Source organism: Lynx rufus, unplaced genomic scaffold (assembly GCF_022079265.1).
Source record: "Lynx rufus isolate CCGP_SWC_20201006 ecotype Redwood Valley unplaced genomic scaffold, mLynRuf1.p SCAF_7, whole genome shotgun sequence".
Classification (NCBI taxonomy): domain Eukaryota; kingdom Metazoa; phylum Chordata; class Mammalia; order Carnivora; family Felidae; genus Lynx; species Lynx rufus.
In genome coordinates, this window is record NW_025814889.1 from 70478428 (window position 1) to 70747283 (window position 268856).

General features: G+C 36.8%; 1 pseudogene; it reads right to left on the reverse strand.

The window, feature by feature from the left end:
- Nucleotides 1–116274: 116274 nt before the first annotated feature.
- Nucleotides 116275–241770, reverse strand: LOC124501892 (serine/threonine-protein phosphatase 4 catalytic subunit-like; annotated as a pseudogene).
- Between the last annotated feature and the right edge of the window lie 27086 nt (nucleotides 241771–268856).

Here is a 268856-nt window from a genome sequence, read left to right on the forward strand (position 1 = left end):
AGAAAGGCATTTGCTTCTTCACTGTGTCATCTTTGTGAGAACAATGAGACCAGTTCTACTCTGGTCTCGATTTAAAGAGAAGAAGCTAGGTTTCTCCTAAGCCATTGGTTTGTTTCTTATTTTACGGACATGGAGCCATGTGACATTTTGTGTTTCTCTCTTTGCTTTGGTCACTAGTAAGCTCAGGGTGAAATTTTGCCACATTTCTAGCAACTGTACACGGCTTTGTATATATTTCTTACACTTGGCTTTATTAGTTTCTTATCTCTATTCCTCTTAGCCAAAATCCCTACATCTAATTTGCAACTTTGTAATGTAGTTTTAGTCTTTGTAATTGTTTCATTGTTAGTTACCCCAGGTCTTTGGCGGAAGGAAGTAGCGCTTAAGAATACTAGTAAGTAAATATTTGACTAGAAAGTGTTACACAGAGAGAGAGAGAGTCAAACAGATTTGGAGAAACCTTTTTATTTATAACTAAGTCTTACCCAGGTTATCGCTGGAAGTATTTCTTTTTTATGTGAGGTCAGTCGTACTGTCTCTTTCATGCTTTTGTCTCTGTGTTCTTTTCCACAGGTTCCCTTCCAAGAGCAACTAAATGGTTTCAAGCCTCCCCTTTCTTTCAAAACTAAATCCTTCCTCTAGGGTTTTAAAACTAAAATTCAAGGCCCCCAGCCCCCTTATTCTCTGCTGCCTCTTTCTCTCCATGTTGAAAGAAGTGTGTGCAATCACTGTCTCCATGACTTCCCCTTCACTTCCCTAGGCCCCGAAGCTGACCCCTTGAAAGTCAGCCTGATCTTCTCAGTGTTCAGTCCAAGAGACGCTTCTCAGCTCCGGACTTCTTAGCTTTCCATTCTTTTTCAGAATGTGCCGTTCCCATGGAGTACGTACACCATATGCTGCTGGAATTTTTTCTTCTGCTCTCTTTCGGCCACTGCTTCTCAGCTTCTTTTTCAGGCTCCTCTACCTCCATCTTTCCCTTAAAGTTAGTGTTTCTCAGGTGTTGGTCCTTCTTCCTCTTTTCATTCTACCCACAGATCCTGTGTGGTCCCATTTGTTTCCTAACTTATCTCTCTAGCCTGATAACTGTCCTGATCGCTGTTGCCTATTTTTTTTAAATGTTTATTTATTTTGTTTGAGAGACAGCATGCACATGAGTAGGAGAAAGGGGGAGAGAGAGAGAGAGAGAGAGAATGAACATGAATCTTAAGCAGGCTCCGTTCTGTCAGCGCAGGGCTTGATGCAGAGGCTTGAACTCATGAGCAGTGAGATCATGACCTAAGCCGAGATCAAGAGTCAGACACTTAGCCGACTGAGCCACCCAAAGCACCCCTGATCTCAGTTGCCTCTTACATGTTGGACATCCGGATGTCTTGCTAGTCCATCACACTCAAATTTTCATCTTGGTCCTTATCCCCTGGACCTGTCCCTTCTTTTGTTTTCCTAGCTTTGAGAATGGCACAGTCAGAGGCCTTCTTGTCAACTCCAAAGACCTAGGAGTCTTCTTTAGCTTCTCTCTCCCTGCCTGCATCCAGACAATCACCAAAACCTGGGGACACGTTGCCTAAACATTGCCTACATCCCCGCCATCGCAGGCTGACCCCACCACTCATACACCCCACAAAGCGTATTCATTCACTCAACTTGATTACTCCTGGGCTTTTACAATGCCAGGGACATAATAAGGGCTCAAAATATTTTTTGAATAAAGAATTAATTTTAGAAAACTGAGAAATATTAAGAGATAATGGCAGTGGAATATGGATTTAAAAAATAACCTCATGTTATTAGTACACAGGTTTTTTTAAATTTTATCTTTTATTTTTTAAAATTTACATCCAAATTAATTAGCATGTAGTGCCACAATGATTTCAGGAGTAGATTCCTTAGTATCCCTTACCCATTTAGCCCATCCCTCCTCCCACAACCCCTCCAGTAACCCTCTGTTTGTTCTCCATATTTAAGAGTCTCTTCTGTTTTGTCCCCCTCCCTGGTTTTATATTATTTTTGTTTCCCTTCCCTTATGTTCATCTGTTTTGTCTCTTAAAGTCCTCATATGAGTGAAGTCATATGATTTTTGTCTTTCTCTGACTGACTAATTTTACTTAGCATAAATTTACTTAGCATAATACCCTCCAGCTCTATCCATGTAGTTGCAAATGGCAAGATTTCATTCTTATGATTGCCGAGTAATACTCCATTATATATATATACCACACCTTCTTTATCCATTCCTCCATCCATGGACATTTGGGCTCTTTCCATACTTTGGCTATTGTTGATAGTGCTGCTATAAACATGGGGGTACATATGTGCCTTCGAACAGCACACCTGTATCCCTTGGATAAATGCCTAGTAGTGCAATTGCTGGGTCGTAGGGTAGTTCTATTTTTAGTTTTTTGAGGAGACTCCATACTGTTTTCCCAAGTGGCTGCACCAGTTTGCATTGCCACCAACAATGCAAAAGAGATCCTCTTTTTCTGCATTCTCGCCAACATCTGTTGTTGCCTGAGTTGTTCATGTTAGCCATTCTGACAGGTGTGAGGTGATATCTCATTGTGGTTTTGATTTGTATTTCCCTGATGATGAGTGATGTTGAGCATTTTTTCATGTGTCGGTTAGCCATCTGAATGTCTTCTTTGGAGAAGTGTCTATTCATGTCTTTTGCCCATTTCTTCACTGGATTATTTGTTTTTTGGGTGTTGAGTTTGATAAGTTCTTTATAGATTTTGGATACTAACCCTTTATCTGATATGTCATTTGCAAATATCTTCTCCCATTTGTCAGTTGCCTTTTAGTTTTGCTGATTTTTTCCTTCACTGTGCAAAAGCTTTGTATTTTGATGAGATCCCAGTAGTTCATTTTTGCTTTTGTTTCCCTTGCCTCTGGAGACGTGTTTTGTAAGAAGTTGCTGTGGCCAGGATCAAAGAGGTTTTTGCCTGCTTTCTCCTCAAGGATTTTGATGACTTCCTGTATTACATTGAGGTCTTTCATCCATTTTGAGTTTCTTTTTGTGTATGGTGTAAGAAAGTAGTCCAGGTTCATTCTTCTGCATGTTGCTGTCCAGTTTTCCCAGCATGACTTGCTGAAGAGACTGTCTTTATTCTATTGGATATTCTTTCCTGCTTTGTCAAAGATTAGTTGCCCATATGTTTGTGGGTCCATTTCTGGGTTCTCTATTCTATTCCATTGATCTGAGTGTCTGTTCTTGTGCCAGTACCATACTGTCTTGATGATTACAGCTTTGTAGTATAGCTTGAAGTCTGGGATTGTGATGCCTCCTGCTTTGGCTTTCTTTTTCAAGATTGCTTTGGCTATTCGGGGTCTTTTCTGGTTCCATACAAATTTTAGGATTATTTGTTCTAGCTCTGTGAAGAATGCTGGTGTTACTTTGATAGGGATCACATTGAATATGTAGATTGCTTTGGGTAGTATCAACATTTTAACAATATTTGTTCTTCCTATCCAGGAGCATGGAATATTTTTCCATTTCTTTGTGTCTTCTTCAATTTCTTTCATCAGCTTTCAATAGTTTTCAGTGTATAGATTTTTCACCTCTTTGGTTAGATTTATTCCTAGGTATTTTATGGTTTTTGGTGCAACTGTAAATGGGATCAATTCCTTGATTTCTCTTTCTGTGGCTTCATTGTTGGTGTATAGGAATGCAACCAATTTCTGTGTGTTGATTTTATATCCTGAAACTTTGCTGAATTCATGAATCAATTCTAGCAGTTTTTTGGTGGAATCCTTTGGGTTTTCCATATAGAGTATCATGTCATCTGTGAAGAGTGAAAGTTGGACCTCCTCCTGGCCAATTTGGATGCCTTTTATTTCTTTGTGTTGTCTGAGTGCAGAGGCTAAGACTTCCAATACTACGTTGAATAACAGTGGTGAGAGTGGACATCCCTGTCTTGGTCCTGACCTTAGGGGGAAATCTCTCAGTTTTTCCCCATGGAGAATGATATTAGCGTTGGGTCATTCATATATGGCTTTTATGATCTCAAGGTCTGCTCCTTCTATCCCTACTTTCTTGAGGGTTTTTATAAAGAAAGGATGCTGTATTGTGTCAAACGCTTTCTCTGCATCTATTGAGAGGATCATATGGTTCTTGTCCTTTCTTTGATTGATGTGATGAATCACGTTAATTGTTTTGTGGATATTGCACCCGCTCTGTATCCCTGGTATAAATCCTGCTTGATTGTGGTGAATATATTTTTTTAATGTATTATTGGATCCGGTTGGCTAATATCTTGTTGAGTATTTTTGCATCCATGTTCATCAGGGAAATTGGTCTGTAGTTCTCCTTTTTAGTGGGGTCTCTGTCTGATATTGGAATCAGGGTAATGCTGGCTTCATAGAAAGAGTTTGGAAGTTTTCCTTCCATTTCTATTTTTTGGAACAGCTTCAAGAGAATAGGTGTTAACTCTTCCTTAAATGTTTGGTAGAATTCCCCTGGAAAGCCATCTGTCCCTGGACTCTTGTTTTTTGGCAGATTTTTTATTACTAATTTGATTTCCTTACTGGTTATGGGTCTGTTCAAATTTTCTATTTCTTCCTGTTTCAGTTTTGGTAGTGTATATGTTTCTAGGAATTTGTCCATTTCTTCCAGATGGCCCATTTTGTTGGCATATAATTGCTCATAATATTCTCTTATTATTGTTTTTATTTCTGTTGTGTTGGTTGTGATCTCTTCTCTTTCATGCTTGATTTTACTTATTTGGGTCCTTTCCTTTTTCTTTTTGATCAAACTGGCTAGTGGTTTATCAATTTTGCTAATTCTTTCAAAGAACAAGCTTCTGGTTTCATTGATCTGTTCTGTTTTGTTGTTGTTGTTGTTGTTGTTGTTTGTTTTTGTTTTTGATAGCATTAATTTCTGCTCTAATCTTTATTATTTCCTGTCTTCTTCTGGTTTGGGGTTTTATTTGCTCTTCTTTTTCCAGCTCCTGAAGGTGTAAGGTTAGTTGTGTATCTGAGATCTTTCTTCCTTCTTTAGGAAGGTCTGGATTGCTATATACTTTCCTCTTATGACCGCCTTTGCTGCATCCCAGAGGTTTTGGGTTGTGGTGTTACCATTTTCATTGACTTCCATCTACTTTTTAATTTCCTCTTTAACTGCTTGGTTAGCCCATTCATTCTTTAGTGGGATGTTCTTCAGTCTCCAAGTGTTTGTTACCTTTCCAATATTTTTCTTGTGGTTGATTTCTAGTTTCATAGCATCGTGGTCTGAAAATAAGCACGGTATGATCTTGATCTTTTTGTACTTACTTAGGGCTGATTTGTGACCCAGTATATGGTCTATTCTGGAGAAGGTTCCATGTCTACTGGTGAAGGATGTATATTCTGCTGCTTTAGGATGAAATATTGTGAATATATCTCTTAAGTCCATCTGGTCCAGTGTGTCATTCAAAGCCATTGTTTCCTTGTTGATTTTTTGATTAGATGATCTGTCCATTGCTGTGAGTGGGGTGTTGAAGTCTCCTACTATTATGGTATTACTATCGATGAGTTTCTTGATGTTTGTGATTAATTGATTTATATGTTTGGGTGGTCCACATTTGGCTCATAAATGTTTACAATTGTTGGGTCTTCTTAGTGGATAGACCCCTTAATTATGATATAATTCCCTTATGCATCTCTTGATACAGTCTTTATTTTAAATACAGTCTAGATTGTCTGATGTAAGTGTGGCTACTCCCGCTTTCTTTTGTTGACCATTAGCATGATAGATCGTTCTCCATCCCCTTATTTTCAATCTGAAGGTATCTTTAGGTCTAAAGTGGGTCTCTTGTAAACAGCATATAGATGGATCTTGTTTTCTTATCCATTCTGTTATCTCATGTCTTTTGATTGGAGGATTGAGTCCATTGATGATTAGAGTGAGTACTGAAAGATATAAATTCATTGCCATTATGATGCTTGTAGAGTTGGAGTTTCTGGTGGTCTTCTCTGGTCCTTTCTAGTCTTTGTTGCTTTTGGTATTTATATATATATATATATATATATATATATATATATATATATATATATATACATACATATATACATATACATTTTCATCATTTCTCCCCTCAGAAAGTCCTCCTTAAAATTTCTTGCAGGGCTGGTTCAGTGGTCACAAACTCCTTTAATTTTTGTTTGTCCGGGAAACTTTTTATCTCTCCTATTTTGAATGACAGCCTTGCTGGATAAAGAATTCTTGGCTGCATATTAGTACACAGTTTATTTTAACAAGCCAAATGAGCCCAATATTTTTTATACCGAATTGTTTTGGGGAACATCTATATCAAAAGCATATACTTACATATTTTGTAATAACTTCCAGGAGGCTGCTTCTGGGGTGCCTGGGTGGCTCAGTCAGCTAAGCGTCTGACTTCGGCTTAGGTCATGATCATGGTTTTGTGAGTTTGAGCCCTGCATTGGGCTCTCTGTTGTCAACACAGAGCCTGCTTCAGATCCTCTGTCCCTCTCTCTCTCTGCTCTTCCCCTACGCATACACTGTCTCTCTCTCTCAAAAATAAGCATTAAAAAAGTAACCCACATACTTAGAAATGTATTTTTAAAAATTCCAGGAGGCTGTTTCGTCACATTTTTTGTGGGAAAATGCTACATGGTGATAATTTAGTCACATGAGTCTTGGCTGAAATTTAACATATGAACATTTAGCACAACAAAACACCAAAATAAAGAAGTGGCATATAAATCGAATGTTGTCACAATTAAATTTCATGTATTATTTGCTTTTAGGGAAGCAAGAACTACATTTCTAAATAACTCTGAAAACTATAATATTGGTGGTCAAAGAGACTCTTTAGTGTGTTGTAATTTATAAAAGTAAGTTCTTAGTGACAAAATTCTAATTGTTCAACCTACATGTGTTTATAATGAGGCAGTAAGAGTGTGGATAATTGGGTAGCTCCTTTGAAAATTGAATCCTGGTAATTTCTCCAACTGGTAATTAGTAACTGGATGCTTCACTTTCCCAGGACACTGGGTTTTAAAGATTTTGCTAAAAGCTTCTGCAAAGCAGTATTCACTTCTAATATTCAGTCTTTCTGGTGATCAAACATTCTAAGCTGTAAGGAAGAAGAGGAAAGGATTACTTATGAGAGGATATCTATGGGAGAGTAGAATTGCTTCTTGAATTATGCTCACACTATAGGTCTGTCTAGGTTTTAACTGGTTGACATGAGAATCGCGGATGTTCTGGATGCACATTACTATGTTGAGTTACTCTTTACTCAGGAGAGGGTGGAGTGTGTCAGGAGGTGAATTAGAGGCTCTTAGTCTGGATGCTGTTTAAAGATTAATGTTCAGAGATTGATCACCTCTGTGATGAATACTCCTGTGGATATCCCTGGACACTGAACAGAAAGGAGTGACATTAGCTAAAGTTATCACGGTTAATATCTTTTAAGAAATCATGGTATTGGCCTTGATCACTTACAGTCTTGACGTTGACTTGGTAGTGTACTTAAGTGAACTTGTTAACTTTAAAGTGAGGGTTGTTTAGACGCTGGATGGGCAGATTTCCAGTACATGACTGGACGTTTGCATTTTTTATTTGCTGGAGATTCCTTTGACCTTGGTGAAAGCCAAAAGAGAGGAAATAGCATTCAAGGAGGCAGAACTTACAATGAAAACCACATGAGATAGGAGTTCTCTGTGGAACTGAAGCATGGAACACTGACTAGGAATGTGGTGCTGTTTGTTCTTGCACACCTTGGCCTGATCACTCAGAGCAATGCTTGCTGTTAGTTTGTCCATATGCAATAGGCACAATGAAAAAGAGGTGATTATTGGGTGCTGGAATTTCTTCTACAGTTTTCCCTAAATATAAACCTTTTTTGATCACATATATGTACTTGAAGAATTCTGTGAATTTTTTTAATGTTTATTTATTTTTGAGAGGGAGGGAGAGAGAGAGAGACAGACAGACAGCGTGAGTTGGGGAGGGGCAGAGAGGGAGGGAGACACAGAATCTGAAGCAGGCTCCAGACCCTGAGCTGTCAGCACAGAGCCCAACACGGGGCTCAAACTCACAAACTGCGAGATCATGACCTGAGCCAAAGTCGGACGCTTATCCGACTGAGCCATCCAGGCGCCCCACTGTGAATTTGTTAATAGCTGTGAAGTTACCGTGTGTCTTTCATTTTGTCCAGTTAGAGACATCAAATTAAAAGGTCATTGGTTTCTGTGATCCTTCCATATATTGAATAAGGAGAGGCTCGCATAGCAAAAGGCATGTATTTACCATTTAGATATGGGAGACTTGTTATAGGTCACTAGGACTGCCTGTAGCAGATGCTTTTATTTATTAAAACTAGTTATATTGTTAACATTTATTGTCCCATATAATAATGGCATCGACATTTAAGAAGGAAAACAAGTCAATTACCCACATGAAAATTAATCTACTGAAATTAGACTTTAAAAATGAATCCAAGAACAATTTTCTGCCACTGCAAGTGAAATAGGAATTGCCATGAGCTTAACATTATATTTAAAAAATGTCATTATATAGTAGTAAAGTTTTTCTTTCCGCGGAAGTATATTATGACTTCTTCCACTAATCTTTTTGCCTCAAAGTTTTTAATCAAACATAGGATTTTTATAATAAAGTTAATAAATTTAATTCATGGCCCATTATAAGTGTTTATAACTGAACAAATGAACTACTGGGTTCTCAGTAAGGGGGAAGTCGGCTCTACCTAAAAGGAACTACTAGTTCTGTCATCTTTGCCTCTTCCTCCAGTCAAGAATGATGATGAAATTTTAAAAACTGTACTTCACATGCCCTTACTTACCCTGTTTTCAATGTTGATTGCTCTTTCACTCTCTTCTCTGTTTGGTGAAACCCTAAGCATCCTTCAAAGGCCAGTATAAATGTCATCTTCCCCAGAAGGACTCTTTGTGGAAGGACTCATTGCCTCCCTACGAGTTCCCTCTGCTCTAGGCCATAGGGCCCAGCAGTGCCTGTGACAAAGATCTGTCTGCTGTGGTTTCTAATGAATGCGGGGTAACACCTCACCATATTTGTGGCCCACTGGGTGGTACAATACCCGTCACAAAATGTTTCACTTAAATAATGAAGCATAAAATAAGTTGAGGGTCTTGAGATGTATCTCAAATGAAAATGCCATTATTTTCCTAACTCAAGGAAATAAAAACTTTCCATCAAAGAAATAAGCATTTATTGTCTGCATGTCCAAAGTGATGGAATCCAGGCTTAAAAGCTTTTATTTTATTTTGTGTCTCTTGCTGGGCTGGTTTTGGGAATAAAGGACCAAATGGCTAAATATCAGTAAGTTTATGAAAAAATTGCTTATTTAATTTGTGTAAAACGGCTCTCTTATCTCCAGTTTTTCTTAAATGTCGTCTCTTGTAGCCTGGCTCCTGACACATTACTGCTCGAAGCAATTAGAGCAACCAACAGTAAAATACCTGTTACCTGTAGCAGGATACAATTTAGCTTTTGAGATCAGCTTTATAAAAGTTTAAGGAACACTTTTTATTGTGCAGTTTGTCATTATTTTTACTTTGATGTCAAAGATATAAACCATCAATAAAATTTTGAAGATATAAGTGTAATACACTAATACACCCTAATATAACTATTTTTATTTTTGCCAGGGACTTCATTTATATACCTGTAATTATATGGAAAAGTACCATTGTGCATTACACTTTTTAACTGGATGCTATATCATAACGTTTCATGTTTCAGCACAGTCTTCATTATTGCAGTTATAAGAAAAGTACTTTTCTCTTATGTTGTTGTGCCATAATGTATACATATGTGTGTATATATAATATAAATGCAAATTGTTTATATCATATACTTTTAAATAAATATATGCATTTGTCTATCTATCATTTAGCTAGCTAGCTAAATAAACATCTATTTAAAATCCAAAATAAATCTTTCGGGTTACTAAATGAAATATAAAATTCTCTCTGTTTTCTTCTGATTATTTTGGTTAATTTTCCTGGAGATCTATCTGTATCAAAATTTAAAATGTTTTTGTTAGATAAATGGTCTAGTGACATGGGGAATAGGTGAAGAGTTTTCAGCTAAAGAAACTGTTTTTTTCAGATGAATGGAATATTTTATTTCATTTAGAACAAATTTTTCAATACTTACTATGTTCCAGGAATTGGGATTTTGCTGGGATCACAGAAATGAACCTGATAGACGTACCATCAGTGACTTGAACTCCTATTCCAGTGAAGGTAAGAAACTAAAAATAAGTGGACAAATATTTATGAATTGTAACATCAAGGGAGGAAGTTTTTTTAAAGCAACTCAGGTAGAAAAAGTCTGTTTGGAGTCAGGGTATTGGCGGAGGGTTTGGGGGGGTGCTGCTTTCAGACAGTGGAACACCGTGGGATAAAGCCCTGAGGTGGAGAAGGGTTTATTTGAAAAAACTGGGAGTGGGGAGGGGGAGCCTCAGATAATGAGCAGAGGGTAAATGGCATGAGATGAGATTGAAGCGATAGCATGAGATTGAGGGACTGGATAATGTTGGACTTGTCAGCTGGGATTAGTAATGTGTGCTTTGTTCTGGGTGTAATGTGAAGCCTTTGCATGATTAATCAAATGTAGTCACATTGCCCAACTTCCATATTAATTTCACACAGTGTAGAAGATGGATTGGGGGAAGGGGAAAACAATGGCAAAGGAAACCATGTTGGAGTCAGTTGCACCTGTCCAGGTCAGACATGTTGGCACTGTGGAATGGAGTGATAACAAACAGAAAATGGAGAAGAGTGTGCAAAACAAGATGTGTCCTTCGGGTAGAAACAATGGCATATGGTGATATTTGGGATGTCAGGAGTAAAAGAAAGGAGAAATCGAGAATGATTAAATATCTGACTTAAGCTACCACGTCACTGGTGGTGATGTCTACTGAGATGTGGGAAATGTGTGGGTTGGAGGGGTGGGTAGCAGTGGTGGTGTTGAGTAGTCGCATATGGCGAATCTGGGGCTCGGCGGAAGGACCTGGCTGGACAGGCTGGTTGACTCGTTTGGTGATGGGGGAAGTCCCCATATCTAAGGCCCTCTGACAATGTATTTGTCTTCATCTTAACTATGCCTTTAAACCTGAGGAAATGCATAAAATTACTTAGGGAGAGAGATGAGGGAAAGAAGAAAAGTCCTCTTGAGACCAAGTTTGGGAACACCAACATTTAAAGGGTGCAGGGAGTTGGAGAACCTGGTGTCAGAGATTTGACAGGTGAAAGCCTAGCTGTGCCTCTAATGTTTTGTCCCTAAAAAGTCCTGGGAAAAAATTACAAATGCATTGATAAGTCTGAATGATAGGTACATAGATGTCTGTTCTATTCTGCAGTTTAAAAAAGATGCTTAAAATACTACTTAATTTAAAACATTTAAACTTAAATTATGAAATGCTTTGCCAAAGTCATTCATAACATGGTAACATTAGATAGTAGAAACCTCACAAACTTATTTATTACTTAATGACACTAGTAAACCACTGCTATAAATGTTGGAACCGACTAGAACATTGAGGTTCTTGTAATGATAAATGATGTAGACAATAAAGCATAACATATAGGGTCACCTACTAGAGAAGTTTTCAAGTGACCTTAAAGGCCGGTCTCTGAAATGCATCTATCTTCAATTCACATTCACTCTATCCACTGTGAACCATAGGTTCCAAAGCAGGAAGGGATTGTAAAGCTATCTAACCTGTCACATCATTTTCTGAAGAAGAAATGGATTCTTTAGAGATGCTGGTGGTCTTGCTCAGTCTCACACAAGACTGCACATGGTTCCATGTAAAGACCCATTGGGGTGACATGCATCCAGCGACAGCTTTATGCTGTATTAGAAATGTTCATGTTAAGACCATAGGTTTAGCTTACATGAAGTTTGGAAAGGCTCAGTTGGGTTGTTCTATAACATAAGCTTTGATTTTAACACATCTCTGTGCTTATTGTTACTATTGTAGGCTGTGAGAAACTTTTCTACACAACAAATAATGAAAGGCTGTGAGCAAGCTGATTAAGTAACAAAATACAGTAAAACCTTGGATTGCAAGTAACTTATTCTGCGAGTATTCTGCAAGACAAGCAAACTTTTCTAGTTTTTTAACTTGATAAACAAGTGAAGTCTTGCAATATGAGTAGTACGTGATACCAAATGTCACATGATCACACCTGAGCCAACGGTTCTTCTCTCTCTCTCTCCCTCCCTCCCTCCTTCTCTCTCTTTCTCTCTCTCACTGTGGGATTGTGGGTGATTGTCTCCAGTGCTCAGATGCTCCGTCTCAGGCTGTGGTGTGGTGTTTGGCAGAAATCAGTGGTTTTTCAGAACGTTGGAAGGTGCCCACAACTGGCACTAGGGTAGTTTTTGTCACTTCAAGGCACCTGTGGACAGCCCTTGGCTTTTCCCTACAAGAGTAAGCCTAGGTAAGCTTTGCTTCATTCTAGGTCAGGCTGCCTGCAGATAGAGAACCTTTCCTCTGCTGTCTTATTGTGAGTTCCATTAAATACAGTATATGACAAGAGTTTATTAATCCTGTACTGTAGTCAACATCCGTGAGAGCATATACAATGGCCCCCTTGCAGAAAAAGATCCCATTGAGCCAAGAGGTAGCAGTAATTCCATTAGTGATAGTGAAAATCATCCTACGCAATAACCTTCCTCCCTCTTGTCTCCCTCACACCAGCCAGGAAGTTTTTCAAAGGTAAGTGCAGGTTAATTTGTTCATTTTTCTTTATATTTTGTCTTTTCTTTATTATTTTGTATTATATTACAGTATTGTGATCATTTTTATATGAATAGTTTGGGGCTGTGGAATGAATCTTCTGAGTTTCCATTATTTCTTATGGGAAAATTTGCTTTGATATACAGATGCTTTGGATTATAGGCCTGTTTCCAGAACAAGTTATGCTCATAAACTGAGGTTTTACCTAAAACCTTGTATACCTGAAAAACAAGGATGATTAAATATATTACAAGGGATTTTTTTGCTTTTATACAAGAATTCCTTATACCGTTTTCTTAAATAGAAGGTCTGCTAATATAGAAATGGCAAACAGATTTAATTAGGTGTGTCATCTCTAATTGCTACCTAGAGCAAGTTTTGAGCAAAGACCAAGCCTGGACTTACTAGGAATATATAGTCAGAGTTCTCCAGGACCAATAGGATATTATTTTTAATATACATAGAAATTCATTTTAAGGGATGAACTCAAGTGATTGTGGGGGCTGGCTAAGTGAGGAATCTGTAGGAAAGGCCAGCAGATTGGAAATTCAGGTAAGAATTGATGTTGCAGCCTTGAAGCAGAACTGCTGCTTCCAGAAAGCTCAGTCTTTGCTCTTAATGTCTTCAACTCATTGAATGGTCCACCCATATTGAAGAGGCTAATCTGCTTCACTCAAAGTCTATTGATTATAAATGTTAATCACACTTAAATACTATCTTCACAGCAGCATCCAGACTGTTGTTTGACCCAACACCTGGGTATCATAGCTTAGCCAAGTTGACACTTAAAAGTACCCATCACACTAGGAAAGAGGGCAACGAACATGAACGCCTGCAGTGTTTTAAGGAGGGATGAGAGGCATCATTCCTGCCATGTGTTTGCCATCCTTATCCTGGTTGTATTTAGATGTTCCTTTAGCGTAAGAAAATCCATTTTATTGACAAAACTTCAAAAATATTATTGCATGAAATGAAAAAAAATTAAGTCCTAGAAGATTTTTAAATTTGGGAAGCAGGAAGATAAAGACTTTTTATCTCATAAAGAGAGTTTGCAATAGATGTACATTTTACTTTATTGTTGCATTATTTCTAAAGATGTTTTAAATCCTTCCCATCCCATTCCACCCCATTATATAATCCAGAATTTCAGCCCACATTGATTGTGGATCTCTCACTCACCTGAGTATGCTGTAAAGAGGTCTACAGTAGTAATACTTTTAGAGAAATTACTGTCTGGAATTTTCAGAAACTAACCACTACTTACAGTCCCAAGATTAAAATGCAAACTGTCAAAAAATACTTAATAATCACTTGATGGATTCAGTCTACTATGTTGGCTTTAATCTTTTTAAGTGATATGACACATCATAAACTTCTGGTAACTTCATCAGTGTCTCATCTGATCTAAAGTGATGTGCTACAGCCCAAACAATTGTACTATTGTATCTAATAATGCCCACAGTTCGGGAAAATGGTGGGGGGAAAGTCTCATTTGAAAAGTGGCTTCAGTTAGAGAAGATTTGAAATAGGACTTAAAATAGTAACCTTTGTTATCAAAGCATCTTAATATAAGAGCATTAAAAAATCTCGGGAAAAATAAATCCTTAGAAGTAAAACAACAGTTACCAAAGGAATGATACTCGGACAATATTTGAGCAAAACCAAATCCAATAAGGATTTTCATTAGAGAGTTCCTTTTGTTCCCCTTGAAAATGTTTTACATTATTGAATATCACATGTCTCCCTGAATTTCTGTTTTCAGGCACGTTTCCTGCTAGGAACATATGGAAAGGGTAAATGTCTGGAGTAAAATTTAAATGATATTATAAACTATGAGAGAGGATCTTGAAGGATTAATGCAGTCGAAAGAGCTAAAACTATGTCTGCAGTTAGATTTAGACAACCATTTTGCTTATCCTATACTTTTTTTATATAGAATATGGAAAAGAAAATGTAAAAAGCAGACCTTATAAAATGCCGTTACTTTATGTGTTTACGTTTTGATGTAGGTATCAATTTACTCTCCTGCAGATGCTTAGTATTATGTTTTGAACACAGAAATTTCATGTGTATAAAACTGTAGAAAATTCTACTGGTGGACATTTATGAATAGGAAAATGATTTCCGTGGAGAACTTTCACTCAGAACCTCAGTGCTGATTTGTGACACCCCCTACACCTGGGACTTATATCTCAGGAACAAACCGAAGCATGTGATTCTTAGACGTTAGAGGTGAATTTGAGAGTCACGGCCCAAAGTCAGGGTAGATGTGGGCAATTACCTCAGTCAATCAGGCGTAAAATGTGCTGTTAGTGTTTGGCTCATTTAGTCTTCAATTCTGTACTTCGCTGTGGTTGTGAAGACATGGCCTTTCTTTCCCTTCATGATGTAAAACTTAGACCTCCAGAGAACCAAAGGCACTAACCCCTTACCTTCCTGTGCCTACTCTTGGTTCAGAATCATCACTGAGGCACAAGGAAGCAGCCAGTATAGGACTTGGAGGCCAGGACAGATTGCATACTGGGGTGTGGCTGGCCAACCGGGGAGATGATGATAATGACTCTTCATTTCGTCCCATGCCACACTGTAGGATACACAGGCTTTCAGCAGACCTCCCAACAAACCTGGAAGATAGGCGTATGAATCCTATTTTACAAATAAGACAGCTCGTTTGAGTTACTTGCTGGAGATTTCAGGAGTTTAGACCTAGGCTTGGAATTCAGCCATGTCTCCAAGCCCTGCTTTGTTTTCCTTATACTTTTGTTATTATTTTCGTTACTGAACCCAGTCTTATACATTTTGAGTTTATTTACCCAACTTGATAGTGACTTGCTCCATTAAAAAAAATATGACAAATTATATCCATCAGTGCTAGGAGACATTTAATATATCTCTGGCTTTCAAAACAAGTCATCAAAACATTAGAATTCTTGTCATAGCATCAGCTCACAAAGCTGAAACAGACAGGGTATGCTTGACAGTGGAGATGAGGGTCCTTTAAGTGAGAACCTGGAATACTCGGGATTGATTTGGTTGTACCACAGGCCTGAAATTGGTAGTCATTCAAAATTCAGGGCATATGGTCTGTAGGGCTTTTGCATACTCCTGGGTATTTATCAATTAGGATTCAGTGGCATTTTGCCTGTTCTCATTATGTAATTACATAAAAAATATTCCTTATCACAGGAAAGAAAAACCTAATTACTAAATCTTGATTAAACCTTGTGCTAGAGACTAACCTCTTGACCAGTGACATGTGACCATAACAAAAGAAAGGCAAGCTGGAAAATTCATCAAGGGGGCTGACAATGACCAGCAAGCACTCAGCAACTGATCTTGGAAAAGTGTTTGCTCTCTGTGTTTTATTCTTTTCTAGCAAAAATGATTACAAATAATATTAGCACCGAAACCACATATATTGTTGACAACCACAATGTCTTTTCCTACATGTATATCTTGATTTTGCTATAAATCCAGAGCTCCTCAAAACATATTCTTGAAGAAAACCTTTGGTGGCCAACAAATGGGTACCAACACATTTCCTTTCCTTTTGCTTCCTCTCTGTAGGGAGAGAGCGTAAGATTGCATTGGTATACGATTAGAGCATAAAGCACATTTCCATTCTTATTGAATCATATGTAACAATAAGCTAAAACTTGTTTTTTGGATACTTTTATATTTAATCAAGCTAATATCACCAGACTAGATGTCTCACAAAATAGTTTAAAAGTTTATTAGACATTTTTGCTGATAAGCCATGGTTATATTTATAATGAAAACTTCAGGTCTTGATGTGGTAGATATTTTTATTGTCTTTATTACTTTTAGAAGGATTTGAGGCCCAGAAAGGTAAAGGGAATTTTCCAATTTTTTAACCAAGCAGTATTGAAAACTGTCCCTTTTCACCATTTGGAATGTATACTTTCAGCAATCAAGTTTGCGAACTCATAATTTTCTTAATGATTTGTTACCTTTTTTGCATATTCAAATAAATTCAGGAACAAGTTGATTACAAGAAACTGTGATCCCCATGCTTCTAAAATGTTTTATTTCTACATGAAGGTGTGCACTTTCCTTTCCTGTGGTTATACTAAGTGGAAATGTTCTTTGTAGTTTCGGCTCTTCTAAAGGTATGTAGGATTAAGACTTTCCTGAAAGAGTTTTTTCTTGACCATCTTATGGAAATTAGTCTTTCCCCTCCCTGCTCTGGCAATTATTTTGTTTATTCTGACTTCTGGTTTACCACACAAGAATGAAAACTCCACAAAGAGGGATCATGTCGGCTTTACTATGGTTTCTTCAGTGATTGTGGTTCAATACTTGGCACATAGTGGGTGCTTAAGAAATACCTGGAGATGGAATGAATGCATGAGTGAGTGGATGTATACAGGCATCCCAGGATCTTGAATGTGGAATTCTGTTCCCATTGGCAGCTGGAGGCTGAGTGACAAATAACAAATAACAACAGAAATCCAACAGGCAGTTGCTATTATTATAGCCACTTTCATTTATTAAACTTGTACTATATGAAGATCCTGTACTATATGTTTTACTTTTCATTCCTCTCTATAGTATTAAGGAGATGATGTCTGAGTAGGAGAGAAGGCAGAGAGGAAAGAGAGGAGCAGAGCTATTAGGTAGGTATTTCAGGCGTAAATTATGCTATTGGCATTTGGTATATTTAGAATTTCATTGTTTGTGTTTCTTTGATGATGGAGAAATAGTCTTTATCTTTTTTAGTATTTGAAAAAAAATTAATGTTTATTTTTGAGAGAAAAAGAGAGAGCGAGCGTGATTGTTGGGGGGGGTGCAGAGAGAGAGGGAGACACAGAATCCAAAGCAGGATCCAGGCTGTGAGCTGTCAGCATAGAACCTGACGCAGGACTTGAACTCATGAACCATGAGATCATGACCTGAGCTGCAGTCGGACGTTTAACTGACTGAGCCACCCAGGTGACCCATCTTTTTTACTATTTTAAATTTGGGCCCTAAGAGAATGAAAGTCACAAACTCATTGTCTTCTGGAATATCTTTCCACAGAGCTAACTGGGTGCCAATCGCCCATGTCAGTAGTATTGGGTGATTATACCCAAGCTCATAGTTCAATTGGCAGAGGGAAGAGGCAGGTCAATGACAGCCCATGTGTGTCTACCAGATGGGCCATGCAAATTGCAACTTCTGCTAATCAGCAGGCAGTCCTGTGTGGTGTATAGAATTAGTGTGATAAGAATCTTTGCTCAGAGAGGCCATATAAGAGGGTGAAATGTATGCAACTTACAACCAAAAGCCATTACAGAGTCATGCCAGAGAGAGCTTTGCCATTCCCTTCCCCATTCTGGAAAATTCAGACAAATTTTCTCCTATTTTCTATATGCCCCACTCTGGCATATAGGGGCAGGAGAAAATTCAGAGACAAATTGCTTGTGATGAGAAGTGAATGCACATAGATGGGATTTGAATGTCAGGATGACTCTATCCTTTTGATCATATAAGGAACCATAAAACCAGTTGGGCCTTAGGATGGAATTCTGACACTTGAAGTACATTAATACTTTTATTTTTTAATCAAGCAATCTAAAGACCAGACACATATATACATTGTACTGTGTTTCTTGGCTAGTCACCTTTGTCTTAAATCAGAAGATTAACAGTCACTTTCTATATACTGAACTAACTTACCTATAATTCTCTGCACTTGTTAGTTTGAAAAAAGGTAGATAATAAGATCAAGGCTAAGAGACACATAATATTTCATCTTACTGTCAAAATCTATTATTTAAATAATTGGAAACTTCTGAAACATTGAAATAAAAGTAGTCCCCAGGGGAATAGAAAGGATTTTTTTTTTACAGGAAGAAAAGACAGAAAAAGAAGGAAATTGGATTTTGTGTGATAATGACGTGTCAACGTACATTCATCTCATGTAACAAATGTAGCACTGTGGGGAATGGTAATAGCAGAGGGTATATGGGTGTACTTTCTCCTTACTTTTGCCATAAATCTAAAACTGTTCTAAAAGATATAGTCTATTTAAAAATATAAATGGATAAGTTTAAAAGAAAATCTGTACATGCAGCTAGGATATTGCAATGTTTAGGTTTTGGGTATTCATATCGATTACCACATCCATATTAATAACCACACAGAGTGGGGAAACCTGACTATTCAGGCTACAGCTACTCCTTCCATGTATGCCCCTTCATCACAGGGCACTTACCACTTCTCTGAGCTACACTCCCATATCAAAATTTCATTTTGCTCTTATATATGAAAATATACTTTTGAGAGTAGTCCAATGGGATTATGCTTGAGAGTTCTGAAAGAATTTCTTTCTGTTTAAAAAAAATTCACTATGAAGATGAAAAGGTCTAAAGATAATGGTGAATCTAAAACTAATCAACCTGGGCCTCCATACACAGGGAACCCCGGTAGAAGCCTTGGGAAGTTCAGTTCCCAAGTTCCCATAATTGGTGGGATGTTCTCATCAATTATGGTGGTTCTGTCTGTACAACCCAGAAGAGACTTTCAAGGCCTGATTAACCTGGTTCCATGGAATTTGTAGATTAGAGCTATGTTTGTTGTGTTAACTTGTGAACTTCTTGCTTTGCCTGACGTTTCTCCAAATAAGAGTGGGTTTGGTAAGGTGAGAAAATGCATGGTCTCTTTTTCAACTGATTTTAATGCTGGTTTTCAACTCTATGTCTTACAAATAGTGATCCCTTTCTCTATAAATTCTTCATTCCAAATTGATTGTTACCATGAGAAACCCTCATGTTCATTGGGCAGAGTTTGGAATGAGGTTCATGAGCTGTTAAAGTTGTAAATCAGGAAGTACAATATTTTACCCTTTTAAATTGGCCAACGTTCTGGGAAAGGACATACCAAATGGCTAGGGCACATTACAACTAAAACAGGAGATTTGGAACACAGGCAGACCTCATTTTATTGAACTTGTTTTGTTGTGTTTCACAAATATTGTTTGTGTGTGTGTGTGTGTGTGTTGTTTTGACAAATGGAAGGTTTGTGGCAACCTTGCATTGAGTCTATCGGTGCCATTTTTGAACAGCACTTCCTCACTTTGTGTCTCTATCATATTTTAATAACTCTAGCAATGTTTCAGTATTTTTATTACTATACTTGTTATGGTGATCTGTGATCAGTGACCTCTGATGTTACTATTGTCGTTGTTTTGGGGCACATAAATTGTGTCCATATAAGATGGTAACCACCACTTTGATCATTCAGCAGCCATCAACATCGAGGCAAGACGCTCCACCAGCAACAAGATTATGAATTGCTGAAAGTTCAGATGGTGGTTAGCATTTGTTAGCAATAAAGTATTTTTAAATTAAGTTATATACATGTTTTAAGACAATGCAAAATTAATAGCCTATAATATGGTGTTAACGTAACTTTTATATGCACTGGGAATCCAAAAAAATTCATTTGACACACTTTTTTGTGGTGGTCTGGAACTGAACCCACGGTATCTCCCAGGTATGCCTATATTACCAACAGAAGCAAAGATGAATACTACCCTTTGGAAACTCTATAATTTTTTCTTTGTGAATTGTGATGTGCAACTCTTGAAGTGAATTCAGAAATCCAAGTTATTGTACATATTGTTAAATAATTTTATTCCTTGTGTATTAACAACGCTAAACATTTAACAATGAATAGTTTCAGACATATTAGAATGTCTTTCTCAATTATCTGTTCTAAAATAAATGTCCACTTTCCCTTTAAGAATTTCCAAAGCACACTTTAGCCTATTGACTACATATATAACCATTTGTGAGATACATTAAAATTGCTTTGGGAACACTTTGAAACATCAGTGTCATAATAAAAAATCAACTTTGTATAAAAGGCACTGATTAATATAGCTTTTCCCCCCTTAGCTACTGAATGATTTATCAACTATTTATTGGGCCTCAGAAAGAAGTACATAAAAATGGAAAATAATGATTACCCCCCACTGAGGATTATTAGTAACCAGCTAACTTTCTTGAACCCATTACCTTACATAATAAAAATTATTCCTACACCGTGTGTCTCTCTATAATCTGTTTGAAAACATATACTTACACAGTTATCTTTTCTACGTAATGGTCTCATGTTTTTACTGTTATTCTCAAAAACAGAGCATACAGCAGGAAATTTCTATTTCTGAATGTTATTACATAAACCATTTTTTAAATTTTATTTTTAAAAAAAAATTTAAATCCAAGTTAGTTAATGTATAGTGTAAGAACAGTTTCAGGAGTAGACCATTTATAAACCTCTTTCAGTCGATGCTGTTTTTATTTAATCGTTACTAAGAAAACATTTCATCTAAGATCAGGAACAAGACAAGAATGCCCACTCTCATCACTCCTATTCAATATAGTACTGGAAGTCCTAGCTAGAGAAATTAGGCAAGACAAAAGGCATCCAAACTGGAAAAGAAAAATTGTTTCTATTTGCTGATGACACGACTTTACAAAAAGAAAATTTCAAAGAGTCAATAAAAAAAAACTATTGGGATTAATCAATGATCTCAGTGAAGTGGCAGGTTAGAAAATCAACAGAGAAGTCAATTTCATACCTTTTCAACTAATGATAAAACATTGGAAAAAGAAATAAAGAAAACTATCCCATTCACAATAGCACCAAAAATAACAAAATACTTAGGAATAAATTTAACCAAGGAATGAAAAATCTGTTCAATGAAAACAATAAGACTTTGCTGAGAGAAATCAAAGACACAAATAAAGGGGAAGACTTCCTGTGTTCATGGATCAACAGAAATGTTAAATGACCATACTACCCAAAGCCATCGACAGAGTCAATGTAATCTCCATCAAAATACCAAAGACATTCCTCACAGAAACAACAACAAAAAATTCTAAAACTTGTGTGGTACCACAAAAGATCTTAAATAGACAAAGAAGTCCTGAGGGAAAAAAATAACAAAGCCAGATATATCACACTCTCTGATTCCAAACTATACTACAAAGCTGGAGTAATGATGACAGTATATTAATGGCACAGAAGTAGACACATAGACCAATGGAACAAAATAGAGAGCCCAGAATTAAATTCTAGCATATATGGTCAACTAATATTTGACAAGGGAGCCAAGAGCAGCCAATAGGGAAAGAATAGTCTCTTCAACAAATGGTTCAGGGAAAACTTCAACAACTGGTGCTACAGAACAATAAAATTGGACCCCTGTCTCACACCACTCCTAAAAATTAACTTGAAGTGGACCAAAGACTTAAACACCTAATACCATATAAAACTTCCAGAAGAAAACAGAAGACTTGTAGAAGAAAGGAAGCTCATTGATATTGGTCTTGGCAATGAGTTTTTGGATATGATGCCAAAAGCACAAACAACAAAAGCAAAAATCAACAAATGGGACTACATGAAACCCAAAAGCTTCTGCACAGGAAAAGAAACAATTAACAAAATGAGAAGATAGCCTACAGAATGGCAGAAAAATTTTGCAAAGCATATAGTAGATAAGGAGTTAATATCCAAAATACCAAAGAACTTATACAACTTAATAACAAAAAACAATTGATTAAAAAATAGGCAAAAGAACTAAATGAACATTTTTCCAAAGAAGACATCAAAATGGCCAATGGGCACATGAAAAGATGCTCAACATCACTAATCATCAGGGAAATGCAAATCAAAACTGCACTGAGATATAATTTCACACCTGTTAGAATGGCTATCATCAGGAAGACAAGGGACACAAGCGCTGGTGATGATGTGGTAAAAAGGGAACCCTTATATACTATTGGGAATATAAATAAGCCCAACCACTATAGAAAAAATGTGGCAGTTCCTTAAAAATCTATGATCTATTCAGCATTATTTCTAGTGGGAAACATAGGAAAGATGAACTTTTGTAAACTTCCTGGAAAAGGTGGGAGTTGAGTTAGGCACTGATAGATGGGCCATGTTTTAATCAGGGGAGCTATAGATCTAGCTTCTGCTTTACAACTAGGGAGTTATTATGGCAAATTTAATCTCAGGTCTTGGATTCAGTCTAGAAGTTAGTGCTGTATTATATTTTAATTTACAACTATTAGGTAACTAGGCAAGATTAGGTTTAGAGAGTACACTGAACTTAGGAACTTAGATGTAAATGGCTTTCAAAGGGGTTCCTGTTCATGAGCAAAATTTATTTAAAGTTAACAATTTAGGAAAGTAAAAAGTTCTAAAAAAAATTAAAAATGCTATCAAGGCAAAGGCAAGCAGCAAACCATTAGGGAAGCCATTAAAAATTTAACAAAAGGGAAATAGGGATTTCACCCACCAAAGAGAATAAAGTATCACAGATATGACTGATATGTTATGAAGCTATCCCAGCAAAGGAGGTTGGATGGCTCCATAGAGCTATTTCTGATTCTTTAATCCTATTACATTAATCACAAATAATGTGTGTTTATAAAGTAGTTCATGTTGCATTTTATTATACTTATGATGGCCATGTCTACAGTGTACTCGTACAAGGGAGAAAACTGAATGAGAATACAGAAAAAAATGGGGGAGAAAATTATGGAGCACAAAAAAGTTTGGTTGGCATAAACGCCATCAACCATCTTTTGAGGAAACAACCATCACTTCAGTAAATAATCTTGGGCTGAGAAGATTTGTTATAACATTTATGCAGAAAAACATTTCTCACCATCTATTGTATATACAGAAGGTAAGCACTTCAGCATTCCAAAGACCCTTTGTAGATGCCAATATAAATCCGACCTAGACTCTGCCTCAAGAATCTTATGGTCTACTAGGGGAAATCTGTCAAGAATATGGGTACTTATGCCATCATCATGATCCAGTTAAATACCACGGGGTTTCAGAGGAGGGAAGTTAAGTTCTTAATAGCTGGTTTTATATTGGCATGAAATAGTGTTCTTTTAATCGTGGTTAAATGTCTTCCATCTCAAAATACAATGTTATTTTGCAACAAAACTTAAGTCTTTTTGTAATAAAACTTTTTACAACAGACCCCAAAATAAACCCCTTCCTTTAACCTTGTGTCCCCCTCTAGGTATTTTTCTAGATTTCTTTTCTTCTGCTAGCAAAGTTCTTGAAAGGAAGAGTGTTTAGTTCCTTTTTCCACAAACTTATCTAAAACCAATCCACTCCACATCATCTACAAATGGACTTCCACATCCACTGCTTTATCTGTGATCAGCGTCAAATACGTCAAACTATTTTGAGTCCCTTTATTACCTTCCATGTCTTCTGCATTTAGTCCCTGATTTCTTTTTCCTTGAAACTGTTTCCTCCCCTAATATACTAGATTTTTCATTCTGGTTAACGATTTCTTTTAAGTCTTCATCCCACGTTTCTTTTCCTCAGCCAGTCCCTTAAATGTTGATGTGCTCTACAGATTAATCTTTGGATCTTTCAATTCTTTCTCTCATCCCATTCCTCCTGGCTGAAATCCATTCTTACAGCTTTTTTTTTCTCTATAGATAACTATGTTTCCTACAAATTGTTCATGTTCTCCCTTCCAACAATGTAGAAAGACTTTCTGACAAAGGACTATATTTTTCAGACCAAGCCCCCTTGAATCCAAGAGAGAGCACAAGACCAGTTTGTGACAATAGAATATGAGGAGAAAGGATAAGTCATTTCTGGGCCATGGAATTAAAAAAAAAAGACAACTCTTCTGACTTTTCCCATCTTTCCCTAGGAGAAATGGACCTAGACAGTGAAAGTAATGGAACCCATAATAAGCATGTAACTAACTACCTGCCAGGAACATTTACGATTAACATTTATTGAATCAAAAAAAAGTTCTATTGTATTAAGCCACTGAAATTTGGGGATTTATTTATTGCAGTAGCTAACATTAATATAGAAATTGGTGACTTGAAGTGTGATGCTATGATTTGAAAACTCAAAATATGTGAAATTGGATGAGTATTTGGGTAGTGGGCAATAAGGAAACCAATATAAGAGTATGAGAGATGATGGTAAAGTCCCACAGTAGTAAAATATTGGGTAAAACTGTTGCCTGTAATAATTTGGAAAACATCTAAGACCCCTATCTATAGTTGTAGGAGCAAAGATTGGGAAACAGAATATTAGTACTGTTTGTTGATTGTCACTGGTTGAGTTTAATAGAGTCTGAGAAGAAAAAAATTAGGTCAGACAAATAAGAATCATATGATCAATAAATAAAAGAAGTAGGGAGAGTTCTGAAATACGGAACATCTCAAAAGTAATAAACCATTACTACATTTAGACCCAAATAAAAAAGAAATAAGACTTTGAAAGGTTTTGAGAAGATAGAACACTGAACACAAATCCATGAAAGAAATTGATAAATCTGGACTTCATTATAGTTAAAAACTTATACTCTTTGGAAGACATGGTCAAGAGAATGAGAAGAAAAACTGCAGATGGGGAGAAAACATTGGCAAAAGATATACCTGATGACAGACTATTGTCCAAAATATATAAAGAACTCCTAAAAATTCCACAATAAGAAAGTGAACAACCCAATTAAACAGTGGGCAAAATATTTGAACATACACCTCACCAAAGAAAATATACAGGTGGAAAATAAGCACATGAAAGGTGCTCAACATCATACATCATTAGGGAATTCTAATTAAAATGGTGAGATACCACCTCATACCTATTAAAATGTTGAAAATCCATAGTACTAACAAAACCAAATGCAGGTGAGGATGTGGAGAAATAGGAACTCTCATTAATTGCTGATGGAAATGAAAAATGGTATAGACACTTTGGAAAAGAGTTTGGCAGTCTCTGACAAAAGTAAACATATTTCTACCATAAAATCCAGTAGTATTGCTCCTTAGTATTTACCAAAATGAATTGAAAACTGACATCCATAAAAATTCCTGCACATGGATGTTTACAGCAGTTTTATTTATACATACCAAAAATTGGAAACAACCAAGATGTATTTCATTAGATGGATGGGTAAATAAATGGTGGTGTGGATGGTGGAACATTATTCAATGCTAAAAAGGAATGAGCTATGTAGCCTTGAAAAGGTATGGAAGTGAAAGTGGAGATATTACAACTGATACCACAGAAATACAAAGAATCAAACAGACTATCAACAATTGTATGCTAACAAATTGGATAGTCTAGAAGTAATCAGTACATTCCTAAAAACATACAACCTACTAAGACTGAATCACAAAGATATAGAAAATATGAACAGACTATTAACAAGGAGACTGAAGTATTAATAAAAAACCTCTCAAAAAATATATACCCAATGCCAGATGGCTTCATTGGTGAATTCTGCCAAATTTCAAGAAGCATTAACACTAATCCTTTTCAAACTCTTTCAAAAAATTGAAAAGGAGGGCACACTTCCAAACTTATTTTATAAGTCCAATATTATCTTCATACCAAAGCCAGATAAAGGCACTACAAGAAAAGAAAATTACAAGCTACATCCCCAATGAACATAGATGCCAAAATCCTCAACAACACATTAGCAAACTGAATTCAATAACACATCAGAAGGATTATATACACTTGTGGTGAGCATAGCATAATGTAAAGACTGGTCAAATCACTATGTTGCACAGCTGAAACTAACATGACTTTGTGTGTCAACGATACTTTAATATAAAAAAGGGGTCATTCACCATGGTTAAGTGGGATCTATCCCTGCAATTTGGTGCAGGCTAAAAAATTAATATACAAAAGTCAGTTATGTTTCTATACACTAAAAACAAGCTATCTGAGAAAGAAACTAAAGAGAACAATATCATTTATGAAAGAATGAAAGGAGTAAAATATTTAAAATTCAATCTAACAAAGGAGGTAAAAAATCAGTACACTGAAAATTATAAGACCTTGATAAACTGAAGACACAAATAAATGGAAAGATATGTCATGTTTATGATTGCAAGATTTAATCGTTGTTAAAAATGTCCATATACCCAAAGTGGTATACAATTTCAGTGCAGTCTATCAAAATTCCAGTGACATTTTTCAGAGGAATAGAAAAACACAGTCCTAAGATTCATATGGAACCACAAAAGACCCTGAATATCCAAAACAATCTTGAGAAGAATGAACAAAGCTGGTGGCATCACAGTTTCTAACTTTGGGCTATATTGCAAAGCTATAGTAATCAAAACTGGATGGTACAGGCATGAAAAAGACATATCAAGCAAAGGAACAAAATCAAGAGCCCAGAAATAAAATCATGCATACATGATCAACTATCTTTGGCAAGGGTGCCAAGAATACATAATGGTGGAAAAGATAGTCTCTTCAATAAATGGTGTTGGGAAAACTAGATATCCACATGCAAAAAATGAAATTGGACCCTTATGTTACACCATACATAAAAATTAACTCAAAACGAATTAAAAACTTAATGTAAGACCTGAAACCACAAAACTCTTAGAAGAAAACAGGGAAAAAGCTACTTGACATTTTTCTTGGAAATGACTTTTTGGATAGGACCCCAAAAGCACAGGCAACAAAAATAAAATAAACAAGTGGGACTGTATGAAACCAAAAGCTTCTGTATAGCAAGACAAACAAGAAAATTAAAAGACGACCTACAGAATGGGAGAAAATATTTGCAAACCATGTATCTGATATGGGGGTAATATCCAAAATATATAGGGACCTCCTGCAACTCAATAGCAACAAACAAAAACTCTGAAATAACCCAATTAAAAAGATAAGCAAATTACCTGACTAGACATTTTCCAAAGAAGACAAACAAATGGCCAACAGATACATGAAAGGTGCTCAATATCACTAATCAGGGAAATGCAAATCAAAACCATTGTGAGATGTTACCTCACACCTGTTAGAATGGCTATTATTAAAAGACAGAGATGACAAGTGTGGAGAAAAAGGAACCCTTGTGCACTGTTAGTGGGAATGTAAATTGGTGCATATGCTAAACAGAAGGAAGGCTCCTCAAAACAACCCTATTTCTGGGTATATATTTAAAGGAAATAAAATCAATATCTCAAAGATATCTGCATTTCTGTTCATTGCAGCATTATTCACGTTAGCCAAGATTGGAAACAACCTATGTGTATATTGACAGATGAGTACATAAAATGTGGTATGTATTCTGCAATTTTATTCAATATACTGCAGTATTATTCAGTCATAAAAAGGAAGAAAATTTGCCACTTATGACAACATAGAGGGCATTATGCTAGGCAGAGTACATTAAACACAGAAAGACAAAATACTGTATGCTCTTCCTTATATGTGGAATCTGAAGTGTCAAACTCTTAAAACCAGAGAGAAAAATGGTAGTTGCCAGGGGCTGGGTTATGGGAGATATGGGGAGAAGTTGTTTAAGGGTATAGACTTTCAGTTATAAGACGAATAAGTTCTGGAGAGCTAATGTATAGCATGGTGATTATAATTAATAATACTGTACTGTACACTTGAAATTTTCTTATGTTCTCACCACACACACACACACACACACACGTAATTATGTGAGGTGATGGATGTGTTAATTAACTTGATTGTGGTAATCACTTCACAATATATACATATTGTAAGTCATTACATTTTACACCTTAAAAGTCATGTTGTACAACCTAAATGTATACAATTTTCTACTTATCAGTCATACCTCAGCAAAGCCGTGGAAAAAAAAGAAACGATAGGGAAGAAATTTATGTGCATATTGCTAAGTGAAAGAAGCCACTCTGAAAAAGCTCATATTGTATGATTCCAATTATAAGACATCCTTAAAAAGGCAAAACTATGGAAACAGTAAAAAGTTCAGTGGTTCCCAGGGGTTAGGGATGAGGGAGGAATGAATAAATGGTCAGAGTACAGAGGATCCTTAGGGCAATGAAACTATTCTGTATGATAATATGATGGTGGATACATGTCCTTATACCTTTGTCAAAACTCACGGAATTCACAACTCCAAGAAAGAACTATGGACTTGTAGTGATAATAATGTGCCAATGTATATTCACCCATTATTACGTTGGTGCCACTCTGTTGGGGATGTTGATAGTGGATGAGGTTGTATGAGTGTGGGACAGGGATATATAGGAATTCTCTGTACTTTCAGTTTTGCCATGAACACTGCCCCAAAAGAATAAAGTCTATTAAAAATGATAATAAATAAAAAAAATCTAGTCATAATTTGTTAAGGAGAGGCTATCAGGATAATAGTCCCATTAAAATTTCTTATAAAACGAAAGAGCCCATGATGGTGGTCATTGTCCTATCCATGACTATTGCTTTAGGTGGCCTCAAAGTACCCGTGTCTAAGTTGAGGGAAAGGAAGGATGGTAATAAAAAGGCTGAACAGGATATACCTAGGAAAAAATCTTTGGGTATTTTTGTTTCCATGATTAAACTGACTACCTAAATATGGGGAAGTCTTAGTATCATGACAAACATAATATTTAAATGGATGGTACTTGCTGGAGCCACACTAACATCTCTGCTAATATCTCAGTTTCTTCCAACTTACTCTTCCCCTACATCCTACATCCTTTTCCTAGCCTTTTGTCTAGAGTATACAACCTAAAATAAAAATGTTGGTATCTCCAAAAAAGAGAGGACTTGAAACGGATAAGTAAGATGCATATTTAGTTTGGGCAGGCAAATTTAGTTTGGCCAAAATAATCAAATCCTGTGACTCTAAAACTACCATTGCATTCTCAAAAAGAAACCAGCAGGAAGGAGCTGTAAAAGCTGTGCAGGCACCAAAAAGCCCCAAAATCCATTTAAAATGTGACCATGGGGGACAAAGGGCAAAAAAACAATCTCCCAGAGATGGTGCCAGGAAATCATTGCTATAGAGTGATGAATGCTGTGTGTCTCTGATTGTTTGTTTGTTTTTTGTTTTTTCCTGAGTGGAAGTGTTCATTATAGTCTTTCTGTCCCTGTGCCAACATTATCTATTGGGTTAGGGCAAGGGAGAAGGGAGATAACTTGTCTTCAAGTACATTAGTTGCTGGATGATAAGGGATGATATTTGAACTTGCTGGAGAAGACTATGTGTCACTCAGAGATCCTGAAACTGGAGCTCAAGGAAGTGACAATATTGGACCATGTGTGTCTTCTTTGGAGACAGAAAGTGTGTTTGTAGTATGCTCATGAATTTGGTGGCTGCAAATTTGGGCTTTGGCTCTCTATCAAAGATTCATGCTCCACTTCCATAATTGTATTAGTCAGGGCTTTCCAGAGAAACAGAATCAATAGGAGGGTGTGCATGTGTTTGTGTATAAAATAGATTTATTATGAGGAATTGGCTCATGCAACTATGGAGTCCTATTTATCTCAGATATCATGACCTAATATGATGGATCATCTCCCTCTGACTATCCTCATAGTTTCCTAACTGGTTTTGTTTTATTTTAAAAAATTTTTTTTTTCAACGTTTATTTATTTTTGGGACAGAGAGAGACAGAGCATGAATGGGGGAGGGGCAGAGAGAGAGGGAGACGCAGAATCGGAAACAGACTCCAGGCTCTGAGCTATCAGCCCAGAGCCCGACGCGGGGCTCGAACTCCCGGACCGCGAGATCGTGACCTGGCTGAAGTCGGACGCTTAACCGACTGCGCCACCCAGGCGCCCCTAGTTTTGTTTGTTTTAAATACTTCCTCCACAAAGTTGCTGTAATGATTTATTGAAAACATGGGTCAGACCACAGCACTCTACTGCCTAACAACTTTTAATGTTCATCAACGATTTCATGATTAAATCCAAACTCCTTAACATGCATACAATGCTCCCTCTAATGTGCTCCCTTTAAAACAATTCAGCTTTTCCTACGGTCACTTCTTACCTAAAACATGACATTGAATCAATAGTTCCACTGCTCGCCGTTCTGCGTTTCACCTTAGATCTTCTTTGACTTTGCCCTCTTTCTCCTTCCTTCAAATAATCAGCTCAGTAAATTATTATTATCGCTTAGCTTAGGTAACACTTTTTCTCAGTCTACTATCCTCCCCACTTTTCCCCTCCACTCACCTGTATTAGGTATCTTTTTCTTTGGCCTGGTAGCATCCCAAGTCTACCTCTATCACTACACACAATTTATGGTTTTATGAGTATCTGTTGCTGTGTCCGTCTGCCCTCATTAAGTACAGTTTCTAGAGGTAAGAGACTACATTTATGTTCAACATTTTTTACCTACCTTTTGTGGCACACAAAAACTGATTTAAGTGCTAGAGTCTCTGACTGACATGATTCCTTCCATCAAGGAGTTTACCCTATAGAAACGAGATTTTAAAATAATAAGAAACATAAATAAAGAAGGTATTTTAGAGATTAATAAAGACTGAAGAAAATAAAACAATATGATAAATGACAGGGAGGGGTATGCTTTAGATAGAATGGTCAGCAAGGGCATTTGTGAAGAATGAAGTTTGAGCTAAGCCTAAAAGTATGAGGATTGTGATGTGTTAAGAAGCGGGTGAAAGTTCTAGGCAAGACAGAGATTGCTACAAGTTGGTTTTAGAGAAGAGACTGAAACTTTTTCTAACTGAAGGATCTGAAATCCTTTATACTGAGTTGTAAATGACAAATATTCAGCTTAAAAAATTATTGCTCTTAAGTAAAACTAAAATACTTGCTCCTCTTTTTGTAAATATTTCATTATCCTCCCCTGCACAGTTAGATCCCCTCATGCTGAGGACTTGGGAAGGAATATGGCACTTGACTGCGTCTTGAGGAGCCCTAAAGTCAATGGTTGTGTGGTCATTTCTCCAGAGGGAGGCGGCAGAATAGACAAGAGAGGGATAGGATGAGAGAAGATACTGTGGTTGGCTGAGCACTAGGCTGTAATGGCTAAAGAGATGTTTAACAGTCAATTTTGATTTGACCGCACTTCTGAAAGGCAAAGGCCCTCTGTCACCAAGGTCATTAAAAGTTTCCACTCTGCTCACAAGAAGTTCTCATGGAAGTGTCTCCTGTTGATTTACGAACTTATATGTGTGTCCCGTTTTGGTAAAAATCAAGTAAAGGGGCTGAGTTTTGGGAATGTCTGCAAGTCATAGAACAGGAAACAAGAATTCATTGGAAGCCACCAGAGTCAGCTGGAAGGTACCATGAGATTCCTCAGTCCATGACTAGAATTTACAGAAGTGTTGAGAGAGACTTGAGACAAGTCTCAAACTTTGAGGAAAGTTTGGAGCTTGAGCTTATCTTATTTGGATCTTAAAGAAGTGAGCGATTCTATGTGATGTCTTAATTACATAAAGCGTGTGTTTTCTAACACAAATTAAAATGTTAAGGGATGGCATTCCTTGTTTGAAATTTGAAGCACACAGTTGAGTCAGACATAATGTAGGGTGCATTTCAAAGGACTGAGAGAAAGAATACGAAAAAAACGAAAAGGGATGTCTAGATAGAAGGTCACTGGAAGGAAATGGGGAGGAAAAAAAAAGTCAAAAACCTATTTCCCCAAGATGCCCTTAAAACTTTCCCCTTCCTTGTTCCTTTGCTCTCTGCTTTCTCTCTTTAGCTGTGCCAAGCCTGCCCAGCCCTGGTGGAGACTGTCGCTGCTTACTGGTATCCACTCCTCTTTTCCTTTCTGGGCATACAGCTGCACCACCTTTCCTAGTGCCCTTGCACTAGGTCAGATCATGGTATTCAAACTAGTGGAATGTGGGTAGTCTTGGCTTGGCCATACACTATGTCCTCTCTCTTCTTCCAACTTCATAGCTAGAAAAGAAAGGTGAGGGGATACTGTCTTGCAGAGCTACTGATTGGGGACATCTGCCTTAGATTTTATGTGAATGATGAGCTTTTGTGTCAAGCCACTGATACCTTGTTTTTGCTTTTACAGTAGCAATTGCTGCTCTGACTTGATGTAACAGCCAGTGCTGACTCTCTCCACCTCCTTCTCCCTCTCCCTCTTTATTTTCCATCTGGTTGAAATATCCATTTGGCTCATATGACTTTTGGGGGAGGTGGAAGGGGACAGGAAAAGGGGCTGAGTTTAGAGAATGACTGTATGTAGAAGAGAAAAGAATTCAGTGGATACTGGAAGAGGCATCTGGAAGTTACCACGAGACTCCCCAGTCTCTCTGTCGCACTTGATAAATCTGAGTCCCATGCTATCGCTGCTACCACCATTCATTACCTTTTAGCTATGTGCAAAGTTGCATCATCCCCATCACAGGGCTTGAAGATTTGGAAGGTTTGATTTTAAGCTAATTGAGGGCAGGGACTACACGTCTTTGCAGCTTTATATTTAACTAAAAGTTTTTTCAAAAGAAGATATAACTTGACAGGCTTCATGAAATTTAGGAAGGCATTAGATCTGCCTCCAAGATACTGATAAAAAATATTTAATTTGAATCATTGAATAAAACCTAATAAATTTTTATCCTATTATGAGTACACTGTTAAAATATGCTTATATTTTGCAAGGTCAAAACCACCCATTTTCTGCAAAGGTCCTGATGTCAGCAGTCCCTGCCCAGGTCACAGATGCATTGCCTCAAAGAACTTATGTACTGTCTCTGTTATTATACACTGTGGGCTGCTTACGACATATTTTAAGTTCTGTAGTTATTTTTCAGGGCATCCATATAGACAAGATTCTTTTGAAATCCTTTAACACATTTTCCTCATACGGATGTTACTGTTACAGTCCCTTGTGAGAACATGTGTTGGTTATGTTAGAATGAGACTTCAAGTAACAAATTGACTTCCTTTCAAATGCTTTAGAAAATTTTAACCCTCAGGAATAAAGCCCTAATTAGGTGGTTAAGTCTCAGGGAGTAAGTGAAAATAGACGAGGGGAAATTTTCCAGCAGAGGTCTCCCCTTCTGGAGACCATCCTGGGGGAGTTGTCAGGAAACCACTATACTCCCCTTACAGTCCTTCCAGATCCCTGCCACTGTCTGGTGGTAGTGTTAGGTAAAGCGATCCTTAGATTCCTTAGATGGGGAATGAAGGGAAGTGGGCAGTGGGCCAGTAATTCTGGGAAGCAAAGTATGGGAATGAATGTAGGATTGGCTGTTTACAAAAGGGAGAGATTTAGAGGAGATAAACTCAATGGCTATTGTGACCAAGGGCAAAGAATTAGCTCGTTCACAGTAAATGTTCTATTTTAGACCCAAAAGATCACATTAAATCAGATGACATCTTTACTTTTGTTTTGTCCCTCTGTAAACTGGAGTCTCTCAGACCTACCCCAGCGCATGCTTCTATGTTCATAATATACTTTTATATCTGTAATTCCTCACACAGTATCTCATTTTATCTTTATAATAGCCACATGAAGTTGTGGGACAGACTCGGTATCAACAGTTTATAAATCAGCAAAGTAAATCTCAGAAAGCTTACGGGTATATTTTGGAAGGTATAAGACTAGGAAGTCTCAAGTTTGGGTCATTTGCTTCTAAACCTCATGATTAATACATAATATGCTCTTCATAGCCTACAAATCTCTTGATGATCTTGTTCTTTCCTTCTCAGGTGTTGTATTTTATCACTTTCTCATTTTGTAGTCTGTAATTCAGTCATGCTGAACATCTTTCAGTTCCTCCCTTTTGCCACAGTCTCTCTCACCTACTTTTTAAATGTTTATTTATTTTGAGAGAGAGAGAGAGAGAGAGAGAGAGAGAGCGCTGATCACTCTGTTCTCTGCTTCTGCCTTTAACATACTGGCCATCATTTTGTCCGATTAACTCTTAGTTAACCTTCACATTTCACCATGTATGTCATCACTTCCTGGGAACCTTTACTGACCAGTCCCCTCCATAACAGCCCCCACAGTGCCTTGTTTGCCCTCCATCTTCATATGTGTCATGCTTAATGTATTGTAATTTTATCACCCACTGGTCTATGAACTATGTGAGAACAGTGGACCACATCTGTTTTATTTAGTGTCTGGCTTACGGTATAGTAAGTGCTCAATATTTATTCTTTGACTGACTGAAAAGGTGAATGAGTGAATGAATGGGTGCGTGTTCCCTGTTCCTTACTCAAGTGTACCTTTTCTTCCAGCTAGTTTCCAAGTCTCCCTTATTATTTTCTCAAATGTTTTAGCAAGCTAAGAATAACAGTTAATATGAGTTAAGGGTGTGTCGTACATTTATAAATACAAAGTCTGTCTAGTCACTCTGTGGCCTTCTGAAAGTAGATCTTCTGGGAAGACCAGACGTCACTTTGAGTGAGGAGAAAGAATACAAAGATCCCACTTTGCTACTTTTCTGGGTTTATTTTTTTCTCACCACCTATTTTTCAGCCTTGGATTCCAGTCACTTCCATTTTTAGCCCATTCATCAAGATTTGCAAATATTTTCTGTGAACCATTTGTTACCTATACAGAACTAACTCATAGGTCAAAATAACAATAAAAATGCAAATTTATAGGAGTATCACATTATGCAGAAAAGGTTATTTGAATTCTTAGTCTGAACATAATATGATTTTAGACTTTGCTGAAATCAATTCCCTTGAGATTTTTCCATCCAAAAGTTCTAGAAATTCTTTGTTAGATTTCTCAGTCCTGATGTGCAACTTTGAAAGCTTGGGCATAGTCTGGCAGGGATTTTTTAATCCAAAGGAATAAAAGCTTCTTAAAGGTTATCTATTTTGAAATATGTCCAAGTTTTCCATGAACGAGCTACATAAAATCTTGCCATATGCTCCTCTTCATACTGGTACATCTGAATAGAGTAAGATATTTATAAAATAATCTAGGTTATTCACAGATTGATGAAAGTCATTAGTTTCTGAATATTTGGATAACTCAATATCTAGAATTGTTTGATTTACTTAGAAAAGCGAAATGTGGTTAAAACAAACCTATATGGTCTTATATCATGGGGCCTTTTCTTTCTTTTTTTTTTTTTTGGCATGGAAAAGGTCTGGAGAGCAGCTGGCTACCAGCTGGAGCCTCATACTGTTTTATTGAAGTGGAATTGGGGCTTTAACAAGCTTAATTATAACAAGACTTCACCTGCATCACAGAACCCGTTAACCACCCCCCCCCTTTTTAACACATTGCTGGTTGTTTTGAAGGCTGTTTTCAATATTTCCATGCAGACCATATTTGATCTGAAAGCTTTATAGTGATACTCTTGATTTAGTTACAATGGCATAAAAGGGTAAACTAAATCTAGCTACTTTTGTTTAGGTAAGATCAGGACTTGGAGATAACGGTGTTATCTATAAACTTTATTTAAGTGATAGATTTGGTTTGGTTAGATCTTCTGTTTCAATGAGTTGATGAGGGAACCATGTGTTCGTATCATTGGTCCATGTGTCCTGAGCGTTTACCTTTCTTTCACTTCATGATTCTCTTAAGCATATTATACAGTGTGAGCCTCACATTGGATTGTAAGTACTTCTAAGTACTTCCTAATGTAGCTGATATAGATCCCAGCACGCAACTGACACTTAGGAAATACCATTGATAGCTTAATTTACTGGAAGTCGATACAGATTTGCAAAAAAGATTACTAGTCACGTATTTAAATATTATATTATAAAGTCATGGGTTTTTTTTTTTTTTAGCATGGACTGCTAAATGATGATTAACCACTGCTACTTCCTTTGTGTTGTGTTTTTAGTGTATAAGCAAATGATATTTAACCTCTTTAAGATGATGACCTAGGGGAGAGTTTAGACAGAGATTTAAATTACCTTTGAAACATTAGGAGAAAAAAGTGATGAAAATCTTTGGTTGGTGACAATAGTAATAATATAATGTGAAAATGTTGGTAAAAAGTAATAATCCCCTGTTGCTTTTTGTGCTAAAAGATTTCAGGATCCTAGGTAGCCTGGAAAGGCACAAAGCTACTGGATAAATTAGATGTTAGCATAAAATCAGCGGGTTGACCTTTTTAGATTTATGTTTATAGCTTTCTTGTCAATAAGATAATTATATTTCTATTTTTCAGCAACACTTGGGATTAGAGATAGTTATGCCTTGGAAAAGGAATTGGGGACAGTTGGCTTAGTCCAATAGCAGTATTGCAATAGCAAGGTTTTCTAAACTGACAATTGGATGAAAGATTCATCTCTGATATTTATTATATACCTTATTTTGGGAGGGTTAGCTGACAAGCGATATTCAGTGAGAGACAGGGAAATGTCATATTGCTTTGGACAGTCTTATGAGGGAAGGATCATTGTCCTGTGATAGAAGAAAGGAAACTCTGTTTCTTTTAATTATTATATGTTTTATTTAGTCTTTTTTTTCAAATATTTTAGTCTGTAAATTCAATTTCTCTCAAGCTCTAAGATTCAGGGTCAAACATCTTTTCTTTGTAGCTCTCTCTGACTTTCCTTTTTGCCCACCCCTTTGCTCCCCCTCCGACAGGATTACCATCTCCTTCATCTCTGCTGACATCTCTGCTAACAGTGCATTCCTTTTCTCTTATAGCTCTTCTCAAATTGCATTGTAATTATTTGTTTACATGTCTGTCTCCCTCACCAGACTGTGAGTTCTTCAAGGACTGAGACAAGATTTTACTTAATTCATTCGGTATACCCACAGCCTGTCAGTGTCTCGCACATGATAGGCACATAATAAATGCTGCAAGATAAAAAGGGGGGCATTAATGAACAAATGTAAGTTACTGTCATCTCTGATTTATTTGGCAATCATATAGCGTGCAAAAAAGAAACACCCATTTTATTATTCTTTCACTGTCATGTAGTCTTTTCTAGAAAACTGCAGAGTGCTTAACAGTCTTCTGAGCTTATATTGCATCATTCCACAATAGTGATAACAGCACTGTAACTAAAACGTAAGCACTGCCGAATCATTGTAAATCATACTGAGTTGCAATCCTGGAATCTATGAGTGTAGTTTTTGTTTTAATTATTTTTTTTAAATGAGATGATGTCTGATTGGGTATATAAAACTTGATAACTAATAATTAGACTTCAAAACTTCATTTGCATTTACAAATAGTTGAAGTTAGAATTTATTCGTAGCAAGAAAAAATAGAGGGTTAAGTAGAGTCATCAAAGTGATCAAGTAAGCTTGTTGGTAAATGGTTCACTTGCTCAAAGACCAAGATTAACCCTCAAAGTTGGTGAGTAAGTGAGGTGGTAGCTGAAAAGCCTGCTGGGTATTAAGTTTATCTTTTGAATAAGTGTTTTGGTTTCATTAAAAATGAAAATGCATTCCACCCAGATTTTCTTATTATTATGTAAATTTATGTGTATTTAAGAGACATTTAATTATTCTATTTCACTCATTTACACTTGAGTCATTAAAAAGATATTTGGTAATGGATAAGAGGGGCCTCTTTCTTGGCTTTACTCTTTATTATTACAAACCCCCAAGACATTTTTTTTCCCTGACAGCCAACAAACTTAACCAATTAGATGGTCTGACAGTGGCACAATCACCACCAATACCAATTTTGGCATCGTTAGTAAATGATGTCTGATAGGTTATGTTGTTTTTATAAATAAATGTATGTGAAATTAAACACATAAAATTACAACAGGAACATTTATAGGTCTTTAAGAATGGGGACCATGATTTCTTATTCATGATTATATTATCAGGTCCTAGCAGAATGCCTAGGACAAAACAGAAACTCAATAAATATTGAATATGGATTAATTGATGAATGCACCAACAAATGTCATAGGATAATATAAAATTTTTTGTTTAGTGATTAAATCAGCAGAGGGGAATGCAAAGGTCATTTTTGTATTTGAGGCATGTCAGGAATTTCAATTACAGTGGGAGGCCTGCAGAGAGAGAAACCTTGATTTATATGCAATGCATATTTTGTACCCTGGAGAGAAAATAGGAGGGTTGGTCTTAAACAAAACAAAGCAAAGATTTAATTCAAATGACAGAATTTCTGATTAGCCAATACTGGGACTAGGAAAAGGTTGGGATGGAACCAGAAATGCTTGTTGTTTTCCCATTCCCCATATTCTTAAATTGACCAGATTAATTGTGGTCTGTAGGCATGGGCAACAGCCAGTTTCTCTACTCCCTGAATATGCATTTCTCCCCTCCCCCGCTGGACTAGACTTTTTGAACTCTCCAGAACTATTGTCTGGGAGGAAATCTGTTCTACTCAGTATGCTCTGGCTCCAGAATAGTGGTGTCCAAAGGGTTGTGCATGTTCCAGGATAACTCACTGAATCATTGAGTAGGGTGTGAAAAGAAACAATTAAAACTGTCACTTATTTTTATTTTTATCTTCTTCATCTTATTTATTTTATTATAAATTATTTTGTATATTACTTATATATAATATGCATATTATTTATATATTATAAAATTATTTTGTTATAAAATTATATTTGTCTTATTTTCTTAAAAAATTAAGAAAGTAAATTAAGCTTTACTCATTGTGTTTTTTTTTAAATTTGTTAAGTATAACATACACAAAGAAAAGTAAATGATAAAACGCATACATTTAGATTAGCTTTCATAAAGTGAACACACCCGTGTAACCAACATGATCAAGAAACAGGCCTTATCAGTACCACAGAAGACCCCTCCCACACCCAGCAATATCTCCTTCCTATGACTACCCCTCAGAGAAAATCAGTATCTTGACTTCTAATATCATATACTAGTTTTTCCTTTTTAAAAATTTTATATAAGTGGAATTTTTGTGTATTTTTAATCTGGCATTTCTCTACTCATCAGTATGTTTATGAGATTTACTTTTATTGTTACATATAATTGTCGTTCATTCATTTTCAGTGTTGTATATGACTCCATTGTACGGATGTACTATGATTTATCCATTCTACTGTTGATGAGCATTTGGGTTGTTTCCTTGTTGCCAGTTTTTGGCTTAGTACTGAAATGAATACTATTATCTATCAATATTTTTGTTGGATGAATACCTAGGAGTGGAATTCCTGGATTTTAGGGTACGAAAATATTAAGCTTCAGTAGATAGTGCTAAGCAGTTTTTCAAAGTGGTTGTACCAACTGATACTCCCAACAGCCATTTTATGAGAGTTCTAGTACTCCATATCTTCACCAACACATGATATAGTTAATTTTTTATAGCAAATCTTTTGTGTGTGTAGTGACATTGCACTCTAGTTTTAAGTTCTATCTCTCTCATGATTAAAGACTTAGAATTTTTCTTTTTCTTTTTCTTTTTTTAATGTTTATTTTTTATTTATTTATTTTTTTAACATTTATTCATTTATGAGAAACAGAGAGCACAAGCAGGGTAGGGACAGAGAGAGAGAGGGAGGCACAGAATTGAAGCAGGCTCCAGGCTCCAAGCGGCCAGCACAGAGCCTGATGTGGGGCTTAACCCCACAAGCTGTGAGATCATGACCTGAGCCAAAGTCAGACGCTCAACCAACTGAGCCACCCAGGCGCCCCTAATGTTTATTTTTGAAAGACAGATAGAGTGTGAGTGAGGGAGGGGCAGAGAGAGAGAGGGACACACAGAATCCCAAGCAAGCTCCAGGCTCTGAGCTGTCAGCATAGAGCCCAATGCAGAGCTTGAACCCACCAACTGTGAGATCATGACCTGAGCAGAAGTCTGACACTCAACTGACTGAGCCACCCGCGCATTCTGACTTAGCATTTTTTCTAATGCTTAGTGACCATTTGGATATTCTTTTCTTGTTCATATCTTTGCCCATTTTTTTTTGGTAGGTTGTTGGCCTCTCTCCTTATTGATTTGTAAAAATTCTTTACACCAATCTTTTGATGATATATGCATTACAAATATCCTCTCCACCTCTGTGACCTTTCTTTTCACCATCTTCATAAGGAAACATTACTAATTTGCTTTATGGAATGACATTGGCATCCTCACTGCACATACATGTAAGATGGTCACCACATACAGAATGCCCATATGGAGCAAGGTTGGGAGGGGAAGCTGGATGGTGAGCTTAACTGTGGTGCCCTCACTTGAACCTTTTTTTTTGTCCTCAAGATATTATTATGTACTGTAGTTTAATATGTGCATAATTTTGCATTAAATGACTTGCATCCAGTTTTTACTAGACTAACCTTTACAAAATGGATAAATGGCTTTAAAATATTCCTGCAAAGCAAACTTAAATTGAAGACAATGTTAATAGAGCAAGCATTTAGGCACTACAAGAAAATGGTTGTTCTGATACCTTTTCCCCAAATAAGAGCTATTCTTGGGGTAAATAAAGAAAATGACAACCTGATAATATCTGGAAAACTAGTCAAAAATAAACTTACCAGAAAAGCTATTTAAAATGAAGGTATGTCTACTCTAGTTAACAATGAGCCTTGTCCTAATATAGTTTTCCTTGATACCTTAAAGTATAAAGCCACCAAGATTAACAAAACATTAAATATGTTTAGTTCATCTTTATCTCATCCTTTAAAATGTTCTAGTTTTTTTATTACATGTATAATTTATAAACACATTAATATACATCTATTAGGGTCATAATCAAAATAGTCTGGAGCACTGCTCTAGAAAATTTAAAACTCTTGAGGTACCGTCTCAAGGAAACTTGAAATGGAAAGGTACAAAGCACCTTTTCCATTTTAGTTTATACCTGGCTATTTGAAAAGCATGGCAGAGAGTTATATAGTGCATGTGGGGGAGTGGAGGCAGCTGGAAAAGAATTCTGATAGGTTTATAAATAATAGAAGCAACTGTTCTCCATTTTTCTAAATCAAAGCTGTCCTGAATATCCCCATATTCTCAGGAAAGGACTGATTCCTGAGAATGGAATATGCCTACCAAGGATGGTAGGTTTCACTTTGGAATGTAGGATTCAGAGCCTGAGCCTGGATGCCTGGGAGCATCTAACTGTGTCTTTAACTATGGCAACAAATCAACTAGTAGAGGCAGTTGGCTATATGGTGGCAGGTGGTGCATTTTGAGGAGAAGCCAGCTTGAATGTCACCTTAACGGCTTCAGTAAGCTTAAATAGATAAGTATTTCGTTCCTACTAAAGAGTCTAAATCTAAATCTAAATAACGTAAAGAGGAAAAGACAATGGACACACATATTTTTTCTTCGTATTCAAGAGACTTTGTAAGATTTGGTGACACTATTTGGCAGTTTGTTTGTTGGGTATTCGTTACAAATGCCTCCTTCCATCTGATGAATTAAAATGGCCTCGGGAATCACCTAATACATCCTGTGTGTTGCTGGCAGACCCCAGAGAGGCCACCCTGGGTGGATGAGTCTTCAGGCTCTCCAGGAGAGGAGTTTCCAGATCCTGTCAACAACCCGTTGCAGTTGTTTTTGGCTTCACACTTAGTGGACACTTTTCTTTCAGCCGAACCTCACATCATTCACTTGGAATGATCTGCCCTCCCCTCACTCCCATCCCAAATGCTGTGAACACTTGGAAGAAAATGCCGTGGAAATGTGAGGCATTATTTTAAGAACTAAATCTCTGTAGCCGCAAAGCTTTTGCAAAGCACTGCGTCTATAAGCGACATATCTGCCACATCTGTTTTTGTGTGTGGGAGGCACACTATATTTATCATCCAAGATGAGTCACCTCATAAAGGAGCATAATCTACTTGAGCTTTTGTGTTTAAACTGCTCTTTGGTAGAGTGAGCTGTAGTATTTAAGCTTTAAGTGGTACATATCTAGGCCTCCTGGTAGCACCCTGCCAAGAGCAACAATAGCTACAGAGGAGAAAATCTCCTTCCTTCCATTTCCTCTAAGTCTGTCTTTTTAATGATATTACTGCTGAGACAAAGGCAGTGAGGATCCTCAAGGGGCATCGCCCTGAAAGACCAAGCCATCCCACACCTGTTCTGGAATTAGAGCAGCTGAATTTGGTGATGCAAAAAGACACAGAAAGAAAAGAGAGAAAGAAATATTATAAAACACCAGTTAAATATCTGTAACCAATCATTAAGCATCTATAGTAGTTTATATCAGATCATCTGAAGTGTGGTTTCTCAGACAGGGTCTTTAGTATGCAACCCTTGGTCTCTCTGATTCATTCTCTAAAGATTTTTCTTTAGTTTCTCGAAGTCTAAACAAAAGAGTGGCTTTAACCTTCTTTGCAATTCTGTCTTGGGGGATCTAAAAAAAAAACTTTTTCATTATAGGTCATTCATTTGTAGAGAGAACATTATTTTCTTTGACTCCAAAATGTTTGTAAGGTATTTCAGTTAACTACTGGTAAGTGGTATCCATGAAGTAAGCATGCCTTTCAAAAGAAAATGTGTAGCTTGGTAACTTTATGAAGTGGATATTAACATCCACTAGTTCTCCTTCTATCGAGTGGATCTTAGGTTTGTCTTCTATACCCCAACACTTGAATAAGAATCCTCACTTGGACCAACATAGCTCTATGACTTAAGTCATGAATCAAGTAGTGCTGGGTCTGTGAGTGAAACACAGCCCATAATATTGTCCCACATATTAACTCATTGTTTTCCCCTAGCTCCTACCTGCATATCCTGTTCAAAAAGAGAAGGCGATACAATCCAATTGATAATCGTGTATGCTTCTCTATAGAGTTATGCAGTCTATCGAGTTATAGAGTTATATAACTATAGAGTTATATAGACATAGGATTTAGCTGACACCTCGCTATCGTTATTTTGATCATTAAAATTGAGTGCTAAAGAAGTCTGGGTCGTAAGTTCAGTCCCCACTGATATCTAGTTACCTTTAACAATGTGGAGCCTAACTGGCTCTCTGATCAAGTAATTGTGTGACACTGGTTCATTCCTCAATAGAGGAATGTTCTCTCTGTTCGATCCTAAGAAATACATAAGCAACATTTCTTTATTCTTGTTCCTGTCAGTCTCATCTTACTCTTTCCTATGAATTTAAATAACACAGTTTTTCTTGAACATAAACATAGTTTGGGGTGCCTGAGTGACTCACTTGGTTAAGTGTCTGAATCTTGATTTTGGCTCAGGTCGTGATCTCACAGTTTGTGAAATGCAGCCCCACATCCAGCTCAGCACGGATAGTGCAGAGCCTGTTTGGGATTCTCTCTCTCCCTCTCTCTCTGCCCCTTCTTCCCTTGTGTTCTCTCTTTTTATCAAAATAAATAAATAAACATTTTTTTTAAAAAACATAAACATAGTTTGGAAGGGATCACATATTAGGGTGCCACCAACCCTCAAATTTTTCTACAGGGTTTTTCCGTCCGTCATACAGAAATGTTGAGGAATGTGACTGCGGTCGTGGTAATGGGAGAAGATGAGAAGCAGAGAAATAGAGTACAGCCTCCAAGGAGAGAAACAGTGATTGTTCTAGGAGGCCCAGGGAAGCAAGTGGGAAATTGGTCTGTGTTTGCAGGGGTGTACAAATAATGAAAGAGCACAGAAGTGTGCTAGGGAGAACGATGTCTATTTCCCTATTTGCTCACCCTTCCTTCTGTTTGATATTCTTGTGAATGAGTGAACGAGTGGCACTGATTGTAAAGAGGCTGGTGAGGAAATTATGGATGCCTCAAAGAATAGCACCACTCATGGAAAAAGGCTGGAAGATGTCTGACTATGGGTGAAGAAATGATAGAAGTGTTCAGAGCGTCATATACATTTTTCAATTATCTAATGCACTCAGCATTGTTCCTAGAGCATAATAAACATTCAGTCCATGTAAATTCTACTCCTCCTCCTCTGCCTCCTTCTTGTTTTAGTTGCTGTTTTTGTTACTTATTCTCATTACCTCCTCCTCCCTTTACTTGCCATCCCAACTATACATGTGTTACCCAAGCATTAAGATCATATCTTAGTATTTAAGTTCTATCTTTTTCATTAAGCTTTCTCTAACTCTAACCTACACTGACCTTCCATTTTGGAATTAATACTTTAGTTGCACACTATCTTAAACTGTTCCTTGTTATTTCAAGTATTATTAAATCTTGTTAGCTGAACAAGATACTAAATACTTTGAAAGCTGAAGCCATATCCTATTTATTTCTCTGTATTTGTCACAATAATTAAAGCAATGTTGAGCATATAGAATGTCCTATGTAACTGTGTATCAAATAAATTATAGGTATTTAAGAATCATTGTTTAATTGATGGACTTCCCTCTGCATGCTTAGAAAAGTATACACGTTACTGTACTGTGAAGAAAAGAGTGAACAAAATCTATTAGTGTTCATGATTTACTTGGCATACTCATATTTCCATCTTGCCAGGTTAAAAAACTCTATTCGTGACTCAGTACTCTGTCCAAGACAAACAAAAACAAATGAACAAAGAAAAGCCCCCAAAGGAATAAAAGTTAAACAACAACAAAAAACAAAGCCAAAAACCCCACAACAAAAACCACAAAAAACAAAAAAAATCCAAACAGTCGTGAAATGAACAAAAATAATACATTTATAAGGTCAACGCAGATAATCAGTATACAGATTATAACTGGGAAAGAATTACTCAGTCAAGGTTATGTTTATTATCCTGGAATTGAAGCAAATATTTGAAATGAATTAATAGTGGGTAGAGCAGCATCTGATTTTTTCCACATAATACAGTTTAGATCAAGAGTGTTTTGTAAAAAGAACATGAAATCAGTTGAGACCAGCTGACCTTTGCAGAGAATTGTGGCTGGTTAACTTCATAGTTCATTTTGTATTATATTTGCAACATGAAAGAAAAATCTCCCAGTCGCCATCTGCTGAATTATCCCCCTCCCCTCTTTCAAAGCCCAAACAGGAAACTACCAAAACTACCTCTCCCACAAAACCTTCACATGGAAACTGCATGTGAATATCCTGCTCTGTCATATTAGAACAGTGAACCAGCCATTTTCACTCTTAATTCAAGCAAACAAGAAGACAATTCAGTTAAATATGATTAAATATGCAGCAGGATTTTTATTTTCTTTTTTCTTTTTTTTTCTTTATTTCTTTTCCCCTTGTTTTTGTTTTGGTTTTGGTTTTGGTTTTTTGTTTTTGTTTTTTGCTTTTTGTTTGTGTTTGTGTTTTTGTTTTTTGCTGTGATTGCTCTTAGGGTTTGTCAAATCAGCTTGGAAGTAAGTATATGACAAAGAGAGACTGATTTTTTTGGTCCTATTTAAATTTTCTGGGTAAAGGAACTAAACTCCACACAGTATCTGCTAAGAGTACAGCAAATCTAGCCAGTGTCTTTTGTAGTTATTTAGCTTCTCTTTGGCTAAAACTAACACTTTTTCTAAGTGCTTGATAACAGAATGCTTCCAAGCACTGTTATAGCCATAACTCTTGTGCAAGTTGAGTAGTACAGAGTTCTCCAGAGCTGAAAAAAAGTGCTGTTAAGAGAGTCATTTCTGTCTCCACCAGGTCCTATTTCTTGATGCTTCCCAGGCAGGCCACAGCTGGATGAACACCAACCCTAGTATACTCCAAATACTAGACTAAATGAGATCGTTTGTGGAAACTCCACCATGAAGACATTCCATTCTCATGGTGGAGTCTGGGGTTGGCAGTGTGCTTTCCTGGCTGTGTTCCTATCTACTTCTTTGCATCTGTGAATATGAGTTGTTCTTTCTGTTCTGCTCCATTGTACCTAGTGGAATACTACCTCCTCTCTAAGAAAAATCATGTCTCTCTTTTTTAGAAACTATTTCTCATCTAATGGAAATGTTGCTCTCTCACTAAGAATCCAAATTCCCATTCTCTTTTTCATGGAAGTCTCACTTCCCGCTGGCCCTGATTAAGTGGGGTTGTAGTGAGAATTGGGTTTTTTTGTATGTGATTTCTTGATCAGTGAACCAGCTGTGTGAGCAAGTATGGTATAAACCAAAGAGAGGGACATTATTTTATTTTACTTTAGTTTCACATGATAACAGTTGGAGTGCAGGAACCCTGCCTTCTGAAGAACCTCTCATTTTTATCACCTCAGGGCTATTACTTTCCTCTGTGTGGCCTTCCTTAAAACATCATTGCTATTGGCTACCACACCCTGGAATTTATTTTAGGTTATATAAATTATTTGGTGCAAAACTTTCCTTTCTGAGTGTTCTCTGCAACCTTCCTTAATAACTTCAATACTTATACTTTTGACCCTGAAGATTCCTTGATCTGATTCCTTTCCACTCCTGACCCTATGGACCTGTAGCACATTGCTTTCTGAGCCACACAGAACGAAATTTGTCATCATAAGTCAATATTTTTCTTTCTGAAATCTTTAATTCAGCACTTCCCTGCCTCAACCACATTTTTTTTTTACCTTCGTCTTTCCCCATTCAACTCAGCATTTATTCTCCATTCTCTTTGGCACCTTTACATGCTCAAATAGCATCTCTCCTTTCTGACCCAGGCTTGTACACATGGCCAACTTCTCAGTTCATCTTTCTGATCCTTCTCCCTACCTAACTCATCAAATCTCTACCCCGGATAACCTCCACCAGTTGCTTTCCTGCCACTTTTTTTTTTTTTTCCTTTGAGATGACAGAATGTTTGGAGAAGGAGGAAACAAAATCTGAAGGCTCTCCTGATGACTGAAGACACTCTGTTTTCACTGTCAGTTCTCCCTAACATGGAAAATTCATGTCTCCATTCAGTTTTCGCATCAAATTTAGTAATGTTGTTTTCTTTCATCTCTCAACACCATCAGGTTACCCCACTATTTTAGGGAGAAAAGAGCACGGGGTTTGCCCCCCTTTTGCATACTCTAATCTTCATTCCCCTGTGTTCCTTTCTCTCTGACTCTTCCCTAGTTGAGACTTCACTCCTCTCTCAATATTCTGGACTCCAAACATTACCAGAGTTTTCAGGATATTGTTATCACAAGTATCCACTTTTTCTCTAACATCTTCACTGGATCCCAATCTGTGGACACGCACATTTTAAATAAAAACAAAAGCAAAACAGAGCTCACTCATTCAACAAATATCGGTTGAACCTGCTCTGTATAGGCACTTTGAGAGATATACAGGATGCGAGGAAGTAAGACTCCATAAACACAGACTTCTGGGTCCTTTGCTACCTTTTCTGTTTACCAACTGAATTCTTTACCTTCTTCAAAACCCTTCCAAATGTGGTCCAAAATTTACTTCCTCTACTTTTCCCCTATTATTTCAGAATTTCTTAAAGTCTGGCTTTGCCTCTGTTGAAGTTGTTCCCTCAAAGATGAGGATAAAATGGTGGCTTAGATCTTTTCTGTGTCCTTATTCTCTTTGCTCACTTCACTTTGGCTTATATTCTGTTTTCCATTTTCCAGGTCTTCTCTTATGTCTCAGGCTTCTTCTTTATCTCGTCTCACACCTTCAGTCTGGTTGTCTTTTAAAATGTTATCATAAACCCAGGGCACCTGGGTGGTTCAGTCAGTTGAGCATCTGACTTCAGCTTAGGTCATGATCTCATGGCTAGTGAGTTCAAGCCCTGTGTCAGGCTCTGTGCTGACAGCTCAGAGCCTAGAACCTGTTTTGGATTCTGTGTCTCCCTCTCTCTCTCTGCCCCTCCCCCAATCATGCTCTGTCTCTCTTTCTCTCAAAAATAAATAAACATTAAAAAAATTAACAATAATGTTATCATATTAAGAAAGGGTGCTGGATTTTGTCAAAGGCCTTTTCTGCATCGATTGACAGGATCATATGGTTCTTCTCTTTTTTTTTGTTAATGTGATGTATCACGTTGATTGATTTGCGAATGTTGAACCAGCCCTGCATCCCAGGAATGAATCCCACTTGATCATGGTGAATAATTCTTTTTATATGCTGTTGAATTCGATTTGCTAGTATCTTATTGAGAATTTTGGCATCCATATTCATCAGGGATATTGGCCTGTAGTTCTCTTTTTTTCCTGGGTCTCTGTCTGGTTTAGGAATCAAAGTAATACTGGCTTCATAGAATGAGTCTGGAAGTTTTCCTTCCCTTTCTATTTCTTGGAATAGCTTGAGAAGGATAGGTATTATCTCTGCTTTAAACGTCTGGTAGCACTCCCCTGGGAAGCCATCTGGTCCTGGACTCTTATTTGTTGGGAGATTTTTGATAACCGATTCAATTTCTTCGCTGGTTATGGGTCTGTTCAAGCTTTCTATTTCCTCCTGATTGAGTTTTGGAAGAGTGTGGGTGTTCAGGAATTTGTCCATTTCTTCCAGGTTGTCCAATTTGTTGGCATATAATTTTTTATAGTATTCCCTGATAATTGTTTGTATCTCTGAGGGATTGGTTGTAATAATTCCATTTTCATTCATGATTTTATCTATTTGGGTCATCTCCCTTTTCTTTTTGAGAAGCCTGGCTAGAGGTTTGTCAATTTTGTTTATTTTTTCAAAAAACCAACTCTTGGTTTCGTTGATCTGCTCTACAGTTTTTTTAGATTCTATATTGTTTATTTCTGCTCTGATCTTTATTATTTCTCTTCTTCTGCTGGGTTTAGGCTGCCTTTGCTGTTCTGCTTCTATTTCCTTTAGGTGTGCTGTTAGATTTTGTATTTGGGATTTTTCTTGTTTCTTGAGATAGGCCTGGATTGCAATGTATTTTCCTCTCAGGACTGCCTTCGCTGCGTCCCAAAGCGTTTGGATTGTTGTATTTTCATTTTCGTTTGTTTCCATATATTTTTTAATTTCTTCTCTAATTGCCTGGTTGACCCACTCATTCGTTAGTAGGGTGTTCTTTAACCTCCATGCTTTTGGAGGTTCTTCAGACTTTTTCCTGTGGTTGATTTCAAGCTTCATCGCATTGTGGTCTGAAAGTATGCATGGTATAATTTCAATTCTTGTAAACTTATGAAGGGCTGTTTTGTGACCCAGTATATGATCTATCTTGGAGAATGTTCCATGTGCACTCGAGAAGAAAGTATATTCTGTTGCTTTGGGATGCAGAGTTCTAAATATATCTGTCAAGTCCATCTGATCCAGTGTCTCATTCAGGGCCCTTGTTTCTTTATTGACCGTGTGTCTAGATGATCTATCCATTTCTGTAAGTGGGGTGTTAAAGTCCCCAGCAATTACCACATTCTTATCAATAAGGTTGCTTATGTTTATGAGTAATTGTTTTATATATTTGGGGGCTCCGGTATTCGGCGCATAGACATTTATAATTGTTAGCTCTTCCTGATGGATAGACCCTGTAACTATTATATAATGTCCTTCTTCATCTCTTGTTACAGCCTTTAATTTAAAGTCTAGTTTGTCTGATATAAGTATGGCTACTGCAGCTTTCTTTTGGCTTCCAGTAGCATGATAAATAGTTCTCCATCCCCTCACTCTGAATCTAAAGATGTCCTCAGGTCTAAAATGAGTCTCTTGTAGACAGCAAATAGATGGGTCTTGTTTTTTTATCCATTCTGATACCCTATGTCTTTTGGTTGGCGCATTTAATCCATTTACATTCAGTGTTATTATAGAAAGATACGGGTTTAGAGTCATTGTGATGTCTGTATGTTTTATGCTTGTAGTGATGTCTCTGGTACTTTGTCTCACAGGGTCCCCCTTAGGATCTCTTGTAGGGCTGGTTTAGTGGTGACAAATTCCTTCAGTTTTTGTTTGTTTGGGAAGACCTTTATCTCTCCTTCTATTCTAAATGACAGACTTGCTGGATAAAGGATTCTCGGCTGCATATTTTTGCTGTCTAGCACCCTGAAAATCTCGTGCCAATTCTTTCTGGCCTGCCAAGTTTCAAAAGAGAGATCAGTCACGAGTCTTATAGGTCTCCCTTTATATGTGAGGGCACGTTTACCCCTTGCTGCTTTCAGAATTTTCTCTTTATCCTTGTATTTTGCCAGTTTCACTATGATATGTCGTGCAGAAGGTCGATTCAAGTTACGTCTGAAGGGAGTTCTCTGTGCCTCTTGGATTTCAATGCCTTTTTCCTTCCCCAGTTCAGGGAAGTTCTCAGCTATTATTTCTTCAAGTACCCCTTCAGCACCTTTCCCTCTCTCTTCCTCCTCTGGGATACCAATTATGCGTATATTATTTCTTTTTAGTGTGTCACTTAGTTCTCTAATTTTCCCCTCATACTCCTGGATTTTTTTATCTCTCTTTTTCTCAGCTTCCTCTTTTTCCATAACTTTATCTTCTAGTTCACCTATTCTCTCCTCTGCCTCTTCCATCCGAGCCGTGGTGGTTTGCATTTTGTTTTGCATTTCATTTAAAGCGTTTTTCAGCTCCTCGTGACTGTTCCTTAGTCCCTTGATCTCTGTAGCAAGAGATTCTCTGCTGTCCTGTATACTGTTTTCCAGCCCAGCGATTAATTTTATGACTATTATTCTAAATTCACTTTCTGTTATATTGTTTAAATCCTTTTTGATCAGCTCATTAGCTGTTGTTATTTCCTGGAGATTCTTCTGAGGGGAATTCTTCCGCTTGGTCATTTTGGATAGTCCCTGGTGTGGTGAGGACCTGCAGGGCACTTCCCCTGTGCTGTGGTGTATAACTGGAGTTGGTGGGCGGGGCCGCAGTCAGTCCTGATGTCTGCCCCCAGCCCACCGCTGGGGCCACAGTCAGACTGGTGTGTGCCTTCTCTTCCCCTCTCCTAGGGGCGGGATTCACTGTGGGGTGGCGTGGCCCGTCTGGGCTACTTGCACACTGCCAGGCTTGTGATGCTGGGGATCTGGCGTATTAGCTGGGGTGGGTAGGCAAGGTGCACGGCGGCAGGGGGGGCAGGCTTAGCTCGCTTCTCCTTAGGTGGTCCACTTCAGGAGGGGCCCTGTGGCAGCCGGAGGGAGTCAGATCCGCTGCCGGAGGTTTGGCTCCGCAGAAGCACAGAGTTGGGTGTTTGCGTGGAGCGAGCAATTTCCCTGGCTGGAACCGGTTCCCTTTGGGATTTTGGCTGGGGGATGGGCGGGGGAGATGGCGCTGGGGAGCGCCTTTGTTCCCCACCAAACTGAGCTCTGTCGTCCGGGGGCTCAGCAGCTCTCCCTCCCTTTGTCCTCCAGCCTTCCCGCTTTCCGAGCAGAGCTGTTAACTTATGACCTCCCAGACGCTAAGTCGCGCTTGCTGTCGGAACACAGTCCGTCAGGCCCCTCCGCTTTTGCCAGCCAGACTCGGGGGCTCTGCTTGGCCGGCGAGCCGCCCCTCCGCCCCGGCTCCCTCCCGCCAGTCCGTGGAGCACGCACCGCCTCGCCGCCCTTCCTACCCTCTTCCATGGGCCTCTCGTCTGCGCTTGGGTCTGGCGACTCCGTTCTGCTAATCCTCTGGTGGTTTTCTGGGTTATTTAGGCAGGTGTAGGTGGAATCTAAGTGATCAGCAGGACGCGCGGTGAGCCCAGCGTCCTCCTACGCCGCCATCTTCCCTTCCAAACATAATGTTATCATAAACCTGATTACATCTTCTCTTTAATCACTCTATCAAGAAGCAATTGAATTAAAATTTTTTTTTCTTGTTTGTTTATTTTTGAGAGAGTGAGAGAAACCTTGAGTGGGGAAAGGGCAGAGAGGGAGACACAGAATTCGAAGCAGGCTCCAGGCTCCAAGCTGTCAGCACAGAGCCAGACATGGGGCTTGAACTCATGAACCATGCGATCATGACCTGAGCTGAAGTTTGACGCTTAACCAACTGAACCACCCAGGTGCCCCAAGAAGCAATTGTATTTTAAATTTCTCACTATCAGCCTTAGGTCCCTCTCTCAAAATTATATATCAACTCTGGCCTCCTCTGCAGCCCATATTTCAAATGGCCTATCCAGTACCTCTATTTCAATACCCTGCCACACCTCAAATTCAACATGATCATAGCTATGAGGCAGGTCTGTAACATGTTAAGTTATACAAGGACAGGAGTCCTAACTGGGATGAGGGCATACAGAGAGTTAATTCCTCCATAGAGTCAGCCCCAGCAACATCAACTGGAAATGTTCCAAGACATGAGTCCGATGGATGTGGTCATTTTACGTACATTTCAGGGAATGCCAAACCAGTAGATCTAAAACATAATTAGGGACACAGTGCTGGGGATTTCAGGAAAAGGGTAGAAATGTAAGAAGCTGTTTATATTTAGCAAGTTCTCAATTCACAGTTGTATAAATGGAAAATATAAAACAAATTTAGAGGAATGGATGAGCAAGAGGCATGGAAGGCATTTTAGATGCAGTTATTAGGTGAAATTTATGACAGTGACCTAGAATGGTAAACAGAGTTATAGAACAGATTGCATATAGATGATCAAGGCAAAAGCCTGGTTATATGGATGGTGGCAATCAGATTATATGGTGCTGGGAAGACAGATAAGGCATCTGTGGAAAGTATCTTTCAGCTAAGTGACAACATGGCCTGCCAGGATATCTGTATGGTAAGGGCCAAAATATCTATATGGTAAGAGCTGATAAATTTTCTTTGCTATTCCAATTCCCATCTTATTGGACATCTCTTCAATACTGACACTATCAGGCATTGAACTTTGAAAATCTCTACTGTGCTAACATCTATGAGGTTATTCTTTTTTTGACTCTTATTTTCTTTTCTTTTTTTTTTAATTTTTAAAAAAAAATTTTTTTAACGTTTATTTTTATTTTTGAGACAGAGAGAGACAGAGCATGAACAGGGGAGGGGCAGAGAGAGAGGGAGACACAGAATCTGAAACAGGCTCCAGGCTCTGAGCTGTCAGCACAGAGCCCGACGCAGGGCTCGAACTCACAGACAGTGAGATTAGGACCTGAGCTGAAGTCGGACGCTTAACCGACCAAGCCACCCAGGCGCCCCTGACTCTTATTTTCTTGAATATTTCTTCTTAATCTTCCTTATGTGCTCTACGTCTTCTTCTTTCAAATATTGGTGGTTCCCTTGGATTCTGTCTTTGGCTCTTGGCCATTCTATCTTCATTTTCTTTGAGCAAACTCATTCACTTTCTTGATTTTAACTACCACCATGTCCTGTTGCTTTGGAATCCAAGTCTATAGTTCTGGTATCTCCCTGGAGATAACCTTCTAGTTAAATCCATTTAAATGTCTTACTCATCATGTCGAAATACAACATGTTCAAAGCAGATCTGAAATTTCTCTCTCTCCAAACCCACTCTTCCTTCCTATGTTTCCTATGTTGGTTAATTGCAACATTATTCACATAGTTACTCCAGCCAGAAATTGGGAGTCCTCCTAAGTCACTTCCTCTTTCCCATTCCCCACATACAATCAACCAGCCAATCCTACAAATTGTACTTTATGATTATTTCTCAATCTCTTAAACTTTTCTGGTTTGGTCCGTCAACATTGCACACCTGAAATGCTTCACTAACCCAGTCCTTGCTCTCCCTTCGTTGTTGACTGGCTTCTCCATGTTACCTTACCCTCCAGACAGTCTGGGTGCTGTATTTGAAATACATATCTGGCAGTGTGTCACTTTCCTGCTTTTCACCTTGTCATGGTTTGTTTATTGAATCAACCTAAGCTGCTTAGTCCAACTTAAAGACACTTCATGATCTGTATGCTCTAGCATCATCTCTTATCATACCTTACCTTAAACTTCTTGCCTAAAACTGAAGTCATGATTTATTTTTATCTGCTTCTCATCCCCTAAATACATACTTCCTCCTATATATGTATCCGTTTTTTTCCAATCTTCTAAACTAGAAAAGAAGTAAACATGTACTCCTTTACATCTATCACCAGTAGTAACTCAAAACAATTTCTCACCAGATTTGATTAATTTTACCTAATTAATTTACCTAATTTACCTAATTTACCTAATAATTAATTTACCTAATTTACCTAATAAATTTACCTAATTGAGAGTAGGTCTCAAATCAGGATCCTTCATTCTATTACTCTTTTAATATTTCCTACCTGAACAACAAAAGCATCCTGATGCTACAAAATTTAGCTTTCTTAGCATTTGATGGCCCCATTCTGTGTTACAGCTTTGGGTGTTCCCAAAAGTGCTCCTAAAATTATTGAACATTTCTGGAGGAAAAGCACATATTATAGATATTTATTACTACTAAGTCCAAAGTAGATACTTAATATAAAGTTTGGAAAAAAATGCATGAATTGATAGATAGAGATAACATTAAATATGTGGCCAAAATCACTCAGCCATTACTCATGGATATAAGTTAGTATTTATTTCCCAGTGTTTTTGTAGCATAAGGGACTAGTGCATTTTTTTCCCTACTAACAGCGAACCATGGTGAATTTATTAAAAACTGAAGGGACATTACAAAATATTCATCACCTAAATAATCTCAGTGTTGGGGCGCCTGGGTGGGTCAGTTGGTTGAGTGGCCAGCTTTGGCTCAGGTCATGATCTTGTGGTTCATGAGTTCAAGCCCCATGTTGGGCTTTATGCTGACAACTCAGATTCGGATTCTGTGTCTCCTCTCTTTTGGTCCCTCCCCCAGTCATGCTCTGTCTCTCTGGCTCTCTGTCTGTCTCAAAAATAAGTAAACATTAAAAATTAAAAAAAAAAATCTCAGTGTCACCCCTACTTGCCTTCTTGCCCATATAGTGGTGTGCATAGACACAAAATGTTTTGAAATTATCTAGGCTTTTTTGAAAAATATAAGCAGCCACCTCCAAAAACTTGAGAGAAAATTTTTTCAAGAGAATTTTCCTTTCTGGAGATTTGGTACTCCCTATTTTTGATTTGACCAAAACTGCTGTTCAAAACGAGACTTCTGGGAAGTAACGTCCATGAGAGGTCTCTAACTTGCATTTTTCCTCCTGCCAGATAAACAGCTCCTAATTCAAGCCTTAAATTAAGGCCCAATGAAAAACTATGTGCTTTTAATAATTCAATAGCTTCATAAAGGTCCTTCAACGCATGAACCTAACAGCAGTATATACTGCTAATGAGAACGGGAAACTTGAAAAAAGAGAGTGGAGAAGTGAATCTGTTTAGGAAGTAAGATGGTGTAAAGTTACCCCTGTTTCATATTTTAAGTAGCAATCATAAAAAGGGACTGCTGAAAATGCTCAGAAGAAATGTTTGGTTGGTTTTTTTTGGAAGGTGCAAATAATTCACCATCCACCAGTTCATTTGGCTGGGGGTGGGGGGGGTGGGGGATCCTGCTTTTCTGGACATTCAATCATGAAGACTCACGTTTCACTTTTCACCAACCATAGCTACTAATTTTGGCGGCTTCCCCTCATAGCTGACAGCACCCCCATGATTGGGATGGAATAGGAGACCAGGCAGGTCTGGCCTTGAAGTAATCTTCTTGAAGTTGCATTTGCATCAAACATTGTGTCTAAAAGTGAGGACTGCCTTTAATGTTGGGAAGTTGATGACGAGGAAGAAAAAAGTGTCTGAGTTCTCTGAGAGGTTAACCTTATCTTGAGTGTGAGTTTGTTTGGAATATCAGCAGCCAGTCTGAAACAAAGACTTCCTTGTATGGTGAAGATGTCTTTTGAGTTTATTTTTCCATTGGAGAACTGAGTTGAAGACAATAGTCTCTGCGGGAGAAAACAGTACACTATACTTTGGGTCACCGGCATTTACAATTAATATGATTTTTCTTTTTTCCCGGCGACCCAAAGTGGCAGGTATATGCCATTTTGATTCAATTATCTACTTTCCACATGTCCCCCATACCATCAATTTAGGCAGTCTAGACATTACGGTTGCTCTCTTGTAAGTGGACTTCTTTCTGGGAATCGATTCTTCTGGATCATTGAGGATGTCTCAGCAGACCTGGATAACTCTTCCCACACATTTCTTTTGCCAATATATTTCAATATCTGTGACTCCATAATAAATTAATACATCTGTATCATATTAATACTACATTAGAGCAATGCAATAGTAACATGATACAATAGAAACATTGCTCACCCCCTAAGACTTTCACATGGGTCTGCTGGATGAAAACCATTACTGTCAATTCCAGCTCACAGACCTTATATCTGTGAAAAGGCAAAATAGACAGTGTCCTGGGTGTCTCTGAGTAGTATAAACTGTCTTGTTATCAACACCAACACTGCTGTCCAAAGATAAGGAAAGCAGACACTCCGACTGGCTATTCTGTAAGCTCTGCATTTTTTATAACCCTCGGCACTTTCGTCTTTAGCATTATTGGTTTGTCATTCTCTAGATAATTGTTCACAAATCATTGCTTAAATTGCTCATGACTCCATAATGTTTCTTGCCAAAAAGGATTTAATTGAATATTTAATAGATTTTCCAAAATAATTTATTCATAAGATACTTGGATTTCAAATTTTCAAAATGATAGAAAAAAAACAGAAAAAAATTAAGACTTTTCTAAAAGCCAAACTTGCTGGATATAATTTTTATTTCCAAAGTGAGCAATACAGATGCATGAATCTTAGCTAGACCTTTTCTAACCACATTACCAAATATCTCTTCTTTCTAGCTGGATCTGGGCACAGTACATTGCTTTTCTAGGGAAGTTGACTCCATGAAAGTTTTCAAAGAAATAAATATCATAACCTTTTGGGTTAATTGAGTCTATTGTTTTATAAGGACTTTACAAGGACTGACCTAAACCTTTATGGCGCATTCGAAGTCCCTGTCCTGTGCTTGCTTTTACCATTATAAATAAAAATTAAAAACAGCTGCTTACCTCTGCCTATTCCTTTTCACATCCTTGAAATATATTGGTAGGTTTGCCCCTTCATATTTCTACACTAAATAGGCCTAGTTCCCGTGACCTTTCCTTAGAGAGACAATTTTCCAACCATTTAATCATTTTCATTGCTCTTCTTTGGACATACTCCAAAGTCTCTATCCCTGGGTGGCCCCCAGTGGTCATCGTGTTGGGGGATAGACCCCTAAGCAATGCTGACTAACTTGGAAGTTACTTCATTAGAGGCACATAGCATGAGCCTGATGTCATTCTACCCATGTGGCTATACCTCATTTTATGTAACTTCACTATGTAAAAATTCAGAGATAGCTTAAAAATATACTTTGCAAGATGATTCATCAGAGAACTTCTAGAAAAATAATATGTCTAAAATGGGATTTGTTTTTCAAAGTCTATGTATTATGTACAACTTCTCAGAGAATATTTATCATGTGAGATGAAATACACAATAGCCATCTATTCATTCACTCATTCCCTCTTCTGATTATTCAAGAATGTTTGTCAAATGTCCAGCGATTTCTGATAACCACTGGGAATATAAAAATGAATACCTGGGGCGCCTGGGTGGCGCAGTCAGTTAAGCGTCCGACTTCAGCCAGGTCACGATCTCGCGGTCCGTGAGTTCGAGCCCCGCGTCGGGCTCTGGGCTGATGGCTCAGAGCCTGGAGCCTGTTTCCGATTCTGTGTCTCCCTCTCTCTCTGCCCCTCGCCCGTTCATGCTCTGTCTCTCTCTGTCCCAAAAATAAATAAACGTTGAAAAAAAAATTAAAAAAAAAAAAAATGAATACCTCACTTACCATGGCTCCTTAGCTTGAGGAGTATGCAGCCCAGAGAGACAACATGTAAATTGTTTGGCTTTTGTGTTTTTTTTTTTTAATATTTATTTATTTATTTATTTATTATTTTTTATATTTTACCTTTATTTTTTATTTTTTAAAATTTACATCCAAATTAGTATATAGTGAAGCAATGATTTAAGGAGTAGATTCCTTAATGCCCCTTACCCATTTAGCCCATCCCCTCCTCCCACAACCCCTCCAGCAACCCTCAGTTTGTTCTCCATAATTATGTCTCTTTTGTTTTGTCCCCCTCCCTGTTTTTTATATTTTTTTGTTTCCCTTCCCTTATGTTCATCTGTTTCGTCTCTTAAAGTCCTCATATGAGTGAAGTCATATGATTTTTGTCTTTCTCTGACTAATTTCACTTAGCATAATACCCTCCAGTTCTATCCATGTAGTTGCAAATGGCAAGACCTCATTCTTTTTGATTGCTGAGTAATACTCCATTGTATATATATATATATACCACACCTTCTTTATCCATTCATCCATCGATGGACATTTGGGCTCTTTCCATACTTTGGCTATTGTTGATAGTGCTGCTATAAACATGGGGGTGCGTGTGTCCCTTCGAAACAGCACACTTGTCCCTGTGGATAAATGCCTAGTAGTGCAATTGCTGGGTCATAGGGTAGTTCTATTTTTAGCTTTTTGAGAAAGCTCCTTACTGCTTTCCAGAGTGGCTGCACCAGCTTGCATTCCCACCAACAATGCAAAAGAGATCCTCTTTCTCCTCATCCTCACCAACATCTGTTGTTGCCTGAGTTGTTCATGTTAGCCATTCTGACAGGTGTGAGGTGGTATCTCATTGTGGTTTTGATTTGTATTTCCCTGATGATGAGTGATGTTGAGCATTTTTTCATGTGTCGGTTGGCCATCTGAATGTCTTCTTTGGAGAAGTGTCTATTCATGTCTTTTGCCCATTTCTTCACTGGATTCTTTGTTTTTTGGGTGTTGAGTTTGATAAGTTCTTTATAGATTTTGGATACTAACCCTTTATCTGATATGTCATTTGCAAATATCTTCTCCCATTTGTCAGTTGCCTTTTAGTTTTGCTGATTTTTTCCTTCACTGTGCAAAAGCTTTGTATTTTGATGAGATCTCAGTAGTTCATTTTTGCTTTTGTTTCCCTTGCCTCCAGGGACGTGTTGAGTAAGAAACTGCTGCGGGCAAGATCAAAGAGGTTTTTGCCTCCTTTCTCCTCGAGGATTTTGATGACTTCCTGTGTTACATTGAGGTCCTTCATCCATTTTGAGTTTATTTTTGTGTATGGTGTAAGAAAGTGGTTCAGGTTCATTCTTCTGCATGTCACTATCCAGTTTTCCCAGCACGACTTGCTGAAGAGACTGTCTTTATTCCATTGGATATTCTTTCCTGCTTTGTCAAAGATTAGTTGCCCATACGTTTGTGGGTCCATTTCTGGGTTCTCTATTCTGTTCCATTGATCTGAGTATCTGTTCTTATGCCAGTACCATACTGTCTTGATGATTACAGCTTTGTAGTATAGCTTGAAGTCTGGAATTTTGATGCCTCCTGCTTTCGTTTTCTTTCTCCAGATCACTTTGGCTATTCAGGGTCTTTTCTGGTTCCATACAAATTTTAAGATTACTTGTTCTAGCTCTGTGAAGAATGCTGGTGTTACTTTGATAGGGATCACATTGAATATGTAGATTGCTTTGGGTAGTATTGACATTTTAACAATATTTGCTCTTCCTATCTAGGAGCATGGAATCTTTTTCCATTTCTTTGTGTCTTCTTCAATTTCTTTTATCAGCTTTCAATAGTTTTCAGTGTATAGATTTTTCACCTCTTTGGTTAGATTTATTCCTAGGTATTTTATGGTTTTTGGTGTAGCTGTAAATGGGATCAATTCCTTGATTTCTCTTTCTGTTGCTTCATTGTTGGTGTACAGGAAGGCAACCAATTTCTGTGCATTGATTTTATATCCTGCAACTTTGCTGAATTTATGAATCAATTCTAGCAGTTTTTTGGTGGAATCTTTTGGGTTTTCCATATAGAGTATCATGTCATCTGCAAAGAGTGAAAGTTTGATCTCCTCCTGGCTGATTTGGATGCCTTTTATTTCTTTGTGTTGTCTGATTGCAGAGGCTAAGACTTCCAGTACTATGTTGAGTAACAGTGGTGAGAGTGGACATCCCTGTCTTGTTCCTGACCATAGGGGGAAAGCTCTCAGTTTTTCCCCATTGAGGATGATATTAGCGTCGGGTCGCTCATATATGGCTTTTATCATCTCGAGGTATGATCCTTCTATCCCAACTTTCTTGAGGGTTTTTATAAAGAAAGGATGTTGTATTTTGTCAAATGTATTCTCTGCATCTATTGAGAGGATCATATGGTTCTTGTCCTTTCTTTGATTGATGTGATGAATCACGTTGATTGTTTTGTGGATATTGAACCAGCCCTGCATCCCAGGTATAAATCCTGCTTGGTCGTGGTGAATAATTTTTTAAATGTATTGTTGGAGCCAGTTGGCTAATATCTTGTTGAGGATTTTTGCATCCATGTTCATCAGGGAAATTAGTCTGTAGTTCTTCTTTTTAGTGGGGCCTCTGTCTGGTTTTGGAATCAGGGTAATGCTGGCTTCATAGAAAGAGTTTGGAAGTTTTCCTTCCATTTCCATTTTTTGGAACAGTTTCAAGAGAATAGGTGTTAACTCTTCCTTAAATGTTTGGTAGAATTCCCCTGGGAAGCCATCTGGCCCTGGAGTCTTGTTTTTTTGGCAGATTTTTTATTACTAATTCGATTCTTTACTGTTATGGGTCTGTTCAAATTTTCTATTTCTTCCTGTTTCAGTTTTGGTAGTGTATATGTTTCTAGGAATTTGTCCATTTCTTCCAGATTGCCTATTTTGTTGGCATATAATTGCTCATAATATTCTCTTATTATTGTCTTTATTTCTGTTGTGTTGGTTGTGATCTCTTCTCTTTCATGCTTGATTTTACTTATTTGGGTCCTTTCCTTTTTCTTCTTGATCAAACTGGCTTATCAATTTTGTTAATTCTTTCAAAGAACCAGCTTCTGGTTTCATTGATCTGTTCTACTGTTTTGTTTTTTTTGTTTTGTTTTGTTTTTTTGGTTTTTATAGCATTAATTTCTGCTCTAATCTTTATTATTTCCTGTCTTCTGCTGTTTTTGGGTTTTATTTGCTGTTCTTTTTCCAGTTCCTTAAGGCATAAGGTTAGGTTGTGTATCTGAGATCTTGCTTCCTTCTTTAGGAAGGCCTGGATTGCTATATACTTTCCTCTTATGACTGTCTTTGCTGGATCCCAGAGGTTTTGGGTTGTGGTGCTATCATTTTCATTGACTTCCAATTTCCTCATTTTAAAAATGAATTTATACAATGACAATTTCTGTTTCGTAGAACATTAAATAAGAGATGCATGTGGATAGTATGACAGAACATCTATCTTATTCTCTTCCAGAGCCTTCCCTATAGCAGACAATTATATTGGCTGAATTAAGAAACATGAGTAAATAAGTGAAACATACAGGAAAACTGATTTTTACAATAGATTATAATAGGCAATATAATGAGATTATGAACAAAGTCTTATGGAAGAACAGAAGAGCAAAACACTAAGCCTATATGTGGAGATTCTAGGAAACATGTAGAAAGTAATATGTAACTGTGCAATTAAGCACAAGGAAATTGTATACTAGGTGAAAAATGTGAGGGAGGGCATTCCAGACAGAAGGGAGAACAGGTGTAAAGGCATTGAAATACAAGTAGGTATAGCAAGTTAAGAAACTGTGAGAGGTTATGGGACTCCTGGGTGGCTCAGTCGGTTGAATGTCTGACTTGGGCTCAGGTCATGATCTCGTGGTTCTTGAGTACAAACCCTGCATCAGGCTCTGTGCTGACAGCTCAGAGCTGGAGCCTGCTTCCAGATTCTGTGTTTCCTTCTCTCTCAGCACCTCCCCCACTTGCCCTCTGTCTCAGTCTCTGTCTCTCTCTCTCTCAAAAATAAATAAACATTAAGAAATTGTGAGAAGTGAGGTACATTTTAAATAGGGGGCTGGATGGAGGAGAATTGTGAGTGATAGGGCTGGAGAATTAGGCTGGGGTCAAGTTGAAGGGTCACAGGAGCAGTCTTAGAATTTATCCTTCATGCAATGGAGAGAAGGTGAGATTTTAAGCAAGAGGATGAGGTTCCAAAAGAAATTGGGAAAAAAAATTAGTAGTATAATTGACAAAAATAAAATAGGATGAAATGGGAAGAAAAGAGAGTAGTGGCATAAACCAGTTATGATATGATATGAAGCCTACTGAGGTGATCCAGGGAGAAGATGAGGAAGGTCTGAACTAATAGTGGCAGTGGAAATAGAGCAGAGAGCTCAGATTTGGGAGAGATTTTCATGCGTGAAATTAATCGAATTTGGTGCACAGTTGTTTAGAGCTTCAGATGAGGGAGGTAGAGGAGTATATGTTGACCTGTTTAGAAGATTGCATACAATAGAAACAATTATAGGAGGATGAGAAGTGGATGAAAATAAATTATGAGTTCAGCTTTAGTCAAGTAGTTTAAGCCTTGGTCTACAGAGTTGGAAATTAGAATCTGTGGCTTGGAAGAGGGATTTGGAACAGAAATGTGGACTTGGGAATTGTTAGTCTAGACAGTCATTGAAGGCTGAGAATAGAAGTCTCATATGGAGTTTGAGATCCTTTTTGGTGCCTATCTATTGACCATTTTGTATCATACTTACAAAAAGTGTTCTTCTTTCAAATATAGATCACCTTAGAATTGTTTCTTTGGTATCATTTAGTCAAATTTCTTTGTGCATCTGTCATTAATTTATTTAAAGCTTCATTCTGTTTCTAAGACACTAGACCTTTTACCCCAAATGCATCTCTGTCTCCAAAATCATTTGCCAAAAGGGATCTGGCCCAGAAGCATGGGACCGCATCAAGTGTACTTCTTCCCTTAAAGCCCAAATGACAGGAATATGCAGGAATACTGTGTTGCATTACATAAACAGGGGACTTTACTAAAATGGGAAGAAATGATAGCTGCTTGTGATGTCACTGTAAAGAAAAACATTGATCAAAGATCCATTTGGAACTATTTAGAGCAAACTATCCCTCCGTCAGTTCTGCTGTTCCTGAAATCCAGATCTCTTGCACACATGCCTTCTCTGTCTTCCAAGCCACAGTAAAGTTCTCATATCTGACTTGTGAGTATTGGGTTGCCTTGTGAACATTGCCCCACTCAACATCAAATACTTTTGTTAAGCAGTTATATGACTGAGCAGCCAAATAAATCCTGAGCCATTATAAGCTGTTGGCTTCTGTTAACTAGCTAAAATTATGCATAAGATTCTTTCAAATGACATCACTTCTAAATTATCAATACTGACATCACTTCTAAATTATCAATACAGAATGTTTGAGAGTGTTAATTTTAAAAATTTATAAATTCTCTTGCCTTTCTCTAAATAAACCTATGTTCTAAGACCTTCTGGAATTAAAAAAAGCATTTCAATTGTGATTAGAGTCTTTGCGTAAAATAAGAGACTCTCTTGTGCATGTCTCATTTTTATTTTTTCTAGCCCTGGGGTAGAGAACAAGGGAAAGAATTCTGCTGCATTTAAAAGATAGAGCTCTCAGGATGTGTCTAAAAATTATCATTAAAAAAATAAATGCTAAAGAGGTGGTCTGATCGGAGGAGACTCTGAAGAAGGAATGTTTTTACATTGTTAAACTGTTTCTTCACGATGTCATGTTACCCCCATGCTCTAAACATTCACAGTACTCTCACAGCAAGGGATGGGCATTTGTTTGTACCTTTTTCTAATTAGAAACAAACCCCTGATCTCTATAATGATAATCCATTTCAGAGCTAATAGTCTGTGAGTTGTTCACTTCGTGAATGAAACTTGTTTGGAAATCATTTTGCATTACAAAAAATATTTTGCTGGATTTTCATTTTCGAACTGCCCTGTGACTCATTTCTCCTAGCCCTATTATTAGCAGGTAAGAACCAGCTAAAATTATAAACAAATTCATGTGGATGTGTGTATGGATGCCAGTGCACATGCATCAGAAAGAAAATGGCTTCACACAAAAGAGGGATTTAAAAGGTGAGAGTTTTAGGCCCTTTGGATAATTTTCAAAAAGCTAATTCATGAGGTGAGGGATCACTTACTACGTCTTTAATCAGACCACAGTGGTATGCACTGATAGAATTGTTTATAGAGCAATGCTACATGCCTGTAACAAAAGCATACTGGGGCTTCCAGACTTTTCTCTCTCTCTTTTTAAATGTTGGTTTGTTTTTGGGAGAGAGAGAGACAGAATGCAAGTGAGGGAGGGCCAGAGAGAGAGGGAGAAACAGAATCCAAAGCAGGCTCCAGGCTCTGAGCTGTCAGCGCAGAGACTGATGTGGGGCTTGAACTCACAGACCACAAGATCATGACCCCAGCTAAAGTTGGACGCTTAACCAACTAAGCCACCAGGCAACCCACTTCTAGGCTTCTCTCTTAACTGCCTTTCAGTTTATGCTTCTCTACCTTTTTTTTTTTTTCTATAGTAAGTCAATTTAGGCAGTTTTTATGGAAGGATACTTTTTGTATGATATTTTGAGACATAAGTGTATAATAACCAATAAAATTTAGAAACCCCCCAATTTTTTTCTACCACAGGTAAGAGGCTGTCATTTCTCTTTTACTATATTAGTCTTCGTTACAAAAAACAAATTCTATGACAATTTAGATATTCCAAATAAAGCTACAGACATGTTAAGGTTTTAAATAAATTGATGCATTCCATCTTTTTTAGTAATTACACATTTATTTCCCATTGCAAGTCTTCTTCAATCCCTAACAAAAATCTTTGCATAATTATTTGTTTTTTTTTAACTTTATGTTCTTTGTGGGGAACGGAGACGCCAAGTAGTCATTTAAACTTTATGTTTGCAATTTCTTACTTTTTCTTTAAGAACTTTAGTAACCAAATGATTTAGCTCATGATGCTTCCGTGGATTAACCCACATCTGTTCCATAAATCTGGAAAGATTTCTGACAATTGCCAGTATTTTTTTATGGGAATGATAGACTAAGATCAAGCCTTTTCTTGTATTTATGTGTCTGATTTATATATATTCCTTCCTGGAGGGATCTGCTGTACCCAGCAAAATGGTTATAATGTGGAATCTAAAAAGGGTTATCAGAGAAATCAACAGTTAAATTTTTATTAATACCCTATTCAGGCCTGCATCCGTGTCATATTTGGAAAGAAAATTAGGGATCTTAAGTTAAAAGATTTGGGTTAAATATTCCAGATATGATAATACTTTCATTCATTCATCCACTAACAGATATTTATTGAACACTTATTATGTTTTAGGCACTGTATTAAATCATGATGTAGGCTTACTATATGTGTGTCTTTGAGCAAGTTACTTAACTAAGACCTTCAGCATTTGAATCTGCAAAAGAGTGAAAATTAGGCCTTCATAACTGAGTAGACACTGTAATACAAACCCTGCCATAGAGTGCTTATACATATCCCCACTGGTTGCCAATTCAGGAGCCTGGGTGATCTTCTGAAGTAGGGAGTGTTCTATGAAAATGTTCTAGGCCAGAACATAAAGGGAAAGCAGTTGATATTACACTTTGGAATCATGGTCATCTGTATTTTCACAATAAAGGAAAAGAAGGTGGCATGAGGAATGATGGGAACCCAGCAGGATTGTCCCAAGGAACTTTCGACAGATCTGTCTTCAAATCCTAGACCCACCTAATTGTTATGTGAGTGACTGTGCTAGTTACTGGGCCTCTATGAGACTGTTACCTCATCTGTTAAATGGGATAACAATATTGCGCCCACAAGATTGTTGAGTTAAATGTGATAATCCTTGCAAGAAACCTAGCACAGTAGATGGCGGTAATTATTGTTGTTGTTAGTGTTGCTATAATCAAGGATCCCTTGGAAACTCTACTGATTTGTCAGTTATGTTGCTATCTGTCCTTTTAAACATGCTTTTCCTGAGTTAACAGTACAATGACAAGTGGAGTCATAAAATTCCATGGCAATTTGAGAAGTCCATCTCTACTTTTAAAGGAAAAACGACTGCGAGAACAATCCCTGAATGGAACTACTATTCATTTGGACAGATATGCAAGTGAGGTCATACATAGACTTAATGTTGGGCCTCTAGGTAGAAAAATAACCAGCCCTTTTCTACTTAAAATTTCATAGGCTTTCTTTGAACAAATCCATGGCATCTCATAAACTAAAGAAAACGTTATTTCCTCTGAGTTAAAGAAAACCCCAATATGTTCTTCAGTATTACCTTCGTAATTGTTACTTGTTCATCTATTCATATTGTAAACAGTTTAGAAATGGTCTATTTATTTCCCTATGTCAGCATTCTGCTCTTTCTCATGTGTGCATTGCTTATCCATAGAAAATGATAGAAAATCCTCCATGTGAAAGGTTTAGTGAAAGTAACAGCACCAACATTCTTTTATCTGTGATGATGGAAAGATAATCCGCATGTGAAAGCACTTGGTGCTTCAGCTTATTTTGAGTGACGGAAGCATAATAGAATCTCCTAAGCATTAACATTCTACAATAACACAGCATTGTCATCCTTTGTGTGATCCTGGCTCATACAAATCTCACTCAGTGTTTCAAATTCCTAACAAAAACTAGAGAAATACACCTCAAAGCTATTATGTAAAAATGGTTTAGAGATAGCTCTAAATCTTTAAACAAACCCTTCATGATATAAAAGTCCTATTTATATACTTCTCAAGGGATGTTTACGAACAGGATGAAAATTATGAATCTGGATCTCACAAGCATTTTGCATGCCTAAATCCTGAATACATTTTTTTTCTGAAAGTATTAGCCTTTTATGTTCTTTCTCTGCATTTGATAATTTGGCTTGCTGTTATGCAAACAGCTTTAAGAATGCTGAGAGAAAAATTCTATATCTATTTCAATTTAGAATTAAGGACATCATATAACCTTCCATTATCTCCTGACTTTTAATTCTAAAGAACAAAAGCTATTACCTTTGTTACTATCAGGTATGGTGAATCTTTGGCAATTCTGGAAATGGGAAGAATTTGTCAGCCATTTCCTCCCACATCTCTTTCGGTGCTCACCTTCTAGGAGGTGAGCTCTTCTGTGTTGCTCCCTGGCTGTCCTGAACTCTTGTCATATGCACTAAATCCAGACCTTCCTTTCCAGGCAGTGCTCTTGCTTCCAGTTATCCTTTCTTTGCACCCACTGGACCTTAACCGTCTTTGTTCTCATGCTCTTAGCTTTCTACTCCTAACCAGTGCTCAGGGAGGCAGCATGGTAGGGGTAGAAAGAGAATTAAGCTGGAAATACAGACTTGAGTCAAAGTTCAGGTCAAAGGCCCTGCTTTAAGTGCCTGCTATGTGATAACTCATTCATTTCTCAAAAACAGTCATGAAAGCAGGTACCATTAGGTTAAATCACTTGCTTAAAGTCACACAGCTAGCAAGGGGGGGAAAGGATTATAGTCCAAGTGGTCTAGCTCCAGAGTCTGTGTGTTTAATTGTCTACTATACTGCCAATAATTCACCCTGTGGACTTCTCTTGGCCTCAGTTTCTTCTATCAAATGCGAGAGTTGATCTAAACTCTCAAGGATCACTTGCCATCATAAAAGTACAGGTCTAAGTACTAGCTCAACAGAATCAACCAAGTTACATTTAAAGCTAGACCTACAGCAGCATCTGGGGGGCCCAGTCAGTCGAGCATCCGACTTCAGCTCAGGTCATGATCTCACAGTTCATGAGTTTGAGCCCTGCATTGGGTTCCGTGCTGACAGCTCAGAGCCTGGAGTCTGTTTCAGATTCTGTGTCTCCCTCTCTATCTCTTCCCCTTCCCCCTTGATCTCTGTCTCTCTGTCTCTGTCTCTCTCTCTCTTTCAAGAGTAAATAAATATTAAAAAAAAAAAAAAAGCTAGACCTACAATTGCTTTTTGACTAGAGATAGAAGACACCAAATAAAATTTTGTTTGCCTAACATCAAATACTGGTGATATTGGGAATGGTCTTCTCTTATGTCACCATAAGTGGGGATGCAATTGACAGCTGATGTCTGGGTATATAAATAAATATCTACACACCTGTGATTATGCAATGTAACTTAACATGTTGTATCAGTTAGAATTTGATTTTTCTATATATAAAGAAAACACAAAATATCAATAGCTTTCTCAAGACAGAAGTTTATTTCTCCATGTAGAAGAAGTCAGGAGATAAGGGTTCCAGAACCTGAGGTAACTTAATATCTTGATTCTTTCTCTAGTCCCACTCTACCCTCTTAGCTCATGTCTTCCATCCTTCAGATCAGCTCATGGTCTAAAATGGCTGTATTCTATACAGAAGGAAATAGAAGGGAGCAAGGACCAAAAGCCTTCCTCCCATATGAGTCAGCCATCTTTAAACACATTTCACTGAAAACTCATCAAGCACTTCTACTCAACATTTCCACTTATATATCTCTGGCCAGAATGTAAAGTTGATCTTATCCTCAAACTAGGCTGGAACATGTTCTCTCTTAGCTGGGTGCTTTAAAGAAGAAAATCACCATTCAATGATGAATAAAGAAGAAAAGAATGGGTATTGAGTGACAAAAGGGAATTTTGATAACCATTGATGAGATAGCTATAGAAATCTACAAAAGAATAATAGCAGTGATATGAAGAATTACCATTTAGGAGGTATTTAAGGTAGAGTCAATAGGACTTAATGATTAATTGGATGTGAGGGATTAAAAAAAAAACCATGGAAGAGTCAAAGTCAGTGACTAAATTGAAGTGACAAAGTAGATGGAAGCACCATTCTCAGATAAAGAACATGAGGATAAACTGATTACATGGAGAAGATGACCCAATAAATTTTACCTTTGTTAAAATTCAGGTATGTAGAGAGGAATCAAAAAGGAAATTCAGAAGGAAGTTGAACATTAAGGACTGAAGCTCAGTAAATTAATCTAGGCTAGAAATATGTAGATGTGTGAGCAGCTGGCATTATAGAGAGTAACTGAAATAATTGGAATTGGCAAGTTCACCTGGGAAGAGTTTGAAGAATAAGAAGAGAATATAGACTAGGACTCTGCTCCTGAGAAACAACTACCCTTAAAGATGGGGAGAGAGGGACACCTGAGTGGCTCAGTTATATGTCCGACTTTGGCTCAGGTCATGATCTCGCGGTTGGTGAGTTAAAGCCCCACATTGGGCTAGCTGCTGTCACCAAAGAGCCCGCTTCAGATCCTCTGTCCCACTCTTTCTGCCCCTCCCCAGCTTGTGCACTCTCAAAAATAATAAATAAATAGATGTTTTAGAAAAAAGTTGGGGAGAGAAAGAAGAGTGAATACAAATACAGGGAGATAGGAGGAAAGCCAGGAGAGCTTGGGATCATTCAAGCCAGAATAAGAGTTTCAAGTTGAAAAGAACACCTAATGGTATTAGATGCTACAGAAGAGCTGAGCTAAATAAGAACTAAAAAGATATTTTTAAAGATCATTTCATCCCAATGAAGTTCTCAATGGCTTTGAATGGAAGTTTTGTGGACTCAGTGAAGAAACAAGAAAACAGTGAAATAAGAAGTACACAAAAGGTGAGGAATGGAGATAATATGTGCAGACCACTTTTTTAAAAGGTTTGTTGTGAAGAGAGTAAAAGAGGATGATAATTGGGGAAAGATACGGAATCAAGGGAGAAGAAAATCAATACAGTGAGTTTTGCCAAGGCTATTGCAAAGTTAGATTACTTTTAGGTAGGAGTAAAGATATTTAATTCACTGTGATAGGAAGGAAGAAGAGAAGATTTAGAACCAGCTCCACCTATTTGTTGATAATAAGAATTTAAAAGAGTTTCAGTATGATGCCTTTCTTTTCTCTGCAAAGTAACGGTCAAGTCCTCAGCTGAGAGAAAGCGTGGAGGGTTAAAAATTGTAGAGCAGTTTGAAATGACTCTGGACAATGAGAATATGGACCAACAAATTTTAAGGGATGCTGGTAATGGTCAAGGACATGATTAAGGTCAAAGACTTCAGAAGGCTTGTAATCCTCTTCCTCTTCTCCTCCTCCTCCTTTTGTTTCTTAACTTATACACATTTCCATATTTCTTGTTAGTTTTTTCCTAGGTACTCTATTTCATATTTTGATTTCTATTAGGATATTTTCCATAATATTTTCTAACTAGTTATTGCCAACATAAATCTATTTCAACTTACTGTATTAGTGTGTGGCCTCCATGATAAAATTTGTTATCCAGAGTTGTTCAGATATAAAATACCTATGCAACTAATAACCATTTCATCCCTCATTGCTAAAAGATATTTCCCAGTCTTGACCCTCTTCTATTTAGTGACTACAACTTCTGAATAATTATGAATAACAAAGGTTACAGAAATAATCCTTTTCTTTTTCTGGACCTTAATAGGAATGTCTTCGGTGTTTCACCACTTATTAAGATTCATTTATCTCATAAATATTTATTGAGTACCTATCATGTGTTGTGATTGTATTAGGTGCTGGTTATACTGTGGTAAAATAATTTGACACCCTTTTCAATGTTACATAATTTAAAGTCTGGTAGAGAAAAAAAATTTAAGGTTATAAAGATATGGTCTCATAATTTGTGATAAGGGTTATGAATGAAGAAAGGGGGGACTCTGTGAGACAAAAAAAAATGTGAGCCCTAATTTAGAATGGAGGATCAAGTAATTCCTCTCTGAAAAAGTGACATTTAAGTTAAAACATAAAAATGGAGTCAGAATTATTAAAAAAAAATCAGGTCAAGGTGCCAAGGTAGGGATAAGTAAGAGGAATTGGGGGTTTAATTAATGCAAGAACATTAGTGGGATCACAGATTGAGATTACTGTTTAGTTTGGAAGGCATATGAGAGCATATACTGAGTGCTTAATGAATGTTGACACTATATATAATTTTAGATGATAACTTGAATCCTTTCTTATACCAAGAAAGTTAAATTTTAGGCTTTGCTAAGATGAGTGTTTAAAAATAGGAACAATTTAAAATGTTATTAATAGGCCCTACAGTTGTATCCTGCGAGATGATCGATCATATGGTTTTTCTTCTTTTACCTATGAGTATGATAAATTATGTGAACTCTCCTTTCATTCCAAGAATCTCCCTGGGCCATGATATGTTTTTTAAATATAATTTTTCATTTCATTGGCCTGTAACTTAGAGATTTTATAAATATATCAACAAATAAGTTTTTGAGAGAGTTTTTGGTTATTATTTATTTGTTTGGGCTTCTTTGATATAAGTAACTGTCAAACATATAGTTACCAAATTTATTCTAACTTTATGAAATCAAGTGGAATTTTTCTATTTTTCTGTTTAATGTTTGAAAACAGGTATAGCAGCATAGGAACTTTCAAATAACACTGCTGTGAAACCATTTGACTTTTGTGATTTTGAGGAGCACACATTTCTTTGACAATTTTATCAATTATTTCTGGTTGCATATCTACTAAGGTTTTATGTCTCTTTTTAAGTCAGTTTTGGTAATTTATATTTTCCTACTTTCAGTGACTCCTGAAGCTGGACTGTTTACACTGTTTACACTGATTTCTAACTGGTCTCACTCAATTCCAGTTCATTCTTTTCATTGTACAGTCTGTGTGATCTCTCAAAATTGTCATTCTAATTAATTTATTTCTCCTCTGAAAACCCTTCAACAACTCTCTATTTCCCTCAAGATAAAATATAAACTCCTGACACAAGATAGGAGTTGTGAGTCTCTTCATTATTCTAAGACGACATCAATTATGTTGCTCTCCTTTCACTTCGATTCCCAGAATATTCTAGGTTCACCTTTCCCCTGGGCATTCACTTCTGTTATTTCTGCTAGTTGAAATTCCTTTTTCCTCCTACTTCCCAAACACTGGGTAACTTTTCATATCCTTCAGGTTTCTGCTCAGATGTAACTTTCTCCAGAAGTCCTCCTTAACTTCCAAAACTGTATACTATGTGTCCTCCCATATGGGACCTGTACCTATAGAAGGACAATAAGAGAGTGTTTGGTCACCTGTCTCTGTCTCACACAAGGGACTATAAAAGTAAGTTGAGAGGAGAAACATTGTGTTATTCATCTTTGTATTTTCAATATTTGGAATAAAGGCTGGCACTTAGAAAGTACTCAATAAATATTCATTGAGTGTTGAATGAATGACAGGTTTGAATGACTTCCAATTACACTGAAATTTTTAGCAACTCACATTTCTTTTCCAAAGAATATTGATTATTTTCCAAAATATTCAACTTAGTTATCAGAGAAATAACATATTTTTCCCATTCACATATCATCAGGCTATATAATATTTAATTATGCAATTATAAAAACAAGCACAACTCGCATAGGGAAGCTTAGGACTAAAACCTTGACTCTTGCAAGGCACATAGCTAAACCCAAGAGAACAGAAAAAATTTGCTAGCTAGGAGCACAGAAATGGGCAGCATGTGTTCATTTGTCAGTTGGTTAAGTGAAAGTTTCTTAGAGTTTTCACTAGGTACAGAGAGAGCTCACAATCTAGAAATAGTTGTTGAAGTTTATTGGTGAATTTGATTAGTTGGTTTCAAAAAACATATTTTGTCATACAAGATAAAAAATGGTTAAGGCTAAAAGATTGGGCAAAATGTCCTCATTAACATGGAAGTTTAACTAAGACTACATCATTACAGTCTGATTTTTAGGTCCAAGGAGCTGGAGACTGAACAGTACAGAAGGGAGGAGAATAAATCATATAAAGAGAACTTTTCTTTTTCTTGGTACTAGAAATACTCTGGGAAAAATTCCATAGTACATAAAAGAAAATTTTATATGTGAGCCCAGATGCTTCTGTACATTTCTCCTATCTCCTATTCAATTTCTGCCTCAGGTATTCCAAAATATTCTATTTTCTAAAATTTCTTGATTTTTAGACTTGATTTTTTTTTGTTTCTTATTAGCAAAGCACCACTTAACCATTCCACTGATATATGTCAAACAAACAAATATTTATACCTAAGCTGGATATAAGTATAAAACTTCTGCTTTGAAAAACATTTAGCCTACGCTATTTTGGATGTATCTTTTGAATCATTTATCCTATTGCTGCCACTGGGGTAGTGTGCATTTTATTTGGAGGACTCAGAACTCAAGTCACCTGCCGAAGGAGTGAAGAAACTCGGCTGGAGCTGATTTACATGGTTTTATTAGTCCCCTTTTGTCCATCTATCCCTGCAATATTAATTTATTAGAAATGTCTAGTCAATGTCTCCATTCTCACGTAGCACTAAGATAACTTATCTTCCATTAAATGTCTGCTGAAAATCTTAACCCTGGAATGCAGATATCTGCTAGGGAACTCAGTGCTGGCCAGCTGTAGGATAGAGGTAGAAACCTCATTCAAGTTGGGGTATTTCTTTCTCCCCCTCCATCTCCCTCTCTCCCCTAGGAATTGGCAATTAGCGTACTGAGTCAGTTCATTGAGCATATTGTACTAGACAATTACCTAGAGCTGGACTTTGAGTTGGTGCCAAAGCCAATAAAAGGTACATTTATGGAAGAGCCAAACCTAAAGAGGCTTTTAAGAAAACAGGTTAAAAACAAAACAGATGTACAGAGAAAAGCAGAGAAGGGATGTGGCTACAGAGACAGAGAGGCAAAGTGGCTGCCTGATGACTTTTAGATCTACTGAAATCCAGCTAAACCTCAAGCACTTTATTTCCTTGAGTTTTTCTAATATCTCTTCAATAAACTTGCTAATTTTCATAGTTTAAGTGGGTGTATGTGTCTTGGAACCAAATGATCCCTGGCTCATTCTTTGTACCATATTGAGAATTTGAAAACAAGTAAACTTTCAGATGGAAAATGTGACTCATTGAAGAGACAGGGTGAAGCTCAAGGAAAACATCGCCCCCTCCACCCCCACTCATGCTTTTGATATCTTTTTCCTTATAAATTGTAATGCCCAAGCCCCATACTGGTAGATATCAAAGTCAGAAACTTGCCTTTGATGCTCACATTCTCTTCTTCCATTTGCTAGCTTATAGTTGTACTACCTTCTCTTTTTGGTACCTAGGGACTCATGCTTTCATCATTCTCCCTCTTACGACCAATTTCAGAAAAGTATCTGATACATTTACTTACACAAAGGGAAAATAATTTTAATGCTCTCTCTCTCTCTCTCTCTCTCTCTCTCTCCATGCACATGTGTCAGAGAGTTTCCCTTTTAACAGTATTACACATGTTAAGATGCAAAATAACTCTTGAACTGGGAAATTCCAGCTGGAAATGGGACTTGTGTTTCAGGGGCAACCTGAACATGTTTGAAATAACTGCAGAGATGGTTGTCTCCTGTGTTTCCTCCATGTGAAGGCTTGCTCTGATTTGCGTTTGTCTGTGACAGTGTGTGGAATGTGAATATTTGAGAAGAGACCACCCTGCCTGTTTGGATTAGTGTCTGTATCTATTTTAACAAGTATGGTGCCTGGGAGTTCAGTTATTATGAGTTCAACTCTAGTTTGGGGTTCTGCATACATTTCAAGGGTAAAGGGCAAAGTACTTGTAGTCTTTTCTCTATGCTTCATAAGACTCTTTGAAATATAATATTTTCTTGTAAGTGGACGTGTCTTCAAAATGAGCCAGCTAGTTGACAGATAGCTTGCATATGCTTATGGATAAGTACATTCATAACATACAACTATTCAAAAATGCCAGAATTGTTTTCTCAAAATTCAATTTTGCATAGTTCTGGTAATTAACTCACTGTCAAACTCCGCATAAATTTGAATTGCTTCAGTCTGCAATTTCCAAGCTTCTAAGAAGCTTGAATGGAGATCAAACAAAAACTCTCAACCTCACTAATGCCAATGACAATATAAAACCAACTCCAAATTTTTTCCATCATGTAATCAATAAAATCATATGAATTTGTAAACAGTCCTGTCAAATCTCTGGAAGTATATATCCCCAGACTTGAGGTAGCCTGCAAGGTCACCGAAAAAAGTCTGAGGAAATTGGTTTTCTGTTAAACTCATCCAGGCTCAACTTAAACCTGATGTACTTAGATTCGTTTACTTTAAGGTATCATATCACAATTTCCTGCTACTGAATAATGATGCTGAAGAAGCTTTATTAGAGTCTTTATTAGGGAAGAGAGTACACAGCAGAATCACAGAAACCCAAATGGGATAATTAGAGATGTGGACTTTATCTCAAGCCAGGTTCTTGATTCATGATAGAATTGGACATTTTATTCCTAAATCTTCCCATTTCAGGATAATACATTAGCTCCGTCTCCAACTCTCCAAGGAATTGCAATGTTAGGTGATTGGATGCACGCAGATTTTATCCAAAGTTAGGGACCTTGTTTTTGTCCCTAATGCTACTTGGTTTTTTATGGCTGCTATAACAAAATGTCATAGACTGAGTGGCTTATAAACAACAGAAATTTATTGTTCGTAGTTTGAAGCCCGGGAAAGCCAAGATCACGGTGCCAGCTGATTCAGTGTCTGGTAAAGACGTGCTTTCTGCTTCATAGATGGTCATCTTTTCTCTGTATCCACACATGGCAGAAGGGGTGAGAGATCTCTCTGGGGCCTCTTTTATAGGGACTAATCTCATTCATGACAGGTCTATTCTTATGACCTAATCACCTCCCAAAGGTCTCAACCCAAACACCCTCACATTGATGATTAAGTTTCAACACATGAAACTTGGGGAAACACACTCAATATATGGCAGCGATTATTAAATTTTCTAACATGAGGTCATTGATCCATTCATTCATCCCACTAATCTTTTTTGAGTTTCTATTAGATAACAGGCTCTATGTGAGGAGGAAGAAATTCAGACATAAATAAGTTACAGTTTAAAGAGCTTATGGTTGCCAAATAATGTAGAATTACAGGAATAGGTATGTGCACATGTATTATGTGACCCAAAAGAGCGGCACTTAGCCCATTTTAGCGTGAGTAGGAGATCATGGGATGGGAGGGGAGGAAAAGAGAAGATGAACCAAGGAGGGTAATGATGCTTGGATTGAATCTTCAAGGATATCTAGGTGGAAACCAGATTAAGAAGACTGCTTGAGCAAAGGAACCCATAAAACAAATAGCAGAGAACATGCTCTGGTGTGTGAGTTAATGGTAAGGCAAGAGCACTGAGGGGTTGGTGAGGCTGGAGAGAGAGGTAGGGGCCTGATAATGGAGGACTGGAGGTGCCATCAAGGCCCATAAAATTCCAAATCCAAATATCTTGGATTATGGGAAAATGAACCATTTCCTAATTATCTTTGTAGCACCCGGACACAGCACATGTCTACCACTGAGTAAATGCTTAATAAATATTACCTGATTTGATTCTCTACCTCTGGCTCTTTGTATTTACTTATTTTTTTTGTTTGTTCTCAAAAAGAGAGGGATTTTTACTTTTTAGATGATATTACAGGTTTTAATTAATCAGGTAAAACTGGCTGAAAATTTTGAGTATATAAAATAATGTCAAACATAGCTTCATCCATTGTTTGATGTCTTACAGAGTACAAAATGGTTAGGACAACACAAATTGATTAACAAAAAATGAAGCACTCCCGTTTGAGCAGTATCTAGGTGCTAAGCCTGTGCTACCACTTGACATGTTAATTATTAACGTATACAACAATTTTACCCACTAGGTTCTACTATCCTCACTTTACATATGGGAAAGTGAGTGTCAGAGATGTGAAATGGGTTGCTCACACTCAGTTGATATGTACAGAGGCACAGTTAGCACCTCAGTTTGCTGGATCAAAACTTCTGGCACCACGGCACTTGCAACACTAGGTACACAAAATACACAGGAAGAACCTCTGTTTAGATTAATGCAAAAAGTTCACACACAGAAAAAGTTGACTTTTTTTTCTGCATTTGCTGATAGTTGAGTTTATATTACTAAATCATTTTATGAGATGTTTGACCAAAGCATTTAATAAACTCTGTGTTTTATATCACATTAATAGATCAGGTCCTTCTGACTTGGGATTGCTGAAAAAAACCTCAAAACATCACTCCAAAATCTTTTGAAAATACCTCTTGGCTGAAGCTGCTTTAAATTGAGTTGAGAGAGGGAACCTTGTTTTTCCTCCTGTAGTTCTTGGAAGCCTTCTACTCTCTTTGTGGTTAGACATGCCCTTGGCATTTTTTCCTTCAAGGGAGACTGTCTGAATAGCAGCATTCAGGTTTTCAGAACTTCCCCCCTGCCTGGGACTGTAAAGTGAGGGCTTATAATGTACAGTTTGTTATTGGGCTCAAGTGATACAGCAACACACCCAATGCCCATTCTAAACAAAAATGAATGGAAGAATAAATGCAGGACGTCCCATCAAGACAGGAAAATAATGGTAGCCAGACAAGATTTATATTTGGAGGAAAAAGTATGTAGGGCAATTATATTCACACCTTGAGTTGTTTATAATGTCTGCTTTGTTTTTGCTAAAAAAGATAAAAACATCTCTAACCTCGTTGCATGGGGCTCAGTATATTTCCAATTTTAAAAAATCCTTCCATTAAAGTATGTGAATAAACGGAGTAAAGAAAATATTTTTTAACTGCCAGTTAAAACCTTTCTTTCTCTTTAAGTGATTTTCCCTGGTATTTTAGCTAAAGAATAATTTATTCCCAATTACCTACCCCTAACTTTCCCAAAGTCTTTATTTTCTCTTTGTCTTTTTTCATACTTGGACTTCTCAACATACTTCTGCTGAGAAAACAGCTCCAAGTTTGAGAGCCTCAGACTCATTGGAAGACTCATTGGAAGATGGAGAATGTGATTGGTTCGTTTTCATGTCAACTTGACTGGGACACCAAGGGGCGGAAGCAGGGGTGGGGTGAAGAACAAACATTATTTCTGGGTATACGTGTGAAAGTGTCTCCAGAAGAGATTAGTGTTAGAAATGGTGGACTGCACGGCACCTACGTGGCTCAGTTGATTAAAAGTTTGACTTTGGCTCAGGTCATGGTTTCACGGTCTGTGAGTCCAAGCCCTGCATCCGGCTCTGTGCTGACAGCTCGGAGCTTGGAGCCTGCTTCAGGTTCTGTGTCTCCCTCTCTCTCAGCCCCTCCCCTGCTAGTGCTCGCTTGCGCGCTCTCTCTCTCTCTTAAAAATAAATATTAAAAAAAAAAAAAAAGAAATGGTGGACTGAAAAGGCCTTTTGCCCTCCCCAGTGTGAGCAGGCTTCATCCAATCCATGGAACAAAAACATGAAGGGAGTATTTATTCTCCCTGCATGACTGTATGAGCTGTGCCCTCAGTCTTCTCCTATCCTTCGACTAGCACTTAAACCGTTGCCATTCCTGGTTCTCAGGCCTTTGGACTGGGTTTGGAATTTACATCACTGTCTTTCTTGGGTCTTTGTTTGCATATGGAAGATTGTGGGACTTCTCAGCCTCTGTAATGGCATGAGTCAATGCCTTGCAATAAATCTCATTATGTATATAATATATCCTATAGAATATATTGTATTTTTTCTGTTTCTCTGGAGAACTCTAACATAGGGAGTATGTGCATCTTTAGAGACCTCCCAAGTCTATTGAAGTCTATTCAGACTTCTCTTTCTGCCAATATTTGGGTTTATGTCTTTAGTACACAGGTCCAAGATGGCACACAATCTGACAGTCCTCTATAGTCTTGAAGCCTTTAGCATTTCTTCTCCTGTCTGTCTTTTTCTTCAAAAGTTCAGACATGACTAGAAAGTAAACCGAATCTGTTACCACCTCTCTTCTCTTCCTTTCTTCCTTAACCTTTCTTTCTTCAAAATGTCCCCACTCTGTAAACCTTCTGGGACTCTAAACCTTTCTTTCCCCATCATAATTATCAGATCAGCATGGCTAGCAATCTCATTTTCTCAAGTTCAAGATAAATTCATTTGTAAATCATTTAAAATGCATTATTGATAGCTGATAATAATATATTAAAATTGCTTTATCTTCCTAAAGGCATGAGCGATATGACATTTTAACACCCTCTCACAAGTAAAAGAGAAAGACCTTCTAAGAAGAAGCAGTTTGTAGTACAAAATGTTGTACTACAAACAATCATTTCCTTGCTCCAGGAGGTGGCCCTCTCTGGACCTTCATGGATTCAGTCCTGACATTTAATCACCTCAGCCCTCACATGATTTCTATCTGTCTCTCCATGGACAGAAAAGTGGTTTTCAACTCTTCATGTTGATGAAAAGTATTCATCAATATGTTCCTGCATTGGAGTTTTGTTCTTTTTCTTTTAGACTTAGGAAAGATCAAATCAATTTTAAAGAACCTATTATCAGAGCATCTGGTAATGTTCCATACATTTTTTTTTCACAAACACTGAGACATTTTAATGAAAAGTATAACCCCTAAAGTAACTGTAGAGGAATATGTTGTTCTTACATTAAGGAAAGAATGAGGGATTCAGATTTAAATATGGTATTTTATCACATAACACATAAGATCCTAGCATAAAGTTTTTGTCCAAGTGGCCCTTGTCCAATGTGTGTGTTTATATTGGCATCTCTTTTTGAATTTTTAAATAAACACTTGCCCTCTTACCATTGCATTTCCCTTAACATCTTCTAAAAGAGCTATGAGCCATATTAACATTGCTTATGATACATATAAAAAACATTCTTTTTCCTGAAATTTGGTAAGAGTCTTAGATTTACAAAAAATCTTATAATTTCAAAAACATTATATATATATATATAACATATATATAGCTACATATACATATCTATATATCTATATATACATATATATACATATCTATATATCTATATATACGTATATATAGATATACGTATATATAGATATATAGATATATATATGTAGCTATATATATGTAGCTATATATATGTAGCTAATGGTAAAAGCTACACCAAACATTAAAACACTTGTATTTTCTCTCTTGAAAAAGGGTACAGTTTTATAAAATGTTGTTAGAATGCCTTAAATATCATGGCCCCTTAGATTTAAATTTATTCAGCAAACTGCTCAGTTTCCAATTTCTATTTTATTTTGTTTTGGGTGAGTCATTGAAAAAAGATAGTTTAGTACTTAACAGTAACAGGAAAGCTCCAAGCTTGGTCAAACAGTTTCAGGGTTGCTGATAGCAATTTCAAGTGATAGCATAGTCATGCATGAAATCATTCAGGGCACAGAAACTGAGAAACTAATTTATACACCACAGCAACAATTTACTATGCACCAAATAAGGATCAGACCAGGTTAGACACATTGTTGTCTCTAATCTTCACAACAATCCTGGAGGGTAGGAATTCTTGCTGTGATTTTACAGAAGAAGGGAAAACAGAAAATTAAAGCAACTGGCTTAAGGATACATAGTTGCCAAGTTTCAGAGTAGTGACTTCTAACTTAGTCTGCTGGCTCCCAAACCCATGTTCTTGCCACTACACCATCCTGCCTCCTTATGATTAAGAAAAATGTGCCTCTGAAACAGTTTTTGGTTTTTCCAAAAAATGTAATCTGCTTTAATTTTTATATGATATAATTTCTGGGATACATTAAAAAATAATGGTATCTGGGATAATGTTCTAGAATGCCAGTGAAACATTTTTAGGTCTTTTTTTGGTGAAAATAGTTCTCATATAGTATATAAAGGTTTATACAAAAGGCATCATACTATATGTATTGCTTTGCAACTTGACTTTTTTGTTTAAAATTGTTTTTGAGGGTCACCCTGGGTGGCTCAGTTGGTTAAGCTTCCAACTGTGGCTCAGGTCCTGATCTCACAGTTTGGTTCATGAGTTCAGCCCCACATTGGGCGCTCTGATGATGACAGCAGATCTGCTTCAGATCCTCTGTCTCCCTCTGCCCCTCCACCCCCTGAAAAATAATCACTTAAAATTTTTTTTAAATAAAATTGTTTTCAGACTTGTCCATGTTGGTATCAGTAGCCCTAGTTCATTCATTCTTCAAATTTGTACCTATAGTTAGATTATTTTTCTTTTTTTTAATGTTTATTTATTATTTTTTTTTTTGAGACAGAGACAGAGCATGAATGGGGGAGGGTCAGAGAGAGAGGGAGACACAGAATCCGAAGCAGGCTCCAGGCTCCGAGCCATCAGCACAGAGCCCGACATGGGGCTCGACCCCACGGACCGTGAGATCATGACTTGAGCCAAAGTCGGACGCCCAACCGACCGAACCACCCAGGCGCCCCTAGATTATTTTTCAATGTCATTGTCCCAAATCATACTCCTGGCAGCAGTGTATGGGTACCCCCCCCTTTTAACACAGTGTATGGGTACCCCCATTTTTCAAGAGCCTTGCTGCCATTCTTTTCTTACTAAGAGAAGCCTGATCTTTTTAGCAGTAACATGTCCAGTTTCCAAAAGTATATTTTCCAGTCTCCTTTGGTAATAGAGATGGTTATGTGATACAGTTCTGGCCAATGAGATAAAACCAGAATCTGTTGGATATTTCAAAAACATTTTTCATTGGTCAGAGAGGTCTCAGTCCTTTTTTTTTTTTTTTTTTTTTTTTGCTGCTTCCTTGTTTTCAAATTGTCCTAGGGTACAGGCATGAGGTTAGAGGTGGAACAGTTATCTTGACCCCATGAGATGTTAGTATGAGGGGGGAAAACGTACAATAAGGATGATGTAACAGAAAGATTGAAGGAACCAGGGACACTGATGAAGCTGCTCTATTGACAATGGACTGCCAATCTCTGTATGTCTGGTTAATGATCAAAGTAAACCCTTATCTGGTGAAAATCATTGTATAGAAAAATGTATCACTCTATTTCTATTACAATCTTGGCAGGTTATTAATGTGTTTCAAAGGATGGTTTTTACATTTCACCCAGTATTTTTAAAGTTTTGTACTTAAAAATGTCAGAGTATTTAATCACCATTTTTTTGCCAAAAAATGAAGCCTCTTAACTCTTCAAACTTTGAACTTTTAATGAATTCAATGTTCTGCATGCTGGTTGGGAAAAAAAAATGTTAAAGTCCATAGTAACTCAAATAATAATTCATTCAGTTCTTTCCCTTTCTTCATTTAGTTTAATCTGCTTTCCAGTCCATTTTGTGGGGGTACAATACTAAAATATTCTGTGATTATAGCAATTAAAAAAATCAAGGAGGAGAAGCACTTCTGGAGTGACACCAGGAGGAGCTCTGCTGACCCTCTCCCCAGTGAAACAACCATAACTGGTGAAAATCATTAAAAAAAATCATTTTAAGTATCTGGAATTTTTTTCTAAGGATACACAGCAAGTGGAGAAATATGTGGGAAAACATAGTAACCTCAGAAGACTGAGAGTCTGTCATTTCAGTCATACCCAACTTCCCTTCCACCCCCAGCTCAGGGTGAAGGAAGGTCTATTCTGGGCTTGGATAACCAAGAAGATGGGGGCTCCCTCTGCCCCTCAGCTTGTGGTCTATGATTACTTTTCCTCTCAGTGAGAGGCCACAAGTTTTTCTCATCCTCCCCAGTTCAATGTTGCAGAAACTTTATTCAGGCAAGCACTGAAGTCTGAGACCCACTCATTCCACCAAGTTCCCAATTGATAATTGCCTTCATCCCGGTTTGTTCATTTAGCAGAGATTCCACATGAGGAAAGGAAAGCCAAGACCAAGTGCTACCATCCCCACTTAGTACTCTCCTCACAGAGAAGAGATATCTTTGGGAGATAAGCAGACAATTACATAGGTTCTGCAAAGGGCTGGAGGCAATCTGTCATCACAGAGAGCTTCATAGCTCACCCCAAGGCAACTGGTGTTATTTGGAACAGAGTATGGAGAAGTTCAAGCCTAAGGATTTTGTTGGGGGAGAAAAAGAATATTTTGGTGGTGAGTTTAGGGAAGGCCAGTAGCTTCATGATAGCAACAAGTGAAATGGTAGATTAACTAGAAGTTTAGTAAAGAGAAGCAGGGGAAAATATGCTAAGAAGTTCTATCCTGGGGCATGACCAAGACCCAAAGACTGGTCTCAAAGACTGACTTTGCAAAAAAGCTGACGTTGATGGATTTGTGGAGGGATTTATGTGCTAAAGCATGATTCAAGGAAAAGAAAAGCTATCAGCTATCATTTATTAAAGTTTAACAACTGGGAAAGTATAAGACTAGAGGCAGATCAGTTAGAATCTTAGTCTGAAGATCAATGAAAAACAGCCCAGCTAAAACCACAGTCACCTCTAAGCAAGATGGATATCAGGATGATTGCACATGTCTAAAGCTGTGCCTTCTGAGGGTTGACATTAGAGCCTACACACTAAAGTGGAAGTAGAATTCACTGAAATAGTCTAGCCAAGTCACTAAGCAACTAAACAAGCAACAACTATAGTAAGCCCTCAGTTTGCAGGAAGATCAATACCCACAGTTGTTATGTCAAGTTTTCCACAAATAAAAATTGCAAAACATACAAAGAAACAGGAAAGTGTGAACAATACATAGGAAAGAAAAAAATAAAATAAAAGCAACAGAAACTACATTTGAAAGGGCATAAATGTTGGATTCAGTAAAGGTTTCAAAGCAGCTATTACAAATATGTTCAAGAACTAAAGGAAACCATCTTTAAAGAATTAAAGCCATGATGATGATGTCTTATCAAATAGACAATGTCAATAAAGAGAGAAATTATAAAAAAGAACTAAATAGAGTTTTTGATATTAAAAGTAGAGTAAACAATGTGAAAAATGAAAACTAAGGGGTTAAATGGCAGGTTTAAATTGACATAAGAATCAATGAACTTGAAGACAGATCAATAGAGATTTTGTAATTTGAAGAACAAATGGAAAAAAGAATGTAGAAAAATCAACAGCCCTTGAGAGAAATGTGGGATGCCATAAAGTAGAACAGAAGTACCAGACAACATTTTAAAGAGAAAGGAGGAAAGAATTCTTTTAAAAATGGCTGAAATATCCCAAATTTGATTTAAAAAACATCATCTATCCAAGAAGCTTAATGAACTCCAATCAGGATGAATACAAAGAGATCAACATCCAGACACATTATAGTCAAAAGTTTGAAAAACAAAGGTAGAGGGAAAATCATGAAAACAGAAAGAAAAAAATGACTTCCTAAGGACTTGGGATTTCCTAAAAGACTAAAAGCTGACTTATTGTCCAAAACAAAGGAGATTGAAGACAGTGGGATGGCATATTTAAAGTGCTGAAAGAAAATATTACAAATCAAAATTCTTATGTCAAGCAAAAGTGTCTTTCAAAAAGTGAGGATAAAATAAAGACATTGCCATGTACACAGAGCTGACCTAATTTTTTAACCTGTCTTACCAGGCATACTAAAGGAAGTTGTTCAGACTGAAGGCAAGTGATCTTAGTAATTCAAATCCACATAAAAAAAAAAAAAGAGTATTGGTAAAAGTATATAGGTAATTATAACAGATACTATAATTGGAACTTTTCTTCAATTTCTTGTTTTTTAGAACTTATTTAAAAAGTTGTGTAAAACAATATGTATGTAATTATTTTGTTGCACTTATATTTACAAAGGAAGTGAGTGGAAGCAAAGCTGCATTAAAGTGATAAAATGATATGAGATCATAAATCTACAGGAAGGAGAAGAGAACAGAAAATGGTAAATGAGAAGGTTAATATAACAAACTCTATAAATATGTCATTTTCCTCTCTTTTCTTAGCTTCTTTAAAGATATAAAATTATGCAAAGTGATAATTACAATAATGTATTGTTGTATACATAATATGTACAACAGTGTAAAAGATTGGTAGTGCAAAAAAGAAGACGGAATATAGATACCATTTGCAGAAGTCACATTTCTATATCTCACTGGAACTAAGTACTATAAATCTATAGTATACACTGATCAGTTAAGATGTATATTGCGTCTTAGAACAACCACTAGGGAAGCAACTCAGTATAGTGAAAAAATAATCACAGAAATTAAAATAATAAACATTCTCTTTTCTTCTCTCAGCTTCTTAAAAGACATACAATTATATAAAGTAATAATTAGAACCCTGCATTGTTGGGTTTGTAACATGACCATACTACATATAACAACAAGATCATGGGAAGAGGGAAAAGGGAAGAGTGCTATAAAGGAGTACATTTCTATATCTCATTAGAATTAAGTTAGTATTCATCTGACATGGATTCTGTTAATATGTCTACTGTAAGCCTAGAAAACCACTAAGAAAATAACTTAAAAACATGGTGAAATAATGAATAAAGAAATTAAAATGACCCACCAAAATTATTAATGAAATATTAATAAAGTCAATGAAAAAAATAAGGAACAGAAGAACAAAAAGACATGAAACATACGTAAAAGAAAAAGTAAAGTAACAAATGTAAACTCAAACATCAATACTAAGTGTGAATGAATTAAACAATCCAATCAAAGGATAAAAATTGTGAAGCTGGATTTAATATTTTAATTTTTAATTTTTTTATTTTTTAATGCTTATTTATCTTTGAGAGAGAGAGAGAGAGAGAGCATCAGCAGAGGAGGCGCAGAAAGAGAGGGAGACACAGAATTCAAACCAGGCTCCAGGCTGCAGGCTCTGAGCTGTCAGCACAGAGCCCAACGCGGGTCTTGAACTCATGAGCTGTGAGATCATGACCTGAGCCAAAGTCGGATGCTTAACTGACTGAGCCACCCAGGAGTCCCATGTGAGGTTGGATTTTAAATGAAAGATCCAATTAGATGTTGTCTACAAGAGACACATCTTATATTTAAAGATCTAATAATAGTTTGAAACAGTTTGAAAGTAAAAGTTTGAAAAAAGTTCTCTACAAACAGCAACAATAAAAGAAGTGGAGTAGCCATGCTGTCATTGGGCAAATAGACTTATACACACACAAAAAATAGTACTAGAGATAAAAGGAAGATATTTTATAATGATAGAATTGTCAGTCTGCCACGTATTATATAATAATTACAACATTTATAACATATATGCCCCTAACAACAGTATCCTAAAACACATGAAATCTGACAGAGTTAAAGAGAGAAATAGAATATTAAACAATAGTAATTTAAGCCTTCAATACTCCTCTTCTGATAGTGGATAGAATAACTAGGCAGAAGATCAACAAAAATATAGAAGACTTAAACAACACTATAAATCAACTAGAGCTAATAGAAGTCTCTGGAACATTCCATCCAGAAACAGCAGAATAAACATTCTTCTCAAACACACATGAAACTTTCCCAGGACAGATCATAGCTTGTCATGAAATAGACTCAATAAATTTAAAAGGTTTACAACCATATACAGCATGTCTCCAACCGAAATTGAATAAAATTACAAACTAATAATAGAAGGTAATTTGGAAAATTTATAATTGTGTTGAAATTGAACTGTATATTCCTAAATAACCAACAGGTCAAAGAAAAAAAAAATGACAAGAAACATTAGAAAATACTATAAAATGAATGAAAATGAAAATACAAAATTATGGGATGCAGCTAAAGCAGTTTTTACAGAGAAATTTGTAACTATAAATGCCTATAATTAAAAAAGAAAGAGCTCAAATCAGTAATCTAACTTCCACTTTAAGATACTGGAAAAGAGGGGCACCTGGGTGGCTCAGTGGGTTAAGCGTCCAACTTCGGTTCAGGTCATGATCTCACAGTCCGTGAGTTCGAGCCCTGTGTCGGGCTCTGTGCTGACAGCTCAGAGCCTGGAGCCTGCTTCAGATTCTGTGTCTCCCTCTCTCTCTGACCCTCCCCCGTTCATGCTCTGTCTCTCTCTGTCTCAAAAATAAACATTAAAAGAAAAAATTTTAAAAAAAAGATCCTGGAAAAGAACAAACTAAACCTAATGCCAGCTGAAGGAGGAAAATAATAAATATTAGAACATAAATTAATTTTAATAAAGAATTAAAATACAATTGAAAAAATACAAGTGAAACAAAAAATTGTCCATTTTGCCCATATTTTGAAAGAACCAAACCTTTAGTTTATTTTTTTTTCATGTTTATTTATTTTTGAGAGAGACAGAGTGCAAGTGGGAGAGGGGCAGAGGGAGAGGAAGACACAGAATCTGAAGCAGGCTCCAGGCTCTGAGCTGTCAGCACGGAGCCTGATGTGGGTCTCAAACCCACAAGCCATGAGATCATGACCTGAACCGAAGTCAGACACGCAACTGACTGAGCCACCCACGTTCCCCAAAGAACCAAACCTTTCGGTAGACCAAGAAAAAAAGAGAGAAGATTCAAATTACTAAAATCTAGAATGAAAGAGGACACATCATGACTGACTTTGCAGAAATAAAATGGTTCATAAGGGAATACTTATAAAGAACTGCATGCCAGTGAATTAGATAAAGGAAATAGACAAATTCCTAGAAAGACAGAAACTATCCATATGACTCAAGAAGAAATAGAAAATCCGAATAGACTTATAACAAACAGGTCGGACTAGTAATTTGAAACCTTTCCACAAAGAAAAACACAGGTCTGATGGCTTTATTGGTGAATGCTACTAAACATTTAAATAAGCAATACCAATTCTTCATAAACTTTTCTTAAAAACATAAAGGAGGGAATAAATTGCAACACATTCTATATGGTCAGAATTTTTGTAATATATCTATGAGGGATTTTTATTCAGAATATATTAAAAAAAATTCTGACAACTTAATAATGAAGACATACATACCCAATTAAAAAATGAGAAAAGGATCTGAATACGCATTTCTCCCAAGTTATACAAATGGCCCACAAATGCATGGACAAGTGTTCAACATCATTAGCCTTTAGGCAAATCAATCTCAAAAGATATCACCTTACATCCACTATGATGACCAAAATAAAAAAAGACAGTTAAAAAGTGGTAGCAAGGGTGTTGAGAAATTGGAACTCTTATATATTGCTGGTAGAGATGTAAAATGGTGCAGCCACTTTGGAAAATAGTCTAGCACTTTCTCAAAGGTTAAATATAAAGTTAACATATGACCCAGCATTTTCACTCCTAGGTACATACTCAAGGGAAATGAAAACATATGTCCATACAAAATCTTTCACATGAATGTTCATAGAAGCATTACTCATAATAGCCAATTGATAAATCCATTCAGTTGATGAATGGATAATGTTGTTTGTTCACACAATGGAATATTATTTTCTAAGAAAAAGTAGTGGAGCTACAACATGGATGAAGCTTGAAAACATTATGCTCAGTGAAAGAACTTAAGTCACAAAAGACCACATATTGTATGATTCCACTTACATAAAACATCCAGAATTGGCAAATCTATGAATACAGAAAACAGATTGATATTGCCTAAGTCTGGGTGAGGCAGGAAGAAGTGGAGTAGGTGGGAGATTGAGTACTAAGAGTACAGGCTTTTGGCGGGGAGGAGTTGTGAAATTTTCTGAAATGGATTGTGATGATCGTTGCACGGCTGTAGAATTTATTAAAAAGTGTTGCATTATATCTTTTAAATGGGTGAGTTGTATGGTACATGAAATATCTCTCAAAGCTATTATAAAATTCTTAGGAAAGCGAGTGCTAAGGTGTACATGACATTTTGAAAAATTGCATGACTTTTTTTTCTGTTTAGCATATATTGCTAGAAGTTAATCTCATGACTTACACACTATACTGCACTAGAAACTAGAAAAAAACAAGGATCAGAAGAACCACTTTTATATTACTTAGTCTGTCGTTTACATGTTGAATTGTGGAATATTGATGGCTTCTTTCTCTTGTAGAGGATTCAGACACAGTGAAATGCTCACGATTCAGAGGACCTTAGTGATCCTCTAGTGTAGCACCGCTCCCACACCCACCTTTTAAAGGAGATATGGAAAAGAATGAAGCCTTCCTAGATAAAGTGGCTTACCTAAAGTCCAGGGGCATTAGAGATTGAACTATAACCCAGGTCTTCTGCTTCCTAGACTGGGATTTCTTCATTAGTTCAGATTATACTGCAGTTGCGAAACATCATATTTTGACTCTTCATTATTTATTTGTGCTTGGCTTCATCCATATTCAAAATACCTATGTCTAAGGTCATAGCTTTAACCCCTGATGGCAGGACTTGGTTTTACTCCTTTATTTTCTTATGCAAGATTTCCTATTTGTGAAACCACAACATTCATTTATGCACACATTCGTTTCATTTATGAAGCATTGTGGAGCCCATATTACCTACCAATTTCTGTGCCCTGAAATTGCTGTCTTTGCACGGGACCACAAATATTAATAAAATAAATACTTTACATATAACCTGTGCTACTAAGATGAAAAAACACACACACACAATAATAAATAATAACCGTTTAGTGATATGGGAACATAGAACAGGAAGCAGCTAACGCTATTTAAAAGTAAGACTATTCCCAACAGAGTTAGAAGGTGGAGAAGGAAGTATGTTCTAAGGAAAGGAAACAGCATGTCCTAAAGGGCACAATCATGTTAGAAATGTAGCCAAAAAGACAGTACAGGGGAGGAGAATGAACAAGTACTTCAAGAGGAGCTATCAGTCTTAACTTTGTAATTAAAATGTAACATGCAAATAGAAAAAGGCACATATCTAAAGGTAGCTAGCCCTCAGTGAATTTTCACAAAGAGAGCAGGCCTATGTAGTCAACAGACAGAATAAGAAACTGAATGTTATCAACAACCCAGAAATCCTCCTCCGCCTCTCCAGATACTACCTCCCTGCAAAAGTAGCCACAATCCTATTAAAAGGCTTAAAAAGAGAATGAGACAATTAGCATAGAAGATCAACCAAAATAGAAAGGGATTAATAGAGTAGAGAAAAAAAAATTAGCAAGCTATTGGAATAGTCTAGGTAGGAGATAAGAATGACAAGTAATTCCGATAGGGATGAAGAGAATAAAAGAAATCAGAAATTTAAGGGCATATTTCTCAAACTTGACTATACATCAGCGTTATCTGGGAGCTTTAAGCAGAATATAAATCCAACACCCACTGAATCTCTGGGTTTAAGTACCAGGAATAAACATTTACAAAGCCCTCTTCATATGTTCTCTCATGTGCAAGCGAATTTAGGAACTGCTGACTTCAGAGACAGAATTCACAGCTTATGGAGACTAATTAACTTCAGGAAATGAGAAAGAGGGACCAGTCAATGGGACCATGGAATTTCTGTCTTGGGCAGGTGGGAGAATAAAAACAAGAAATTTGTTGAGTTTGGGGTGACTCTGGAGCATCAGAAGTAAACAGATGATAGGATACTGAAATTATTAGTCTTGAATTAAGAATGGACTGATGAAAATTTGGGAAATTTTAAATGTATGTGTTAGTTAATCCAATTGTATTAGATTGTTTACTTATTTGAAGCATTCTTCAATTTCTTTGGAGTGGTTGATGGAGAAGTGACTACACTTTATCTTGAACTAAGTGTCTACTCCTCTTTTCCAAATGAGGTGTTAAGTGATTTAGAATAGTTTAGTAAATATGGATGTCTATGACATCTTTGAATATAATTAATAGCCATGGGTAATCTGAATTGATTTCCTTCTGCTGTAGCTGTCACTAGTATTTTGAATGAAGGGAGAGGTAATTGGAGAAAAATATCAATGTCACAGCAATATTATACACACAGATACCTTTTAACTTGAACCATTGGTGACCCTATGTAATTAAGCAGTAGAATAAAAGAGACAACAGGTGTAACTACTGCTCCTTTGTATGTTAGGGATGCACAGTAACAATTCACTTTAAGAAAAAAAATTTAAAGGGCACTTGCTTTCCTTAAACTATGAAAGACAAGAATTTCTTGGTCTCTTTGGTATGTGACTTGAAGGGTTCTTTCAAATTTGCAAGTATGCTTTGTTTAGCCATTTAGAATGAAACTAATGGCAATGAATACAGTCATTAGAAAAAATATGGCAGTCCATTTCCAAATATTGTTTTAATCTGTGTTATTTGAAGAAGCTTATAGACTTAGTCCTAGAGCTCTACAAGTGTTGGTTTATAACAACACACTAAACATTGGATTGGAGAATCCAATTCTGCTTCACATGTCTTGGTAACACAATAAAAAATTGAAAATAAGACCAGAGGCACCTGGGTGGCTTAGTCAGTTGAGCATACCAACTCTTGATTTCAGCTCAGGTCATGATCTTGCAGTTCGTGGCATAGAGCCCTAAGTCGGGCTCTGCGCGGACCTTGTGGAGCCTGCTTGGCATTCTCTCTCTCTCTCTCTCTCTCTCTCTCTCTCTCTCTCTCTCCTCCCCCACTTGTGATCTCTGTTTCTCTCTCAAAATATACAAATTTTTAAAAAAGAAAATAAGAAAACCTGCTCTACCAGAGAATCATAAATCAGATAGTGTGGGTCTGTGCTTTGTCTACTTAGTGGATTCTCCGATTTATGATGTCCTCAGGTACTGAAGGGTGTGAAGGGCACCTTGCTTTTTTTTCCACTCTTTCCCCCTCCCCTGATATTGATTGAGAGCAAAAATAAATAAGTAAAGGAGTAATATATAAACTGAGTGAAAATATCTAGGCTCTGACCAACCAGGTGTTAATCTTGCTCCCTTATTGAGTCTGTTGAGTTATGTTACTTTCATCTATTGGAATTCAAACTGGTATCATTCTCTTTAACTTTTAGTGAGTTTTCTTCACACTTTAGCATGCTATAAATTTGGTCTGTGGTCAAAACAGTTTTAACTAAGAACGATCACCTGAAATTACAATACAATCCCTATGAAAGTATGATTTGAATTTTTTCAAGATTTTTCTTTAAAGAAAAATGTATGTTTTTATTTTATTACTTGATAGAGATTTTCCATGTGTGTTAACATGAGTATGAAATGTGTGTTTAGTAATAATTTGCTTAAGCCCAGTGGTGTTATACATATTTAGCATAAATGTCACCACTCCTAAACTACATTATCAATATCAGTGTATTTCACTGGGCTTATTCATTCTCTATGTCTTATTAATGAAACTAAAAAACTCCAGGTAAAATCTATCACTTTTTGTCTCTCTTCTCCAGCACTCTGTGCATACTTCCAGCCTGATGCTTACCACCAGGTCCTCTGTCCTGCCCAACTTTAGGGGGACATTCACACTGTGGCCTTTTGAATAGCTGTGTGTGTTCAAATCCAGAGGGCATCGTTTACATAGGCCGCAATGTGAATTTACCCCTGGAGTTGTGCAACATGGGGGCTCTGCTTATGTTGTTAAACCATAACTATTAACTTATTAATAGTTAATATTAGCAGATTAGTTATCTGTTTGCCCCACTAGAGAGAAAGGTACTTGAGGACAAGAATAATGTCACGTTCAACATCGCATACCTGTTTCTAGCAGACTGCCTGGCACATTGGTAGTGCTGAATAAGTGTTTATTGTGCAAGTAAATAGGCAAACACATTTGATTCATGGAATAGTTCTCTAGAAAGCAGTCATGTCATAAGTGCACCATGTGATTCAGGTGTCCTTCCACCATCTTTTGTTGCTAGACTAAAACTTAGCAGCTTAACAGAAGAACCATTTTATTATATCACGTGATTTTCATGAGCTATGGAATTCAGGCAGGGTTCAGCTGGTTGGCTTTTTTGGTTCCACATGGCATCAACGAGGGGCTGGGGATAGCTGGTCTGGTCTGGAGCATCCCAGATAAGTTCATTTACATGCCTGACTCCTGCAGTGAGGTGGCTGGAACAGCTGGTGGTCAGGATTGCTTTCCTTTTAGCTGGTGGTCAGGATTGCTTTCTTTTTCCTCGTGTCTGGTTTGGGCTTCTTCACAGCAGGGTGGTCTCAGGGTAGCTGGGCTTCTCACATGGCAGCTCAGGGCTTTAAAAGCAAGTGCTACCAAAGATCAAGTCAGAAGATGCAAGGTTCACTTCTATAGCCTTTTGTTGGTCAAGTAAGTAGCTAAGGCTGGCTTAGATTCCAAGGGAAGGACATTACACTTTACCTATGAGGGGAGGAAAGGCAAAGGATTTTTGACCATCTTTAATGTGCCACCGATATTTGTATCCAACCTTTATTTTTTACACTTGATCTTAGCCAAAAGGCCAAGAAGTGATGTATCCAACCTTTATTTTTTAAGAAAGAGGTTAAGTAAATTGAGAAGTAACTGACACTAGTAAGGTGTATATGTTTCGTGACTTCTATTAGGAGTGGCATCTTTTCCACCCAATCTCCCAAATCATCTGCATCTATAGCTGTGCATGTGTCAAGTTTACAGTATAAATAAGGAAAGGAATCTTAGTAAACTTTTGAGGTCAATTTCACCATTATAAAGTGTCTTTACAAGGTTCCTGAAAATTAACTTGAAAGTTTAGAATATGTTTTATGCATTCTGTTGAATAATGCTGGAGACAGCACATTTCATAAATATTATCATTAAACTTCGGGGGAAAATGTCAAAGATAATCTCCCACTGTCTATACCTAGGAATTTTAAGGTGTATGTTAGAGATATCTGATTTTTACATACTTCTGGGCTAAAAGTATTGTGGCCATTCCTTCATGGAGTTGTGTGTGCTCTGGTTAGCTCATCTGTCTCTGTTTGAAGGGTTCAAATATGACTTTCTGAGGGGTAACTTTGCCCCTGCCTATTTAATCCCTTGACTCACCATAAAGTAGTTCTCTGGTGGTCTTCTACGCAGGGGCTTATACTTGTTTGTTTTCTTAGTCTTCAGTGGAGAATATCAATCCCACTCACAGCTCAGCTGCTAAAACCTAAACTCAACTGGCAACAGAATACAGCTGTTGTCCAGCTACTTGGAAGGAAGTATATATAATCCCTTGCCACTGAATACCTTTAAAAGCTCAATGGAAAGAAATAATATTTGTGGAGGACATCCTGGAAAGCAGCATCCTATCTCTAAAAACTCACCCCTCTCCCCTTTGGTTAAGTCAGACAAGTTAGGATTGCCTGTCTTAGAATGCATCACTTTGAATCTGATAGATTTGCCTATCATAAAAGACAGTCTTACAAACTCCCTGCAACAAAGTAAGAATGCTGAGTACATCATACAAAGTTCTCACTACACATATGAAATGAAATATTATTCTTCAGTTTTAGTATCAAGATTACTTGTTTACTCCTATGTGACTGGTTTGTTTTTGTGGACACCATGAATCATATGATCGGTCAGATTTCCTTTTTCTGCTAGCTGATAGCAAGTCTGTAGACAGTGGCTGGACTCTGCCAAGCGTAAGTGACTTCATGGCATTAGATGATCTGCATTAGGGTAACTCCTGGTCCCACTGAACTCTTCTAACCTTATTTTCCCTTTGTCCACTTTTTCTTAATTTTAAAAACATAAATTATCTTGCTATGTTTTAAGTGAATCTATGACTTGCTTTAAACCATTTTAAGAACAATAATGGGGTACAAATTAATAAAAATTCAAATGAGCAGGTGCTGGGGACCTGCTGGTCTATTTTTCACCTATGCTGGGATAAGGTAGCTCCTTCTAGAGTTGAATTTAAAACCTCTGTAGGATAGCATTAATATTAATATTACTGTTTTTAATTATTGTAAATAGATATAGCTAAGCCTATGGAAGACTCATGGAAAGAGATACCTAATTCTTTTGTGCAATTATGTAGTCACAGAGAGTTAGCAACTTGGGGAGCAGGGAGGACTCAAACCACAAACCTTACTATGCAAATGCTGGTCTTGCAGAGGGAGTGTCTCATTCTGATGCCTGAGCCTGGGGCAAGGGATTCTTGGCATCTCAGCCTGGCACAAGGACTTTAACTCCCACAAAAACAATCTTCTAACTTGTGTTTATATGTAGTAAAAATATTACTGCCATTATATATGGTATAAAAGTGCATATAAATACCTATTTTAGACACATAAGTATAATTTTTGAGTTTATGTGGATATCTAATCATAATTTTGCAACAACTGTTTCTATGAAAAAAATGTATTCCAAATTTTAAATAGCCTTATTAGTAAATCTACTGAGCCAGGGGCGCCTGGGTGGCTCAATCAGTTAAGCCTTCGACTTCGATTTGGTTCATGATCTCATCTGGGTTTGAGCCCCACGTCAGGCTATACATTGGAGCCCACTTCGGATTCTCTGTTCCTTCTCTCTCTGCCACTCCCCCACTTGTGCTCTCTCTTTCTCTTGAAAATAAATAGATAAACATTAACAAAAAATTCTGATCAAGATTTACTTGTGAGCTGGGACTTCTTTTGCCTGTATTTGTGCTTATATTGAACAGATCTGGAGGAGGTTAGAAAATGAATTTAGGTCACCTCTTCATTTAACACATAAAGGAAAGATAATTAATATTACAAAGGGTTTTGCTTTTTGCAATTCCTTAGTAAAGGAATTCTCCTCCTTGATAGTTTACATGTGTGTTTCTTTACAAAACTATAAATATTATATCTTTATTTGTAAACTTTCTTTGTACAGTATGCTACTAAATATATAGTGGCTGAATTAGAGGGGAATTGAAAAACATATTTAAACTATCACTTATTTAACAAATGTTCAACTGGTAACTGCTTAATAGTGAAATTAATACTGCATAAAATTACATTTGGGACTATATTTAAACAAGTAGAAATAAGAAAATGAGAATGATTTTAAAAAATAAGATTCATGAGAAAAGTAAAAATTTCCAGAGAATGGCTCTTAGCTATGTTTATTTTGAACAGATAATGAAATCAAATTAACGTTTCTTCTTCATATGATAACCCTGTTTATCTTGTGACAACATCTTTGCCACCCAAGTGATGAGAGTGGGTGTTTAGAAAGGTCCATAATAGCCCCCTAAATGTAAAACTCTGAAGAAAAAGAGGCGGCAGGGCATTGCAGTGAGCTTCTGGATACATTTGAGGAAATATTTGAGGAAGGTGTGTGTGTGTGTGTGTGTGTGTGTGTGTGTGTGTGTAAGAGAGAGAGAGCGCACACGTGCGGGGGTGGGGGGGGGGGAGAGCAAAGGGAACTGAACAAACATTTATCTGTTAATCCTATACTGGCAAGGCATTATTCCAAGAAATCCAGAGTGAGAGAAAAGGAAAAGTGAGATAAAGAAGGAGAGAAAACAAAAACCAGGAGGTCCATTACCAGGCCGACCACAGCGTCGCAGAAGGCACAGCTGACTGCTTTGTCTGATGGGACATCTGAGAGGCCATATGCTGCATCTCAAAACAACCATTATAGGAGGACTAGGGGTAAACCATTTATCTGCTGGTTCTTTCCAGCATCATATCTCTCATTGGTCGGCCCCACAGAGCATTCTCAGCCCTGAAACTTTGCCTTGTATGACTGGGCGGCTCTTGCTGTCCTGGTGACAGCTGTGTGTGAGGGGCTTCTTACTGGGTGGCAGTGGACAGAGCAAGGCCTTTGTGACTGTGGGGGATGCACTGAGCTGTCTCTAGGGTTACGATCATGAGTGAAGTGGGCAGGGCTGAGCCTACACTGAGGTCAGCACGTACACTTCAGATAATCTCTACTCTTAAATTTTGCAGAGCCACCAACAACTATACTAACATTTGTTTGCTGCTTACTATACTCCAGGTTTTATTCTAAGCATTTGATTTACATTATCTCTTCTCACACTCAAACGCATGTAAAAAAGACACTACTGTTATTTCTATTTGATAGGCAAGTGAACTGAGGCAGAGAGGGTATGGAGGAGCTGCCTAATAAATCTTGATCACAAAACATCTAAGCCTTACTCTGTCAAAGCTGGGCAGAGCCAATTAATCCACTGAATGAGGAATATACTTTAATTTTATGTCTTTCCAAATAGTTGACTTCAATAGTTTCAGATTTCATAACAATTTTATGGATAACAATTAATTTATAAGAACAACTTCCAGTCGAGTAGCTTTTTAAGAAGTGTTACAACCAGTGTCTCTGTGATCAGAGCCTTTTAGATTTCCTCTTCGCTTCAAAATGTCTTCCTTTTGATGATTTCATTGCAATGTAGTATCTCTTTCAGAGGGAAAAAGGAAAAGAGAAGAAATTCAGTGAGTATTCATGGGTGATCAGATCCCCAAAATGGTTGGATGTAAAGACTGGTTGAAATAAAATCCTTAGGAAATCTAGAGTCTTTGTTTAGTGACCACCTTCTATTGCCCCACATAGTGTGGATGGCATGAAAGCGTCCTTCAGTAGGCTGAGCTTGAACTACTGAATTGAAAATTATTGCGCTCTGATCACTCATGAGTAACTTTCCGAAGGATGGACAATTGTGGATAACTTAGCAGCCAACCGACAAAAGAAATGCCATGAGCAGAGCCGATTATTTTATTGTCATTCAATTGATGAATAAGGTGGATGTGGGCTCGGTGTTATGATTAATAATAAGTCACTTGGTTATGTGTTATGTGCACAAAGAAAATTCCACATCTTGACCTTGAGAGAAAATAGTCTTGTAATTTGGGGGGTAGTCTTAATGTAATTATTACCATCTGGGTCTTTTGTTGAATTTCCCCCCATTTCTAATGCTGTTAGCAGCAATATCCTTGATTCTGTTATCGAGGATCCCTTGGAATAATAGTGACCTCATAGGAATGATTAATGACTCTTAATCAGAGAATGGGGACAGGCATCCAAGCACCGATTCAAACACTGAATATAATTAGCATATTCACTTTTCAGAAGCCAGTCACTTTTTGTTATGGTTTGTGCTGGAGTTCTTGGACTGAAACTTGTAAGTAATTATTTCACATCCCTTTATTTATTGCAATGACCTCTAATGCTAAGCATGCTTTTAATTTTGGGAGAAGACTGCCTGTTGCGTGACTTCTTAGGGTCTATGCTTTTGATGTTGGATAGTTTGTCCTCAGTAATAGTCTAATTATCCCTCTGGAGGAGATGTTTTGTTTTCAAAGGAGATTATTCATGGCTTAAATCGGATACCCCAAAGCTGCCAAGTAATAAAAAAGATGGTTACGATTCTAAATCTTCTTGCCTAACTACTAAGTAAAAGCCAGAAATGTTGGTGTTATTTTGGTGACCACACTATTGCATTCTTCTTGCAAAACTGCATAATTGAAGGGGTGGGGTCTGGTTTGCATTCCATCTAAACTGACTTTTATAGCCCTTAGAAAGCTGGAAATCTGCTTCATGTTTAATATCTCTTTCCACAACAGATTAGGTTCATCCTTTTTTCACTTAAATCACTGAAAAGCATCAATGTTCAGGTTTTTTTCCAAATCCAAGTGATGGATACCCTTAATATCTTTTTATGCTGAAATATGTTCCAATACAATCCTCTATTGTTGACCTCTTACTTTTATGTGCAGTCTTAATGTGCCAAATGATTTAGTCCCAACTTTATTTCTTAATAAGTAATAAATAATATTTCATTGGTGAGCAAATGCATATGTAACATCTGTTTTGGTAAGCTGGAAATTTCCTACCTTGTGGGAAGCATTTCAGAGCATATCTCTTCCCTATTTTGCACTTAGCCTGGAAGGAAGTTCTTGATGCCTGGATGCAGTGTCTGTCCCCACCCTCCACCCCCCATTCCTGATTCCCCCACCTAGGGTTAACATGAGATGGGAACCAAAGAAAAATCAAACAATGAATCTCAAAGAAAGACCAGAAGTAAATATCTGAGCCAAAAAAATCTGAGTCAGAGATAGCGCTAAAATAGTTCCAGTTATGGAATGATGAATTAAAGAGATATGGCAAACATGATAAAATCCCCTAGCCTGTCTGCCATAGCACCATGCCTGAGAGTCCCGCCTAAATCTCTCCCCTAAACCATTCCACATGGATGTCTAGCTTGTTCTCAAAGGAGGCAGCTTTTCATACCTGCCTTACTCAATGTTTCTGGACACCACTGCACTTTAGTTTTTTTTTTTTCTTTCTCCAGGTAAAATAAATAATCACTATTTATGACATACTATATTTATACAACCCAGGATAGTGACTTGGTTACCTCTCAAATACTTTCCAATCATGGTTCTGTAACCTTCAAATATAATACTATTAGGACATATGGGCTAGGTCTCTGTACAGCCAACATAACTGCTATTGTACAGGAAGTTATACTGTAAAATAAATGTGACTTCAAATCTTAGTCAAATACAGATAAAAATCCTTCAGGTTTTATATCGTCTTCCCCATTAGCAACATCTTTTAATTTTTCTCCTTTATTCATAAAGTCTAGGCAAATCATTTCTTGTAGTTGTATTGGTTTAGATATCCCTGCCTGAATGAGTAACTCTAGACTTTTTTTGCTACAAATTCCCCCTCTTTAGTGCCCACTTACTTCATATTTTACCTTGTTTTAGCTCATTTTTCATTGCCTTTTTCCTTAAAACTATTTTCAAAAACTTGAATTTTCTGTCTTTTAGGGCTTTTTAAAAAAATGTCTTATTAAGGTATAAACTGACTATAGTCTCTTTCATGCCACTAGCCAGTGAGTACTCCCTGAATTCTAAAAACAAAATCATTTTCCACTTATAAATTCATATTTCATTCAAGTTTTTGGACATTTTTCTTTGCCTTCTATTAATAAGTAGATAACTATCAATTCTTGGTCAAAAAAACAAATAGGAAATTTCATCTACATTTTTAAAAAAGATCTATACAATGTAGTATTTTTCTTTTAGTCTTACAAGTTACAGTGAAGTTAACCTTCCTATGTAATTAATTGCCTCATACTGAAAAATGTCACACATCAGTCATCTGTCTTTTCAGAAGGGACCACTGCCCAACTGCCATGCCCAAGAGTGAGTATGGATTTAAAAACAGTTGACAGAGTGTTGAAGGAATGAACAGGACAGATATAAATGCTTGTCTCCTAGGAGTTAACTCAAGGTCCACATGTCCTATCACCTTCCCATAGTATGAAGGTATTTTGTAAGTAATAAAAGTATATAAGTATAAATTCTTCTCCTTCTCTTTTTTGGTAATATTTACAATGATAATTATAATTGCTATTATTACTGTTAACAGTTGGTGTAATAGAAGAGGTTTTGGAGCCAGGCAGAGTTGGGTTTGAATTCCAACTCCACCATTGTGTGGCCTTGGACAAGGTACTTCTCTTCCTCTGAGTCCTAGTGGCTTTATCTATAAAACAGCAGATAGGAACACCTACTTATTGTGAGGCTATAGTTGCACACCTAAAGTACTATTCTACTGTCTGACACATAATATTTCAAAGTTCTTTTATAAAAAGTATTATCAATACCTCAGCCGCTTCAAAAACTGTTTTAAGACATAAAAGAAGTTATTTAGCTATATCAGATCAGAGTTTCAGAACTAGAAGAACCTAGAAATCAATGATTTATAAAGGTTTCTCCAGTTTTATGAGCACAGAAATTAACTTTGATATCTTCAGAACCTTCAGATTGCCAGGAAGACAAGGTGTCTGAGATACTTCTGTAAGTATCTGTGAAGAAGATACATTCTTCTTCTGTGAAGAAGGTAGCTCTCAGGGAGGGCTATGAGTGCTCTATAAGATTAATATCAACCTAGTTGGAGAATCCTACCCATCCAATCTCCTTACTTTAGAGATGAGGAATCTGGATCTCAGAGAGTTCATGACAGCGAATCAGTGGTATTGCTGAGAACTAAAAAATGGTTTGCTTCCCAGTTGAATGCTCTTTCCATATGAAGTTATTTTGAGTCAACTAGAAAATCTGCAAGAACATCAAAACAATGTTCTTTCTTCCTCCAACCCAGTAATAACTGGTTAAGGATTTAGAATGCTTTGGAGAAAATCCTCAAAGCAGCTGCAGGTCCTCAGTGTTCCAGAATAGATATTTTAAGTTCTCTAGGCAAAAAATCCTGATAAAGATCTTCTATTCACAGTAGCTAAAAAGACTTCCAGCTCTTTTTCTACAAAGTGGCTATTGAGACCTCAAATACAAGATGATCTCCTTTGAAGTAGCAGGAGGGAATGAACAGAACTCTAGAATGGACATCAAAAAAGTCCTTGATCCTAGTTATAACTCAATTCTACCTTTTATGTGGCATGAGGTAAGCTTTAGATATCTCTGAATTTGAAGTTATTTTTGACTCTTCTTTTTTTTCACACACCCTGTATCTAGTCCAGCAGCAAAGCTTGATGGTGCTATCTTTAAAATATATCTAGAATCTACAAAACAGATGAACATAAGGGAATGGAAGCAAAAATAATATAAAAACAAGGAGAGGGACAAAACATAAGAGACTCTTAAATACAGAGGACAAACAGGGTTGCTGGAAGGGTTGTAGGTGGGGGGGATGGGCTAAATGGGTAAGGGGCATTAAGGAAGACACTTGTTGGGATGAGCACTGGGTGTTATAAGTAGGGGATGAATCACTGGAATCTACTCCTGAAATCATTTTTGCACTATATGCTAAATAACTTGGATGCAAATTAAAAAATAAATTAAAAAATAATTTAAAAAATTTAAATAAATATATATATATAATCTGACCACTACTCACCACTTCTGCTGCTACCTCCTTCATTCAAGCTGCCATCATTTCTTCTCTGGACATTTAAATAAATCTTCTAATGGGTCTGCCTGCTTCTACCCTTTCACCTTAACATTTTCATTAGTAAGGGTAATCTTGGAGTTTGTTAGCCAAGCTCCCACAATAGATCTGTCCCTTGTTTAACAACCTTAATTTGTTCTTAAAAACCCTGCTGCTAAGCAAAACCCTGCTGTATTATACAAGAAAGTGTTTTCATTAATTTCAATAGAAAAATTATGAAGAATTTCACTGCAACCCAAGGTATAAAAAATGTTTACAGATAGGAAACTATTTTAATTGAACATAAGTATATTCAATTGTCATAACATTGTGTAAGCAATTAACATAAAATTGAAAATAAATCAAATTGTGTATAAAATGTAATGACATGAGGGTTTATTGTATTCAGCAAAGGAGGAAAAGACTTGATGGCGGATGCTGGTTGGTAGACAAGTGTTGTGGCAGATGTCCATTGTGGAGTACATTCTTCTTTCGGAACAATTTTCTTTATCAATGCTTTAACAATTTGAAGGGTCATGGTTATTTTGCACTCAAAGTATACTTAAAGTTATAGCATAGAAACAGGTCTTTAGTCAAGGTAATAGCTAAAGATGAGAGCACTTGGAATGATGAAAGAGTCTATTTGGTACATGGAGAATGAGAAGTCATAAAAAATTCACCTCTTCATTCTTCTGACTAGGCATACCTAAGCAAAATAAAATATTTTTAGTTTATCCAAAGAAGGTATACAGTTCAAATTTATTCTGACTGATGTTTGATGATTAATAACTGTTGAGTCACCTAAAATAACATGTTCTCCTCAAAGACTGCAATGTCAAAATATCATTTCTTATGCTTAGTTGCTTTCTGTGCTTTAGGAAATAAATACCGCTATATCAAAAAAAGAACAAGTTGTTTTAAAAGTGGGACAACTTTTGAAGAGTCATTATGGCAAAGAGTGGCTAACTGAATAGAAATATTGTTTATGGTAAATCTGTGTTTACTGGTCTTTTATTAAGGTTCTTAATACTTTGTATGGCAGTGTAGAATATTGCTGACTCATTTATAACCCAGGAATCAGAACACAGGGAAGGGTGTTCACCTAACATATCTCACAATCAATTAATTCAACATGCATTTTTAAGTACCTTATATAACAGGTACCCTGATAAGATATGTACGTCAAAAGGAAAAGGGTTATCCCCATTCTCAAGGAGTCCTCAGACTAGTTGGGGAAGAGGAGGGCAGATGTATAAACTCTATTATAATATTAAGTGCTATAGTGTGGAGTGCTATGCACATTCTTGTCAAAACCTGTTATGTTTTGTCTTTTTTTATTTTAGCCATTCTGGCACGTGTGAGGTGATATCTCATTTAAGTTTTGATGTGCAATTCCTGATGATGAGTGATGTTGAGCACCTTTTCATGTATCTGTTGGCCATTTTTAGGTCTTCTTTGGGAAAATGTCTATTCATGTCCTGTGCCCATTCTTCAGTGAGTTGTTGTTGGTTTTTGTTTTTGTGTGTGTGTGTGTGTGTTGAGTTGTATAAGTTCTTTATACATTTTGGAGACTAATCCCTTATTGTATAGATCATTTATTATTTTTTTAAAGTTTATTTATTTATCTTGGGGGGGGGCAGGGGAGGGGCAGAGAGAGAAGTAAAGAGAGAATCCCAAACAGGTTCTGCGCTGCCAGAGCAGAGCCTGACATAGGGGTTGAACTCATAAGCCATGAGATCATGAACTGAGCTAAATGGATGCTTAACTAGATGCTTAACTGACTGAGCCCACCCAGGTGACCCCTGGATATATCATTTATAAATACCTTCTTGCATTCAGTAGTTTGCCTTGTTGTTTTGTTGATAATTTCTTTCATGGTGTAAAAGCTTTTTATTTTGGTATAGTCCCAATAGTTTAATTTTGCTTTTGTTTCCCTTGCCTGAGGGGACATATCATAAAAATGTTACTATGGCTCATGTTAAAGAAATGACTACCTATGTTTTCTTCTAGGGGTTTTATGACTTCATGTCCTACATTTAGGTCTTTAATCTATTTTGTGTTTATTTTTGTGTATAGTGTGAGAAAGTGGTCCAGTTTCATTTTTTTGCATGTAGCTGTCCAGTTTTCCCAGCACCATTTGTTGAAGAGATTGTTTTCTCCCCTTGTATATTCTTGCTTCTTTTGTAATAGATTAATTGAACATATATACATGTGCTGTTTCTGGGCTTTCTGTTCTGTTCCATTGATCTATGTCTCTATACTTGTGCCAGTAGTATTCTGTTTGGATTACTACAGCTTTGGAGTATACATTGAAATCTAGTATTATGATACCTCCAGATTTGTTCTTCTTTCTCAAGGTTGCTTTAGGGCTATTCAGGGTCGTTTATGGTTCCATACAATTTTAGTATTATATGTTCTAATTCTGTGAAAAATGTTGGTGTTTGGATAGTGATTGCATTAAATCTAGAGGTTGCTTTGGTAGTTTGGACGTTTTAATAATATTGGTGCTCCAAGACCATGAGCATGGAATATCTTTCCATTTGTTAGTGTTATGTTCTATTTCTTTCATCAGCATTTTATAGATTTTGGGGTCCACGTTTTTAACCTCGTTGGTTAAGTTCATTCCTATGTATTTTATTCTTTTTGGTGAAACTGTAAATGGGATGGTTGTACTAATTTTTCTTTCTGCTACTTCATTATTAGTGAAATAAATGCAACATATTTCTGTATGTTAATTTTATATCCTGTGACTTTACTGAATTCATTTGCTAGTTTTAGTAGTTTTTAGGTGGAATCTTTAGGGTTTTCTACATATTATATTATGCCATCTGCAAATAGTAAACATTTTAGTCCTTTGTTACCAATTTGGTTGACTTTTATTTCTTTTTCTTGTCTGATTGCTGTGGCTAGGACTTGTAGTTCTATGTTGAATAGAAGTGATAAGAGTGGACATCTTATCTTTTTTCCTGATCTTCAAGGGAAAGCTCTCAGTTTTTCACCATTGAGTATGATGTCAGCTGTGGGTTTTTCATGTATGGACTTTAATATATTGAGGTATGTTCCCTGTAAACCTACTTTTTGAGAATCCTTATCATGAATAGATGTTGTACCTTGTTAAATGCTTTTTTAGCATCTATTGAGATGATCACAATGTTTTTATCCTTTCTCTTGTTAATGTGACATTGATTGATTTGTGAATATTGAATCACCCTTGCATTCCTGAAATATAAATCCCACTTGATCATGATGAATATTTTTAATACATTGTTGGATTTAGTTTGCTAATATTTTATTGAGGATTTTTGTATTCATCAAAGATATTGGCCTATAGTTGTCTTTTTTTTTTTGTAATGTCTTTATTTGGTTTTGGTATCAGGGTAATGCTGGTCTCATAGAATAAATTTTGAAGTTTTCTTTCCTCTTCTATCTTTTGGAAAAGTTTCCAATATTTGGAAAAAGGAGCTCTTGTGCACTTTTGGTGGGAATGCAAATTGGTAGGCACTGTATGTGGAAAACAATATGGAAGTTCCTTGACAAATTGAAAATATAATTACCATATGATCCAGGGATTCCACTACTGGGTATTTACCCAAAGAAAAAAAAACAGCAATCTGAAAATATATATGCACTATGTTTATTGCAGAATTATTTATAATAACCAAGATGTGGAAGCAACCCAAACATCCAGCATTGATCCATAAATTAATGAATTGAATGAGTAAAGAATATGTAGCATACACACACACACACACACACACACACAAGAATATTACTCAACCATAAAATCATGAGATCTTACCATTTGAAACAACATGGACTTAGAGGGTATAATTCTAAGTGAAATATGACAGAGAAAAACAAATACCATATGATTTCACTCATGTGGAATTTAGGAAACAAAACAAATGAACAGATAAAAAAGACAAATAAATAAACAAAAAAAAACCCTCATAAATACAGAAAACAAACTGGTGGTTACCAGAAGGTAAGTGGGTAAGGAGATGGGTGAAATAAAGGGGATTACGAGTACACATATGGCGATGAGCACTGAGTAATGAATAGAGTTGTTGAATTATTATACTGTACACCTGAAACTAATATAGCACTGTATGTTAATTACACCTCAGTTAAAAAATAATAATAAATAAATAAAGAGTGCTCCAGCAGACAGTTAGGAGAGAACCACTAATTCTGCTGGGGTAGGGTTGAGTCTTCAAGGAGTAACTCAGAAAAAGAAACATCTTAAGATGAACCTTGAAAGGGCCTAAAAATAGAGGTGGATATGGGACTGTGGGTAGCCCAGGCAGAAAGATAGTATCTGAAATGGCATAGAGTCATTAAAATGAGTCTTTTCCTCAAGAAGTAGCACCTCTCCATTTATGAGCTTTCATCAGTGTTGATTGTGCTTTGTTTCATATTTAGGCAACAAAATCTCCTGAAAGGTTTAATAAGGGGAAAAATGATCACCATCATCTCGATCCACAAAGATGTGAAAATATCATTTACTGCTCGAGTTATCTGTTGCAAGAAAACAATGCACCCAAAACTTGAAGGCATAAAGTGACAAGCATTTTATTACACTTATGAATTATATAGGGCAGGAAGTTGAAGAATAGCAGGGAGGGCTTGATTCAGCTTCATGATATCTGGCTGCTCAACTGGGATATCAGAAAGCTGGGAAAGCTGGGATGACTTAAATGGCTAGGAGTTGGAATCATTTGGAGAATCCTTCACTCTGATGTATAGCACCAAGTCTGAGATGACTTAAAAGCAGTGTTCAACAAGACTATCTATACATGAATTCTCTATGTTGTTTAGGTTTCTCCCAGCATAGAGGCTGGGTTCAAAGATGAAGGAAATATCCTAAGAGGAAATATCCCCAAAATAAGCATTCCAAAGAACCAGATAGAAGCTGTGTGGTTTTTACTGAGTGAGCCTCAACTGTCACAAAATATCACTTTCTCTGTATTTTATTGGTTGATACAGCCCCAACAGAAATAAAAAGTTCATCTTTCTATGGCAGGAGTGTTAAAGAATTTGTAACCATTTATTTAAATCCTACATTTGGCGCATTATAAAATGTTTAATAATTACACTATAGTATTTTCTCCATAGGTTATAGAGAGAGGGATTGCTTTCTGGTATAACTGTCAGGTAAAATCTTTCTTCTTTTGAGTAATTGGTGTATTTTTACTTTATGGTTACTTGAATTATATAATTGTATTTCCTTCTTAAGTTTGGTGACTTGGAATACTTTTATGTTGTCATTTAAAATATTTTTAAGGAAGACACAGAGTAAACTGAAATATGTTTGTAGGCGACTATATTTGAGTTTTATATGCATATGGAGTAAGGACAGGGGAGATGTGAAGATAGTCAGGGGCCAGGTCAGAAAGGCCATGCATGTCCTGCTAAGGACTGATTCACTTTATGTTATCTAATTTAATCTTTATATTTATCCTATGGTGTAGGCATTAACAGTTAAATTTTATAAAGACAATAAGCAGGATAAATTACTTTTTTGACTTTAAAGTTCAAGAGCAGCATGGAGTCATAACTACATAAAATTTATTTGTCTTTCCTTTCATTATAACACTGATTTAAGCACTGGCTTTTACAAAAGTTTCTGCTGAACTAAATTAGAGCAGTGTTTCTAGAACTATATGTGGTAAAGAATCCACTTTATTTTTTTATTTTCAATTTGCCAATCACTGACATTCCATAAAAAGAAATTAAACGAAAATGAAGAAAAGACCTATAAAATACAAGCCCATTTTTTGTTATTAGATTTAATAGGTATAAAATTCCTTTGTCAAATTGATGGGGAATTTCTAAACGCTTGCCTTCACTCTCTGTGCTTCGACTGGCAACAATTTTTGGACAATTGTCTACAGACAAATTTTGAGTAACATTGACCTATAGGATTAGATTTAGGCAGAAAAAAATTTTTCATGCCTTGATCTCTCACCCCAAACATAGTCTGCCCTGGGTGCCCATCTCAGTTAGCTTTTTTAGCTTGTTGGGGTTTTTTTTAAGAGCTGCATACAACTTACTTTCAGTGATTTATTCAGAAGAGTCAGCTTACTCCAAATTCCCTGGAGAATTGTTAGTGCTCAGCCCATTGTTTAGCCTCAGCAGGTTTCTGAAGACCAGAGAAAGTCTTCTGGTGATTAAGCAATGGCATATGCATGCTATGCTTATAATTTACAGGCAGCTGTGTCCTTCCCACAGAATTCTTCCTTTCACTGGAAGGTAAAGAGAGACTGGCTCTATCTGAATGCTGTCTGTATATGGGATGGAAAGTAGAAGGTGGCTGTATATTGATGCTGTATTTGTGTTTGCCAAAAAAGTACTCTAAAAATATCATATGTCTCTAGAAAATGTGTGTAGATTAAGAATTTTTCTTTGCATAGCTTGGCTGAAATTTTGTCAGAGTTTGTGGTAGACTGTATTCTACATGAGTACTTTCTAAGCTTCTTTTCCAAGAAATAGAAAGAAATGCAGTTTGAATTTAATATCAGAGGAATTTGCCAATCTTGGATGCCTTATGAGGTTTGGCAACATCAGATTGGCATAACATTTTCCAAAGTGAATTTAAAGGGATTAGAGTTTGCTTTTCCTGATTCTTCTACTTCAGCAGATGATTTCTTAGAATAAGGCCTTGTAGAGAAAACTATGGTAGATCAGCCTAGCTAACACAAGTAGTTGTCAACCTTTATTGTTGACATTGAAACAACCTTTATTGTTGTTATTGAAAACACCAGGAGAGGGGTGCCTGGGTGGCTCAGTTGGTTAAGCGTCCGACTTCAGCTCAGGTCATGATCTCACGGTCCGTGAGTTCGAGCCCCGCATCGGGCTCTGTGCTGACAGCTCAGAGTCTGGAGCCTGTTTTGGATTCTGTGTCTCCCTCTCTCTCTGTCCCTCCCCTATTCGCGCTCTGTCTCTCTCTGTCTCAAAAATAAATAAACATTAAAAAAATTAAAAAAAAAAAAACACCAGGAGAGCTTTTTAAAAATGCTGATTCCTGGGGTACCTGGGTGGCTCAGTCAGTTAAGCATCCAACTCTTGATTTCAACTCAGGCCATGATGTCATGGTTCATGGGTTTGAGTCCCATGTCAGGCTCTGTGATGACAGTGCAGAGCCTGCTTGGGATTCTCTCTCCATCCCTTTCTCTCTGCCCCTCCCCAGCTCTCGCTCTCTTTCCCTCAAAATAAACTAAAAATGCTGATCCCTGGGCCTCATCTAGATCTAAATTCATTATTCTGGATTAGCACCTGGACGTGGATACTTTTTAAAAGCTCACATAATAATTCAAGTTTGAATAATAATCAAGGTTAGGAACCATTGCCCTGAAGGATACCATGATGGATGAGTCAATATTATTGGGGTCAAATTCTATTCTCATTATGTTACAGAAAAATTTTGCTTCAATAATTGATGAAAATAATATATGTGCTTACTACCTTGATTGTTGTATGTAAAATCCCAGTCAGGTTGAGAAATAAAAATATGCCAAATAAATAACTAACAACAATTTGTTGAGTGCCATTATGAACTAATTGTATTATCCCAGTTTATCCTCACAATGTTAAAGAAGTCAGCTTTTTATTTTGGTTTTGGAATTACAGACATTGAGGTACAAATAGCTTATGAAAATTGTCTATGGTCCTAATTTTAAAAAGGGAGAGCCCTGGACTTTTTGGTTTGAGGTCCAGTATCTATTGATTTATTGAAAACTTAGCATCTTAAAGTCAATGCCTTCTCCCCACTGATAATTTTGGCCCCAATATATGTCTCCGTTCTTCCACAGGCCACCTTCTCCACCAACACCTCTAGGCTCTAAATTAAAATTTAAGCTCAATTCCTTGCCAGGTTTTGGATTATCCATAATTTATTCTGGGTCTATTCTCTAACATTAGCTCCTTCTCCCACTGTTTCCCTCTTGAATTTGTCACCTTTGAGTTATCCTTTGCTTTGAAACACAGCTGCAGGGCTGAAATTCTTGGTTCTTAAATTTGATTTGTGTTTGGTCTGACCTCTTGCTTGGGAGATCTAGTCTATGACATACCTACAACACATCAATCCCACCCATGACCTCATTTGCTCCCCAAGTAAAAACAGAAATAAGACAGCTAAAATCTTAACATTTAAATGATCTCATTTCATATTCTAAATGGGATTTCCATTTCATACAAGCACAAATTCAAATCAAATGGAATGAGGTAACGATTGATGATGAAGCTGAGATGACAATTTTCTGTGTTATGTTTCCATTCCATTTCTTCCACATGCATAGGGCACATGCAAATACTGAAAACAGAACAGGTTGCCTCTGTCTTCCATAATTAATAGCGTATGGGGATTCATGTGTTCATTAATTCATTTGTGAGTGTGGTGTTTATGTGGGTCACATACCAGGTTAAAACTACAGTGAGAACCTGCTCTTATCTCAAGAAGCAAACACACTTCTACGGCTACTAACTAGGACCACAACTCTGCCTCACAAACACACACCATTGGTCACCAAGGAAATGTGGTTACATTAGCACAACCAAATGACATTGCTAGGAGAACCTAACCATAACCAACACACCACCGCTTGCCAACACACTTTACCAAAAGACAGAGATTATTTAGTTAGCTTTTGGCAAGAAGCCTGCCCTACCTTCCTTTCTTCCACAATATGTATCAAAATTTATTTATTTTTCTGTTATTTATTTTTTCAATTTGAGTATATCAGACACCCAATGTTAGATTAGCTGTAGGTGTACAACTTAGTGATTTGAAAAGCCTATACATTATGCTATATCCATCACAAGTATAGCAATCCTCTGTTCTGTTACATTGCTATTATAATATCACTGTATTCCTTATGCTGTGCCTTTTATTTTCATGACACTCATTCCATAACTAGAAGCCTGAATCTCTCACCTCTTCTTCATCCATTTTGCCCAACCCCTGACTCCTCCTCCCTCTGGCAACCATCCTTTGGTCTTTGTATTTATAGGTCTGATTCTGCTTCGTGTTTGGTTATTCATTTGGTTTATCTTTTTTAGATTCCACTTATGAGTGGTTTTCTTTCTCAGCCTGACTTATTCCACTTAACATAATACCCTCTAGGTCCATCCATGTTGTCTCAAATGGCACAATCCCATTCTTTCTATGGCTGTGCAACATTCCATTTTATATATGTACCACATTTTCCTTTATCCATTCATCTATTGATGGACATTTAGGATGATTCTATATCTTGGCTATTGTAAATAATGCTGCAATAAACAAAGATGCATACACCTTTTCAAATTAGCATTTCTATTTTCTTTAGGTAAATACCCAAAAGTATAATTATTGGATCATATGGTATTTCTATTTTTATTTTTTTGAAGAACCTCCATACTGTTTTCCACAGTAGCCGTACCTATTTGCATTCCCATCAACAGAACATGAGGGTTTCTTTTTCTTCATATACTGGCTATTCTTGTCACTTTGATTTTAGCCATTCTAACAGGTGTGAGGCGACATCTCATTGCGGTTTTGATTTGCATTTTCTTTTTTTAATTTTTTTTTTCAACGTTTATTTATTTTGGGGACAGAGAGAGACAGAGCATGAACGGGGGAGGGGCAGAGAGAGAGGGAGACACAGAATCGGAAACAGGCTCCAGGCTCTGAGCCATCAGCCCAGAGCCCGACGCGGGGCTGGAACTCCCGGACCGCGAGATCGTGACCTGGCTGAAGTCGGACGCTTAACCGACTGCGCCACCCAGGCGCCCCTGATTTGCATTTTCTGATAATGAGTGATGTTGAAAATCTTTTCATGTGACTATTGGCCACTCTGTATGTCTTCCTTGGAAAAAATGTCTATTCATGTCCTCTGCCCATTTTTAAATTGGATTATCTTTTTTTGGTATTGTCTAAGCTCTTTATATATTTTGGATATTAATCCTTTATCAGATATATCATTTGCGAATATCATCTCCCATTCAGTACATTGGTCTTTTTATTTTGCTGATGGTTTCCTTTTCTGTGCAAAGCTTTTTGTTTTGATGTAGTCGCAGTAGTTTGATTTTGCTTTTGGTTACCTTGCCTCAGGAGACATATTTAGAAAAATGTTGCTATTCTGACGTCAGAAAAATGTTGCTATTCTGACGTCAGAAAAATGCCTGTATTCTCTTCTGGGATTTATATGGTTTCAGGTCTCATATTTAGGTCTTTAATTCATTTTTAGTTTATCCTGTGTATGTTGTTAGAAAGTGGTTCAGTTTTCCTGGCACCATTTTTTGAAAAGACTGTCCTTTCTCCATTGTATATTTTTGTCTTCTTCATCATAGATTAATTGACTATATAAATGTGAGTTTATTTTGGGGCCTCTATTCTATTCTCTTGATATATATGTCTATTTTTGTGCCAGTACTATACTGTTTTGATTGCTACAGGTTTGTAGTGTATCTTGAAATTTGTTATTGTGATACCTCCAGTTTAGTTCTTTGTCAAAATTGCTTTGGTTATTTGGAGTCTTACATGATTCCACATAAATTTTAGTATTACTTGTTCTAGTTTTACGAAAAATACTGTCCATATTTTGACAGGGCTTGCATTGACTTTGTAGATTACTTTGGGCAATACAAACCTTTTTACAATATAATTCTTCTAATCCAGAAGCATAGAATATCTTTCCATTTGTGTGATCTTCAGTTTCTTTCATCAGTGCTTAATAGTTTTCAAAGTACAAGTCTTTCAACTCTTTGATTAAGTTTATTTCTAGGCATTTTATTCTTTTTGGTGCATTTGTAAATGGTGGTGTTTTAAAATTTTTTTTCTGCTACTTAATTATTAGTGTATAAAAATGCTACCAATTCCTGGGTATTAATTTTGTTTCCTACCACTGTTCTAAATTCACGTATTACTTCTAGTTTTTAGTGGAGTCTTCAGGATTTTCTGTATAGTATCATGTCATCTGCAAATAGTGTTTAACTCCTTCTTTACCAATATGGATGCCTCATTTCTTTTTCTTGTCAGATTGCTGTGGTTAGGACTTCTAGTATTATGTTGAATTATGTTGAAAGTGATGAGTGGGCATCCTTGTCTTATTTCTGACCTTAGAGGGAAAGCTCTCATTTTTCACCAATGAGTATGATGTTAGCTGTCGGTGTTTTATATATGACCTTTATTATGTTGAGGTTTTGATGGGAGAATATATATCTTGCAAGTTAAACTTAAAAACTTCCACTGCTAATAATTTTGCACAAAGTCACAAATTGTGTATTTTTTTTTAATTATGTGTATTACTCTGAAGTCAAGTCTTTATGATGCCAAATGTGGTTATCTGAAAATAATTTCTTTTTGTTTTATTTTTTTAATGTTTATTTTTGAGAGAGGGAGAGAGAGCATGAGTGAAGGAGGATCAGAGAAAGAGAGAGAGAGAGAGAGACAGAGACAGAGAGACAGAGAGAGAGACAGAGGATCCCAAGAGGGCTCTGTACACAAAAAAACCCAATGTGGGGCTTGAACTCACTAACGTGAGATCATGACCTGAGCTGAAGTCAGATGCTTAACTGACTGAGCCACCCAAGCGCACCTCTGAAAATATTTTCAATTACTTGATCAATCTATATAAATAACCTGGACCAGGGAGGTAGTATAGATTTTTGAGTTTCAGCAATCTTCTACAGGTTCTCAATTCAAAGGATAATTTCATACTTAGACATTAAACAGTGTCACAAGTTTGTAGACAGTGTACAAAACCACTTCCCTAAAGCTGTAATTGATACTATTTAGACATTCAGATCATTTTGATCCCAGTTGTTATGAAAAGAACAGCTTCTATAATTTGTGAAGTTTGAGTAAAAGTAAAAAAATAGGATGTACAGATTTCACTAAGTTGTGTTGCTACTAACAACATCAGAGCTGAGTCTCATAAGTAATTAATACAACATATTGATCCAGCAGAAGTAGCCAGTTCTGTGACTACCAACCAGTATGTTGGTAAAAATGAATTAAAGACCTAAATATGAGACCTGAAACCATATAAATCCCAGAAGAGAATGATTAGTCAATTTGTTAATAAATCAAGCTCACTATTGTTTGTGAAACAGAAGAGATTGTCTTTTCATTTTCAACTAGATGTTGTTGGCAGGGATTAAACACAGATAAAAGTGAATCGATGCAGACAAAAATCAAGGAGATACAATTAGAAAAAATTTCTTTGAAATTAATACCCCATTTAGAGAAGGGCTAATTTGACATTTTTATAGTGTTGAATTTTCCAGAAGAGAATATTTTTTGTTTTAATTTTAATAGACTATATGATACAGTAACAAAATTAATTTCAAAATCATTAGAAATACATATTTTTGATTTTGCATTTTCTGATCCATGTTCTCATATTCCCATCATAAAATATTGTTTTCTAAAAGTTGATTTTAGTTATGAAAAAATTTTTAAACATCCTTCATCTTCAATGTTCATCGTATAAATTATCGTCATACCAGACAATATTTAGTTTAAGAAACATACATTTCCTTGTTAATATTCTGAAGTAAGTTGTTTAGGCTCATTGTTCAATAAAATATAGCTCATTATATAGTGCATTATTTAGCAATTTGTTAATAATATTTGAGTCCAGATACTACCTCAATGTATTTTCCTAGCAATGGGTTCATTCACTTAAAACCAGACAGATTCTAGTTTTTTACATCCATTCATCACAAAACTGCCTATTTTAGGTTTACCACAAAACAGACAGCAGTAATATTTTAAAGGCAGAGAAGTACAACCAGGAATACAGAGGCCTCAAAATGTCTCTTACAGAAGATGCTGGCAGTATGGAAAATTAAGTTAACCAGATACTCAGCTTTCTTCCACAAACACATAAAGAAAACCATGAGTAGAAGATTTAAATTACAAACAATTTAATTACATAGGTTTACTCAAAAGAAAGAAGCCAAATAAAAAAATCTAAGCCAAAAATGTTAAGTACATTTATATTTTAGCTGCTTCCAGGAGACCTGAGACCTACTCTAGGTCTTGGGCACTAGAGTTTTGGTATTACTAATATAAAATTTAATATTTTAATCTGACTCTCATAGTGTGTGGAGGCAGAAGCTGGAACTGAGTCTCCTACAGAAAACCTAGAGCCTTAACAGAACTGTCCTGGCCTGAATAGGAGAATAGGAAAAATGCCAGACACCAATCTGGGTAAGAAGAAATACAGTTTTTTGTAAAAAGAGAAAAACTAAGGTTTCTAGGAGAAATCAAAATCCCAGTTAAGATGTGAGCCTAGGGTTGTCTTATTCCAAAGCTCTTGTTCTTCGCTTTGGTTTATGCTGACTCTCCTTTCTCTGAATTGTCTCAATATTTATGTAGACTAATATAGAGTTTTTCTCTTGAATCCAGAACCAAAACTTAGGATTCTCTAATTACAGACTATTTTTATAACATATTTATACATGTCACCCTACCAGCCTTGTTAAATTCTCATTTATTTCTTTTTCTTTTCTTTCTTTTCTTTTTTATTTCTTTTGATAAAGATAGGGTACATTTCCTATTTTTTTGTGTAATTATTTTCTAGCATAGATCTCAAAGTTCTGCAAACTAGTGAACATCATACTAAAGCTGCAAAAACTTCAGCCCCTGACTCAAAGCTAAACTAAGCCAGAAACTGAATCCCATTATGTCACAGTGTATGCTCCAGAGCAGAATTTCATTGATTGTCCCCAAAACTGCACTTGAGCTAAAAGGCATCATTGTAATCACAAAGCTTCTCAACCTGAAGAAAGCTACAACTTGAGAAAGGATGCAGGTAGATATGATTATTGGATTTTGGTATTGAAGTTCCTTAAGAACAATCTAGATGTTACACTTGTGTTTTTAAAAATGGGCAGGTGGGGGCGCCTGGGTGGCTCAGTCGGTTGAGCGTCCGAGTTCGGCTCAGGTCATGATCTCACGGTCTGTGGGTTCGAGCCCCGCGTCGGGCTCTGTGCTGAGGCTCAGAGCCTGTGCTCAGAGCCTGGAGCCTGCTTCTGATTCTGTGTCTCCCTCTCTTTCTGCCCCTCCCCCGTTCATGCTCTGTCTCTCTCTGTCTCAAAAATAAATAAACATTAAAAAAAAAATTTAAAAATGGGCAGGTGGAGACCAACTTGTTGCTCATGGAACTCTGACATACATCTTGATTGACCAATATCGTACTGCATAGGCAACGTCATCTGCAAAACTATACATTTAAATCTGTATTAAAAGTATTGAGATTAGTCATTCTTTTATTGTGCACACATTTTCATGAACTGCAAACCTGAGAATGTGATGAATGTCATAATATGGCCACCAAATTTGTGGGTGAAGGGGTAAAGTTCATTGGAGGTGGGCACTGGAACAGACTCGAGGCTGGAATCTATAAGTTGATATAAACTTTGTAGACATCTTATTTCATCTCTACTGATGAGCATCGCTTCCCACCAGAGTTTATCATGAAGTTAATGAATGAAATATGTATCTCCAAGTGCAACATAAATATTAAATAAATTTATCTGATAGACTGAGATATAACAGAGTTTATGGGAATTAACTCTCGAGTCATTCACAAGCTAGGGAACCTTAAAGTAGGGAACTTTCTCAGAAAGAAGTGTGAAATAGAAGAGTGTATTCTAACTTGTAGTCATTAGAGCCACATTTTCATGGTTTTCCATATTTAAATAACTCCTGAACTATTATTTAGTATTTTCCTTTAAAACTCATTCAATACATTTTTTCCTCAAAATTTTATCTGAAACCAAAGAAAAAAGGGGGAAAAGAGAAAAATGGCACATTAATGGTTCAAGTGGGAGAAACAAAAGGAACATGGAGCTGAGGCTCCAAGCCTCTCCAGGAAAAGTCCTCATTCTTGAAGTGTCCTCTTTGAGGATGACAGCAGAGTCACCGATGGTCCCCCAGCCCCAAAGCCCAGCTTCTTTTTGGAGAAGAGGGCAGAATCACAGTGGCCTGAGGCCAGAGGAATTGGAGGGGGAGAGGGGTCAAAAGGTTACAGGAAGTAGTTATCCACGAGCTTCTTGGAGTGGATGCCACATGTCTCTTGCGGGGCAGCCTGGAAGATAATGAAATCTTTCCAGAGATGTGTTCATGCAGTTCCCAGATGGCTGCCACATTCCTAGAATGGTAGAAACAGCACAGTGAGCACAGTTTTATTGAAGTGTCACCTGTAACCTTCCCTCACCATTTGGTGGGCACAGCAGATCAGGCCAACATCCCTGGCTGCATGTTACCATGAAATAGGTAGGCAGCACCAGAAGCTCTCTTCAGGGTCTGATGGCCCCCTCATGAGGCACCTCTTGCTTTCAGTCAGTCATCTGAATCTGGTCTAGAGTCTGGATGGAGGGAGAAAGTACCCGTGCACACAAAAGATTGCCATTAATGATGGCTGACAGACTGATGTAGTCAAAAGAGCTCAGGGCAGTAGCACCATGTGGTCACCAAATCATATTCTCACAGGCATTCAGCAAAGAAGCCATAGACTTGGGGGATCTGGCAACTCTAGTGGTTCCCCAGGATCTTGGTGATGTGGTCATTATATTAAACATTAAGTACCAGCAGCAGGAGGAATGTTTCAATGCCTAGAAATCATGTTCCATACAGTCTCTCATGAAAAGGTAGTTGGTCTCGGGGTCTTACCACCCACATTAAACAGCTCCTTGAAGTCATAGAGTCGTCCGTGGATGTCGCCACATATTGTGACCCGTGACTCCACCCTCTGTACATTGGTCTCCTTTACCAAGATCTCTCCTGCCTTAGCATGCAGGACACCTTGACTTCACTCTCCTGGATGATTTCACAGCATGGCAGTTGCTCCCACTGCGCATTAAGGTAGCTGACCTAACACCCTGGCCCCAGAGCCAGCGCGCTCCACTACGTGGAACTCGCGCTGCATGGGTCAGAGCCAGCGCACTCCACTACGTGGAACTCGGGCTGGCTCTCCAGCTCCCTCCCTTCTGCTTCCTTTTTCTTGGCTCCTTGCCCTGCTGCTTAGCCTTCCATCTTCTATCTTTTTGTAGTATTTCTCCCTCCTTACCTCTAGTCTTCCTTACCCTGCTTCTCTTGATTTCTATTCATTTCTTCTTCAGATTTTAACTATTTCTTCTTTCAATCTTTTTTTGGGAGGGTTCTGTTATTAGTCCACATTCATTATCCTACATTCTGCATCTTGTTTGTCAAGTTATTTCCCCCACCAAAAATAGCTAACCCTCTAAAAAGTGTTAATAGATTTCTACCTACATAGGAATATTATATTTAATGAAAATATTATTAGTAATATATAATCTAGTAATAATAAGTGATAGGAACACATTATGCATTCTATCAAAGCCAATACTATGCAGAATCATATTCCTTGAAAAATGGCTTCATGTAAGTAACCAGAAAAGAAAAAAATGTGTAGACAATCCTAAGTGGGTAATAAGGCAATAAAATTATATTAAGAAATACTAATATAAAGGATGAAACTCTGTTCTATATTATTGTCTTTTTTAATGTTTATTTATTTTTGAAGGAGAGACAGAGCTTGAGGAGGGGGAGGGGCAGAGAGAGAGGGGTACACAGAATCCTCAGCAGGCTCCAGGCTTTGAGCTGTCAGCACAGAGCCCGACGTGGGGCTCGAACTCACAAGCTGTGAGGCCATCACCTGAGCTGAAGTCGGATGCCCAACTGACTGAGCCACTCAGGCACCCCTATATTATTGTCTTTTGAATTTAAATGTAGATATTGAGTTCTTCTGAAAATAAATAATGGCATGGAAATTTTCCTTTCATTTGAGTTAATGAACTTGGCCATATTTTTCAATGAATGTTAAAAATAGAAAGTAAGACACATTGTATATACATTCTTCTTTTCATTAATTACTATTTGCGAAGGAAGAGTGTTTAATAGGTAATTCAAAATTTCAGAGAATTGAAATTGATTCTGAAAAGTTACTTTGTAACCATTATGATTAACTTTTCAACAGGGTATATGTGTACATGTATGTGTGTCTATCATTTTCAATCCTCTGGACCAGAGAGGGCACCTACCATTTGTCTAGGATGGTCTACATTCAGTGTCAAAAAAATGTTGACAAAATTTATGGTAGTCAAATACAAAACAATTCTATAAATTTTGATAGTAACACGTTTCATGTACTTTAACTTGCAAATTGGATAGACAGCGTCCTGAAAGAGTATTTTTAAAATGACAAAATCATCTATGCAGACTCTAGAAAAGGTGTTAAAAAGCTGAGTTAAGGGAAGGAAAAGGTGAGAACAATTATCTGACTTTAGAGCATAACAAATAATAATGATGTAAATTAGGTTCTTTAGGGAATAAATTAGCACCCAACTTTACAAAATAGCTTAAAAGCAAACTACCCTCATAACATCAGAAGTAAGAGAAGATGAACACATCTCTTTGCATTGCTGTCTTGGCCAGATCTGAGTGTGCAATGATGAAAAAGATTGATTGGTTAGATCCTAAGTTTGTTTTGCCATCAAAGTGTCAGTATGGATTGATCTTTTTTCACTAGTGTGTTTTCTCTTTACTGCCCTGCCTGGAAAAGACTTCATTCTTTGATACACTATCCCACTCCAACAAAAGAACAATCTAACCAAAGTCTAATAATTCTGCAGTATATAGGAACACATGTTTGTTTTAAAGGATTCTTCCTACCCTGCCAGAAAACATTTCTCACGAAAGACAATGTTGTTTCTACCAGGATGAGTATATGTGTTTTTCTAGACAGTTAATACAAATTTAAGGAGCTGTCTGTAGTTTGGAATTCCCTGAATATGAGTGATTTGGGCAAATAAACAAGGTTTCTCTGGTTCAAATGTGAAGATGTGGTTAATTTCAGAGGACTTGGTGACATTTTCAATGTGCACATCAAGGACTTGGAGATACGGAAGATAGGAAGCAAATGTCAAAGAGAGAACAATTATAGTTTGCTAAACACTGCATAAGACATAGGTTTTTATGCTGTTTATATATCTCTAACTGCTAGGATATGGAGCTCACGTAAAGTCATATGATGTCCTGTGATGAAGTAATAACAAGTGTGTTGTGTGAGTGTAATAAGTCATTTAAAAGTATCATATTGCAAGAAGTTAAGTTTTTAATTATCGGTGATGAGGAAGAATAGTGACAAAGTTACCACATTCACCATTAGGCAAACGTTCATTTTAACAAATTTGAAATATTTGCATTTGACATCTAAAGCCAGACTAGGTGGCAGACATATATATAGGGGGATTGGAGTCAAAGGCAGGGACGTCTATATTTTCAGCACTGGAATGTTAGAGTCCCCAAATTTAAGCTGATTTTATAATATTGAATATGTATTACATACCTGGCAGTGAACACTGCAGTAATTTGATAAAGTGCCATTTCATTATAGATACCTATTACTAGAGTTAAATTTCTCATGGAATTCTGAACAAACACCTTTCTCTAACGTCACTTCATATTGTAATATGTAATCTGATTCTGTCGGAGTACATGAGCCTACTCTCATTTGTTTCAAACTTTGATGTAGTAGTTTAAACTTTTTTACTGTAATTTTATGCTCATAATAGATTCACAGTTGAATTTCTATGTAGCAAAAATTTCCATTATTCTTTGACACTAGCTTCCTGCTCAGTGTTCTACCTGATAATCCATATACTTTATTTTTTTTTACAGTTTTTACAGTATTTTTTTCTTTTTGAATGGGTGTATGATCTGCCAGTACAGGAATATATCACATATTACTTATCTGTCTATTTGTATTCAGGTATTCCTATTTTTCTTCAGCTTTACTGAGATATAACTGAAACGTAGCATTGTATAGGTTGAAGGTGTACAATGTGTTGATGTGATAGATCTATATATTGTAAAATGATTATCACCACAATGTTAGCTAACAACTCCATCATGTTTCATAATTACCATTTCTTTTTGTGGTGATAACGTTTAAGATGTATTCTCTTAAGTACATAATACAATATTGTGAATTATGGTTCTCATGCTGTACATTAAATGCCCAGAACTTATTCACCTTACAACTAGAAGTTTATACCCTTTTATCAACATCTTTCCATTTCCGTCTACCCTTCCATGACAACCTTCTACTTACCCTGTTTCTATGAGTTCACGTTCTTAGATTCCACATGTAAGTAATATCATAACAGTATTTGTCTTTCTCTGATTTATTTCATTTAGCATAATTCCCATCCACACTGTTACACATGATCTTTCTCACGGGCTGAATAATATTCCATTATATCTCTATTTTTACACAGATAGACATTTTTATCTATCTGTTGAAGGTGAATGGTAGGGAAGTTTCAGAGAGAATACAGTAAAAATTACAAGGCCCTCTGCGTCTGAACATTTAAAAGTATGCTAGAAATGTGGGGGGGGGTATAAATATTTCCTTTCTCAGTAGGAAATCTTCATTTAGATTTAGGATTTGTAAGCTCTGTTTTTCCTTGTGCATTTTATTTTTTAAGTGATCTCCACATCCAATATGGGGCTCGAACTCACAACGCCAAGATCAAGAGTCACATGCTCCACTGACTGAGCCAGCCATGTGCCCCTCATTGTGCATTTTATTGATTTTTAGTGGTTCACAGTTAAACTTTCTTTAAGAATTTGGAATATTCCTTAGGACTTCTTACCTAATTAGTGGGCTGCCTACTATTGAGACATGTAGTAGCTTCAGAATTTTCTAAAAAAGGGTATGAAAGTATGGGTTTTGAGGACAAATAATATAATTAAATATATGGGAATCTCAGGATATTGCCATATTGGTTGAAGGATTTCAGGATTTCTTTAAACTGTGTTTGAAACTATACCTACTATCTAATTTTACCACCAAATAATTAATGTCAACTTTTTGTTGTTATTGTTAATGGGGAAGATGGTAGTAAAAAGGGTGGATGGGAGGAGTGTAGCAAGTGTAGACATTTAGATAAGGATAGATCTGGGCCTGACAAAGTAAGAATGCCTTGTATGGTACATACTATTTCATACTTAACAGTACATTTTATACTTATGAATAACCCTTCTTCATAAGCAGATACATCACAGTTAAATCCCTTCCTTCCTTCCTTCCACCCTTTTTTTTCATGTTTCTATGCATCACTTTTGTTTTTTGTTGATTATTTTCTCCAAGTTTTTATTTAAATTCCAGTTAACATATAATAATATTAATTTCAGGAGTAGAATCTAGTGATTCACCACTTATGTACAACACCTACTGCCCATCACAATAAGTACCCTCCTTAGTCCCCATCACCCATTTAGCTAATCCCCCCACCCAGCTCCCCTCAAGTAACCCATAGTTTATTTTCTATACTTAAGGGTCTATTTCCTGGTTTGCCTCTCTTTTTCTCCCTGTGTTCATCTGTTTTATTTCTTAAATTCCACATATGAGTGAAATTATATGTATTTTCCTTTCTCTGACTGACATATTTCACTTAGCATAATACACTCTAGCTCTACCCACATCATTGCAAATGGCAAGACTTCATTCTTTTTTTGATGGCCGAGTAATATTCCATTGTGTATGTCTATATGACACATCTTCTTTATTCATATCCTCCTACCATTTTTTATCTCCATCTCTCTCTTTCCTCTCCCCACCATAAACAAAATTTTTTAAGTGTTCAATATATTTCCTTTTGTTTTGTGGGTCTTTTATAAAATGTATGTTACTTTTTAAATTGTAATTGAACAAATGTGTTACCAGTCTCCAGATGAAGAAATATAAATAATCAGCACCCCAACTGCCTCTAGTTCTCCCTCCCAGTCACTTCCTCCCACAAAGGGAACCATCATTATGACTGCTATCCCTAAATTAGTGGTGCTTATTTGAACTTTATATAGTTAGAACCATATGATACATACTCATTTGTTACTGCTAAACATTATGTCTCTAAGAGTCATCCAGATGGTTATGTTTAGCAGCCTTTCCTTCACTTTCTGTACAGTTTTCTATATTATGAATATGCCATACTTTACCCACTCTATTTTTTTGGATTTTGAAATTTTCCAGAAGAGGCTGTTATGAGTAGTCCTATTCGTGCACATGTAATCTTGTAGACATATACACTTATTTCTCCTGGCTATCCACTTCGTAGCATAATTATTGGTGGACAGTGTATGCTACAAGTTCAGCTTTAGATACACTGTCAAAGAATTTTTCAAAGTGGTTTATTGATTATGCTGTCACAACAGTGTGTGAACATTTCACTTTTGCTAATAATACCTGGTACTATTTTTTTAATTTTATCTATTTTAGTGGCTGTGTAGTAGTTTCTCATTATGAAGCTACTAATAGCTTTATTGAGATATAATTGATATACAATAAGCTGCATGTTTAAAATGTACAGTTTGATAAGTTTTGACGAAGGTATACACCTGTGAAACCATCACCACAATCAAGGTAATGAATATATTTATCACCCCTAAAAGTTTCCTTGTGCCCCTTTGTAATTATTTAATCCTATTCCTCCTTTTCTCCCCTCTCCCAGGGCAATCACTGATACCTGTGCTCCCATGTACATAATGTTTCTATTTTTTTTTTCTAGCTGTTGGTTTAAGATTTTTCTGGTTTTCAGTCACTCGATTGTGATGTATCTTGGTATCAGCTTCTTCATATTTCTTGGAATGGCTTTGTTGTACTTCTATGAAGTATAAGCTTATTATTTTTATCTAATTTGAAAAAATAATTGGCCAGTGTTTAAATTTTTTTCTCTGGCTTCTATCTCTCTCCTCTCCTTCAAGGACTTTAATTACAAATATGGTAAGCAGTTTGAAGTTGCCTTATAGCTCACTTTTTTTTAACCATATTTTTCCTGTGTTTAATATTATTGCAAAGTTTATTGTTACATCTTCAAGTCTACTGTTTTTGTCTGCAACATCTAACCTCCTATTAATCCCATTTGGTTCACTTTTCTCTCCTGAAATTTTCTTTCTTTCTCTCTGGAATTTTAGAATTTCTATTTTGCTCATTTTTATCTTCCAGTCCGTCATTAACATATTCATGTTTTCTTCTACCTTCTTACACATATGGAATACAATTATAAAAGTTGTTTTAATATTGTTTTTTACTATTACTTGAGTGATTTCTGGGTCTCGTCTTATTGAGTTTTCTCTGCATTCTAGATATTTTTCTGTTTTTTTTTTTTTTTTTTTTTTTGCACATCTGGTAATTTTTCATTAAATGCTAGATAGTGTGAATTTTCACTTGTCAAGTGCTGGATATTTTTGTCTTTCTCTGATTATTTTGGAGGTTTGTTTTGGGACTCAGTGATTGACCTGGAAACAAGTTTAATCTTTTTGAGGGTTTCCTATTAAGCAATGATAGGCATGACCAGAACACCCTGTATTGCAAATGCTTATTCAAGCCATTTGCCTATTTTTCTGTTGGATTATCTACCTTTCTTTAAATATGTTTAGCATATTCATTCTTTCTATGAGCCATTTATTGACAATATATAGGAAATATCCTTTCCCACTCAGTGGCATGTTTTTGAACTTTCCTTCAGTGAAAATGTTCCCTGAGAAAGAACATAATAAATATTTCCCTTCCAGAACAGGGTTGTCTACATTGTAACAGGGAGATAAATAGCTTGTCAAAACAATACAGGTTTAATGGTTGGATTTTTATTACCAGTTCATTATGCCAAGAAGTTCAATGTTACAGAACAATTCCTGTTCTACCACAATTATGCCATCTTCTTTGCCTGCTGCTAGGATTGATTGGTCCTGTGTGTAGAAAGCAAAGAACAAGTTTTTCCTATGACACAGGCATGTCTAGGGTGAGCCCTATAGACCTAGTTAGTTAGTTAGTTAATGTGTATTTATTTATTTTGAGAGAGGCAGAGTGAGTGCGGGAGGGGCAGAGAGAGAGAGGGAGAAAGAGAGAATCCCAATGTGTACTGCCCGTGCAGAACCCAATGTGGGACTCGAACCCACAAAGTTATGAGATCATGACCTAAATCAAAACCAAGAGTCGGATACTTCACCTACTGTCACTCAGGCACCCTTACCCTTTTTCCCTTCAGACTTTAAAAAAAAAAAATCTCTGGAGCTCATTCACCATGAAATGTCATAAAATAAATGCACAAGCCTTCCTTTTTATTAAAAACATACTTTTGAAGATGAATGTTTATTCAGAGATGAAAATGCCTATAGGAATATTTTCCTAGAAATATGAATCATCCAGTGCTTTGGCTTTTCATAAAAAAAAAAGAAAAGAAAATGAATCTTTCTGCTTAAATGCATCTAAATGGGAACTTGTTATATCATCTATTTATGTTTCAAAGGGAAAAGGGTCAATTAAATAGCTTTAATCACTGTCAATTAAGTAATTTTCATTTCTTTGTCCAAATAATTTCCAAATATTCATTATCCCCAAATCATAGCGGCTGGGGAATTGACCTTATTTTTTCCTATCTCCCATCCCAGATAACATTAATTCATTTATTCTTTGAGAAATAATTGCCTATGATGTAAGACACACTGAACTAGCCACTAACTCTCCTCCAAAGATTACAGGGAAGAGATATGAGTGAATAGGGGAGAGAGACCAGCACAGCCTTTGGATGCCAGTTGCTGATGGCCTATCTTCTTGATGCCTAAAGGAAGAGCTATGCCTAAGTTGACTTTTGTGTAAGACAGTTAAATGTTATATCTTAGCATGTAATGAAGTCAGTGAAATCTAAGTCAAGACATGGTTATCTTTTCAAAATAAGTGAATATTATAGGCTTGCTGATGGCCTATCTTCTTGATGCCTAAAGGAAGAGCTATACCTAAGTTGACTTTTGTGTAAGACAGTTAAATGTTACATCTTAGCATGTAATGAAGTCAGTGAAATCTAAATCAAGACATGGTTGTCTTTTCAAAATAAGTGAATATTATAGGCATTTGAGTAAGGTTGTGTCTGATTTGTATGTAAAGGGGAAGGATGGGGGAAAGAAATAGGGGAAAGGAAGAGATCTGTAGATAATTAAGTAGGTTCTTTTACAGAAAACTATATAAAACAGAGGAGTGTATCACCACTAGTGGTGGTCATCATCATCATCATCATCAAAACTACACCATTCATCATTTATTGAGCCTCAACTCTGGCCTAGGTGACATACAAGAATGGAAATTTGGTGTCCATAATGGTTCTGCTTAGAGTCTTGCTGCCAGTATCTAGCAGAACAGGGACTAGATTCAAAATCTGTCTCCCTGAAGACATACTTTTTGCACTTCACTAGGGTTTCCAAGAGATCAGCCTGTGTAGTACATTCTAGTCCAGGAAACCAGGAGTAAGGGAACTGTTTGATCATGGAACTTGAGGGCATAGGTCCATAAGAGATGCACAAAAGGCTCAGACAAGTAGAATCTTTTCCATCTAGAAACTGAAAGAATTAAAAATATTAGATAATTTACAGATGACTAGTAAAGCTGGAATGTAGAAACTTTAAGTGGCAGGGCCTAGAAAGAACACCCAGAGATTAAGTGGGGGGTGATGGTGGGCAGATGGCTTGTGAATGTGGCTGGAAGGATTGCTTAGTGCCTTCACTAAGTTAGCTAAGAAACATGAAGCCATAGTGGCTATATATCCTCACTCTCTATAGTTTAAAAAGGATCGGACTGTGCTACCCCAAAAGATGTATAATATGCAAAAGATGCACTTTGGCATAATGATTACTTTAAGCTGAAGGCAACTGAGAATTAACACGTGCAAGAAGAGTTCTCTGCCCTCCCCTCAGATGTCTAAAATCAGGGCATAAATTCTGCTTTGTTGAAGGACTCCAGGAAGAGAAAACCAACTCTTACAACCAAAGACAGAGGGTCACACTGAGAGGAATCAGTATAAACAAACCTTACCAAAATAACCCTTGTCTTCCATTATATTTATTCCTTGTACATCTACTCACCTTCCCACAACTTATCACCACTAGAAGCCCAAATCTCCTTTCCCCTTTCTAGTCACTTCTCCACAATGTATTGCCGTTTGTTAAAATGGTATATAATCTCTTTTGCTAACTAGTTCTTTGCGTTTTCACATCTTTTCTGTCACTTCTCCTATGCACATAAAAAAAATATTCACATCAGTAAAAACTGCAACTTTTTTTCCTGTTCATCTGTTTTATGCCAGTTTAATTCGTAGGCCCTAGCTACTTAATGTAATAAGGTGGAGGAAAGTTCTGTTTCCTCCCCATCAGTCTGTGCCATAGGTTTTTTTCATTCAGGAGGTAACATAATGTGGTGGGAAAATATCTGGCTAGGAGTTGAGATATTTATTAGTCTTATCCTGGACATTAGTTACTTCTGTGACTGAGTTAAAGGGTTCTACAAAACGTCTTTGTGGCTTAAGTTCCTTACGAGTATAATAAAAGAGTTAGAAACAAAGAGGATGGCAGACAAGGTTCACTTCCTGGCTGGAGGGCTTTGTCAAAGAAGACTAAGAAGCCACATGGGCCATGATCACCAGCGGCTACCGCAGGCACTGAAGCAAAGCAGTTCTGGTGGATGTACAGAATATATATCATCTCTGGAATAAAAGATGCATAAAATTTCTTCCACTTCTGCATTCAGTGAATTAGTTTGTACCCTTTTATGGATTCTACCTGAGGAAAAAGCGGGCACATGCAGCAAGTGATGATACAATGTTTAGGGGAGAAATGAAATCCCTTTTGAGCCTTGGGTGGTAAAGAAGCAATCCAAGATCTACCAAGAATTCAATATTCTATTTATCCCATGTTGTCCATAATGGTTTGGGTGTTACAGATGCCTGTAATAATGTACAATTAACATATAGAGATAGGACCCCCATCCCAGTTCTAATGTCCAGATTAATTGGCTGTCCTAGAAGGAAAATCAGCAGATCTATGAAGCATATATCTAATATTATCAAAGACTTGATTTCAGGAAACTAATAATGGATATTAGCTTCTTCCAGTGAGAAACAAATTGTATTATTTAAATACAACCGTCTCTATAACATGTTGCATTCAAAGTTTCAGAAACTTATTCCCGCACAATTTTACTCCCACCTCTTTCTCCCAGATGCAGATGTAATTCATGTAGAAGCAGACATTAAAATAAGTCACTCAGGACAGACTTGCTTTCATTTACATAATGTTCTTTGAGGGGGGAAAGTATTAAATCAATTTTAACCTGTTTGGGCCTGTATCCAAATAATGCGCAGGACTGTTGAAGGAGAATCAGTTTTGATATTTGTAAAAGAGATCATATGAAATGCATTACTCAATTAAGTAAAGGAATTTATACTTTATTATAGAATATTGTACCATCTGCCGGATGAATATAACTAATTAAATTTGACTTGGTATGTGGTTTTAACAAACAGTTGAAAAATGAAAATTCGACAATGAATTCTTCAGCAGCACCTGAAACGATAGATACCCACTGGGAAAGACTGCATCCAGCCCTGCTCAGGTTGCAAACAGACTTCCCATTGTCTGGTTGCAGTCTGCATAATGTTTGCATTAAAAAACAGGTCAGATTCAGTAACTACTCACAAGCAACACGGAAAAGAATGCAATGTGTGTCTGCTGTTGCCGGAGAACTAACAAGGTAACATCATGGAATAAAAAATGGCTGCAAAGCTTCCCTGGCCACAGAAAAGAGACGACTACTTTGCTCTGAAGTGTACTGCCAAAATCCCTGCTTAAAAAGAGGCTACCGGGGCGCCTGGGTGGCTCAGTCAGTTGAGCGTCCAACTTCGGCTCAGGTCATGATCTCACAGCCTGTGAGTTCGAGCCCCACGTCGGGCTCTGTGCTGACAGCTCAGAGCCTGGAGCCTGTTTCAGATTCTGTGTCTCCATCCCTCTCTGAACCTCCCCCGTTCATGCTCTCTCTCTCTCTGTCTCAAAAATCAATAAAGGTTAAAAAAATTAAAAAAAAAAAGAAAAAGAAAAAAAAAAGAGGCTACCGAAGCTAAGCCGGCCAATACCCATTGTTAGTAATACTGCAGTCAAGCTGAAATGCTACCGCGACAAATCAGGCTAGAGCCATGCTACTCTCCGGTCTTGGCCATGAGGCAGTCAAACCTAGCTGACTCTGTAGGTATCAGTTGTTATCTATCAAATGGCAATAATATTATGCCACCTTGTCAGGAGGGCTATTAGGGGAAGCAAAGAGCTTAGAAATTGCTTTATACCAAATGCTGTGTAAGTTTATTGATGGAGATGCTAAAATAACAAAATGATTAGTTAAAAGAGAAACATTTCTATTTTTAAAAAAAATTTTTTTTTCAACGTTTTTCATTTATTTTTGGGACAGAGAGAGACAGAGCATGAACGGGGGAGGGGCAGAGAGAGAGGGAGACACAGAATCGGAAACAGTCTCCAGGCTCCGAGCCGTCAGCCCAGAGCCCGACGCGGGGCTCGAACTCACGGACCGCGAGATCGTGACCTGGCTGAAGTCGGACGCTTAACCGACTGCGCCACCCAGGCGCCCCGAGAAACATTTCTATCTCAAATGTGACCTCTCAGTATGAACTACTGGCATCATGCTATTTGACTTTTTCACCCAGATGTTCTCATTCTTTGTTGACAAAGCCTTGGTATTCCCACATCACTCAAACGCTTCATTAATTGAGCACCACAAGAGTGCTAGTGTTATATCTTTTATGGGAACTAAGTCTTTTGAATACTTAGTCATCATTTCTCTGGTAAAATTAATACATTCTCATATGAAAAAAAAATTTTTTAATGTTTGTTTATTTTTGAGAGAGAGACAGAGCACGAGCAGGGCAGGAGCAGAGAGAGACAACACAGAATCCAAAGCAGGATCCAGGCTCTGAGCTGTCAGCACAGAGCCCCGCGTGGGGCTTGAACTCACGAACAGCAAGATCATGACCTGAGCTGAAGTTGAATGCTTAACCGACTGAGCCACCCAGGTGCCCCAATACAATCTCATATTTAAATGGTGTTGTGTCTTTTAAAAAAATAAAATAGCTATAGCATTTTCTTAAAGGAACATTTCAAAGCATTCCATTTGTTCAAACAGTTGAACAGTAGTCCTTAATAAGAAGAAGGAGATGGATGAGAACAGCTGACTCTGGGAGCCATCCACGTGAGACAATTGTGTCGAGAAGCTGATCTACAGAATTTGGGGATAAAAGCTTCTGAGTAGCATATGCTTCCACTTTGGGCTGAGGGTGTTTACGAAGCACTCAGCATCATCACTCTTCAGAAGAGAGTTGGGGTCGCACGGAAAAGAAAACAGAAGATTTGTCTGAGAAGCAGAAGGAGTTGACACCATTAGGGCCTCTGTGAGGAGACAGGTTTCTCAAGTTTCATTTGTGCAGGAGTTAGGGATCCGTGGGAAATGAACACTTTGGCATTAACTAGCTCACACAAATACTGAACTTATTTTTCTGTAACTGTTTTCCCTGGTATGAAAATCATGGTCTTCTTGGGGCCCTATATAAGACAGCTGAATTTAAAGTAACCTGTTGACATATGGGAATGATAGGAACAAATTCCAAATTGAAATAAGCAGAAGGAACATATGAAATGAATCACTGGAAAGCTGAGCACGTGTAGGTAGAGGTGGCCCAATTAGACTTTAGAAAACCAAGAAAACACAGAATGAGATAAACGTTTGTGGTAGCAGTTGGGGAATACAGTTATTCTCCTGAGATCAGAAGAAGCTTCAACAAACAAGCCTGAGCTATTGGATTTGAAGGTAGCTGTAACATGAATTCCATCCAGAAAAGCCATCAAGCCCTATTCCTTAATTACATATTTATTAAAGACATTTTACAGGATATCCCCAGTAAGCTGACCTGCCCATTTACAATATGTGTCCACTTAAGAATGGATTTATAAACATATATCATTTGCCAAGGTTCAAAATCTCCAACATCTTTTATAAATACATTATCCAGGCATTATTCACAAACCGGAACTATTGTCCTGGTGAGATGATTTCTGGCAGGTCTCTGTGGGATTTCCTGTTCTAATATTGTCTGAGGAGGTGCTGACCGCACATCAGTCAGGAAGCATGGTGACGTGCACCTGTACTCATGGGGAAAAGCATCCTATCAACCCAGGGCACTGCGTCTACCTTTCGGTAGCCTGTCTCGGGTGGTGCTGGCCAGAGAAGAATCTTGTCTTACTTGTGAAGTTTCCTTTTAAAATTGTTTTGAGCCCATCCATCAACAGGTGTATGATTTTTCTGCCAGATAACAGCAATTAAGATATCAACTGCTATTTCCTTGACTGCAAAGGGGGAACAGGAGGCTAAGATGTACTCGCTGAGCTCAGTTTAGGTTAGAGGCAGCATCTGGGTTTCTGTAAGGAACTGCTTTTACCCAGTTTGGCAGTTGATTGGGATGAGAAATCGGCATCCAGTGACATTTTCAGGTCACAAGAAGGTAATGTGGAACAGAACCTTAGAAAGGGCTGTCATTAAGTCCCACTCTGCCTCAATGACTGGATATAGCCACTCCTCTCTCTGCTTAAGAAGTGGTTTTGAATTTAAATATTACACACTTCAGATTTTTTATTGGATTTTCAAAACTAGTTTCTCAGAGACAGAGTTTTGGTGTACATATTTAATTTCAGAAAAATATACACTGCTGTAGAGTTGATAGAATTTTGCTTTTTCATTTCTTAAGTTCATGTGATACGCCCATTGCCATCTCAGGAAGCTGAGGCATGAAAGTGTATTTAATTTTACAGTATCCCTACTCATCTTTCTAACTCCAGCTACAAGGTTTCTTAGTGCAGAATGGTTATGTGGTAGGATTATGTTGTCATCTCCTTCTGGTGTCCCTACGCTCATTCCCGTCTTGGGTCCTAACTCACTGATTTCAAAAACCTATTCTGAATCAATTGTTTTAAGACTCGATGCTGCCTTTAACCCCTGGCAACAGTAACATGTATTACTCAAATCTGATAAAAAAGTATGATATTAGCATATTTTCAACATTCACTCCCCATATTCACCAAGTATGTTTTCATTTTAAAATGAAACAGCACTGATGGATCACTTCACTCATTTGTTCATAAACTCAACTCTTCATTGAGTGGTAAAAAAAAAAAGAGAAGGAAAAAAAAATGTGGTAGTCAAGACCTCACTTTAAATCTCATTTCTGCCTTCTACCAGTTATGTGATCTGAGGCAGGATCCTCTAACCAAAAGGATCTTTTGGAATCAGACATACCCCGGTTCTTAAAAGTAATTGCATGGCCCTGGATAAATTACTTTAACTTCTCTGAGCCTCAGTTTCTTTACCTGTTAAAAAACAGAAGAATAAGTTGAGTACTTGGCACTGGGCTGAGCACAGAATGTACACATTACGTTGTGCTTATTATCAATATATAACTGTCATATGTTAATATATAACAGAAAGTATCCGTTGTGTCATGGTAGATGCAAGTTGGTTCCCAAGGAAAGACAGGAGCAGAGTGACCAGGTTCCAGGATCTGTACCCCCCCCCTCCACTGCCCACTCTGTGCTTCTGCGGGAAGCCACTCTATCTCCTAAGTCCAGACTCAGGAGGGAGGAAGCCCTGGGAAAGGCATGGCGGAGAAGGAACCTGCCCAGTGCTCCTCCTGACTGGCCTGTCTTCACGTCCCTTTTCAGTTTCAAAATAGCACATATTTCTTCCCCCCTAAGCAGCTGTGTGGGGCACTCTGGATTGCGCAATCCAAGTCCTGTGTAAAGTAGGCCCTGCAGTCCCCAAAGATCATTCCCGTGGATTTGGCTGATTCTGAGGATTAGTATCAGCTTGTACAGATGTAGAAATTATTGGTGCTTCTTACTTGAAGGGAGCCAGGTGTCTGAAAAGCCAGCCACAAATAGTCATATGTAGACATACAAAATGAGAAGTTTGAAAGAAAAAAAGAAATGAGATTCTGATTTTTCCCCCCTTTCTAAATGCTCTCTGCTTTGGAAGGTATTTAATTGATCAAAAAGGAAGCTTTTTGTACATGTATATTATACGCGATACTTTCTTCTTAGTATTCAGTATTCTCCAGAAGGGGTGCTTTCTTTTTTCCCATTGTTTGTTTCTGGACCTTGGGTGTAGAGGCTTGAACTAACACACTCCTTGGTTTATGGCTTTTACTATCAATTGACAAGAAAAGTACTGATTTAATTGACTGATTGCCTTCTATCTCCTTTTCCAACATTCACTTGCTTCCCTCCACCCAGAGGCTACTATTCTGATATCATTCATATAAATTTTAGTTATATGCGTTCTTACAAAATATTGGCCTGCATTATTCATTTAAATTAATGAAAGTTTCTCCACTTATTATCTTTTATGTTACATGATAGAGATTACATGACGGAGGTTTCTGTGTTCCTTGTTAGATTAATGCCTAGATATTTTATATCTGCCTATTTGCTATCTAGAAACATAGTTTTTGGTTGTTAGGAAGTTTAGAATCTCATTTTTTATTATATTTTCAATGTGTTGATATTTTATTCAGCCATTACCACAGAAACACTAAGTAACAACCTAAGTACCAATAAGATCAGTGACCATAATAAAGATTTTTTATTTTTGATTATATTTCAAATCGCTTCTTACTGGTTATATTAGCTATTACTCCAGCAATGCAGTAAAGCAAGCCAATCCAAAACGCCGTGTTTTACAAAACATGTCTATTTCCCCTTGTCTGGTCTCTCACGTGTCTTCAGGTTAGTTAGAGCCGTGCAGGACTAGACTAAGAGGAGCTGATCTTGCCTGTGGGCTACAGATTGGATGCAGATCCACTATATATGTCTGTTCATTCTCCTTGGAACAGTGGCTACCCAAGGAATATTCTTCTCTTGATGACTAGCAGGAATGCAAGAGAACCAAACCGAACCATGCAAGCAAGTTGAAAGCTTTTGTTCTCATTCAGTCCACTAACAGGCCATTGGCCAAAGCAAATCACAGAGCCAATGCCAACATCACTTTGGAAGCAAGTATATTCTGCCATAATGGGGGCTGGAGGATGGTAGTGTCTAGTTATATGACAGAGGCTATGGATATACAATTGTTACATAATCTCTGTTGATGTAAATTATATCAATTTTTGTGAATTAAAAAAAAATCCTTGCTGGATTCCCTTACCACTATTAGTTGTTGAAACTTGTGGGTTAAGGAAGGTAACTGTATTGTTTGTAAATGATGGAAGTTTAACGTCCTCCCTTTCAATGCTTACACCTATTCTTTCTTTTCCTATACTATTAGCCAGGGTCTACCCTGTGGAAGACTAGTGGTGATGGTGGGCAACCCTGTCATAATCCACATCTAACAGGGAATAAATATGTTTTCTCTATTAAGTATGTTTACTGCAGGTTTTTTTTGTCTGTAAGATTATCCAGTTAAGGAAATCCCCCTCCATTCTTAGTTTTCTGAGTTTTAATCATGGTTTTTGAATTTTACCAATATTTTCTATGCATTGATTGACATAATTATATGGTTTTTGTCACTTGGTTGTTAATGTGGTGAGTTACGTTGGTAGTATTTCTGATGAACTCTCTTTGATTCCTATTTGAACTGTATTTATAAATACCTGAAAGATTCAGTTAATATTTTAAGGATTTTTTAATTGAGTACAATTGATACACAATGTTACATTAGTTTCAGGTGTACAACTTAGTGATTTGAAAACTTGATATATTATGCTCTGTTCACCATATAGCTACTATTTGTCCCATTACATTGCTATTAGAGTATCATTGACTGTATTGTTTATGCTCTGCTTTCTTATTCATATGACTTATTCCATAACTGAAGGTTTGTATCTCTCTCTCCCCTTCTCCTATTTTGCTCAACCCCCATCCCTCTGGCAACCATCGGTTCTCTGTATTTATATTTCTGATCCTGCTTTTTGTTTTTTCACTTTTTTAAGATTCAATTTTTTAATGGAATCATATGGTATTTGTCTCTGATTTGTTTCACTTAGCATAATACCCTCTCTAGGTTCATCCATGTTGTCTCAAATGTCATGATCTCATACTTTTTATGGCTGTGTAATATTCTAGCATGTGTATATATGTATGTACCACATTTTTCTTCTCTGTTCATCCATTGATGGACACTTGTTACTTCTGTCTTTGCTATTGTAAATAATGCTGCAGTAAACATAAGAGTACAGATACCTGTTTGAGTTAGTGTTTTTGTTTTCTCTGGGTGAATACCCAATTCACCTGGGTGAATCTCCGGTAGAATGGAGATTCCTCCCATCAACAGTTTGCCTTCCTATCAACAGTGCAAGAGGATTCCTTTTCCTCCACATCCTCATCAATACCTGTTGTTCCTTGTGTTTTTGATTTTAGCCATTCTGAGAGGTATGAAGTGATATCTCATTGTGGTTTTGATTTGCATTTCCTGATGATGAGTGATGTTGAACATGTTTTCATGTGTCAGCCATCTGTATGTCTTCTTTGGAAAAATGTCTATTTAAGTCCTTTGCCCATTTTTTAATCAGATTTTTTTTTTTTGGTGTTGAGTTACAGAAGTGCTTTATATATTTTGGATGTTAGTCCCTTATCAGGTGTATCATTTGCAAACAACTTCTTCCATTCAGTAGGTTGTCTTTTATGTTGTTGACAGTTGCCTTTGCTGTGCAAAGGCTTTTTATTTTGATGTAGTCCCAATAGTTTGAGTTTGCTTTTGTTTCCTTTACCTTAGGAGACTTATTTAGAAAAATGCTGCTACATCTAACATCAAATAAATTACTGCCTGTGTACTCTCCTAGGATTTTTACAGTTTTAGGTCTCATGTTTAGGTATGTTATCCATTTTGAGCTTATTTTTGTATTTTGTGTTAGAAAATAAGCCAGTTTCATTCTTTTACATGTAGCTGCCCAGTTTTCCCAGGACCATCTGCTGAAAAGTCCCTTTTCCCCATTGTATATCCTTGCCTCCTTTGTCATAGATTAACCATATAAATATGAGTTTATTTCTGGGGGTTCTTTTCTGTTCTCTTGATCTATGTATCTGTTTTTTTATGCCAGTACCACATACTGTTTTGATTACTACAGCTTTGTAGTATATGTTGAAATCTGGAATTGTGATACCTCCAGCTTTGTTCTTCTTTGTCAGGACTGCTTTGGGGTCTTCTGAGGTTCCATATAAATTTTAGTATTTTTTAAAGCTGCCCTCTCCAGTGCAGCCAGCAGTGCATCAGTCTCATAATCTGAAGGTCCTGAGACCTTCTAATTGTTCTAATTCTGTGAAAAATGCTGTTGGTATTTTGATAGGGATTGCATTGAGTCTGTAGAGCGCTTTGAGTAATGTGGACATTTGCCAATATCAGTTTGTCCACTCCATGAGCATGGAATATCTTTTCACTTGTTAGTGTCATCTCCAACTTCTTCCATCAGTGTTTTATAGTTTTCAGAGTACAGATCTTTTACCTCTTTGGTCAAGTTTATTCCTAAGTCATTTCTGTTCATAAATGAAATTACCCTTCATTTTCTATTACTTTTATTGTTTTTATCCCATTGTATAGGATTATTCTAATCTGATCAAATGAGCTAGATAGGCTTCACTCTTTTCTTCTGAAATAACTTTTACAAAATAGGACGAAGTCTTCTTTACAAGTTTTGCTGGAAAATACCTACAAAACTATCTGGGACTGAGGCTTTTTGGAAGTAGGTTTTTGACTGCTGTTTCAGCGCCTTTGCACTTTGCTCTTTCCTCTGCCTTGTCTTCTTCTTTCTCCTCCTTTTGCTATAAACTCACATCAGCTTTACTTAAAGATCAGTTCTTCTTTATAGCAACTTTCACCAATTCTTCTGAACAGCAAATATACTTCCTAGGGAAATATGTTCCACACATGCTTTTGTCAGTGTTAATTAGAGTGAAGTTCATGGCTCGGTTTGGAATATGATGCTTGTAAGTGAGATTATGGAGTGGTTGCAGTTATCAGTGATGACAAGTTCTAGAGAAAGCCTCCAACAGTGAGGGTAGAGGTAGAGGGAGGACACCCTCCTCAACCAAAGAGAAGAGTTCTTGGTTCTAGAAGGCCAACTGTCATAAACAGCATCTATATGCATATTGCAGGGGTGGCATTGGATAGAAGACCAGGAGCTAGAATTTCAGGGCATGACAAGCACAGTAGATGACTACAGCAAAAAAGGGATAATGGGTTGACCTGAGAGTCAAAGCTGAAAGTATTTGGGGAAAGGGACAGCACTGGTAACTAGAAGCAAAGATGAAATGTTAGGAAGGCACCTACAGTTATCTTCAGGTTCAGAAGTAAGAGGGGTATGACAGAGGAGAGCCACTGAGTGAGAAGACTTGGAGAAACAGTATCCTCAGGGCTTACCCAGATTTTAGAGCATGTAGGTGAAGGAAAGGTATGGCAAAAAGGTCAAGGATCTGAGTGATTTGCTGATGACTGATCATGACATCTGCAGGCCCCAGGGGAAGTGTTTCAGGACTTTAGAAAAGGGTGGGAGATGAGTCAGAGGAGGGAGTAGAAGGAGATAAAAGCTATGGGAGATGTGGAATGAACTGGGAATCATAGGCTTCTTATAGTGACCAAATATAAGCCAGATAAAAAGCATAAGGAGATCATATCAGCCCTGTACCTTAAGAACTTAGGGACTAAGTAGTGGTGGCCGGTGAGTAGCCATATAAAGGTGGGCAAGTCTATAACGAACATACAGAATTCAAGGGCTTTTTCAGATTGCTAATGAAAAAGCATATTATACTTATTTATAATTTTTTATATTATTATAAAATTGTGCATATTATACTTATTTAAAAATTTTGAGCTATTTCAATAATTTTGCTTCAGGCGTCACATACTGCTCAGTTTCTGTTGTTGAAATAAGATTTGTTCTTATTAGGCAAGGGCTAAAGTTCATGTCTTTTCTGGTGTGTTTTGGGAGGAGAGCTCAGGCTGTCTCAGGCACAGGGCAACTCAACTTGTCTCACCTCAACCAGAAATTTCCTTGTCATGGATTCAGCCTTAAACTAAATAGCAGCAGCCACAGCATTGGCAAGACACTCTCCTTTGGCTGTAATCCACTAGCCCTGGGGTTCTGGAGAGGAGGAAGTAGAGGAATGGCTTTGGGCTTCCTCTGGTCACATGGCTCTTACACACTGGCTGTTTCTTCTGGAATGCTCCTCCTTCTGACTTGCAGTTAACTGCAGCTCAAGGGTCACTTTACCAGAGAAACCCCCCTTTCCTCACCAGTCTAGACCTCCTTATGTTCTCCTAGAACCTGTTCCTTTCCTTCAGAGCATTTATCTCAGTTTGTAATTACATGCTCATTATCCTGATGATTTGATTTATGACTGTGTTCCCACAAGCCTGTAAACTTCACTAGAGTGGAAATGGTGTCTCTTTATACTTATCATATTATCTCTAGCATTCTGAATAGTGCCGGTACACAGTGAGTGAATGAATGAATGAATGAATGACTCAGAAGAAGAGCGGATGATATGGAGGACAGTTTCCACTGGAGCCAAGCAATTGATAAGCTTTAAAAAAAAGGACGGGGGTGGTCTTGAGAATAGCTTATTAGAATTAACACTGCCTCTATTGGGTGTCATTCTAAGATAAAGCACTCGTAAATTTCTTTCAATTGATATCTATAATTTTTACTTCCATATCAATTTTCTAACCTGATACTTCAGAGTGGGAAAATGTAAACCAATAAGTTAAAAGCTGTTACAGATAGATATAAATTATTTATATACATATATAGGTATATATATAATTTCAAAGTTTCATATGGAAATATAACAGGGTTTTAACTCAGCAAAAATATTTTGGAAACTGTGGAATTAACCTCATTGATATGATTGATTACAGATGGTGACATGGACAAATGCAAGGCATAGTATTTCCAGGTTAAGTACTACTGTGTTTCAATTAAATTGTGGATCAAAAGAACAGAACATCTTCCTTTGAATTCTCTGGAGTATCACGTCTCATCTACCCTAAACAGCTTCTTCTATGAGGGAGTCTTGCTGAGAGAATGCTTTCAAGGGTCAAGGTAAATGGCTTATGATTAGATGGTAGTGAAAACATGAAATACATTGATTAGTCTGTAGTGTATAATGACTAATTTTACTTAAACTGATTCCTTGACCCTGTCAGTGCTATCGTTTGCATACCACTTTGGCTTTATAAACACACTTCTCCCATCCCCTTCCACTCTCTTAATCTGACACTCTGGAATGCAATTTTTAGTAGCTTGTTAGCAGTACAACATTACTGACTAAATGGCACTTTTGCCCATTCTGTCAGGGTCCAATCAACATGGGTAGGCTGATGTTTAGGGATAGTAATGATATGTTAACAGTGAATAATTTTAACATATTAATTGTTTATTCCTCTAGTTGTGAGACTCTGGAAATACTAATGACAGTAGCCTTGGTTGATTTTACATTTCTTTTAGCTGAGATGATTAGTATACTGAAATGTTGAAATGTCACTTCTGACATTTTTTGTTGCAATCAAAGTCAGGTTATCATACATTTGTAATGTTTTTCAAAAGAAAATAATTAGGAAGTGAGCACTTTTGTTTAACTTTTCCCCATTAGGAAACATTCTTTTTTATGTTAAAAAAAATACCTATTATTATATACCAACTTCAGCGAAATCAACTGGTGTATCAAATGAATATATATATACACCACATATCCTATAATATAGTAACATAAATCCTAAATGTTATCATACCATCTTAATACCTTCACAGATAAATTTTAACAGTTCAGTTTATAGAACTCTAAAATCCTTTCAAAACAGTCTGTGACCTGAGAAAAGGAATTCATCCATTTCTAGACATCTTCCACAGTAATAAGGTATACAGACACACATATACTTAAATACACACACATATTTTTAATATATGTGGATATGGGTGATGTAATGCAAAGAAAGAATAAAATACAAATTAAAAAATACAACTGAAGACATAACTAAGCAAATATCTGGGGAAAATCATTCAAATATGATAGATAAGGGTTTATTATATTTAATATATTAATAGTGTATATGTATTCATGAGAAAGAAAAATATCAAGATGCTAATACAAAAAAATAGAGTGAGGAGAGGGGACAAAGAACCTGAGCAGATAGGTCAAAGAAGTCATACATACAAGACAGAAATTACTTACATAAATCAAGGAAACACAAAGTATAGTGTCACAAAAACATTTCCCTACCAAGAATAAAGACATCTATATATATTTTTTTTTTAAAGTAAGAAGTTCAGGTCAAAATGGACCATTAAGTTTAAACTTGAAGGTACTGCTCCGAATCCAGGGCAGTGTTAGATTAAAGCTAAAAAGAAAAAGACATATCAGGATTCAAAAGGAAGATTAAACTCATGTATATTTTAAAAAGTTACAACAAACTACTATAAACTTTATGCTAATATATCCTTTAAATAGATATACAATTTTCCAAAAAAATTAAAAGACACAAGGGGCGCCTGCGTAGCTTAGTCAGTTGAGCATCTGATATCTGACTCTTAATTTCAGTTCCGGTCTTGATCTCAGGGTTGTAAGTCCAAGCCCCATGTTGGGTTCTGGGCTGGATGTGAAGCATACTTAAAAAAAATTTTTTGGGGGGCACCTGGGTGGCTCAGTCGGTTGAGCGTCCGACTTCAGCTCAGGTCACGATCTCGCGGTTTGTGAGTTCGAGCCCCGCGTCGGGCTCTGGGCCGATGGCTCAGAGCCTGGAGCCTGCTTCCGATTCTGTGTCTCCCCCTCTCTCTGCTCCTCCCCCGTTCATGCTCTGTCTCTCTGTCTCAAAAAAAAATAAACGTTAAAAAAAAATTAACAAAAAAATAAAATAAAATAATTTTTTTAATTAAAAGGAACAAAATTAATGTAATAAGAAATAAAAAAAACCTAGAAAGATGACCATTACATACATTTAGTCATTAATCAAATTCTGGTCTCTAATAAAAATGTACATATATATATATATATATATATAAAAACTTCCATGACCCAATGAGGAAATGATGAACTATTCAATAAGTGGTGCTTGGTAATTGGTTATGTATATGGAAAGATAATATGCTTACTTCATTTCATACACAATAGTCAGTTCCAATTGGAAGTAAGATCTAAATAAAGAAAAAAAATCTTTCAACATTTATATGACAATATATATAAAATTTCTTTATAATTCGTGATAGGGAATTAGTTTTCAATCATGATTCAAAGTCTTAATTAAAAAATAAAACTTTGAATACATTAAAACTATTATAAAGCAAAATGGTAATCTTGGAGAGAAGTTAAATAAAATACTAAAACTGACCAATATATTGTATCTATAATATGGAGAGTATTCTTCAGTTTAGACGTCTGTTACTGGCAATATGGCAAACCAGAGACACTGAAAGCCTCCTGCTATAAACATATAAAAGTGTCTGATTAAATCCATGCTTTCAAGTAAATAAACAACCCTGTGAAATAATAATAAAATGTGCCAGTTCCAGGATCAAAACAAGAACAAAACTGCAGCGAGATAAGGAGGCTCTAAAACTTCTGGCCATATTGGTCTTCTAGAGCAAAGCATTCTGGGGATAAAGCTTTGGATTTGCAGTGCCAGGAGTCACACTGGAAACAGTCCTGAGATGCTACACCTTCAATGAGGTGGGTAAGCTAAAACACAAAACTGCAAGGAAAATTGGCCCTCTCATCCTTCACACTTTAGGTTGTGATTAATAAAAGTCTTCTGATCAATTACAGGACCACTGGCTAGCCTTGTATGGGTATAATGCCTGAATCAATATAAGTTGCATAATTTTAAATTCTTGAATCCAAAAAACAATGTAGATCTAGGTCTGTAATGCTCTTCAGTACCTAGCAAAAACGAATGCAGTTTAACTGTGGAGGAAGTATTACCCAATTCATGTTTCAAAAAATTCTTGCAAAAAAACAATATCTAAAACAGGTCTCCTAGTACTGAAATTATCAGTTACAATATACAAAATAATTATGTCTTGTACACTTAATAAAAGATGGAAATAAAAAATATGAGCAGTGAAAAATTAAATAAGCAGGAAAATTTATAAAAGAACCTAAGAAAAGCCCTAGAAATGAAAAATATAGTTCAAGTCAAAAACATAGATGATGGGTTAAGCATAACTGAAGAGAAAATTAGTCAATCATACCATCATAAAAAATTTCTCAGAATATGGGGCGCCTGGGTGGCGCAGTCGGTTAAGCGTCCGACTTCAGCCAGGTCACGATCTCGCGGTCCGTGAGTTCGAGCCCCGCGTCAGGCTCTGGGCTGATAGCTCAGAGCCTGGAGCCTGTTTCCGATTCTGTGTCTCCCTCTCTCTCTGCCCCTCGCCCGTTCATGCTCTGTCTCTCTCTGTCCCAAAAATAAATAAAACGTTGAAAAAAAAAATTTCTCAGAATATAGCACAGAATTAAAATAAGGGAAATATTAAACATTTATCAACATGGAAGATGAAGAGAGAGATGGAAGAGGGGAAATATTTAAAAGAAAATGGTGCAAATTTTATTCAGAATTGATAAAAGTCATGAATCCTTAGATTCAAGAAGCCCTAAGAATTTCAAACACAATGTATAAATAAAAATTCACACCTGGAAATATCATAGTGAAAGTACAATGCATCAAAAATAGTACTCTAAAGAAGAAAAAGAGAAAAGAGGGTCCTTAAAAAAAAATCCTAATGAGATTGGCAGCTGATTTCCTAATAGCAAAGATGGAAGCCATAGAACTCTGGACTGATATGTTTAAAGCCTGGAAATAAAAGTGAAAACCTAGAGTTCAAAGCTTAGCAACTCTATATTTTAATAGTAAGTGAAATAGTAAAACATTTTCAAGTATATGAAAAAAAAGTGTCAGTGAAAAAAATATAGACCTAAATGATTTCTTCTGTCTCACAAAAAATGTCTGAGGATTAAGAAAATGTTAAAAACATGGATAAATGTAAACAAAAATGAATATATAGGGGCGCCTGGGTGGCGCAGTCGGTTAGGCGTCCGACTTCAGCCAGGTCACGATCTCGCGGTCCGTGAGTTCGAGCCCCGCGTCAGGCTCTGGGCTGATGGCTCAGAGCCTGGAGCCTGTTTCCGATTCTGTGTCTCCCTCTCTCTCTGCCCCTCCCCCGTTCATGCTCTGTCTCTCTCTGTCGCAAAAATAAATAAACGTTGAAAAAAAAAATTAAAAAAAATGAATATATAAACCAATTATAATTGTAGCATTAAATTAGATGTAACATTAAAAATAAGCAAAAGTATTAGATAATGAGTCTATTAAACCAGGAAGGAAATAATGGCACTAGAGTATTCTAAAGACCTTGGGGTAAATAGACTAACTTTTTAGTCTTTATGCATGTCAATGTTTCTACTGTGAGATTAAAGGAAAAAGAAAAAGATATACTTTTTTTAAAGAAAATATACATTTTAAATGAGTGGAGGCTAGTAGAATGAGAAAGAAATAAAATGAAAAAATATCCTCGATCTATTTAATTGAAGGAAAGAGAGAGACAGGACAAGGCAAATTTAAATTTTCTCCTAAGTGCATACATATTCAGCACATTTCTTAGTGATTTACTCATTTAGTTCTCATAACAATCCACAATCCTAAGAGACAGGTAGTATTATTATCCTCATCTACATTTTACAACTGAATAATAAAAATGTCACATATATATATATTTTTTAATTCAACTAAGGTACTTACAGGAAATATGATAACCTTAAATGTACTTTTTTAATTGTGATGAAAAACACATACTATAAAATTTATCATTTTTACTTGTTACTATTAAATACTACATTTGTTGTTTAACTTTTATAGGGCAAAATAAGGAAATAAAAAGTATAGATTTTGCAATGAAGAAGACTGTGAGGTATTGGCATAAGATACACAAATAATAGCTCAAAGGAACACAAAAAGAATATAGAAATAGAACCACATGTATATCTTTTCTTGATTGTCATCAAAAGCACAAAGGCAATTCAATAAAGAAAAGCCATTTCAATAAATAATGCTGGAGCAACTTGCTAACTTTATAGGAGGTTGTGGGGGGAGTGGGTGGAAATGAACCTTAGGCCCTACCTCACTTTATATGGAAAGAGTTGGCATGGCTCATTGACCTAAATGTCAAAACTAAAATCTCAAAGTTTCTAAAAGAAAATAAATGCAAATATCTTTTCAACCTTTAGGACAGCAAAAATTTCTTACACTGTACACACATACACACAAATAAAAAGAGTAACCATAAAAATAATTGATAAATTGAATTTCATTGAGTTTAGAAGAAATTATTTCCAAAATATTTGATAATGGTTTTTATACAAAATATACAAAGAACTCATAAATCAGTTATGAAGATACAAAAAATCCAACTTAAAGAATGGGCAGAAATCTTGAAAGGATTTTTTACAAAAAAAAAAAAAAAAGAATGCCCAATAAACCTATTAAAAGGTACCTAACATCATTAGCCATTAGGGAAGTGCAAATTAAAACTACAACATTACAGTATCACATCTACTACAATTGGTAAAATCAAAAGACTGATGGAGATTTATGCTTCTGCAAAATTCTTATGTGATGCATTTGAGGTGGAGCCTTTGGGAAGTAATTAGGCGTAGATGAAGTCATTGAAGTAAGGCCCTCATAAGGGAATTGATGTCCTTGTAAGAAGAGGAAGAGAGGGGCGCCTAGGTGGCTCAGTTGGTTAAGTGTCGACTTCAGCTCAGGTCATGATCTCATGGTTTGTGAGTTTGAGTCCAGCATCAGGCTCACTGTTGTCAGTGCAGAGCCCACTTTGGATCCTCTGCCCCCTCTCTCTTCACTCTTTCCCCTACCTTCCTTCCTTTCTCTCTCATCTTCTCCCTTTCCCTTACCACCATGTGATGACACAGGGAGAAAGTGGCCATCTGCAAGTCAGGAAGAGAGCTCTCATCAAGAACTGGAGCATGCCAGAACCTGCTCCTGACCTTGGACTAGCCCGATCTAGCCTCCAGAATTGTAAGCCCCTGAGTCTATGGTATTTTTTTTTTTTTTTTGGTAATAAAAGCAGTTTGAGCTGACTGAAACAACCAACAATAAATGTTTTTGAGGACTTGGAACATCTGAAAACTCGTATGTTGCTAGTGGAATATACAGTGGTACAACCACTTTGGAATCCTATTTAACAGTTTCTTGTAAAGTTAAACACAATGACCCAGGAATTCCACATCTAGGTATTAATCCAGTGGGAATCAAGAATATTCACAGAGGGGCGCCTGGGCTGCTGAGTCGGTTAAGCCTCTGACTTCGGCTCAGGTCATGATCTCACAGTTCGTGAGTTCGAGCCCCGCGTTAGGGTTCAGTGCTGAGAGCTCAGAGCCTGGAGTCTGCTTCAGATTCTGTGTCTCCCTCTCTCTGCCCCTCCCCTGGCTCAAGCTCGCTCTCTCTCCCTCGAAAATAAACATTAAAAATTAAAAAAAAAAAAAAGAATATTCACAGAAGCCTATTCACAGTAACCAAAAACTTGAAACAGTTTATTGATCAGCAGGAGATGGATAAGCAATTGTGATATACAACTCAGTCACTATAAATAAAATTTTGAAAACTACAGCTGCCTCCAGTAAAATGGATGAATCTCAAAAACATTCAGAATCCAGACAAAAAAGAATGCAAACTGTGTGATTCTATTTATGTTGAGCCCAAGAATAAGGAAAATTTATCTATACTGATAAAAATCAGAAAGTGGTGGTGGTGGTCTGAACTGACTAAAAGGAACACACAAGAATTTTCTGTAGTGAAAGAAACTCGTCTACATTTTTATATATCGGCAGTTACATGGGGCTATAAACTGATTGACCTACATAATACTTAAAGGTCTGTGCATTTTATTGTATTCAGCTTAGACTTCAATTATACAAAAATTATTAAGCAAATGGATAACTAAAAATTCAGGCTCCTGACTCATTTTGAACAAATTCACCTTCAGGGTTTAATTCCTAAGCAGTGTTCCTCCCAATGAGTAATTCAGACCACCTGCATAGAAATAACCCAAGAGCTGTGTTAAATATTAGATTCCAGTGCCTTACCCACATCATATCAATCAGAGTAAAATGCATTAATATTGCATGTTACATTTTCTATTTAGATAAATGGTCACCATTCTTATGTACCATTATTATGCTGGATATAAATTGATAAGAAAAATGTTACCCTAAAATGGTTTCTTTCTCTCTAGTATTTTTCATTTTCTTTCTGAGTGCTGTATGAATGATGTTCCTGTGTTTTTCTCTTTCTGTAAGAATAGAAAGGTCCTAGGCCCTAATGTGTTGGTGGAAAGAGCACCTCACAGGTTGAATCATTCTCCATTGGTCAGAAATAGTCAACACATTACTATTAACAGCCTGCTTAGAGTCAGCCTGTCAATGAAACCCATCAGAACATTTGGGGACCCTGGTTCTGGTAAGTCATAAATTACTGTTTCCAGTTTTACTTTATCTGCATTCGTTAGTTCAATTTAAATCACTACCCAAACTGTATTGCACTGGCACCTCACTAGATTCCAAAATCCTTGAGGACAAGGATTCTTTTTCCAATGCCATTTCAATCTCAACATCTAGTGAGTCTTAGGTGCTTAGTAAATAATGGTAGATTTAATGTAAGAATTAATAAAGCAACAAAAACTGTCCTGTAGCATATCCCCATCTAATTCCTTATCCTTGCCACTAATCAGCATCTTTGGACAGAAATATTCTACGGGTTACTAATTCATTCTATTTTACTCACTTGTAGCCTATGTATTTCATTTTGATTTCAGAATATTAGGAAAGAAGTAAGCCCTTTCCTGCCCCCAAGATGTGACCTTCCCTGATAGGAACTGTGGACCCCAGGAACACTAAATTGTTTGCAGTTCATTTGCACGCATCAGAATGTTGCTTGCCTTATTGCTTTTGGTCATGGTCTCCCCCCAACCAAAAAGTCTTCTCTGATCCTTTGGTCTCAGCAGAGTCAGCTGCTCCTCTCCCAGGTGCCTGCAATATCACATGCCCATCCCTGAAACTCTTTGTATCATTTTATATTAATCTCTACCATATTCCACATTTGTAGCTTTCTCTTTCATTAGAGTATGAGCCTATTATGTATGGTGAATATAAGTACTGACCTCTATATAACTCTAACACACGCCTGTGCTTAACTCACATGATTTGAGAGAATGCATTCTGTCAAATGTTGAGTTCACACACAAAGTACCCACAGCATGTCACATATTGCTGCCTGATAATGCTAGGAATCAAATAAGATCATATCTCCTTCCGATGGTTACTAATTTTTTAAGTTTCAAAACTTTGGGGATGGGTTTGACATTAAAATCACCAAACTATTGTTAATGAATCTTTCTACCTCTTGTTTGGAGGGTGTGGGGGAGGGAGACATTTACTTGTGTCCAATCCTCTGGCATCTCTCCCATTCTCTATATGGAGTAACAAGAGCTTGGAGTAAGACAGTGACTATGAACATGGAAAGGAAAAAATGGCCATGAAACAATACTCACATGGTCATCAGCCCTGCTCATGCAGGAGGATGAAGAAAAGGCAAGACGGATGCACAGATGGTTGCAAAGTATTGAGCCTGACAGCTTTCTGGGGTACGAAGGATGATCTATTTATTTGACAGAAACCTGCTGATAGCTTTGGCCTGTGGAGACAAAGGGATGTTATTCCAAGCAGAGGCCAGAGCAGCATGAACATCAGACAGTGACTTAGCCCTGAAAGAACTGGCCAGGAAACGCTAAGGCCTGAGAGCTGAGATTGGCCACTTCCCTCTCTTTTATGTGTTGCCCAGATTTTCCTCCTCCTCTCCAAAGCTTTCATCTAGCTGAGTGCTACTCACCCTTCCAGGATGAGCCAAATATTTTTGTAGGGCTTTATAGTTCATGAAGCCCTGTCACATCACGGTCTCATCAACCCTATGCAATAGAAACACATTTTCATTTTATAGTCAAGGAATCTGAATGGTAGTAAGAGGCGGGATTAGGAATTGAGCAGAGGGATTGTGAAGTTTTTTTCAATTTCTACTATTTAACAATATATCAGTTTCTCTAGGAGACAGAGACAGGCCTTTTGACCCAAGGGGTCCATCTTTTGGGAGACAGCAAACATTAAATACATCAGATAATTAGAGAATAAGTGTGTGCATTGATAACTATATATTAGTAAGTGTATAACAGTACGTCAACATAGATTTCTGTAAAAAACCTGCCACGTTAAAATCCAGCATGCCATTTGTATAAAGAATTTTTTAAATATTTATTCAATCTTAGTGGCCAAAGACAGAATAATACAGAACTAGAGCTATTATGGAGATTTTATAGGACCTCTAGCCTATTTGACTATATAGGACCTCTATCTTGAGAAGCTGAATTTCTCCACTTATAAAAATGCAATTTTTTTTGCCTATTTCCAAATAAAATAAAGAACACACATAAAAGCTCCATAAATTCAACACACGTTGTAAGAAAAAAAAGAAAAATAAGCGTATTTTAAAAATAATACATCTATTTTAACATTTTAGTCTGAAATAGGAAGATGGAGTGCTTGATGTGTCAGAAATATAACTTAATATGTGAGTTTCATGTTTATTGACTTTCTTATATTAAAAATGCTCTACTTAGGGGGGCTCCTGGGTGGCTCAGTCGGTTAAGCGTCTGACTTCGGCTCAGGTCATGATCTCACAGTCTGTGAGTTCGAGCACTGCGTCAGGCTCTGTGCTGACAGCTCGGAGCCTGGAGCCTGTTTCCGATTCTGTGTCTCCCTCTCTCTCTGCCCCTCCCCTACTCATGCTCTGTCTCTCTGTGTCTCAAAAATAAATAAAAACATTTAAAAAAATAAAAATAAAAAAATAAAAACGCTCTACTTAGTAAAGCAGAAGAAACTAAGAATTGATTTCAAAAGGTAGTAATTTAGTTCTCCTAGAGGAAATCACTTTTGACCCTGATTTAAAATAATTTACAGAACATGAATCCTTTCTAAGGATCCATGTTCTGCTTTTTGAGGATTATTTTTTTCCAAGCAGGTGTTAATTACAGTTTTTAGTCTAGTGTGTGTGGCAATGACAGGGGGTGCAGTTTTGAGATTCTTCTCTAAACTCACCCCAGTACCTTAGTCCTCAATGAAGCTGGAGTAAAATAGGCTTCAGTCTTAAAGACTTTTTACCAAATTCCATGGTGTTTACAAACAAAGCATTTTTTTTCTTATCTTATCCTTGAAAAAATGAAAAACAGCTTCAAATCACTCTTCCTGGGTTATTCACTCAACATCTTCCTTCAGCTTATTGCCATCCAGGAGAGGAGTTCTCTGTCCAGTTGAATAACAGACTCTGGATTAAAAGAGTTCAAACAAGAACAAAGGAGGGAAGGTTCTATGTAAGAAGGGCTTGTGTTAGAGAGGGAGAAGATAATGCATTTGATTTTATTTGTTAAATGAAGCTATTATCCTCTTCTTCCACCAAGGCTGTAGTGCAGAATATAGGAAACAGAAATGTCTAGAGGCCTATCTTGAAGAGGAGAAGACTGAGTCATCAAAGACACCCAGTTGTGTGTGGGAGTCATCACTGGGGGTTGAATTATCAGGCCAAAAACAACTAGGCATGGCTCAGTTTCTGGAGCTGTTTCATGTCAGGGTTAGCTCCCACTTCAAAGAAACCCAGCAGACGGGAAATGAAAGTTCAGGACATCTTCCTTTGAATCTGTTTTCAAAATGGCTCATGCAGTTTGCTGGCTGGTATCTTGCAAAGGCGTATTTCAATGTTCATCATTACTATTTGCCTTTTATCAAGAGCCAATAATATGCACTGAAGATGCACATGTACGTATAAATTACTATCCTTCACTTATGAGGTTGGTGATGATAACATTGCAATTCTTTTGGGAGAATATAGCTAGAAAACTCTATGAGTGACCCCCACACACCCTCAATAAGAAAACCAGGTCCAAATCAAGTAGTTGGAAAAGTTATTAATAAGAGATGAGAAGACTTTCAAGGGAAGACAGAACACCAGGAGCTGGATACAGGTTTCATGGAAAGGAGCAAAGAAACATTTGAAGGAAAAAAGGAGAAAAGTAAAGACACCCCTTCCTCCCTCCTTCCTGTTCTGTTTAGTCAAATAGAAATAAGCAAATTTTCCCAAATGAATCATCCGTACCTTCTTGGTGAATAGATCTTCATCTTGTAAGGAAAATGAAATCTCTCTGAGCAGTTCCGGACTCTGATTCTTGGGCTTCTGATCCTTAGGTGTATGATGGTTTAAGGTTAGTGTGTTCTCTCTTGCAGTGCCCCAGATCCTGTCTGTACCTGGTAATCCATGTGAGCACAAGTATGAAAGCAGGGACCATGATAATCGTCAAGAAGTCAGTTTTGTCTAGCCCTAGCCTAAACCAACAAATTTAGAAGTTGCCAGGAGAGATCTCCTAGCACAGTAAAACAAACACATAAAAGAGCTCTCCTTGCTCTTTCTGGGAGCAGAGACCCTCTTATTCTTTTCTTGAAGGTATTCTGATCCTATAGCATTTCTTTCTCTTTCCGACTCCGTTCACAAACAGCATCTTCATTCTGGGCTCCCACAGCCACTGAACCAAAATGGGGAAAATCGTGGTGGAGATTCTAGCACTAACAAAATCCCTGCAGGCTCGTTGATGTTACCACTTTGACTCCTTCAAGGGGTCTTGCTGTTATTATTTTGCATACCTGAGTTAACGTTTTCTTTCCTTGTCACATTCTTTCATGTTAAATATTTTATAGTATGAATTTTTCATCTAAATTTTTAAATAATGTACGTGGTTCAAAAATTTAAAACATACTAAAAAGTACTTAAAAATTCTCACTTATAAAAACAATCACTCTTATCCAAGGCTCCCAGTTTCACCTAGTTCATACCTCATTATACATCCCACTGTCTGAATGACAGCCTTGCTGGATAAAGGATTGGGGGGGGGGCATATTTTTCCTCTTCAGCACATTGAATATTTCCTACTACTCCCTTCTGGTCTGCCAAGTGTCAGTGGACAGGTCGGTTACTACCTTTATATGTCTACCCTTGTAGGTTAAGGCCTGTTTGTCCCTAGCTGCTTTCAGAATTCTGTTTATCTTTGTATTTTGCAAGGTTCGCAGCACAGATTCACTGTGATATGCTGTGGAGAAGACCTATTCCTGTTACATCTGAAGGGAGTTCTCTGTGCCTCCTGGATTTGGATGTCTGCTTCCTTCCCCATATTAGCGAAGTTCTCAGCTATAGTTTGTTCAAGTAAACCTTCTTCCCCTTTCTCTCTCCTCCTCCTCCTCCTCCTCCTCCTCTTCTTCTTCTTCTTCTGGAACTCCTATGATACAGATATTATTACATTTCATTGAATCACTTAGTTCTCCAATTCTCCCCTCATGGTCTAGTATTTTCTTCTTTTTCTCTCAACTTCATCATTTTCCATAATTTTATCTTCTATTTCATTTATTCTCCCCTCTGCTTCCTCCATTCTTCCTGTCACTACATCTAGTTTATTTTGCACCTCATTAACAGCATTTCTTAATTTGTTGTAACGGTTTATTAGCTCCTTGATCTTTGCAAAAATAGATTCTCAGCTGTCTTCTATGCTTTTTTTTTCTAGCCCAGCTATTAATCTTATGACTATTATCCTAATTTTTTAAAATCAGATGTATTGTTTATATGTTTTCAGCCATTCTCTAGCTGTCATTTCTTCCTTGAATTTCTTTTGAGGAGAATTCTTCTACTTAGCCATTTTGGCGAGTTTTCTGTCCTTTAATAGCTTGTTATATATCCTGCACCTGCGAGCACTACTATATTAAAAACAAGTCATACACTGTCCAGGGCCTGGCCCTTCAAGAGATGTGTTTGGAATGTGTTGCATGCTCTCTGTTGTGACTCTGGTTGCTTTATCTCCCTAGTCATAGTGGTGATTTGGACCTTCCACCAGGTGTGTTTTGATTTGTTCATTGAAGTAATCCTGGAAAAAATTTAAATAAGGGTGTGGTGGAAGAAGCCTTGTCCCATATAAAGAGAGAAATGACAGGGGTGGGGAAAAAGAAGAGAAAAAAAATTGACCAGGCAGAGAATCAGAGAAACTATATGGCTTAATCCAGAGAGAGAGAGGAAAATAAAGAGATACAGAAGAGGTGTAAAAAGAATAGGTTTAAAAACATCTGCTTAAACAAACCAACAACCAGAATAGAGAAGAAATAAGAGGAAGAAAGAAAAAAAAATATGTGTAAATATGTAAAATAAGAATTGATGAAGAATCAAATCAGAAAATGCAAAACCTCTGGACCAATATCTGATGATGCCTTGGAACCAGTGGGTGTGCTGATCTGAAGGAGGAGCTGTCTGGTTAGATCAGTGTCAAACTTGTTCTGTTAGATACACAGTTACCAGGCATAGAGGGGTGTGGCTTGGTGTAGGCGGGTTCCACCTACACTGTGGACCAGCTGTCCCTTTCCCTGAAGCCCTACCTTGTTGGTGATGGGGAGAAAAATGGTGACACCCCAGTTTCTTCTCCCCAGACTGGACATCCCAAGACCACTCTGTTCAGGCTGTCCTCACAGTGCCAAGCCAGCTAGTTTGTCCTGCTCCACAATCTTCCATGCCTCCCAGGTGCTCTGGTGGGATTCAAACCCCGACATCTTAAAGGATCCTGCTTCATGTGCACCGGTTCCAGGGTAGTGCCACTCTGGCCCACCGACAAAGGGCCTCTGGCTGGCTGGCACCTGCAGGGTCTTTTGTCCTTCTTGGAGAGCCTTTATACCTTCTTCCCACCTTCTTCAAGAGAAGGGACTGTGCTCTCTGACTGTACCTCTGAGCTTGCTATTAAGCCTGGGGCTGGCTCCCCCTTCCCCCAGGTGCATGTACAGGGCAGCTGGTCCCAGTCCAGAGGAAGTCCCACACCCCTAAGGCTGTTTCCAAGTTAGAAATTGGTTCTTTGTTTTTTTCATTCCCTGGTCCGTGATCTGGAGAGGTTTTTTTCTCTCGTCCAAATACAATCCTACACTTCCACAGCCTTTCTTTCTCTTCCTTTTGTCTCTCCACAGAAGGGGATCCCTCTCCTCCAGGCCTATAGCTCCCACTTTATCTCTCCCAGTTTGCAATCACACACCTATGGCCCACCAAGCTGTCCACGTGGGCCCTTGGAGATGTTTCTGTCACTCTGCAGCCTGGATTCCTGGAATTCCAAGTCTTCTGGCCTCAATACTGCTGTTTTTGAGGGATGAGGGAACTTCAGGCCCCTCTAATTCTCCACCATATTGACTCCTTCCATGCCAATCTTTTATGATATCTGCATTTTGATTCAGAGGTAGGAAGGCTATCTCCATTATAGGATTATAAAGGAATTCTCAGATATTTCTACTACTCTTATTATATAATGTAATTTGCCCTTTTTCCTATTGTGTAATGTGATATATGGATCCAACTTTATTTTGTTCCATTTTCGGATCCATTGTGAAATGCTAAATTCTCATATAAATGTCAGGGTTTTGTTTTTGTTTTTGACTATCAATTTTTTCCCATTGTCTTTTAGTCACGTTTTATATTTTAATATCTGGTAGAGCTAGTTCACATATATTGCCCCTTTTTAAAAAGTATGCCTGCTGTTTATCTTTCCAGTGAGTTAGATTGTATTATTCCAAACAATAAATCAATAATTCTTTTGTACTTGGATATCCAGTTTTCCCAGTACCATTTATTTTATTGATTTTAATTGAAGTATAGTTGACATACAATGTTACATTAGTTTTGGGTGTACCATAGTGATTCAGCAATTCTATAGGTTATGCTGTGCTCACCACAAGTCTAGCTACCATTTGCCACCATACAATGATATTACAATACCATTGACTATATTCCCTATCCTATACCTTTCATCCTTATGACTTATTCATCCCCTAACTGGAAGTCAGTACCTCCCATTCCCCTTCACCCATTTTGCCCAGGCCCCCACCACTTTCCCTGTGGCAACCACCAATTTGTTTTCTGTATTTATGAGTCTGTTTCTATTTTTTTGTTCATTTTTGTTTTTAGATTGCACATATAAGAGAACTCATATGGTATTTGTCTTTAGCTATCTAATTTATTTCACTTAGCATTACAACCTCTAGGTCTATCCATGTTGTCACAAATCACAAGATCTCGTTTTTTATCACTAATATTCCACTGTATATTCCCAATACCATTTATTGAAGACTATCCTTTTCCCACTCGGTGCCCTTATCAAAGTTTAGTTCACTCTATATGTGTGGTTGTATTTCTGAACTCTAGATTCTTTGTCATTGGTCTATGTGTCTGGTTTTATGCCAGTACCATGATGTTTTGACAACTATAGCTTTGTAACATAATCTGAAATTAGGAAATGTGATACCATTGGCTTTGTTCTTTCTCAAGATTGCTTTAGCTATTCAAAAATGCTTTGGTCATTTGAGGTTCCATGTGAATTTTAGGATTATTATTACTATTTCTATGAAAAATGCCTTCAGAGTTTGATAGGGATTTTGTTGCATTTGTACACTGCTATGGGTAGACACTTTAACAATATTAATTCTTCCAATCCATGTAAATATAGGCTAGTTTTCCATTTACTTGTGTCATCTTCAATTTCCTTCATCAACATTTTACAGTTTTCAGTGTATAGGTCTTTTGCTTCCTTGGTTAAATTTATTCCTAAGTACACAATATTTGATAGTATTGTAAATGGTATGGTTTTCTCAATTCCTCTTCTGATAGTTCATTTTTAGTACATAGAAACACAACTAATTTTTTTATATGATTTTGTATTCTGAAACTTCACTGAATTTATTTGTTCTAATATTTTTGGGTAGAGACTTTACGGTTTTCTCTTCTATATAGAGGGTCATGTCATCTGCAAACAGAGATGATTTTACTTATGTCCAGTTAGGATGCTTTTTATATCTTTGTCTTACCTAAGTGTTCTGGTTAGAACTTCCAGTACTATGTTGAATAAAAGTGCTTAAATGTGTCTTATTCCTGATCTTAGAGGAAAACTTTCAACTTTTCATCAACGAGTATGATGTTAGCTATAGACTAGCCATACATGGCCTTTATTATGGTTAAGGTATGTTTCTTTTACACCTTAGTTGTTGACAGTTTTTTCTCATAAAAAGATGTTGATTTTTGTCAAATGCTTTTATTGCATCTATTGCAATGATCAGGTGATTGCTACCCTTTATTCTGCTAATATAATATATCACATTGACTGATTTCATATGTTTAAACTCTTTGCATCCCAAAGATAAATCCCTCTTGATCATGGTATGATTGTTTTTAGGTACTGTTGAAAAAAAGTGAAACTGAACCCCTATATCACACCATTCACAAATCAACTCAAATTGGATTAAACACTTAAATATAGGATCTAAAACTATAAAACTTCTAAAGTAAAATAGGAACAAAGCTCTTTGACACTGATCATGACAATACTTTTTTTCTTTTAATGTGACTTAAATACAGACAACAAACACAAAAACAAATGGGACTACATCAAACTAAAAAGATCCTATGCAGCAATGGAAACAATCAACAGAATGAAAAGGCAAACTGTGACATAGGAGAAAATATTTCCAAACTATATATCTCACAGGGGTTAATATCTAAAATGTATAAGGCACTCCTACAACTCAATAGCCAAAAAATTAAAAAGTCTAATTACAAATGGGCCAAGGACCTGAATAGACATCTTCCAAAGGAGACACACAAATGACCAGCAGGCATATGAAAAGGTACTCCACATCTCCAATGATCAAGAAAATGCAAACCAAAACCACAATTAGATATTGCCTTAGATCTCTTAAGATGAATATTATCCAAGATACAGAGATTACAAGTGCTGCTGAGGATGTAGAGCAAAGGGAACTCTTCCACAATGTTGGTGGGATTGTAAATTGGTACAGCCTTTATACAAAACAGTATGGAGAGTCCTCAAAAATAAAACTAAAACTGGCATATGATCCAGCAATCCCACTTCTCAGGATGTAGACAAAGGAAGTGGAATTACTATCTTAAAGAGATATCTGCACTCCCATTTTTTTTATAGCATTATCAAATAGCCAAGATATGGAAATAACCTAAGTGTCTGTCAACAAATGAATGGGTGAAGAAAACATATATCTGTATATACAGATATAAATATATATCTGTATATTGTATATATATTTATATCTGTATATACAATAGAATATTATTCAGCCATAAAGAAGTAGGAAATCCTGGCATTTGTAACAACATGGATCCATCTGGAGAACACTATGCTAGCTGAAATAAATCAGAAAAAGACAAGTGCTGTATGATCACACGTATATGGAATCTTTAAAAAAAAAAAAAGTCAGTCATAGAAACAGAATGGTGCTTGTCAGAGGCTAGGAAGTGGGCAAAATAGGGAGGTGTTTGTCAAAGTGTATAAACTTTCAGTTGTAAGATGAATAAATTTTGGGGATCTAATGTACAGCATGGTGACTATAGTTAATACTATATTTTATGCTTGAAATTTGCTAAGAGTAGACCTTTAGTGTTCATACTACCAAAAAAATGGTAACTATGTAAGGTAATGGATATATTAATTAACTAAATTGTGGTAATCATTTCACAATGTATATTATGTTGTACACTGCACTTTTAATATATACAATTTGTCAATTATACCTCAATAAAACTGGAAAAAAATCAATACCTGCAGTGATTATTTAAATGTATAGAGTAACGTAGAGAGAAATGACAGGTGTATCATATCCAAGTATGGTTTTTCCATTTTCCCAAGTCTTCTGTATTCTTAAATAACATTTTAAAGTTATGTTCATATAGAAATATTTTTCTAAGGATGTCTTTTTAACATTTTTGTTGCTTTTATAAACAGGATATTAACTATTCTGTTAAATATATTTTTTTATATATCCTATGAATGTAGTGTAGTGTTAAGCATGTTCACATTGTTGTGCAATAGATGTCTAGAACATTTTCATCTTGCAAAACTAAAATACTATACCCCTCCATTATAGTTTAAATTTTATATTGTGTATATGAACACTTAATATCTGCTTTTTGTTTTATTTTCTGTTTCACCAGCTTTCTAAATCATTTTATTGTTTTTAATGGTTTTAAAATGATCATCTTTGGTTTCTGTATATAAAATACATCTGCAAATAGTGAGAGTTTTATCTCTTCCATGAAAATTTGTTTACTTCTGATTTTTTTTCTCTTGTCTCTGTCTTGGCTATGATCTCCAGTAAAATGTTAAGTAACAGAGGTGATAGTGGACATCCTTATCTTGTTCCTGACTTTAGTGAAAAGTTCATTAAGATACATTTTATCATGTTTGCTGTATTTGGTTTAGTCTTATTTTTATTGGAGGTTTTAAAAAATTCTAAATAAGCAACATGTTGAGCTTTTTCAGTATTACAAGTTATTTCTTCTTAGATGTATTCATATGATGGATTATATTAATAGGTTTCTTATCATTAAGCCATCCTTACTTTCCTGTAAAATTCATCATGGTCCCAAAGTATTGTTCTTTTAATGTGCTTAAGGATTCTGTGCTTATTTTGGGTATTTGTATCTATATTCAAAAATGAAATTGACTTGTAACAGTCTAAGTCAAACTTGGTCTTTTTCCTTCTTTTTCTATGTTTGGAAACAGTTAAAAGAGCATTGAATTATGTGCTTTTTAAGGTTTAGCTGAATTACCCTATAAAATCTAGAAAGTCAGCTAAGTATGGTGCTTTAGGTGGGTTGCCCCATGAAAACTTCCTTTCTCTCTCTTTTTTTCTCCTGGTTAAATTGAGTTTTTCAATTCTTTCTTTCTTTCCCAGAGTCACTGTTGGTACCATATTGTCTTAGAAAACCATCCACCTCACCATTTCCATGTTTTTAGTGAAGAAACTGAATTTAGGGACATGCACTGATACAGTGATGACATTATTATTCATTATGAATATTATTATCCATTAATAATAGGAATGTGAAAAGCTGGAAACTAGAAAAGATTCTACCTATAATTTAAACCATTTTTTCCGTTTTCAAAAGCTAAAAGAATTTTAGAAAAGAAAATTTAATTTGCAAGTTTCTTCAGTCATTTACATTTCTAATGAAGAGAAATAAATACACTCAGTAACAAACTTACAAACCTCAGGAAGTCCTACTAGGGAAATATCCTTACACCAGGCTGCACACTAAGTTCTTCACGGGTCATATGTATTTTAGAGGACTCTAAAGCTTGTACATACCATAAATCTCAGAATTGAAGAAGAGTTCTCATACCTACAGAATGACTTAGCAGATACAGGAAGAGACAGAGTTTTCCTAAAGATAAAGCTGCTAAACACAACATAAGGACACATATGTTCCTGAGAGAAACACTTAAGGAATTCTTCACTGTATATCATGAAATAAAAAAATAATTATTCAAAGGAATGAGAAAATCAAATCCACACAAAACCAGAATAATTAAAATCTACATGAATTAGGCTTTTAGAAGAATTAGTAAGTTACCTAAGTTATCAAGTTTGGAAGTCCTATTCTCATTTCTAATACTTTAGCACATTTATAAAGATTTTTTTTCCTTTTTTCCTTTATTCTGCTTTATCACATTTCTTTCTTTAGAGCACACATCATATTTTTTACCTTATAAGATTTAAACTTAAAAGGACCCAAGAACATTTTCCCTTTTCAGCTATAGTTTAAAATCATTTTTAAAGAATGATTTTCTAGAACCATGAATGCTTGGAAGAAAGCATTCTATAAAGAAGCTCAAGAATTGCTTAGGCAATTCAAATACTAAAGCACAAAGCACAATGTAAAATATATAAAACAATGAGTTAATCTTCTACCAAGGAGGAAAATGGGTCATAAAGAATAAAGAGTACAACCAGATACAGACTAAGCACCTAACATTGAAATTAGATTACAAGTTCAATATTTCCTTTTCTCCATTTATCAAATCAAGTCAGTTCTATGTGTCTGATTCTAGGAAATTAATAAAATTCAAGACAAATTAGAATAATTTCCTTTGGGAGAGAAAATCATCTAGCAAGACTATAGGTAGAAAAGGGCGTATTTTCAGCTCCAATGTCTGGCACTTGAAACTATATACAATTCTAATCACATACATGCTAATAACAAGGAAGGGGTTCAATCATTCTATTTCTTAATAGAGGTAGTATAAGTTATTTATTGAATCCTGATGAAAGAGCCTACAATATTTTCCTTTCACTCCATTGGAAAGGACTGTAATTACATGGAAATCCATGATAATGTATTAAAGATCCCATGTCACTGCTCTGCAGAGCACTTAGAATGGAGTAACATTACGCCACACAGGGCAATTAGAATGCAACTAATTAGTGTCACTTACTGGGAAAAGCAACTGATTAATTATGTTTAGACATTGCTGCTGAGAGAAAACTCAGAGCCTATAGCTTCTAAATTGCATGCTCCGCCATTAAGCTAATCGAACACCTCTGCTAGCTCAATAGTTACCCCATATTTAATTCAGCCTCACTATCCAGCTAATACAGGCACCCCTGAAGTTCTGCACTAATGCTATGTTCATGAAACTACTGTACATCAGAATTACAGTGTACTTTTCCCTCTATCACATTAGGAGAGTAATTAGTAAGGCAGCTGTGCAGCTACAGACTTCTAGACTCAACTCGGTGGGTAATAATATATTTCATCGTCATAGAAACAATATCCTAGCACCTTCAGCACATCAGTTTGGAAAATGAGAATCGCTCAGGGAGTCAAAGGAGGAGATGTGAGTATCTTTGTCAGCCTCTTGAAGCTACCGTGTCAAGAAGGCATTTTTAAAAGGGCCCCATACTCATGCCCAAATTTTGCCAAGTACCCATTTACCCTCAAATGTCTCATTTTGCTTTCCTGAAATGATTCTGATAATTGCCTCTCCTCTGTCATCTCCGTGTTTATGCCACACCAGGGTGGGAGGTGAGGCCAGATGGTTATTTGAAAGTGTCTCAGCCTGGCTTGCAGAATTTCTTTAAAGAAAAAGCTGCTAAGCACCAGAATCAAAATAACCACAACAGAAGGACAAATAGGCTCCTAAGAGACACAACTAAGGACTTCTTCAACACAAATCATATAATTAAAAAATAATCATTCAAAAGAATAAGTCTACTCCATTACATTTCTACTTAAATCTGAAATTTGTTCTTAAGGCTGCTAGGGAGGATATTCAACTCCACTTCTGCTGTGTGCAGGAACAGCAGAGGCCCATCCAAGGTGAGCATTCACTCTTTCTTACAGATCCACTGAGTTCTGTCCACAACGCAGGTGGTGAGTCCCAGACCGTGTTGTAAAAAACGATCTCCATTATGAACTGAGCCTGACCCAAAGAGAGGGGACCTTGGCGGGCTGAATTTTTAAGTTGACAATTTATAATGTCAACTAGGACATCTCCTCTCCTTTTAAATTCTTTTCTTCTCCCTCTGCCCCTGCCCAATTCCAGGCTTCTATTGGTTTCCATCTATTGCTATCAATTATCATAGGTTCATCATTTCATATTTAACATCTAGAAAACTTATGTATGAATCTTATTAAAATGCAATATACCTATGGTTAGCAATACTGTATTGTATACTTGAAATGTGCTAAGAGGGTATATCTTAAGTGTTCTTATTGAAGGAGGAAGAAGGTGAGGAGGAAGAGAAAAAAACGGTAACTGTGTGAGATTATGGATAGATGGATGTGTTAATTAGCTTGATTGTGATGATTATTTCACCATGTATATCAAACACCAAACTGTACACTCTAAGTAGAAATAATTTTTATTTATCAGTTATACCTCAATAAAGCTGGAACAAAATGCAGACTCCAACTTGGTAGGTTTTGTATTTGGCACAAGGTTTGACATTTCTACCAAGTGCCAATGTCCTCTTAATGCAACAGGCCAGCCACACATGCCTTGAGTAGCAAGCTTCTAAGTGACCTGCTTGTGTCTAGTTTCTCCCTTTCCAAAGCACCCTTAAATATTGCATTTGGGTTAATTTCTCTAAAGTTACACTTTATGAAATGTGACTCCAGGGTTTTCTGTAATAGAATCAGATCCCATTTGAGACCTGATTAGTCATAACTTCTTGGGGTGATGTCCCCAAAACTCCAATTTTAACAATCATACCCCAATGGTTCTCACGTACCCTAAAATTTGAGAATTGCTATCATAAGGCAAGTATAATAGCCTTATCAAGTTATTTGCTCTTTCTAAAGCATTTTTAATGAAGACTTCAACGTTTTATTTATTTTTTGAGAGAGAGAGAGAGAGAGAGAGAGTGATTGGGGAGGATCAAAAGCGGGCTCTGCGCTGACAGGGTGACAGCAATGAGCTCAATGGGGGGCTTGAACTCCTGAGCGCCAAGATCCAAGATCGTGACAGGAGTTGAAGTCAGTCGCACAACCAACTGAGCCACACAGGTGCCCCCTAAAACAATTTTTAATGGTCTCTTACTAGTGAATAAAATTCCAAGTTTCTCACCTGATATTTAACTTTTTGCATTTTCTATTCTCCATGCCTTTGTTATGCTGTTCTACATATTTAGGGAGAGAGAAGCTGACATAATAAAAATGGTAATAACTGTCCTTACTGAGCATCTCATTCATCTCATTTTACCCACTGAAATCTCACCATTCGTGTGTGATAATTTATTTCATTTCACTATCTTAACCCTTTGAGGTACATAATATTTCCTCCATTTTACAGATGACAAATGTGAATGTCAGAAAGAGAGGCAGGTTTATTGGTGTGATGGATTCAGAAGCTCATGCTATTTTCAACCATATTACATAACCTGGAAAGTCACCTGAATTGCTTTATAAATGTTTCCCTCTCAAATCATTATTTGTATGGCAAACAACTGGCAAAAAATTATGGCCATTTCTGGTGCACGCAACGAATGTTGGACCTATGTGCTAGACAAAATCACAGAGTTTTGCTGTACTGATGAAGCAAAGTGTTTCTAGTCCCCCTTTCTTTCTAAAGCTCTATTAAATTTTGCTTGTAATAGTCTAGCTCTCAGAATGACTCTCCAGACTAGTTGCAATAAAGAGTCTTTATAAAATATACAGGCCACGAATCCATCTTAAAAATTTAAAACCATCTGTGCATTGTTCGCCTAACACAGAACATATTTATTTGCACAATTCATGTACGTTCTGTTGTCACAGAATATCAACGAATCACCAAGAGCTGTTGATGAATTTAAAGTAATATTTAGTATTGTTTATAAAAGACATTCCTGTAAAAATGTAAAAACTACTTTAACAGGAGACTGAATTTTGCCATTTTTTACATTAGCACTTTATAAATGGAGTGTATAAATCAATCATCAAATGGCATGTATTAAGAACTCTCAAGCATATGGTGCTATCTGAGGCAATGCATGAATAAAGCAGAGACATCTCTGTGATCTCCATTCCTAAAATAGAAAACGTGACATGGCAGAAAGTGAACAAGAATAGTTTTGTATCTCTTAACGTAATTGTCCCATTTTCACTGGATTAAGGAAAAGAGGGCAATTTAGCACAAACCATTACTTTCTGTGGGTTACAGGGATTGGGACATTCAAAGAAACTTTTTCTACTGGTAAAATATCTCTAGGAATCTTGGAAAATATGTATGACCTCATATTAAGCGGGTATCATCAGTATCAAGCTAAGGATTTTGAATGGTCAGTTAGTGCTGTTTTGATTTGCAAAATAAATTAGGAAAGCAAATCAGTCACTAAGAAGATCTTAAATGATTTCTTTAACACCACATAAGTAAAACCAAATCATCTTGTATGGACCAAAAGGAAAGGATCCTCACAAATATTTTTTAAGTTTTTAATTGAAGTGTAGTTGACACAGAATATTAGTGTCTGGTGTATGACACAGTGATTCAACAATTGTATACATTATGAAATGCTCACCATGATAAGTGTTGTTACCATCTGTCACCACATAAACTTTTACAATATTATTGACTATATCCCCTATGCTGTGCTTTTCATCCCTTGTGACTTATTTTATAACTGGAAGTTTGTACCTCTTAGTCCTTGTCACTTATTTTGCCCATTCCTCCACCTCCCCTTTATTCTGTCAACCACTAGTTCTCTAGGAGTCTGTTTCTGTCTGATTTGTTTTTTAGGTTCCATGTGTAAGTGAAGTCATATAGTACTTGTCTTTCTCTAAGAATAATATAGTCTAGGTTCATCTTAGTTGTCATAAATGGCAAGATCGCATTCTTTTTAGAGCAGAGTAATATCTCACACACACACACACACACACACCACATCATCTTTATCCATTCATCCATAGATGGACACAGGTTGCTTCCATATCTTGACTATTATACATAATTCTGCAATAAACATAGGGGTGCATCCTCCCAAGTCTTTTAATGGGAAGTCTGGTCAACTAAGTCAGAGCCCCAATTCTGAATTTCAATACATCAAAAAATACAAGTTATATGTAACATGATAAAATGTATGGGGCACAGACATAAATTAAAAGTAACAACAATAATAATGATAAAGACTAAAGGAGTAGTTACTATACTGCTGCTATAATACTGGATTAAATTATATTCTGCCTTCTTATTAGGCATATTGCATAGCACAAGGAATGCTGAGAGGCAAAATGCTGATTTCTTAAAATATTCTATTGCTCTTTATAGTTCTAATATCCCATACTTCTGTTTTTCCATAGAATCTTCCTATGAGTCTTTAACCCTAATGAAAAAAGTAAATGGGGCTAAGCTGCTACTTTAATGGCTGAGACATAGGTCATTACTTTAAAACTGCAGAGTAAAACTTTCCATGTAAAATATTTTTTGGATGTTTGACTGATGCTTTAGACTTAGGGTTTTTTAAATTCAGAAACAAATACCATATCCCTGTGTGCCTATCCCTTCTACAATAGAACTCATTTACTCTAAAAACAGAGACATTTATTAGCATCTAAATTTTTAGTCACTGAAATCAAAAGTTCAAATATGTATGTTAACACAGCATTAAATATTATAGATCCAATTTTATTAAGGTTCTTTGTAACCTAAGGATGGGCTATTGAAACAGGTTATCTAAACATGAATAGTAACCTTCCATAGAGGATAACCACTCTCCCTCCTTCTGTTCCAGATCTAGCTATTTTTGTAACTCATTCCTGATAATTAGGAATGTGTCTGTCAAGTCACAGGCAAAGACGATCCAGCCCCATCATTCCTTCTTATTCATAGTGAGTTTTCTCTGGCCATAGATATTAAACTTTATAAACCAATAAAAAAATTTCATAAACCAAAAAAAAATATTGAAAACAATATCCCCAACAATATCTGTTTTTCTAACTGTATGTGCCCTATTGAAGCCAGGTACTTCCTGTGCCCCCCCACCCCCAATTCAGACATTCATCAATTCTCTGAATCTTTGCTCTTGCGGTCTTCCCTCCCTTTTCTTTCTCTCTCCCTTTCTTCTTCCTTTCTTTCTCCCTCATATCAATTCATATTTCTTTTAGATTTTAAATACTTTATGACATCTTTCTGTGGAAACTATACAATTAATAATTTAATAGCTTATTGTAATTTTCTCATAACTGTACATGGACCTACAATAAGAAAGCCTATTGTAATAAATTGACTTTTCACATCTCTGGGCCATCAAAGTTTATTTTTGGTCTGAGGCATCATTCTTCAGAGTAAGACCATTCAGGAATTTGCCATTTAAAAAAAAAATAGAATAGGGAAATCATGTTAACATGTGAAAAGCAACCAGAAAACTGTTCTCTTTGCAATTCTCTCCACTTTACTATAGATGTATGTGTATGTATACATGAATATAATGACATGGAGAGGGTCCTGCCTGACAACAGTCATGAAAGTAATAGTCAATCTAAGATATCAGAACCTTGGTGGCCATTTAATAGAGTCTGCCAGGAAGTATAATGGTATCCACACCTGCACTCAGTTCTTGTTCAGTTTGGACCCCATTGGAGTTCTTCTTTCCCAACAAAATAGAGTATTACTATGGCAGCTTGCAAAGTAGCAGGACAGGACCATCCTGTTGCTCATGAGCAGCTTGGAACAGTCGTTTTGCACTATGAACATCTTTAGGACTAGCTCTGAAAAACTCTTGACAATTTTTGTAATTATAAACGATAAAAGACCTGAAATAAAGAAATCACTCCTCTGCTATAGAACAGAGTGGGGCACAAATAGATAAGTAATTTGGGGGCAGGGGAGGGGAAGGCCAGAAATTTGCACTGGACCAGCATAGAGGATGCAAATTCATATCAAAATCTTACTATGTATTATTTGTAAGTTGTTTTATTTATTTGTAGTTCCAATAAGAGCATGGATTCTAGACTCAAATGGCTTTCCTTTAAATCAGTTCTCCACCAGTTACAGCTCTATGACCTTGGGCAAATTTCTTAACTTCTCCGAGCCACCAAGTCCTCAGTATTAAAATGGAGATAATAGTATGCAGTACCCATAAAATGCAGAGGCATAGACGCTCTTATGTTATTGTGTTTTATTTTTAAATGTTGAATCCCTCCGACTTACTTCTGGAGTTTATTAAAAGTACAGATTTATTCAGTGGAAAAACAGATCATCTGAGGCAACACATCGCAGATGCACACGCAGGATTGATGGGAATGAATCAACATGCCACATCCACTGCAGCTTTGCACAGCACATTGAACATATATACTGTAATGCAAGCTCTGTAAGGCATTTATAATGTCTTTTCCAGACATTAAGGATAATTTCTCCCTCTCATAGCGTTTGTGTAAGGGTTAAATGGGTTCAGGTATTGAAAGTGCTTACATATCAAGGCCACGGGGATCATTATGAAAGTGCTAGATGTTATTGTTATTTACATAGAAAGGTGGACTTAGTTTTTATTTTCATTGTTTTTTTTATTTCTCTTAATTTTTTTAATGCTTGTTTATTTTTGAAGGAGAGAGAGACAGAGTGTGAGTGGGGGTGGGGCAGAGAGAGAGGGAGACACAGAATCCGAAGCAGGCTCCAGGCTCTGGGCCGTCAGCACAGAGCCCGACGCAGAGTTCAAACTCACAAACCGCGAGATCATGACCTGAGCCAAAGTCGGACACTCAACCGACTGAGCCACCCAGGCACCCCATCTTCATTGTGTTTTTTTTCTAATTGTTTTTTAACGTTTATTCACTTTTGAGAAACAGAGAGAGACAGAGGATGAGCAGGGAAGGGGCAGAGAGAGAAAGAGACACAGAATCCAAAGCAGGCTCCAGGCTCCAAGCTGAGCCGAAGTCAGATGCTCAACCAACTGAGCCACCCAGGCGCCCTTTTATTAGGGTTTTAATGATTGTCGTATAATCCTTTTTTTTTCTTTTTATATGCAGTCATACATTAGAGACCCCTCCAGGACCTATTTTATGAGGATATCTGTACTGGTATATCCACCTGACTTTTGCACTTGTCATTCTAGGGACCAGACTGGGAAGATCGTATGAGTGGTTCATCTTCTAGAATGTTACCCTAACCAAGTATATTTTTCTCTGAGTGTCAAATATATTACCATTGTATAAAATACCATTTTCCGTTAGGATGATAACAAACCAGAAGTTCTGTTCATTTCAGTAGTACTCTTCCAAAAGGCATTGGGTTGTTTATTCAAGGAAAGCAACTTTAAAGTCCTGAACTAGAGGACCAGATGAAGTATCCATCATTTGTGGACTCTTCCCATTAATGGTAGAAAGTGTTATTAAACTAGTTATGTGTAGGTTAACACATAATTTTGAAATTGCTTTAAGTCGCACTTTTAGCAGTTTCCTTAAACAGTAGAACAGGTAAAGAATGACCAGGTCTTTAATGAGTGGCCTTTTTAGCTGCAAAAACCACTCCACCTTGGATCAAAGAAGGCAAAGAGGGCTGGAAGGCAAAATAGACAAAAGTATGACTGAACTACAGGGCAACCTGGCATATGTAAGACTCTATCTTAACTAACATGGTGTTTAATTGTCAGGGTGGGCAGTTTGTGGTGAGTTTTATAGTACGGGAGAATAACTTTGCTTACTTTACTTTGTGTCACCAGAGACTTGTCAGAAAATATAGTGAAAAGGTAAAGACCAGATAAATCTAAAGCTTTTCTTCCAAAGCATCTGCTGTGGATTACCTCATTAGCCCTTATTAAGAAATAGCCACATAAATTCAAAGTTTGAAAATCTAAATACCCTGCATTCTAAACACCTGTCTTGGAGATTTGCAGAGCATATCCATATAGTAAAGGGTCCGATAAATTTTATTGTGAAGAAACCTAATTTTGTTTTACCCAGAATTTTCCAATAATATTTGACAATGGAAGCTCCTTAACAGAGATTTAACAGAGATTTTTATTCATTCATCAGTGTTCCGTGGAATAGGTTTGGAAAATGCTGCTCTAGAAGAGAGCTTCCAGAATTCCCCTTTAATCACTGATGGAACACCAATATTCCCAGCAGCGGAAACTAAATTAATTCTGTCTTAATTGCCTTCCCTTCAGTTCAGACATGATCCCAGAATCGTTGTTCACCTCAAATCCTCCCTCCTTTCAACTGTTACCTTTCATGCAAGACTAATTTAGCTTTGTGCCTAGATGCTACTACTTATGCCTTCAGACTTTCAGTTTCCCATTCCACATGCTACCTATAGCAAGACTATAGGTAGAAAAGGGCGTATTTTCAGCTCCAATGTCTGGCACTTGAAACTATATACAATTCTAATCACATACATGCTAATAACAAGGAAGGGGTTCAATCATTCTATTTCTTAATAGAGGTAGTATAAGTTATTTATTGAATCCTGATGACAGTGCAGAGCCTACTTGGGATTCTCTGTCTCCCTCTCTCTCTGCCTCATCCCCCTCACTCATGCTGTCTCTGTCTCCCTCATAATAAATAAATAAACTTAAAAAAATTATTTATTCACCTGTGTATCAACAATGAATACATGGAATTTGAAATTAAAAATATAAAAATAGAATTATAATATGATCCAGCAATCTCACTTCTAGGTATATATCCAAAGTGAATGAAAATAGAATCTTGAAGAAATGCATTCACACCCACATTGCAGCAATATTCACTACAACCAAGGTATGAGAACAACCTAAAGATCCATCAACAGATGAATGGATAAAGGAGATCCTGCCATTTGCAACTAACTTCGATAAATCTTGAAGCCATTATGCTAAGTGAAATAAGTCAGACACAGGTAGATACTGTATGATATCACTTATATGTGGAATCCAAAAAAGACAGACTCAGAGAAACAGAGAGTAGCGTGGTGGTTACCAGGGACAAGGGGGTGGGAAAAATAGGGAGATGCTGGTCAAAGGATATAAACTTCTAATGATAAGATTAACAAGTTCTGGGGATCTAATGTACAACATAGTTAGTATAACTAACAATATTGTAATATACACTTGAAATTTGCTAAAAGGACAGATCTTTTAAAAAAAATTTAATGTTTATTTTATTTTTGAGAGAAAGAGACAGAGTGTGAGAGGGGGAGGGGCAGAGAGAGTGAGTGAGACACAGAATCTGAAGCAGGCTCAAGGTTCTGAACTGCCAGCACCAGAGCCCAACGCGGGGCTTAAACCCATGAGACATGAGATCCTGACCGGAACTGAAGTTGGACGCTTAACTGACTGAGCACCCAGGCGCCCTTAAAAGGACAGATCTTAAATGTTATCACAAAAAAAGAAATAGTAATTATGTGACAGGATGGAGGTGTTATCTAATGCTCTGTGGTAATCATTTTGCAATATATAGGTATATCAAATCAACACATTGTAGACCTTAAACTTACATAATGTTGTATGTCAATTCTATCTCAATAAAGCTGGAAAAAACCCATAATACTATTTATATTAGCTCCCAAATAAATTAAACACTTAGGCATAATCCTAACAAAATATGTAGCCAACCTATATGAGGAAAACTGAAAAACTCAGATAAATGAAATCAACTAAAGGAAGAGAGATTCCATGTTCATAGACAGAAAAAAATACTGTCAAGATGTCAGTTCTTTCCACCTCAATCTATAGAGTCAATGCAATGTCAGTAAAAATCTCAGCAAGTTATAGGTATCAGTAAACAGATTCTAAAGTTTATAAGGAAAGGAAAAAGACCCGGAATAGCAAACTCAATATTAAAAGTGAAAAACAAAGTTAGGACTCAAACTATCTGACTTCAAAACTTATGCTAAATCTACAGTCATCAAAACAGTGTAGTATTTGGAATATAAAAGACAAATAGATAAATGTAATGATATGGAGAGCCCAGAAATATACCCACAAACATATAGTCAACTTATCTTTCTTTGACACAGAAACAAAGGCAATACAATTGAACAAAGCCTCTTTAACAAATGGTGCTGGAACAATGGGACATCCCAAAGTGGGGGAAAAATAGATCCTAGACAAAGACCTTACACCCTTCACAAAAATTAACTCAAAATAGCTCTTAGAAATAAATGTAAGATGCAAAAACTAAAACTTCCAGAAGATAACATAGGAGAAAATCTAGATGACTCAGTGTATGGTGGGGCCTTTTTAGACACAACACTAAAGACATGATCCATGAAAGAAGTGATTTATGAGTTGGATCTCATTAAAATTAAAAAATGTCTGTTATGGGGCGCCTGGGTGGCGCAGTCGGTTAAGCGTCCGACTTCAGCCAGGTCACGATCTCGCGGTCCGTGAGTTCGAGCCCCGCGTCGGGCTCTGGGCTGATGGCTCGGAGCCTGGAACCTGTTTCTGATTCTGTGTCTCCCTCTCTCTCTGCCCCTCACCCGTTCATGCTCTGTTTCTCTCTGTCCCAAAAATAAATAAAAAAAAAAAACGTTGAAAAAAAAATTAAAAAAAAAAAATGTCTGTTATGTGAAAGACAATACCAGCTGAATGAACATACAAGCCAAGACTTGGAGAAAATATTTACAAAAGACACATCTGATAAAGGGTTCTTGTTCAAAATATACAAAGAACTCCTAAAACAGTAATAACTGAATTTTTTTAAATGGGCCAAAGACCTTAGTAGACACCTCGCTAAAAATGATAAGCAACTGACAAATAAGCATCTGAAAAGATGTTTCACATCATATATAATCATAAAAATACAAATTAGGGGCATCTGGGTAGCTCAGTCAATTAAGCATCTGACTTTGGCTCACATCATGATCTCGAAGTCCATGAGTTCAAGCCCAGCTTAGGGCTCTGTGCTGACAGCTTGGAGCCTGGAGACTGCTTTGAATTCTGTCTCCCTCTCTCTCTCTGTCCCTACCCCATTCATGCTCTCTGTCTCAAAAGTAAATAAACATTAAGAAAAAAAAAACTTACAAAAAAGAAATACAAATCAAAGCAACAAGATACCAATATGCACCTATTAGAATAGCCTAAATCTTCAACACTAACACCACCAAATGCTGGCAGGGATATGGAGCAATAGGAATTCAAAATGGTTCAGTCACTTGAAAGGAAGTTTGATAGTTTCTTGCAAAATGTAACATACTCTTACCATACGATCTCACAATTACATTCCTTGATATTTGCCCAAAGGAATTGAAAACTTATGGTCACACAAAAATCTGCACACCAATATATTTATATCAGCTTCATTCATAATTATTGAAAGTTGGAAACAACCAAGGTGTCCATCAGTAGGTGAATGGAGAATTGAACTGTGGTACATCCAGACAATGGAATATTACCCACTGCTAAAAAGAAATTAAATATGAAACCATGAACAGACAGGGAGAAACTTAAATACATCCTAAGTGAAGCCACCCTAAGGTAAAAAATGGGTATTGGGTAATTATGAGGGGTCAATATAGGTTCATCCTTGGTTAAAAAAAATGTACAATTCTGGTGAGTGAAGTTGATAATGGTGCAAGCTATGCATATGTAGGGGCAAAGGGTAAATGGGAAGTTTCTATACGTTCTTCTCGATGTTGTTGTAAACCTCAACTGTTCTTTAAAAAATTAAGTCACTAATAATAATAATAATAACAACAACAATACTTTTACTTCAGGCTACTTTTGAAACATATTTTGGCTGGTAAGAAATCTGTCAGTCTAGTTGTTGACCCTTTACAGGCCACCTGTCTTTTCTCTCTGGTAACTTTCAAGATTATCTCTTTAGGCTTGATGTTCTGCAATTTCATTATGATGTATCCCATGGATGTAGATTTTATTTATTCTGCCCTACTCTTTTTGTACTATTTCAGCCTAAGAAGTTCTGAGTTTTTTCTTGCAGTTCTGGAAATTCTCAGCCATTATCTCTTTGACAGTTTCCTCAAAATTCCCATATTCTCTATTACTAGAACTATTACTAGAAATACATTGGAGCTTTTCCATCTAACTATCATTCCTTAGATTTTCTTGTTTTTCTCATCTCTCTGTGCTTCATTAGGCTGAATTTTAGGTACTATCACATTGTTTCCGTGATTGGATCCAATCTAAAATTCCTATCTGATGAATTCTTCAATCCAGTGGCTGTATTTTTCATTTCAAGGATTGTTAGCTGGTTATTTTTCATATTGGTTTGACCTTAATTTATAGCTATTTGTATTCTATCATTATTTTTATGGTTAATTTCCTATCCTTACCAGTTTTAGGATTGTTAACATACAGTTAAGTCATTTTAAGATTCTATATTATTTGCATTTTGTCAGTAGTGAATACAACTTCTTTTTGCTGATTTTGTTGCTTCTCTTTCTTAATGTTACATTTTCTGTATGTGATTGGAAGATTCATGTTGAGGCTCATAATAGTGGAAATGACTTACCATTCCCTTTCTCCACATCCCCCACTCTGTTTCCACAGGTGGATTTTTGTTCCAGGGTGACAATGGAGAAATTGCAAAGTTAGTCATTGAATCAGCAGGTGGTTTGGCCCAAGTGCTGCTTGTTTAGTTGTTCTGCTCACTCTAGCAGCTTTCAAAAGCCACAACCCCAGGCAGCAGTCACAGACTTCTTCCATCTATTCAAGGGCAGAAAAGTCCTACCCAGCCCCAGTTTTGTTGGAGTTGTTGTTGTTGTTGTTGCTTTCATGAACTTGGATCCAGGTCACCAATCTGTATGTGGTGATTTTTGTCCTTGTTACCCTTAGGAATCCAACGACCAGGCTCCTAAGACCTAAGGTCCAGCAGAGGCCCATGGCTTCATCCTCCATGCAGCTTGTTACTGATCTTTTTCTGGTTCACAAAGACTTTAGCTTAAATACAGATATATCTTCTTGTTTTGGGTCTCATATTTTATTTACCATTGCCATATGTTTGTTTTGGGATGGGGAGCATAAATTCATAGTGCCACCAGGACCAGAAATCTTTGAAAAATTCTTTACATTCAATTTAAGTAAATGCATGGCTATTTCCCCAAATAAGGTTGTTTGATAACCTATGTGTTCTATATAATTAGTATACAGCTGTGGTTGTTACTGTCAGGTTTACAACAAACGATAGAAGGTATCTACAATAATAATAGTTTGTCCTTTAGAACAACCTAGGAAAAGTCAAAGTTGTTGACCAATATTCCTTGATTCAGGGTCTTCATGTGGCATATATTACAAATATTTACATCACTTTTAAAATAACTTATTCTGTGTCCCCAGACTTGTTACTGCTTTAATGGAAAGAGTTTCTAAATATGTTGTTTGCACATATCCAAACTAATTTCTTACAATGGAAAAAAAAAGGCTTCCCAAGAAACAGTCAATTATGAGCAGAAAAATCAGATTGAAAAATTATAACAGCCTTGATTTCTTGGGTAGTTGTTCCACTGGTCACTTCTGCATCCTGAAGTGGTGTGAAAAGGTTAGATCTTCTACCAAATGATGGGAGAAAGACAACATAATCAGAAGCCAATAGCTGGTGACTTAATAAAGGAGCTTTTGAAATTATAGTCTTCTAAGCTGGGATGTGGGTGGGAGAAAAGTTCAAAGATGCATCCATGGTTACATAATTAAGCATGTATGATTATCCTTAGAGAAGAATCTCCCAAGAATATTCCAAGGCGTCTGTACTCCATTAATCGTAAGAGCCTGACAAAAGTGATTGGAGGGATTTTTGGCTCTCTTGATAGCTGCTGGAACTTTGTCAGTTTATGTGTAACGTATATGTCATTGTTCTTGCATAGTGAGCAATTGGTTTCTCAATGCCATCTGGCATTTTTTGGCTAAACACAGATGCAACACCATAAGGTGAAATACCAGCAGTGAGAAATAATAGTTTATATTTATCATAATGTACTAGCACAAAACCAGAAGCCAGTAACTGCTTAATGTTCCCAAAAATCTGTCTTAATGTTTATTGTTTTTGTTTTGCTTTTGCTTTGTCTTCTTTTTGGTGTCAGTAGGCAACGAAATGGTTCAGTAGTTAATGGATTTTGAGAAGAAAAACAGACTTTCAATGGGCCCATCTTTGTTTTTATAATTAGCACACTTTCTTAAATTGGGTTAATGTACTGATGCAGTTGTCTAAAAAACGTTTTTGGAAACGTTTAGATCTCTTTTATATCACATAGCCAAGAATTGATTATTGGTTTCAGAGATACAATGATGAACAACATGGTCATCAAAACCCTCGGCATCCAGTCAAATATTCTAAAGTCCTTTTTGAAGGTGACTCTCATTTGATAGCATTATCAAGATCAAGATATTTTTAAAATATGGCATCATAATTGTAGTTTAGAAGAAGCAGAAACTCATTTTCATTTTCTAGAGTCAATTGAAATTCTGCACTGAAAGAACTTGGCCTATTACTTTTTTAATGGAAGATAATGAGTAGATATAATTATATATTAAAAACCGATTTTAAAAACACTTAGCCTTTTTCTCCCCCCAAAATGGCAACACATTGATTGATGTTTGACACATATGAAAGATGAAGCTTTTTGAGTGTCTTATTCACTTGACATTTGTGTTTCAAAGTTACACCATTTCAGGGGGCTTTTGTGTTGACAGCAGTGGCACAACCCTTCAGAGAGGTGGAAATGGTTAGAGACTATTTTTAAAAATTAAAAGTTAAAGTTTCTCTGTAATGTTTTCCTTACAACAAAAGGTAAATTTATAACTTTGAAGTAGTTAGACCTAGGTGAAATGACAGTTGTCAGCTTTAGTTCCCCAAAGAACACCTTAAAAAACCTGTAGAAAATTCCCTGTATGTTCTCATACTCCTCTATTGATATAAATGTCTTGAAGATAAATGATACAGGTAGAAAGAAAGTCCTTTTTCAACAATCCTCTAAATGACCAGGAGGTATACCTAACTTTTCTCATCTTCTCCTTTCTTTCAGATTATCAAAATCTTTGCCATTTGATTCAATCTTCTTGTGTGATACCTAAATCCCATCAACATACAGGAAGATTTTGGCAACCATGTGGTGAACATATCTCATCCCCAAACTTCATCATTCCTTGACTTCCTTAGTTCTAGATCTACTCTGTCCAATGTGGTAGCCACTAGTCACAAATGGCTATTTATCATTAAAAACATGGCTAGCTCGAATTGAGGTGTGCTAAGTGTAAAATGCACTCCTGATTGCAAAGGAAGGTAAAATGCCTCATTATGGTTATATATGGTATATATTGTTACCTGTTGAATATATATGAAATATTTTGGATATATTGGGTTACATAAAGTATACTGGAAATTTTCATCTGTTTATTTTTAAAATGTGGTAGAAAATTAAAATTAGATATGTGACTCATATCACATTTCTTATGGATGGTGCTATTCTATAGAGTTTCACCTTCATTCTTCTTTCCAAGCCATCCTCTGGATCTTGCCATGCGGATTAGGGTAATCATTTCTCTAGAGAAAGATTAAACTCAAGTGATCCAAGTTGTGGGCAAGAACAACTATAGAATAAAAACTGTGTGTGTGTGCATACACATATTTCACATTTCTTTTATTCTCCCAATCCTATTCTGCTCTCATAGTCTTAGAGAAATAAAGGTAAGTTAATAAAAACTATTTCCCCTTTATCAATCATTTTGATATTTCCTTCCCATTCTGCTTAGACCTAAGAATGATGACCTGACATCCACTTTGTCCAGCACCTGCTATTCTCATGTGCTATTATCTTTCCACTACATGCACTTTACAAAATCTAACTTCAAATCAATGCTACATTCCTTGTTATTTCATTTTATTTTACAGAGAGAGAGAGAGAGAGAGAGAGAGAGAGAGTCAGAGAGAGAGAAAATCCCAAGCAGGCTCCACACTCAGCGCAGAACCTGATGCAGGACTCAATCTCACAACCCTAGGATCATGACCTGAGCTGAAATTAAGAGTCAGACACTCAGAGACACTCAGGCACCCCCTTTGTTATTTTTCCCTATGCTTAGACATAGAGAGCAGAATGTAACTATGCAAAGTGGAACCTTCCATAAATTCAGAGCACCAACATGACTGGACCCTCATTGCTGGCTACCATGTGTCTGATCAGCAACATTTTTCATTCTTCTCAATAACTCTCTACATTCATTGTATTTATTTACTGATTCTTTTTTTTTCTTCTCACTAGGCATTATTGAAAGTCCTTTATATGCAAAGAACAGTAGGTAGATGAAAAACATAGTTCCTTGTTTCAATAAATATACAGTCTCATACAATATTTGTAAGGTGTTTGGAACAGTTTCAGGCACATAGTAAGAATAAAAGTGTCAAAAATAAAATAGTGCATACGATATAATAATTACTCTAATTCAGTAGAAGGAGAAACTTAAGGATGAAATAAATAAGTAATTCAGTTTGTATCTACTTAGAGTGTGGTGCTTGTGAACTTTCCAGGCTATTTCTAGGTAGTTAAAAAAAAATAGTTCTAGAGCTTAGGATAGAGCATTGGATTTAAGATAAAAATACTAGAATACTAAAAGGGCTAAGTCATAGTTAAATCTTTGATAAAATCATCAAAAAAAATGCAATGAGAAGAGAATCAAGGTAAAGGCTCAGAGATATAAACAAGTCAGTTCAAAGAAAGGGTCTTCCAAGGAGAACAAACAAAAAAACCCAACAGCACAAGAAAAGATGGGTCAGAAAGTTAGAAGGACTTTACAGGACTGGCTCCTTTTCATCACTGAAGGCTTTGGTCAAATTTCCCCTTTTCAAGGAGGTCTTATCACATCATCGAAAATGATACCCAGACCTCCCAAATCACCCTATGTTCCATGTCCTGATTTCAATTTCTTTATAGAACTTTCCATGTTTGAAATGATCACAGGACTAATTTATTCATTTAAAGCCTGTCTTTTCTAGCTGAAAAGTAAGCTCTTCAAAGGCAGGAATGTTACCTGTTCATTAATCAATGTCTCCTTGAAGCCCAGGATCGTGTCTTTGCTCCTAGCAGGCACTATGTTGGTATGTGTGGATTAATGAAAGGACAAGGAAGAAGGGAGGAAGGGAAAGGAAACCAAATGGAGCACCCACTACTTGACAGAAGCTATTGTTACCACATGGATTCACAGAGCTAGTGTGATCAAATATTTTAATTTGCTGAAAGAAGCCAGAAGTCCAGATATTTACCATATTTCACTGTTTCTAAAATATTTTTTCCACATTTCAACAACTCTGAAATCAGGATATGTCTTAAGTTCCGTGAAATTAGGGATATGAAATTTTTCTGTTTTAAAAAGTCAAACACTGCTTGGGTCAAGCAAAACACTGTTGTCTTGATTAACATATTCCCAATGGGAATCTTTGACTCAGAAGTTTTCTTATTCCACTTCCTCGTATCCCTCCATTCTCCATTTTTCTTTATTCCCACCAGCGATGAAAGTGTTAAAACATGAACATTGGGCAGAGAAGCAATCATTATCATGGTAGCTTACTTAAGGGTAGTATTAAACAGAGAACCAAATAACATCTCATTCTTTGAAAGCATATAGTATGTGCCAAATGTTATATATTGCACCTATGCAGATGCTTGGTCTTTGACTTTGGTTCTAATCACAGGGAAAAGTTGAAGAAAAAAAAAGGAGAAGAAGAAAGGGAAAATATCACCAAGCTACCTTTGTCTGGCATTCACATCTTTGAATAAACTAGGACTATATTTACCAGCCAATCTATTTTTCCTTAAGGATTATATAAACTGTCTTTATAGCCTTTACCAGACGTTTAAAAAACTCATAAATGAAAAAAAAATAGTCTATGCTAAGAAAGTGAGTAATTGGGAGAAAGAGTTAAAGTGTACGTTAGATATTGCAAGATTTAAGGAGTATAAAATCTACTTGATTCTCATTTTATTTAGGACAAGGAAGCCCAAGAAATGTAATTTACTACCTTGCTTCTTGCCTCTTCATATTGAGGTCTTTTTTTAGTAGGAAATACTAGTTGAGCTCTAGCTGATGTATTGTGCTTTGAAAAGAAATGCAAAATGACTGTTATTACCTTTTTAAATACAGGCAACAGCTTCATACCTCCACTTAATATGAAAGAATAAGCTGTTCTAACTGCCATTTTGATCTCATGATGTGTTTAATAAAAAGCATGTTACAGTAAATGGTAGTGTTTAGTTCATGTGTTGACATAAATCAATTTATAAACTCTGGGTTACATTTAATGAGTATTTTACATTTTGCAAATAGCACACTGAGAACAGTTCAAACATTACCGCTTTTTATTTCATCGCATTAATGTCAACAATGAACTTTGATGTTCTGTGATGTTAAATCACCTATAAGGCCTTAACTCATCATAGAACCATCTAGAAACTCATTTATGTATAGAAGTTAGGCAAAGAAATCTGAGAATGATTTATTGTCTGGGAACTTTTGCTTTCTAAAAAAAAAGTGTACAAGAAAATAACAAGTAAAGATTAACATTAAGTGATTAATATATACATTTTAAACATAAATTTCTTTAGGAAGTAGAATTTTTAAGGAATGACATTTTATGTTTTAGAGAAAAGTGCACCTTTGCAAATAACTTTAAGCAATATTTTTAATATAAATATGGAAGATGATATTGGATTAAGCATTTTAAGTTCATGAATTCATGTGTGCTCCCTAAATATGGTATCTAGACAATTAAAGGAGAATTTAGGGGATAAATGGGAACTATATTACATGGTAAAAAGAAAATTAGACAAGACTAAGACTTTAGATAATTGATCATAGAATCTATATTTAATGTAGCATGAAGTTCAGATTATCCAATTTGAAGTATAACATGTCTGAACTGAGTCTACCTTTGCTATACACTTGGTGTGTGACCTTCAACAAGGCACTCACATCCCTCTGACTCAATCTTTCTCATCTAAAAATGGAAGATAATACTATTGGATTTGCAGGGTTATTTTGAGGATAAATGAACTAAGAGTATGATCTATTGGTACTTGGTTAGCACACAGTAAAAACTAATTGCTATGACTTGGTAATTTAGTCAACAAGTACATACTGCCTTCTTTTTGGAAGGATGAATAGAATACAGGCTTTTATTTTGAGGAGTTCAGGATTAAAGGGAAGAAGATGTAAATAAATAATTATAACAAAACACATAGAAATATGGACAAGGTGAGGGGCCACAAAGGACACCAACCAGGCTTGAGTCATCAAAGCTGTTTGAGGAAGTGGATTTATACCAGAGTCTTAAAAGAAGTGAAGAGTTTGTCAAATACCTAACAAAAGATGAGGACACTCATTGGGATCAAGGGGAGGTAGTGGGGGTAATTTCCAACGGGACAGTATGTAGAGGCTTAAACTCATAAGCCCTATGTAAAAGGTGAATGATTCAAAAAGATAAGAGCCTCTTGAGGTCAATCACTCCCAGGCCCTATTATTAAGTAGTGTATTCCTTTTACAAAGTAGTAGAATAGAAATCACTATTTCCTTTTTCAAGTTGGTATTCATCAAGCACCTACTATCTGGAGGCTATCATCTCAGAATACAGTGATGGGCAAATTGTATAGTAACCACCCTTTGGAACCTTAAAATATAGTAAGGGAAAGTGGCAGTAATTTGATTCAAACAATTCTAACACATCCAAAGAAGTGCTTGGTGCTAGAAGGATCTGACTTACGTTGATATGACCTAGTTGAAATGCTGTAGAAGGGGTCATGGACCTGAGATCTGAAGTGTGAGTAGCTATCAGCTAGGCATGGAGGGGAGTCTCTCTGCTGATAGACTGAGGTATAGAGGCCCTTTTGAAAAAAGAACAGATGCTGTAGGAACTGTATGGAGGAGAAATTATGACAGAACACGTGGAAATAAACAAAGACCAACCAAATGAGACTAAGCAATGGCTATTTATTCCAAGCTTGCCATAGCAAGAGAGTTAACTACTGTCATTGAAGTCTTGGCAGAGACTGAAAGGCAGGCACAGAGAAAACTTTATCGTGAAAAAAAGGGAAGGCTTCAGGGGTGCCCTCACTGGGTTTATGACATAGGGAAGCTGGAGGCCGGTTAATTAGAAATGGGATATCCTATGTGATGGGTTAGGAATGTATATTTGGCTTTTTCAAGTTGGTCCTAAGTTTGGAGTAGGGACAAAAATTAGGGAAATTAAGGCAGTTATTAATCAAGTCCTGGCCATTTGGGGCTGATTGTTGCAGGGGTTATTCTTCAGGTTTGTGCTCTAGTAGCTATAGATAGCAATCCAATATTCTACAAGTCTGACTTATAGTTGGGCTGGTTACCATAGATAATGGATTAGTTTCCTGGGCTGATTACTGAAGGTTGTGGGTCATAGCTCTATTTTTGTATGTGATTTGGCCATTTGCTGTATATTAAGTCTCTTACATCTATGCTTTTTCCCAACTATAAATAAATCAAAACGAATATCATCTGTGAACCAACTGAAGTAAATGAACATGATACAATTAGCCTTGCTTGAGTATGGAATTTTACTGATATTGAGCAACTCAAAAACTCAAAATATCAGGAAGCAAGGATATCCTTTGTGTCCTACTAGTTCTATATTGACAAGGTAGATCAAAAGTATAAGAACATATGGTACTTAGTACCCAGGAAGAGCCAAAAAGTTTAGAACAAAAATATTTTATTTCTTCTAATTATTCTTTTCTTCATAAATCAGTTTATTAATAAAAAATTATAAGAAAACTTTTAAAAATATAGTATATAAGGACCTGAGAAAAACATATACTTTCTCCTACCTTAAATTTAATCCAATAATTTATAAAGTTTACTCCCATACAGAGTGATAATTTCTGAAATATTGTGTGCATATTTTAAAGCATACAATTTTGTTCCACACTCATACTCCAGACCCAGCAACACAAAGATTTTCAAATTGTTGCTGAGTTCTAACACCTCTGGAATGAAAAAAATTAAACAGTAATTTTAGACATTTCTTTTGGATGGATTTGTACTTTGAATTATCTCTTTCCCTGAGGGTAGGCTTTTGTAGATGTCTCTCCCTTAGTCTTCCTCCTACCTTTTCTCCTTAGGGCTCTTCCATACTTGTTTTCCAAGGTTGGGGAGGGGCTCTCTAATCTCTCAGCTGCGGAGTTACATTCATGAGGAACTATCTGTCCCATAAATGGCTTCTTTCAAAAACCTCTTTTCTAAAGAAAATTTGGGAGCTTCTACAAATTAAATCACTTACTTTTTTTTTATTTTTTTAAACACCTGAACGATTATGTTTGAAATGTTTAACAAGAACCTTACTTGGATTTTAGCCAGCTAAAATCTAAATTCCATCTAAAAAATGAAATGATTAGCATGAAAGATTATGATGATAAAATCTTCAAATTTCAAAACTCATTCAAACATATCATCAAAGACAAAAATAGATTTTCTAACATTCATTATGAGTTTTGTCTTATTGGGTGGTAATTGAAGAAATCCAGAGTTTTTTAAGACTGAGCTATTTGAGGTACACACTTGATAATGATGTTCTTGCTGTTTCTGTGGATGACACACCATCACTACCATGGGAAGAATGAGTTCCAGACCAACTCTCGGTTGGCACAAGCATAATTAGTTTTGACTTCCCCAAGGAACAAATTCTCAGCACCAGGTAGATGAATTAGCTCACACACCATTCTCTCCTAGACTCTAGAGAATGATTTTTCATTTTCTTCTGTTGGAAAGACTCCTGAAAGAAACATGTTTTGGGTGTTTTGTTTTGTTTTGTTGCTTGTTTTGTTTTGTTTCTTCTTTCTGAAGTAGTTTACAAAATTTACTTGAGGGCTACAAATAGGCATTAGACTAAGCTCCACCATGTAAATACTATATTTTCAGAATACAATTGGCCATTTCTTCCTTCTCCTTCCTGCCCTTCAATATCACAGCAGTTAAATCTATATACCTTCATGTATCTTCACATTTGTTTTCTTCTCTTAAATCAAAGATAGTTTCCCTTCTCTATTCAAAGACCAACTCTTTCCCGTGTGAGCAAGGTCCCACCACGTCTGTCATCTCAGGGACCTCACTTCATTACTAATCTCTAATTCATGCTTCTTCACCCTCTCCCTGAAGAGGATCCTTCCCATGAGCACTTAAGAATCAGTGTTTCCCATATTTATTTAAAAAAAAAAAAAAAAAAAAAAACAGTCCTGGACCTCTATCATTCCTACTCACCCTACTCTACTTCATAACCAAATTTTAGAAGGCATTTTTCCATTCACTCAAAAACAAGTTGAATGGTTACTTTGTACAAAGTACTATTTATTGTCTATTATGTGTCAGGTACTATTCAAGGCTCTCAGTGAGAAAAACTCACAACAACAACAGGAAATGATGGGAAATGGAATAAGGTGAATAGAGGACAGCAGCTGATAGAGGATTTAAACTGCAGTTTAAGTAGGGTGGTCTAGTAAGTCCTCACTGAAATGGAAATTTCTAAAATTCTTATTTCTTTCTGTTTTGAGTTTTTGGTTTCCTTATGTTTTGCTGAATCACAGGGATTGAGGGTTCAGTTACGCATATTCCTCGCTTTATGACATAATATCATTAGTGGGCCCTGCTTCCACTGCTTGTGGTTTAATTTCATTTTATTTTCTTCTCAGCTCCACTGAAAACAGATACTCTGATGTGTTTGGGATGTTTCCTTGGACATGTGTTTGTGTGTATAAATGGGGGGAAGGAAGGAGAGAATAGAAGGAGGGAGAAAGGGAGAATTAGTATATACAGCTGCTTTGTATACTTGTTTCAAATTTCCATCTCTGATTTTCTTCTGTGAGTTCTATCTATAAAATGTGTTAGAAATTATTGAGTATGTAGACATATATGTACAGTTCAAAGAATAATATAATGAATATCCATGAATCTATTATTTGGTTTAAGAAATAGAGAATTAGTAGGAATCAGAAGTCCCTATGTACCTAAATTCTTCAATTCTCCTAAATTCTTCAATTTGTCCATTTTCCCTGCAACAAGGGAACTGTTACTCTGAGGTTTATACTAATAATTCCCTTACTTTTATTTATATACTTGGGCAAACATGTTTATACAGTATATTGTATATCTTTGCCTGTTTTTGAAATTTAAGTGGAAACAAGGATATTATTCTTGTATCACTTGCTTCTTTTGTGGTTACATGTTTAAGGTAGTAAACTTCTCTTTATCAATATTTTTACTAGGTTCTGCCACATAAAATTCTTACTTTCATTTAGTTATAATGTATCTTAACTTCCCTTGTTTATAAGTATGTTTTAAAAATATCCAAATGTTTAGAATTTTTCTAATTTTGCTTTTTGATTTCTGTGGTCATTTATTTCTAAATTGTACTGAGATTAGAAAATAAGTGCTATGTGATATTAATCTTTTAAATTTTGGTGATGCTATCTTAATGACTAAACACAATTTTCAAAAGTTCCATGTATATTTGAAAATAATGAGCAAACTGGAACAATAAAGCAAATATTAATGGGCATAAAGAAATTGATAGTAATACAATAATAGAAGGGGACTTTAACACTCACATAAATCGATAGATCATCCAAACAGAATATCAATAAGGAAACAATGTCTTGGAATGACACATAAGACCAGATAAACATGACAGATATATACAGAACATTCTATCCCAAAACAACAGACTACACATTTTTTTCATGAGCACATGGAACATTCTTGAGAATAGATTATATGTTAGGCCATAAAAAGCCTTAATAAATTTAAGACTGAAATCATACCATGATTTTTTTCTATCCTAACAGTATGAAACTAGAAATAAATCACAAGAAAAAAAAGCTTGAAAAATACAAACATATGGAGACTAAACAACATGACACTAAACAACCAATGTGTCAATAGAGCATAGAAGAAACTAAAAAATACAAGGAGATAAGTGAAAATGAAAAAGTCTCAAAATCTTTGGGACACAGCAAAAGCAGCTCTAAGAGGGAAGGATATAGTGATACAGGCCTACCTCAAGAAACAAGAAAAATCTCAAATAAATAATCTAACCTCACACCTAAAGGAACTAGAAAATGAAGAAGAAACAAAGCCCAGGTGAGTAGAAGAAAGAAAATAATAAAGCTCAGAGCAGAAATAAATGACATAGAGACTTAAAAAATAGAGAAAAATCAATGAAAACAAGAGCTGGTTCTTTGAAAAAATAAAGTTAATAAACCCTTACACGGATTCATCAAGAAAAAAGAGAAACAACAGAGAAGAACTAACACCACAGAAATACAAACGACTATAAGAGAGTACTGTGAAAAACCATATGCCAACAAACTGGACAACCTAGAAGAAATTGATAAATTCCTAGAAACATACAATCTTCTAAAACTGAACCAGAAAGAAATACAAAATCTGAACAGACTGATTACAAATAAAGAAATTTAATTAGTAATTTAAAAACTACCAAAAAATAAAAGTCCAGGAACAGATGGATTCACAGGGGAATTTTATCAGACATTTACACAAGAGTCAATACCTATTCTTCTCAAACTATTCCATAGAAGTAGAAGAGGAAGGAAAGCTTCCACATATATTCTACAATGTCAACATTACTCTGATATCAAAACCAGACAAAGACACACCAACAAAAAACTACAGGCCAATCTCCCTGGTGAACATAGATACAAAAATCTTCAATAAGATATTAGCAAACCACATACAACAATACATTAAAAGATCATTCACCACAATCAGGGAGGATATATTGCTGGAATGCAAGGATGGATCAATATTCACAAATCAATGTCATATACGTTAACAAAAGAAGGATAAAAATCATACCATTTCAATAAATGCAAAACAAAAATAAAAACAAAAACCACTTTTGACAAGATTCAATATCCATTCATGATAAAAACTCTCAACAAAATGGGGTTAGACAGCAATAGCACTGCTAGGAATTTACCCAAGGGATACAGGATACATAGGGGCACTTATACTCCAATGTTTATATCAGCACTTTCAACAATAGCCAAATTATTGAAAAAGCCTAAATGTCCATCAACTAACAAATGGATAAAGAAGATGTGGTTTATATATACAATGGACTACTACTTGGCAATGAGAAAGAATGAAATCTGGCCATTTGCAGCAACATGGATGGAACTGCAGAGTGTTATGCTAAGTGAAATAAGTCAGGCAGACAAAGACAGATACCCTATGTTTTCACTCATATGTGGATCCTGAGAAACTTAACAGAAGACCAGGGGAGAGGGGACAGGGAAAAAAAAAAAAGGTACAGAGAGGGAAGGAGGCAAACCATAAGAGACTCTTAAATACTGAGAACAAACTAAGAGTTGATGGGGGTGGGGGAGAGGGGAAAGTGGGTGATGGGCATTGAGGGCACCTGTTGGGATGAGCACTGGGTGTTGTATGGAAACCAATTTGACAATAAATTACATATTAAAAAATTAAAAAATAAAATGTTTATGTCTATGTTAGAAAAAAAATGGGGTTAGAGGGAATACCTCAACATAATAAAGGCCATACATGAAAACCCACAGTGAACATCATCCTCAATGATGAAAACTGAGACAAAGATGTCTACTCTTGTTACTTTTATTCAACAAATTACTAAAAGTCCTAGCCACAGCAGTAAGAAAAAGAAATAAGAGGCATCCATATTGGTACAGAAAAAAATGAAACAGAAAAAAATGAAACTGTCACTATTTGCAGATGACGATCTATACATAGAAAATCTTAAAGACTCCACCAAAAAACTATTAGAACTGATAAACAAATTCAGCAAAGTGGCAAGATACAAAATTAATACCCAGAAATCAGAAGTGTTTCTATAGGTTAACAAAATGGTAACAAAGAGAAATTAAAAACCCTACCATTTATAATTGTACCAAAAATAATAAAATATTTAAGAATAAACTATAGTCAAAGACATGCACTCCAAAAACTATAAAACACTTATGAAAGAAAGTGAAGGTGATATAAGAAATGGAAAGATATTCCATGCTCATGGATTGGAAACAATATTGTCAAAATGTCATAAAAAACAGTATTGTACTGGTACAAAAATAGACACATAAATCAAGAGAACAGAATAGAGACTCCCAAAATAATTATACTGTCAACTAATCTATGACAAAGGAGACAAGAACAAACAATAGGGAAAAGATAGTATTTTCAATAAAGTAGTATTACTATTATTTTATTATTTACCCACATATTTATCAATATCTTTACAATCTTTTTTTTCTCTTCATTCCAATATACTATTTGGGATTTTTTTTTCATGCTTGAACATCTCATTTACAATTGCTTTAGTGAGAATCTTTTGGCTTTCATTGGTGCTATTAAGAAGTTGGTCACCTGGGTGGCACCTGGGTGGCTCAGTTGGTTAAGTGTCTGACTTCAGCTTAGGTCATGACCTCGTGGTTTGTGGGTTTGAGCCCTGCATCAGGCTCTGTGCTGACAGCTCAGAGCTGGGAGCCTGCTTCGGATTCTGTGTCTCCCTCTCTCTCTCTGCCCCTCACCTGCTCACACTGTCTCTCACAAATAAACATATATTGAACAAAAATTTTTTTAAAAAGTCATTCCTCAATGTAATTGCCATTCTTGTTAAGAACTTGCCTTATTTGTTTCAATTTTGATATAATTTTTTAGGAATAAATTTATTTTTATTTTTATTACCTAAGTTTCATTCAACTTTGTGTCTGTTAGAGTTGATGACTTTTAACAAAATCTTCAACCAATGCCTGTTTAAATACAGCTGCTGCTTCATGTTATCTCATTCTGGATCTTCAATAAACTGTATATTAGACCTTGTTATTTTATCATCTTTAACTCTTAAGTTCTTACAGTTTTATATCACCATTTCTACTTTTTTTTATGAACAATTTCTGCAAGCATAACTTCCACTTTTCTCTAAATTTAACTAGCTCTTCATTAGTTATTTTACTTTACCAGTATGTTTTCTCAAATTTCTAGAATATTGTTGTTTTTTCAAATTGTCTTTGCATTTTTGAGTCTTCCTATCTTGCTTATATTTGCATACTTCTCAATTTCTTTGAACAGTCTAGGTAAATTTATATCTCATGATTTCAATATTTTATATTTGAGAGTCAGATATTCTTTGCTTTTTCATTGTTTTTCACTCAATGACTTATTTCCATGTGTTTTATGATTTTTTGAATGTAAGCTGTTCATTTTCTTTAGAACATCCTAAACTTTTGAAACCGCATTCCTCTAAACAGATTTCACCTTTACTTTTGCAAATTGGCTTTCAACTAAACCAAAATGATGCTGAAGTGAATTTTAATCCTAACCTTTCACAGACCACACAGGTAGTATTAATTGAGGTTATAAACTTATTTGAGGGCTGCCTTCTGGGCATGAATACTCAAGGAGATTTTTTGTTATCCTTTTGATAGCATTTAAATCTGAAAAAAATGATTTTTTCACATCTTCTGCATAATTGGTTTATTTTTGATACTTAATATATTGTCCATTTAGGCCCTAGTTTTATGATGAGGTCTCCAGGTAGAATCCTAATCCCAGAAGCACCTCAAATCCTTATCATTTGTCTTTTTTCCTTTTCAGCTATCAGGGTAGAAATTCAAGATTCCTCGAGCTGAGCTGAAGTGCTTAGGGCAAAATTAATCCTTGGTGTTTAGTTATCTTACTGAATGTCTGCTTTTGATTTTTGGCTTAAAATTTTTCCGCATGCTAATTCTGCATGCTAATGTGTTTAAACTAAAACATTTAAAAATATATTTTTATTCAGCATTTTTCCCACTGGGAAATTTATTCAGATAACTTATCCTGTCATATACTAAAAACTAAAAGTATTATTTTGATTTTTTTTCTTATTTGAGTTAGTCATACATTTTAAGGTCAATCCATGTTGTTATCTCTCTCTTAAATGTCTTCTAATTGGAATGTTTTCCACAGTGGGATGGAACATCTGGATATCCATATGGGAAAAAAAAATGAATGTCTTTCATTATACACAAAAATTCACTAAAAATTGGCTATAGGTCTAGATGTAAAATCTAATAATATAAAGTTTCAAGAATATAGGATATTATCTGTTACCTTGGAGTACATTAAGATTTCTTAGGACACATAAAACACAAACTATAAAATTGAAGAAAAAATAGATTTAATTAAAATCAAGACCTTCTGCTATTTAAAGATACTAATAAGATATTAATGGCATTTTACCCTATTCTTATTCCTCCCCATGGAAATGAGCTAAGTTACCTGGGTAGTTGATGACAACCATGGGTCATCATTTCTCACATAAGTGGTGCTAATTTTTCTGAAGTCCTAGCACAGGAATTTGGTCGTTTTTTCTGTCTTTCAATTATTCTCCCCAAGCAGGGCAGGTCCAAGAACTGAGTCCATTTGTGCTTTACAGATTCAAATGTGCCTTCAGATCAGAAAGAGAATTAGCAGGACCATTTGATCCTCACATTAGGCTTTGTCTTTATAATTCAGTTTTTATCAGTAATAAAGATGATATTTTGATCTTCCCTGTGCCTCATAAATTATTTATTTTAGTTATTAAATTATTAGAGTGGGGCAGAGAATGCATTTGGGGAGCTTCCTTTAAAGATGCATATATATAGGGGCGCCTGGGTGGCTCAGTCGGTTTAGGCGTCCGACTTCCACTCAGGTCATGATCTCGCAGTTGGTGTGTTCCAGCCTGCGCTCTGTGCTGACAGCTCAGAGCCTGAAGCCTGCCTCAAATTCTGTGCCTCCTCCTCTCTCTGCCCCTCCCATGCTCATGCTCTGTCTCGCTCTCTCAATAAGTAAATGTAAAAAAGATTTTTTTAATAAAAATGCATATAATAGATTCTTAAACAGCAATTTAAAAGCATGAACTTGAGATACACACTAAAATAAATTTCAAAAATGCAAGTTTGAAAAGAAGGAAAGGGTTACAAAACATTACATTATGATACTATTATAAAGTTTTAAAGCATAAAACTACTGCTATAGATTTTTTGTAATGATGTTGTAAAATTATGAAACTATACATGATAATGATAAACATTAACTTTGTAGTGGTTGTTTCTTCTGGGAGAGGAAAATAGGAGTACCCAGGAACTTCCATTTCACCAAGAGTGGTCTATCTGTTCATTAACGGTGGTTCTGATCTATCAAGATTTGATCAAAAAAAAGTTGCTGCATACATGATTTCATATTCTTGTATGTTTAAAATATTTCAGAGTAAAAAATAAAGTTAAAAAAAAACATAAATAGTATCAACTAATTCCCTTGCTCAAAACTTTGCAATACCTGCTCATTCTACTCCAGATAAAATCTAACACCAATGTTCAACTGGGTAGAATAATCAGACATATCAAATAGGATGGCAATATAATAAGTACATTCTAGAATATCAGAGTGAGTAATACCTTACAAACCATCAGAGTCAACATTTTTCCTATCTAAATAATTACCTAAATCAGAATCTCCAGGCATTTGGCCCAGGAAACTGTTCTTTTTTGGTGGTGGTGGTGTTGTTGTTCTTGTTGTTACTGATGTTTTGTTTTGCTTTGTCTTTAATTCCCCTAGAAGTTTCTGATAATTTGCCAGGTTATAACTACTGATTTCTTCCATTTTACAGAAAAGAAAGCTGAAACTGAAAGTAAGAAACGTACAGAGAAGAGGAGCAAAGCAAATTCATTCTTACTGAGCACCTGTAATGAATTGAATGCTGTACTAGGGTCCTACATTTCATTAAACATACACTTCACCTAGCAACCATGAGAAGTAAATGTTTTAGCTTTACTTTTTTACTTTTGAAAATAATTATACTGAATTTTTAAAATATAATGCATGCTGTTTATAAAAACGTTTTTAATGTAGAAAAATACAAATTAGAATAGTTTGTATTGATTAGTTTCTATTCCCACCCTGGATAAACACTTAAATTTTGAGTAAACACCTTTTTGCCATGTGTTTATACATATACAAATTGTGTATATGTGTACATATATATATATGTAAATATACAAGTTGTGTAAATAAATTTGTACAGTTATTTTCACTTGGGATCAAACGATGAATGCAGTATTCTAACATTTTTTTGCTAAAAGAAAAATGTGTCAAATGTGTCCATAAACATCTATAATGGAATTAAATATAAGTATCTTTATCCTAGTGAATGAAAATTTGAAGTTTTGATTTTTTTTGTTTTAAAATATATGATCATCACCTTTGTGCATCATCTATAATTCAAAAGTCAACAGGTGTCAACTTTCATCTTAAAATCTATACATAATTGATTCAACTTATATTCCACAAATTGTGGATAATTTAGTGCCTCTCCAAGGATTTCTATATATTCAGAAGGGGTGCTTACTTTCATCATTACTGGTGGGTTGAGTTCCTGCTTCCACTGACTTGGTTTAATGATCATTTCATCACTCTGCTTATATTTTTTCTCTTCGGAGTCAAACTCATCTTCCTGAATATCTTCCAAAAATATCCTAACACACAAGTTGTCTTTGTGTGAGGCATCGAAGATTTGGGGAGATCAAAGGAAGTGTATCATAACGAGGCAAACAAGTCCACATTTTACATTATGTTTTCATGTTGTTAAAAATGCTCCTGCCATTTTAAACTCAGGTTCCAACTTCCCATCATGCCACTCCTTCAATTGTTTTGAGTTTTATCCCTCACCCTCATATTACTGTTGGTTCCTGTTGTTAACAGATGACTTTCTCATTGTGACCTTGCCCCTAACCTCAACTTGAAAAAATTATACTATTTTCTATCAGACAGTTCTTTTTCTTAAAGGATAGGGGATCACTGGGGCGCCTGGATAGCTCAGTCGGTTGGGCATCTGACTTCAGCTCCAGTTGTGATCTCGCAGTCTGTGAGTTCGAGCTCAGTGTTGGGCTCTGTGCTGACAGCTCAGAGCCTGGAGCCTGCTTGGGATTCTGTGTCTCCCTCTGTCTCTGACCCTCCCCAGCTCGCTCACACTCTATCTCAAAAATAAGTAAACATTAAAAAATTAAAAAAAAAAATAAAGAATGGGGGATTACTTTCAAAATTGGTAGGACTATGTCTTTTGGGTTAATTTTCACCCTGATACCTATTTTATTTTGGCTCTTGAATGCTTAGCTTCTTAGGGAAATTTCTTAGGAATTTCTTGTATCAATGGTATTCATCTTTTACATTTTGATACACATTACCAGACTACCATTCTGAAAATTTGAACCAAGCCTTATAATATTTTTTCAGGTGAGCTTCAAAGAAGTAGATTCTATTGAACTAGCTACAAAGCTGATAATATAGTAGATGGGATATTCAAAATCAGCCTTTTCTCTTACTTTTACATTCATAAATATTATTGATATTTATGACCACCTTAGATATAAGGATTAATTAGGGTAACATGTAAATGTAGAAGACCTCAATGTATCTAAATACTAAATAAGAAATTACACATTTTCCACATCATTACTACAGGTGTTGTGACTGCACTAGAGTATTCCTATTTCTCTACTTTGGTCTCATAACGCATAACTTTACCATTCTTACGCCGCCTATCACATTGAAACAAAACAGTTCTAGACACATGGATAAAATCTACCACATACCCTATAAGCTTGTTTTGGTCCTTTCCTAAAATCTATACATTGTCCCATAACATCTTGAAGATACCTTTGCAAGGAAGTTACTTCACTTTTCTACACACTGGTTGTATATCAGTTCCTGCACAAAATTATTCATCTTGCATTTGAAAAGTCAGTTGAAAAGAGTACCTCATTAGTGGAAAGAGCTCAGTCTTTCTAGTTCAAACACATAAGGTTCAAGTTTTATTACTTTTAATGTTTTATTTATTTTTGAGACAGAGAGAGACAGAGCATGGGCAGGGAGGGGCAGAGAGAGAGAGTGAGACACAGAATCTGAAGCAGGCTCCAGGCTCTGAGCTGTCAGCACAGGGCCCAACGCAAGGCTTGAACTCACAGACTGAGAGATTATGACCTGAGCTAAAGTCGGATGCTCAACTGACTGAACCACCCAGGCACCCCCATAAGTTTCAAGTTTTGAGTCTCTAACTTATTAGCTATGTACTATTGTGAAATTAACTAACTCTCTGAACCGGTTTCTTGGTCTATAAAATAAGGTAATGGTATCAGTAAGATTTTTGTAAAGATTAGGCAACAATAGGTCAAAACCAATGTGAATGTCTTTGCCATTCAATACACATCAATTTCCTCTCTTATCTTACCCTTTATGTTTACTATTAACTGCTTCTTTTAACAATGAATAAGTCCATTAAACATGGAACAAAATACTTTTTAGGGAGTTAATAGTGTGATAGAGTAGAAATAGCATATGACTGAAGTCAAATACATCTAGGTTTGAATAGTGAGTCTGCCACTTCTTAGCTCTGTAACTTTGAATAAATTATTTAACCTTTTGTAAGTCTGCTCCTGACAGAGCTAATAAAACCTCACTCCTAAGGTTGTCATCAGGCTTTAACCTAAAATTTGCCTAGAGAAAACTATACAGAGTTGCCTACTTATTCCAATTGAATGGACGATGTAGATTCGCCTCTGTTGTGTTTAGAGTGGTTGTCAACTGAGACCTAAAAATATCAAATTACTATGGTCTAACAAAATATCAAGTCCATAAAATATATACTTGCAATTTTCATGTGATTGTCTATGTATCTCAGGAACAAAAAACAAATTTTTTTATTTCACAGTAAAGACACTTCTATGCAGTTACAGATGAGCCAATAAATCAGGAACTAAGCAGTGACATCAACATTTTATTTTGGGGACCTGTCCTCTGACACATTGGTCAAAACATTATGCAATCCCTTACCTAAGATACTGAAGTAGTCAAGACAACTGATTGCAACCTGATTAAAAACAGGAAAGAATAAAGTAAAATAAGATGTTTGAAAAGGAAATTGGTAGTATAAATGTCTTTCCCCTTTTTGTTGAAATAAAGCAAATTATCTCTAGTGGTGTCACATACGGAGTTCTCATCACCATCTGCTCACTTGGGAGTCACATTCTCATGGGACTAACAGAACTTTGCTTTTCGTTTTTGTTAAGAGAGGCATAATCTATTAAATGAACAAGATTAAAAATGATTAGTATATAGGGAGCATACCTTCATTGCTGAGCTGTTTTAAGAGGGGATGTGTGCGTGTGTTTCATCTTTCTCCTGAACCTCCACTATCAAATACCATTCGCTATGAAAACCAACAATGTCTTCGTCTCTGCCTTAGCCTTTGGGACTTGGTCTTGAATCCCCAAAGAGCCTATAAAGAGTGCCCGTTGTCTAGACGGATGGAGAGCAGGTGTGCAAGTGCTATTCTCACGGGTACTTTATTCTCCAGCTGAAAAGTGCTCAATCTGGTCTTGTGTCACTGGTGCAAACCCATAAAATCTGAGAGTGTAGGTTCCGTGTTCATGGAAAATGATTTAAGCCAAGCAATTAAGTCTGGAATGATGACAATAGCCTGGATCTCAAAATTGGTATGCTGTCAACTTTGAGGTCCTCACAAAGCTGATAGTCATTAATATCAACGATAGGTTTATGTTGACTAGTTCCTCCCTTGCAATGACAAACTAGTTAGGGCCTCAATGAAAACAACAAAGTGACCCTAGAAACAAGATCATTAAAGCAGATGACAGGAAGAGCTACTATTTATTTCTAAGCAGTAGTCAAAGAAAAACTGCCAAGAATTTTCAGAAATGAGTAGCTTGTTTTGCCTAATCTCAGACCACCTACTGAAACAATGTTTTTTAATTGCTAAATTGTAGAATTTATTCTTATTTTTTGTTTCTTTAATGAGGAATCCCAGACTTGCAGAAACCAGAAAATGACTAATGATATAATATTTGTGAAATATAACTTAATGATTTTACTTTGAGCGGATTTATATCTTATCAGATATACTAAGATTATTTGACTTCAAAATTTACATTCCTTGTTTGTGACTCAGAAAAGTTAAGTTGAACTACATAAATCCCTCCCTCTCTGAAGAATTTTTACCGTGAAGTACATCAGTACAGCCAGGCAGAAAATAAATGTAACTAGAAAACTGGAAAACAATCCAAATACATTATTTTGTGACTTAATTTTTAGAACATTAACAGGTAAGAAAAAATCTTTTGAATAAGGAGTTGTTATGTTATATTAGGGTCCTAAGACAACCATCAAAAATTGAGTTAGCAGTAAAAACAATTTAGAAGGTTTTGAAAGATATCCAGAACCATGTGGAAGGCCAGAGAACAGGTCGCCCAAATCAAAGGGAGGCTGGGTGGCTGGAACTTCAGGCAAATCATGCCACACCAGTAGGCCAACAGGATCACATGTTTGCCCCAAGGAGCACTGGGTGCACAACTTGCCTCACTAGCACAACTCCTGCTGAGCTCTGGACATCACTCTTGCAACTCTGAACACTCTGGTTACTTCACTGCTAGAAACTGAAGTAGTGAAACTTCACTACTTCCAACACCACTGCCCCCAAAGGAATTTGCCACGGTCTCCGCATAGGGTGCTGAGAAAGTAAGTATGAAGTTTTTTGGTGTTTTTTTTTTTTTTTTTTTTAGATTCTATAGCAGGAGACAATAAACTCTTCTTTCTCCATAAAAACCAATACCTACTTCATCATCCTTGCACATATTAAGGTCATGTTTTTTTTTTAAACCTTAAGAATTACTCCTTTGTAACAAAATGCAACCATTGTTCATAGAAATCCAAGCATGCTTACCCTCTCAACAAATGAAGCACCTCAATTCTTTGTTAGGTGGCACCCAATTCCAAGTTTGGAATTTGAGGGTGATGTCTATTCCTCCTCTAGTTCCATCAAGACACTGATTCAATATCATACCAACTATGGAAAAAAATCATAAAGTTAATAACTATCTCAATATGTGCCTATATACAATAATGACACAGGAAAAAAATATAAAGGTATGCATATGCACATACACATATATGTTGTGCATAAACTTAAGTGCACAGCCAGGCACATGAATACATAGATACATCTGCATATATGTATACATATAAACATACACATATAAACACAGAGGCAGTAATCTTTATTTCCACAGTTTGTCAGGGGTCTTAGCTGCATATATGAGTTCCCTTTTCTACTTTACATTCTAAGTTCCTTTAATTCTGATGTACATTTCAGTTGGCTGGGATCTAACCCTCTTGTACTATTCTTCAAAATTTATTAGCAGACATAGCAATAAAAGGAAGCATCCACAAAGATTTCCTGTGTCCACTCATAGCCCTCTTCATCCCCACTAAATAGCAGCAATCCCATCTTTCCCTAATAGTAAGGATCAATTACCCAACCAACATCCCAAATCTGCTTTTGTTTATTCAGCCAATGGTGTGAAAAATCCCCAAATGATAGCTGGCAGTTTTATTTTCCAATTCAGTAGAAACATGGTATGCCATTTGGTTAAAAGGAAAACAATAGAGCCAAGAATCTTGGTAACAGAAAACAAAAAATATTTTGCGAGTGGGGTGATAGGAGAAATTCCCCACGTCCACCTTTTTATTCTCTGACTCCTAGATCACGTCTACAAAAGAAATAGTATAATTATATTGGTCATTGGTTTAGAACATATACCATTGCCCGCAGGACAGCATCCCAACATCACAAAGCATTGTTCCCAGATGGTGAAATACAGGAGTCTTTCACAAAGCATTCAGCCATTTCATAAGGCCAGCTGCTTATAGGGAATGGAGTCTTTGTAAGAACAGCAGATTTACGGGCATCTGCTCTAGGCCTTGAATCTTTAATTATAAAATGAGGAGAATACATGTGGTATGAAATATGATAATGGTATATAAAGCATTAAGGAGTCCACTGATAATAGTGCTGGAAACAAACTCACATTTAGAATAAGTATCTTCAAAGGAGAACAAATTGGAATAAATGCTTCCACCCATGAAGAAAGCATTCCATTTTAATCAACCAGCCATCAGGTAACTAGCTAGTTGCCCTGAGAACACGGAAACTCCTGGTAGGTTGTACTGCTTGAGAAGGGAAAAGTCAGCGATGGCAGTAGCTGAGTCAGTCTTAGTGAAAGCAAGTCATTTTGTCCATGCAAAGTCCATGCAAATAATTTACCCTTAAGAACATGACCCTTTTCATCAAGACCCTCTTCTACTAGGAGACACAATAATAGAGGAGTTTCTTTGCATTTGGAGGCAAAGTCTATTACATGGAGGTATAAATACAATACTTTATCTTTGACCTGAAAGGCTATCACTTTTGATTAGGTCCAGAGCAAGAGAAGGAGTTCTACTTACTTAGTCCACACTGCCATGCCTGACGTCGTTCAACTCAGAATTTCTGCTACTCTGCCATGAACCCATTGGCACAGACTGAGAAATAAGACTGACGGACATCTATAGAACTTGTCAATAAGTGTGGGCTTTTTGGTGGACACTCACATGGGACATATTCTAGGAGTTTTACCTCTATATCTCTTCCTAAAAATTCAGGAGTCACAAACTTAAGATTTGTATGTATGCTTGATTTAGACCATCATCTCTCCTTTGTCTGAAAAAGAAAAATGATGGTTACCAGAGTGGGGGTGGGCAGGGGAATGGGTTAAATAGGTGATGGGGAACCAGGTATGGAAACGTTAAATCACTAAATTGTAAACCTGAAACTAATATTATACTGTATGTTACTAACTGGAATTTAAATTAAGACTTTAAAAAAAGAAAGAAGAAAAAAAAAGTTATTTTACTTTTTTTTTTTTAACACTAGTCAAATATCCCTTCTTCATAATCTATTATGGTCACAATTACATGGGCTCTAATGCATCCATGGTCCATTTCCCACTGGTGTCAGAATATCATGAAGATACATTTACAAAAAGTGAAATTAATTATTCCTTCTCAGTTGTTTCATCATGGAGAATACCTCCATGAAATCATAAGTGAATAAGCTGAATAAGAACTGGCAAGGCAGCATATATAGGAAGGCAAGAAGTAGTAAGTAACTGGTTTATGCAACTTATTTGTTTCTACAGGACCGATTCAGATCTAGTCTTTTTTTCCCTCCTCACTTTTACTTGTTGGTGAAGTACTGCTTAGAATGAGTTTATGTCTATGTAGATCATAGAGCATTCAGTTCATGTTGGGAACCTTAGATTGCATGTCCACTTAGTGTTCAACGTTTGCCAGATTAACACTGTTCAAAAGTAAATAGTTGCCACAGAATTTAAGGCTGTGTTCTGAAATCCTGGGCCCTCCACTACAATTTTTCTCCTAGTTCATGCCAAATGTTTCACATGGTCTTTTAATCGGACAGATACGGAGAACCACTGAAATTACTAGGTCGGGTGAATGACAGAACTCCATTCATTAAAGCCTGAACCAACTGGAGCACTTTTTCTATGGGCCCAGTCAAAACTGGCTTTTTAGGCCAAAGGTAAACAGGTTATATTTATACCTCAGTGCAATATACCTTGCTTCCAAAATGCAAAGAAACTCACTGATTGTATGACTTTCTTAGTAGCAACTTCTTAACTTTAAAAGGGACGTTTTTACATGCTCTAGTCATATAGATTAGGGGAACTATCTACAGGCAAACTAAAGTCTACAGGTCAGATCCAGCATGACACCATTTTTTTTTCTTTAACAGACTGTGAGCACAGCTTGAAGGCCTAGTACTGTGAGCCACCGGTACCTACATAACACTTGGTTCTCTAGTGAATCTCTTGTAGACAGCATATAGTTGGATCATGTGGGTTTTTGTGTTTTTTTAATTTTTAAAGGTTTTATTTTTGAGAAAGAGATAGAGCATGAGTGCAGGAAGGGCAGAGAGAGAGAGAGAGAGAGAGAGAGAGAGAGAGAATCTAAAGCAGGCTCCAGGCTCTGAGCTGTCAAGCACAGAGCCTGACATGGAGCTTGAACTCATGAACTGAGAGATCATGACCTAAGTCGGATTCTCAACCGACTGAGCCACCCAGACACCCTGTATCATGTATTTTTATACATTCTGCCAATTTCTGTGTTTTGATTGGGGAAGTTAATCCATTTATATGGATATAAATTATATATATGGAAAGATTGCCTGCACTGTCATCGTGCTGTTTTTTTATATGCTTTATAGTTTTGTCCTTCTTTTCTCACAATATTGTCTTTTGCGGGTAGTGGATTCTTTTGTAGTAAATGTTTTAATTTTTTCTCATTTCTTTTTGTGTATATTCTATAGCTATTTTCTTTGTGGTTACCATGGGGACTTCATTGAACATCCTAAAGTTAGGATACTCTAATTTGAATTTTTACCAACTTAACTTCAGTAATATATAAGAAGTCTGCTTCTCAATAGTTCCATCCCACCTCTTTTGGTTGTTTAGGTCACAAAATTACATCATTATACATGGTGCACCCCATTACATAAAGTAATAATTTTAAAAAATGTATCCAGATGGGGGTGCCTGGGTGGTTCAGTAGGTTGAGCGTAGGACTTTGGCTCAGTTCATGATCTTGCTGTCCCTGAGTTTGAGCCCTGTGTCAGGCTCTGTGCTCAGAACTGCTCAGAGCCTGGAGCCTGCTTCAGATTCTGTGTCTCCCTCTCTCTCTGCCCCTCCCCCACTCACACTTTTTCTCTCTCAAAAATAATAAACATCAGAAAAAAACTTTAAAAAATGCATCAGGATCTTCAATTAAGAACTACATTAGGAAATACAAACCAAAGTTACAATAATATTAGCTTTTATAATTGCCAATGTATATTTGCCTTTATTAAAATCTGTATTCTCCATCCTGTTTTGAGTCCTTGTCTCATGTCCTTTCATTTCACTCTGCAGGAATCCCTATAGCATTTCTTGCAGGGAAGGTCAGGGGGTCTTGAACTCCCTCAGCTTTTGTCCATCTGAGAAGGTCTTAATTTCTCGTTCACTTTTGAAGGACAGTTTTGCTAGGTTTAGGATTCTTGGCTGATAGCCTGGTTTGTTTGTTTTGTTTTTAGCATTTTGAATATGTTGTCCCACTGTCGGCTGTTCTCCAAAGTTTCTGATGAGAAATCTGCTGATAATTTGTTGGATAGTTTATATGTAATGACTCACCTGTCCTGCTGCTTTTAAGATTCTTTGTATTTGGCTTTTGAAATATGATTATGTGTCATGATGTGGGTGTCTTAGCTCATCTTGGAGTTCATGGACCTTCTTGGATGTTTGTATTCATGTCTTTCATCAAATTTGGGGAGTTTTCATCCATTATTTCTCCAAATATTCTCTCTGCCCTTCTTGCCTTCATCTCCTTCTGGGACTCTCACAATGCATTTTTGGACTACTTGATGGTGTCCCACAGGTCCCTTAGGCTCTGTTGGCTTTTCTCAATCTTTTTTCTGTTTCTCAGTCTTGATAATTTCCACTGTCCTATTTTCAAGCTAATGGATTCTTTTATCTGCTCAAATCTGTCTTTGAATCCCTGTAGCAAATTCTTTTATTTCAGTTATTGTACTTTTAAGCTTTTCAGAATTTTTTAAAGGAATTTCACTCTTAATTTAATGCATTTTTTTAAATTTTTTTTTAATGTTTATTTTTGAGACAGAGAGAGACAGAGCATGAATGGGGGAGGGGCAGAGAGAGAGGGAGACACAGAATCGGAAGCAGGCTCCAGGCTCTGATCCATCAGCCCAGAGCCTGACATGGGGCTCGAACTCACGCACCGTGAGATCGTGACCTGAGCTGAAGTCGGACGCTCAACCGACTGAGCCACCCAGGCGCCCCTAGCTTTTCAGAATTTTTTAGGTTTTCTGCCTCTTTGATAGTTCTATTTTGTTCACACATTATTTCGATTTTCTCTATATCGCTTTAGTTTTTTTCATGTATTTAAATATTTTTAATAGTCTTTTTCTAGTATATCTGCCATTAAGTCTTTTTCAGGGAGAGTTACTGTTGATTTTTTCCCTTTTGAGTGAGTTTTTGTTCCTGTTTTTATGTATGTCTTGTGATTTTTTGTTGACCACTGGACATCTGAATTTAATAATTTGGTATCCTTGGAAATTAGATTCTCTCCTTTCCCCAGGGTTTGTTAGTTATTGTTTTTGTTTATTTTTTTATTGTTGTTGCAGGGAATCTCCACACCAAGGACCAGCTGGAGGTATAAACTTACGGTCTCTTCAAGTCTTTTCTGAGCCTTCCTCGGAGTATGTATGGTCACTTTTGAATTTTCCTTATACATGCAGTTATTTTTGAATGTTCTAATTCTTCATATCTGGCTCTTGAAAGGGACAAAAGTAAAAAAAAAAAAAGAGGGAAATAAAAAGAGTGCTGGCCTTTTAAGTCCCCAGGTAGTCACTTCAGCTGGAAGAGGTAGTGTAACAATAATTGATGCCTCTTTGTCTACACCTCTGTGATCAGAGGCAGCAAACATCAGTCAGAGCATAGATCCCTATTTGGGGGATGGGATCCTTTTTACCCTTGTTGGATCCCAGACACTATATGCAATCTACTCCAGGACACGTGCACAGCTGCCAGCCATGTGGCTGATGGGTAGCTGCCACTGTGCTAAGAGTCAAAACTGACCAAAATTAACTACAACTTGCCATCCAAGTCTTCCCTTGGAAGTTGAAAGCTTTCAACAGACTCCAAAGTTCCAAAATAGTTACATCACACAGGTTCTGCCAGTGAGATTTTTGTCAAGGTGGGGAGACCAATTCCTGTGCTTTCTATTGTTATCTTCATCTGGTCACAGTTTTGTCAACCAACAAATTACAACTGTTTTTACATGTTTAAAACAGTACATGGAATTTCTGATAAGTGCTCACGTATGTGTGAACTCACCCTGAACCAAAAAAATGTTTTCTCTTATTTGTCCAGCACACTTTTAATTTATTTTCACAAATAGGCTCCAGGTATTTACTGATACAAATTACTATTCTTTGCAGTTCTTTTTCAGCTTCATTTATAATTTGTCTCCTTTAATTAATTGCCCCCCCCCTTTTTTTTTTTTTTTTTACAAGAGCTATACTAGGAAGTCATGGTAAGAAGACAGTCCACACCCTCAAGGAGTTTCTAGTTTGGTGGTATTGTAATTTTTTGATCCACTTAAATAAAATCCATACTTAATGATTGAAATATATTAGTCTAGAGCTGTGGTTTTTAATTGAGGAAGGTTTTGTACCTAGGAGATATTCGCGAAAGCCTGGGGATATTTTTGGTTGTCACAATTGGAGGATGTTAACTGCATCCAGTGGGGAAAAACCAGGGATGCTGCTAAATATCCAAAAATGCACAGGACAACTATTCTCTCCCTGACAACAAAGAGTTACCCAGCTGAATCAACAGTGCTGAATAAGAGATCTTGATATTATGATTGAAGTTGGCTATCTTCACTCCCCTTATCAAGAATATTTTACTGATTGCTTTTTTACATTTTCATTCAAAATATATCTGAGGAAATCTGACTTATCTGATTTTTAATGACAAATGTACAAATGAAAACTTTCCTAAACTATACTTTATGTGAAGCCCTCAGCAAATTTCCTCTCGTTAGATTCCATTGGATAGGAGTTAGCTTAAAAATAATCTATTCCACCACAACAATATGTTTGATTTCAGGTGAGACAAACATATTTTAAACTCTTAAGGGCAGACTGCTAAATAACCTAATAATTAGTCTTCTGTTGAAACAAAACTTCTCCTGAAGAGCTAATAGTATTCACTTATTATTTGTAGAGCTTAGAGTTTTGCATTATTTTCTTACAGCCATATAGAACATCTACCTAGTGTGTTATTGAACTCACCTAAGTGAACAAAAATTATATTGTCGTTACTATTATTCTATCTCCATGTAAGGTGTTTAACACTATAAGTTAATTACCCTTGCACTTAGACTATACTCATCATCCTTACCATCTGACTTTCAAACTCCTACCTGTTTAATATTTTTGTAGATATGCACCAATCAGATATAAAGTTTCATTAAACTGTTAGGTTCAAGTTATACACTTCTAAGTATTTTAAACCAGGTTTTAAGTCCTCATTTTTTCATAAGATCTGTTAAGTCTTATAATGAAAAAGATGATACTATTTCAACCTAAGGAATTTTTACATTAATTTCTAGTCCTATCCTTCTTAAAAGATTTATTTCCTCAAATAAATAAAGACAGACATTAAAAATATGATGCTCTTTGGGAAAACTTAGTGGTGAAAATGTGTTAATGGATTAATCGTTGCTCCAGGGGAAGGTGTAATTCACATTCTGAGAGAAGCAGCTGTGCCATGATAAATGTACTAGGGGTTATGCTTCTGGTTTTGGAGAGAACATAACACCTGATGGACATGTAGCAAGAGTTGATCACACCAAGTTTTGGGTTTTTTTTTGTTTCTCACCATCCCCTAGAATATGGCTAGTAATATTAGACTAAAGAGACTGATCATTATGCCCTTCACATAGCAGTGTTATTTCAGCTGGTATTAATTTTGTTGTCAAAGATACAGTTGTTGTAGGAAATATTTTGAATTTTTAGTACCATCTGGTGTGCTGAAGGAAGAAGTAGTGCTCTGAGCATTGGCATCAATCCACCTTCTAAATGGGTAATACTAGTGCTTTGCAAAAGGGGCTATCAAAAAGGGAGATGAGAGAATCATTAATTTCAACCGTTTTCATCCTTGTATTGCACTACAAATACGGCAGTATACCAATTAAAATTTGTATGTGTGCATGTTCAAAATCCTTTAGAATAGTTTATCGTTTGTATGTAACATTGACATTATTCATAGATCATGTCCAGAAACTTAGATATCACAGTAACATATGTTGTCAAATGGTTGTCACCAATGAGAAAAGAAAGATGCGTCAAGGTTGGGCTACCCTTTGTTAAGGGAAGCAATAATCTGGTATTCAGAGTTAGATTGGTTTTCCCTTCCATCACTCTTTAGCATCAGATACTTTTTTTTTTTTGGTAATGTTTATTTTGAGAGAGACAGATATATTTTGTAATGTTTATTTTGTGTGCACACAAGCAGAGGAGAGGCAGAGAAAGAAGGAGAGAAAGAATCCCAAGCAGGCTCCACACTGTCAGTGCAGATCCTGATGCGGGGCTCAATCCCACGAACTGGGAGATCATGACCTGAGCCGAAATCAAGGGTCCGACACTTAACCGACTGAGCCACCCATGTGCGCCTATCATCAGATATCTTATTAACATGTTCACTGAACTCCTATTTTCCTCCCAAATAGGTATAAACTAAAAACATGCAATTACTTATGACATAATTTCTTTTGCTTCAAAAAGTTGGGATCGTTTTTGTGTTTTTTCAGCACCTGAAAGTTTCCCAGAGATCAAAATATAGAAATAAGGTACTTGCTTAAAACACAAGTCTACATAGGGTACTAAAACATCATTGGAGACTCAAACATTTAATAAAATAAAGAAAATGTGTATACCAGAATCTTTACACAGAGAAGTATATGTAGTAGCAGGGATTCTTGACAGGACAGTTTGGGTACAGGGTGAGGAACACCATCATGGGACATGCTTATATAATAGATTCCTATTAAAGTGATTTTTATGATAAGTGTATCAGGTTTGGTTTATAGAGTGACATATGATTTGAGTCCTATCAAAAATTCATGGCTGAATCTTTAGTTTGAATGGTGGTGGCTTACTTCTGTCCATTCTTCATGCAACATTCATGCTGTTCTCCAAATAAATGGTGAAAATTTACCTACAGAGTATCTTTTTGAGCAAGCACAAAATGATTAGCTTCACAGAACACTTGTAGGTTTTGGGATAACCCTGGATTGGAAAGCTATTATATGGATTGCTAAATTATCATGCAAATCCCTCTAGGCTAAGGGGTACATCTGAGGCTTAAAGTGTTATGAAGTTTCAGAGGAAAGCAGACTTTTTATTCTGTTGGTCAAATGGGCTGAATTAAGGAAAAATCATAGAAGAACAGACATTTTAGCTAAACCTTGAGAAAGAAATAGTATTTTGATCATGAGAAGAGATCTCTAAGCAAAAGCAAAATAGGAGTTAAGACTCAAGAAAATTCAGAAGTGTTTTTGAAGCAGCTGCTAGACTAATGTTGTTGGGCTCTGAAGTCTTTATAGGAGAATAATGGGAAATCAATTCATACGAGTTGGATATAGACAGGACATGGAAGAGCTTAAGTAGTGACTTTTGACTATTTATTGGGAAACCTCGAAAACTTTTGAGACAGCAAATAGCAATATGGCCGCAAGTGGAAGGACAGATGCTGGCAAGGGATAGGGATAAAAGTGGGTAACTCGTAAAGTGGCTACTGTAATGATTTAAAGTTGCTGATGGTTAAAGAGTTGATAACTTGAATAAAAATAGATAAAAATGGAAATGCAGAGACAAATACAAGCAATACTTTGGAGATAGTGGCAGTAAGGCTTAGCAACAGAGCAGATGTTAGAATTCTAGTGGGATGGGGGAAATCAAAGAATGATGGCAAGTCCACAGTGGTAACTAGAATAAAGCAACTAGGAAATGAAGTGGTCATGGAAAAATGTTGAGGTAGTGATAGGATGAGTAGAGTTTGGTACATATTAAGTTGGCTTTCATAGGATTTAACATCATTCCCTTCTTTGGAGCACATGATGATAGAGGGGCATCGTGGTGAAATAATAAGTTCATTATAGTTCATTACTATAGTTCATTACTTTTAATGCAAGATGTTTTACAAATGCATCCTTCTAAACACCAAAACAACTCTAGAATATAAAAGTCCACCAATCTCCATTTTAAGGTGATGAAATTAAAATTCTGGTAGGTTATACTATCTGATCAAGGTGAGGTTAACTAATAAGAAGGAAATGTGGAATTTGAATCTATGTCTACCCAACTTTGTTGTACATAAGAATTAAAATATGATGAGAAGAAGATAGTATTGGGAGACTACGAGAGGAAAATTTATTTAAGTTTAGACAGGGGATTTTATCTCTAAACTGGAAAAAAGTAAGATAAGCAAGAGACTGAAAAATTCTCCTGAAAGACAGATTTGTTCTATACAGTTAAGATAGCACATGACAGTCATCTGATTGATGGCTAGTAAGTTGTTAAAGTTTTCCGGTAATTGTAGGACACACCTGATTTCAGCAACATTAAATTCTGAAATAGGCATCTTAGAATTGAAACTATAGTGTATTAAACTATGTTTTATGAAACTATATTATGAGGTTGGCTATTATTTTAAGACTAATACTATTACTAGGAGGAAGATTCCTTCTATTCCTGGCTTTAATTTTTTTTTCTATTTTTGTTATTTTTCAATAGGAAAGTAAATTGTTGTTTTTAGATTGAATAATTGTGTTACAGCTTTTATATAAACATAGGTTTATCATTTTCATTTACTTCCCCTATTCTGCCACCACTTGCAGTCAGTCAATCTACATGGGTTCTCCATTTTGCCTCCTAGATTACATCCGAAAACTCTCCATTTGTCAATCTCCAATACTATTGTCCTCCCCCATCTACTACTGGTCTTGAACACATTTTTTAGGTTTTAAAAGCCACTCTCTCCACTGCAGCCCTTGTGATTATTGAAAAGTGTAAATAACTCTTGCTTAAAACCCTTCAACAGAATCTCACAGCATTTTATATAAAGATAAAAATCCACAAAATGACCCAAATTAAGGTCTGTGTGACCTAGGTTCTCCCAGGCAGACTGGGGATATGTCAAAGAGTAATGCTGCCTTCTGGGGCTGTCTTTTCTACTCAGGATCATAAAGGTTGGGCACATTCATGGGTTGCAAAAAGGATATAATTATTGTCAATTTCACCTGGACTTTTGACACATCATTTTTTCTTTACTTCTTGAGATTGATGCCAGTTTTTGTCTTTAATGTATTCATCCATGGACATTTTAACTGAAACTCAAGGGAAAAGTGGGTTGACAGTTGGAGTTATGAACTAGTATTTTTTATTTTCCATATGAAGCTAGCAATGCTAATTGCTGTTTCAATGGTCTGAGGTAGTAGGTTTCAAAGGTCTTGGTTAAGCATGTGTTAAGTAGCAGTCAGAGACAAATAGTTGAGGTAACGGTTCCAGTGGAGCTAACTTCCTTCTCTCACCACATTTCTCTCTTTAGAGTCTGAGAGTGAGATTCAGACCCTCAGCGTTCACAGACTGGAGGGAATCCTATTCTAGAAACAAGTCGACATAAAGGCTTTGCTCAGCTAAGATCTAACTGTGTTTTTCTATACATCAAACTCCAGAGCTTGATTGTATAAGCAAAGATGTTATATGTTCAAGTTATTATATATTTATTACACAGCCTACATCTAACTTGAACTCAAAACATGAAACCATCTCATTTGTTATTGGAAATATTTACAATCTGTCCAACCGAAGACCTTTGTTTCATGTTCACATTATTTTCTGAGGTTTAAAATCACAGGAACATAAAAATAAACTATGGTATAGGAATATACTGAAAAATGAAAAGGAAGGTGGCAGGAGAATGGGACTGGAACAACCTGACCAAACTTTAACCTCATTTTGGACATCGACACAACCCCGAATGGAATGCACCAGAAGATGACTAGTAAAACATTAAGTTAATTAGGCACTGGAGCACCTGGTGGCTCAGTCAGCTGAGCATCCAACTTTGGCTCAGGTCATAATCTCACAGTTCGTGAGTTTGGCCCCACATCGGGCTCTGTGCTGACAGCTCAGAGCCTGGATCCTGCTTTGGATTCTGTGTCTCCCTCTCTCTCTTTTCCCCTCCCCCAGTCACACTTTGTCTCAAAAATAAACACTTAAAAAAATTAATTATGTACCAATCTCTCAAGAAAGAATGAGCATGGCTTTTCCTTAGAACACCCCTTCTTTGATCCAAACCCTTGCCATATACCAGGTATGTGCCCTTGGGTGAGTAAAAGTACTGGAAATAAAGAGTAGTGTTCCAGAGGGTCCACTAGCAAAATATTTCCCTACCCAGATGCAAAAGAATTGGCTACTAATGACCTTGCATGATTTAAGGAAGGCCATGCAAATTTCCCCTCCTCCTGACCCCAAGTACACCAATTCAACCCTATCCTCCTTCCCCAACTTATTTGTGACTGATCTCAAATTCTAGAACTGAAGTTTCATTGAATCGGCCTTCTTTGCAAGGAAAATTCAATTTTTAAATTTGTAAACACCTCGGAAAAAACAACAAATTAGGTTGCTAACAACACAGTAGTATTGTGAGGGAATTACGTATGTAGAAAAGGGTTTGGAATATGTAGGATACGTCCTTCTTTTTCCTCTCCAAGTATTTTTCCTCAGCCTAAACTTTGAGCCCAATAGAGAATAAAATGTCCTTAGATCCTTGGATTCATCAGAGACTCTTAGAGAACAAACAAGGTGTAGGTGTATGGGGGGGATGGGAGAAGGGCATGCCTAAGGAGGAAGAGGAAAAATGTCAGAACCTACACATTTGAATTTCTGCTATACGCCAAGCTAGATCACTTTGCCTTTTAATACCACAGAAATAAGAGACACCTGTAGACAGTCCACAAAGAAGATCCTTTTAACAATATCTTAGGAAGCCTCAGACAGAACTCAGGAACAGAAAAATAAATAGAGGAGTTTAAGCACAGTTAGTTTCATGCAGGAACATCAACTCAGCAGGGACAAGACATGAAACAGACCTATGGTTCAAACATACCACTGAGTATCTAGACTATTTCCTGAAATGAGCTTCTTGGATAGCAAAGTAATACAAATATACATACTTTTTACTAACCTAACTTTAATGGTCCCTGGACTCTGCTTTAAAGTGAATCTGAAAATGCAATGCACTTGGTTGAGGAAGGGTTGCTTTTTGAACCTTAATGAACATTATGGCTAATGGAACTATGCCTTAAAATTCTATTTGGAGACAAAATAGTGAAAAGGAGTGTTTTCTTATTGATAATCTCTTCTGTTGTTATTTGTATTTTACATGTAGACAAATATTTCACAAGTTAAGAAAACATACAGCAACAGTTAATAACTTGGTTACCATTCTTAACCAGATTAAAAGGGATTTCATTTAACAAGTGCATCATTAGTTTATTTATGATAATGAATGACTGTAATGTTCTCTTGGGTATTAGAAAATTTAGAAAATTTTCACATGGTATAAAAAGATAATTTTAAAAGCTTGTATTTCACCACATAGAAATAAATATTTTAGCATTTTGATGTACTTTCTTCTACAATTTTTCTCGGGAGTTTGAGTGTAAAGCTGTTTTTCTGAAGATAGCTGTTATTTTCTTTTAGATGTGCCATCATCCTGATTTGACCAAGTAAATGTTCAAATAATCATAATCACTGAAAAGATATTTGATCAGGTTTAGGAATAATTGTTAAGTTCTAAGTGTAATAATATTATTAAAGTTATGTTTTAAAGATTAGAAAGTAAATTTCAATAGTTGGAATGGTATGAGCTCTTGGATTCGCTTTACAATAATGCAGAGTGGGATGAAGTGATACAGTCTAGGAGTTAACAATTGAAGATAAATAAGGGATACGTGGCCTTTCATATACCATTTTTTAATGAAAAGTTTAAAATATTTTAAGTTATAGTCTATGATTGCTGGTATGTTATATATCCATTTATTGACACCTTGAACTTCACTACTTATAACTTAACTTCTATACTCATTTATGTTTATGCCAGTTTTACTTGTTAAGAGCAGAAATAGGTTTGTAATATCACTCAAACCATTATGTTTGGCTAAATTTTTTCCAAGGTCCAAGGTTTTTTGTTTGTTTGTTTTTGTTTTGTTTTGCTTTATCCTGCAATTAGGTTATTTATTCTAATAACATATGTCCTTTCTCTTTCTTCATTTATATGCATCTAATATTTTATTGACATGTTTCTGGTCCCACTTAATTTTTTGCCTCAGGTTTTAACTCCAATACTTACTTTTTCTTTTTGTTTTTACCGGATAATTCTTGAGAATCCTTTTGTTGTTCTGGTTGTTGTTTAAATTCTCTGGCACTTTGTCTTTAGATTTTCTGCTTAAGAAACTTTTTTAAATAACCATGATTATTATTAAATTGAGGAGTAAAACTGACAACTGTTTTCTTTCATAAATTCCATGTTTAAAATTGTAGTTCTCATCTTGAACTTTTTATTTTTTACTAACAGTATGTGATGGATTCACATGTATATACATACATGTATAAACATATGGACTTATTTTCTTTTAAACTCTGCAGAAATATGGTAGTTATGTAAACTCCTTTTAATTCTATTAGTAATAGAATTTAAGTACTGTAAAACATTCCTTAAACATTAACCTTGTTTCCATAAATTTGAAATCAAGAAATGAAAGGTTTAGCCTAACTTTATCCTATATAAAATGAAAAATTCAATAGATTTTTATTTCCCTCACCACACCCTACTCATTACTATTTTTGGATGATGTAATATAGGGTGTGGTTTCAAAATGCTGTTATTAAATTTTTTATAAAAGCAAACTTACCTTCTAGGTTGTTTTGATTTACAATTCATTTCTGTAGCATGCATAACAAAAATCTAGATAACATGTTTTATTAACTTTGATCCTTATCTGTAATTTTACATTATGACATATCTTTTGTATGAAACATTAGTGTTTGTATTGTAAAGTATTGTAAGACACAGAATTCCAATCTCACTTTGTGTCCTTAATTTCTAAAACTATATTACTAATAGAATTTATTTTCTTCAAAAGATTCTATATGAAACTATAAGAGGGAACACTTCCCTACTCATTCTATGAGGCCAGAAATACTCAAATACCAAAACCAAAGACATTACAAGAAAAAAAAGCTACATAAAAAAATAAAGTAAAAGAAATTTTAAAAAAAAGCAGCAGACTAATTTGTAAACTTAAGAATTTTGCATTTAAGACAATGTAGCAAATGGAATCCAGAAATAAGTTTTATCAGATAATATACCATCACTAAGTAGGATTCATCTCAGAGATACAAGGTAGTTGTATCATTTGATAATAAATCAATGAAATTTACCATATTAACAAACTAGAGGGGAAAAGCATGTTTTCTCAGTAGATACAGAAAAACCATTTGTAAAAACTTAACAGTCATTCATGATAAAAAAGAGTAAACTAGGAATACAAGGGAACTTCCTCAACTTGATAAAGGCCATTCAACATAAACCTACAGCAACATATTTAATGATTTTCTACTGTAAAACAAGGAAGTTGGCTTTCATCCTTAGATGGATTGGGAAGGTAGAAGTAAAACTATTTTTATTCATAAACGATATAATCATCTATGTGTAAAATCCTAAGGAACTCACAAAGAAACTAGAAATGAGAGTCTAGCAAGTTCATAGAATATAATTATGAGGTCAATTATCTCTCTTGATCTATAGTTTCAAAGCAATTCCAACCAAACTCCCAGAAAGTTGCATCTACAATAAATGGGTGAAGGATCCTGGGAAGATGGTGGCATAGGAGGGCACTGGGCTCACCGCGCGTCCTGCTGATCACTTAGATTCCACCTACACCTGCCTAAATAACCCAGAAAACCGCCAGAAGACTAGCAGAACGGAGTCTCCGGAGCCAAGCGCAGACGAGAGGCCCTCGGAAGAGGGTAGGAAGGGCTGAGAGGCGGTGCACGCTGCACTGACTGGCGGGAGGGAGCCGGGGCAGAGGGGTGGCCCCCCAGCCAAGCAGAGCCCCCCGAGTCTGGCTGGCAAAAGCGGAGGGGCCAGACGGAGTGTGTTCAGACAGCAAGTGGGACTTGACATCTGGAAGGTTATAAGCTAAAAGCTCTGCTCGGACAATGGGAGGGCTGGAGGACAACGGGAGGGAGAGTTGTTGGGCCCCGGACAACAGAGCTCAGCTTGGCGCAGAACAAAGGCGCTCGCCAGCGCCATCTCCCTTGCCCACCCCCCAGCCAAAATCCCAAAGGGAACCAGTTCCTGCCAGGGAACTTGCTTGCACCACGCAAACACCCAACGCTGTGCTTCTGCTGATCCATCCCTCCGGCGGGTCTGACTCCCTCCTGGTGCCACAGGGCCCCTCCCGAAGCGGATCTCTGATGGAAAAGCAAGCTGAGCCTGCCCCTCCCGCCCCTGTGCACCCTGCCGATCCACCCCAGCTAATATGCCAGATCCCCAGCACCACAAGCCTGGCAGTGTGCAAGTAGCCCAGACGGGCCACGCCACCCCACAGTGAATCCCGCCCCTAGGAGAGGGGAAGAGAAGGCACACACCAGTCTGACTGTGGCCCCAGCGGTGGGCTGGGGGCAGACATCAGGTCTGACTGCGGCCCCGCCCACCAACTCAAGTTATTCGAGACAGCACAGGGGAAGTGCCCTGCAGGCCCTCACCACACCAGGGACTATCCAAAATGACCAAGCGGAAGAATTCCCCTCAGAAGAATCTCCAGGAAATAACAACAGCTAATGAGCTGATCAAAAATGACTTAAACAATATAACAGAAAGTGAATTTAGAATACTAGTCATAAAATTAATCGCTGGGCTTGAAAACAGTATAAAGGACAGCAGAGAATCTCTTGCTACAGAGATCTAGGGACTAAAGAACAGCAAGGAGGAGCTAAAAAATGCTATCAACGAGTTGCAAAATAAAATGGAGACAACTACAGCTCGGATTAAAGAGGCAGAGGAGAGAATAGGTGAACTAGAAGATAAAATTATGGAAAAAGAAGAAGCTGAGAAAAAGAGATAAAAATATCCAGGAGTATGAGGGGAAAATTAGAAAACTAAGTGATGCACTAAAGAGAAATAATATACGCATAATTGGTATCCCAGAGGAGGAAGAGAGAGGGAAAGGTGCTGAAGGGGTACTTGAAGAAATAATAGCTGAGAACTTCCCTGAACTGGGGAAGGAAAAAGGCATTGAAATCCAAGAGGCACAGAGAACTCCCTTCAGACGTAACTTGAATCGATCTTCTGCACGACATATCATAGTGAAACTGGCAAAATACAAGGATAAAGAGAAAATTCTGAAAGCAGCTAGAGATAAACGTGCTCTAACATATAAAGGGAGACCTGTAAGACTCGTGACCGATCTCTCTACTGAAACTTGGCAGGCCAGAAAGGAATGGCAGGAAATCTTCAATGTGATGAACAGAAAAAATATGCAGCCGAGAATCCTTTATCCAGCAAGTCTGTCATTTAGAATAGAAGGAGAGATAAAGGTCTTCCCAAACAAACAAAAACTGAAAGAATTTGTCACCACTAAACCAGCCCTACAAGAGATCCTAAGGGGGATCCTGTGAGACAAAGTACCAGAGACATCGCTACAAGCATGAAACCTACAGACATCACAATGACTCTAAACCCGTATCTTTCTATAATAACACTGAATGTAAATGGATTAAATGCGCCAACCAAAAGACATAGGGTATCAGAATGGATAAAAAAACAAGACCCATCTATTTGCTGTCTACAAGAGACTCATTTTAGACCTGAGGACACCTTTAGATTGAGAGTGAGCAGCACACCTAAAGGAAATAGAAGCAGAATAGCAAAGACAGCCTAAATCCAGCAGAAGAGAAATAATAAAGATCAGAGCAGAAATAAACAATATAGAATATAAAAAAATTGTAGAGCAGATTAATGAAACCAAGAGTTGGTTATTTTTTTGACAAAATAAACAAAATTGATAAACCTCTAGCCAGGCTTCTCAAAAAAAAAAAAAAAAGGGAGATGACCCAAATAGATAAAATCATGAATGAAAATGGAATTATTACAACCAATCCCTCAGAGATACAAACAATTATCAGGGAATACTATGAAAAATTATATGCCAACAAATTGGACAACCTGGAAGAAATGGACAAATTCCTAAACACCCACACTCTTCCAAAACTCAATCAGGAGGAAATAGAAAGCTTGAACAGACCCATAACCAGCGAAGAAATTGAATCAGTCATCAAAAATCTCCCAACAAATAAGAGTCCAGGACCAGATGGCTTCCCAGGGGAGTTCTACCAGACCTTTAAAGCAGAGATAATACCTATCCTTCTGAAGTTATTCCAAAAAATAGAAAGGGAAGGAAAACTTCCAGACTCATTCTATGAAGCCAATATTACTTTGATTCCTAAACCAGACAGAGACCCAGCAAAAAAAGAGAACTACAGGCCAATATCCCTGATGAATATGGATGCAAAAATTCTCAATAAGATACTAGCAAATCGAATTCAACAGTATATAAAAAGAATTATTCACCATGATCAAGTGGGATTCATTCCTGGGATGCAGGGCTGTTTCAACATTCGCAAATCAATCCATGTGATACATCACATTAATAAAAGAAAAGATAAGAACCATATGATCCTGTCAATTGATGCAGAAAAGGCCTTTGACCAAATTCAGCAACCTTTCTTAATAAAAACCCTCGAGAAAGTCGGGATAGAAGGAACATACTTAAAGATCATAAAAGCCATTTATGAAAAGCCCACAGCTAACATCATCCTCAATGGGGAAAAACTGAGAGCTTTTTCCCTGAGAACAGGAACACGACACGGATGTCCACTCTCACCGCTGTTGTTTAACGTAGTGTTGGAAGCGCTAGCATCAGCAATCAGACAACAAAAGGAAATCAAAGGCATCAAAATTGGCAAAGATGAAGTTAAGCTTTCACTTTTTGCAGATGACATGATATTATACATGGAAAATCTGATAGACTCCACCAGAAGTCTGCTAGAACTGATACATGAAGTTAGCAAAGTTGCAGGATACAAAATCAATGTACAGAAATCAGTTGCATTCTTATACACTAACAATGAAGCAACAGAAAGACAAATAAAGAAACTGATCCCATTCACAATTGCACCAAGTAGCATAAAATACCTAGGAATAAATCTAACCAAAGATGTAAAAGATCTGTATGCTGAAAACTATAGAAAGCTTATGAAGAAAATTGAAGAAGATATAAAGAAATGGAAAGACATTCCCTGCTCATGGATTGGAAGAATAAATATTGTCAAAATGTCAATACTACCCAAAGCTATCTACACATTCAATGCAATCCCAATCAAAATTGCACCAGCATTCTTCTCTAAGTTAGAACAAGCAATCCTAAAATTCATATGGAACCACAAAAGGCCCCGAATAGCCAAAGTAATTTTGAAGAAGAAGACCAAAGCAGGAGGCATCACAATCCCAGGCTTTAGCCTCTACTACAAATCTGTAATCATCAAGACAGCATGGTATTGGCACAAAAACAGACACATAGACCAATGGAATGGAATAGAAACCCCAGAACTAGACCCACAAACGTATGGCCAACTCATCTTTGACAAAGCAGGAAAGAACATCCAATGGAAAAAAGACAGTCTCTTTAACAAATGGTGCTGGGAGAACTGGACAGCAACATGCAGAAGATTGAAACTAGACCACTTTCTCACACCATTCACAAAAATAAACTCAAAATGGATAAAGGACCTAAATGTGAGACAGGAAACCATCAAAACCTTAGAGGAGAAAGCAGGAAAAGACCTCTCTGACCTCAGCCGTGGCCATTTCTTACTTGACACATCCCCAAAGGCAAGGGAATTACAAGCAAAAGTGAATTACTGGGACCTTATGAAGATAAAAAGGTTCTGCACAGCAAAGGAAACAACCAACAAAACTAAAAGGCAACCAACGGAATGGGAAAAGATATTTGCAAATGACATATCAGACAAAGGGCTAGTATCCAAAATCTATAAAGAGCTCACCAAACTCCACACCTGAAAAACAACCCAGTGAAGAAATGGGCAGAAAACATGAATAGACACTTCCCTAAAGAAGACATCCGGATGGCCAATAGGCACATGAAAAGATGCTCAACATCTCTCCTCATCAGGGAAATACAAATCAAAACCACACTCAGATATCACCTCACGCTAGTCAGAGTGGCCAAAATGAACAAATCAGGAGACTATAGATGCTGGAGAGGATGTGGAGAAACGGGAACCCTCTTGCACTGTTGGTGGGAATGCAAACTGGTGCAGCCACTCTGGAAAACAGTGTGGAGTTTCCTCAAAAAACTAAAAATAGACCTACCCTATGACCCAGCAATAGCACTGCTAGGAATTTACCCAAGGGATACAGGAGTACTGATGCATAGGGGCACTTGTACACCAATGTTTATAGCAGCACTCTCAACAATAGCCAAATTATGGAAAGAGCCTAAATGTCCATCAACTGATGAATGGATAAAGAAATTGTGGTTTATATACACAATGGAGTACTACATGGCAATGAGAAAGAATGAAATATGGCCCTTTGTAGCAACATGGATGGAACTGGAGAGTGTTATGCTAAGTGAAATAAGCCATACAGAGAAAGACAGATACCATGTGGTTTCACTTTTATGTGGATCCTGAGAAACTTAACAGAAACCCATGGGGGAAGGGAAGGAAAAAAAAAAAGAGGTTAGAGTGGAAGAGATCCAAAGCATAAGAGACTCTTAAAAACTGAGAACAAACTGAGGGTTGATGGAGGGTGGGAGGGAGAGGAGGGTGGGTGATGAGTATTGAGGAGGGCACCTTTTGGGATGAGCACTGGGTGTTGTATGGAAACCAATTTGCCAATAAATTTCATATATTGAAAAAATAAAAAATAAAAAATAAATAAATAAAATAAATGGGGAAGTGTGAGGAATAGTCCAAACAATTTAAAAAAGAAAAACAAGGTTGGAGAATGCATCCTTCCTGAGTTCAATATTTACTGTAAAGTTAGTAACTGAGATAACATGTGATTGGCAGGAGAATAGATGTACAAATTGGAACAATGATCCACAAGTATTTGATAAATAAACTTTCAATACATGTTCTAAGGTAATGAGGAAGGGATAGTCCTTTCATCAAATGATGCACAGACAATGGATATCAATGTGAATAAATGAAGAAAGGTAGAGATAGAGACAAGGGGAGGAGGAAATTTTTATCTTTACCTAACAACATACTAAACACTAAAATGGATCCTAAGTTTCAGTGGAAAAACTAAAAATATTAAGTTTCTAGAAAAAATTATGAGGAAATCTTAACTTTAGAGTAGGCAAAAATTTCTTAGATTATTAAAAGTATAAGACATAAGGAAGAAAATTGATAAATAGAACTTCATAAAAATTCACACCTTTTGCTCTTCAAATAGCACATTATGAAAGAGGCCACCAACTGGAAGAAAATGTTTTCAAAATATATAATAAAAGACCTATTCCAGAATTCATACAGAATCTCAAAACTCAGTAATACAAAGGCAAGCAACTCCATTCAAAAATTGCGTTTGAACAGACACTTTGCCAAAGATACATAAATGGCAAAATGAATGGCAAATAAACATATGAAAAGATGCTTAGTATTCTTAGTTATTAGGAAAATGCAAATTAAATACAATGTGAGATACCATTTCATGTGCACTAGAATAGCTGGAATGAAAAAGACTGACAATACCAAATGCTGACAAGGATAAGCATTCCAGGAACTCTCACACATTGCTGGGGGAAACACAAAACGGTATGTATATAGTCCATTTGGAAAACTGATTGGCAGTTTCTTATAACATTGGATATTCACCTACAATATGACCTGTTAATCCAACTCCTAGGTATTTGTCAAAGACAGATGAAAACCTATGCTTACACTAAAATAAACTCCAATGTTTCTAACAGGTTACTCATAATAGCCAAAATGAAAAATGTCATCAACTCTTGGATAAACAAATCATGGTATATCCATAAAATCAAATAGTCAGCAATAAAGAACTGCTGATACACGCAATAATAAATCTCAAAAGAATTGTACTAAATGGAAGTATACACTGTATGATTTTACTTACATCACATTCTAGTGACAGAAGTAGAGAAGTAGTGTCCAGAGCCAAGAACTGGGGGAAGGAGTTAACTACCAAGGGGCATAAGCGAACTTTACAGTGCTAGAAATGCTTTATATCATGACTGTGGCACTGGCTATATACCTGTATGTATTTGTCAAAATGTACTGAAATGTAGATTTTTTTAAGTGTTTCATTTTATTGTATATGAGTTACAGCTCAATGAAACTGATTTTTTTTTCCACGAAGGCTTCTAACATAAAGACATTTTCAGACAAAAAAATAAATAAATCCTGCAAGTCACTATTACTCTAAATACATCAAACTTGAGTCACTTTACATCATCCCACAGCAATGGAGGCAAAACTAGGAGACAGGAATAAACAATTTATTAATCTTAATAAACTCAAGTATTTATTGCATAGCTATTATGTAACTGTAACATTGTGCAAGGTAATGGATATAATAATAATCATAGCATTGATCTTTATCTGCCTTAAATGTTGGTTGAAAGACAAAAACAAGTACTTTTTTACCATGAGGGTGAAGGATGAAAATATTTTGGAAGTGCATGGTCCGTATAGTGGACAGAGCTGGGATTTGACCTTAGCTCATTCTTCATTTTATTAGGTAACTCAATATTTAGTCATCTGTTGGTTCAATTCAAATGCTCTTGACTGAATGTATGCCCTGTGCCTAGGACTGCCGCTGTGTGGCTTAGAGGGATACGCCCCAGTAAGCACTCCGTTTTTGTAAATAATTCATCTTCTCTGAAATTATTTGGAACCTGTTATTGAACATGGTGCCCCTTATGTCTCCTTTCACAAGACAGAATTGGAGAGTGAAAATGGGGACAAGTCACAAGAATGTTTTACTCCTGGATGTAAACCTCTCTGTCTGCCTTGGCTGTTCCTAGGCAACAGTTGCCCATTGTGATAATGTTCTATTCTGTTGACAGTATCCCCCAGTTCCCTCCTTTGGGGTGAGTATCAAGCGTATTTGCTGCCCCTGTCCTGCCTCAGACCCCTCCCTCCAGGCTCCTGGGCTCCGGCAGTGACCTGAGTGCTCCTCTTGGACCACTGTTCCCCATTCTCCCCATTTGCTCCCCGTCACTGTGCAGGTGCCTTTCATCCACAGAGCATTTACTGTTGATCCTGACAACTTTTCTTTCCCCTCAAAGTATTAGTGCTTTCCCTTTTATAAAAAAAACTTTCATAGATTAATTGCTTCCTCTTTTGCTATAAGATTTCTTGGAACGTCAAATGTATTGAGGAGTACAAACTCCTTAACTCCCTTCCGTCCCAGGGAATGAAGAGTCCCACCAGACTACAGGCTTCCTCCCTAATACACTGTCTGCTTTGACAATAAATAAATAAATAAATAAATAAATAAATAATAACAAGTGGTTGAATGATGAGTCAGTAATTCTTATAGAAGGGAAGACTCCAATATTTTAAAAAAATCCCTATTTTAGCCATCCATAAAGTGTTTTCTTCTTTACAAATGTGACAGTTTTACAACTTACCCTTCTCTTCAAGTGAAATTCTCAGTCATGCAGTAGAGTTTTTATATATTTCTGACTATTGGTAGCTAAATACACATACACTTATCCACAATATGAATAGCTTCATACCTTTAGTTACAAACATAATCATAGATCTTTTATTCGTAAATTTCTTTGATCCTTACACATCATATTAGCAGAAAGTCCAATTTCCTACCCACTTGTCTAAAAATTCTAGGGACTATTGAAAGGGCTCACTCCATTTTATCTTTTCTTAGTGCCATGGGCTTTTTATTCTTCTAAATATCCTGAGAGATAGTACTTGTCCACTACCATGAAGGAAGATTCCATTTCCTTGGTAATCTGGTAAAGGGTGCCCTACCCATGCATGAGCTTCTATGGGTGCAGCTTTAGGCATTCATCTTTTTTACTTCAAGTTTCCCAGCAGCTACCACTACATAAACCTAGAATCCTCATACATCATTTCTTTCTGGCAACCACATGCTTTCCACTGGGGCCACTCCTCATAGCCAGAGCTATTAGAAATCTCCTTCAAAAGGACACTGCCCTCAGCAATCCGAAAGGGACTTCCTGTTCTCCTGCACACCTTGATATTGCTGGCAATTTTTCTTGTTAAAAAAGGAACCCACACACACTTCTGGTGGGACAATGCCTTCAATGGGAAAACTCATTTGTGACTGGGATGGCATTATATACTTATGTGTATAATGGACTTATATACACACTTATATATACATGTGTATATATAAGGCTGTGTTAGTTTGAACTCCTCAATTAAAAAAAAAACCCTGCTAATTGAGTTAGCCACTGGTATATAATATATATAATATATACCCAGCCACTGGCATAGAAGACAGTTCTCTCTCAAGAACTGTAGGAAACCAAGCAAATAAGCAACCACGATCCTGTGTGATAAGTACTGTTTCAGAGTTTTGCATGGAATACAGATACTGGGAACAACATTCAGGAATAACTTTTACGATGGGGTAGCAAATTCAGTAGAACCATGTCACTATTGGCAGTTTTTATTCCATAATTAGGCCATGGATGCATTGCTTGATTTCTTTCTTTTGTCTTGGATTCGTGATATACTGAGAGTTGTTTTGTCTTAGAAATAAAACTTAATAAAAAAAAAACTAACAGCACATATATTCTAGTTTAATGCTTGCATCTGTATTTCTGGTAGAGAGAAAAAGCGTACATTAAAATCTCAACAAATAAAGATTTTATAAAGCTTAAATGGACACATTGCATTGTGGGTAGTGTTGGTATAGGGAATATATACATTGTAAAAGTTTTTTGTAATTTTTTAATGTTTATTTTTGACAGACAGAGAGACACGTGCACAGAGACACGTGCGAAGAGACAGAGAGAGACACACACACAGAGACACACAGAGGGACACACAGAGGGACACACAGAGGGACACACAGAGGGACACACAGAGGGACACACAGAGGGACACACAGAGGGACAACGAGCAGGAGAGAGGCAGAGAGAGAGGGAGACACAGAGTTGGAAGCAGGCTCCAGGCTCTGAGCTGTCAGCACAGAGCCCGAAGGAGGCCTTGGGCCCACAAACCATGAGACCATGACCTGAGCCGAAGTTGGTCGCTTATTCAACTGAGCCACCCGGCTGCTCCATCTATAAAAGGATTTTTATCTGAGTGTATTCAATTTAATTAAAACTTCTGGCACAATCAATTTGGTACACTCAACAAGATCATTCGTCAATACATGAGCTGACCACACTTCAAACGCATGAATTGTTGGGGGCCCCTGGGTGGCTCAGTCAGTTAAGCATCCGATTTCAGCACAGGTCAAGATCTCTCGGGTTTGTGAGTCCGGGCCCGCGCCTGGGGTGAGCCCAACTTCTCCCCACCCCCACTCTCTGCCCCTCTGGGATTCTCTCTCTCCCACTCTCTCTATCCATCACTCGCGCCCTCTCTCAAAAAAAAAAAAAAAAGGAAGAAAAAAAGGGGGGGGCTCACAGCTTTGTAATAACCAGCCCTGAGAAGTAGCAAGCTTATTCTACTCTTTTTCATACTGGCATCTAATTCCATATAAAACACTGACAGTGGCAACTACAGCAGAAGATCCAAATTGTGTCAAACCCCCCCCACACACACGGACATGCCAGTCGTTTACCCATTTTCATTATTATTGTTCTATTTTGACATGAAACTTTGACAGAAGTTAGAAATCTTGGTAGGTTTTAATTTTTTTTTTTAGTAATAAAGGAATTATTTTTAAAGGTTTTATCGATTCAGGACTTATTATGAATGTTTACATCAAAAGCGGAGAAGAGAAAAAAGCTAAAAAACCTTCCCAATTTATTAGTATATAAGGATTTTAATCTATTTTCTTGTAACCAAAAATTACTGGCCTATTTATTAGGTACTTCTGGGGACTTTATCAGCCACTGAGCAAGACCAGAAACACCCTGGAAGTGGTTTAACTCTACTCTACTTGTGCGCAATTGTGTGTGAGTATTTCTGGAACACTATATAAACAGGTCTTTACATAAAACTTCAATGACTACATGTTCACTTAGCAGACTGTAAAACATTTTGAATGGAATAAATAACTTCATGAACTTCAGTGATTGCATGATGTCGTCTGCGGTGGGGTCAGGGAAGAGTTTGGAAAGAGATCAGGCTAATATTTACCTCTATAATCCGTAACCTAATGTCTGAGGTTAGTAACAATTTTCCAAACAGGAGAAGAAGATGCCCTATGTTGCCTATTGTGATTCTACTTGAAAACTTCAGCTTGATGGCTACCTCGTTTGCAAGCAGGAACATTGCTGGGGAAACAAGAAGTGCTCCAGTCACAAGCACTTATAAACCACTCAGGTCAGAATGGACGTGTGTAGGCAGTCTTGGGGGCATGTGTATGCACCTTGTTGGAAAAGGGGTTTTGGCAAGATGAGCAAGTATTGGGCAACATGTTTATAGAATTTGCAACACAGCCTCCAGGAAAACACCGACAGCAATATTTACTCAACATTACTTTTCATTCTTTTAATGTTCTTTCTTCTAAGAAGTAAATACACGGCGTTTGGCATTTGTTTTGTTTGGTTTTAAAGTAACAGCTACCTTGTTAAACCTCAATTTTGACAGTGCGTGCTCGTACCTCAGGTTATACTAGTTCAGCTTCATCAACTTGTAAATGGGAATAATTCAGAGAAACTCCCTGAAGTTAAAGCTCAAAGTGAAACCAACTTCCCAAAGTACCAGGAAATATTATTCAGAAAAAACAAAACTGCAACATTTGGTAAAACTTATTTTTCCCATCTTCTTAAACCACATTTGTTTTATTAGTATTAAAAACTACAGTGGTGTGAGGTCTGCAGCTGATAGTGGTTTGGTTCAAACCAGAGTCAGGGGCAGCTGCAAAAATACAGAAACATCTCGTCTGCTGCCATGCGAAGATTCAAGCATAACTCCTAGCAAGCCAGCTTTATTCAGACTATCTCGGGTTTATCACGTAAGAATCAAAGTCACATGTCTCTGCATGAGCCATGTTAGCTGAAAACCCTCTAGCCTAATAAGTAGAGAAACGTAACCACAAGAACCATGAGGCTTTCTACATTTGAAGGACAAATAAGGGAGGCATTCTCTTCTTTTTTTTTTTTTAATTTTTTTTTTTTAACGTTTACTTATTTTTGAGACAGAGAGAGACAGAGCATGAAGGGGGGAGGGGCAGAGAGAGAAGGAGACACAGAATCGGAAGCAGGCTCCAGGCTCTGAGCCATCAGCCCAGAGCCTGACGCGGGGCTCGAACTCACGGACCGCAAGATCGTGACCTGAGCTGAAGTCGGACGCTTAACCGACTGCGCCACCCAGGCGCCCCGGGAGGCATTCTCTTCTTACAGAGCAGTTTCTATCCCAGAAGCCTGCCCCATCCCATTCCTACAGCTCTTCATTGCCCCCTCACCTCCCTTCAAAGATTCTCCAATAAGAAATCGGTTAGGTAGTTGGTTCCAATAATACACGGCTCTCCTCCAAGAGAGTTACCGTCTCGTCTTTGGCCTATAGTGCTAATTCATAAGCCCTAGACTAGCTTTCAAATGCTTTTGAACCCATAGGCACAGCAAGAAATCCACTTTCATCCAGAGCCAGTATACATAGAAAACTGTAGCAAGAACTTCTTGAAAAATATATGCCTTTACTACATGTGATGCACTGATAGTTTCCATTTTATATTGTTTAATTTTATGTGGTTTTTGCACACCACCAAATTGACTCCATTACATACAAGTGCATCATGACCCACAGTTTATAAAATACTGCCAAAGTTCATTACTTTTCATGTCCAGCTGTGCATCGAAATCACCTGGGGAGTGTTCTCCAAATAAGCCAAGGCTGGCTAGGGGAGAATGGGGCGTGACTGCAGACAGTTTTAAAAGGCAGACAGTTTCTCCCAATAATTCGCTGTGTGACCTTAGATAGGTTACTTAACCTCTCAGAGTTTTAATTTCCTCACTTCCAAATGACGATAGAATCTTCCATACAGATTTGTTCTGGGTATGAAATGACATTTCTAGGACAATGCTTGGTTTTGGTGTGGTAAGAACGCATTATTATTTTTAATAATCTTGTGACCATACTATTTTTATAGTTAAGTTGCATTACTGATATCTAATGGGGATTTTTCACAACATGTCCTAATCTGCCTTACACGCTGTGCCTTTCCTAGAGCCAAAAGTGGATTAGAACTCAGCCACCTCATTAATACCTTGCTTGGCTACTAAATTGGAGGTGCCTCAACAAGGTAATAATGAGGTGACCAAGTCCTAACCTGATCTTGGCCCCCACTAAATGTATTAATGAGGTGACCAGGTTTTAACCTGTTCTCGGCCTCATGGATATATTGGTTTTCAAAGCAAGTGAGAACCTGTTTTTAAAAGGCTATTAAAAACATCAAATCATGAGCCTAGGTGTTTTTTTTTTAAGAGAACATGAATAAGAGATACAAAGGAAAGAACTAGACAGAGTTCATTAGAAACTCCTAATATTAGTCTCTCATGTTGCCCTGTACCAATTTTCCTGAAGAACTAACATGGATTGCAATTCACGTTAGGTAAATATTTGGGCTTTTCCAGTGAATACTTTTCAATTTAACACAATATTCTATATCCATAGGTCCTAAATTGAATCCTGTAACAAAGATTTATCGAAAAGCCAACACTAACCACACTCAATTCAGAACTATGAGAACACTAAAAAAATGTGAAATGTAGTCCCTTCCCTCAAAGTGCTTGTAGTCCACTTGACAGAAGGAACTTACAAAGATGGGGATTAATAGAAACTTGGCTGCATAGTAAGACCACCAGATCGGGAGGCGATTGCCATTGAAAAGAGCGTGTTACTCACGTACCCAAGCAGCGGGGAGGGCACACCCGTCAAGAAACCCCACACCAGGAAGCGTCAGTGAGGAGGCAGGGAGGTAGAGACACTGTGGGTGAGAGGCTTTATTGCAGTTCCTCCAGGAAGAAACAGGTGAGGCTGGTAAGCAGGTTTAGGATTGAATAGTTTGAATAATTTTAGCATATTTAAGACATAGGCGCTCTCCATAGCTGTCTGGTACCTGGCCCTGGGGTGTAGGTAGATAGATAGATATCTATCTACCTACTTATCTATCTACCTAGCTACTATCTATCTACCTACTACTTTCAGAGTGTGAAAGCCCAACAAAGGAAGTGATTGGAGGGGTGGGCTCTGAATTGGTTGGTTTGTTTTTGAAAAGCACTCTTGCAGGGCAATTGTTTACCATTTCTAGGAACTGGCTACACCTGGGGGAGGTGGTCTCTCCAGTGTCAACAAAGATCCAGATTTCAAAGCACCAGAATACATAAAACAAAAGACATGGTTAATACAGAAACAACCCAAAACTTGGAAAATGTTAACAACATAATTTACCACTAACGTGTGTATCAAATGCCAAAAGAATTGAGGAATTTAGAGAGTTGTCAACTTTGACTATACATTGGAATCACCCAGAGGATTATAAAAGTACTGCTCGAGTCCCTATCCTAGACTCTGACTTAGTTTAGGGTGCTGGGCATCAGGAGCTTTAAGAGCTTTCCAGGTGACTCTAATGTATAACCTAAGGTGACAACCACTAATTTAGAGCAAGTGTGAACAGGACAGGTGGTGACAAGTGTATTTGGACCTTGAATGCTCCAAAGCTGGTCACTTTTGCCTCATCCTTTGCATAGAGAGGAGGGGAAAGAGAGAAGGAAAATAATAGAGAATAATGGATTGAACATGTATCAAGGAACCACTACATGGCAGGTCCATTTTAGGTACTTCAAATACATTATCTAACTTTCTCCCTAAAAGCATAAAACAAAAATATAAAATTCTTTCATTTAACCGAAAGGAAACTGAAACTCAGAAAGGGTAAATGATTTGGGGTGCCTGAGTGACTCAGTGGATTAAGCGTCCAGCTCTTGATTTTGGCTCAGGTCATGACCTCATGAACCATGAGATCAAGTCTCACATTGGGCTCTGCTCTTACAGCGTAGAGGATCCCTGCTTGGGATTTTCTTTCTCTTTCTCTGCCTCTCCCTCACTCTCTTTCCCTCAAAATAAATAAACATTTCAAAAAAAAGGGTAAATGATTTGCCTACAATCCACAGCTAATATGTTGATAAGTTCATATCTCTTCTCTTCCAAATTTGAATCTAGTTATTTTTTTAAAGATGAAATACTGCTTTCTCTCCAAGTAACCAATATTTTTCCTATTTGATAAACCAAACATTGTTTTTCTTTGTATCCAATTTTAAATACTTCTTGTCTTGCCCAAACAACAATTTATTATTATTACAGAGAAATCTTTGAACCTTGACATAAATGATAATCTTTCTTTGGTCTAGCATCTCAGTTTCCATTAGGCTTTACCCCACTCTTATCCCATCTGGTTAGGGCTGGCTGGGGAGTGAAGGTAGGGGACATAGGATCGTGGTTTATCTAACCATGGCACTCTACTATTTGATCTATAACGATTAGGCTAAGGGATGGTCACATGACATAAGCTGAGTCAATCGGTGTGCTTGCACTGAGACTGCAAAGGTAGATGCTGGAGATAGTGTGTTTATTTCTTGAGGCTTGTAGGCTCTAAGCACAGAGGCCAGACCTTCCTTGAGATCCTAAGGCATGAGAGAATGAGGCCAACAGGAAGAGAGATGAAAAAACAAATAGATGTTTAGTAGATCCTAGAGATGGATAAGCTGCTATTATTGTTTGAGCTTCTGGATTTAATCAGGCTTAAATGCAAACATCTCCACCCATGGGCTTAATGACTGTATGAGCCAATAAATTTCCTTTTTGCTTAAGATGTTTTGAATTGCTTTTCTGTTATGTGGAACTGTTACTTGCACAATGAGATGTTTCCAGAAAAAACACATTATTTGGGGCACAGGCCTATTCAATTTGATGAAGGTACTCAGTGAATGAAATCAAGAACAGTTTGAACAAGGGTGTGCTTTTCTTCTTATATGGACAACTATTGCCTTGCAGTTTGCAGGTTTTCCAGATCAAAGTGTAATAGAAGACCGTACTGCAAGTTCAAAGTCAGTGATACATTATTTTGGAATGGTCCTTTAGGAAAGAAGACTGAGATCACAATGACAAATCAGCCAGTCAGTTAAAATTAATTATTAATCATCTGCTGTGTGTCAGGAAATGTGAATTTTATGGGGAGGCTCCAAAGATAAAGAGGACGTTTCAAGAAGCTCACTGCTTGTGGGGGAAATATGGACCCAAAAAAACCACTACTAAAAGGTAGCACCGGTAAGTTGCCAAATCTACAGCATGAAAATATGTTAGGGCTATGTACGTTCAAAGGAATGAGCAAGAGCTGTGAGATGGAAGTGGTCAGGAGCACTTTTTCTTTTTTTTTTTAAAAGACTGTGTAGGCTGACCTGTGCCTTGCAGAATGGGAGGATTTAGCAGAGAGATTATCTTTGCCTACAAAGAGAAAATTCCGTATAACATACTTGAGCTATATCTGAAGAATCTAATACTAGATTCTAGTAGTTTAAGAATCTAATACTAGACCAAAGGAAATAGAATCTAAGGTAGCATAAAAAACATCTCTTTACCTCTACCCCATACCATTATTTCCTGGTTTTTATTCTTTAAAATGGAACAGAAAAACCCCAGCTTTATTAATGTTACATAATGATCAAGACAAGTCATAATCCTTGCCTGTTAGGGGTTTCAATCTATTTAGAAACTTCAGGAAAGTAGACAAATCATGTTTTGAGTAATACCTGTAGGAAAGGGCACCTAATTCAGATTAAAGGTCAAAGTAGAATGCTTAGAAAAAGCAGCATCTGAACTAAAACTTTAGGGGTGCTTCAGTGGCTCCGTTGGTTAAGCATCTGACTCCTGATTTTGGCTCAGGTCATGATCTCACAGCTCATGAGATCCAGCCCCATGTCGGGCTCTGTGCTGGTAAGCGTGAAGCCTGCTTTGGCTTCTTTCTCCTCCTTCCCCTTCCTTCCCCCCCACCCCTTGCCCTCTCTCTCTCTCTCAAAAACAAATAAACTTAAAAAAAGTAATAAACTAAAATTTTACTGAAAGTCAAGAAGTTAGCAAAGATTCTAAAATGAGAAAAAAAGTGTGACATATGTATTATATATCAAAAGAAGTTCAAAGAGGTGATAGCAAGGTACCTGTAGGAGTAGAAGGAAGAGGTTTATACTCTGTGGATGAAAAAAAGGCAGAGAGCAGCTGTTTTCCAAGAACCTGGCCCTTTGGGGTCCCCTGACATACCTTCCGGGAATCTGTGAAGTCATATAATTTTTATAATAATGCTGGTATATTATTTGCCTACAAAAGCTCATTTTCTCATGAGTATACACTCATAGTGGAGATTTCTACTGTACATTTGGCAGATCTGCATAAAAGAATGACCACTATGTTCCAAATAGCAAATCATGATGTTATAAAAATCATGCATGGATAAAAACACATATATTCAAGGTGCAAGATAGGCCAATGTAACAGAGTGCAAAAAAAATCATGAATATAGTGTCAGATTCTATATGGTAACTAATCTTTAAGAAACTTCCAGTTTTTGAATAGTATGATAGGATAGTCATAATTATCTAAAATGGCTATCAAAATACTCCTTCCTTTTCCAACTCTGTATGTGTGAGACCAGATTTTCTTCATATACTTCAACCAAAATAACACATCACAACAGATTGAATGAAGAAGCAGATACGACAATCTAGCTAACTTTTGTTAAGCCAGACCTTGCAAAGATGTTCAAAGTATAAAACAATTCTACTCTTACAAGTAATTTTTGTGTGTGTGTGGCACGGGGGGGAGGGATATAAGAAAATGTTTATTACTGTTCCTTAAACTGAACATTTCAATCTTTTTTTGTTTTAACTTCTACTATAGTAAATATAGATAGATATAACCCACTTAAGCTCTTTAGGGTCCTCATAATTTTTAAAAGTATAAAGAGATTCTGAGACCAAAAGTTTGAGAATGGTGGCCACAGAGCATGTCATAGGGATTCTGTTTCATATCTCCCAGAGATCTCTTCATGACCCTGTGTGATTGACGTACACTCAGTAAGCTCATCAATAAATGTTGAGTCAGTTCACTCCCACCCATTCACTGTTTCCAACTGCCCATTGTTGTAAGCCTGAATGAATAAATAGATGTAGCTTTCACATCACTACCAGCTTCTATTTGTCCTGAATCCTCATTTCCCATTGATAATGCGTCAGAAGTAATCGCTGCTATTATGACAATTTAGGAGAATCATGTAAGGATCAATAAACAAGATCAAATTCACAAATGCGTCTATATCTCCGCAGAGCACTCTGTCTTGCTAAAGACTGAAATTAATGGGGGAGACAGCACTGCTTCTCTGTGCTTTTGAGTGTTTTACATTATAAGAGGCAAGATCTTAAGAATTTAAAAACATTAAAATATTTAAAGGTAGCAAAAGTTATGACTTGTTCTCCAACTCTGAACCAAATACTTGTGGAAAAGATTATAATGAATAATCCCTTATCTTTGGGGTGGGGTTGGGGGGGGGAATGCCTGATTTCTTTCTCTGCTTTGAAGCCTCTGATGATTTCTGGCTGTTTGCCCTACATTTTGATCTTTGGATAAGGATGCTGTCCTCGGGCTCCTTCCCTTCTGAGGTCCACCAGGAATGTCTGTCTGAAGGCTTTGGCTGGGATTTTATATTTAACACTTGGCGGGTAAATGATGCTGGGAAAAGTGTAAGCATCCACCCACATGCAGGCTCTGTGACCCTCTGCAGAAAGATGGTTTGGATGTGGAATAGAGTGGCACAGGGGCAAGAAATGACATTTACAGCAAGGACTCAGAGCAGGCTCTGCCTCTCACCTCCCTCCTGGCCTGTGCTAGGAGGCCCTGGCTTCCGCTCAGTGGGCTGGTTCAAAGAAGGCATTAGACTGCCCTTTGGAAAGGGTACAGTCCTCTCCTTACAACTGAGTTGAGATGACCTCATTCTTTTCAGTTATAAATTTTGGCAATTCCCTGTTATCAGCCAAAGGACATCATTCTTTTTAAGTAACAATCTAGCTTCTGCCAAATTTTGATTAAACAGAAGTCTTTCTCATTCTTTTCAAATAGTACTTTTTAAGGCATGCTCATTTCAGAGTGCATTAAAATCAAGCTTAGTAGCAAAAAATGTTTGTCTGTTTGTCAAAATCCCCTTAAAGAGATGTATACGGTTATCTTCCAAAAATTCTCTTTTCCTTCTCCCTTTTATTGATAAACAATAGTATATTTGTATCAATGTTATATATTAATTTTGTATTTTTTCCAATCCTTTTTAAAATGTATTTTTAAAAATGCAATAAGGATTGTGAGTCAATCCTTTAATAGCTGAAAAAAAAATTATGCACAATTATATATGAAATACATGAGTGCCCTCTCTTGTCCACTTCAAAGTAAAACAGTTTAGTAGTCAAAGAATTTTCTCTCTGTAGTGGCAGGAAACAAAATCAGCCACCTGTAATATAAGCTAAGTTTTTGTCTTCCTTCTTTGAAAATCAGATATATAAATGCATGCTGTATTTCATTAAGAAGAAACTGATTGGAAGAAAATGAATTTTAAAGTAAACACAACAGTTTTTATAAGAAGCTAAACACAACAGTGGTACCGGTTTTAATTCTTACTTTTTAAGTCTTGGAGGGTATGTTGAATTCAGGTAAACCTGGCTTTGAAAATGAGTTTAATTTTCATTTTGACTGACATGATTGTACCGAAAGCAAGTTAATTTCCCGGATGTTAAACCTATAAACAATCATATTCTGATTTTCACTATTTTTCTTTCACTTTTTTTTTTTTAACAACTGAAGGAAAAGCAACAAATAAGCCTGTTGTTAGGAGCCAGTAATTTCTTATGTTGCTGCTCAGTAATGAAGCTACACAAGAAGACATTCTATGGTGCTATAAATTTTATTTCATTTTTTATTATTTTTTAGAGAGAGAGAAAAAGAGCATGAGCAAGGGAGGGGCAGAGGTAGGAAGAGAGAGAGAAAGAGAGAGAGAGAGAAAGAGAGAGAGAGAGAGAGAGAGAGAATCGTAAGCAGGCTCCATGCTCAGTACACGACCCTGAGTGACCTGTGCCAAAATCAAGAGTCAGACGCTCAACTGACTGAGCCACCTAGGTGCCCCAATGTGCTATTAATGTTAAAGAATATTTACTTACTATTTCTATAGCTCTACTGTCTTCCCCAAAAAGTTAGTGAATTGGACAGAGTGTATATAGACAGGTCTTTGTGCCTGGTATGGAAGGCCGACTTGGGGGTAGAGATTTCTGGATAAAAGATTTCCGATCAGAAGAAATTCAATGACCAGGACTAACATTCTTTCTACACTCAATGAGGGTGATGAGGAATGCTCTGCCATGGTCTCAGGAATCAAGCCATTGCAACTGCAGTTCCTGGAAAGTTACGAGTAAGTAAAGAATGTTGGGGCTTAGCTGCCTCCTAGATTCTCAGATGAAGTTGTTTTCACCGTAAATTCTTCACATCCTATGAAAAACATTCCCTGAAGGCATGAAGGGAAGTTGTATTTATCAGAGAGGTTTTTTGAATGAGCAACACAGGTTTGTAAATCTAAGAATTGAGACCCTCCCTTCTCAGCTCCCATCCACCCCCCACCCATGGTTTTATGCTCTGGTCAAGTGTGCTGGTGGCCAGATGAAGTATCAACGTGCTAGTTCCACTGCAAATGTTGTGAGGACTTCCAGCAGGTTATAGAAATGCTGCTGAGGATCAGATCTACCCACACGACATTGAAGAAGAGACTCCCTCAGCAGCTGGCTGTAGTAGCTATTGGCAGAGTCCAGGATTACATGTTCCAAGGTGATCTGACATTCATTTCCTTCTAGAATATGCTGTTAGTGGTGACAGCTGAATAATTTCAACATTCTAACATTTGGAAAGAAGGCCTGCCAAGTATGGTAAGAACGAGATCACCAGTAGTAGAGGTGAGCCTGCTACTGTGCCTTTATCAGGTTAATCCGTATAGGGACTGGGGTAATCTTCACGACTACTCTGTAAAGCAGAATCTATTATTATCACTATTTTACCCAGAGTGGCCAAGTAACTTCACCAGTGTACATGGCCAACTTTGCCAGATTGTACTAGGGTTTGATCTCAGCTGTCCAGCTCCAGGGTCTATGCCTACTTTATGCTAGCTCTTCTCACCACACTGAGATATTCTTTTTGGGGTGGTACAACCACAGCTGAGCATCATCTCTCTCTTCTGAGTTCTCATAACACCATCTTTTGTCTTCCTCTAATGCCAGACTTGCTGCTGGTGGTTTTATTGTTTCATCGATTTATGTTTTATCCGTCCACTTAAATTGTAAGGTCATCAGGGCAGTATCCATATATTCTTCATTTTTGTAGGAAAGGGCACTTACAAATTGGGTGGTAATTCACAAAACAGCATTTTGAATAAAGCTATTAGACTCATAAACTCATCAATGTATTCATTCATTCCACTAATACTTATTAAGATCCAATTGTATGGCAGACCAGTTTCTAAGGGGTTACGGTGTTAAATCAAACTGCAGATGAGGTTTTACGATATAACGAATGGATTAACTGTTCCAAGATTTTAGTCACAAGTCTTCCATTAATGCACCTTTTTATTAATGGTTAATTATTAGTAGAAAAGTAGTTTCCTAATCTACTTTACATTATTATTGACAGAGGAACTCAGAGATTGTCCATTGTATGTAAGAAGTTTCCTGGGGAGCATTTTAGTATAAAATTTAGAGGCATTATAGACAGAAAAACAAATCATTTCTACAGTAGCAATGGATCAACGGTGAAAATAATATAGAATTTTCTAATCTTTGGATATGGATAACCACTTGGAATGTGTTGCCAATAATATTGTAAAAACCTGGCAGAAAGTATGCAGACATGGAGTTCTTAAGAAAAAATGAACCAGAATCCAGTTCTGTTTTATACATCCAGTAGATCAACTATCTTCCACCATGAGTTCAATTTGACTTGGAAAGGTAAAATTTATCTAACATTATTCCTTTCTGGGTGAAGCTTTTTTGTCCCCCAAAGAACTTTCTTTAAGGTGCTGTCCAGACCTGATCCTGTTTATCAGATAATATTAAATCAAATAGTCTCAACTTGTTTTGACCCCTGATGGATGACACTTGGGAAATGACAGTCTGGGCTCCATGGGAAATTGCAGTTATGTCGAGTTGATTATGATTGTGTGTGGTACACACTTTCATTTTTTCTGCTTGGCCCATCTCAGTGGATAACTTCTAGCAAATCCAAATTTGCAAAACAAAATAATCTGACAACTTGTAAGGGTGGGAAAGGATGTTGGTTCATTTCCCTAAAGACTTATCTCATAGAAAAGCCATATATTATATGAAAAAGGAATATAATTCAACATTTCTCTGCCAGAAAAGGCAGCCAAAATTTTTATATTGTTCCAGGAAGAAAATGATCTTTATGCAATTTCCATTTACTCCTTCCTTACCAAGCCTAGAACTTTAGTCTTTTGGAGATAGCAATGGTATTGCAACAGTTTCAGGAAGCGAAGCTGTAAAGTACAAAGAAATTTTATTGCACAACCCCCCAGCCTCCCTCCTTTTTCTCAGTGGAGACCCATTGTTGTCTTTAACTTCTCCGCTCTGAGTTCTGGCTTCCTGGTTACCTACATCCTCTGTTCCTGTCTTGTCTGACCCTTCACCACAACACTGTGGTGTTCACTGTAATAACAGGTGGGCCAAAATGAGCTCACGCTTATTAACATAGAGCATGTAACGTCATAGGAATTTTATTATAATTGAGCAATAATTCTTGTAGAGCTATTTTTTAAATGTATCTGTAGAGCAAATTATAATAGAGTATTTCCCCAAGGCTCATAACATTATCTGTTTTTAGGAATTCTTTTTCATGCTGGTACTTTAAACTAATGAGCTCAATAGTCTTGACAAGAGAAAAGATGAAAGAGGTAGAACTGTTTAAAAGTTATTCTTAGTCCAAATCTGGGCTTATTACTGTAGCAATGTGTCCCCTTAGTGCTACCCTAGGGCATCCATCCAAAATAATCAGAGTGAAATAGATAGGAATCTAAATTGAAAACCAATAATCTGCTGAACACCTATTTCTCCATTATTTTATCCTACCCAATCCTCTTTATATATTCAGGTACAGGTAGGATAAGCATTTAGTTCTCGCATTCAGTAGCTTACTGTGGATTATTTTCTTGTTTGTTCTGTCCTGGATAGGTTGCAAAAGGGGGTGGTTATCAGGATAGATCTTGGGGTGGAGAGGTGAAAAAGGAATGTTTATTTGTTCCTATATAGATATTAAGGTATGCTTTACACGTATCCTCTTAATGCTTGTAACTAAGCTGTGAGTCGGTTAGTATTGCCTCCCATAAATGAGCAAACTGAGTTTTCAAGACGACAGTGTATCCCAATCTACTGGTAATAGTTTTTTATCTGTTTAAATGCTACAATTCGAAGCAGAGATGTATGCAATGGAAACGGCTTTCTTCTCCATTCTTCCTTCTCTTCAATCTCTCCTGCACACATGCAATGACACATAGGCGTGTGTGTACACACTTAGAAAATCATAGACCTATCCCACAAGACTCAGGAAAGCCTACCATCCTGAAACAGAAATGCAGTTAAACTTCTCAATTTGTAACCCCTAACAGAGTAGTTTAACTATCAATGCGATTAACACTTAACTGCCCCTAAATGTTATTTCTTCACCCTCTCACCCCAGGTGTCGCCTCTTATCGTTCCTCATGTTCCATGGAACCATCCCTACTCCTCTCACATCACCAGTTCTTAGAACGTGTTGTCCCAGCCAAGTCTGATGATTTTCCTACGGACTCTAATAACAAGTCAAGTAGAGCAGGCCTGGCCTTGGGGAAATGACTGTTAACTCCCTCCATGCAGTGTAAGCCTGGTCGATGACAGAACAGAACATTTGCTTTCTTTCCTTTGTTCACTTTGTTATTTTTCCAGCAATCCAATGAACTCTTTCTTTCCTAATTCGTTTTCTGCTCAGCGGCTTATCAATGTTGTCTCTTTCAAACTGCATAGATCAAACAACGCTAGATCGTTGTCAAGAGACAAGAAAGTTAAATCATTGGGGAGAAGGTAAAAATAGCTCTGACTAAATCTCTACTGGGCCTTGGAGAAAACTATAATATGTTCGTTTTTCTTTCATATTGGCTGGCTGGCTTCATTCTTCATTTCTAGAATGACGGTAAAGTGCATTATTACCATTATTATTATGATTATCATCAGCAGCAGCAGCAACAGCATGGCAGTGTTTAGATAAAGCTGGATAGCCCTAGTCAAACTTCTCCTCTCCTGGATGGAGACAAACAAAACATCATGTTGTGTCAGTATGGACAGTATGGATTTTTCTCCACCAAGATAGTCAGCTCAGTTCTATATAAATGTTATTAAACTCCACATTAAACAGCATGTTTGTGTGGGTACCAAGCCCAGAAGTGCTTGACAGCTAATGAATAAACATATACTTTATTTCTAGCAAGTCTTTTTTAAGGATACAGTGCCTGAATACTTTTGGCAAAAAGACACATTTATTTTGTTTAAAAACACATATGCTCACATGGAAACGCAAGTAAATCAGGCAGTGTCACTCCAATTCTTGAGTATATAAATAAGTAAATGTCTGATTATTTTGCCTGAAGAATGTCAAAGGGACTAAATCCCAGTCAGTTCAGAGAAAATGCTGCTGCCACATTTCCTGCTCCGACCCCACCCACTCAAGGGCCTGGTGTCACTTACCCATCTCAGGCGCTCTCTGGAGCACGTATCTCTTTTTCAAAACAGAAGGACTTGTGAACACAAAGTTCAAAGGGCTTTCCAGAGCACAGCCAAATTAGCCCTTATTTAGAAAGAGAAACATGGCTTTTTTAAAAGAAAAACCTAACAAAGACAGCAGGTATAACCTAATAATAGAGTTTAGAGCTGGAATTTTCATCCCTTCTCTCTGTGTAAGTATTTTCATTCATATTTGTTGGCTTTCAATACTTTACTACTTCTTGAAACACATATGTGCCTAAATTAAAGAGTTTACCTTCTTTTGGCATCATCGTTAAATAAAGGATTACTTGTTTTTTCTATCTCACTATTACTGAATTTATTATCCACATTTCCCTAATTTCTCTGGGGGATCTCGGGTCGTTGATAGCCAAAGATGTTAATACAGAAAGCTACTTACTCTAAATGTACAGCATGAAGTTCATACATTCAAATGGTGTATGGGGAACTAATAAAACCAGAACAGCAAGTGTGATAGGAATATTACATCTATGTGGAATTTTCAAAGACCAAGACTACCAACCACATGATATTCTCTCCTGGTTTACCAAAATGAGAGGAACTCTTCTGGTAACAGTTACTTTTATGGATGGCTAAAACTTACATCACCCACCAAGTACAATGAAGCACTTAAGAGCTGGATCCCTGAGACGACATGGACCTGCTCCGAAGGAAATCCAGGGCAGTCGTGGCTGGTGACTGCTCCGTGGACAGTGTCACGGACACACCTTGCATCATCACCTGGGCACTGGAACTGTGATTAACGACCGGTCAGCCTGGGACTGAGAGCCTCTTAATAAACTCCGAGCTTCGGAACAAAGCTATCATTCTAAGGAGTAGTTTAGTGTGTTATAATGAACTGAAAGAAGGCAGAAAGTAAAGGCAGGGAGACACAGGCACTCTGCTGGAAAGCACAGTCATTAAAAATAATGAGCAGTCTTTCACTTCCTTCTTTTTATTAACTTTCTGTAAAGGACAACCTGACACTTTATTATTTAGCGCAGTCTCCACTTTTACTAATATCCGTTAGCAGATGGCTAAGAATTTTTCCACAACATGCTCCATAATACTTAGAACCACCCTGGAAAACACTCAGGGTCTTTTCCTTTCCCTTTTTTGTTTTGTACGTCTTAGAACTGGCTTTTCCAATAACTGCCTCTAAGCTAAACAAAACTTTGCCATCCCTCTCTACTTCTAAAATACACAAAGGTAGCATTTTAGGGGGAGAGTTGAACACAGAGAGCAAGGACAAAGAAAAAGACTTCAAGCGCTCATCCTAAAGTACTATTCAGTCCAAATTTCTCCCTCCAATTGCCCCTGCGGTGCTAATTTATGTCTAGGAATCTGTAGGAATGGTGTCGACACTTAATTGCTGGCACCGTTTGCATTAAGAATTCTGATAGGAGAAGAGAAGGCTGAATGAACCGGATGGTTGGTAAAAGGCCAGAATTTTAGTCTGGAAGAGATTTCTAGAATGAATTATGAAGCTAACTGCTCTGAGTTAGTACTTTGTTCCCTTGGAGAACTGCTGCATTAGTGCCAAATAGCAGAACTGAACTCTGATCTCTTTCCCTTGTAGTTAATAACTTAAGCCAAGCTTTTGATCAAAGGGAAGGAAACACAACAGCTGAGACCCAGGGAAATTACTGGCTTGACCAGAAGTCCCTCTGACCTGTGGATCCAGGAGACCCAGGCTTCTATTAATCAAAGAGTGAGAGAGGAAGTGGTATTTGAACACCTATTAAGTGTCAGGCACGTGCCAGGTACTTTATTTATGCTATTTCATTTAGTCCTCACACTAACCCCAAGGAATTGGCATTTTATCCATGAGTGATATATACAAGGAAGGTTAGGATTCACTCATTCATTCATTCAACAAATATTTTATTGCACAATAACTATGTTCTAGGCATCATGCTAGATGTTAGGGATACAATGATAAACTAGACGGACATAGCGCTTGCCTTCAGAGAGCTCACAGTTTAATGGAGATATAGCATGAGTAGTTAGAAGCCTGATTAGCATCACAGAAGGGGCAGCAGGTGCTTGAGCAGGTGTAGAAAATTGGTGAATTACTCAACTATTCAACAAAGGATTATTGGAAGCCCGCAAGAAGCACCAACTTTGAAGTTTACCCCAAAGTTTGGTCTTGCTCTTATGGAAATGTTCTACATCTGTGTTAATACATAGACATGTGACTATTGTAGTCTATGTAACTGAGGGACTAAATTTTTTATTTTATCTAACTTTAATTAATTTAAAATGTAATTCTAATAGAGATTGAGGGTTAGTAGCTACCATCTTTGACAGCATAGTTATAGATGATTCTCATGGGGCCGAAAGTATTCTGAAACTTATCCCCCCCTACCATTGCCTTTGGAGAGATTTGGTATGAATTGCTCTAGGAAGCCTAAGGAGTTTGTTTCTGCTGTAGTTATACTGAGACCCCTTCAATCTGTAGGTGTCTTATATTTCTGGGGTGGTTCCAAGGAAGATAGAAAGTAGCTCTAAGAAACCAACTTCAATATTGACTCCGATTGGATTCAACCACAAATAGACCTGGGTGAGTTCTTATATAAAAGTATTCTACTGGGGTTAGTCAATATAGACTAATTCAGCATTGGGCCATTTCACACAACAGCAGAGTCCCAGGTTCCCCTGCAACCCCTCAAACACGGTGGGTCCCAAGCTCTGCTTTAGTCCCAGTTAGAGCAAGAGATGAAGAGGCAGATTAACCTCTGGTTATCAGTTACGTAAAAGGGAAGAGGATTCAAGGTCTCCCCCAGGGTCAGAGCAGTAGTTGCAGGAAACACCGTATGTGTGCATGAAAACATAAACGCAGGCACGTATATACTCCCACGCAAGCACATATACACACTTGCCTTCAGGTGTTGGTATCTCCAGCGGAGCTGGTGATATATATATATACCAGACACGGTAATTTCGTTAAGAGTTCTAATCAAGAATTGAAGTAAAGGAGAGGGTGATTTAAGCCTAAATAGAAGTGGAACTGAAAGTGTTTTAGATCCTTTTGCCAAAGCACCTAACTTATTATATGAGCTTGTTTTAGATTAAAAAGATACTATCTATCGAGCAATAAATAAAATTAGTCCTGTTGGATATTTAATTGTTTATGATAAAATTTACTTCTTTGCTGCTGACTTAAGTTCCCATAGTTGATCCGTCTTTTCGCCTCAGAGACATATTCTCTTAGCTCCAGAGTATTTTTTAAAATAACATACAGTCAGGTATACTTCATATTGCCTCCTGGATGGAAAGAACTATTTTTCTTTCTCTCTGCTTTGAATCTACAGAATGCTACCTTCTTAGCCAGCCACTTGACCTCACACCGCCCAACTATGAGATGATGCTCTGCGCTTCTGACATGACTGCACCTTATTACTCACTTGGACCATTACTGACAGACTCCCGCCTACGGGCTTGCCATGCAATCTGGCAGCCACATCAAGAAACAACAGGAATCAGAGTCACAATTATCTCTTGCTTTATTCTTAAAGAAAGGAAAGGAGTCAGACCATTAAAAATATGATACGTATTGTATTTTAGTATGCTTGCTAGTTGCCAATTACCTGCTCAGAAATTGGGCTTATGCAAGCACTATTCAAAAGTAAATTGGCTTGGTGCATGACTGACCTCAGATCATTTCATGAGATAGTAGCAATAAAAGCTTCCATTTATTGAAAGCCAATAATGTGCTAAGATATTTATTACACACATTCATCATTATATTCAGTTTTCACAACAACCACTAAAACAGAAACAATTATTTCAGTTTTTCAAGGGAGGAAACACAGCATCTATGAGTCAATACAACTGGTGTAAGATCACACAGTTTGGAAGTCACAAACTCCTATCTAACTCCGTGCTATTCCATTTCACCATTCTCTCTTCCTGTGAGTAAGGTCCCTGGGAGGAGAAATGGAAACAGAAGGGGTGGAGGCACAGGGAAGAATGCCAAGTTATCTAATTTTTTTCAAGTTAGTAGAAAGTGATAAAATGTCTTTCAATTTATGTCCTAGCACAATACTAGACACAAATGAGGTACTTATTGAATGAGAGAACTTTTATTTTATTTTCTTTCAATGTTTATTCATTTTTGACAGGGAGGAGGGGCAGAGAGAGAGGTGGGGACAGAAGATCCGAAGCAGGCTGTGTACTGACAGCAGACAGCCCAATGTGGGGCTCAAACTCACAAACTGCGAGAGCACGACCTGGGCTGAAGTCAGATGCCTAACCCACTGAGCCACGCAGCCATCCCGGATGAGACAAATTTTTAAAAATCTGTTTTCAAATATTCATTTGAAATACAGTTTTGAGTGTGTATTATATGCAACCATTTTGTTAGGTACAAAGGCAAGAAAGAAAATGTCCTTACCTTTGAGGGCTTATGTTCTGGTAGAGAAAACAGTACAAGTAAGCACAGCAGTGAGCAATACACCAGGTGTTGCTGAAAGATGTGAAGAAAGTAGAACAGAGTGACTTGATCTGATGCCCCACGGGGCTGTGAGGGGCAAGAGCGCTAATTCAGATTGAATGCTTGGGAATTACTCACTGGGGGGGATGGCTTTTGAGCTAGGAGCTGAACGCCAGCAAAAAACCATCAGGATCCTCAGAGATCTTGATGTGCCACGGAGAATAGACCGACAAAAGGGAGTATCCTACTGCATGGACAGTAGGGGAGGGGAGGAATCAAAGATGCTGCCTAGAGTTTGGTTTCAGCAACTGGGTAAGACATTGGCCATTTCACCAACACCGGAAAACTTGTAGGAAGCAAATGGTGTGGGGGAAAACAAGAGTTCTATTTAATTTCCAGAAGACATTATTGTATTGCTTACTTTTACCAGGTAGACTGAATAAAATATCTTAATACCGGTGATTTTATATGGAGATTTTAGACATTTAGTGAACCCATCAGATATTTCCACTTGAAACAAAAAAACACAAGTGTTTACGATTATTCTTTTATAAGTTCTATTTTGAAGCTTGTCAAAAGTTATAAATTGGAAACCAATTTGACAATAAATTTCATATATTGAAAAAAAAGTTATAAATAAGTCATTGGGATGTAATGTACACCATTGTGTCTATAGTTAATAATACCGTTTTGCACATTTAAAAGTTGCTAAGAGAGTAAATTTTAGAAGTCTGCTCAAGAAAAAATTTTGAAACTATGTAAAGCGATAGATGTTAACTAGACTTACTGCGGTGATCTTTCACAATGTATAGAATATCTAATCATTATGTTGTACACCTGAAACTAATAAATTGTTACATGCCAATTATAACTCAATTAAAAAATTAGCTCTACTTTATCAATTTTAATAAAGGAAAACAGGTGGGGCATCTGGGTGGCTCAGTCAGTTAAGCATCCAACTTCAGCTCAGGTCATGATCTCACAGTCCATGAGTTCAAGCCCCACATCAGGCTCTGGGTGGATAGCTCAGAACCCAGAGCCTGCTTCTGATTCTGTGTCTCCCTCTCTCTCTGCCCCTCCCCTGCTCACACTCTGTCTCTCTCAAAAATAAAATAAAACATTACAATTTTTTTTTAAATAAAGGAAAACAGGAACCTTTGAAAATGTCATTTTCACTTTTTCAGACTGTCCAGAGTATTTTTAACTAGGCAATAGTATTCCTGAACATGTTTTTAAAAGAAAGTTTGTGTTCAATCAAAATTCAGTTTTTTATTGGAACTACTCAAAAAGGTACATAAAATTTTGTGAGAAAATTCTTTTTTCATGCACCTACATTCCTTTGACTCAAAGAAGATTACGAATTAGTAAAATTTTTCATTTCAAAGTACAACGATTTAAGGGGCGCCTGGGTGGCTCAGTCGGTTAAGCCTCCGACTTCGGCTCAGGTCATGATCTCACAGCTTGTGGATTCGTGCCCTACGTTGGGCTTTGTGCTGACAGCTCAGAGCCTGGAGGCTGCTTCGAATTCTGTGTCTCCCTCTCTCTCTGCCTCTCCCTGACTCATGCTCTCTCTGTCTCTCAAAAATAAACATTAAGAAAAATTTTCATTTAAATACAGTGATTTATAAAGTCAGTTCTGGAAGACACAATATCATAGTTACATTATTACAATGCAATAATTGCAACCCAGCTGGCAAACGAGAATCATCTACCTGTTGTGGGGAAACAAGTCAAATCTCTTAACCCAGTCTTGGAAGAAAGTTCTTCCTTAGCAGTCAAATGTTGGGGTTGTGGGAAAGGCATTCCGGGCCAACACAGTCACAGATGCTTGAATCTGGTGGGGGGAACACAATGTGCCACATGACTGGACAATTTAGTTTTCTCTAGGCATATCCACCCTAAAAGAAAAAGAAAAATCATGTGGAAGCCTTGGGATCTGATCTGTCTTGATGTTTTGTTGAGTTTTTATCAAAGTACCTTTTATTTCCTATATTTAAAAGTATTTCAGAACATCAGAAATGAAAGCAGAATTTTAAAGGTGGACTGACTTTTCATGCCATTACTTATTCCTTTAAAACTATTTCAAAAACATTATTTGATAATTATAAACTTAATTATATACATATATGGAGGGATATTCGTTTGTGTGTCAGCATTCTGATATTTGTATAGACAGAATAACTGGCAATTGGCTGAAATTTTTATTTTTTAATTAGATATTTTAGATTTATGCAATACTGTCCTCCATATCATTTTAATGTAAATGCCTTCTTATAACTTTTCACATACTTGGAGATTCTACAAGTAAAAAGCACATTCAGATACAAACTGAATTTGAATATAAAGTATACCTTAACTAATTTCTTGACCTAATGATTCAATCGCCCTAAGTTACTCGGAATAAGACTCTATTTAAAGATCATTATACAATCTAAATAATTTATTTAGATGTATTTATTTAAAGATAATTATAAAATCTATTTAAAGATAATTATAAAGTCTAAATAATTTAATGTGTGAAGCCTGTATGACTTGGTCAATTTCTGCTGAGTAGCAATTATAATAATTAAAAATATATATTTGTTAACGTCAGTGGTCTAGATAAATTCTAATTTCCCCTTCTGTATTTAGATTTAGCCGGTGGCCATTGTTTATAGAGTTTGATGGTTTCTCATCGTTATCCTAATTGTGAAAGCAGTAGAGTATGCAAATTATCAGAAAAAAATCTCCTACTGATAAACTATGCAAATGAAACATCAGGTGAGTGGATACATTCTTCTGTGTCATTAATCAGTTGATTAAGCTCTCCTAAAATGCAAATGACATGGCTGACCCCACCTCTCAAGCCTCCAAAGAATCCTTTATGTTGCCAATAATGCAGCCAAGACAATAAATGCAAATTCCCTGTGTTTCCTTTTAAAAGCCTGGAGGCGTTTAGTTATCCTTGTGAAGGCCCAGTGCTATAGCCTATCTGTAATACTATTTATAATAATAGCATTAGAATCCCAAGCAAAACTCAGGGTGAGTGAGCTGCTCAGTATGCAATGCGACAGTAGATGAGTTTTCCAGACAACAGTTTTGAGGAAGAAAACCTGTAGGAAAAGAAAAGGAAGGATTTCAAGCATTGTTTGTTTTCTTTTTTAACTTGGCTTTTCTACACTCCTTCTTCTAAGATGCCATTTGTACATACAAATCACTTCAGTTTATTTTTAAAACCCACACAGAGAGATATTGTTTTGTTGTGGTTACATCCTAGTCAGTAGAGACCCAAAGCCTCCCATCGTGAGAGGAAATGAAGCCTGGCTGGGTCTTTAAAAGGCCTCCGTGTACATGTGGCTCCTTTCATCTCAGGCTTGTAATTGCTGTGATTCAGCCCCGAGCTTATTTCCAAAGGTAGCCTACTGAGAAAATTCTCAGTATCCAACCCAAGATACATTAAAGAACGTTGGTCCCACAAATGAAGCAAAGGTTACATTTATGTTAACAAGCAAAAGGACAAAGTCACTCTCCTCCCTCGTCCGAAGCTCCTTCAGCTGTAACCAATAAGCTGCCCTTCTGAAGTCATCCTGCTTCTAGGAGAACCAAGGCACTTGGATAAAACACAATAAAATATCAAGACAAATCAGATCCCAAGGCTTCCGAGTGAATTTTTTTTCAAGGTGCATAGACCTGGAGAATGTTGAGTTGTCCAGGCATGGGGTAGATTATGTTCTCTCGGTAGTTCCTGTTTGTGTGCCTGTGTTGGCCCAGAATGTCCTTCCCACAATCCTAACACCTGCCTGCTAAGGAAATGCTTTTCTTCCAAAACTTTGCTAAGAGTATCCTCAGATTTGATTCCCTTCTCCCAAAGGGGAGAGGATCATCTTCCTTCTTACCACCTCTGTAGCAAGCAATTGTGATGGTATGTCACCGTTGAGCAACCTGGCCTCCAGATTAGATTAGACCGTAAAGCCCCTGAGGCGGCGGCCTTCGCATCCTGTTTGCACCCTGTGTGCACGGCACGTGGTAGACCCGACTAGATATTTCATGAGTGAGGAAGCGTGGTCTGACCACGTGTCCAGATTTAGATTCCGAAAACTGGCCCACGCCCATGCTGATTCTAATGTCTTTTGATGATGATACATTTTCTGACAATACTGTCAGGTGAATACAAACTTGTGGACCCTGAATGGGGGCATTTAACCACTTCAGAACTGCAAATGCTCCTCAGAGAGAGAAAAGGAAACGAACAGCTAAAGAAAGCGAACAGAAACAGGAGGCAATAATATTGCCGGACAAAAACAAGTAATCGAAAAGGTTCATTTTTAGAATACTTGACAAGGCTAGCAGTTTCCCCCACTTTCCTTTATTCCTTTCTTGTGTACTGCACCTGCAGACTACCTAGAAAGCAAAGTTTTGGGTTATTTGGGAGAGATTATTCCATCCTTCCTTGTACAAATATATTTTACGCACCTATGTGGTATATTGCTATTCTCGTACCGTGGTCTCTCTAATGCCTATAATTGCCTGTAATTAAACATATTTAACAACCGGAAATAAAAATATAATATAGAGTCAATTGTTAAATCAAGATAAATTTTAAGGGTGCCTGGATGGCTCAGTCTGTTAAGCATCTGACTCTTGATTTTGGCTCAGGTCACGATCTCACTGTCCCTGAGAAGGAGCTCCACATCAGGCTCTGTGCTCACAGTGTGGAACCTGCTTGGGATTCTCTGTCTCTCCTCTCTTCTCTCTCCTCTGTCTCTGACCCTCCCCAGCTTGGGCGTTCTCTCTCAAAACAAATAAAAATTTTTTTAAACATTTTTAATCTTTCTTATTTTCTAAATAAACCAAGATACAGATAACATAGAATTGCTTACAAAGTGATAGGAGTCATTGTGCCCGTAGATCACCAAATCGTTCTAATAATTTAAAGTCATTTGTTGAATTTTAGGAATTATTGGTGTGCTCTTTTGCTTGATGTTACTGTTACTGGTTCAAAGATGCCCCTATCTGAACTGCACAACTGCACAATGGGGAAGGTTTCTCCCCATTAAATTAGTAGTATTAGATGCCTGCTGGTACTTAATTGCTGCCTGCGAGAGGCTGGGCACTGAGCCTACATCCAGACGCCTGACCCAACCAGCATCACTGTTATCCCCACCATCTGCCCTGTTATGTGCCTTGTCGCCCTCATCAACTTTGGGCCACTCCAGAGCAGGATATGAGTGACGTGGATGTTTCTGTCATTGGCCATCTCAGTCCACTCTGCAGCTGCTGAGAGTGACCCTCACCTGCAGGCACTGAACACCTGGGCTCAATATCCTAAATCATTTACCATCTGGTATGGAAGGCCTGTGTTTCAATAATTGAATGGCCAGTATGTTTTCGGCAGTGCTTACCAGCTAACTGTCGGCCTGCCTAGAATGTTCTGGGCTCTATAGGTAATTAAATGATGAGAGTCTAATTTTCTTAAATTAGCCAAGTAATCATCTAGAGCCTGCATAATAATTTCTAGAAACTTGGCTTTGACACTTGTGAACACGAAATGAGAAGTTGAAAGACAACCACATACATTGTCTAATTTCCATGAATCAAATAAAAATGAGTACTTAGTACAACTCAAGAACTTATTTCATTTAATCTTTATATCATCTCTGTTTCGAGGTATTATTATGATCATTTTATAGGCGGGAAAGTTGAAGCACAGAAAAGTTGCCCACGGACCCGTTCTCTGGAGTTGGAAAAGACAGAATTAAAACCCTCATGGTGTGTCTTCAGATGTGCTTTAAACCACTGTGCTCTACTGTCTTCCTAGTAAGTAAAGCCATTTTATGTAAATCATCAGCTGTGTGTGGTGAAATGCATAGAACTCTGGTTTGAATTCTGGTTTTGTCACTTACTGGCTGAACCTTTAGCAAAGTTATTTTATCACTGTAAACTTCAATATTCTCACCTCTAAACTGAAAAGCATAAAACCTTCCTTGAAATAGTTATAAGAATTAAATAATATAATAAATAACATAATTCCATTATACCTAGAATATAACAAGCCTGTGATGAATATCAGTTCTGCGCTCTACATACCATGCCTCTCAGCCCTGTGAAGGCAATGGCTGTATCTGGTTCATTGTCACAATTATAGTGATAATCATTCTTTAACTACTACATATGCAAACTTCATAAGGTGGCAGGGAGTGTTCTTAATCTTTCACTTACATTGATTCATTTAATCTCAATTACCTCCAATACCCATGAGATGTTGTTATTATTATCATCATCCCATTATAAAGGTGAGGAAATGGGAGTAAGAAAATTAGGAAACTCGCTCCAAGTCACCCACAGAGAGTGAGTGGTAGGGCCTGGATTTTCCCACAGACAGCCTGGCTCCAGAGTCTGTGCTCTTAGCCACTATGTTCATTCTTAGCATTTACTAGGGTTTCAATAAATATTTGTAGAAAGAATGTATAATTCCTGAAGTTGCACAATTATTATTTCTCTTGTTAGCTTTAAGCCTTCCAATCCCTAAGTAACATGAATCCTACTGGTAGACTGCTATGATTTTTGACTTGAAGTCATGAATTTGTTTATTGGTCCCATAAGGATAACAGATTTTGATAGAAGAAGAGAGAGAAAATTATAAACAACAACAAATATGACCAAAAGAGACCCGTTTAAGAAGCTATATTAAAACACGAGACTCTAAATTTGGGTTCCAAATTTTGAGCAAATGGGTAAAATAAGATACAAACCAGAAAGTAATTCAATTGTCATTCATATTTTGGTCTGGATTATCTCAAGAATGAATCAAATTATTGTAAATAATTTTGAAAATCTTATGTGCATTTTACAAGAGGAAAATCTTCTTTGATAAAAAAAAATATTTTTTATTACTTCACCTAGGTTGTCCTTCAATGTACTGGCAGTTTAGAATTCGTTCATATATCACTGTCCAAGTAAGCTGAGAACTATTAGACATAAATACTAACAAACCTAGTTCTTCCTAAATATAAAAACCCATTGTTTAGTATGGTTATTTAACCTCTGTTACTGCTTTTGAGGGTTTACACAAAAAATGTAAGTCCAAAACAAACTTCTAAATATCTTCAATGATTTTTAAGGGATATAGCTTTCTGGTTAGATTTATTTTCTCTCCTTAATTGATATTAGTGAAATCATTCCATGCATTGAATTTGCTACTAAATTTTCTCACATTTACTGTGTTGAAAAACCATAAATCTGACAAATGAGAATAGATTTTATATTATCCCTTATGGTGGTAAGAATCCTTTCAGACCTGAGAGGTTTTCTAGTTGGCCAAATATAATTTCTGAAGCTAAGAGTCATCTCAAGGCCGTTTCAACCCAATGCTGCAGTATTGAGTATTCCACATGTGTCCAAATGTCAGACCATCCAAAACGTGTTCTGTGGAAAAGGAAATCTGAAGACTAAGCCTTAACATACTAATAACCCAGAAGTTTGGCACACATCAGTTTTTTTTTTTTTTTTTTAATTTTTTTTTTCAACGTTTTTTATTTATTTTTGGGACAGAGAGAGACAGAGCATGAACGGGGGAGGGGCAGAGAGAGAGGGAGTCACAGGGTCGGAAACAGGCTCCAGGCTCCGAGCCATCAGCCCAGAGCCCGACGCGGGGCTCGAACTCACGGAGCGCGAGATCGTGACCTGGCTGAAGTCGGACGCTTAACCGACTGCGCCACCCAGGCGCCCCGGCACACATCAGTTTTTGAAGCAAAAGTTCTTCCAGAGAGATGTAGGCAGTGCTCATTTCTTTAGGTCCAGTTTTTGTTTGTTTGTTTGTTTCTTTTTTTTTAACATTTTTTCATTATTGAGAGACAGAGACAGACAGAGCATGAACATGGGATGGGCAGAGAGAGGAGGAGACACAAAATCTGAAGCAGGCTCCAGGCTCTGATCTGTCAGCACAGAGCCTAATATGGGGCTTGAACTCACAAACCGTGAGATCATGACCTGAGCCGAAGTCAGACGCTTTACCGACTGAGCCACCCAGGTGCCCATAGGTCCAGTTTTGAATTCTTGGGTGAAAACTAACCATTTGGACTTGTTTGGGAATTAAATGAGAAACCAAGTACAACCCATTTTGAGCTTTAGCAATGCTTTCAAGTAGAAAATTCAGAAGTCTTTTATTTTATGTTTATTTATTTTTGAGAGAGAGAATGAGAGAGAGAGAGAGAGAGAGAGAGCAGGGGAGGGGCAGAGAGAAGAGAGAGACACAGAACGCAAAATAGGCTCCAGGCTCTAAGCTGTCAGCACAAAGCCTAACGTGGGGTTTGAACCCATGAACTGAAGCATGAGATCATGACCTGAGCTGAAGTCAGACGCGTAACCGACTGAGCCACCCAGGTGTCCCCAGAAGTCATTTAGAAAGACAAACTATATACTGGTATGATCAGGGGTTCTGGAGTCAGGCTAACCCAGATAAGTCTTGCCTCTATCTTTATTGAATCTCCTCTTAAATATCCTCACCTTTAATGGACTGTTGTAAAACTTAAATGAAGTAACACCTGTAAAGTGCTGAATACAGTGCCTGGCCAAAAAAAATCTCCACCAAACCTCCCATCTGCCAGCTGTTTGACATTGTGCAATTCACATACTTCTCTATGCCTCAGTTTCAATTCTTATGTAAAAATAGGAAATATAATACAAATTTTAAGGGTTTGTTATAAGAATTGGAAACGTGAAATTTCTGACATTCATAAGGTACTTAATAAATGGTCATTGTGCTTGGCATAAAGTAAGTCTCAATTCTGCAACATATATTGTGTATGTATATAGTTATGTGTAAATCTTACTCTACTATTTTTTTAAGTTTATTTATTTTGAGAGAGAGAGAGAGAGTGAGCATGAGCAGGGGAGGGGCAGAGAAAGAGAGGGAGAGGGAGGATCCCAAGCAGGCTCGCCACTGCCATCACAGAGCCCCACTGGGGACTGAAGTCAGGAAGCCAGGAGATTGTGACCTGAGCTGAGATCAAGACTCAGATGCTCTACTGACTGAGCCACCCAGGTGCCCCTACTCTATTGTTTTTAAAAGGCTAAAACGCAGCAGGGAGAAAAGAACTTGTACCTCTGCGATGTTGATGTGCATTTGAATGAGGAAAATAGTTAAATAAATCCTGTTATCTTAGCTTAAATTTGTTCAGATACGGTCAAACTATAGACCTAGGCTAGGAGCTATTTTTGAAGGTCGGACATCCAAATGATTTCTTTGAAAGTATCTTCAAAAACTCCACATTATAGAAAAAGGCACAAACTCCTCCTTTTGGGTTCTGAGTTAGTCAAGCAGAATACTTTATAATTTGAAAAGTAATTTTCCAGGGCGCCTGGGTGGCTCAGTCGGTTAAGTGGCCGACTTCGGCTCAGGTCATGATCTCACAGTCCATGAGTTCGAGCCCCGTGTCCGGCTCTGGGCTGACAGCTCAGAGCCTGGAGCCTGTTTCAGATTCTGTGCCTCCCTCTCTGACCCTCCCCCATTCATGCTCTGTCTCTCTCTGTCTCAAAAATAAATAAACGTTAAAAAAAAAAAAAGAAAAAAAGAAAAGTAATTTTCCTATCTGTGTATTCTGGATGTTCCTTTTGATCCTTTTGAATTCCTTTCTTAATTTTTGTCCCTTTGAGCTATGGTCTGTATTGAAATGATTCATGATTTTTTTCCCAATAAGGAAGGACTTCTTAAAGTCTTTCTTGGCTTTCCTTGGCTTTACTCCTGCTCAACACAATACTGTTTAGCAAAGAGCACCACCTGAGCATGAGAAACCCTCTTTTAAAAGCTTGTTATTTTGTTAACTACTGTAGAAAAATACTAAAAATTTGGCTTATAAAAATAAAAGTGTTATCCATGTTCTTCCCACACTTAAGCAAATAAAACATATGTAAACTGCAAGCTGATGTCGTTTCATTGTCAGTCCCTATGTAGACACAAGATGGCTACACAGATCCAGATCCGTCACCTTCATCTCAGAAGAGTGATGCCAATGTACAAAGTCCCCAGATCCAGTTGGATTGGGGCTTCATTGATGGGTTTGAGTCACTTGCTCATCCCTGAACTCATGCCAGAGGGATGGCCTTTGTTCATTGGTTCTTGTGCATCGTATTGTCTTTCTAGTTCATGCCAAGTAAAAGCCAAACTTACTGAAAAGGACCCAAGGGGCACCACACTCTGGTCTCCCCATTATGTCTCTGCCCTCACCTCCTATCTCTATCTCTGCTCTGTTCCAGCCAGTCTGGCCCTGCCACTGCTTCTCCAAAATCACAGGCCAGCTACTAGTGTCCCTAGGCCCAGATCATTCTTCCCTCAGATAGGCATGAGGCTCACTCCTTCTCCTCAAATTCCCTTCATTAAAACATTCCCTGGCCAGCCTAGCTCTGTCCTATCTGCTCCATAAACTCCCATTCCTTCTTCCCTGCTGGAATTTTCTCCATAGCCTTTATCACCACCTGAAACACCTATGTTATCTGTGATGTTTATTGTTGTTCCCATCACTGGAATGTAAGGGCCATGAGGTCAGGGGCATCAGATGTTTTGTTTCATGAGTCTATGTCCCCAGCACCAGAATAGCGTTGAGCACATATGGATGCTCAGGAAATATCCACTGAATGAATGGATAATGTTCCACTTCTTTCATTCATGCCCCAGGCCTTAGTGTGGGAAATGTCCCCTGGCATTGCATGCCCTAGGAAAAGTGAGGCACTCCTATCCTGTACTTCATCAGCACTTTCTCCATCACTCTGGTCTCTACAACATAGATGCTGTTACCCTCCCTCACTTGTATTTCCCTAATGTCTAGCACAGAATACATGCTCAATAGATACATAAAGTTGAATGAATAAAGAATGTTCTGAGTATGGCATTAACCGTGAATGCGCAGAAAAATTTCAGGAACTCTTATACCATACCAAATTGTCAGTTATCCCAGAGAGAATAGTAAATTCACATGAAAGTAAATTTTGTCAGTGTACTGTTTTGGCTACTGTATCATCCCACTTACGAGAAGTTAAGTATATGCCCTGATGAACCTATTCTAAATCAAACCAAAGACTTAAACTTTTTCTAGCCAATCACGTTTTCTATTTTTCCTTCAACGCCCTTGCCCCAACGTGCGCGCACACACACATACACACACACACACACACACACACACACACACACTGAGACAGTGTATCATCTAACACAGCATATTACAGCAATATATTCATTCACACGAACATAGTAAGAGGAACTATTAAACTTCTAAGTCTCTGTGGCTTTCACGTAGTGTTCCGAGGAGTGGAATAAGAGGCAGAAGTCTGATCTAACACAAGGGGGAGTGGGAGGGAGGAGGGAAAGGCCCAGAGGTGATGCACCTATATGTAGACTCCCACTTTGGCCGAGTAAACCAGGCAGGCCTCCAGCATGACTCACATTGAAGCCCCCTCAGAAGACTTGGCTAACATTACTTCCTGCCCCAGTCAAACTTGGCTCAAGAACTGGAACAGGCCAAAACCTGCTAAAAAGCCCATTAGTAGATTCAACAGTCAGGAACTGGGGGAAGGGGAAGCGGAAATAAGGCAAGAACTGAAACCTTCTGTTAAAACAATATTAATTCCCCATTAATGTCATCTTTTATCAACAGAGCTCACATAGAAGGCTTGTGAAAGGTCTGAAATTCTAAAAAGGATTTTTTTTGTGTGCTGGACACTCTTCCAGACCCAATATGAGGTCCAGAATAATGTTAAGTTTCTCACAATTATAAATCTGAAAGTGTCAGAACATCAAAACTTCCCAAAAAATAGAGTCCAAAATAATCTGACACAATTATTCTAGTCCACCAAGACTGTATGTGAGTAGTCCGAAGATACCTTGTTTGGATATTGGACTACATTTTTAGAGAAAAAAATACATTGATAAATGTCAAATGAATTGAGACAGAAGACAGTTACTTATGGAATTGCACAGACAAATAAATGTAGGTAGTTCAGAAAGTCAGCTTCCAATACTGTTTTTAAGACCTTCTAGGTAAACACTGACTTTAAAAATCGCAGTGCTACATCTCTTGGGTATTGTGGAACTTCTTGATTTTCTTGGATGATAATAATATTACAATACTGATACTATACATCAAAGAAGACATTCTGAGATACTGAAGATAACTCATTTAATCCTCATGACAGCTCTGTAATGAAGGCATGTTAACATTATCCCCATGTATACAGCTGAGCAAACAGAGGCACAGGGAATTTAAGTAGCTGCCCTCACACAGCAAGCAACCTAAAGAGCCAGGATTTAAGCCCACACTGCCTGGCTTCTAAGATCACAACATCAACCATCTCACTGTGCATCTTCTGTGTGAATAACAGCCATTTTAGTAATCGCTGAATCCTTCTAGTCTATAGATTAAGAGATTCTCAAATTGGAAACCAACGATGCTGCTTAGGCATTCAAGGTATATCCTCCACCCTTTAAAAGGAGCTAAATCTCAGTAAGTTACTGCCTCCCAGAAACATGTTGGGTCGTCTATATGTCCTTCTCAAATTCCCATTCTGTGATAATGAGCTACTTTTTGGCTGTTCTTGGCCTTGGCTCTTATTCATACTTCACACTATTACATTTGTTCTAGTTGGCTCTTGGATCTTCCTATCATATCAGAAAAAATGACTTCGCTTCACACTTCTACGTGACTTCTTTCTCAGAATAGGATAAGGATCTGCTTTTCTCTGTCCTGCAGCTGGGATAAAACAATCTGGAGGCCTAGAATCAAACTGAACATTAACAATTCCATAAACAAATACACAATATGTTAGAGTGTCTTATAGACATATTTTCCCCCATGGGCCATGACCAAGATCATTTATATTTAGGAACATTACAAATGAAGATTTTATAACAATTTCTCAAAATGACTAAACTCATCCTTAGGCTTCTCTCAAATCTTCTAAAAAAGTTACAATTCTGTACCTGGTGTTTGCAATATACAACGTGGCAAAAGCTATCCTTTGGCTATATAAGCTTTGTTGAACTGGAGACTAGAGATTTATCCAGATGCTACTGTCCTACATCATTCTAAACCAGTCAGTGGATTGTTGGGGAGATTAAGTAGCCACTGTTGTCAGCTTTCTTTATGTCCCAGCTACGAGTTTATGAGTAGCAGTACGAAGAGTTTCAGTAAGGGAGGGTGTATGTCTCACTCACTGGCCTCTATCCAGACTTAGCTGAAACTTAAAAGACAACTATGATTTTGATTTTGGAATTAACTCAACAAATATCTGTTAAATATAAATTGTAGGCTAAGTAGTATGATAGACTGTGGAGATATAAGAACCAAAAATAATAAATAATAGTAGTGGTTACTAATAAATATAGTAATGGTTAAGCTCTGTGCTAAGTACTAAAAATTTATTTATTTCATTTGATCCTCATAGCGTTATGATAATTCTATTGTGATGATCCTATTGCCTCATTCTATAATGAGGAAACTGAGGCACAGGAGAATAACTTGTCCAAAGTCACACAGCCAATAAGTGAAGGAGCTGTCTGGCTTCTAACTTCAGTCTGAATCCAGGGTCCTCACTTTGACTACTCTATATACACATACGTTTATAGGATAGAGACCAAACAGATGTGCAAATAAACAATGTTAACACTGTTCCTGCTTTCCTTGGCCCATGAATTTAAAAATCCTTCTCTGGTAGACACTCATAGCTCTAGCGGTGCGCATGGGGCTAGAGGGCTCTCCTGCACAATGTCCAGAGCTCAGCCAAGCTAGTGTGGTAGCTCCACGCTAAGCAGTATTTTAGACATTGCTCCCAGGTTGTTAAAAGGCAGCAGAACCGATAGGAGTGTCTTATCCATGACTATGTGACCTTGAGTTTTTGTTATAACTTGTGTTGGCTGAGGTCACAGAGTGAAAGAAACAATGGCTGTTGTTTGTTGTTTACCTACCACTGCAGGTGCTACGGCATATTGTCACATAGTATTTCCCCTCCCACCAGTGTTGTACCATTGGAGCTTCACACTGGAGTGTCACCTAAGAGACTGGTGGCTATGGACTACCGGGCAATTCTGTCCTTCATTGGTAATGTTTTTATTTCTTTTCAGTTATTGGGGCTGTTGGCTAGTGAGTTAAAGCTTAGAATTATGGCCAGATAATAAAGAACCTTGCAGGCCAGGCTAAAAAGTTTAGAATCTATATTGTATATCATTTTTTTCCAAATGCTTGACACCCTAACATGGTTTCTTCCTCAGGTCTAGCCACACATGTATACTAACATTTGGTAAAGTCTCTCTCCTTGACCAAACTTGAGTCAGATTCCTGAGTCTCCTTTGATTAGGTCCCAATCTTGGGTTCTCTCCTTGGCCTCCTTAGACCAGTCTGAGCAAGAATCCTACTGGGTCAGTTTAATGATATCTTATCACTCCGGCCTACCTTCAGCAAGAATTCTGTACTGTCAGATTACACAATCTCCTTAGCTTTGGTATTTCCTCTTAGTAATTCCATCCACTGCCCCCCCACCCTACACTTTGGTTATAAATCTCCACTTTTCTCTTTTGTATTCAGAGTTAAACCCAATCTCTCTTCCCTAATGCAAAACTCCCATTATGGTAGCTTCTCTTGAAAAAAATCATTTCCTACCATCTTTAACAAGTATCATGAAAAAATTTTCTTGAACACTTTTTAATGCTTTCCTTCTGTTTCATTAAAAAATACATATCTTTTGGAATCAACTGCTTTTTGTGAATTTCTGATTAATCACAACAGATGTGCCATGTGTTTCTGCAGAATTTTAAACTTCATATCATTACCTTTTCAAGTGTTCACAGAACCCAAACGATACTGATTTTTAAAAATACAGAATTGTATCTAGTAAAGCTGCTTAGAATGTTTTTATAAATATATGCTCTGAACTCTGTCAAGTCCCAGAATTAAGCTCATAATTAAACTCATAAATTTAGTTAAGTCCCAGACTTTAAACTCTTAATGATTTTCAGTTGTCTTTGATAGAGAAATAATACTGGACAGTATAGAAAAAAATTGGTCTGTAAGTAAAGTCCAAGTCAAGTAAAAGAGCTGAGCATCTTTAATTTGAAAAAGACACAATAAATAAGTGACCAATAACTATTAGGGCTCAGATCAACTTGTAAACTTACTATTTTTCCTAAACAGAAAGTAGTTTAAAAATCTTTTTAATTGAAGAATTTTTCACATAATAAGGATATTGTTTTGAAAACTACATTTCAAACCAGAAAGGGAGACTTACTATAATTATATCAAAAATACTATTTCCTTTTACTAGAATGGATTTTCACATTTTCTCACTTCCTGAAAATACACGTTGGTAACTAATAACTGGATGGACCACACCCAGAAAATGAAGAAGACCAGCTGAATTGTTAACATTCCACTTTCCTGCCTTAATCTCCTTAATCTGATGGTTGGGATCACTCTTACAAGGGTCCTAAACCACATTAAAATTTCTACCTGGGGGGCATTTCTAACTACTAATGAGATAAACAGGATGTGTTGGCTGTAATTCTAAAAGGCTTGCATAACTCAACTAGCACCTCTGGCAGTTACCTACCAAACTATTTTTAGACTTCAGGATCTTCCTCCTCCTGCTTTTTCTTCAAGAGCTTCAAGCATAGAAGCAGACTCATTCTATACAAATTCTACCTAAAACCTACTTTGAATGCTGGCATAAGGTTGACAGACCCCTCCTGCAAGGATATTATTTTATGGGTGATTCTAACTTTCACTATAGGGAGCTACGAGTAGACTTTTTCCAGGTAGGTAGAGGATGAAGAAGAAAAATTCCAAAAGATTTTGGTGTGTAAGTTCTGAAACTATGATGTAATTTCCTATAATGAAAAAAATTAAGCATTAAATATAAAGAATAATAAATAACCACCCATGTATTCACAACTGAAATTTATCAAAGTTGGCATTTTTGCCTTAATTTTTAAAAATATTTTTTAAATAAAGTATTTCAGATTGTTGAAGCTTACAGTGTACCCTTTCTAAGTTTAGTTTCTTTCTATCCCAAATGTAACCACTATCTTAAAGTTGTAGCTTTCTATGCCCATAAATATTTTATACTTTCATCACAAATAATATATTAACAATATGTTGTTGTATCTTTTGTATGGTTTTAAAAATTCTTGGGTGCCTGGGTAACTCAGTCTGTTAAGTGCCCAACTTTGGCTCAGGTCATGATCTCACAGTTCGTGGGTTCGAACCCCACATCGGGCTCTGTGCTGACAGCTCAGAGCCTGGAGCCTGCTTTGGATTCTGTGTCTCCATCTCTGCCAATCCCTGCACTCTCTATCTTGCTCTCTCAAAAAATAACCATTCAAAAAATTAAAAATTCTTTTCTGCAATATAATTTTTGTATACTTAAGATTATATAGCATATATACAATTTGCTTGGTATGTGTTTTTTTAACGTTTATTTATTTATTTTTGAGAAAGAGAGAGAGAGTGTAAGCACAAGCAGTGGAGGGGCAGAGAGAGAGAGAGAGAGAGAGAGAAAGAGAAAGAGGAAGACACAGGATCCAAAGCAGGCTCCAGGCTCCGAGATGTCAGCACAGAGCCTGATGTGGGGCTCGAACCCATGAACCATGAAATCATGACCTGAGCTGAAGTCAGATGCTCAACCAACTGAACCACCCAGTGCCCCTGGTTGGTATGTTTTTTAAGGTTCCATATTGTTTTTTACCCATTTTCTCCTGCTGATGGACATTTAAGTAGTTTCCAACTTTTTTCTATTATCATAATTCAACTTTGATGCTTTCACAACGAACGCAAACAATTTCACAGAACATCAACATCAAACATGGCCATTCTGTGGTGGTGATGGATCAGAACAAAAACTAGCAATGATTACTTTGTGATCATGCCTGAATATATACAAAGACATGAATGCTGTTCAACAAAAATGACCCAACATCCCTCTCTAGCTAATATGACGGACAGCTTCTTCTTTACCAATTATGGCTTTAGATTCATTCTAGACTTCTCTCCTTCTAAATTAGATTTAATGCAATACTTGATTATCCGCTTATCCCACTCTTGTACAATTCAGAGCAAAGCCACACTTTGTAAGCCTTCTCTCGAACCACCTCATAAAAGGTTAAATCCATAAGTTCTTTCTAGCCCCTCTCACTTGGGTGCCTTCCACTTCTCCATAGTGAGCATTACCCTTCATGCAACAAGAAATCCAAATTGTTCAAACTTAGGTATGGTCCTCATGGCCTGTGGCTGGAAAGCAAGGACACTAATGAGCCTGAACATCTTTTCACACCTACGTTGGTCAGAATAACCATCAGAGGTGCGAGTTTATTTTGTCTCTAAGATAATTAGAGGGTCCAAAGCTGTCTATGGTCTCCTTTTGTTTTTTTTCTGCATTGTCTGTTTGTGCCCTTTGACCATTTTTTTTATTGCATTGGTTTTTTTTTTCATTTTGTTATATATTTATAGTCCTTCACATTTTTTAGATATAAAATTTCACAGGTTGTACTGAAAATTTATGTTTTCATTTAGTCATCCTTATTGATTTTTTTAATGGTGTGTGATCTTTGTGACCCAAAAAATTCTTCCTTATATAAAGGTCAAGAATATATCCTATTTTCCTTCTATTTCTAATATTGAAGTTCTGCTTTTTCAAAGTTTGACTATTAATCTCCGAGAATTTATTTTGTGTATGGTGAGTGGTATTAATATGGTTTTATTTTTCCCAGAGTAACAAACTATTCTGATAAAATATATTGGACGGTCTTTCCTTTCCCCATCCCTATACCTGACATTTACCAAGCTTCTAAAGATGTGCGAATCTGGTTCTTGATTCTATCCTGTCCTAATGTTTCGTCTATTAATATACATTGATATACACTGTTTTCATCACCACTATGCCCTAGTCTTTTCCTTCAAAATACCTATAATTTGTAATTAAATGTGTTTTTTTGTGATGTCTAACTTTCTCAGAAGTCTATGTGTTCCACATGGTAGACTCAGCATTCTGCACCATGCCTAACACACAATAGAGACTGAATATATACTTGTTGAATGAATGAATAAATGAGTGGAAGAATAAATTAATGTTAGAATAGAGTCATAGTAATAAGCCAAATGATCTGACCTTTAGATCTCTGTGGCCTTCTGCGTGTCCAGTTCTCAACTCTTCTACTTTGGGCAGATTATTGGGGTTCAGGAAATGTCTTCTCGATTTATTGCTTCCTGTTCTTGCTGTTGCTCAGAAAGAAGAGTTCCCAGCTAGTTCTTATTGTTTCATTTTGATTTCATCCCTGTGTTTCATCAAACAGAGATACTTAAATTTTCATGCAGGTGAAGATTTTATTTTCTCTTTCATACTCTTCAAAGTGTCGCCCAATATTTGCAACAACTTTTTCCTTTATTATTATTATTTTTTTAATTTTTGAGAGAGAGAGAGCACACTGTGAGTGGGGGAGGGGCAGAAAGAGAAAGACCATCTTAAGCAGTGTGGAGCCTGATGCGGGGCTTGATTCCAAGACTGTGAGATCATGACCTGAGCCAAAATCAAGAGTCGGATGCTCAACCTATTGAGCCACCCAGGCACCCCTTCCTTTATTTCATAATAACAACCTTAATACTAAATGCTCATATAGTAAGTACTATGGGCCAGGGTCTACTCTATATATACTGTAAATATATCAGTTCATCTAATCTTCACAAATATCCCACGGGCATGTGCTCTTATCATAGCTGTCTATAGATGAAGGAACTAAGGCACAGAGAATTTCTTGCCTAAGGTAACTCAACTAAAGCATGCTTAAAACAGGATGTGAACCCAGGCAGTTTGGGTTTGGGGGAAGGAAAGAATTTAAAGTCTATATTTACAGCTTATTTTATGTAGACATTACTGGTTCTATATTTTGAAATGTATGTCTAATCATATTACTTTCCTAAAGGTAATTTATTAATTATGTAAGGGGGATATTCAGGGATGGGTCTTGCTTCATTCCTAGAAACTGTGGAGCCGGCCTCTTTAAGCCTGCACAGTTATATGGCTTAAAATCCTAAAGAAAGACCCGCCCTCTTTCAGAATCTCTATGTTAAAAAGTATCACACATACATATGCACAGATGTACATTACATTTTTTTCTCTGAATTACCTATTTCCTCTGGAGTCAGATGTTCTCTAGTGTTAGACTGGCAAGCTTCTTTTTAGCTGGCAGGTGAAATCAAGAGAAGAGTCAGAACCACCACTAACCCCTCTAGCTAACTTGCCCTCCCCCTGCATAGCTTTTCATCTCTTTTAAAAGCCATTTGTTTAGCCTGCTTTTATGGTCTTTGTATGCATTAGAGTTGGGGCTGATGTTCAAAGATTTGGTTGCATTTAATAATTTAGAAGGTTTGGTTGCATTTAATAATTTTGTGTTTTCAAGCATGCAGTCCCTTGATCAATTCATAGCCTTCCCTTTCCTCCCATCACTGCCCCAGAGGTATTGGAGGCTCTATCAGCAAGAGTGAGTTCCCACTGGTTTGTCCTTTAGAAAGGTTTAAAGCTCACATCTATCTTTCAGTCGGGATTCTTCATAATCTCTGGACCACTGATATCCCTGTGCTGTTATGGACTTATTTTCTTCAGTGCATCTTTACTGTAATAAGGTTGAGGAGGGTGGTAAATTAAACCCATGTTCTCTGTCTGCCATCTTGAACTGGCAATCAGAATAGAAATAACTTATGAATTCTTGAGAAAGGTTTCAAGTTTCCCCTAGATGTGTCACTTGACTTTTACAAGTTTGAAAAAATTAATTTATAAATGAATACCCTAAACAAAATAGATCAACTGATTATAACTTAGCTAGAAGTATGCCAAAGATCACGAATTAGGTAATATTTTGCAGGAAGTTATTGTGACTTCTCATTTGCTTGTAATACATTCTGCCACCTGCTTTCATTTGCTCGTTTCATTTTGGAATGAATTCTCCAGAGTAATGTGACATTTTTGCCAGAAAAGATGAAACAAAGAACAAAACATTTTGCTAAAAATATACTAAGATAGTAATATATACTTAAAAAATCTGTCCATAGCATTTAATAGAGCTAGTTTGATCTATCAACCTCAACGCAAAATATGGGAAATAATTTTTTAATAAATTTTTTTCTTACTGATTATAGAAGTAGTTCATGTTCATTATAGAAAATTATGGAACACATACAGGCACAATGAATGAAATAAAAATAAACATATCTCCTAATCCTATCATTAGAATGAAGAATTAGTTTAATCTCTGCTTGGCCTGTGACTTCTCAGACTGTTTAATAATGATACCAAGAAATGTGTCAAACATTTTGCTTACCTGGTCTTCCTAATGATCAGTCAGTTAAGTTACTTTCTTAGCATCATGCAGCAAGCTGCCCTAATGAAGACTTTAGAATTACTTTTCTTTTTCAAAGGCATAAATTAGGCTCTAAAAGATTTGACGAATAATACTTTTTTTTATCTATACTCTCTCTCTCAGTCAAAATAGGGATTCTTTAGCCATTCGGTACTGACTCTAAAAGTCAGCAATTCCAAGCCTGGTTTGTCTGTATTTTTCCTTTTTTTGTTTGTGCAAGTAAGATTTGAAAAATGCATGTGGGTTTTGAAACTCCTGCTGCGCCAGCCACGATTTCCCATAAAAGGGGGAACATTTATTTGTGTATATGAAGTCCTGGACAGCAGTGCTTGGTCAGACGTGAGACAGATGTATGTGTGCACAGCTGTTTGTGTTTAAGGACAGAATACAGACATAAATAAGGTTAGATATCCTTGGTTTGATGCTAGAATATTTTCATACACCATATTCAAAGGAATATCTGTCATAACTGAAAACAAGGGGAAATTTATCAGAAACAGAGCACAGACCCTTTCCCCAGAGCCAGGATAAACAAAACCAATATGGGCCTATCAGGCTATGGTCTTGTAAAATAAACTTCATTGTACAAAAGAAAACCACCTTACTTATTCATAAAAATATTGTCAGATATTAAAGTCAGATAGTACTGTCTTCTATGAAATTAAAGAGTAGAGCAAAATTTTTCTGGCTTGTCTGTCAGTATCAAAATTGCCATTGTGTTTAAAGCAAATAACTCTAGAAAAGAATGCTTCGTGAGAGAGTACTGTTGCTGTTTTTGCCAGGAGGTCTCCTTTCCTTAGCCAAACTTTTTCTTTTCTGTGAAAAAGTTATATCGAAACAAAACTGCTGCTTCTATAGTATATTTCAGTGTAAAATGATTCCCAGAAAGATGTTTTTCTCTGCATGATACAAAAAGCACAGGATAAAAATGACAAATCTGAGATCTAAGGTCACAGATATTTTTAGAGAGATCTTAGAATTTGTTTTATGGCTATGATAACCCAGAAGTTTGAGGAGTGCCTCAGAAAAAAGTCTAATGGGGAATTTTGCTAATTCTTTTATTTATTTATTTATTTATTTATTTATTTAAATTCTAATTCTTTAGTCCAATCCAGTTAAGATAAATCATTTATATTACATGCTAACTGGATAAAATAATTTATTGGTAAAGCAAAATTCACCCAAATGAATTTTTCTAATGCATGCTCTAAATAATACTCATTTTCATATTATAACTGCCAAGATTTTCACATCCCAAACCCTCTCCCTTTCCTCTCCCCAGGTCTTCCCTCCAAAAAAATCCCATTAAAAGTTCAGAGCAGGCCTTCAAAGTAACTGCACACTTTGTTTAGAAGGTACCCTTGTTTTGATGAAAATCCTAAAACAATTCCTTTAAAGGGTTTGTTTAAAAGAATCTGAGACACAGAGATATCCATAAGACTGAAATGCTATACTTTATTTACATAAGTTTGGACTTTGAAGAAGTGTTTTGTTTTGTTTTCTTGTCAATCCAATAAATCATATTGAAAATCATGGGTGACTTACAATGTTCAAGACCCAGAGAAGGCAACTTAGTCTGTCCTTTTAACCTCTACTCTGGTAACTTGGCCATTATTAGTTTAAGTCATATGATGAAAACAGAAGACTAAAAAATAGAATATGCTGTTGCAATCTTTATCTGTGTAATTAAGGAATTCCATACTGTGTCTAAAAGTGGACACTTCCTAAAATTTTATGGGTCTTCAAAAATTGTCAAATCTCTTTGATATATATATATAGCACTTGTGTAACATAATTTTTAGAAGTACATATTTTGTGTCATCATATGTACAGAGAAATATAACAGGAAAACAATGGAAAGGAACAAAATTATGGAGCAGTGAAAAGTCCTTTTTCCCCCCATAAACTTGAATACATGAAGCAGTGTTAGAAAAAAGTTTATACCATAAAATAAAATGTGCTTTTTACTGCCATAGATAAATGATAGCATCATCATTTGGAAGGGGAAAAATTACCCCAAAGACTTATATATTTCCAAGAGGAAGCTTTTAAATTATATTTTGTATGAACTTTCTTTAGTGTTCATTTTCTGATTTGATTATTTTATTCTCAATTTATTCTTTCTCAGCGTATCATGTTAATAATACTGAAAGCGGCTAGCAGAGATTTGCAAATTTACAAGGTAAAACACTATTTCAAGTCAAAGAAAAAAAACAGCATGCAATCTTTGGTGATGCAAAGGTTTTCTCCTGATTAGTGCCACACCTACCAGCATAACACCTACAACACTGGATGACAATGGCTTGTTTGCTTGTCTGTCCTTACCCCACTTCCTTTGTACTTGAGCCCCATGAAGCAAGATAAGACAATATCTTAAGTCATTCTTTTATTCCACACACTTGGACAATGTTAGTTTTGCAGGTGAAAGAGCCAGTTCTCCACATGGAAAATAAGTAAAATATGTCACATTCCATATGCTGATGTCACCAATCCCAAGTGTTCCATGTGGAGCTTCAACTCCTTAATATCACAGGAACATCATCACTCCATCCTGCTTCCACAAACATGTGTCATAAATAGACCCTCTTTGGTCCGTGCCCCTATGATCCCATGCCAACACACACACACCATTTACTCTAAGATTCCTGAATCACCAAGCAGGGTTACTAGATTAAGCCCCGCCTTCTCCCTATTGGGTTTGAGCAGTCTCTCTGAAGCCCACCCATTGGTGTATTTAACTCTAGAGTCTTGTCAGCTGCCTCCTTTCCTGCCATGACCCACCAGTCTTGTTTATCTAGTTGCTGTGCCCACCTCATTTTATTATTTTTTAAAGCAATCTCTACCCATAATGTGGGGCTCAAACTCATGACCTCGAGATCATGAGTCACATGCTCTACTGATTAAGCCAGTCAGGCACCCCTCCACCTCATTTTAAATGAAATATCCCAAATATACAGAAAATTATGATATAATGAATATGTGTGTAATCACCACCAACCTTATTAATCCTCAATATTTTGCCACTTTCTTCAGATCTCTCTCTTCTTTAACGCATAGAATAGATATGGTTAAGCTTATCATCCCACCAACCTAGAACCTACTTCATACCCCCTCCCATGACATATGTAAAGGTCAACACTAATCCACATTCGGTGTGTATTATTCCCTTGCATGGCTTTGTACATTTACTACAAATGAATACATCTAAACATTGTATAGTACTGACTTACTTCTTATATATAAATATATACGTTTCATATTTTAGATTTAACTCTACAAATTTTCTTTCAACATGATACGTTTGCAATTTATAGATGTTGGTTTTGAGTCATCTCTATGTTTGTACTCAGAAGTATATAAATAATTCAGAACCTAAAATGTCCTCTTTATAATGTTTATGCATACTGGAAGGAATACATTCATTGTAAATATCTAAAATCTTTTTATAAAGTATTGCATATAACTACAACAGCACTTCAAAAGTATGTCTTATTGCAAAACTGCCAAATTAAACTTCATGTTTGCCCATTTCACTAGTAGACAAGCAATTATTTTATAGGAAATTTCCTCAAGAATGAACAAATAAGTTGAGATATGACACTGAATGCCATATTCATTCCTTATTTGTAAGATACCAAGATTCTGGATAACTGCCAATATTCATCAGAATAATTTAGAAAAAAGAGTTTTCTTCAGCAAAAATAAAATTTTTAAGCAAACAGGAAAAAGAGAATTTAAAAAGATGCATGTGCATTTTGCTATTAATATTTAGGAGTGAAATACATTGACAATGTTAATTTTAATTATTGAAATGCTATCTGGTCCTCAAAAGCATATGATAATCTCTCCTCAATTTGTGTGAAACAGTATGTTTAATATTATCTTTTTTTAAACCAGGAGCACACTGCTTAGATTTCCTAAATCAGTTGTAAAATATTTGACAATAAGAGAGAGCCTTGAATGAAAAAAATCCATGGATTCACATTTTTGTTCTTAAATTAGTGATGCAATGATAGTAAGGAACCAAACATAAGAAGGGCATGGTGGACAGAAGATTGAATATTGAATCAACTGTTTTATATGTTCCATTAATGTGCTGTCTGAAAGCTTACATGTTGTCAATTTTCAACAAATACTATTTGTTAACTAGGTTTAAAAGATTCCATTGACTTGTAAGATATTATTAGCATTGGCAATAACAATAAAAGCTGCATCTTATTGAGCTTCCAATATATTCCAGACACTCTATATAATGTACACAGTATACACATAGTATATTATACATAAAAAGATTACATTATATAATAAATATTTCATAATTTTCTTGATACTCCAGTAAGAAAGCTTTTTGTAGGATTTTTTGTTTGTGTTTTTTGTTTGCTTTGTTGTTGTTGTTGCTGCTGCTGCTGCTGCTACATTTTATGGTATGGGAAACTGAAATTTAGAAAGGTGAAGAAAATTTTCCAAGGTCACCCAACTAATAAGTGGAAGATCCAAACCCAGATCTATATGATTGTAAAGTAAGGTTGCCAAATTTAACAAATACAGGTATAGAACAACCAGTTATTCTGAATTTCAGATAAACAGTGATTTTTTAGTATAAGTGTGTCCCATGTAAGATTAGGGATGTAGATATACTAATTACTTATGGTTTATCTGAAATTCATATTTATCTGGAACTTTTGTGTTTTAACTGGCAATTCTACTCTGAAGTTGATCCAGTCTTAACTCTGTTATTGTGACTCTCAAGAACTAGGAAGTTTGCCCTGGATGAAGAAGGAGACAGCCATTATTTTGCTTTTCTAGACAAGTGAAGATCAATTATAACTGTCTAGTTTCCCCTTCAGCATTACACCATAGTTCAATGGTTCTCAAATTATAATAGCTGTAAATATCATCTAAAGTGCTTATTGAAATATGCATTCTCCACCGAGACTTTGGCTAAGCCTAGAAGTGTATATTTTTAACAAACACTCCAGATGTTTCTGATGTAGGCAGTCCTTGGCCTGTTCTTTAAGAAATAGTGAAATAGTTGGCCCACTCAAAAGAGATGTAATGTCATTGGAAAATGTGCTAGGAAAAGTAAAAATCATCTTAGTAGGCCATGTGGGTTTCCCTGTGAAGTCTGACTAAAATTATTAGAAATGCAATCTGGAAAAACATAAGCTGAGAAAAGATCCGATAGACCTCCATGTTGCCATGACACCTAATGGTCAATGATATTTTTTAAAATGGGGCAACCAATTAAATCAATGCACATTTGATAGTCTCCTATTGTTCTTCTGGACACTGGCCATGGGAATTAAGGATGATGTCCTTGAACATGCTATAATATATCATATTTTAATAATTCTTTTTCTTCACTGCTAAGTAACTCCTTCACATGCAAAGCCTGTTCTAGCTACCAATGTTGGTCATTCAGGGCAGAGACAATTCAATCATTCTGACCTTTCAGATTTTGAATTACTTACTGATCTTTAGAACCATCATACAGATGAAGGAAATAAGAATCAATTTAAATAAATCAGTATAACTAAATGTTTTTCTGCTAAATGCTATAAAGGAGTTCAAATCCCAAGAAATCTTAGAGAGATATAATTAACTTACTTTGAGATTTCACCTCTCCACATTCTTTCAAATGTTGTCTGTAGACATTTTATTACCCACATTCTTTTTTTTTTTTAAACTGAGTTGAATCTTCAGCAGCTTTTTTTTTTAAGTTTATTTATTTTTGAGACAGAGAGAGACAGAGCATGAACGGGGGAGGGGCAGAGAGAGAGGGAGACACAGAATCCGAAGCAGGCTCCAGGCTCTCAGCCATCAGCCCAGAGCCCGACGCGCGGCTCGAACTCACAGACCAGGAGATCATGACCTGTGCTGAAGTCGGACGCTTAACCGACTGAGCCACCCAGGCGCCCCTTATTTCCCACGTTCTTAACCACTGCCATGTACTTCCTCGCTTTAAATGTACACGGTATTAAAAAAAAATCTTATCTCAGTAATTTGGTAACAATGAGAGCCAGAATTGGGAAAGTGGTATTATAAACATGGAGAGAAGAGAACAAATACTAAAAAAATTTTGATAGCAGAATCAATACAATGTGGTAGTTTATGTAGGATGAGTATCATATCAATTTGTCTCTATTGTCATTATGATCATTTTATTATTAATTCTATCTTTCCAAGTAGTATGACATGCATGTTTTGGCTAGATGTTATTAGATGTGAAGGATTAATATTCTTTTTTCAATTAATTAGATAATGGCTGGTGATGGCTATTCTTTTAAATATTCACTTGTAGCCATAATCCCAGTGCCCCTGATTTATTGTTTTATCCCTCCTAGGAAGAGCTGAATGCCACCAGGAGACAATAGTTGACCAAGACTTCTGAATAAATGTTAATTTTATATGCTATCCAAATTATTTTCTCAAGCTATATATACTGAAAGACAACGTGAAATAGGTTTGAACCTGCAGTAAACCTTTTAGCCATGGATCCAGTAAACTGTCACAGTGAATCTCCAGAGACATTATTAGGTATGAATTATTTCCCAACTATATTAGACTCTGAAACCCTATTTTTCTGAGGATCCTGTCTTGGGCATGATATCCCATTAATGTACATGCACATACATACTCACTTAGAAGCACTTTATGCTGGGGTGCCTGGGTGGCTCAGTCAGTTAAGCGGACTTCAGCTCAGGTCATAATCTCATGGTTCGTGAGTTAGAGCCCCTCATTGGGACTCTCTGCTGTCAGCACAGAGCCCGCTTCAGACCCTCTGCCTCCCTCTCTCTCTCCTCCCCTGCTTATGCCCCCCACCTCTCAAAATAAATAAATAAACATTTAAAAAAAGAAGTACTTTATGTTAACATGTTCTGAACTAATGGTGGGGAAAGGTTTCTCATTCCTCTTACATAACTTAAAGCAGGAACATCGTGTAGCCATTTTCTTCCTCCATGAAAACACTTTGTTATGTCATCAGTTTTTTTCTTGACAGCTGAGTTGCTGGGTAAATGAGATGGTGCTATTCTGTTCTTGCTAGGAATTATGTATTCCCACCAATAGATAGCATATGTAATTCCACCTACCTGATGAATTCTGGGTCCTTTTCCTTTTCCCATGAGTTCTTTAATAAGCTTATCGGTTTCTTCAAAACTACCTGTTAAGATTTTGAATAGGATTGCACTGATTATTTTAGAGAAGATTGCCAGGTTAACAAAATTGACTCATCCATTTCATAAACATGGTCTTGTAATTTGTGACATTATCCCTCCATTTGTTTAAGTCATCTTTATTTCAAAAAGTTTATTTTTCAGTTTAGAGTTACCATTTGGTTCTTTCTATGGTTTCCTTTTTTTTTTTTTTTTTTTTTGCTCAATTTCCAGTTCTCCATTGAGACTTCCATCCATTGAAATCATGCTTCTTTGCTTCTTTGTTTGTTGTTGTTTACTTTATTGAGGGCAGTTATATCACTTGAAAAACCTTGTCCAGTGGTTCTAACGTGCAGTTCGTCTTCACTCTAGTTTTTTTTTTCCTCTTGAAAATTTCTTGGGAGGACTGGAAGGCTTAGTTGGTTAAAGGGCCAACTCTTGATATTGGCTCAGGTAGTGAACCCCCGGTGGTGAGATCAAGCCCCACATCAGTCTTCACACTGAGCGTGGGGCCTGCTTGGGATTCTCTCTTTCCCTCTCTCCCTCTCCTCCCTCTTTCTCTGTCCTCCCCTACTCGTTCATGCTCTCTCTCTCTCAAAACAAATAAATGAAATTGTGTTTCTTTTTCTTTTCTTTCTTTTTTTTAATATTTTGGATATTCTTGGATATTATAGATTTTAATACGTGAAATGTATATAATGTGTCTGGATAGTATACATTTTAAGTTGTGGAGATTCTGGATTCTGTTCTCTCTGATGAGCATTGCTACTGGTTTAGCAAGTAATTTTCTCTACTAGGGTTGAATTTCAAACTCTTCTGGATTTCTGGAGTGGCTTCTCCAGTCTAGTTCAGGCCTTCTGCCTTTAGCTGGGCTGCTTTTAGTCTACTTCACATATGCATGGTTCAAGGGGCAGGGATTTGGGCAGACAGAATTTGGAGATTCCATTTTTGACTCTTACCCATGTGAGGTTTACCCACTCTCCCCTGGATCAGGTTTTGTGGATACATGCTTCTAATTCAGCTGGCCAGGTCTGGGTCTTTCCACGTGGATCCCCACCCCTCTGTCTATATCCCCTGGATGGCACTTAGTCCTGGATAAGAGCTATAAAGAGGGGACTTTGCTTAAAGAGAGCTTCCTGTATTCCCTCCTCTGCGTGAACATGGAGTCTCCATCAGGTCTGTCTTCTGTTCACTGCCCAGTACCTTCAGGTAATTATGTTATGTGTTACCTCCAGATTTTATAATTACTTTCTATATTTTTTTTTCTGGTAGAGGCTTAGTCTGTCATTTCAAGAAATAGAACTCCCTACCTAAAAACTGATCTTCCAAACTACAAAGATATTATGGAATCTATGATTTCAACTTGGATTTGTTTGAAATACTGTCTTTACGCCACTAGAAACAACACTTTTAATTGCTGGTGAGCCCAACATGACTAAACACTCTCAATTATTCTGTGTTGGTCATTTGTGAACATCTAGATTCCAAGAATTCTTTACATGGTCGTTATACCATAGCCTTTCCTTGTCAGTATGGCCATTGACCTACAACCTCAAATAGCAAAGTTGGAAGTAATAAACTCCTGGTCATTGCTTTCAATAAAAACAAATAGGAGAGAAACTGGGCAGTTTTGACTCTAGTGAGATTTAAGAAATTCCACAGGATCTGTTTTCCCAAGCTAACCTTCATCCCTGTCCTTATTTTAGGTGTACAGCCTGCTGTTCCACATTTCTGCTTGGAACTAATTTTAATCACTCTCTTTTTATTGGGTGGGTTCATCAAATTACTCATCGCTATTTATTTTCTCAACTTTTAAAACTTCCCAATTGTATTTTTTTCTTTATTTATCTCTATCTTCCACGTTTACTTCACTTTTAGTGGACCATTCCGCACACCTGTAGCCTCCCCCTGATAAAGCTTTTTAATTGAGTAGTCTTTGTATTCTTCTTGCATTCTCAAATCTTTATACGTTTATGGCACGGACCTAATACAAGGTCTAGATTTCTCTCCTGCTTTTACATCATCCATTTTGTCCCTACTAACTTAGAGTTCTTCTTGAAATTGTGTAAATATGTGCTTAGGATTTTGTTCTAATACCCCCACTCAGTGAGGCATCAGTAGTAATAAAACAGCAGGGACATGTCACAGGGAATTTTCTACATTCTACAACTTAATGACTAAAGGGAATCTTTATTTAATTAAAATTTTATATCTGTCTTATTTCCGCTCATAAACAACAATGAATTTCTCAGGGCCCTTATTTGCATTTTCCATTTCCTTTACATTAATGATGTTTTGAATTCTTGGCTAGACCTCATCAGAAAAGTCATTTTCCCTTGAGTATGAGTAGCAAATGAAGTATACCTCTTACACATACTTTACATTTCCCAAAAGCTTCAGAATAAAGCGGGTCACTGCCAAGGCCATCATCAGGGGTGTCCCAAATTCCACAGGTCTAGACATTTAATCAGAGAGGTCAGACAAGACACGAATAAACTGTCAATAATTATGTTTTTTAATGTTTTTTTTTAACTGTAGGTTAAAAGAAAGATAATTTGCAGTTCTATACGGATACAAAATAGTTCTGCAGTCATACTCTGTGCGAGACACTGTTTGAGCACTTTACCAACATTAGCCCAACCATGGTGGGTTCTATTATTATCCTCATTCTGTTAAAGTTCAAAAACATGTATAATGTCATACATTATATGTATGACAGGAAGATTTGGCAGAGGTGGGGTTTGATTCTCTGTGCTATCTTAGTATGTGTCATTTATGTCTTAATAGAGAAGAGTACTCTCCAAGAGAGGATCAAATCCAACAATAACTGAAATAGAGATGCCAAGATAAAATAAGATGCTCATAAAATCTTGGAATATATAAATATAAATGAGTGGTAATAAAGTGAATGGGAATGCATAATGTAAGTATCAAGTTACACCATATGAAATTGCCATTTTTGTGTATTGAAATGTCTGAATATCAACAATCTCAAATGGTTCAATCAAACATTAACTCAAGATACTTGAAGTAGGTATTCAAAGAAAAAAATCTACTAGTAGGTTAGAATCTAAAGTATTAGCTTTTTAGTAAGATCTGGGAATTAGTGAGATGGCAGATATGAGGAAGTATGGGGAAGGAAACTGTGCTCAAGGTTTTATCTTAGTGAGGAGACACACAGCTGGGAACAAGAATGCGTTAGTGTAGCAGGCAGTGGGTTGGGATCTTATTTTTGTAGAAGAGTAGAGAAATATGTGTTTGATTACAAGCATCAGAAAAGGAGAGATGTTTCTGGGGAACTGACCTTCACTGAAGGCATGTAACCAGAGTCTGCAGAAAAGGCAGGTCAGGAAGGGTGGTGGGTGTTCAGGACCCCACCCTTTACAAAGCCCTTTGGGAATGGCAAAAAAGAATTTCTCACACCTGGTCAGAGCTTCGCTCTCTGTGGGTGGTATCATCCACAGCTGTACATAATCTAAATATGCTAGTCTTTTATGAGCTGCCTCTGGTGGAACACAACAATGTAAAAATATTGTGACCTAAAGAAATTGCCCTACTTTGAACTCTAGGCAAACTTGTAAACACTGCTGACATTTCTTGATGTCAATTTGATTGTGTTTTCTAGCATTCTTTCTTAATTGGTTTTGACTGGACTG